We start from the raw sequence: 262,616 nt of genomic DNA, 5'->3' as shown, positions 1-262,616 counted from the left end.
TGACACTGAGCTTGTGGGTTCGATCCCAGGCTGAGTGTAACCAAATGACCATGTATAGTAAGTCTTCTTTTTTCCTACAAAAAAACGACCATGTATAGTAAGGCTTTTTTTTCCGACAAAAAAACGACCATGTATAGTAAGGATTTTTTTTCCGACAAAAAAACGACAATGTATAGTAAGGCTTTTTTTTCTGACAAAAAAACGACCATGTATAGTAAGACTTTTTTTCCAACAAAAAAACGGCCATGTATATAGTAAGGCTTTTTTTTTTTCAGACAAAAAACGACCATGTATAGTAAGGATTTTTTTTTCGACAAAAAAACGACAATGTATAGTAAGGCTTTTTTTTCTGACAAAAAAACGACCATGTATAGTAAGGCTTTTTTTTCCGACAAAAAAACGACCATGTATAGTAAGGCTTTTTTTTCCGACAAAAAACGACCATGTATAGTAAGGCTTTTTTATTTTCGACAAAAAAACGACCATGTATAGTAAGGCTTTTTTCCCGACAAAAAACGACCATGTATAGTAAGGCTTTTTTTTTTTCCGACAAAAAAACGACCATGTATAGGAAGGCTTTTTTTTTTTTCCGACAAAAAGAAGACCATGTATAGTAAGGCTTTTTTTTCCGACAAAAAAACGACCATGTATAGTAAGGCTTTTTTTTCCGACAAAAAAACGACCATGTATAGTAAGGCTTTTTTTTCCGACAAAAAAACGACCATGTATCGTAAGGCTTTTTTTTCTGACAAAAAAACGACCATGTATAGTAAGGCTTTTTTTTCTGACATAAAAACGACCATGTATAGTAAGGCTTTTTTTTCCCACAAAAAACGACCATGTATAGTAAGGCTTTTTTTTCCGACAAAAAAAACGACCATGTATAGTAAGGCTTTTTTTTCCCGACATAAAAACGACCATGTATAGTAAGGCTTTTTTTTCCGACATAAAAACGACCATGTATAGTAAGGCTTTTTTTTTCGACAAAAAACGACCATGTATAGTAAAGCTTTTTTTTTTTTTTTTTTTTTTTTTTTTTTTTTTAAATTCCTAGTCATACTTACTAAACTCATTGCTCCTCTTTCCAGTAAACAGACCAACAGCCCCGTGGTCTAGTGGTAGAGTGTCTACACTCTGACACTGAGCTTGTGGGTTCGATCCCAGGCTGAGTGTAACCAAATGACCATGTATAGTAAGTCTTCTTTTTTCCGACAAAAAAACGACCATGTATAGTAAGGCCTTTTTTTTTTCTGACAAAAAAACAACCATGTATAGTAAGGCTTTTTTTTTCAGACAAAAAACGACCATGTATAGTAAGGCTTTTTTTTCCGACAAAAAAACGACCATGTATAGTAAGGCTTTTTTTTCTGACAAAAAACAACCATGTATAGTAAGGCTTTTTTTTCCGACAAAAAAACGACCATGTATAGTAAGGATTTTTTTTCCGACAAAAAAACGACAATGTATAGTAAGGCTTTTTTTTCTGACAAAAAAACGACCATGTATAGTAAGGCTTTTTTTTTTTCAGACAAAAAAACGACCATGTATAGTAAGGCTTTTTTTTTTCCGACAAAAAAACGACCATGTATAGGAAGGCTTTTTTTTTTTTCGACAAAAAGAAGACCATGTATAGTAAGGCTTTTTTTTTCCGACAAAAAAACGACCATGTATAGGAAGGCTTTTTTTTTTTTTCGACAAAAAGAAGACCATGTATAGTAAGGCTTTTTTTTTTTCCGACAAAAAAACGACCATGTATAGTAAGGCTTTTTTTTCCGACAAAAAAACGACCATGTATAGTAAGGCTTTTTTTTCCGACAAAAAAACAACCATGTATAGTAAGGCTTTTTTTTCTGACAAAAAAACGACCATGTATAGTAAGGCTTTTTTTTCTGACATAAAAACGACCATGTATAGTAAGGCTTTTTTTTTCCGACATAAAAACGACCATGTATAGTAAGGCTTTTTTTTTTCGACAAAAAACGACCATGTATAGTAAAGCTTTTTATTTTTTTTATTTTTTTATTTATTTTTTTTTAATTCCTAGTCATACTTACTAATCTCATTGCTCCTCTTTCCAGTAAACAGACTAACAGCCCCGTGGTCTAGTGGTAGAGTGTCTACACTCTGACACTGAGCTTGTGGGTTCGATCCCAGGCTGAGTGTAACCAAATGACAATGTATAGTAAGTCTTCTTTTTTAAGACAAAAAAACGACCATGTATAGTAAGGCTTTTTTTTTTTCAGACAAAAAACGACCATGTATAGTAAGGCTTTTTTTTCCGACAAAAAAATGACCATGTATAGTAAGGCTTTTTTTTCTGACAAAAAACGACCATGTATAGTAAGGCTTTTTTTTCCGACAAAAAAACGACCATGTATAGTAAGGATTTTTTTCCGACAAAAAAACGACAATGTATAGTAAGGCTTTTTTTTTCTGACAAAAAAATGACCATGTATAGTAAGGCTTTTTTTTTCAGACAAAAAAACGACCATGTATAGTCAGGCTTTTTTTCCAACAAAAAAACGACCATGTATAGTAAGGCTTTTTTTTCTGACAAAAAAACGACCATGTATAGTAAGGCTTTTTTTTCTGACAAAAAACGACCATGTATAGTAAGGCTTTTTTTTCCGACAAAAAAATGACCATGTATAGTAAGCCTTTTTTTTCCGACATAAAAACGACCATGTATAGTAAGGCTTTTTTTTTCCGACAAAAAACACGACCATGTATAGTAAGGCTTTTTTTTCCGACAAAAAAACGCCCATGTATAGTAAGGCTTTTTTTTCTGACAAAAAAACGACCATGTATAGTAAGGATTTTTCTTCCGACAAAAAACCGACAATGTATATAGTAAGGCTTTTTTTTTTCAGACAAAAAAACGACCATGTATAGTAAGGCTTTTTTTCCAACAAAAAAACGACCATGTATAGTAAGGCTTTTTTTTCTGACAAAAAAACGACCATGTATAGTAAGGCTTTTTTTTTTCAGACAAAAAAACGACCATGTATAGTAAGGCTTTTTTTCCAACAATAAAACGACCATGTATAGTAAGGCTTTTTTTCCAACAAAAAAAACGACCATGTATAGTAAGGCTTTTTTTTCCGACAAAAAACGACCATGTATAGTAAGGCTTTTTTATTTTTGACAAAAAAACGACCATGTATAGTAAGGCTTTTTTTTTCCGACAAAAAAACGACCATGTATAGTAAGGCTTTTTTTTTTTTGACAAAAAGAAGACCATGTATAGTAAGGCTTTCTTTTCCGACAAAAAAAACGACCATGTATAGTAAGGCTTTTTTTTCCGACAAAAAAACGACCATGTATAGTAAGGCTTTTTTTCTGACAAAAAAACGACCATGTATAGTAAGGCTTTTTTTTTCTGACAAAAAAACGACCATGTATAGTAAGGCTTTTTTTTCTGACAAAAAAACGACCCTGTATAGTAATGCTTTTTTTTTCCGACAAAAAAACGACCATGTATAGTAAGGCTTTTTTTTTATTTATTTATTTATTTATTTATTTATTTATTTATTTATGTTTTTAAAAAAAATAATAAAAAAATAAAAAATAAAAATAAAAAATTCCTAGTCATACTTATTAAACTCATTGCTCCTCTTTCCAGTAAACAAACTAACACCCCCGTGGTCTAGTGGTAGAGTGTCTACACTCTGACACTGAGCTTGTGGGTTCGATACCAGGCTGAGTGTAACCAAATGACCATGTATAGTAAGGCTTTTTTTTTTCTGACAAAAAAACGACCATGTATAGTAAGGCTTTTTTTTCTGACAAAAAAACGACCATGTATAGTAAGGCTTTTTTTTCTGACAAAAAAAACGACCATGTATAGTAAGGCTTTTTTTTCTGACAAAAAACGACCATGTATAGTAAGGCTTTTTTTTCCAACAAAAAAACGACCATGTATAGTAAGGCTTTTTTTTCCGACAAAAAACGACCATGTATAGTAAGGCTTTTTTATTTTTGACAAAAAAACGACCATGTATAGTAAGGCTTTTGTTTTTCCGACAAAAAAACGACCATGTATCGTAAGGCTTTTTTTTTCCGACAAAAAACGACCATGTATAGTAAGGCTTTTTTTATTTTCGACAAAAAAACGACCATGTATAGTAAGGTTTTTTTTTTTTTTTTTTTTTTTTTTTTTTTTTTTTTTTTTTTTTTTAATTCCTAGTCATACTTACTAAGCTCATTGCTCCTCTTTCCAGTAAACAGACTAACAGCCCCGTGGTCTAGTGGTAGAGTGTCTATACTCTGACACTGAGCTTGTGGGTTCGATCCCAGGCTGAGTGTAACCAAATGACCATGTATAGTAAGGCTTTTTTTTCCTACAAAAAAACGACCATGTATAGTAAGGCTTTTTTTTTCGACAAAAAACGACCATGTATAGTAAGGATTTTTTTTCCGACAAAAAAACGACAATGTATAGTAAGGCTTTTTTTTCTGACAAAAAAACGACCATGTATAGTAAGACTTTTTTTCCAACAAAAAAACGGCCATGTATATAGTAAGGCTTTTTTTTTTTCAGACAAAAAACGACCATGTATAGTAAGGATTTTTTTTTCGACAAAAAAACGACAATGTATACTAAGGCTTTTTTTTCTGACAAAAAAACGACCATGTATAGTAAGGCTTTTTTTTCCGACAAAAAAACGACCATGTATAGTAAGGCTTTTTTTTTATTTATTTATTTATTTATTTATTTATTTATTTATGTTTTTAAAAAAAATAATAAAAAAATAAAAAATAAAAATAAAAAATTCCTAGTCATACTTATTAAACTCATTGCTCCTCTTTCCAGTAAACAAACTAACACCCCCGTGGTCTAGTGGTAGAGTGTCTACACTCTGACACTGAGCTTGTGGGTTCGATACCAGGCTGAGTGTAACCAAATGACCATGTATAGTAAGGCTTTTTTTTTTCTGACAAAAAAACGACCATGTATAGTAAGGCTTTTTTTTCTGACAAAAAAACGACCATGTATAGTAAGGCTTTTTTTTCTGACAAAAAAAACGACCATGTATAGTAAGGCTTTTTTTTCTGACAAAAAACGACCATGTATAGTAAGGCTTTTTTTTCCGACAAAAAACGACCATGTATAGTAAGGCTTTTTTTTCCCGACATAAAAACGACCATGTATAGTAAGGCTTTTTTTTCCGACATAAAAACGACCATGTATAGTAAGGCTTTTTTTTTTCGACAAAAAACGACCATGTATAGTAAAGCTTTTTATTTTTTTTATTTTTTTATTTATTTTTTTTTTAAAAAATTCCTAGTCATACTTACTAAACTCATTGCTCCTCTTTCCAGTAAACAGACTAACAGCCCCGTGGTCTAGTGGTAGAGTGTCTACACTCTGACACTGAGCTTGTGGGTTCGATCCCAGGCTGAGTGTAACCAAATGACAATGTATAGTAAGTCTTCTTTTTTAAGACAAAAAAACGACCATGTATAGTAAGGCTTTTTTTTTCTGACAAAAAAACGACCATGTATAGTAAGGCTTTTTTTTCTGACAAAAAAACGACCATGTATAGTAAGGCTTTTTTTTCTGACAAAAAAACGACCATGTATAGTAAGGCTTTTTTTTCTGACAAAAAAAACGACCATGTATAGTAAGGCTTTTTTTTCTGACAAAAAACGACCATGTATAGTAAGGCTTTTTTTTCCAACAAAAAAACGACCATGTATAGTAAGGCTTTTTTTTCCGACAAAAAACGACCATGTATAGTAAGGCTTTTTTATTTTTGACAAAAAAACGACCATGTATAGTAAGGCTTTTGTTTTTCCGACAAAAAAACGACCATGTATCGTAAGGCTTTTTTTTTCCGACAAAAAACGACCATGTATAGTAAGGCTTTTTTTATTTTCGACAAAAAAACGACCATGTATAGTAAGGTTTTTTTTTTTTTTTTTTTTTTTTTTTTTTTTTTTTTTTTTTTTTTTTTTTTAATTCCTAGTCATACTTACTAAGCTCATTGCTCCTCTTTCCAGTAAACAGACTAACAGCCCCGTGGTCTAGTGGTAGAGTGTCTATACTCTGACACTGAGCTTGTGGGTTCGATCCCAGGCTGAGTGTAACCAAATGACCATGTATAGTAAGTCTTCTTTTTTCCTACAAAAAACGACCATGTATAGTAAGGCTTTTTTTTCCGACAAAAAAAACGACCATGTATAGTAAGGCTTTTTTTTCCCGACATAAAAACGACCATGTATAGTAAGGCTTTTTTTTCCGACATAAAAACGACCATGTATAGTAAGGCTTTTTTTTTCGACAAAAAACGACCATGTATAGTAAAGCTTTTTTTTTTTTTTTTTTTTTTTTTTTTTTTTTTAAATCCTAGTCATACTTACTAAACTCATTGCTCCTCTTTCCAGTAAACAGACCAACAGCCCCGTGGTCTAGTGGTAGAGTGTCTACACTCTGACACTGAGCTTGTGGGTTCGATCCCAGGCTGAGTGTAACCAAATGACCATGTATAGTAAGTCTTCTTTTTTCCGACAAAAAAACGACCATGTATAGTAAGGCCTTTTTTTTTTCTGACAAAAAAACAACCATGTATAGTAAGGCTTTTTTTTTCAGACAAAAAACGACCATGTATAGTAAGGCTTTTTTTTCAGACAAAAAAACGACCATGTATAGTAAGGCTTTTTTTTCTGACAAAAAACGACCATGTATAGTAAGGCTTTTTTTTCCGACAAAAAAACGACCATGTATAGTAAGGATTTTTTTTCCGACAAAAAAACGACAATGTATAGTAAGGCTTTTTTTTCTGACAAAAAAACGACCATGTATAGTAAGGCTTTTTTTTTTCAGACAAAAAAACGACCATGTATAGTAAGGCTTTTTTTTTTCCGACAAAAAAACGACCATGTATAGGAAGGCTTTTTTTTTTTTCGACAAAAAGAAGACCATGTATAGTAAGGCTTTTTTTTTCCGACAAAAAAACGACCATGTATAGGAAGGCTTTTTTTTTTTTTCGACAAAAAGAAGACCATGTATAGTAAGGCTTTTTTTTTTTCCGACAAAAAAACGACCATGTATAGTAAGGCTTTTTTTTCCGACAAAAAAACGACCATGTATAGTAAGGCTTTTTTTTCCGACAAAAAAACAACCATGTATAGTAAGGCTTTTTTTTCTGACAAAAAAACGACCATGTATAGTAAGGCTTTTTTTTCTGACATAAAAACGACCATGTATAGTAAGGCTTTTTTTTTCCGACATAAAAACGACCATGTATAGTAAGGCTTTTTTTTTTCGACAAAAAACGACCATGTATAGTAAAGCTTTTTATTTTTTTTATTTTTTTATTTATTTTTTTTTAATTCCTAGTCATACTTACTAATCTCATTGCTCCTCTTTCCAGTAAACAGACTAACAGCCCCGTGGTCTAGTGGTAGAGTGTCTACACTCTGACACTGAGCTTGTGGGTTCGATCCCAGGCTGAGTGTAACCAAATGACAATGTATAGTAAGTCTTCTTTTTTAAGACAAAAAAACGACCATGTATAGTAAGGCTTTTTTTTTTTCAGACAAAAAACGACCATGTATAGTAAGGCTTTTTTTTCCGACAAAAAAATGACCATGTATAGTAAGGCTTTTTTTTCTGACAAAAAACGACCATGTATAGTAAGGCTTTTTTTTCCGACAAAAAAACGACCATGTATAGTAAGGATTTTTTTCCGACAAAAAAACGACAATGTATAGTAAGGCTTTTTTTTTCTGACAAAAAAATGACCATGTATAGTAAGGCTTTTTTTTTCAGACAAAAAAACGACCATGTATAGTCAGGCTTTTTTTCCAACAAAAAAACGACCATGTATAGTAAGGCTTTTTTTTCTGACAAAAAAACGACCATGTATAGTAAGGCTTTTTTTTCTGACAAAAAACGACCATGTATAGTAAGGCTTTTTTTTCCGACAAAAAAATGACCATGTATAGTAAGCCTTTTTTTTCCGACATAAAAACGACCATGTATAGTAAGGCTTTTTTTTTCCGACAAAAAACACGACCATGTATAGTAAGGCTTTTTTTTCCGACAAAAAAACGCCCATGTATAGTAAGGCTTTTTTTTCTGACAAAAAAACGACCATGTATAGTAAGGATTTTTCTTCCGACAAAAAACCGACAATGTATATAGTAAGGCTTTTTTTTTTCAGACAAAAAAACGACCATGTATAGTAAGGCTTTTTTTCCAACAAAAAAACGACCATGTATAGTAAGGCTTTTTTTTCTGACAAAAAAACGACCATGTATAGTAAGGCTTTTTTTTTTCAGACAAAAAAACGACCATGTATAGTAAGGCTTTTTTTCCAACAATAAAACGACCATGTATAGTAAGGCTTTTTTTTTTTCCGACAAAAAAACGACCATGTATAGTAAGGCTTCTTTTTTTCCGACAAAAAAACGACCATGTATAGGAAGGCTTTTTTTTTCCGATAAAAAAAAAAGACCATGTATAGTAAGGCTTTTTTTTTTTTTTTTTTTTTTTTTTTTTTTTTAAATCCTAGTCATACTTACTATACTCATTGCTCTTCTTTCCAGTAAACAGACTAACAGCCCCGTGGTCTAGTGGTAGAGTGCCTACACTCTGACACTGAGCTTGTGGGTTCGATCCCAGGCTGGGTGTAACCAAATGACCATGTATAGTAAGGCTTTTTTTCCGACAAAAAAACGACCATGTATAGTAAGGATTTTTTTTCCGACAAAAAAACGACAATGTATAGTAAGGATTTTTTTTCCGACAAAAAAACGACAATGTATAGTAAGGCTTTTTTTTCTGACAAAAAAACGACCATGTATAGTAAGGCTTTTTTTTTTTCAGACAAAAAAACGACCATGTATAGTAAGGCTTTTTTTTTTCCGACAAAAAAACGACCATGTATAGGAAGGCTTTTTTTTTTTTCGACAAAAAGAAGACCATGTATAGTAAGGCTTTTTTTTTTCCGACAAAAAAACGACCATGTATAGTAAGGCTTTTTTTTCCGACAAAAAAACGACCATGTATAGTAAGGCTTTTTTTTCCGACAAAAAAACGACCATGTATAGTAAGGCTTTTTTTTCTGACAAAAAAACGACCATGTATAGTAAGGCTTTTTTTTTCTGACATAAAAACGACCATGTATAGTAAGGCTTTTTTTTCCGACAAAAAACGACCATGTATAGTAAGGCTTTTTTTTCCCGACATAAAAACGACCATGTATAGTAAGGCTTTTTTTTCCGACATAAAAACGACCATGTATAGTAAGGCTTTTTTTTTCGACAAAAAACGACCATGTATAGTAAAGCTTTTTATTTTTTTTTTTTTTTTATTTATTTTTTTTTTAAAAAATTCCTAGTCATACTTACTAAACTCATTGCTCCTCTTTCCAGTAAACAGACTAACAGCCCCGTGGTCTAGTGGTAGAGTGTCTACACTCTGACACTGAGCTTGTGGGTTCGATCCCAGGCTGAGTGTAACCAAATGACAATGTATAGTAAGTCTTCTTTTTTAAGACAAAAAAACGACCATGTATAGTAAGGCTTTTTTTTTTTCAGACAAAAAACGACCATGTATAGTAAGGCTTTTTTTTCCGACAAAAAAACGACCATGTATAGTAAGGCTTTTTTTTCTGACAAAAAACGACCATGTATAGTAAGGCTTTTTTTTCCGACAAAAAAACGACCATGTATAGTAAGGATTTTTTTCCGACAAAAAAACGACAATGTATAGTAAGGCTTTTTTTTTCTGACAAAAAACGACCATGTATAGTAAGGCTTTTTTTTCCGACAAAAAAACGACCATGTATAGTAAGGATTTTTTTCCGACAAAAAAACGACAATGTATAGTAAGGCTTTTTTTTTCTGACAAAAAAATGACCATGTATAGTAAGGCTTTTTTTTCCGACAAAAAAACGACCATGTATAGTAAGGCTTTTTTTTCCGACAAAAAAACGACCATGTATAGTAAGGCTTTTTTTTCTGACAAAAAAACGACCATGTATAGTAAGGCTTTTTTTTTCTGACATAAAAACGACCATGTATAGTAAGGCTTTTTTTTCCGACAAAAAACGACCATGTATAGTAAGGCTTTTTTTTCCCGACATAAAAACGACCATGTATAGTAAGGCTTTTTTTTCCGACATAAAAACGACCATGTATAGTAAGGCTTTTTTTTTTCGACAAAAAACGACCATGTATAGTAAAGCTTTTTATTTTTTTTATTTTTTTATTTTATTTTTTTTTAAAATTCCTAGTCATACTTACTAAACTCATTGCTCCTCTTTCCAGTAAACAGACTAACAGCCCCGTGGTCTAGTGGTAGAGTGTCTACACTCTGACACTGAGCTTGTGGGTTCGATCCCAGGCTGAGTGTACCCAAATGACAATGTATAGTAAGTCTTCTTTTTTAAGACAAAAAAACGACCATGTATAGTAAGGCTTTTTTTTTTTCAGACAAAAAACGACCATGTATAGTAAGGCTTTTTTTTCCGACAAAAAAACGACCATGTATAGCAAGGCTTTTTTTTCTGACAAAAAACGACCATGTATAGTAAGGCTTTTTTTTCCGACAAAAAAACGACCATGTATAGTAAGGATTTTTTTCCGACAAAAAAACGACAATGTATAGTAAGGCTTTTTTTTTCTGACAAAAAAATGACCATGTATAGTAAGGCTTTTTTTTTCAGACAAAAAAACGACCATGTATAGTCAGGCTTTTTTTCCAACAAAAAAACGACCATGTATAGTAAGGCTTTTTTTTCTGACAAAAAAACGACCATGTATAGTAAGGCTTTTTTTTCTGACAAAAAACGACCATGTATAGTAAGGCTTTTTTTTCCGACAAAAAAATGACCATGTATAGTAAGCCTTTTTTTTTCCGACATAAAAACGACCATGTATAGTAAGGCTTTTTTTTTCCGACAAAAAACACGACCATGTATAGTAAGGCTTTTTTTTCCGACAAAAAAACGCCCATGTATAGTAAGGCTTTTTTTTCTGACAAAAAAACGACCATGTATAGTAAGGATTTTTCTTCCGACAAAAAACCGACAATGTATATAGTAAGGCTTTTTTTTTTTCAGACAAAAAAACGACCATGTATAGTAAGGCTTTTTTTCCAACAAAAAAACGACCATGTATAGTAAGGCTTTTTTTTCTGACAAAAAAACGACCATGTATAGTAAGGCTTTTTTTTTTCAGACAAAAAAACGACCATGTATAGTAAGGCTTTTTTTCCAACAAAAAAACGACCATGTATAGTAAGGCTTTTTTTTTTTCCGACAAAAAAACGACCATGTATAGTAAGGCTTCTTTTTTTCCGACAAAAAAACGACCATGTATAGGAAGGCTTTTTTTTTCCGACAAAAAAAAAAAGACCATGTATAGTAAGGCTTTTTTTTTTTTTTTTTTTTTTTTTTTTTTAAATCCTAGTCATACTTACTATACTCATTACTCTTCTTTCCAGTAAACAGACTAACAGCCCCGTGGTCTAGTGGTAGAGTGCCTACACTCTGACACTGAGATTGTGGGTTCGATCCCAGGCTGGGTGTAACCAAATGACCATGTATAGTAAGTCTTCTTTTTTCCTACAAAAAAACGACCATGTATAGTAAGGCTTTTTTTTTTCCGACAAAAAAACGACCATGTATAGTAAGGCTTTTTTTCCGACAAAAAAACGACCATGTATAGTAAGGCTTTTTTTTCCGACAAAAAAACCACCATGTATAGTAAGGATTTTTTTTCCGACAAAAAAACGACAATGTATATAGTAAGGCTTTTTTTTCTGACAAAAAAACGACCATGTATAGTAAGGCTTTTTTTTCCGACAAAAAAACGACCATGTATAGTAAGGATTTTTTTCCGACAAAAAAACGACAATGTATAGTAAGGCTTTTTTTTTCTGACAAAAAAATGACCATGTATAGTAAGGCTTTTTTTTTCAGACAAAAAAACGACCATGTATAGTCAGGCTTTTTTTCCAACAAAAAAACGACCATGTATAGTAAGGCTTTTTTTTCTGACAAAAAAACGACCATGTATAGTAAGGCTTTTTTTTCAGACAAAAAACGACCATGTATAGTAAGGCTTTTTTTTCCGACAAAAAAATGACCATGTATAGTAAGGATTTTTTTTTTCGACAAAAAAACGACCATGTATAGTAAGGCTTTTTTTTCTGACAAAAAACGAACTTGTATAGTAAGGCTTTTTTTTCAGACAAAAAAATGACCATGTATAGTAAGGCTTTTTTTTCCCGACATAAAAACGACCATGTATAGTAAGGCTTTTTTTTTCGACAAAAAACGACCATGTATAGTAAGGCTTTTTTTTCCGACAAAAAAAACGACCATGTATAGTAAGGCTTTTTTTTCCCGACATAAAAACGACCATGTATAGTAAGGCTTTTTTTTCCGACATAAAAACGACCATGTATAGTAAGGCTTTTTTTTTTCGACAAAAAACGACCATGTATAGTAAAGCTTTTTATTTTTTTTATTTTTTTATTTATTTTTTTTTAAAAATTCCTAGTCATACTTACTAAACTCATTGCTCCTCTTTCCAGTAAACAGACTAACAGCCCCGTGGTCTAGTGGTAGAGTGTCTACACTCTGACACTGAGCTTGTGGGTTCGATCCCAGGCTGAGTGTAACCAAATGACAATGTATAGTAAGTCTTCTTTTTTAAGACAAAAAAACGACCATGTATAGTAAGGCTTTTTTTTTTTCAGACAAAAAACGACCATGTATAGTAAGGCTTTTTTTTCCGACAAAAAAACGACCATGTATAGTAAGGCTTTTTTTTCTGACAAAAAACGACCATGTATAGTAAGGCTTTTTTTTCCGACAAAAAAACGACCATGTATAGTAAGGATTTTTTTCCGACAAAAAAACGACAATGTATAGTAAGGCTTTTTTTTTCTGACAAAAAAATGACCATGTATAGTAAGGCTTTTTTTTTCAGACAAAAAAACGACCATGTATAGTCAGGCTTTTTTTCCAACAAAAAAACGACCATGTATAGTAAGGCTTTTTTTTCTGACAAAAAAACGACCATGTATAGTAAGGCTTTTTTTTCTGACAAAAAACGACCATGTATAGTAAGGCTTTTTTTTCCGACAAAAAAATGACCATGTATAGTAAGCCTTTTTTTTCCGACATAAAAACGACCATGTATAGTAAGGCTTTTTTTTTCCGACAAAAAACACGACCATGTATAGTAAGGCTTTTTTTTCCGACAAAAAAACGCCCATGTATAGTAAGGCTTTTTTTTCTGACAAAAAAACGACCATGTATAGTAAGGATTTTTCTTCCGACAAAAAACCGACAATGTATATAGTAAGGCTTTTTTTTTTCAGACAAAAAAACGACCATGTATAGTAAGGCTTTTTTTCCAACAAAAAAACGACCATGTATAGTAAGGCTTTTTTTTCTGACAAAAAAACGACCATGTATAGTAAGGCTTTTTTTTTTCAGACAAAAAAACGACCATGTATAGTAAGGCTTTTTTTCCTACAAAAAAACGACCATGTATAGTAAGGCTTTTTTTTTTCCGACAAAAAAACGACCATGTATAGTAAGGCTTCTTTTTTTCCGACAAAAAAACGACCATGTATAGGAAGGCTTTTTTTTTCCGACAAAAAAAAAAAGACCATGTATAGTAAGGCTTTTTTTTTTTTTTTTTTTTTTTTTTTTTTAAATCCTAGTCATACTTACTATACTCATTACTCTTCTTTCCAGTAAACAGACTAACAGCCCCGTGGTCTAGTGGTAGAGTGCCTACACTCTGACACTGAGATTGTGGGTTCGATCCCAGGCTGGGTGTAACCAAATGACCATGTATAGTAAGTCTTCTTTTTTCCGACAAAAAAACGACCATGTATATTAAGGCTTTTTTTTTTCCGACAAAAAAACGACCATGTATAGTAAGGCTTTTTTTCCGACAAAAAAACGACCATGTATAGTAAGGCTTTTTTTTCCGACAAAAAAACCACCATGTATAGTAAGGATTTTTTTTCCGACAAAAAAACGACAATGTATATAGTAAGGCTTTTTTTTTCTGACAAAAAAACGACCATGTATAGTAAGGCTTTTTTTTTTCAGACAAAAAAACGACCATGTATAGTAAGGCTTTTTTTCCAACAAAAAAACGACCATGTATAGTAAGGCTTTTTTTTCTGACAAAAAAACGACCATGTATAGTAAGGCTTTTTTTTCTGACAAAAAACGACCATGTATAGTAAGGCTTTTTTTTCCGACAAAAAAATGACCATGTATAGTAAGCCTTTTTTTTCCGACATAAAAACGACCATGTATAGTAAGGCTTTTTTTTCCGACAAAAAACGACCATGTATAGTAAGGCTTTTTTTTCCGACAAAAAAATGACCATGTATAGTAAGGCTTTTTTTTCCGACAAAAAACCGACAATGTATAGTAAGGCTTTTTTTTTTCGACAAAAAACGACCATGTATAGTAAGGTTTTTTTTTTTCCGACAAAAAAACGACCATGTATAGTAAGGCTTTTTTTTCTGACAAAAAAACGACCATGTATATTAAGGCTTTTTTTTCTGAAAAAAAACGAACATGTATAGTAAGGCTTTTTTTTCCGACAAAAAAATGACCATGTATAGTAAGGCTTTTTTTTCCGACATAAAAACAACCATGTATAGTAAGGCTTTTTTTTTCGACAAAAAACGACCATGTATAGTAAGGCTTTTTTTTTCCGACAACAAAAAAAAAAGACCATGTATAGTCAGGCTTTTTTTTCTGACAAAAAAACGACCATGTATAGTAAGGCTTTTTTTTTCCGACAAAAAACGACCATGTATAGTAAGGCTTTTTTTTTTCCGACAAAAAAACGACCATGTATAGGAAGGCTTTTTTTTTCGACAATAAGAAGACCATGTATAGTAAGACTTTTTTTTCTGACAAAAAAAACGACCATGTATAGTAAGGCTTTTTTTTCCGACAAAAAAACGACCATGTATAGTAAGGCTTTTTTTTCCGACAAAAAAACGACCATGTATAGTAAGGCTTTTTTTTCTGACAAAAAAACGACCATGTATATTAAGGCTTTTTTTTCTGAAAAAAAACGAACATGTATAGTAAGGCTTTTTTTTCCGACAAAAAAATGACCATGTATATAGTAAGGCTTTTTTTTCCGACATAAAAACAACCATGTATAGTAAGGCTTTTTTTTTCGACAAAAAACGACCATGTATAGTAAGGCTTTTTTTTTCCGACAACAAAAAAAAAAGACCATGTATAGTCAGGCTTTTTTTTCTGACAAAAAAACGACCATGTATAGTAAGGCTTTTTTTTTCCGACAAAAAACGACCATGTATAGTAAGGCTTTTTTTTTTCCGACAAAAAAACGACCATGTATAGGAAGGCTTTTTTTTTCGACAAAAAGAAGACCATGTATAGTAAGACTTTTTTTTCTGACAAAAAAAACGACCATGTATAGTAAGGCTTTTTTTTCCGACAAAAAAACGACCATGTATAGTAAGGCTTTTTTTTCCGACAAAAAAACGACCATGTATAGTAAGGCTTTTTTTTCTGACAAAAAAACGACCATGTATAGTAAAGCTTTTTTTTCCGACATAAAAACGACCATGTATAGTAAGGCTTTTTTTTCCGACATAAAAACGACCATGTATAGTAAGGCTTTTTTTTTTCGACAAAAAACGACCATGTATAGTAAAGCTTTTTATTTTTTTTATTTTTTTATTTATTTTTTTTTAAAAATTCCTAGTCATACTTACTAAACTCATTGCTCCTCTTTCCAGTAAACAGACTAACAGCCCCGTGGTCTAGTGGTAGAGTGTCTACACTCTGACACTGAGCTTGTGGGTTCGATCCCAGGCTGAGTGTAACCAAATGACAATGTATAGTAAGTCTTCTTTTTTAAGACAAAAAAACGACCATGCATAGTAAGGCTTTTTTTTTTTCAGACAAAAAACGACCATGTATAGTAAGGCTTTTTTTTCCGACAAAAAAACGACCATGTATAGTAAGGCTTTTTTTTCTGACAAAAAACGACCATGTATAGTAAGGCTTTTTTTTCCGACAAAAAAACGACCATGTATAGTAAGGATTTTTTTCCGACAAAAAAACGACAATGTATAGTAAGGCTTTTTTTTTCTGACAAAAAAATGACCATGTATAGTAAGGCTTTTTTTTTCAGACAAAAAAACGACCATGTATAGTCAGGCTTTTTTTCCAACAAAAAAACGACCATGTATAGTAAGGCTTTTTTTTCTGACAAAAAAACGACCATGTATAGTAAGGCTTTTTTTTCTGACAAAAAACGACCATGTATAGTAAGGCTTTTTTTTCCGACAAAAAAATGACCATGTATAGTAAGCCTTTTTTTTCCGACATAAAAACGACCATGTATAGTAAGGCTTTTTTTTTCCGACAAAAAACACGACCATGTATAGTAAGGCTTTTTTTTCCGACAAAAAAACGCCCATGTATAGTAAGGCTTTTTTTTCTGACAAAAAAACGACCATGTATAGTAAGGATTTTTCTTCCGACAAAAAACCGACAATGTATATAGTAAGGCTTTTTTTTTTCAGACAAAAAAACGACCATGTATAGTAAGGCTTTTTTTCCAACAAAAAAACGACCATGTATAGTAAGGCTTTTTTTTCTGACAAAAAAACGACCATGTATAGTAAGGCTTTTTTTTTTCGACAAAAAACGACCATGTATAGTAAAGCTTTTTATTTTTTTTATTTTTTTATTTATTTTTTTTTAAAAATTCCTAGTCATACTTACTAAACTCATTGCTCCTCTTTCCAGTAAACAGACTAACAGCCCCGTGGTCTAGTGGTAGAGTGTCTACACTCTGACACTGAGCTTGTGGGTTCGATCCCAGGCTGAGTGTAACCAAATGACAATGTATAGTAAGTCTTCTTTTTTAAGACAAAAAAACGACCATGCATAGTAAGGCTTTTTTTTTTTCAGACAAAAAACGACCATGTATAGTAAGGCTTTTTTTTCCGACAAAAAAACGACCATGTATAGTAAGGCTTTTTTTTCTGACAAAAAACGACCATGTATAGTAAGGCTTTTTTTTCCGACAAAAAAACGACCATGTATAGTAAGGATTTTTTTCCGACAAAAAAACGACAATGTATAGTAAGGCTTTTTTTTTCTGACAAAAAAATGACCATGTATAGTAAGGCTTTTTTTTTCAGACAAAAAAACGACCATGTATAGTCAGGCTTTTTTTCCAACAAAAAAACGACCATGTATAGTAAGGCTTTTTTTTCTGACAAAAAAACGACCATGTATAGTAAGGCTTTTTTTTCTGACAAAAAACGACCATGTATAGTAAGGCTTTTTTTTCCGACAAAAAAATGACCATGTATAGTAAGCCTTTTTTTTCCGACATAAAAACGACCATGTATAGTAAGGCTTTTTTTTTCCGACAAAAAACACGACCATGTATAGTAAGGCTTTTTTTTCCGACAAAAAAACGCCCATGTATAGTAAGGCTTTTTTTTCTGACAAAAAAACGACCATGTATAGTAAGGATTTTTCTTCCGACAAAAAACCGACAATGTATATAGTAAGGCTTTTTTTTTTCAGACAAAAAAACGACCATGTATAGTAAGGCTTTTTTTCCAACAAAAAAACGACCATGTATAGTAAGGCTTTTTTTTCTGACAAAAAAACGACCATGTATAGTAAGGCTTTTTTTTTTCAGACAAAAAAACGACCATGTATAGTAAGGCTTTTTTTCCAACAAAAAAACGACCATGTATAGTAAGGCTTTTTTTTTTTCCGACAAAAAAACGACCATGTATAGTAAGGCTTCTTTTTTTCCGACAAAAAAACGACCATGTATAGGAAGGCTTTTTTTTCCGACAAAAAAAAAAAGACCATGTATAGTAAGGCTTTTTTTTTTTTTTTTTTTTTTTTTTTTTTAAAATCCTAGTCATACTTACTATACTCATTACTCTTCTTTCCAGTAAACAGACTAACAGCCCCGTGGTCTAGTGGTAGAGTGCCTACACTCTGACACTGAGATTGTGGGTTCGATCCCAGGCTGGGTGTAACCAAATGACCATGTATAGTAAGTCTTCTTTTTTCCTACAAAAAAACGACCATGTATAGTAAGGCTTTTTTTTTCCGACAAAAAAACGACCATGTATAGTAAGGCTTTTTTTCCGACAAAAAAACGACCATGTATAGTAAGGCTTTTTTTTCCGACAAAAAAACCACCATGTATAGTAAGGATTTTTTTTCCGACAAAAAAACGACAATGTATATAGTAAGGCTTTTTTTTCTGACAAAAAAACGACCATGTATAGTAAGGCTTTTTTTTTTCAGACAAAAAAACGACCATGTATAGTAAGGCTTTTTTTCCAACAAAAAAACGACCATGTATAGTAAGGCTTTTTTTTCTGACAAAAAAACGACCATGTATAGTAAGGCTTTTTTTTCTGACAAAAAACGACCATGTATAGTAAGGCTTTTTTTTCCGACAAAAAAATGACCATGTATAGTAAGCCTTTTTTTTCCGACATAAAAACGACCATGTATAGTAAGGCTTTTTTTTCCGACAAAAAACGACCATGTATAGTAAGGCTTTTTTTTCCGACAAAAAAATGACCATGTATAGTAAGGCTTTTTTTTCCGACAAAAAACCGACAATGTATAGTAAGGCTTTTTTTTTTCGACAAAAAACGACCATGTATAGTAAGGTTTTTTTTTTTCCGACAAAAAAACGACCATGTATAGTAAGGCTTTTTTTTCTGACAAAAAAACGACCATGTATATTAAGGCTTTTTTTTCTGAAAAAAAACGAACATGTATAGTAAGGCTTTTTTTTCCGACAAAAAAATGACCATGTATAGTAAGGCTTTTTTTTCCGACATAAAAACAACCATGTATAGTAAGGCTTTTTTTTTCGACAAAAAACGACCATGTATAGTAAGGCTTTTTTTTTCCGACAACAAAAAAAAAAGACCATGTATAGTCAGGCTTTTTTTTCTGACAAAAAAACGACCATGTATAGTAAGGCTTTTTTTTTCCGACAAAAAACGACCATGTATAGTAAGGCTTTTTTTTTCCGACAAAAAAACGACCATGTATAGGAAGGCTTTTTTTTTCGACAAAAAGAAGACCATGTATAGTAAGACTTTTTTTTCTGACAAAAAAAACGACCATGTATAGTAAGGCTTTTTTTTCCGACAAAAAAACGACCATGTATAGTAAGGCTTTTTTTTCCGACAAAAAAAAGACCATGTATAGTAAGGCTTTTTTTTCTGACAAAAAAACGACCATGTATAGTAAGGCTTTTTTTTCCGACAAAAAACGACCATGTATAGTAAGGCTTTTTTTTCCGACAAAAAAAATGACCATGTATAGTAAGGCTTTTTTTTCTGACATAAAAACGACCATGTATAGTAAGGCTTTTTTTTCCGACAAAAAACGACCATGTATAGTAAGGCTTTTTTTTCCGACAAAAAAATGACCATGTATAGTAAGGCTTTTTTTTCCGACAAAAAACCGACAATGTATAGTAAGGCTTTTTTTTTTCGACAAAAAACGACCATGTATAGTAAGGTTTTTTTTTTTCCGACAAAAAAACGACCATGTATAGTAAGGCTTTTTTTTCTGACAAAAAAACGACCATGTATATTAAGGCTTTTTTTTCTGAAAAAAAACGAACATGTATAGTAAGGCTTTTTTTTCCGACAAAAAAATGACCATGTATAGTAAGGCTTTTTTTTCCGACATAAAAACAACCATGTATAGTAAGGCTTTTTTTTTCGACAAAAAACGACCATGTATAGTAAGGCTTTTTTTTTCCGACAACAAAAAAAAAAGACCATGTATAGTCAGGCTTTTTTTTCTGACAAAAAAACGACCATGTATAGTAAGGCTTTTTTTTTCCGACAAAAAACGACCATGTATAGTAAGGCTTTTTTTTTCCGACAAAAAAACGACCATGTATAGGAAGGCTTTTTTTCTCGACAAAAAGAAGACCATGTATAGTAAGACTTTTTTTTCTGACAAAAAAAACGACCATGTATAGTAAGGCTTTTTTTTCCGACAAAAAAACGACCATGTATAGTAAGGCTTTTTTTTCCGACAAAAAAAAGACCATGTATAGTAAGGCTTTTTTTTCTGACAAAAAAACGACCATGTATAGTAAGGCTTTTTTTTCCGACAAAAAACGACCATGTATAGTAAGGCTTTTTTTTCCGACAAAAAAAATGACCATGTATAGTAAGGCTTTTTTTTCTGACATAAAAACGACCATGTATAGTAAGGCTTTTTTTTCCGACAAAAAACGACCATGTATAGTAAGGCTTTTTTTTCCGACAAAAAAAACGACCATGTATAGTAAGGCTTTTTTTTCCCGACATAAAAACGACCATGTATAGTAAGGCTTTTTTTTCAGACAAAAAACGACCATGTATAGTAAGGCTTTTTTTTCCCACAAAAAAACGACCATGTATAGTAAGGATTTTTTTTTTCGACAAAAAAACGACCATGTATAGTAAGGCTTTTTTTTCTGACAAAAAACGAACTTGTATAGTAAGGCTTTTTTTTCAGACAAAAAAATGACCATGTATAGTAAGGCTTTTTTTTCCGACATAAAAACGACCATGTATAGTAAGGCTTTTTTTTTCGACAAAAAACGACCATGTATAGTAAGGCTTTTTTTTTCCGACAAAAAAACGACCATGTATAGTAAGGCTTTTTTTTCCGACATAAAAACAACCATGTATAGTAAGGCTTTTTTTTTCGACAAAAAACGACCATGTATAGTAAGGCTTTTTTTTTCCGACAACAAAAAAAAAAGACCATGTATAGTCAGGCTTTTTTTTCCGACAAAAAACGACCATGTATAGTAAGGCTTTTTTTTCCGACAAAAAAAATGACCATGTATATATAGTAAGGCTTTTTTTTCTGACATAAAAACGACCATGTATAGTAAGGCTTTTTTTTTCGACAAAAAACGACCATGTATAGTAACGTTTTTTTTTTCCCGACAAAAAAAATGACCATGTATAGTAAGGCTTTTTTTTCCCGACATAAAAACGACCATGTATAGTAAGGCTTTTTTTTCAGACAAAAAACGACCATGTATAGTAAGGCTTTTTTTTCCGACAAAAAAACGACCATGTATAGGAAGGCTTTTTTTTCTAACAAAAAAATGACCATGTATAGTAAGGCTTTTGTTTTCCTACAAAAAAACGACCATGTATAGTAAGGCTTTTTTTTTTTTTTTTTTTTTTTTTTTTTTTTTTTTAAATCCTAGTCATACTTACTAAACTCATTGCTCTTCTTTCCAGTAAACAGACTAACAGCCCCGTGGTCTAGTGGTAGAGTGTCTACACTCTGACACTGAGCTTGTGGGGTCGATCCCAGGCTGAGTGTAACCAAATGACCATGTATAGTAAGTCTTATTTTTTCCGACTAAAAAACGACCATTTATAATAAGGCTTTTTTTTTTCCGACAAAAAAACGACCATGTATACTATACATGGTCATTTGGTTACACTCAGCCTGGGATCGAAACCACAAGCTGAGTGTCAGAGTGTAGACACTCTACCACTAGACCACGGGGCTGTTAGTCTGTTTACTGGAAAGAAGAGCAATGAGTTTAGTAAGTATGACTAGGATTTTAAAAAAAAACAAAAAAAAAAAAACGACCATTCGTTCCATTCGGTCGTTTTTTTGTCGAAAATAAAAAAGCCTTACTATACATGGTCGTTTTTTGTCGGAAAAAAAAGCCTTTCTATACATGGTCGTTTTTTTGTTGGAAAAAAAAAGCCTTACTATACATGGTCGTTTTTTTGTAGGAAAACAAAAGCCTTACTATACATGGTCATTTTTTTGTCAGAAAAAAAAGCCTTCCTATACATGGTCGTTTTTTTGTCGGAAAAAAAAGCCTTACTATACATGGTCGTTTTTTGTCTGAAAAAAAAAAAGCCTTACTATACATGGTCGTTTTTTTGTCAGAAAAAAAGCCTTACTATACATTGTCGTTTTTTTGTCGGAAAAAAAATCCTTACTATACATGGTCGTTTTTTTGTAGGAAAAAAGAAGACTTACTATACATGGTCATTTGGTTACACTAAGCCTGGGATCGAACCCACAAGCTCAGTGTCAGAGTGTAGACACTCTACCACTAGACCACGGGGCTGTTAGTCTGTTTACTGGAAAGAGGAGCAATGAGTTTAGTAAGTATGACTAGGAATTTAAAAAAAAAAAAAAAAACCTTACTATACATGGTCGTTTTTTTGTCAAAAATAAAAAAGCCTTACTATACATGGTCGTTTTTTGTCGGAAAAAAAAGCCTTACGATACATGGTCGTTTTTTTGTCGGAAAAACAAAAGCCTTACTATACATGGTCGTTTTTTTGTCGGAAAAAAAAAGCGTTACTATACATGGTCGTTTTTTTGTCAAAAATAAAAAAGCCTTACTATACATGGTCGTTTTTTGTCAGAAAAAAAAGCCTTACTATACATGGTCGTTTTTTTTGTCAGAAAAAAAAGCCTTACTATACATGGTCGTTTTTTGTTGGAAAAAAAGCCTTACTATACATGGTCGTTTTTATGTCGGGAAAAAAAAGCCTTACTATACATGGTCGTTTTTTGTTGGAAAAAAAGCCTTACTATACATGGTCGTTTTTATGTCGGGAAAAAAAAGCCTTACTATACATGGTCGTTTTTATGTCGGAAAAAAAAGCCTTACTATACATGGTCGTTTTTTGTCAGAAAAAAAAGCGTTACTATACATGGTCGTTTTTTTGTCAGAAAAAAAAGCCTTACTATACATGGTCGTTTTTTTGTCGAAAAAAAAAGCCTTACTATACATGGTCATTTTTTGTCTGAAAAAAAAAGCCTTGCTATACATTAGGGGTGTGAATTGCCTAGTACCTGACGATTCGATTCGTATCACGATTCACAGCTCACGATTCGATTCGATACCGATTAATCCCGATACGAATTTATAAGTCGATTGTTGCGATTTTTTTTCATTCAAATTTAGAAAATACTAATCAGTAAGCTTGTAGAGTGTAAGATTTATATGAAAATGTATTATTTATTTATCTGAAATTTCAGTCTTATAGAGGTTGTAATCTGTTTCATGTTTGAACAGCATTAAAATAAAATATTAAGGCTTAATGTTCCGTTCATATAACATTCTTCCATGCTCAAAGTGTGAATCCTAAAAAATAAAAAATAAAAAATAAAAAAATCTAAAAAAAAATCGATTCTGCCGATTATTGAATCAATTCGAGAATCGCGCGATGTAGTATCGCGATATATCGCCGAATCGATTTTTTTAACACCCCTAATGTATAGTAAGGCGGGGGTTTTTTTTCAAACGACCATGTATAGTATGCCGTTGTTTGTTTTTTTTTTTTTGTTTTTTAAAACGACCATGTATAGTAAGGCGTTTTATTTTTTGTTTTTTGAAACGACCATGTATAGTATGGCCTTTAAAAACAAAAAAAAACAAACAAAAAAAAAACCCGACCATGTACAGTAAGGTGTTTTATTTTTTGTTTTTTGAAACGACCATGTATAGTATGGCCTTTAAAAAAAAAATAAAATAAAATAAAATAAAAAATAAAAAAAAACACCATGTATAGTAAGGCGTTTTTTTTTTTTTTTTTTTTCAAACGACCATGTACAGTATGGCGTTTTTTTTTGTTGTTTTTTGTTTTTTTAAAAACGACCATGTATAGTAAGGCGTTTTATTTTTTGTTTTTTGAAACGACCATGTATAGTATGGCCTTTAAAAAAAAAAAAAAAAAAAAAAAAAAAAAAAAAAAAAAAAAAAAAAACGACCATGTACAGTATGGCGTTTTTTTGTTTTTGTTTTTTGTTTTTAAAAAACGACCATGTATAGTAAGGCGGGTTTTTTGTTTTGTTTTTTGAAACGACCATGTATAGTATGGCCTTTTTAAAAAAAAAAAAAAAAAAAAGAAAGAAAGAAAACGACCATGTATAGTAAGGCGTTTTATTTTTTGGTTTTTGAAACGACAATGTATATTATGGCCTTTTAAAAAAAAAAAAAAAAAAAAAGAAAGAAAGAAAGAAAACGACCATGTATAGTAAGGTGTTTTATTTTTTGGTTTTTGAAACGACCATGTATAGTATTGCGTTTTTTTTTGTTTTGTTTTTTTTTTTTAAAAACGACCATGTATAGTAAGGCGTTTTATTTTTTGTTTTTTGAAATGACCATGTATAGTATGGCCTTTAAAAAAAAAAAAAAAAAAAAAAAAAAACGACCATGTATAGTAAGGCGTTTTTTTTGTTTTTTTTCAAACGACCATGTATAGTATGGCGTTTTGTTTTTTGTTTTTGTTTTTTAAAACGACCATGTATAGTAAACAAAACAACAACAAAAACAAGCATGTATACTAAGCCGTATACTAAGCCGTTTTTTTTTTTTTTTTTTCTTCAAACGACCATGTATAGAATGGCGGATTTAAAAAAAAAAAAAAACGACCATGTATAGTAAGGCATTTTGTTTTTTTTTTTGTTGTTGTTTTTTTTCAAACGACCATGGATAGTATGGCGCGGTTTTGTTTTGTTTTTGTTTTTTTTAAACGACCATGTATAGTATGGCGCTTTGTTTTTTGCTTTTTGAAACGACCATGTATAGTATGGCCTTTTTTAAAAAAAAACACAAAAAAAAAAAAAACGACCATGTATAGTAAGGCGTTGTTTGTTTTTTTTTCAAACGACCATGTATAGTATGGAATTTTTTTTTTGTTTTTTGTTTTTTTTAAAACGACCATGTAAAGTAAGGCGTTTGTTTTTTTTTTCAAACGACCATGTGTATAGTATGGCGTGTTTTTGTTTGTTTTGTTTTTTTCAAACGACCATGTATAGTATGGCGTTTTTTTGTTTTTGTTTTTTTTCCAAAAAAAGACCATGTATAGTAAGGCGTTTTTTTTTTTTTCGTTTTTTTTCTGATTTTTCCAGATCTTAACAATCACCAAAACCCATTGAGCTTGACACACTCATCACACCTGGCGAAAAAAAAAAAAAAAAAAATCCACGTGTAGGTTTATCATGGCATTTTCAAAAAATTCTGCTTCCAATGTGCCAGTACCCCAACATGCAAGTACCCCAACGTGGCCCTATTGTGGGTCAGTGCTTCAAGATAGGCCAGCATAGAAGGCATTGCTGGCCTTGACATCTTCACACTGCTCAAGCCTAAAGCAGACCAGACAGGAGAAATGTTTTTTTCCTAAGGAAAAATAGGAACCTTCCATTTCTGTTGGCTTACTTTTGGACTAAGTTGAGTTTTAAAAAGGACGGTGAGGTAAAAAGCTCAATCAACATTGACACAATTAAGTACCTGTTCCAATTTTAAATTCAAGCGCTGCAATGAAAACAAAGTTCACCCCTATTGTGCACGTGCTCTTTTTTTATTTATTTATTTTTTATTTTACCATAATTTTCCCAAAATGCAGAATCTGCACAGTTCTTGCACCATTCATCATCAAACCAAAGATGAATACAGCAGGAGCAAATTAGAAGACCAAAGCAAAACAAAAAGTTCAGCAGTATCAAAAGTTTTTTTCTTTTTTTTCTGACTTACGATTAACTACATATAAACTTTAGTGAACGAAGAAAGTTTGAAACTAAACACAGCAGCCGCAGTCTCCTGTGTCAGCACCTTCCCAAACTACATATTGCAACTGTTTCCTCTTGTTCTTTTGTCACTGGCATGCATGCACTCTTCTCTATAGTGTCCAGTGACATTCCAAATCAATTCCAGAGCAGAAGCCACAAGGGTCATGTTTATTTAAAGAATCTTCTCTCACTGCACATCAACCCGACTTATTTATATAAGCGGTCAAATTCCCCTAAAAAGGTTCTATTAAGTCCACAGAGGAGCTTTTCACCTTCCCGTCTGACATCTGCAACTATGACCGGCCCCTGATAGTCAAGTTCACAGACAGGTCACTGTATGATTAACCACTCTATTAACCTTTACTGACAGTAATCCAGATGAGAAATTACTATTGAAGAAGGAGGGCACTGTCAGCATTATTTACGTATAGCAACAGGATTTGCAGGATTATCCTGTTTATGATGACAAACTAGAATAGAATAGAATAGAATAGAATAGAATAGAATAGAATAGAATAGAATAGAATAGAATAGAATAATAGCACATCTATCTACACACTAAGGTGCATGAAGTCAGATGTGCTCCAAGCATGTAATATTGCATTTAAAATGTAATACTGGTATGTCTATATTCTCAATATGTCAATATAAACTAAAAAAAATACAAAATAAAAAATAAAATTAAAAAAAAATTATTCATTTAATATAATATATATTTTCTATATCGCACAACTAAGCATGAAAAGTGAAACAAAAGTACTTTTTTGTACGAATGCTAACTTAAAATACTAAATTAAAATGAGTAAAATAATTTTATGAAGTTGACATGAGGCTTCTGTAAATGTTTCGGGGGAAATTTATTTTATGTAGAATATTTTATTGAGGAAAAATGACCCTCAGGAAATAAAATTTATGACATGATATATGATATGATTCTTTTACTTCAACTCTGATCTTATTATTATTATTATTATTATTATCATCATCATCATCATTATTCTTATTCTTATTATTATTATTAATAATAATAATGATGATGATAATAATAATAATAATAATAATAATGATAATAATAATAATAATAATAATAATAATAATAATAATAATAATAATAATAATAATAATAATAATAATAAAGAAAACACTTTATACCAGCTTAAATCATTGATCCATGAAAATATGGAAAATAAGTTTTAACATGTATAAATGTGTTCTGATATCACTGTTGTTTATCTTATATGCGCTGGCAAGTTGTCAAGATTCCGTTTGGTTTCCAGTAGCTGGAATGAAACAATATAATGAATGTGTAGGCTTTCACTGCACTAGAAGGTCAAAAGAATGCGCACAGCAGGCACATAATGTAAGAAAAGCAGTGGAAAGGGGACATGGGTCAGCGGTGGCCCAAAAAGGTTATTTTCACCCTGGGGCCTTTAAAATGAAATATATGCACTGGAGGAAAGGTAACATACATTATGCAAGCAAACAGTCATTAAAATATGCAAAGTAAGTGTGGCGTTTAAGGCTCGGCCTCATAACGTCGCTTTTAATGCGACGCTGTGCCACTTAAGCGTCGCAGTGTCAAGAAAACAAATACGTCCAACTTTCAAGAGAGCCATCACACTTGCTAAGGTCTGTCGGCGTATCAAAATCAAATTACATGACGTCGTTGCTGTGATGGGCCCAAACGAGCGCTTTTGTGAAATATTCAGAAAGGGCATGGGGAAGATGGATGTCTCCTGGTGTCCCCCTCTGATGGTGGGCTAGCTGGCAGGTGAGTGATGGAGAGCTTACAGCTGGCAAGAAGTTTCAACTTGACCCTCGGGGGACGTGAGGAGGGGTGAATAAAAGAGCCAGCAGGTAAGCGGACGAAGAAGTGGGTGCAGTGCAGTTACATAAGATGCAAGAAAGGAACCGCAATATTACATGGTTTAACTTAGCAAGAGCAAAACAGGATATAACTCAGACGTAGTTTATTTATCATTAGGCAGGCAATTGCTTGGGGCGCCTTAGCCAACAGGGGGCCCCAGAGGGCCAAGAAATTTGACGCAAACTGCATATTTTTCGCATTAGCAGTCAAAATGACAATTGACCGTCTCAAAATTCTCTGAGTCAGGTGATTTTTTTTTTCTTAAAAAACAAAAACAAAAAAACATGGTCATATTATTATATTTTTTAAGACGCCTTACTATACATGGTCATTATTTAAAAAAAAGTTTGACTATCTAGTAAGGCGTTTTTTTGTTGTTGTTGTTTTTTTTAAACGACCATGTATCGTAAAGTCTGTTTTTATTACCATGTATTTAGTAAGGGGTGTTAAAAGAATAAAAAAAAATAAAAAAAACATGTATAGTCAGGATTTTTATTTTTTTTTTTACGTGTATAGTAAAGCATTTTTAAAAAGAAGACCATGTGTCTTTTTTTTTTTTAAGGAAAAAAAACACCATGTATAGTAAGGTTTTTACATGCCCTTTTATATAAGTGCTAAAGTACAGACTAATCAAGTGAACCTGCTGTAGAGTGATTTCATGGAGAGTTAAAAGTAAATGCAGTACAGCCACAGACAAAGATCAAGTCAAGTGTATGCCTAGTGTGGGATATTATCCAAAATTTAACCCTCAAAAATATTACTTTTCTACAAAAAATGTATTTTTGTTTATCTATTTATGCCATTGACAGCCAGAACAGTGAAGTCCTCACTAGATGGTCGAATCCACCCGTTCCCATTCAGACATCAGAATAAAGCCCAGATTTCACAATAAGTGCATTTGTGAGAAAATGAATGTGAAATCATCACAATTTCTATGTATTGTTTTATTTTACTTCATTACGTTTTTGTTTGGTGATGTATGTGACTCAGTAAAGGTTGCCACTTGCCAGGCTAGTTCTTGAAATATGTGCAGAGTGCCATCAGGTGGTGAAATTACAAACTACAATCTTTACAGGCAAACCTAAACAATTTTTGGAGGTTGTTTGTTTTGTGTTTTGTTTTTTTCAACAGCAAAAAAACTATGTGGCACATGCAGGGAACCAGGATTAAATTTTTGGCTTTTTAGTTACTTTTTATTTTGTTTTGACTTTTGTTTATTTAATTTAGTTTTAATTAGTTTTTAAGAGTAGGTTTTTATTATTTTGAAAATGTTTCATTTTGCGTATTTTTAAAAAAAAAATATATTGAGTATTTGTTCAAATGACTCTTTAGCCTTCCTTCTTCTAATACAGAAACAAACACACCTAAAATGAACTTCAAAATCTCATGTATGATATTATTTGAAAATAATGACAACAAAGGACACATTTGCTGTAAGAATTATAGTTAGTTTACGAAATTTTAACAAAAATGTATTTTCAATTGTAGTAGTTTCATTAGTTTTCCTTGTATTGCATGGAACACCGCGTTCATCAGAAGCTAACGAAGTTAGCATGACCAAACAATTTCTTTACCATCCATTAAAAAGCCAATTTTCCAGTTCCGTAAACCACATGCAGCTTACACAAATACATGCAAACATTTTACAAAATATCAAATTTATTCAGGTTATAAAAGTCAGCTTTTTTTCCCCACATGCATACCCACACAATCACCATAAATACTGCCCAATAACTTCTTCTTTTATATTTTCTCTACAACTTCACAAAGATAGCACATACGGTGGACTATACATCTGATTTCCAAAGACACTATGAGAATGTTTGCGATATTTTCTTTTAGTCAACTCAGTTCGCTGATAAAAGGCGGTCATAAAATCAAGTAGAAACATTTTAAAATGATCTACAAATGGATCCGAGTACAAAACAACAGCGTTCACACCAAAACACCCATTCATAATTGAATTATTATCATAACTATTATTGTTATACTTTGCAGGCCACTCAATGGGAATCAAACCGTTATGGAACAAATCAATACAGGTGTCATTAGTCATTAGTAAATGAATATATGAATTGATCTGTTTGGAGTTTGAGATAAATACACTTGAATGTCTGCACTAATTTATTTTTGACTCATACATCTTATTTAAAATCATTACATGGCAATGATCTTAATTAATGAATCAATCGATTGATTGCCATATTGCCTTTGATTGGCAAGTTTTTGCAATGTATATGTAGATCCTGCTGTCAAAAAGCAGTATGGACATGAATATTTTTTGTGGGTACACGAAATAAAGAACCTCTGAGTTATGTTATGGTGGATTAATTTCAAATTCATATATCTTGAAATTTAAAAAAGATTTCAAAGTTTTCATTCAATACTGGTGTGACAATTGACATTTGTTTACAGTGTACAAAAATGATTTAATGAACTTTGCTCTGGGGCTCCCCCTACAGTTGGTAAGTTTAATTTGCTTTCACATCAATTTGTGAATACAAATCCAATGACGTCACATTACCAAAAGCTTGTGAAGCTCAGGCAATGGATATATGTGTTAAATGTTATAACATCATGTATTTAAATAAGCACGCTAAAACAACACTCGAGATGTCCACTAAATTTCACCAAGACAATGGCTAGTATTAATATTCGAAAGCAGTGAACCATCCAAATTAAATTGATTTTACGTTCAAACTGCACTTTATGATCACTGGAATAAAGAAAATGCTGCGTAAGTCCGAATGTGCAAGTACAAACATACATGATCTGTACATAATTGTAAATATCAGCTAGAAAAAGTTCACTTGTGTAAAAGAAGTGATTTTTTTTTTTTTTTATCCACACAACAACCAACCATTTTGATTTGTCCTTTTAACGAGGTTTTAACGTGGCCTTTTGCTTATATGATATATTTTGCTATTATTATGACAATATGAGTGCGTGATTGTAATATCCCATGACAACATGAGCGCTCAATTTTAAAGCCAAGTACATTTTTCTTTACAATATGTTCTATTCTCCCCCATTAATCTAAACATGCTATTCTGATTAATATTGTGTTCATGAAATTTGAATTAAGCAGCAAAATCCACCAGTTTTTATCCATCTCTGGGGCGGCCATTTTGCCACATGCTGTTGACTGAAAATGACATCATAGTTTCTCTGAGGTAACGACCAATCACGGCTCACCTGTTTTCTGACTTTGGTCATGTGACGTTCACAAGCTGAGCTCTAATTGGTCGTTACCTCAGAACCTGAGCAACTGTGATGTCATTTTCAGTCGAGTGACAAAATGGCCGCCCCCTGATGGGTGTATTTTGCAGCTTAATTCATATTACGCAAACAAAACATTAGTAAGAATGCTGTGTTAAGACGAGTTGGGCCACATAGAACATATCGTAAAGAATATTTTTGACTTGACTTCGTCTTTAAGCATGAAAACAAAAACGAAAGGTGCAAAACAACTTTGTATAAAACAAAAAGACATTTTGCATCAACGACATGCCTTCCTATGCCAACAAAAATAGTTTAGTCCAAAAAATATTTTCTAAAATCATTTGGCTTCCATTATCCACAAAACTGGATTTGAAATTAAACAAGGTGTGATTTTGATTTTAAGTTGACATGGTGATGACTGTTTTAAGGAATTCAATTTATATTATAACCATTTTTAACTCATTCGCTCCCAGCCATTTTAACTGAATTTTGCAAGACCCACAGAATATTGTGTTCTATTGTTATAAAAACATGGAACCTACAAAAAGAAAGATTAGAGTCTCTGCTTTCATCAGGAAAAAGATGAATATATATTTGTATCTGTTTCTGTTTTGCAGCAATTAGTATGAGAATGTAGCTAAGTTTCATCATTATTCACAAGTCTGTTTAAAATAGTGGAGAAAAGAGCCTTTTGCAACATGTACCTGGTTGATCTCTTATACTCTGCTGCCACCTGCTGGCCGTTTTTGTAGTAACTACCATTGCTCCAATCATTCTCTTCAGTTGAGAGGCTGCATCAAAGCCTTCTTTATGCTCTAGCATAGAAAATCATAAAAAACAAAAACAAAAAAACGTATAAATACGTCTTTGGGTCACTTCAAACATTTAAAATAGAACGTATTTATGCGTTTTGGGAGCAAATGAGTTATATGTAGGAATTGGATTTTTAGTCACATTTTGACTGGGATCCATATCACGTCCACGTATTTCAATGCAAGCCAAATAAGGTAACAAAAAGTCCCCGAATCAACAAAATAAAACATCGCAGTAGACGTTACATCCACCTGATCGGTCGATGTATTGCATTTTGGTTGCAATGTCGTAATTGACTGATCTGATCAATGACGACGTCATTAAGCCTTATCACAATGTAAACAATGACTGGCAACATTCCAAATAAAATGTCTCTTATTTTTTTGTCAGATGAAACCAAGGTCAACTTGTATTCGAATAATGGGAAAGTCAAGTCGGTGTACTGTGGTAGTGTACTGAGGCCAAATGATTAAAATGATGGCATAATTATGGACCCAACTGTTAAGATTTGACTAACAAGGATGAAAAATTAACTGAAACGAGTAAGATCACACTTATGCTGTTTTGGTAAAGGCCACTGAGAGGCTCGCCTGGTGCTCCAAAAGCTCTTTTTGCATGAATTCTTCATGATTTCAACCCAATTCCAAGAAATTTTCCAAATCACAATCGCTACCACCTGTATACAATATTGCACTAAATAAAGCCGTTGGGCTCTATTTTGTAGACAGCGTATCCTGATTTTTGTATCGGCGTAAGGCGTGTTTTCCAATTCGGAACCCTTTGAATCAGTGAAGAAATCAGTTCATGGACTATTAATGTTGTTATATTTTCTAAATCATCCCACTGGTGGACACAGAAATGGGGTCTATACGCACATCTGCGAAATTCACATGCTGAATTTTACGCCAGTCACAAAAATAGAGCCCTTTTGTGTTAGCAGCTTGCATCACTTCCAGTATTGTCTTTTTCAACCTGTTCCCATCCGAAACATACTGTACACAGTATATAACCTTTACCAGGTACCCTGCATGAAAGAATGTAATAGTTTCTACAACTACAAAAAAAAAAAAAAGATTCAAATACACATCATGAAAACAATCTCTTGATTTAAAATACATCACAGTAATGTTTGTCTTTTTTTTTTTTGTGGTCATGATTTTGGCACTATACAAGAACATCATTGATTTGGATTACAGAAGAACTGAACGATAATCAGTCCTGGAGAAAACATCAGAATGTCGAGTGGCTATATTGTACATGTCGGATATTATTTGGCAGGGGAAAGTCGCTTGAGTAACTTCTTCCCCTTGGAAAGGAGTCCTTTCTTCTTCTTGTTTGCAAAATCTTGAGGGTCGCGGGGGTCCAGGGGCAGACTGGGGTGTCCCCGGGTCGGGCTGAGGGGCCTCATGGTGCCCGGCAGCAGCGGGCGTACGATGGGGGAGGGCGCGCGGACGGGTGTGACGTCGTTATCAACGGGGGTTTCCGTCGTGATCTGAGGAGAGAGGCGATGGGGAGGGAAGCAAGGAAGTGTTGGACAGTAGAATGTTGTCTACGTGGGAACACAACTTGGTTTTCTTATGTAGTGCTCATTTCAAGTGACGTTGCCATATCCTTAAGATTTCAAAATTTACAGCGTGATTGGGTCCGGCTTCTCATGTCCATAAAACTTCCAGTTGTATCTATATTTATCACTTGGGGTCGGAACCTATCCCAGTGGACTTCCAAAACAGTTTGGTCAAAAATAAACCAAATTGCGTCCAAAAAAAAAAAAAGAACCAACTGTTTTTAGTGATTGAGCACTTCCACATCTGCTTGTCTGTGTGCCATGCACTCTAAAATCAGTTGGGTCAAAAATAACCCAAATTGTGTCAAGAATGGACCGATCCAACCTTTTGAGTTATTTGACCCAAAAAGTTGGGTCAAAACTAAACTAATAACCCACAAAGCAACCCATTTTTTTAGGTTGTTATGTGGGTTATTAATTTAGTTTTGACACAACTTTTTGGATTAATTCAATAACCCAATTGAATTGGGTCAAAAAAAAAAAAAGAACTGACTTAGTTATTGAACCCAAAAAGTTAGAAAACAAAAAAGATTCAGCCCCACAAGTTGGGTCAAATTAAATTAAAGATCCACAAAGCAACCCAATTTTGGGGTTATTTTGTGGGTTATTCATTTGACGCAACTTTTGGGTCAATTGAATAACCCAAAAGTTGGGCCAGTCCAGTTTTAACCCAATTTGGGTTATTTTTTACCCACCTGTTTGCGTGTGTTAATGTGTGCCTGTTTGCTGAGGATTTTAAATCAAAACTGTGCTCTCCTTACATGAACTTAGCCTGGGGTTGTTGTTTTTTTCCCCTCCCCTCTGTTATAGTTTCTATTCATATGCTAAAACGGGGCGTTCTAAAAGGTGACCCGGCTGACTCGCGTTCTATACAACCCTTCATGAAGCACTTGTGATATTTTTGGACTCCTTTAGATGGCACCATCTCGACAAATCGAAAAAATATCACAAGTGCTTCATGAAGCTTCATTTTTCCATCACTATCCGAATGTTTGAACAAAAAGACAATGTGCAAATGTGGTAGAATAGAAATACTGAGGAAGAGGAGTCCACCACCAGTCGGCCAAGAGGGAACAAACAGTCTTATCAAGTACAACACCTATACCAGGGACACAACTGTAGATACCAGGCTTGTATTCTAATGCGTTAGCTTGACACACTCTTCCTTTGCACTATTTTTAAATTCAACAGGACATTATTACACTTAAAAAAAAGAAAAAAAAAAAACCCTCTGTAACCTCAAGCTGGCGTGCATTAGAGCTGCTAGTTTGGTATCTCAAGTTGCTGACTTACTGTACAGGGGCAAATGATGTGAGATGAACAGTTTCTCTCAGTTTTTTTTTCTTATTGTCGGAAAGCGGGGTGAGAGGGGGGGGAAATGAAAACAAAAAGGAAGAAAATGTAGCAGCGTAAGTCACCATCAGAAAGAACCCACAGACCACAATGCACCACAATGAAAACATTGACACACACAACAACACAGAGAGCGCCAAAAGAAGGTTTTTAATATCCAATTTTTTTTTCTTCTCATTTCCTTTATTGTTCCTTTGTAACAATACAGTTCGGATGTCTCAGTGCTGCAGTTAATTTTGGCCTCAAACAGAGCTGAAAAATAGATTGATGTGTGTGCAACATACATAAAAGAAACAAAGCCTCTTTTCGGGAAACACAACAGTCAAGAGTCATTAGAAAATGGATCCATTATGAAAAAGGCATGCATTTTTTTTTTTTTTTTTTCCTCAAATGATTTTTTTTTTTACCAGTGTAGCAGTTAGGTGTTATTAAAGCACTTGTCATTATTGTTGCCATACACAATAACCACAATGAGATTTTTGTGTTTCAGTGCAAAGAGGTACAAATGGAAGGAAATGAGTTGAGCCTCCTCAATGCATGCAAGAACCCCCACTCCCCTTCCCCGCAGAGTCTATCCTCTTTCTGTCCATGTCAGGCTTTGCTTCTTCCTTTCTCTGAGACTCAGAAAGGTGTTACACTCGATTGCTTTTCGTTTTGGTCGCCCCCTTTTATTCCCGACGGTGACGGAGCAAGGGGGGAGGAGTTGTTAGTCGGTCACCACAGCCAGCACACGGACGAGAGACACACACAATGGAGAGCACACACACGGCAACGTGGAGCAAGCGAAATCAAGAGGAGGAGAGGAGACGGAGGGATGGATGAACACAGGGCCTTAGCGCTGAGAGCGGCGATGGTGATGATGTACCCGTTTGGCCTCCGGGACGCTGGCGGCAGAGTTGGCGGGGAGCCGGTTGGCGGGCTCCTCGGGGGGGAAGTGGGAGGGCGTATCGGTCAGATACACCTCCACGTCGTCAGGCACTTCTTCCAGGAAGTTGGAGGGAACCAGACCTCGGTGACCGTTGATCTCACCCTAAGGAGAGGAAGGAAGAGATCAGAACGGCCATGTTTCAAGTCATAGTTTTCTTCAGTGGGAGAGATAAAGCTGCCGGTCTTTCTGGATGGTGTGGGACGAGCGGTCAACACCCAGATTCATGCGACAAGTGAATTCAATCGCAAGGTGGATACGATTTTGGGGTTCCTTTACAAAATGGCTGCCACCGAGGAGCAATTGGCATCTCATTGAAGAAGTGCTTGCTTTTTTTTTTTAGAGTGAGCTCAGAAGTGTTCATTCGGCAGTCTTACTGATTCAACATATCATCATCATTGCTCTCTCTCTCTTTTTTTTTTTAATGTGCGTATGTGGCCATTTGTTTGTGTGCATGTGCGTGAATTTGTGCTCATTAGTTCACCTGAAACCTAATAAAAATCCCATTTCCCTTCACCTTAACCGAATACTTCAGAGTCTCGCCGGAGTCATGAAGTTCAGAAGGTCAGAAGACCAGAGGAAAGATCAAAAGAAAGAAAGATGAATCAAAGGGAAATAGCGCACCAACCAAACACCACCTGTCACCCACATGGTTACAAAATCAGAATCTTACACCAACCCCAGAAATCTCAATCCCAACAGATTAGGGAGATCTCAAGAGACCAGAGTAAAAACTAAAGAAAGGAAGGAAGGAAGGATAGATGAAGCAGAGTGAGACCCACAGACATCAGCCTCCACTGAATCAGCGAGCAGCGGGAAGAAGAAGCAAATTCTGTTTGCATTTCAGTAGATGCTGGTGTGATGGATCTGGCATGCATAAGAACCTCCACCAGATGGCTGCAAGGTTGTCTCCACGGCAACAAGACGATATGCCCAGTTGCATCCGCAGTTGACACTGACATGCACACACATCCACAATAACACACGCTCACACTATACTGTTATCACCGCCTTCTTTGGATCCCACATGACTTCCCTGTAACGTCACCTGCGTTGTATTTGTACATGTGCAATGACAATCAACATCTATTCCATTCCATACATTCATCAAAACTGTAAATATTGCAGCCTATGCGAGTGTCAACCCTTGAAATTTAAACGTAAATATGTGATGTTAGCAATGCTAATTTTTAGCCTATGTTCTAAAGCTGACCACAAATTGATTAATAATGAGGACACTCACATAATAGAAGCCATCTTCATCAATATCACCAAACACTGCAATGATGTCACCGGTGCAAAAGGTTAGCTCAGCCTATCAGAGAAAGAAGAGAGTTATAAGATAGACAAGCAAGAAGTGTTTTTTTTTTCTTTTCTGTCATTCCAGAATAGGAGGACAATTCCAGAAATTTTAATTAATTCATGCAAAATGGCTTATTTTTCTTGTTCCTCCCTCTTGAAGGCCAATTTACATATCAAATACAACAGATTCATTGAGTTTTCAATCAGATTGTTTTGGAAAATAAAAGGTCAGTTTAAAAAAAACAAAAAAAAAAACAAAAAAACACTGCAAATTGTCTTCCAGTTCTGGAATGTCATGCAAAAACTACTAATTTGTGATACCTCAACATCAACATTAGGTGAGCTTTCTCGGGGGTCATAGTCGTACAGCGCCACCATCCTCCTGGAGGCCTCACCTCGACGGAGCCCTCTTCTGTTCTGCTCTGAAAGGGATGATCATTGACTTTACATCATCCATCATTTAGACAGCAATTCCTCCACAATCGTTTTATAGTTTAGTACCTAATCTGTCCACCGGGGTGCTGAGAGGCAGGAAGCCTTGCTTGATGAGCTGATCCATGGTTTCGTCATCCTCTGCTCGTATCTCGGAAACCATGTTACACGGGATCAGCCCCATCCTGCCTCTCACTTCTCCTCTGTAGAAGCCGTCGGTATCTTTATCACCATATATCTGGTGAAGGAAAGGCAGCAATACAGTGCATGTGTAAAGATAAATGTAGAGTATATGTGCAACCATTGACAGAGGGTAGCACAAAGTCACAGATTTAGGAGAATAAAATAAAATATTCTAAGAATAACATTGCAAAGTACAAAAACGAAGATATATTTTTGTAAATTACACTTTAAAAAGAAAAACATCACAGTATGGAAAGAATAAAATTGAAAATAGAGTTTTAATATGTTATGTTAATTTATTTATTTTTTTTACATAAAAAAAACAAACTTTTTTGTCTGAACTAATTTGTGATCAAGTTGAATGCAAAAAAAAGCACTGTAAATATTCCTAAATGTTGGTTGCTTACATGTCTTAAAAACCTCAGTTTCACTCTCTCTGGACCAAATTCACAAGGCACTCTGATATTTTATAAGGCATACAAGTAATGAATTAAGATTTTGTTCTGTGCACTTACAAAAAAAAGATGATTTTTTTTTAACATTGCCTTTAAATTCATTTCATTTGATAACGTCACACAATTTCAACTATAAAATAAAATGACAATTTTCTTAATTTCATGACTGTTTTATTAAAAATAAATCATTCGAGTGATTTGTGACATCTAATTTTACTGGACAAACAAAAATAATTTTAATGCATGCATCAATGTCCATACATGTTTGTTTGTTTTTCATCCACAGATTTTAGTTACTGATCAAGCATTTTTTATTTTTTTTTGTTTCCAGGCTATGATTCTCGCTTGGGGTTTGAGATAAGTACACATATAAGTACATGTTCTCATTGCACTTTAAATATGAAATATTCTTATAAAAATAAATGACTGAAAATGCTTACATTCATTTCAATTAATTTTTTCTATCTCTTTCCTTTTGACTTGAAAAGTAAGATTTATTAATAATAATTTAAACATAATTATACTGAAGGTGAAATTGAAGTCAGTTTAAGCCAAATGAAGTCTCACCCTGATGATTTGTCCCTCTTTGAAGGGCAACTCCTCATCGGCTGCGTCTGGGTTAGGGGACATGGACAGAGGGTCGTAGTCAAAGAGCGCCACAAATACCCGAAAGGCCTCCTCTGGCTCCGACTCGTCAAAGTAGGGGGGAGAGTGACGATCCCTGTAGCCATCTTGAACAGACAAATGAGAAATAAAAGTGTGGCTCCAGATACTGAGATGGAGTTAACGTTGGCAGCATTTCGGGGGTGGGGATGCATTTCAGAAGAAATCAAAGTGCAGTTTGTTCGCAAATTGGAAAAACTATTGGAAATTATTTGGGGTTTAAAAAATATATATATCCACATTCTCTAATGAACTATTGTGTGACAACTTGTCAGAATGCTCAAAATTGTTACCAAAGTATAAAAACAGACTGAAATATCATTTTTTGTGGTGCAACAGAAAGAGCAAGACAAACAGACCATGGTGCAACACACTGGAAATGACACACACAAAGACAAGACACAACATCAGGAATACACAGTGCTGTGACATGCACGTAACATCTGTACAACGACCATAACTCAATATCAACACATTCTATTGCGTAAAACTTGAGCAGGATAATCCACGCAGACCTTATAAAGTCATTTATTGGCTGTGAATCCCTTAGCATTATGTTCAATCCCTAACAACTCTATATAGCAAAAAAATGTAATATTATTTTTACCCTGTCAACAGATGATGCATCAACCCCAAATGTCCAACCAAACTAAAAAGTTCATGCGGAAAAAATGCTTCCAAAAGTGTCACTTGTGCTTATAAACGCAAAGAGGGGAGGGTCTTAGCAGGCATCCGGAGCTCAGTGCAGTGAGGGAAGCGGTCTCAGCGCAATCGCCAACTGTGGATATAACCCAGATCGCTTGAGTGGTGGCAACGCCAATCTGTGCAGATCAATCATGCCGTTCAACTGTGTGCAGAAGAATCAAAAGAGAAACGGGCACTTGCAGGTAAGGCTGCAAAATTGGGGGATTTTCAAAGTTGGAAACTTTACATTTTGTAACTAGTGGGTGTTTATTTACTCAAATGGGGAAGTTTGAAAGGCACCTTATGGTGAAATTGACTCTAATACATAATTAACTCATTCGCTCCCAATAACGTGTAAATACGTTTTTTAATGTTCCGAGTGTCCCAAAGACGTATTTATACGTTTTTTTTTTTGTTTTTTTTTTGTTTTTGTTTTTTAATGCTAGAGCATACAGAAGGCTTTGATGCAGCCTCTCAACTGCAAAGAACGGTTGCAGAAATGGTAGTTATTACACAAACGGCCAGCAGGTGGCAGCAGAGCAAAGGAGATCAACCAGGGCCATGTAGAAAAAAAAGCTCATTTACTTACAATTTTGAATAGATTTGTGAAAAATGATGAAACTTAGCTCTCTTCTAATGCTAATTGCTGCAAAACGGAAACAGATAGAAACATACTTTTTTTTTCCTGGTGAAAGAAGAGACTTTAATCTTTCTTTTGATAGGTTCCATGCTTTTATAGCAATAGAACACAATATTCCGTGGGCCTTGCAAAATCTGTCAAAATCCAGTAAAACAGCCGGGAGCGAACGGGATTGCGTCTGTGAAAATGGCTGGGAGTGAATGAGTTAAAAGGGATGTGCGAATGTCAATACTTGTCATCAGTTAGCGGGCCTTATTTCAAGGTATTGGTACTCACGATGCAGTCATTTTACAATCAGGAACTAGAAATGAGAAGAATAGAAAATTGACATTAATTTTATGTTATTATAAGGAAAATGCTATATTTTTATAAGCAAGTTATTTCTTTAAAATTATTTGTCATTGTTTTTTGGGGGGGGAAATTTAATGTATTTCAAGTACTAGTGGCATCTTGGGGGGGAGTGGTATCAAACATACCTAAAAATAATACATCTTTCGAAACAAGTGCATTATAATATATCCATATATATTGACATTTTACACAACATGATTATTCAAAGAAATATCAAAGTTATATTTTTAACTAAATCAGTAAGTTAAAAATATTTTAAACATTTATTGGTTACAAAATATATATATATCAAAATATATATATTTTTTTATTTTATTTTGTATTTATTTACTGTCACTATCTAATAAAATACACTGTCCATCGGGTCCAACATATATTTGTATATATATATATATATATATATATATATATATATATATATATTTTTTTTAAAGGTGTTCAATTGGAAAGCAACAATAGAAATACAGTTCAAAATTAGGCAGAATTTCTTGCTCATTACAGGAAAATGAATTTCATATGGTCTCCTCAATACACTCACAATGAAAAGTTTCCAACTTGGAAAATTTCTAAAATTATCCGTCAAAATGTGACATTTGAAAACGTCCCCAAAATGACAGGAAATTTCCCGTCCCTTTGCAACTCGACTCGCAAGTGTCTCCAGCTCCTCCTTGCCATTTGCCACTTGCTCATGGCGTTGTGTTTGGCGTGCTGTGGAGGCATCAGACAGGTCAGCAGGTTGCAGCACATACCATGGGGAGACCTGGTGCCGCCCCCGTGCCTGCGGGAAGACCTGGTCCTGAACCGAGCTACTCTGCCATAGTTATTCTCCTCGATGATGGGGGACATGTTTCCCTCACTGTTATTCTCAGAGGTTACTTCTACAGGAAATACCAATCAGAAGGTGCCGGGGTTACAATGTCAACAAAATTTCATTCAAAAGGTTAACTGGACATGAATGTAGGAAGACACAATAATGTGAAATATAGAAAGACATTTAGAAAGTTCAGGTAAGCCGGTCAAGGTTATGTGGAAATGTCATCATAGAACGACGATTAGATGCAATAAAAATGGAAGCATGTGTAAGTGCAAGTTCAAGAATCATGTACTTAGTTTTTGTTAAGGTTTCAAGATAATGTGTTTAGATTAAGGGAGTCAAAATTAGTGCGTTGATTTTCAGCTAATTTAAAGTTCCTTTAACGCCACTATTTTTATTTTATTTTTTAACGCGCGATTATTGACGTCCCCTTACTTGGAAAGCCTGTACTGGGAGAATTCCAGTCGCAACAGAGCAGACATGTCCATGTGAAAATTTAGCAGTATTAAATGTAATAATAATGAAGATATTTGTGGAGACCGGGGTCAAGTTGTATTTTACAATTTTAAAAATGTGCAGAATTTCACTGGTTACTTCATGTTAAAGATTACGACTTAATATGAAAAGAAAAACGCCCTGAGCTGTCACCAATGTCTTACAAAAGCAATTATGCCATCTAGTGGCAGAAAATGACAACACAAATCAAAAACAAATTTTCATAGTACATCATTTTAATTTTAACTCAATTTTATGACTTATTATGAAATTACTGTATCAATGACTAAAGATGCAGCTTTTTTTTCTGTTTACCAATTTTTTCCACGTGTATGTTAACAAGAGTATGAAAACTTTATAAAATGTATTTTATTGTACATTTAGAACAGATATACAATTTCTGATTAATCGTGAGTTAACTTTTGAAGTCATGCGATTAAATTCCGATTAAAAAAAAATGTAATCGACTGACAACCCTAATTTAAATTAAACCAAACCTTTACTTTTAGCAGTTTAGATTTGATTATCAATAATAGCACCTGGAAATATCCCCTGTATACAAAATGATTTTTTCACCTTCAAAAGCACCATTTTTAAAATACTAGACACGTTTCATATATTGTTAAAAAATAAACAGCTTGGGTCCCAAGATAGACCCCTGCGGTACACCACAGATAATATTCAAGCGCATTGAACTACGGGGACTATTCGGACAAATGGTTTCCGATTCACAATTTTGCAAATTTTCTTCGATAAATGCATCCTTTATTTCTTCCGTTTGCTCGATTAGATCCATGGAAGTAAATCAAGATTATCTAAAATCATAACGATCATTTAGTTTATCACTAAATTCATACAGTCTTCACACAAATAATTTCTTACAATTCCATTTTGTCTGGGATGACGCCTGTTTTAAACAATAGGTTATGATGCAAAAAAGGAGCTGACCATTTGTATCAAGGTTGTATTTTTCCACATTAGATGAACATTATGCATATTTTTATTTAAATTAAGACTGAAGGAATTGACAGCATGAAACATCACCCAAAAAAATAGCAATGACGTTCAGAATCTCATGCATGGAATCTTTGTGGAACATAAATGACCCCAGGCTGTACTGACCGATGGCAGGGACCATCAGAGGTCGTCTCTGAGGCTGCGAGCCGCTGTGATGAATCCTTCGCCCGCTCTCCCGGTCATGACGGCCTCTAGAGGGAGTGTTTAACTACAATGCAGAATACAGGAACTATATTCACACTCTGTCCGCAAACAAGCGAGCTCACTTTCTTACAGTAGTGTTAAATTGTGAACAATATACAGTAATGTGCATTGACATACTCCAACAAATTGTATGTAAACAAACTCATGCATCGCTCGCAGACAAGCACACTGAAACACAGACATACTGACGCACACAAACAAGCCCACGAGAATTCTAAATTTTAATGGTAAAGTAGGAGTCGTGAAATAAATTTTATGTTAGCCGCTATTTATTTATTTATTTATTTATTTATTTTACCCTCACTTATGCCTGATACAGTGGAACATCCAAAGCCGAACAGCCAAAAGCTGGTCATATTTAGAGTTTAACCAAAATCCTCTGGGAACATATCCTTCAAAAGTCAAATGAAACCATCAGTGGACTGAACCACAACATGGGAAGGGCTCTGGCTAGTTTTAATAAACACAAAAAATTCTTAGCTACTGTTTGGGTATAAGTTCAAAGCTCTGCCGTGAATAGGAAAAATCCAGCAATCCAGAGTAATTGACGAAAAGTAACACCCCAAAAAAGCAATTAAGGGCAAAAAGGTTGAAAAATAAAAAATAAAAATAATCTTTCAGTTAAATGCCATCCCAGTTGTCGAATTATTCAGACCTCCCAATCACTAGATGGCAGCAGCAACCTTCACAAAATACACAGGCTCCATCAATTCATGCTGGTTTCCTTCGATGGTAACGCACCACAACTGGTTTGCCGCCAATAACAGAAGAACAACAAGGAATGGAAGAAAGTTTATATGGAGCGCAAATGTTACTGTGATTTTAATTTAAAAACAGGTTATATAAACTAATTTTGGGCTGGAGCGGATTATTTGCATCTCTATTCGTTTCAATGGGGAACGATAATTTGTGAAACAAGAGTACTGTAATCATGGAACAAATAAAACTTCTTAAAACACTACTGTTACTTGTCTGTCTGTAGTTTTACTTTATCGTAGTTTTATTAAAAAGGAAGTCAACCCAAAATTGTTCATGACAATAATATTTTGTTTGCGCTTCAACTAGTCGAAAAAAATATTGATTAATATTCTGTTTGTGGAAAACGAATTAAGCAGCAAATCCGCAAGTTTTTATCTATCCTAGGGGGCGGCCATTTTGCCACTGTCTGCTGATTGAAAATGACATCACATTTGCTCGGGTAGCAACCAATCATGACTCAGCTTCAGAAAACAGGTTAGCCGTGACTGGTTGTTACCTGAGCCCTGAGAAACTGTGATGTCGTTTTAAGTAAGGGGCAAAATGGCCGCCCACTGACATGGATAAAAACGGACAATACTGTGTTTAGACTAGTGGGGCTGCATAGAATATATTATTGTAAAGAAAACTTTTTGGACTTGACTTTAAAAAGTGATTAAATTATATTTATACAGTAATTGTATGAATGCTAAATACGTCATATACGTCGAAATACTGTCTCTTTAGTTTTGAAAATTAGAACAATTTGTGTTCGACTTTGGAGGTTCCACTGTACTTAATCTAAACTCAGCACACACGCTAACAACACATATCAAATGCAAGAAAGGCAGCAGTGAAGTATCTGTGCCTGTGCAGTTCACTAAAACCAACAGTAAATTTGGATGCTCATGAGTCTGGTTTAAGTACAGCAAGTGCAAAGAACTGCACCTTGGGTGTGTTGTGCGAGTTGCGTCGGCGTCCCTCGTCCAGCTGCATCTCTGAGTACAGCTCCTCCTCATCCTCTTCCATGATGTCAGACAGGTCAGAGCCGCGGCTGCTCTCGCTGTGATAATCTTCATTGTGACTATAGTGAGGCTTTTGAACAGTCACACACAAACACACAGACCCGCTTGTTTAAGTCCACATACATACACACGTGCACACACCAAACACGCATGACGAATGAACGCACACACAGTGACGCCGGCACGGTCGTGTTTGCGTGCAGTCAGATTTGCACTCGCGCTCGTGTGATAGACCTCATCGAAGGTCAACCGGTCTATTCAAATTTCACATACCGGCCTTCCTAACTCGGAGCCTCGGAGGAACTCGTCCACCGAAGGTCCTCTTCGTCGCCGACGGGCGAACCCTTCCTCGTCTTCCTCTTCCTCATCAGAGTGATGCTGGTGAAAGGACTGACCCTGTTCGCCGTAGCTAACAGGTCTCCGGTCCCCCTGAAATGTGAGACGGAAGGGTACGAGTGAAGTGTTGCCATGACAACCGTGAGTCTTTACTATGGAAACTGCCAAAATTACAAATAAATAAATGACTAAATAAATGAATACAAGTGAAAATAAATACAAATATTTATAAAAAAAAAAAGAGATTAAAAAAATTGTTGAAATAAATACAAAAAAATAAATAGAATTAATAGGATTGTAACGATAAGCGTGATATCGTGATATTAAAACTGCCACAATATCATCGTCGTCATGTTCACGATATTTAAATGGAACATCTGTTAAAAAAAAAAAGTCAGGTTGATTTCCATTTGTGCAGTCCTAGCACCCTCTCGTGGATAATTTTTTTTAGTGCAATTTAATTTTCAATAAGGATTTTTTTCGCCCTTCTATGTTTAAAATCTAGACTAATTGTCAGATGAAGGGGAACGTAATATATGAAGCAAGTCAATATGTGGAGCAACTCAATGTGTGCGCACATTAACATCACAACATAATAATAATAATAACATAATAAAAAAAACCATAATAATAATAATAACATAACATTGATGTTATGTACAAAAGCACAATATTGTGCGTTTTTTTATTTTAGTATGAGCTCTTTTTTTTACAATATTGTGACCTTTTTAAAAAAAAATCGGCTACCCCCCCACAATATTGTGATAATTATTGTATCGTGAGCTTCATATCGTGACGTTTGAATATCGTTATATCTATAATAATTAAATATCAATCAATAAATAAAAACATTCTGTCTGCTCTCATTTATTTATTTCATGCTGCCAGGTCGAAATTAGGACCGCCCCCTCATTTGAATAACATTGATTGATATCAATTCTATTTATATATATATTTTTTAATTTATTTCTACATTTATTTTTTTTATCTTGTTTTTTTATTTCTTTGTACTTATATATATATATATATATATATATATATATATATATATATATATATATATATATATATATATATATATATATATATTAGTTTTTTATTTAGATTTAGATTTATTTTTTGTATTTAATTTTTGAATTGTAATTTTTATCTGTTTTTATTTTCACTTTTAATCATTCATTTATTTATTTATTTTTAATTTTGGCAGTTTTGGTCCCCCCATAATTTTGAATATAACATTCGGTTTGGTCAGACCTTGCCGCTCTCTGCCGCCACCCTCTGCGCCGCTTCCCTGGCGATGGCTTTGGCGACGTTGTCCGGGATGAGAGTGCCTCTCGGCTGCGGGAGAATCCTCTGAGGGGAGGGGGAACGTGGATTGCCAGGGGGAGGGGGCTCAAGGGTGTGGCCCTGCTGGGACGAAGGGGAGCGTGCAAGGTCCCAGCCGGGTGGGACGGCGGCCCCGTGGTGGGCAGCTTGCTCTTTGGCATCCAGGTCTCTGGCACTTACTGGTCTCTGAGGTACAGGGTGGGGATGAGCGTGGGGCTGCAGAGGCAGTCGGTGCTGGGGCCTGGGACCTTGATGGAGGCGCAGGGGCTGCGGGTGGGGATGCGGCGGTCGACTCTGGTTCGGCTGGGGCCCGCCCGGATGAGGGAGTCTTGGGTGGGGTTGAGGGTGTGGAGGGTGTGGATGGGGTGGGAGCGGTTGTCCGTGGACTTGGGGCGGGGCAGGAAGCTGCGGGGTGGCATGAGGGTGGTGAGGGGATGTAAGGTGAGGCTGGCCGTGGGGGTGGGGGTGCATCGGCGCCGGCAGAGGAAGCGGAGGTAGAGGCACGAGCAGGTTGTTTGGAATGAGGGCGACGTGGGAGTCCTGGGACTCGCCCTGGGCGGACAGCGTCCTGACTATGACCTCCCTGGCCTCCAGGCACTGTATCCTCGTCAGCTCCACCGTCACATAGTCCGCCATTGGGAACATCACCTCTGCGATCTGGTTTCAGGACAGACACAAGCGATTGGCAAAGGCAATGAAAATTTTTGATTGTCGGACATCTGTAAAATATTATCATGAGCGATTACCCTGTGGTGTGGGGTGTATTAAGAGTAATTTTCCTTCCCTATCTGTTCATAAAATAGTCAAGCCGACAATTGTAAATATTAAACCTGTTCAATATATCACAAATCCTTATGTGTGTGGTTAACACTGAGACCACAACTGAGTTATAGACGGATGGATTAGAACGTGAAACAGAACAATAACCAATTAGAAAGTGACCCGAAGCTTGTCCGCTGTTACTGGGCAAAAGAAGAGACGCAATTGCTTGTGTTGAGTGTTGGTGTAAAATCCAGTGATGCCACAGTAAATTTGAAAAAGTAACTTGGTTATTTTACTTATTACTTGCTTTGAAAACTAACTTTGCTACTTTACTAATTACTTGCGTTAAAAGTAATTAAGTTAGATTACAAGTTGCTTTAATAGTTACATTTAGCAGACACTGACAGACCTGCTTAACTTAAAATTATGCCGGGTTTTGCCACTTAAGAACAAAGGTCGCTTTTATAAAAAAACTAAATAAAGACAGCAACCTTTTTTGAAATGTCATTATTGTAATTTAAAATATAACGAGTCTTTTTTTCTGGATTCCACTTGGCAAAATTTGCTATTTATTTTTCATTTAAAAAATATATATATATTTCTAGACTTAAAACAAAAATTCCGGTATAATTTTTTACATATAATATTTCTAGAATAAAGGTAGTCTTATTTATTTGACATATTTAACTATAAATGTTATAATATAAGAAGTCAACATTTATAATGTGCATCGTTTATAAATATAGCGATTAAATAGTGTTAGGAATCATTAACCATTAGATTTCAAAGTCAGTTCTTGTCACTACTGCATCCACAGAGAGTCAACTACAGCTGTGTGTGTATATATATATATATATATATATATATATATATATATATATATATATATATATATATATATATATATATATATATATATATATATATATATATATATATATATATATATATATATTTGTTTTTTATTATTATTATTATTATTATTATTATTATTTTAGTTTTGGCTACTTTTCTAATCTGCTGACTGAAGGGATCTGAAAGACGGAATGGACGAGAAAAGACAGACTAGTAACCAAGCAACAAACTAAATAAATAATAGCATTTTTCAAGTAAAAGGTTGATTCAGTCTCGTCACCACCAGAGGGCAGAAAAGGCTTTACTAAGTAAAGAGAACTATCTTAACACTGAATCATAAACGTTACACTGAAAAGCAGTGTTTGTATTGTATGCCTCATTACAGATAAAAATATAGACAGCCATAAGTGACCCACAGAGATTTTTTGTAAGTCCAAATCCTTCCCTCACTGTAATCAAGATACTATTAGAGAGCCATGATATGACACAAAAAAAAATCAATTAAAAAAAATCACCTTCTGTCCTTTAGTGCAGACAGCGTAGCCAAGGACATTGGCGCCATTGGACGTGCCCGTGGGAGACAATAGGGGGGGCTTCCAACGGACCTGTAGGACGCCGGGTGCTTGCCCACAGAGCACCTGTACATCTTGCGGAGGCAGCGGAGGACCTGTGAAGTAAGAGGGGAGATGTGACATTCTTCCACAGTCAATATAGATGACATACAAACAAGAAAAAATGGGTCTAAGGCATTCCCCAAATGCACTAACATGCACAGGAAGGGGGGTGATATGCTTGTGGAAGTCTCAAAAGAACTAAATGGGTTCATTTATAACTGCATGCTGCATAATAAATGTGCAATATTGTGATAATGTGACACCACGAGTGGGCTACATTCACATTAAAACGCTGGTGTGTGATACTAAATATACTATATGTCAAAATAAGTTGAATCAGAGTGCAGTCATACAGTAGTTTTAATTTACATGCAAACCTGCATTTACGCAGAAACAAATGCGTACTCATATGACAAACTGCCGTTTCAGTGAGTAGTGGTGTGCCGCTGTTTCAAATTGCATAATAGTTCAGCCTGGCTATGCTTTAAGGCGAGGAAAATGACTCATCGGGATAATAAGTGATCATATCTTGTGGTGCTTTGGTTTAGTACTACTAATTACTAATGTGCCGCAAGGAAAGCTGAGCAAAATTGCTTTTGATTTGGTTTCAAATGACACAGGGATTTCATTAGTGAATAGAAATGCCTTCGATCATTCAGGAGTGAGAGTATGTGAAATCCACGGCGGGATTTGATATTTGATTCTGACCTGTTCTGCAATAGGGAGTTGGACCTAGACAAGATACAATACACAACAATGGCACAGTAAGGAAATGTTGGACGCGTACTTATCTGCAATATAGTGCAGTCCACTCACCAGTCACAACATCAGCCGCACATGCTTACTTTTATGAGCTCGAATGCGTAATGTATTTTTTGACCACCTGAGTACTCAATTAAGTGCGGGTGTCCAACAAGGCCAAACACCTGTAAAACCCCATCTTAAAGGTGGATTCAATGATGTTCTCAAAAAGTGGAAGCCAAACATCTGTTTGTCACGTTTAAAAAACTGCGCATGCGGAAGACCATCCTTCCAGCTCTCTTGCCCGTCTGAGGGAAACGCCTCTCAAATGTCGCTAACGTCCCAGCTTATCTTCATCATCATCTTCATCAGTCTGCAGTCCGGCCTCGCTTCATACGGATGTCCTCTTGCGGCTCTCAGCTATTTTCAAAGTACGCGGTCAGTTCGGTGGAGCTACAACGATGAATGGCCGAATCCGAAGCTCACAACACGAAGCTACAAACACCCGAAGTGCGCATGCGCAGCTAGGAACGAGCACGCATGACGTAGTTACGCATATTGATTGACAGGATTGAGAAACAATTGTTAAGATGATCCACCCGGAAGACGTAGCCACAAAAATATCCTTGAACCCACCTTTAATGAGCTGCTGTTTTTCAGTGTGAGACAGTGAACCTAGCCACAAAACATAAAACAACTGGTTCCCCTTAAGGAAATAAAAATGGGACCAGTCCAGGGTGTTGTCTACCGTTTGCCCGAAACTCATTGCTACTCTCAACAGGATGATTGGTAGAGGGAATAGATCATTTTATTTTTCTCAAGCTGCTGCACCTTGATGCTCCCTTTGGGAGGCATGCCCGTACTGCTCCCATTTTGAAGATCAGCTATATAAAACAAAAACAAAAAAAAAATGCATCAGTCTGAGTTTCTTCCTACTCAACAATCCCACTCCCATCTGCTCCTGTGAACTTTTTATCCAGTCATGTCTCAATCCCGTGATGAAAGGTCAAGTTGACTCCCATCTGCTAGCTTCCCCAGAAAAAATGTCCGTTTATAGTCCATGGATCTCCAAATCGGACTGCCTACGCCTCTATCTAATCCACCAAAATCGTGTTATACCACCTGCGCTACTACTTGGACCTGGCTTTACCGAGTCTAAAATCATGTCTACTTTTCGTAACCAAATTGGTGATGCACGCTAGGCAGGTCGGTGTACCGTATAACGCCTGGGGAGACTTAACAAATTCATAAACACACTAGATTACACTTTCCCCGACACTAAAATTAAGATGCACCCATTTTTAGGCCAAACACAGTCTAATTTATGCTATCAAATTGCCAGATATGCTGTTAATTTCTGTAACAGAAATTGTCAGCTGTTTCTGGCAGAACACGCAGAGACCGGCACCAAAATTGAGATGTGCCAGTTTTACCCTGAGTGCACCTCCACCCATCTATGAAAATAGAACCCTAACGTTGTGATGGTTTACCTAATGTTGTGGCTGGTAAGCTGGTAAGCGTAGACACACACATTGTTATTGTATCAATACCTGGACGTAAACAAAAATATGCATACACATCTATCCACCATCTACTGTATCCATCTTTTCTAAATCCTAAGGAGAAATATTGACAAAGTCGACTGGGGACTATGAAGCTATGCATACATTATTGATACTGTCTCCATGATGTAGTGCTGACCTGCAGCCTGAGTGCAGAATTCCACTCCCGCTTCCTTCCTCTCCCTCTGCTCCAGAGGCAGTTGCCATGGCACCTGGTGAGGCTGCGCCGCCACCGTCACTTTATACACCGTCAGCGGCTTTAGGTTGAAGAAGCGTAGTCTATACCTCCCCGGCTTCAACACCGCGTGCTCTACGCCGTCCAAGAAGACGGTGTGACCATAGTTACTGTTACTAGGCAACCAGGAGAGCTCGGCTGTGTCCCGCTGGATGTCATCCACCCGGAGGCCGCAAGGCGCCACCACTACGTTGGCACCGACCAAAAGGGTGCATCGGAGCTCGTCCGACAAGCCCCTGTCGGTGACGCTCTGAACCGACACACGGTGAACGCACCCGTCCAGATCCAGTTTCTCCAGCAAGCATTTGGTACGTCCGCCGAACTGTATGCTGGCTCGCAGCTCGCCGTCCGCCAACACGTTGTAGCCAGAGACGTTCCCCCAGCCCAAAGGCACAACCGGAGGCTCCCAAGCCACGATGACGCTCCGCGCCAGCTGCTTGATCAGCGTGATCTTTCGGGGATAAGGCACAACGTCTTCAGCCAGGTCCTCCGGGTCCAGGGGCCCCGCGGTGCCATTGCTACAGGGTACCAAGGCGTTCGCCGAGCCTAGGAGACCATCTTGGCCGGCACCTCCATCCACAGACATCAAAGCTAGGGGTGTATGTTCGACTTGGCCAAGAGCTTCTGCTCCATCTCCAGCTTGGATGGACAACTTCTCCTTGTCCTGGACAAACTCTACGAAGTTTGATGGGACGAGTCCTCGCTGGCCATCCAGCAGCTCACCTGTGACAGTAGAAGTGTCTGGATTAGGGGTTGAACAGAGTAGTCGACTAGTCAATAAGTCGAGTTTACTGCTCCATATCAATGTTTAATACTTGAAGTCGACTAAAGAAGACTTTCAACTCGGACTATAGAAGGAATAGCCGGAGCTAGCAAGGCAAACTATTATGCTCATCCAATACCATCTTATTGTCACTCTCTTAGGGGAAAATGCAGGAAAATAATTTAAAAAAGCACTGCATCGGCCCCAAAGGATGCCAGCCCACCGGGCATCTGCCCTGTAACCAGATGGCCAGTCCAGCCCCGGTCAGGGGTAAAGGAGGGCAAATCGATATTTCCTTCAGTTGTACTTCTTATAGGTGTGCTGATACTTTGACTCCTAAAGTGTACCCTTTTGCATACATTATACACTGAACTGGACTTTCAGTTCACATCTTATTTAAAAAAAAAATGTATTTATTTTTTGTCATTGGAAAAGCTCCATATCATCAGCCTTTTTTTTCCCACTGAATCGTTAAAATTGTGCGCGTGCGTGCGTGTGCCAGGATGTGTGTGTTGATGATTAAGGCGAGCCCAGCTGGATTAGTCATCAAGCTAAAAGGGACCAAGGTCCCATCTTGACAACAGCTTGGTCTGCTGCCTGAGTCTCTCTCCTTCATGGTAAACACACAACGCCTCCTCCACGCCGCCACGCAATCTCACCGTCCCCGCCTTCCAGCTTTAATGAGTCAGTGCAGCTGAGCGCGACGGCATCTGCGGCGGCATCCTGGCCTGGCCCCGGAGGCTTGCTCGCAATTGGGGATTAGTATTGCGTCTGATTGAGAAAGCCGTCATAATGCTTTGGAGATTTGATGGAAAATCTCTCCAGTCAGTTGTAAAGAGAGTAGAACTGGTATATTTTTAGATAGATCGATCGATAAATCGATAGATAAATAGATATTGCTTCAACTCCAGTAAAATATTTTCAGTTTTAGTGCTTCAACTCCAGTAAAATATTTTCAGTTTTAAGTTAATTTTACATCTCACCTTCATAAAATCCATCGTCATCCATGTTGCCATATACATATAAATACTTCCCAGCCACAAGTGGGAGCTCTGCTTCAGGATGTTCGTTTGGTCCATCATAGGGATTATAACTACAAGGAGAAATTGCATCTTTATTGATGGATTGTAAACAAACAAATCAGTGGTGACAAATCCAGGTCCAGAAAGTAAAAATCCTGCCACAGTTTGGCTTTAGCCCCTGGTGCTAGCTAGGGAGCTAGCTAGCTAGCAAGTAAACGAGCACCGTTGGAGCTAGCTAGGAAGCTAATCCAAACTGTGAAAGGGTTTTACTTTCTGGATCTGGGTCTGCCACCTCTCAAACAAATGAATAAAGTAAGGCTCCTCACCTGTATCGGGCAGTGCAAAGGCGGACCTGGCCTGTGTAGCGAGGCTTGGACCTGGGTGATGGGCTTGGTTCATCCTCCATCTGTAGCTTGACAACAAATCAAAAAGAAAGTCACCAGTAACTTCCCCTCGACATACTTCCTTGACACCAACTGCACAGTAAATTCTGTAGAGCAAATTTGACTCTTTAGAATAGAGTAGAATCAAATAGACTCGATTTTAGAGTAGTATTTACACTTGTAAGAGAGTAAAATAAAGAATTTTGGAAAAAAATAAAAGTCACTCAAGGGTTTAGGAACAAACTCATGACCTTTAGTTTGGGAGGCTGCCACACTACCACCAGAGATATTCTCCTCTTACTGTTTGCTTATCTCCAAAAGGTGACCAAAAACATCAGTTTCTTGAAGATTCCAGCTGACACGAGCGCTATACTAACAAGCGGAAAGTCATGAGTTCATTCCTCAACCCATAAGTGACTTTTTTTTTTTAATTCTTTATTTTACTCTGTTCCAAGTGTAAATATTACTCTAAAACTGAGTCTATTTGGCCCCAATCTAAATAGAGTAAAATATACTCTACAGAATTTACTGTGTGTGCGTAACAAGGCCTGATCCCAAATTCTGAAGACTCACCGCTGATGGGGTCAGCCGCTGAGTGCAGCTGGCGCGTTCCGTTTTCACGGTGCGAGACTTGACAGACGGCCAATGTGGGCTTTCCCTGTCTCCAGTCCGCTGTGGGCACTGCAAGAACTGGGAGATCAGTGGTGGTGCGTTTGGCACGTTCTCATTGCCTGGGAGAAATTGATTTCCATCACAATTAAAGAGCAACTGTCATTCCTCCCGCAAGCCATTTGCGTCTCATTGCACGCCTATTGATCTCCTGTTAAAGTGAGCGAGCAGGCAAACACCCTTCACGGCCGAGGCCGGTTCGGCCCCATCAACAAGCGCGTGCAGCGCATTTGTCCTTAAATACCGTCAATGTCCTCCGGGTTAAACACATGAAAAATGCAGGCAACACAAATTGTAGTGTAAGAATTCAGACGGATGAATGGCTGGAGGAAATTTGAGCTGGTAGAAGGCACTGTATCACTGAGCGCTTGTGGTCTGAGTGTGACTAATGGGATGCATTTACACGAGCGAGTATAACCGCAGCGGGGACCAAACTACGGCTGGGCCATTTGCGACCCACTGTCCGTATTTCAGTGGCCCGAAAATTACGTAAATATGTAGTCAATGACAGCTATTACTACAATGGTAACTAGATTAACACGTTGAATTAATTTAGTGACCAAATTTCTACCTTAAAGCAGTCAAATCATCTTTCCACCATTTAAATGAATGGAAATACTATTAATTCGTTCCATGTTCCCCATTAAAAAAAAAACCTTTTTGGTATTTTTTTAAAATTAGATAGAATGTAAATAATTAAACAGTTTATGCCTCATAATTAATTAATTGAGGTTCCCTCTAGCTTATGCAACTTGGCCATCGGGGGCAGTGTAATGCACAAACGAAAGAGTTTCACAACCAATTGTCAATGACTCAGGAAGCTACAGTAAAAGTAACCATTTTTAACAGAGGATAAAGAATATATACCTGTAATATTGTTCTATTGTCTGCCGAGATGTGATGTAGCACTGTTTTTTTTCCCTTTTTTGTTGTTGTTGCTTAAAGGGTTATAACACTGCTACATACTGCATAATGCTAATTATTAGCCATTTTATGGCACTGTCAATTATAGTATGTGTCAGTACTAAACTAACAGTCATGTGCTTATTTTAAATATACATTTACTTGTCTTTGTTTTATATTTACTTTAAAAATAAACTTCACCGGACATTAAACAGCTTGACGCCTCTCTTTTCTGATGAGGTAAGGGAAAACTTGTACTTTGGATATGACAGCAGTGCTGGAAGTTTTTTGACATACAAATATAAATATTAAACAAATGTAGGGTTTGGCTTTATCTACACCAATGGGCTGGATTTAATACTGTAAATAAATTAAATGTGTAGAACAGGGGTGTCCAAACTACGGCCCAGGGGCCATTTGCGGCCCGCCGTCCATTTTTCAGTGGTCCGCGGCATATGCTAAAAATGGCATTTGACTCAGTTCAAATAAAATAAACAAAACAAAAATGTTTGGAGATGGTCAAAGTAAGAAGGGAGGGTATCGAAAAACAGGTGCTATAAAGGTTATTTTAGTTAACTAAAACTAATGAAAAAACTAAAATAAAATTAAAAAAAACAACAATATTGTTACCGAAATAAAATAAAAACAAAATGTTTTTTAAAAACTAAAAACTAACTGAAACTACATTTTATGCTTATAAAACTAACTAAAACTAACTATAATAATTGTAGCAAACATGTCCTTCGTTTTAGTCTTTGGTAATTAATATAACGCGTGAGCCTTTGGGGATGATTTTAAAAGTGATTTTTAGTAGATTTATTTTGATATAAACCGGAATAATGACGTTTGAAAGTATGTCACACAGAAGTGACGTCATCTAGCAGCAGCCAATAGAAAAGCACCTTCACCTGATTTTTAAATATTTCGCTCTAGTAATACACATTTAACATTCATTTCCTGAAACTAACAAACTAAACTAAAACTAAGCATTTTTTTAAGAAGTAAACTAATAAAAACTAACAGAACCGCCCTGAAAACTAATCAAAACTAACTAAAATGAAAAATTCCAAAACTATAATAACCGTACTGCCATATTACAAATAAATTGGTTTATATACTGTAGCATTTTTCTAAATATGCAAAAGCACAAATAAATTACTTGTACAATTTTTAGAACTAAACAATTTCTCTTCATATTATGTGGCCCTTGCGTCCTTCTGAGTTTCTCTATATGGCCCTCAAATGAAAAAGTTTGGACACCCCTGGTGTAGAATGTCAAAATGGCTCTTCACTTTTTCTTTGAATAAAAATTTGAACACCATTGATATATCATAACAATATAAAATGGGATTTTTCAATATTTCAAAGCCTTTTACACGAGGTCAGCTAGCAGAAGATCGACACTGCTGATCTGCTGGCACTGCAGGTTCCGTTATGTGTTTTTAGAATATTAATGTGTTCAAACACATTCAGGTCATACATCAAGTTTGTGATCAGTTAGGGAAGATATTGATCTGGCGCATCATGCGTATTTGCATTGACAGCATGCATCTGTAGAGGGAGATGATTGATGGTCAAGTCAAGTGGGCATTAAATCACTCGCTTTATTTTGTTCATCAACCCTCTGATCTAGGCAATGTGCTAAGAACGCAAATGGACATTGCGGGGGTTGAAAACACTGATAGTCATTGTACAACATATTGTTTATACGTGATAAACTAAAAATAACCCAAATGGTGAATTTAATACATTATACTGACAAAAACCTGGCCATTATACAGATGGGAATTGAACATACAGTGATGCGAAGGCCTAAAGGCTCACAATCACTGTTCCAAATTATTCCAAGGGTAAAATCTTTGCCACAGTGCTGACAGTATAAAATTGGTCAAAGATGAAAATAATACAAAGATACAAAGATGAAAAATTCTGATTAAGATGTGTGTCCCAAGACTTTTGTCAACATAGTGGCAGCAGATGAGCCACTGAATTTTAATATGAGTGTTGTTTAATGTAGACTGGCTGTGGTTTCCATGTAATGAAAAATTACTTGCCAAATCTACAATCAGTTTGGTACCGACGCTATAGTGTAAAACAAGGTGGATAACTAGAAACCAATCTGAATATCACAATAACAAAGGCATAATGCTGTATTCTGAGAAAAAAAAAATATTTTTTTACTCATTATTAAAGTATGGCATGTGGATAAAGAGTGAATAAAATTACTAAAAATAAATAAATAAATAACCAAAATTGCCAGAAACAGGCTTTAATATTATCAGAATAAAGCGTTAATCTAAAGTGCTTTATAAAAAAATATAATAATAATAATAATAATAATAATAATAATAGTTATTATTATTATTATTATTATTATTATTATTATCATCATCATCATTATTATTATTATTATTTAACAGGAACATTTCCAATATTAGAAAAATATAATCAGAAATGTACAAGTAAAAAGTTGCAATTATACAGGATTAAAGGCCTAATAGCAAACAAAAATAGTTTATTTTTTTATCTCATGTCATTTCACTTTTCATCTCTTTAACTATCTGAGATTGGACCTACCTGCTTCTGGCTGGCTTTCAAATCCGACAACGATTTTTGGGAGCTGCTCCTCTTCCGAGAGGAGATTGGATAATTTGGAGGGGGCTTTATTCAGGAGGATCTCCACAGGGTGGGATTGTAAACGGAAACTCAGCAGCTCTTTCGACAGCTGATGGAAATGTTCACTCTGTGACCCGCATGTCTGCTCCAGGTCACAAATCTGGACCTTTGACAGACAAAAGATAAGAGGGTGGCGTTAAAAGGGCAAGGTTAAGCACGTATGCATATGTTTGACATGATTATGCACACAATTGACACATTTGAGCCTTCTAAATAGAAAGATTACTGATCTGCCAATGCCAATCCAACAGAAAAGCAATTAGAGACATTTCCCTTAAGAGTTGAGAGCAGCATTTTGATTTAAATCCCACCGCAGTCTAATCAGTGTACGTGGATGCGTGAAGTCGTCTGCCCCACTGCTTACATACTGGATAACGCAACTTATATAACAGCAAGCCCCGCTAAGAGGTAACTGGATCATACTACCTATAGACTGAAATAATTCAGAGGTACTGTCAGGATAGTGCGATTCTAAATTGTAAATTGTAAATCTAAATTCTAAATTGGGATGGGCGAGTACCAATCAGGTAACGTATCGGGGAGATACCCGACCTTATTTCAAGGTAGAGGGAATCGCAATAACGGATGAAACGGCCCTTTTACGATCAGGAACTAAGGGCATGCGCGTCTATTATTTATTTATTTATTTATTTATATTAAAATGTACTTTTATTTTGTGTTTTATACAAATAAGTATTATATCATGGAAAAAATTTCATAGAAAATTGCCATTAATTTCATGCAATTTTAAATAGGTCATTCTTTAAAATTGTCATTGTTTTTTTGTAATTTTTCCCAAAATGACTAATGGTATCAATACTTCCTATCAACGGTGAAAACTCAAGAGTTGCATACTCGTATTTTTAGGACTAACGGTCTGCAAAAAGTGATATGGAACAACCCTAATTTTAACGCATGGTTTAGTTTCCATCAATGGATCATTTTTGATATGTTGAAAACTCATACACATAACTTGAAGGAGGTGCTAAAACTAATTGCAGACGGAAAAAAATACCTGAAACATTCTTCCCTGATTGTTCTGTTAAGAAAAAAAGAGGGGAGGGCAGAAACAAAGTAAAGAAAGAAAATGGATTCAAAGAAAATGAGCATGCAGAAAATGAACAGAAATGAATGAAGTTGTAGAGAAATAAATGTAGGCTAAAATGAAAGCAAAACATATACATTTGAAATGTGGGATCACAACACGGGTACTTTATTTCCATGGGCATGTACGTACTCGACTGCAGATGGGGGAGGCTTCTATTAGCGGGAATTATAATGCTTGTCAAACAAACATTGTCAATCACATCCCAGAACATCAATTATAACGATGCACAACATGCACGACTGCACATTTGAAGTCAGCTGTGTGACTGACTATTTTGCTTTTTGTTAATGTTACTGTACCTCTAACAGTTGTACGGCTTTTTCATGGTCACGGTCAGCTTGAAGCCGGGCCTGGAAGAAGAAGACACACACTGACATGTGACACAATAATCAAGATCCGTGGGCTCCAAGAGGACGACGCACACCTGACATGCTGTCAACACTGTACACTCAACAAGCCTCACCACAAAGACAAGCTTGTCTTGTACTACTTTAATGAACTGTCACAGATTTGTTGCCAGGCACAGTGGCAACCAGTAGACTAAATCTATGTAGGATATAACGGATTTAAAGGGAAAGTCAACCCAAAAAAATAATTATTGACAATAATATGTTCTATGCAGCCCCGCTAGCCTAACTGCGTTAGTGGAATAAAAGTTAAGCAGCAAAAAACAGCAGTTTTTATCTATATCAGAAGGCGGCCATTTTGCCACTTGCCGTCAAGCGAAAATGACATCACAGTTGCTCCGGTCTCAGGTAACGACCAATCACAGCTCAGTGTCAGAAAACAGGTAAGCTGTGATTGGTCGTTGCCTAAGCCCTGAGCAACTGTGATGTCATCTTCAGTCGACAGCAAGTGGCAAAATGGCCGCCCCCTGAGATGGATATCAATGGCTGGATTTTGCTGCTTACCTCATATTCCACAAATGTAATATTAATCAGAATGTCATGTTCAGATTCGTGAGGTCACATATAATGTTATTGTCAAGAAATGTTTAACGTTGACTTCCCCTTTAAACTATGACAAAATGCTTGGACGCGCATTTTCTCACTTGGCTTGGGATCAGTTTAAATTTGTTGCTCCATTTTTAACAGTTAGCGCCGCACAAAAGTCACGCAAAACTTCACTGGATTTGGCGCTTCGTATTCACCATCTATTGTCACTTGTTGTCAGGCAAGAATAACAATGTGGTGAAGGTTTAATATCTGTTATGGTGTAGGTTTCATCTATGTAGTCAGAGTGCATTATTTCCCACTTTGGTTACCCATTTGGCAATAACTTAGTGAGTCACAACACATCAACAGAACATAATTAACTTAAGTAACTGCACCCTATGATTATACATGCCGTAGGTGGATAAACTGTTCACAGAAGCAGAGTCATGTGATATAACATTTTTAATCCACTTGAACACCTCCAAATTAAAGTATTTTTATCTGTCTGAGGCTTTTTTTTTTTTTTTACAAGCAATAGTGAATACTGTGTAGCTAACTAATAAATGTTCATTTTACAGCATTAGCATTAGGAGGATTCAGTTCATTGAGGACATCATGTTAAAAGAAATCAGACAAGCTTCTAAAAAAATAAATAAATTAGTGTGTAGGCTGCAGGGAAAGAGAGCTTGAAAAGAATATATATTTAACAACAAAAAGGACATTTTTAGCAACTGAAGAAGCAAGCGTGATGCCTGTATTTTCCATCCAGGATCAACAGTGACTCAGCACAATCATCACAGTTCCAACTACAACAGCACTTAATGTAGTGGAGATCAACACCAAGATAATTAAATTGTAATGAAACATAACGCCCTGGTGGATGAACATTTTAACACAATCAAATCTATAGCAGCAGTATGATTCCACTATAATTCAAGGTGTACATTTTCCATACCTTTTGCAATTGATGGATCTCCTTCTGCTTGGCCTGCTCATGCTCTGTCTGCGGCCGCTGCTTCACCTCGACAGTCTCGTGCATATGCTGTCGAGACACACACAGAACTAAACTGCGATGGACTCGCACTGAAAATGTGGTAATTTTGTACCACCAGAAATGTTGGGTAAATTGACCCCAGTTAGCAGGTTAGTCCAATTTTTGACACAGCGTTTTTTAAGGCTGCATACCAAATAAACTATTTATTGTTTATTTTAGGCAAATTGTGAAGAAAAAAATAGTATGATAAAATACACAATTAAACTGTGAGAGGAGATCTTGTACATGTATAAATACACGTGGAATTTTGAAAAGATTTAAATGAGTTCCCAACAAAGGAATAATACAAGGACAATCAATGATTTAGGTTTGAATGCTCTGTTTCATTTCAATCACTTCCAAATTCAGTCATGCAAATCAGATGGATCAGATGCTCATATCTCACCTTTTTCGAGCTAGCAGACACTGAACAGAATTGGGCCACTTACTAGTCATGACATAAAGTGTTTCTTTCTACTTTTTCTAAAAAAAATAAATAAAAAAATAAAAGCAACAGTAGCTGTATTGTTCATTTTCTTCCACTCTTGCTCTCTGTCCAAAAGCCTTTTTTGCCCTGAGAGTGGCTTGGAGGTGCCCTAAACTGGCAGCAGCCGCTTTGCATAATCACAGAGACGTTCTAAGCTACAGATCGCTGGGTCTGCTGAGGGCCTGTCTACAAAGCCTAAGAGAAAACTTGTATTTTATTTTATTTTATTTTAACCCCTGCATGATCTCCTCTTACTGTATGTCCGGTATAGTACAACAGAAGCAGGTGCTTGCTTCATCGATTCACAGTCTTGAGACAGATGCTATGATGTCGTCTGTGTGATTGAAAGCAGCAGCTTTCCTGTCACTGACGTTTGCGAGCAGGACGGGATGTAACACAAACGAAGAGCAAAGTAAATCACATTTGGCCTAATGTGGGAAAATTGTGTTTAAAAGGTCTTTCTGTTTCAGGAAATGGAACAACATGATTATTGGACTGCCAGGAAGGGCAACACAGCTGTGACAATGAAGGACTGTTCAAGGCAAGAAGAATTAGCATGAGTGTCCAAAATGTCCATGGCACTTAACTGCATTGCCGTTTCTTAATAGATTTGAACCCAATCGAGAGCAAACTGTCAGGCTCATTTAGGACAAAAGAGCCGTTATTTGGCAAAATATTGGAGTTTTTCCACACATTTTGAAAAGAATTGTAAACCGCAGTTTTCTAAATGCTACATTTATCATTCATGAGTCATTTTAGAAAAAATGGTGCTGTTTCCTTTGTTCGCCCATCCTCATCGTCCAAAGCAGTTTCCTCTAGTCACTTTGTCTTTAAATCAATACACAATGAGAAAGTGACAAAGCCTTTTTTTTCCGCACCCTAAAATGGAGCAAGCGTGTTTTTGTTTTGTTAGTTTTTTCCTCGGATGGACACATTGCTCTCTATAATATCCTGGTAACAGACAATCAATATGTGTAGCATGAAGGCAAGAGTTTGTAATGAAGCCGGTCCTCATGGCATGGTGAAGAAGTGCCTTGCTAATTACAGGCTGGCCAGAACAGCCTGGAGAAACAGGCTTGCCATTAAAACCAGTGTCAACTCATGGCCTGATTTACATAATTATAATCCAGTGTGGTGGGTTAGACCAATGTTGGAAATTTTGTCAATGAACATGCCCAATGGCTCTGCAGGACGGCAAACCGAACCACCAAAATCGTGTTAGACGAGCTGCGTCAGTATTTAGACGTGGTCTGAGCATAAATTAGAGAAGTGTCACCTTTAGAACCTGTTCCAGGTTCTCGACTTTGCCTTGAAGTTGGCTGTGTTGCTCTTGGGCCGCGTCTCTCTCCTGGCTCACCACGGCAAGCGTCTCTTTCAGCTGATAGAAGTCGGACTGTACCTACATGTACAATATCGATGTTAATTTAATCGTGAGAATGGTGATATCTACGAATTAGCGTTGTCAAAATTAGCCGATTAATCGACTATTTCAATAATCCAGTCATTGTTTGGAGCCATTTTTTAATTTCAAATTGTCCAAATCCTGTGATTCCCGCATATCAACAGTAATTCGTGACTAATTTCTGCAGTCCTTCCTGAAAGAAGACTGACCATCTTCTGTGTTTAATCCAAATAAGACATTTGCAAACATCTGTTTTTACTTTGGTAAAAATGACCGACCTTATAACATAGTACAACAACAACAACATCACGAAATAAAGACCAATCGTTGGTTCATAAACTGTAATCAAGGGCAAAAAAAATACATTTTAATGCAAAATTAAAATGAATCAAATTTGTCAATAAATTGATTGAATAATCAATAGATTAATTGATTCAAGAAAATATTTGATAATGACAGCACCTGTACAATTTTCCTTCATAGGTTGCTGTTTACATTGAAAATTTTATCATTCTAGAGTAAGTGTACTATTGTAAAGAACTGAATAATAGGTTACTATAGAAATTAATAATGAAACCAATTTTCAATAAGTAGAGGAGACTAATGGCATCAATAATGGTATCACTTTACAGTATGAGCACCCTGATAAAGGGTTTATAATAATAATAATTATTATTATTCTTACTACATTACAATTTCCCAGTTGACTTTCATTTACTGCATATAAGATACATACATACATATATATATATATATATATATATATATATATATATATATATATATATATATATATATATATATATACATATATATACACACACAAGTAGTAGTATGCAAGTAGGACTATAGCATTTCCTTTTAATCTAATGACATTTAACAGTGAACTAAGATAATTGATAACAATTAATAGCCATCATGAAACCAATTTGAGTACCCTTAATGAAATGATACTGAAATAATGAACTTGAAATCATTTTAATTAGCTCTTTTCTGTTCCTAGTTGTATAATTCACCTCTCTTGTGTTTTATTGATGAAATGAGAACTAGCATGTGACTAATACATTGTCTGTCGCCGCCGCAGATCCACTTGTTCCAATTATTAAGGGAGGCAGCTTTAACTTTTGACTGCGGGGTTGATTGGGGGTTCACAGTCGGAGCAGGAATTCATCAGCACATTTCCATTTAGCCTTGATGAGAGCGCGCTGCTGATGTGAGCATTAAGTCTGCCTCCCTTCATCACTCAGGCGCCTTAAGCCACGAAGTTTTCTATAAACGCGGACTCGTAGGATCCGTCCCGACGCCATGTGCCAGTCATCTCATTAATTAAACAAGTGCATGAGCCCACAAAAGATAACGCAGTGTACTTGAATTGCACAAAACTTGCAGGGAGAATTTGCTCATTGACTCTTCAAAGTTATCTCATAATAATTATGGACAATTCTTTAAATGGGCATAATGAAACAGCTGTAATTGTTTGAGCTGTTTAACTAATTGGACATGCACATGCAACCCACACAATTATTCAATACCAATTTGTAGACCTTACCAATATATAGTAGGGAAGTCATAAAAAGCAACTTTATATACGGGTGTAAAAATTAGTGCATTCATTTTGAGTAAATTTAAAGTTCCTTTAACGCCCCTAATTTTTAATCAGTAATACATTTAATAATAATGCATATATTTGTGGAGACTGGGGTCAAGTTGTATATTACAAATTTAAAAATGTGCAGAATTTCACAAGTTACTTCATGTTAAAGATTAGCTCTTAATATGAAAAGAAAAATGCACTGAGCTGTCAACGTATTACAAATGCATTTATGCCATCTTGTGGCAGAAAAATGACCTCAACACAAATCAATACATTTTAACAGTACATTGTTTTAATTTCAACTCAATTTTATGAATGATTATGAAATTGCTGTATCAATGACTAAAAGATACAGCCATATTTCTATTAGTTTAACGTTTTTCCACTTTATGTTAACAAGCGTATGAAAACATAACGGAAAAAATTGTATTGTACATTTTATTGAACATTTAGAACAGATATAAAATTTACGATTAATCCTAAGTAATATATATATATATATATATATATATATATATATATATATATATATATATATATATATATATATATATGAAATGTAATTTTTAGTGCAATTAATCACAATTAACCGCATTTTTCTACTTCTACCATTTTCTCCAAAGCTTGTAATAAATATTTAGTTGAGTAAAATCTTGTAATTAATGCAAACTCAAATAGAGAAAGTATATTTCGTTTCTTTGATACTTGAATGATGCGGTTTCTATTCTGTAAAATGAAACAAACTTACTCAACTTTACAGACATGTTTCTTATATTCTTCTCATCTAACTACTTCTCAAATCTTATGTGAGATACTGTTTACATCTGTTGGTGCTGGTGTTTCCATTAGCAACAGACTTCAAATAGGCTCAGCAACTACAACTGTTACTACATTAGCAGCATGTTGCACTTGTGGTTAGCACATTCGCCTCATAGCTCTGAGATTCTGGTTTTGAATTTGAGATTTTTGTGTGGAGTTTGCATGTTCTTCCCATGCTTTCATCAAACGAACAGAGTAATGGCAACTGTGGAAGACTGTGATGCAAAGCTTCCATTTCCTACTAATATAGTTGTCTTTTTTTTTTTTTTTTGGAATAAAATGAGCTTTTGTGTAATTGCTATGCTAAATATGCCAATTATTTGTTTGTTTTTTTTGCCAAGGGTCAGAGGGATTTTCCGCACTCTCCAGTCATGCAATCTGTCAGTTTGGCAGGATGTTGGCCCAGCTTTCTTTTCATGTGTGCGTGACCACCTGGTTTGTGCACAGATGGAACCTTTTTGCGGAACAAACATGCAAGCCCTTGGATGGATGTCAAGTGCGACAACTTTGTGAAGCACACCGGGGGTAGCATCACAGACCATCACAGGTGGTCACCGTCTCGTCGCCATATAGATGAACACAAATAATCAGTCATCACCTGGTCATATTTGGATGCCTTCAGGTGACGGCCAATCAGCTCGAGGTTGAGACGATTTTTCTCCTGCAAAGCAGCGTGGAGCTTTGCTCTCTATGGAAGAAAGAAGAGGGGGAGGAAAAAAGTGTGCTGTCAGCATTGAACATCCAACGACATACTGCAAGTTCTTCATAATGACGAGTCGAGGAAATCACGCACGCTCGCCGCGTTGCGCGACTGTCTTCAAATGTATTATGTAAGCGGCAGATGAGACTCAGGTTCCTTCTGCAGGCGAGCGCGCCTAAGCTTTTCGTTCAAATGAGGCCTTGACGACAAAACCCATAACTGTTATGGAAAGACGGAGCGAAGGCGAGGGGGAAACGAAAAGTGAGGGATGGTGGGTGAAGAGATTTGGTCGCTTGGATGTTTTGAAGAGAAATTGGAAAAGTTGGAAAGGATTATAAAACAAGAAGAGCTCAGGAAATAAATGACATACTGAGGAAGGAGTATTAGGACAAAAAAAATGCAAAGTCAGGAGGGAAAAAAAAGTCGGAAAGTGACATGAATAAAGTCGGAATGTGAGATATTATATTTTTAAAAAGTATTATGACTATTTTTTTCTCATAATAATGGATTTTATTCTCTTAATATTAACATAATTTGAAATATTTAAGTGTATTATCATGTGCACAATAATAATTTTAAAAAAAAAGGAAATTCTTACTTGCATGCTTTGCTTCATTAGAATAGAAAAGAAAAAATATGAGAAAAAAATCATCCTATTAAATTAGAAATGTATTCTCAAGATCAGGGACAGATAAAAGTACGAGTACACAACACTTGAGTAGTCATCGATACCAAGTACAGATACCACTGTTACTTTTGATATATCCGTAAAAATAATGACAGATGATTTAAGATAAGACCTATATATCCTAATATAGCATTTTCCTTAAAATTGCATGAAAATAATGGCAATTTTCTATTGTATTTTCTATTTTAAATTTTTAATTTTGATCATAAAATGGCCACAAGAGGGCAGGCAATAATGGCATCTGCAGCTGTCTCCATTACTGGTATCGGCTCAATACCGTCCATCCCTACTCATAATATTATCATCATTATTATTATTTTTAACATTATTGTTTTATACTTCAAATATAAGGTAATTTGAAAGTAGAAATTAGTATTTTGATATTTGATTGTCTACATTATGAAACATTTTAATAGCAAAATAAAAAATAAAAAATAAAAAATAAATCATTGCACTATTACAGTCACAAGGCTGATTTCTATAGTGAGTTAATAGGAGCGAAAAGTTCAAATTTGCAAACGTTACATTAAAAAGATAAAATAAAAAATATCCGATACTACGAAATTTTTCTCATAATATCAAGCGTTTTATCTCGTAATTTTGACTTTATTGTTCTAAATTAATTTTCCTCTTCAGTTATGACTTCTTACTTGTACTGTCAAAATATGATAATTTTATTGTATATTGATTATTTAAGTTCAAATAAAATTCAAGTTTGTCTCATCATTTCTTTAACATTACTTTATTGTACTTTATTATTTTTTTCTTCATATTATTTGTATTCTATTTTTATATTCTTGAGAGTTTATTTTGCAAACTTACTTCTGGTAAATTACTTCTGTTCTGGTCAAAAATGCTTTCACAATATTGTAATTTTAATGTCATTATTATACTGGTGTGACTTCATATTTGGAACTGTACAGTATTATTATCAACATTTATTTATTTATTTATTTGGCGGCACGGTGGCTGACTGGTTAGCACGTCGCCTCCCAGTTCTGAGGACTCAGGTTCGAGTCCAGGCTTCGGCCATTCCTGGGTGGAGTTTGCATGTTCTCCCCGTGCCTGCGTGGGTCTTCTCCGGGTACTCCGGTCTCCTCCCACATTCCAAAGACATGCATGGCAGATTAATTGGGCGCTCCGAATTGTCCCTAGGTGTGCGTGTGAGTGTGGATGGTTGTTGAGTGTGGATGGTTGTTCGTCTCTGTGTGCCCTGCGATTGGCTGGCAACTAGTCCAGGGTGTCCCCCGCCTACTGCCCAGAGCCAGCTGAGATAGGCGCCAGCACCCCCCGCGACCCTTGTGAGGAATAAGCGGTCAAGAAAATGGATGGATGGGTGGATTTATTTATTTGCGTGGCCTGAATGCTGTTTTGTACAAACCATAACACAAAATGTGTGCAGGCAGGCGATACTAGAGATGAAGTCGTGTATGACAGGAAAGAGACGAGTTCCTTTCTGTCTGCACTCTGCACTGCTAACATTCATAGCCACAAGTTGTCATGCCGCCGGTGCTGCAGGTACTCAAGCATTACATAATTACGCCAGACTCAAACTAGGGCAATGCTCTCCTCCTGTCACAGCTCGGAGCACCGCAGAGTGATTTCAATGTGACTGTCCGGTCATGTCCCGGCGCGGTAATACGACTTCATGCAGGTTAGAGAGGCTACAAAAACAACCACTCACCATGCAATAGGAAACATAGTCCTAGGCTAACACGATGGTTCCTGACAATAATTAAAATGATGAATAATGCATTCGTTTCCAGAATTAGCTTTGCGAAACACAGGGACAACAGGGGAGATAGACGAAAGAGTGAAGAATAAAGATAAGTGTGGCACAAGGTGCTTCATAAACTGTATCCTCTAAATATGAAACTTCATGGACGTATCTCAGCTTGTGTACGCACAAACAAAACAATAATCAATATCAACACCAGCCTTCTATGAAAATAAATGAGATGTCGGAATGGCCAAAGTGAGCCTCATCCATCTCTCAGCGTGTCGGGCAGAGAGACAACCAAAAAGCGGACAAGGACAGCAAGACATGGCGACATGCTGAGGCGACTTCACTTCTCTCATTGTGCAACGCCGCCTGCACAAAATCTCTGCCGAGGAAAAGTAAAACGCGCCGAAACCACACCTCACTCTAAACGGCCAATTTTGCTCTTGTTGATTTAACCGCTAATTAGGTGATCTGTGCTAATGTCCCAGCACGTATGGGGAAACTTGTTGTAGTCAGATGGGATGTAAAGATAATAACAAAGAAGAAAGGAAGGAAGGCTTCTTTTTTATAGGCCTCGGGAATAGCGTATGTCTGTCCTCTCTTTCCCATTTCCAGTGAATCACACATTCACAGCTCGGCTTAACACCCCAGAACATCTTGTAAACACATCACTGTGCTGCAAAGCTGAAGGACATACACTGGACAAATTGCCAGTTGAAGCTATAATTTAAACACAGACGCACAAATAAACAGAATGATGTGGTTTGCATTTATTAAATAGCTGATAATGGTACCTTGCACTTAGTTATTAATTTAGTTTGACAAGGGTTCTTATTCTTGCTTCCTCTATTGGCCTGTTACCTCGAGAACAACACACATTTTGTCAACCCACGCCGAGTATCATTTTCTTGCTAAACAAATTCATTTGGCCTGTGGCCTGAAATCTGTTCACAGTAGCTAGCATCTCAGCAGGTGTGTGAAGTTCACTCAGGATACATTTGGCTTCATTTAGGTTTATGTCATACTTGGAGACAAGAGTCCCCCGACCAATTGTGGCTCAGATTTAAAAAAATAAAAAATTAAAAAATTAAAAAATTAGAAAAAATAAAAACATCATTGAGTCAGTCATCATTATAAAATAAATAAATACATAAATGGGCTGACATTGACATCGCAATGTGGTAGAATTTCAAATCTCAAAGGGTAAAATTTATAGCGAAAATAAATAAAAAAATAAATGAATACATAAATAGGCTGACATTGACATCGCAATGTGGTAGAATTTCAAATCTCAAAGGGTTAAATATGTAGCGAAAAATAAATAAACAAATAAATAAATAAATAAATAAATAAATACATAAATACATAAATAATTAAGAATGATTGTTTTAGCCATAAGTAAATTCAGTGCTTAAGAAGTGCAGTCCACATGTTTAATGTTGACATAATAATTTCATAAAATATAAATTAAAAGTTGAAGTGATAAAGCTACACATTTGTTTGCATTATTGTAATCCGATTCACATCTAATGACTTGTGTTTATGCCACACTTATCGTAGACAAGCGCACATGATGCCTTTGCCGTTAAAAACTGGCATGTTTTCATTTTTGTGCCGGGACAAGTCTACTATGTTTGGGAATTTGTCAGACTGGGTTGTCGGTGAGCTGAGGGTGTTTTCCACTAGACACCTCCGGCGCAGGAGTTAGTTGACAGAAATTAGGCTACACTTTAGACCTGCTAAAACCAGGTCTAAGTTGTGGCACAGGTGGTGTAAGACGCTTTTGGTGGATATGATCAAAGCGCAGGCAGACAGAGTCTCAGTTCCACCTATTTTCGGAGTTGGGTCATGTGACGTTCACAAGCTGAGCCGTGACCACTGAGCAATTGTGATGACATTTTCCGTCAACAGCAAATGAGATGCTCCCACAAACGTAATATTAATCAGAATGCCATGTTTATAATAGTGGGGTCGCATAGTACAAAATATTGTAAAGAACATTTTTGATTTGCCTTCCCTTTTAACAACATTTGAAGTAGATATAGTGTATTTCATATTAATTCATTATTTAATAATTATCTGCCATTTTGATGAATTTTTAGCATAAATCTAACCATTAAGACCGAAACATTTCTGTGTAATTAATCCGATAGTATATACATACTACTACTTCTATTTCTTTTCAAACGTGTAAAGAAAGAGGAGCTGTAGATCGATTCTACGCTCAATACTACTAAATCTGAAACCCCTGCCGTGCAGGAGACTCTCAGGGAAGCTCAGCATGAAGACATCTTTATCCAGCATCCTCCAACCTATTCTTTGCTGTTGGTATGACTTGATTTATTTACGGACTAATTAATGTTTTGATACTGCGGCTGTGAAACTAAAGGGAATTAATTGCAACATTTAAATGAACAGGATCTTGGATTAGTGTAAATTGGAAACCAGTGATTTGTAATTACAGAATAACCAAAACAATAACCAAGTACAAATAAGACATCCAGAAATAAAATAATGTGATGTATATACCAAAACCACCAAATGGAGAAATCTCATTTGGTATCCATCCCACAGGGCAAAATAGATTGAAATGCCACTTATGAATAGACATACATAAACATAGGCCATATTGCTTGTAATTGCTTCCACCAATACACCTGTGTTCATGGTGTCCACTTATGTGGTTGCAGATGGAGCCCAATGGAGACAGAACCATAACTCAGCCCTAATCACTGCAGCAGCATCGTCTTCACTCGTTTCTAATGACGCTTTTGCGCATAATGTGACAACGGAACCGCTATACTCTGAAAGCCATTATTCCCAATGAGCTGCGTAAAGATAGTCAGACACTTAAGACACAATAGCACAAGTGGTACAGTAGAGTTTGCAACAATAAAACCTGATCTGGCTTGTATATGGCTTTTCTTGCTCTCTTTTATCAGTAAGTCACATTTTTATTTTATTTTTTATCAATACTTGACATTAAACTTCAGCTCTGTACTGACTGATAATTTATACATGAAGTGCCTATTTATTAATAACCTTGTATAGCAAACCTGCATTGCATACTCACAAGGTTGAAACTTGCTTCAAGGCAAAAGCAGGAACTCATCTGAGCAAGCAAAAACAAGCAATGTTGGTGATTTTATCATGTGAAATTACAAAGTGATAAATAATTTACTTGCTATCTCAATGGCTAATGTGATCTGCATTGTGAAATCAATTCATCTTAACAGCTTGAACACAGTCAAATGCGCAGAGGTTAATGGAGATGTTGACTGCAACCCCTCGTGTTACGCATCCTTCCTTTCTGCAAATTATCGCACCGTGATAGGATGAACACATGCGCGCGATTAATGCGTTGCGCCACATGGTGGATTTTAAACCGGATCTATCTGTGCGCCAACACCATAATGTCACGGATAGATAATTCATCAATGGTGATTATATTTGAGCTTATACCACTAATGTCTCTCTACAGGTGCTCATGAATTAAACATTAATGAGGGGTTAATCTGGTTTGGATTGCAGCACAAGTGATTGTGTGGGTGGGTGTGTAAATACACAGAATTTGTGTGAATATATATAGAGTGTGAAATAAACACTATGTATGTTTAACATTTACATAATTATTAAGGATGTCGGCCAATGGGCTCTTTGCACAGCTCGACTACTTCCTGAATTGAATACCACGTTTTTGTTTCCTGTCTTTCATGAGTTGACAAACTGATTAATTCAGGTGTGTCTGGCCAATGTCGTTGTAGTTACCGAGGTCAGGCACACCTGGATTAATCAGCTGGTCCACTCATGAAAGACAGGAAACCAAGGAGTGGTGTTAAGTTCAGGAAGTAGTGGATTTGTGCAAAGAGCCCATTAAAATGTTTAATCGTAATTAATCGCATGACTTCAATTGTTAACTCACAATTAATCGCAAATGTTATATCTATTCTAAATGTACAATAAAATCTGTTTTTCATCCATTGTTAATGTAAAAGTGGAAAAATGTTCAATAGAAATATGGCTGCATCTTTTAGTCATTAATAGTTATTGCATAACTCATCAAATTGATTTCAAATTAAAAATATGTACTATAAAAAACGAGTGTGATATTGATTTGTATTGAGGTAATTTTTCTGCCACTCGATGGCATAATTTCACTTGTAAGACGTGACAGCTCAGTACATTTTTTTTTTTCATATTAAGAGTTATCTCATCTTTAACATGAAGCTACTTGTGAAATTCTGCAATTTTTAAAAGTGTAAAATACAACTTAACCCCAGTCTCCACAAATATACGCATTATTATTAAATTTAGTACTGATAAATTTTGCATGTGTCTGCTGCATTGTGACTGGAATTCCCCAAGTAAGGGGCGTCATTAATCTTGCGCTGGGAAAAAATGGTGGCATTAAAGAAACTTTAAATTAACTCAAAATTAATGCACTAATAATGACACCCCTAATATATACATATACACATATATATATACTTGTACTGTTTATACACTTAAAACTTCTGGGTCAAAAGTTAAATAACCCAATATTGGTCAAAAATTGAGCCGACCTGATACATAAAATACTTTCTTCTTCCTAAACAAAAAAAATAATAGCGAAGCCCGGATACTGTATATACACATACGTACATATATATAGAGAGAGAGTGACTGTCTCAAGACATACTGTATTGCAAAGACACTGATGGCAGTGAGTAATGTCATTACAGTGAGGCATGGATTGTACGTGGGTGTGTATGTATGTGCATGAATGGGTTGCATAACAATCATCTGCTGGCATAAATTTGCCTCAAGCTCTTTTGCGTACAATTGCAGAAGTCATAAACACTCTGACAAGTTATCATACAGTACATACAGTCTCATGCGCTTATAGAAGAAGCAAGAGAAACAGATGGATGGATGCATAGACATCATTTTAGAAGTGGGATATTTGTTTTTGCAGTCACACTTGCATTGCATGCTCTTCCTTAATACACGTCAGACAGTGCGTGAAATGCGAATCTGAGACAAATCAGTTTTATGGGTTAAAAGTTGACCGAGGAGAAGCAGCAAGAGGCCGGGCGCCGGCGTCAACAGAGATTAACTTCTCCACCACGTATAGCGCACACGTCGTCATTCGCCTCTCACTCTTCTTCAGCATCCCCAATGAGTCATCCCCAGCTCACTTCCTGGAACGTTTGTCAGTGCGCTATTCATTTTTTCCTTTAATCCTCCGCTGCTATGGTCACATGATTTGATTTTCTCCTGTTTGGCATTTCATTCTCTTAATTCTCTTTTCCACTTATTGTTTTATCTAATGACAAATTTCAGCAATTCCTTTTCAGGAGCATCTTGGTGATCCAGACTAATTACTTTTACGGAACTAACATAATGATTTCTCATTGTGCATGCACGAAACAAGCTGTTGGCTTCTCCACTCCGCGAGGAAAACAGGACAAAAAATACAGGAATTTAAGACCAAAACAGTAGAAATACGGTATTGTATTTTAGAGGACACTGACATAAATATTTTCAATGATTTTATTCTGAAGGACTTGGGCATGCACCGTATTTTATATATATACACACATATATATATATATATATATATATATATATATATATATATATATATATATATATATATACACACATATACATATATATATATATATATATATATATATACATACATATATGTGTGTGTGTGTGTGTGTGTGTGTATGCAAATTGCCTGTTTGTTGCGTGAAAAGTGAGGCAACACTGTATTTATTAGCTTTAAGCGATGATTTTTAGTTTGACAGTAAACCAGCTGGGTTTTTTTTAAATGCCAAAGCTTATTTTTTTACGGTAAAATCTTGACTTAAGTACTTTTTATAATTGTAAATTTTCAGGTAAAACATTATTTTTTTTAAATGCCCAAAACTTTTTTTTTTTTTTTTTAACAGTAAAAATCTTGAATAACTTACTTTTCTAATTGTAAAATCAACAGTGTCAAAACATTTTTTTTACTGTAAAAGTAGAAAACGTGTTACCGTAATTTAACGGTACATTTTCGGCAACCATAGCTGCCGGTAATTTACCGTAAAATCAGCATTTTTTTTATTTTTTTTTACAGTGAGTATTATTAGTTTGAAGCCTCTTTATTGACAAACTGTTCACCATTAGTTCCAAAACATGTGTAAAGAGACCATGAAAGACACGATGACTGAGCCTACAGGTAACATGTATATACGCTGTAGCTAAACTGCATGTGGAGCAACTTGAGGTTTGAGAATACAAATGCCTCCAGGGAATACGAGGGCACAGCAGTATAAGTCAAGTCAAGTCAAGTCTAAGTCTAAGTCTGTATGTAATGGATGAAGTCTATGGAAGCAGTCAATGATGAGCCCAAAACCTGCTTAAGGATGACATGTGCTTGAATGGACCTTCATGCGTGCTCAAAGAATGCCTGGGTGGCTCGGAAGGGCTCCCACGCTCAGTACGCACACACCAACAGACGCGTGCAATCCAGCATCTCAAAGGTCGAGCGCGCACAAAGCCAGGAAATCGTCTCGCGAGCAAAAATCTGCAGGCCACTTTACACAAGACTCTGCGGGTTCACATAGAGAGCCACAATCTACCAACACACTCGCATGGCCCCAATTTTCTGCAAAACATACAACAAGTATTCACAGGCGCTAAATAATTTACACTTGACCCCGTTGCACAGTTGCTAAAATGCACAGCCTGCGAGAAATACACACAAAAGCATCCAAGCATGTTTTTTTTCTTTCAATGGTTTCCTGCAATCTGGATCCACACACACGAGTTTATTTATCTTAAACAGCAGCCGTTTGTAAATCGGCAGACAAGAACAAACAGAAACAAATCTGCAATACTGAGAAGAAGAAAATCAGCATTTCATTCTTGCTTTAAAGTAGGGTCAGACCATTATGGAGGTTTTTTAGGCCGATGATGATTCAGATATTTTGCAGAATAAAATTCTGATAACCGATTAATTAAAAATATATCTATATTGTATAAGTATAAAGTTATTTTTAGTACACAATTATAGGCAGAAGATTTGGCTTTTTTTTTTTTTTTTAACCCTACTTACCCTTTAATTACCCTACTTTGCTTGAGTATTTGTGTGACTTTGAAACAAAGAGAAAAATATGTAAGAAAAAAAAAAAAAAAAAAAAACAGGCTGATTTTCGGTGGGCAGGAATTGTATTTCATCGTCTAATGTGTTAAAAATAAAATAAATAAAGCAGCAAAAATGCATTATATGTACAGTAGTTTAAAAAAAAAAAAAAAAAAAAAAAAGCTAATATCAGCCATCCGATTAATCAATAATATTCTATTTAAAACCAACTTTTGCTTTTTGCCATTAGCTTCAATGTGGTGCTCTATGAATACACAGCTCAGCTAGAACTGGGGCTTCATCAAGGTGGAGGAAGATTTAAAATTACAGCGATGCCTTGAGATACAACTTCGTAACCACGCTCATAATTCAACACTCGTATGTGAAATCACCTTTCCCCACAGAAATGAATGGAAATGACGGTAATCTGTTCCAGACCCCGCAAAAAAAGAAAAATACTTGACATTATTACATAGAATATGAAGAAGTACAGTTTTTGTCATGTTTTGTTTCAGTCCAGTGGACATTGCGCTGCTCCTTCTACAGTGTGCCCCTTGGCCACCTGGGGGCAGTATTACAAATTACAACAGACAGAGACACACGAAGACTTTCACAACCCTAAACCTTACTCATTTGATCGCCAAAGATATAAATGAGCATTTTTTTTAAAAATGTGTTTGTTAGCAGTTAGACTAAATGGACTGTCGTAAAAGGCAAAGCTATGTGTTCTTTTTAACATACAACACGGAATTTAATCATTTTATGTTATGCAGTAGAAAGTTTGAAAGCTTTTTTAAAAAAACTGTTCACCGTCTGCCAAACGGCTGCTTGTTGTGAAGTGAGTTGAGTTCATCTGAAATTGTGTTTGACTTTGATTTATTTTTGACGGAAGAAAGATATAAACAAAGATGTTGGCAAAAGGCTGCAACATAAAATGTGGATAAGACATCATCCAGGCAGGCTCAGGTGTTGAAATCCCAGCGGCTCAGAGCACATAGGTGAGAGTTACAGCAGAACAAGAGCTGTCATGTCACCTGAACAGACTGCTCCGTGTGACTTTGTGAACTCCTCTCTGCCTCCTTCCCTCAATAGACGCCCTTTCAGCACTGTTCACACCACTAAAGTCTCCCACTGCAGATGCTATCAAGAAAGACCGAGCAGCAAGACAAGTAAGAGTGAAACAAAAGCGCCTGTGAAGAAACAGCAAAGTGGGAGTAAAAATTAAATTACCAGGGGACACCCGATTAGTGATGTGGAATTAACAGATCTTCTATCAGCATGTGTCTTCCCTAAAGGGCTCCTCTCGCCTGGCGTGGGGAGATTATGTAGCAAAACAAAAACAAGAAAAGTTATACGAGGGCACTTTGAGCTGTGGCAGGATGCTGTGCCAAAAGCTGGAAGAGATCATATAACTTCAGGATCACTGAGGCTTTGAGTGATCCACACTAGTCTCCTCATTTTGAATTGATTGTTTGTAAGATGATGAGGCTGTACATCCAGAGAATCAGTTACATTTGTAGCCATCCGTTATATTTATAGTGCCTATCCTAATTAGGGTCGCAGGTGAACTGCAGCCAATCTCAGAGGACTCTGGACAAGAGGCGGGGTTGCACTCTGGACTGGTGGCTAGCTAAACACAGGGAACATAAACCAAAAGTCAAGGTGTTGAGTACAGTAGCTACTACTAGTGATATACCAAAGAATCACTGAATTAAAATGAAATCAAATCAAGTCCTGGTCCACATCTGACTTTTTTTGTTCTCCTCCTCGCTCTTCCGCATTTCTCTCCGTAACGTGTGTTCACGATGAGGCGCTCTAAAATGGCCACGCCAAAGCAAAGTCCGGATCCACCGCAAGGTTATAGTTAATAAAAACTGAAGCAGAAACTACACCAATTAAAATTTTATTAACTTAACAGGAAATTTGATTTAACTATCTTTTGTTAATTAAATAAAATTAAATTAAATACATAAAATAAATAAATAATCAAATAAAATTAATTAATTAGTGTTATTAATTATTATTATTAATTTTTAATGAAATAAAATAAAAACAAAAGCGCTTAAAAAAATGAACTAAATATAACTATAGTGAAAATGTTCTTCATTTTTTTCTTTATCAATTTCATACACTAGCTTCCAGGTTATATATCGGATGGATGGATGGATGGATGGATGGATGGATGGATGGATGGATGGATGGATGGATGGATGGATAATAGACAGACAGGCCGACAGATGATAGATGGGTAGACAGACAGACAGACAGAGACAGATAAAGCTAATAAAAACTAAACTAAACTAAACTGAATCATTTTTAAAAAAAATCTACAAAAAAACTATAGTGAGAAATCCAAAACTATTATAACCCTTTTTCTCTGTGATGTGCGCATACACAGCCAACAATGAGGCGCTCTGAATTAGCCACGGCCGATGCAGTTTCAATGTGTAAATATAGCTAGCTAGCTAGCTAATTCCACCGTGCTGCCAGTTCCAATTATGAATTATATCATGTGATCTGAGTTCAAGTAGATCACCTGCATATCAAGCACACTGCCCCATTTCAATTTTATTACTGACTTTCATCCGACATCCACTCTCTTTCGGCCCCGCCCGCTTCCGATTTCCTCCCGCAGTGCTCCATCTCCCCTTTAAATATGTCTCGTGTGCATGTTGAAAAGCTGCCAGGAAACACGAGGAGGAAAAGTTGCTTCAATTTCATTCCCTTCCGTGCTCTTCCCGCCGGCTAAATGGCGTCGACACTTATGGCGTGTACGCTCGCAATCAAAACGGCGCTCGCTCGTCTACAGGCTGAACTACGGGAGCTTCACATGTTGCATGAACACACACGCAAAAGAGGGGTTGGGTAAGGGGAGGGGGGGGGGGGGGGGGGGGTGAAGGGGTTGCTATAGAGACGGTTCTCTTGCAGGTATCCGGATGACAGAAAGCGACATTTAATATATCTGATGCTCTTTTATGTGGTCCAAATTCAAGCATTCCACCAGCCTGCTCATGATACGGTTCCATTCCAGTTCTGTTGGGAGTGCTAATGTGTAATTACAAAATGCTAACTAGTGCTAACTGTTATTTCACCATAGGTGCATCTGTTGGAGCAGGCGGATCTTTGTGTCACTTGGACCCAATCCAGCAGAATATAATCCATGACACTACTTAATGTGGAAATTTTCAGCAAAATCCTGCTTAAAAATAAATAAATAAATAAATCATAAAAACGCTGCACTGTTTATCGTCTTGATGGAAAAAAAAAAAAGGCACATCAATGGAAATTATGTAATCTTGTCATGGAATTATATCAGAGACCAAAACCCCCACTGACACAAGGTAAAATTTTACAGGCAGTCCTCACAGATTAGTGAATGTACGTTAATGCTAAACTCTAAAAACTGTTTGCTGTCAGTATAAATAACCCGATATGGTTCAAAAAGGTGCCGACAACTACTTTGTGTGAAATTTTGCCCCACATTAGTTTATTTTGACCCAACTGTTTTTAGAGTGATCCTAATGCTGCTTTACAATTCAGGGTTTTAACTATTTATCATCATAAAGGGACATTATAACACTGAATTGTCTTTCCTATACATTGACTGTTGTAATAAATAAATAAACAAATAAATAAATAAATAAAGCCATGAGCTAAATCTTTGTCATTCCTACGAATGTGCAGTGAGAGCATACAGTGTGCATGTGTGTAAATAATAGAGAGAAATGTGTGTGGGTGTGTGTATGAAAAAAGACGTAATGTGGAATGTTGATCTGTGTGTGCTCCTGCAAGTGGACTGCTGTTTGAAGGTAACAAGTTTTTCATATCAATCATATTCTCTCCTTCGAGCCCTCCGGCCAATCACTTTTAGATGACAAACCACAAGACGAAGAAAAATGACGCAAGAGAAACCTTGGAGAGTTACAGCGTATAAAAAAAAATGTAATGGATAAAAGCAGAAAGAGGTGACATTACTCATGCAAAATAAATAAATATTAAAAAGAAAATACCATAATATGAGAAATCGACATAGCTGTCCGCTCAAGCTTTCTTTCTCACTTCCCTGACATACTTCTTATTTGGCTTCTCACCCGCCCACACAACCATCAAGCATATGCAAGTGTTTCAACTCTATGCATGCTTACAAAACACTCATCAATAAGTCTCTTTTTAGCTATACGTACAGTATATCCATCCATTTTCTAGATCACTTCGTATATCCAAGCTGACTAGAAGCAACGTCCCACAGACCTGACCTGAGATTCAAACTCAGAACTGTGAAGCGAACGTGTGAACCCCTTGAACACTGTGCTGCGCTCCTTATGATAATTTAACACAGCATCCCTAAAACTTCGATGTGTAGTGTAGCTGTTTCTAATAAATGTACAGTACTGATGGAGGGAGTGGGAGTGAGAGATACAGCGTTATAGTATATAGACATTAGACATATAGATTGACAAAATAATAAAACAGTTCTAAAAACAGAAAAACTAAATGATGTTAGATACCATTTTTTCAGACAGTAGTCACATCCATATAAATAACCAAATAAATAATGGACCTGCTCTAAAAAACTAACTGGATATTCTTTTTTCTTTTTTTTCTTAAAGGAAGTTAAAAAAAAGAAAAGAAATAAGATTAATAAAAAATAAAAAATAAGTATTTTCAACAAATATTAAAACTGATAGACAGCTCTAAAACTCAATAAAACTAACTGAATTAATAAAAACAACAACAACAGAAGTCAAACCTGAAATAAAAACTAAAACACATTTTAAAAAAATGAAACTAAATTGAAGCTTTTTAAAAAAAAATAAATAAATCATCAAAACTGATAGACCAGCTCCAAAATTCATTAAAACTAACCAAAGTTGGAAGAAAAAAAATAAAAATAAAAATAAAAGGCATTTTTGGGGGGACAAAAAGAAAAGAAAAACTAATAGACCAGCTATTAAACCCATTAAAACTAACCAAATTTAAAAAACAAATGTAAAAGCGAAATAAACACAAACCATAATGAAAAATCCAAAACTATCATAACCCTTGGGAGAGAGACAACACCTGGCAACCTCGCCACATGCAAGAACCAGGAAAAGCTCAGGTTACCAAAGACAGATCATGTCAACACACACACACACGCACACGCACACGCCCACGAGATCAATTTGTTTGACAAAGTGGCCGCCCATTTGACTTCCCCCTTGGATGCTTGTGAACATGTGTACCATAACGTCACTGTGCATGCACACAATAGAAGACATAATATGATTAAAGCTAAAGAGAAACCCCACCCCCTCGCCTTAAACACACACACACCCACGCACACACATCTCCAAACAGGTGGCTCAGCTTTAAGTCAAGAAACACAGACGCCGGATATTTTTCCCCACAGATGTCAAATTCCTCCATCTTTCTCTCTATTGGACGTCCCTTCCTTCCTTCCTTCCTTCCTCCTGCAGTCAGGTTGCTCCCATGCAGCTGCCCGGCTATGCTAACCCTTCAGCACTATATATAGGAGGCGGCGAGATGAAACACTTGAGAACAATGATGCGGAGCAGCAGTGAGAAGACAAGCGGAGTGAGAGAGCGAGGTTGATATTTACCACGTGAGGTTAGCGGCGGCACATGTTGACGGAGGTGTCGCTTCCTTCCCCGTCCCTTTTCCTCTGCTTTCCTTCTCTGGGTGGGGAATTGTCAAACGGCTGCAGCATCAGCAGCAGCATCAGTGGCAGCTCCGGGGCCTGCGTCTTTCTCCCTCCCTCGCTCTCTCGCTCTCTCTCGCTTATCTCCGCCCCCTTGTCCACACACTCCCCCCACACCACCACCACCAAGACCCTCCTCCGAAACACCCTTCCTCCATCATTTCATCCCTTTCACTCTTCCTCTGTGCTCAATTTCCTATCCTCTGCACAAATTCACGCTGTTGAATGATAATCAGCCAGGCACACCCCGTTGGGTTACTCTTTGGATGTATCGGCAATATGCAGCAAATAAGGAGGACCCAAGTCTCCCTAGGCTCTCATTAGCTTCGGAGCCTTTTGCCAAGACACTAACTGAGCATCATTTAGATTGATGCCGCATTCGCTTTATTACTTACACAAAAGGCGTCCGACACTGATGACTCTCCGTGGTATTATTAATAGAAAGAAGATCCAAGCCAGTTTTTAGTTTTTTTAGAGAGGAGGCAGATTTGTGATGCTGTATATTTACACTTGCCGGAGTATTTTTTAATTTACTATGAAATATGAACACAGCCTCTCACAATAATCAAATACAAGCTTCAATATAAAAACTTCAAACAGATTCAATGAGACATTATAACCCTGTAAATGCAGAATTATTGAGGAATAACAAGGCAGTGAAATGAGACATTGTTTAGAGGATAAGTCAACTCCCAAATTTTCTTTATGTTCTATGCAGACCCCGATAGTCTAAACATAGAATTCTGATTGAAATTGTGTTTGTGGAATATGAATTAAGCAGTAAAATCCACCTGTTCTTATCCACCTCATCACTGTTGCTCAGCGTTCAAGAAAAGACCAATCGCGGCTCAGCCTGCAAACTGAGAAAATAGATAAGGAATAAGAGTCACCACCACAATTAGTAGCTGTGCTCACGGCCACAACAGAGCAAAATATAACTTTTTTTTAATGTGCCGCACTGTACCTGCAAAAATATCTAAACATAGTCTAGCAAGCCCCTGCGCAGATTTAGACCACGCTTCGTGCCACACTTGCGCTAGGCACGAAAATAAAGCCCATAGCATTAAACTTTTGTTTTTACACCATCTTTGTTAATGATTTTTAAATGGGCGTGGCTAAAACAGAGCACAGCGACACATTTGTCTGATATAAGTTGCCCCTCAAGGAACACCTACGAAAAAACTGTCTCTCCAATCCACTCAGAGTAAAAAAAAATACAATTATATATATATATATATATATATATATATATATATATATATATATATATATATATATATATATATATATATATATATATATATATATATATATATATATATGAATACATAAATATAAAAACAACAATAAAAATAAGTTTAATAAAAATCATTTTAAAGAGATTGAAGCCATTTTAACATTATACAGAGTTTGACCATTTAATTCAGGGATTGTTTTGCATACAAATATAGGAGCTCATGTACCACAACAAAGTTGAAGCCTCAGTGGTCTGAATTCAGGCTCAAGTGCAACAATGTGATGACTTTGTTCCAGTGTTAATCTTCACAGTTTAACAGTTTGTAGCCCTCAACGACAACACAGAGCACACTTGCTATCACACTGCCTACGCCGCCTTGTCATAATGACTAATTACATCATATTGACATCGGTATGTGTGTGTGTGGGGGGGGGGGGGGTTGGGGGGGGGCTCATTGATGTTTATGGAAGTGTGGATATATCAAGCTTGATCCCTAAAATGATTTAATCCAGTTAATAGGATTTCATATTAATCCAAGAGGGCTTATTTCAATGTATACAACATTTCCTTCAGACCTACTCATATTCATCTTTCGATCTGAAACTGAAATGTCTTCAGTATACAACAAAAACAATGGAATGGGCCTTGCTGTTAGGATACTTTTGGAGGGGACCATATTTAGTAATCAATAATATATAAGAAACTGATGAAAAAGTTCCATTCCATTTTATTCTATTCGATCTGCATTGTAGCCACAGTCATGCTGCAACAGAAAAGTGCCCTCCTGATTCATTCATGAACCAAAGCGTGCCCATTTAGCACATTTCCTGACTAATAAAAACAGTGGAAGCTTATATAATACTGACATTTAAAGAAGAGCCTTTCACTCCATCAGGATGAAAGCACAGTGTTGCTGAGCAATTGCAAAAACCAATATCAAGATTGACCAGGCTATAATTTCAGACTGGCAGGAATTTGTCTGATTTACATCACATCAAGTTAGCTTCTAGCAGGCATGATGCTGCACAGGCCTCGCCAGTGACCTCAGACCACCCCTCTGTCTGAATATAGGAGGCAAGAGGAGGGGTGGGGGCTAGTCCAAAGAGGCATGAAAAGTGCTGGAAATACATGGGAGCAAGAGTGAACCATTGGGCGAGAGCTATATTTGTAAGGTAACTGGGTGTTCAAAATGGAGACAGCACACCTGACTGTGTGGTGCATACAAACAGTGCCTATTTGTGGTGAACTAATAGAATGCAACAACCTAAATTCAAAGCATGTGCAAGTAAAGACTGGCTAGTAATAACTAGCTGGAGCTGCTAACAAGAGTGGCTAGCAAGAACTCCCTGGAGCTGCTAATAAGAGCGGCTAGCGGCAGAAGTTAGCAAAAGCTAACAAGAACAAAACAGCGGAAGAGAGGCGGTAGGAGCCTGAATCACAGGACTCTGCAATGACCACCTGTCGTGCAGCTGCGGAAAGTCAATCATTGGGTCTGATACTAGCTGCAAGCACCACCAGAGGCTAACTACATTCGCGAAGTTCTTCTCCATTGGGCATCCGTAGCAGAAGGACGGTGGCAAAACATGCTAGCCTCCTGTAAGGCGAGGCGTGACCTATGTAATATAAATAGCAATTACTAGACCTATGATTATATATATTTTTTTAAATGTACGTTGAAGTGTCAAAACATAGTTTTTTGCATATTATTGAAATTAATAGTGGTGTTTTAAAATGAATGAATTAGTTCACTACTAGATGGCACTAACTACTACACACAGTTTCTTTATGGAGTATAATTATGTCAATATTTAATTGTAATAATAAAACAAAAAAGTCATAAAAGAGTAATTCTGATGAAGACCAAAGAAAAGTTGACATTTAAAATGCCATTTTTTTATTATTTGTAATGTATTAACTTGTCTTTGGATTTAGGTTAGGGTTAGTCACTTTCTTTTTGCTACAATGGGTGCTTAATAGAATAGTCTATTTTCACTTGAGTGGAAGAAAACTGTAAAATGATTTCAATTAATGCAAGAATAGTCTAATAAAACACTGTGAATGTTCCAAATAGTGTGTGGGTGGTCACAATAGTGATGGTGGCATTTTTGTTATGTGTGATGCAATTGGAAGCTAAGGACTATTATTAAACCTGAAAATCTTTTATCAGAAGGAGTTAAAGCATATATTACTTGGTGCGCTTGGGGAAAACAACACAGCCATTTAGGATTATTGACTAGACTGTCATTCCAATTTACTACGGAACAACCTATAAGATCACGAGGTCTACCGTCAACTGTATACAATCGATGCCATGGAAACGTCGTCCACAGCGACAGCTGTGGCCTTTTCAATGGCGGCCACACAAAACGCAGGTCACCTGATACAACAAGGGTACCTTTCGCCAACTGTCTATCACTGATTGTTTCCAGGCAACCGGTGCACAGATTCTGTTTTCTTTCCGGGAAACTGTCTCTTTTATATGCTTCTTTGACATTTAAAACAAGATAGTACATTGATTTGAACAAGCGCAGATACAAAAAAAATACATAAAATCTAATTGCGGAAGTCAAGCTGGCCTGCAAGCCATATTTAGTGGTGCATCTTTTCTCTGGGGAGTGTTCATTTGTTGGCCAGAACACTGACTAAAAGCGGTGTTCTTTGCGTGTACTGCACAAAAAGGGTTCTCAAAATTTATTGGAAAAAATTCTGAGACTAAATATTTTTGGTGTCTACTACAAAGTGCAGTCTAACTGTACATAGATGAACTTTTCTTTCTTTTGGTACTTTGCTTGACTAATGCAGACAGAATAAGGCGTTTTGTGCCATTGTGGGATGGAACACAGTCGACTCCTGGCCAAACGAAGCTGCTCCCCTCATTCCCATTAAAATCAGGGTGGTGGAGGCACAGACAGTGCTTGACATTGCAGAAGCAGAAATTGACTTACAGGGTCCATGCATGAGATTGTTGGGCGCAGGTAACCTGACTAGTCTGATAAACTAAGCTTAACCTGGCACAAAAATGAAGATGCGTTCATTTTTACGCCGAGCACAAAGACGACTGTCTACGAAAATAGGGCCCATGTTGTCTATTCACGCAACCCTGATAGACTTGCAAGATAGAATTTCAATGGCTGATAATTCACACTGTTACATGCACTTGTCTGTATCATTCATTAGCTAGAAATACAAAATACTGATGTTGCACTTTTCTTAAAAAAAAAAATATATATATATATATATATATATATATATATATATATATATATATATATATATATATATATATATATATATATATATATATATTAATAATAATAACTAAGTATAAGATGAATACTGTTAATGTTTCATTTGGAATCATTAAATCCATCTTCTGCGATTGGCTGGCAACCAGTCCAGGGTGTCCCCCGCCTACTGCCCAGAGCCAGCTGAGATAGGCACCAGCACCCCCCGCGACCCTTGTGAGGAATAAGCGGTCAAGAAAATGGATGGATGGATGGATGGATAAATCCATCTTGCTTATTGGCTGATAGAAATCACATTTGAAAAACAAGACGGTGGCGTACATTTACACCTAAATCACCAAAGACTGCTATTCATTAAAAGGTGATTTAAAAGCTACAGTAAATATAGTTACACTGTGAACAGTCACAATAGTGTGAGTGGATGTGAGCTCCACCCAGTGGTAATTAAAAGTGTGACAATAAATGTCAGTATTTATGTTGCAGTATATACCGACCTACTCACAAAAGGCAAATCTTAAAATAATCTCACTAGGATCATTTAACTGAAATGTTATCAAATATAAGTAAAAATGCTAAAAGGACACAGTCTGTGTTACCCACACATATTAAACATGTATGATGAAGATATAGAAAAGCGGATATTACTAAGTCAGCTTTTGCATCAGTGTCAACCATCAAGCTGCCATTTCCCCTCCGCCATCCAGTGTGCGCTCGAATGGGCGTGTTGCCAGGGCAACCGTTCACACGCCTTGCCATGCAAGACCACCTGGGAGAGGCCTCTACATGCACCAATGCGCGTATGAACGTACAGTATACTAACAATGCCAACAGGCCCGCACACAGATGTGCTGTGCACAATCGCCACTCAACCACATTCCCATCCACATCTATAAATAGACACGAGCAAGCAGATGTAGCAGGCATTATGCGTACAAAGTTAAACATGTTAAAAACCAAAGTGAGTTGTCAATAAAAACTCACATTAACTGAGAACAGTAACTTACCAGCTTGCGGTAGTGCTGCTTCTCTTGACGGAGAGCCGCCACTTCTTGTCTCAGAACTCGGTTTCTCTCTTCCAGAAGGCGAAAGCGACTCACATTTTGAAACGAATGGCCGAGCTGGGACGAAACCTCTGACTTGGACTGAAAGATAAGACATAATAAAAATAAAATGCAAAACATGTATTATGATAAATGTTCCAAATAATTGGAAAGTTGCATTATATAGGTGCCAATTGTGTCATCCTCGTTGGGGGCTTCATCCGACTACTGAAGGAAACAAGCAAAGCTCTTCTGACAAGAGTTGCGCCAGAGTTGGGCAACAATGACGTGCTCCTTCTCTTCGTGGTCATCGTAAGCACTGACAAAGCTTAAACAGAGTATGTGGCCTCGATCTTTGACTTTATTTGCATCCAAATGTGTATGTGATATGATGCTGAGAAATGCTAATGTTGCAATAATATTCTTCTTTCAAACATAAACAAATACCCGGTATATAAATTTATCAAAATAAATACAGAATCCAAGCTATAAAAAAAAATGTAGATAAATGTATAATGTATATAAATAAATTAAAAAAATAAAAATAATAAAATAAATAAATACATAAATTTAAAAAATGGTTTGTTTATGAGGGCCGATATTGAAAGGATTTATACAGACATGTTAAATGTGTTCTCTCAAAATTTCACAAATGCAGTGACATTTTAAACCAGGTGTTAAAATGAATTTTAACGTCTGCTTAGTGTAACGTTTTAAATAAATGTTTAAAAGTACTTTAAATAAATAATAAAATTATATTTATAAAACACACCTGAAAATATATCATTAAGGAGTACGAATGAAGTGAGAATGTTAGAAGAAAAAAAAGTCTGACAAGAAAATAAAGTTGCAATATTAGATAAGTGAAGTCATAATGCAAAAATAGTATGAGAATGAAGTAATAAGGGAAAAAAATCATGTTATAGAATTAAATTGTAATAAAATATGGGGGGATTTTTTTTTTTTCCACACAGTAACATTATTTGTATGATTATTTTTTTTTCTATAAAGATATTCCTATTGTTTATCTTAAGGAATGGATTAGCGATTAAGAAAAACGTGAGATCTATTGGATTTATCATGGTCCAAGTTAAGTGGTTTGCGGATTTGACGCATGGTCGTTGTGGTTGCGGCTTGTCAGGCATCCCCTGCGGTAATCTCATTCTTGACTGGGAGTCATTTAAATAGATTGTCATATCGCCATCTGGTGAGTGAGTGATACACTTAACTCGCATCGCTGCTGCACCGAGGCCGAGCACATTCAGGCAAAGGCGAGCGAGAGCATGAAATGAATCAAACCCATAAAGTCTTGACATTCTAAGAACATCCTCACTCTGAAATATTCCTCTTGCTCTTCCCTCCCTCCCTCTTATGGGTGCTGCTCTTCATTTAGCCACAGACACAAAAGCACCCAGTGCATGAAGACAATCCTCGTTGCATCCTTAAATGAGGTAGTGGTGCATAATGTGATGCTTCTGCTGATGCAATGCCTACCTTGCAGGCCGCGGTGCCGCCCTCCGTCCCAAAACGATTCGCCTCCCTTTGCCGTCAAGCCCAAATCTGGCACATAATGGAGCTCTCTGTGTGTGTTTGTGTAGTTACGAGGCTCTCTAATCTGCAGCTTTAATAGCGTGCCGAGTGTGTGCAAAGCTGTAGCTGGCTGGGAGTCAGTGTGAGCAAAGACACTTGCAGTGGCTTCATGTCACTGTCACACACGCAGACATTCCCTCGACCCCCGTCCCTGCATGAGTAGTTTGTTCACACTCGTTGTTCCTTCACTGTCGAGCTCTGGCATCCAGTAGACGCGAACACAGCAAAAAAGTCGAGTGTTAAAATGACTCAGAGTCAATTTCAACACTTTTTATGGGTTATTCTCGCTACAGAGTTGAATTAACACTTTATATAGGTAACCATTTTACACCGTACCAGAGTTAGTTAACAACAATATGGGAGTAGCGGAGTTAGATTCACTCCCAGAAGTGTTACATAATACATAATACATTTGATTAGATTTTTTTTTTTTAATGTGAGAATACCCACCACACAAATTCGTACTAAATAAATCAACTCTGTCAAATAAATCCAACACTAACCTCCATTTAAATCAGACCGTTAAAAATACACTTTGAGGGTTGAAATAAACTCTGAAACATTTTACACCACAATTATCACTGTTATTTCGATAACAGCTGCAATATGTTTCCTGTTTTTGTCATCGTTCATTAAAATGAAAACAAATACTATTAATCACTTTCTAGCCTGCCAAAAAAAGTAATGTATTTTAATGATAATTACAGTACTGCATAAACTTGCACTCCCAGCACGAGTTACTGTTTTGTCAGTAGTCCTTCACGGGACCAAGAAAGGACAGAGGGAAGGAGACGCTACAGCGAGCGTGAGTGAGAAGAGAAAGCAGGAGCGTACGCTCTGCTCTGTTCCACTCTGTTACCTAGCAACGCTCGCCGGCCGCCTGTTCCCTTCCTTGCTCCAGACGCATTATCTTCAGGCATGACACGGAGCCGTGTAGATGGAGAGCTGGATTGAAGCGGAAATACGGCGTGAACCCCTGGAAGCCGGCAAAATGCCAAGGGCCAGGAGTCATTTAACCGTGTCAGGCTGGTACATTCGCCTCAAGTGTTGACCTGCACCCTCATTCAGTTTTGATTTTAGCACCTGTCAATTGAATTGTATCTCTCGGAGTCATTCAACGAGAGAATTAAGTAAAGCCTCCCTCTTGCAAGCAAAAAAAGAAAAAAAAATCAATAGGCAAGATATAATCCTCGTGAAGAGAATTTTCTGGTGGGCGTTAAAAGATAGATTAAATATGTCCATTTTGGCTTAAGTAAATAATGGAAAACATGCCATGGGTGTTGTTTACGCTTCCCTATTGTAGCATCTGTCTTATTTCTATTAGTAACAAGTAATGTCTTGCCTGTGACCTATTTACAATCTAATTAATAGAGCAGTTATTTTAGATATTAGCTATTTTTGGACAGCCAATCAGAAACTGGTTGTAATGAGTTAGATGTTTATGTTGTCATCAAAGTAAACACTAAGGTTGTACAATATGGCACAATTAATTAGATGTTGCATGTGGAGGTCTACAGCAAAGCTCAGATAATATTACATAACGTATCACAAAAAGAAACACAAAGTGAATTTAAAAGTGGTGTTATGAAACTGAAACTTCTGACCCTCCCTCTGGAAACAAGGCTACAGGGCAGTATTCCAAAATGTGAATGACCCCAAATGCACCTCCAAGATATAGAAGCCCAATAGTGTCATAATTCAATAAATAAAAACCACATTTTGAAATAAATACTCTTTTGATCAATAACAATTATGTAATATGATCATTACATTGTAAAATGAGGTATTATTATTATTATTAAGTGTGCATGCTATTGTACTTGTTTCATTAGATTAAATATTTCACAATAAATTAAATGTCATTATTTTAAAAAAGTATGACATTGTTAAAATAATCATTATGAAATATTAATTATAATAAAACAGTTGTTACAGATTAAAGAATAGAATGAAAACTTTTCATAATAATAATACCTCATTTTACAATTTAATGGCCATATTACATAATTGTCTGTTAATTATTTATCAAAAGGTATTCATTTCAAACTCTCGTTTTTATTTATTGAATTATGACCCTTTTGGGTGTCCACACCAATACGACCACTGCCTTGCTAAACAGGCAGAAGGTAAGGATGACAGACTGGCCAAGCCTGCCGCCAGACCTCAACCCTATTGAACATCTCGAGGGCATAATTAGAATATCTGCAAAAATGTGAGAGGCACTTTTCTGAGATACTAAGTTAATTAAAGGTGCACGATGCAAGATTAGACTCAAATTTGAGTGTTAAAATAACCCTATTTTTCACCTGCACATGTTTTAAGATTTGTATTATGGAGAGGAGCCACGACTGTGGGACAATGACTGTTGCCCCTATTTTTCTGTAAAAGGAAAAAATGTTGGAGCGTTCGGGCCGGAAACTTGAGCTTTTGCTCTGAGCATGACGTCACGCGCGTACACGCTACTGTCCCTGTTAGCTCTCGCAATTGTTCACGCAACTTCACGGACAGGACAGCTAATTCAAGATGGACTTGAAGAGACCTGCACCCGATACTTTTCAATCACTTGTGGAGACTCCACGGAAGACAAAGAGAAGTAAAAAAAAAAATTCAGACCAGCTTCACGGGAGGACGCGGATAAATATAGGAGCAGCGTTTGTCAGGTGGAGAGAGCTAAGAGCTATCCTGGGGATGAAACGGGACCCACAGCTTGCTGACTTTTTGCTAAAAAGGTAAGACTTCATAACGAAAATACGATAGGGTCTATTTATAATTAGCAGTGCAGAATAAAACTACCACACGGTCGCCAACTAATGTCTCCACACTTGGGCATATTAGCAACGTATTGCTATCCTCAATGTCATCGGATTCACGGGATGCACTATTTACATTTGGAAGGTTGTAATTACGTAAGTTTTTGTCACTCAAAATGACTTTCACATACAAAGTAACTTGAAGATTAATACGTTTATTACCTCTGTAGACATTATTAAGCCTATGAAAAAGGCGGTGTGCTCCGTGTTTACGTTTGTTCGACTAACTTGGAGGTTTGCTCGTGCCCGAAAAGCCGCTCACGCTCCTGGCCGTGTGCACGTCGCTGGGGTCCATTCCACGTTTCTCCAGAGGGGTCGCAAATGTGCAAAAACTCTGAATCTTGCATCGTGCCTCTTTAATGCAAAAAATTACAACTCCTGCATTACAGCAGTACCTTTGTCATGGAGTGCACGTGGTGATGACGTGTGTTCCTGGCAGCGATCATGGCCAGTTGTCTCTGGATCCACTGCAACTCCATCTGAGAGTGCCTCAGCAGCTCCTCCACATTAACACCGGATGTGTGATCCCGCATTATCACCTGCACAACACCACCAAAAATACACACACGAGTCACCATGCAAAAGCCGACATCGCACCCCCACATAATCACATGGGCAATTATGTAAAGGATGTATTATGCATATTCTCTTACAGCCACGTTGTTTGTTTACACGATATGTGGCCCGCAAATATACCAAACATGCATTTATTTATTCATTTTTGAATGTGTGAGGAAGATGAAAGAAAACCCACACAAGCATGAGTGCTAAGTCTACACAGTTGGCTTGAGTGAAGTTTCGAACCCAGAACTTCTTTACATTGAGGTAAATGTGCTAACCACAACACCCTGTGTTGTCGAAGAAGGTAGCCAATGTTCTTATATTGGATCTACAATAACGTATAAGTTTAGTAATAAGAACAATAGAAGTAACATGACATATTGTTGACATGAAACAAAACCTGTTCAACGTAACTATTAGTTTGTACATAAAATGTCCAAAAAATAATAATAATAATAATAATAATCAATTTGGTATTAAGCAAGCAGATCCTCGTCACTTACTGTGTAATTCCTGCATCTTCTTTCCTTAAAACCGCTTGCCGCTTGCTATATTTCAGCATCCGTCACAGGTATAATCACTTTTCCATTATGTCAGATCACCAGTGTGCATTTGTAGAAGCTTGACTGAAGTGATTGATACAATGCACCAACGACGTATGTGTTCAGGGAGAGGCCGAGCTCTACTCCGGTTATATAAGAGAGATTACAGTAACTCTCCCAACACAATTACAATAACATTTATCTGCCACCGCTAAATCCCAGTTTATGTCATCCTTTTTTTAACATCTGCACGTACTCTTACTTTAGACTTGGGGAGCAGCCGTCCCCAAAACAGAAAAAGAACATTTACAGGAATTTTTACTACTGAGTTTGAAGCATTATACGGTACATAAGGGATCAAAATGATTTGAATAAAACCAGTGTTAAATTGTGGTGCTAGCCGAATAGACACAGATGCAGATTTTTTTTTTTTTTTTTTTTTAAATATACAGTATTTAAATTTTTTTTTAGGACAATGAAGGAATCTTAACATGATGTACAAACGAGGTTAAAGGGATACTTCACTTATTTAGCCCATTATAGCAATAAAAAGTTAATATTTTGTCTATAATTAATTTGATACTTTCATTATTTTTCATATAAAATTAGTACCTTTAAAACACATTTTGCAACTTGCCGGAGACTGAAAATGACATCACAAGGGCTCAGGTAATCAATCACAGCTCAACTTGTGAATGTCATAAATAACCAAAGAAACAGGTGAGCTGTGATTGGTTACCTGAGCCCTTGTGATCTCGTTTTCAGTCGACAGCAAGTTGCAAAATTGTACATGAAAAATAATGAAAATAGCACATTTATTATAGGCAAAATATTAACGTTTGACTGCCAAAAATGGCTAAATAAGTAAAGTATCCCTTTAAATATATATTTTTTGTCATTCAAAAAGTGAAACCTAATAACTAAATATGGGAAAATACTAAGGGTGTCACGATTTCGATTTTTTATCGAAATCGATCGAAATTACGTCACGATTTCGAGCATCGAAATAGAAGAGAGGACACACGATTCGATCTGACAGAACGGAGGAGAAACAACAATAACCAATAGGGGTATAATACACGGATACACAATAGCGTCGCGCTGGCACAGTCGTCCAATCGGAGTGTCGCGCTGGCACAGTCGTCCAATCGGAGTGTCGCGCTGGCACAGTCCTCCAATCAGAGTGTCGCGCTGGCGCATTCAAACTGAAGTACCATTATACGGGCACCAGCCGACACAAACACACACATACATACTAGGGGAGCGGAGCCGGCGGCGGGCCCGAGCCGCCAGCCGTAACAACGGGAAACACGACAAACATGACGGGACATTTACGCAGGCATCACAAAGATTTAGATGTATCAAATTCAACTAGAAGTGGGAAAACAACGGTCCAACCAACTATTTCATCCTCATTTACAGTGAAACTTCCACACACTTCAGCTCGCGCGAAACGCCAGATCCATAGGTCTATTTATAGCAGCAGACCTGCAGCCTTGGAAAACGCTGGATTCAAACATTTAATTAGTGTACTTGAACCACGCTACAGTATGCCCAGCAACTGTAAATGTTGGGATATAGTTTGTTCAGGCTGTATTTGTTCCATGACTTTGGATACAATATATTTTTTGTTGTTGTTGCACATTGCACATTATTTTTAAGAGGAACGCACAGCACACTGTTGTAACCAAAAACAGTCAATAGATGGCAGGCACCCACTGTGACTTTTTGTTTTTGTTTTTTTATTTTTTATTTTACACTTCAGTAAGAACAAGACGGTTAACTTTATATTGTAAATAAATTCTTTGAATTTGATCATTCCTGCCTAATGTCAATTATCATATATTACATAAATTTACACAAAAATAATATGGAAATTGCATCACCTATATGTAGCCGATCTTTTGAAATAAGATTTACTGTACAATGAATAGAACCAATGATCATAGACTAGCCTTAGCCTACAGAAGCATATGCCTCTGTGTTATAAAGTGGGGGAGCGGAAAAAAAAAAAAAAAAAAAAAAAATCGAAAAAAAAATCGAATCGTGACCCCAAAATCGAAATTTAAATCGAATCGTGGAGTTGGCGAATCGTGACACCCCTAGAAAATACTGTTCAGAAGCTCATTCCTACTTCACTCCAATATTAAGTGTAATTATGGTTGCTTCTGTAATATTTTAATGTCTTGAGATATTTAATGTTAAAAGAAATGTACTAGTTTTTTTTTGTCTCACTATAGTCTACAAAACCTAAAATACAAGTTTCACTTTTTGGAATAAACTACTGAAATTAATCAAGATTTCTGCAATATTCAAATTTGATTAAAATTTCTTGAATTATTATTGATTACTTAATATGGCTATCAATGACACCTGATTTTGATTTATATGTGTCTGGGATACAAAAAATGGGATTAAATAGTTTTAGTGTCACAAAGAGGAAGTAAAAACATGAGCAACCTCACACATTATGTTAGAAGATTGAAGCATTTATGTACTTACAATTTCAAATGATCCTCTTTGGTTAACTGCATCATTTTGATAGCAATGCTGAATTCTTCTGGCACCTCAGCCTCTTGATCCTGGCACGTGACCATCTTCTATTCCTCATTGTGCATAACAAATATGAAAAAGCGATATAAACACAACAATGACGCCTTGTGCTGCTGCTGCCAAAGCATGACTAGCAATGTGTGCAGCCCGCGAGCAGATTTTGGACGACGTCTCCCCGACGACTTGCTCTTTTGAGACCCAAGTCCCGAACTGTCTTGGGCCCAAAGGCTGCTTGCTGCGTGGCCATATGGCACACTTAACAAAGAGGGAGAAACAAGATGTGAGCGGGGCATTTGAGGTTGAGCTCACATTTCAACACAAAGTGAAGTTATGCTTGTTAAAATGACCGCAACATGATATGCTTCATTACTTTCATTTTATTTTGGGGCATGTTTTCACAATGCTGCTTGATGGTTGCTGTTTAAATAAAAAACATGCATGACAATTGTAACATTAGCATATCGATGCCTTCTTAACTCATTCACTCCCAGCCATTTTCATAGTAGCAGTTCCCTTCTGTCCTGGACGTTTTACTGTATTTTGACAGAATTTGCAAGGCCCACTGAATATTGTGTTCTATTGCTATAAAAAACATGACACCTACCAAAAGATTAAAGTCTCTTCTTTCATCAGGGGAAAAAAGTGTATTTGTTTCTATTTTGCAGCAATTAGCATTTGAATATAGCTATGTTTCATCATTATTCACAAATCTTTTTAGAATTGTGAATAAATTTGCTTTTTTCCCCAACATGGCCTTGGTTGAGCTTTGCTCTGCTGCCACCTGCTGGCCATTTGAGTAATTACCATTTCTTCAATTGTTCTTTGCAATTGAGAGGCTGCATCAACGCCTTCTGTATGCTCTAGTATGTATAAATAAATAAATAAATAAATACATAAATAAATAGATAAAATAAAATACAACAAATATGTCTTTGTGACACTTTTTTTTTTTTTTTTATAGAACGTATTTATACGTTTTTGGGAGCAAATGAGTTAAGATAATCGCCCGAGTCATTTTTTTCCCCCCAGATTTTTCAGGAAACAAAAAATTGAAACGTTTGTACAGAAGAGGTTTAGGGCCAGTAAAGAGAAAGAGAAAGAGAAAGAGAGAAAGAGAAAGAGAAAGAGAAAGAGAAAGAGAAAGAGAAAGAGAAAGAGAAAGAGAAAGAGAAAGAGAAAGAGAAAGAGAAAGAGAAAGAGAAAGAGAAAGAGAAAGAGAAAGAGAAAGAGAAAGAGAGAGAGAGAGAGAGAGAGAGAGAGAGAGAGAGAGAGAGAGAGAGAGAGAGAGAGAAAGTTTTTCAGGATTCTCACTTTATTCTCAGAATTCTCACTTTAAAGTGAGAAGTATGACTTTAAAGTGAGAATCCTCACAAACTTTTTTTTTTCTCTCTTTACTGGCCCTTATCCTCTTCCGCACATTTGCATCATGGGATGATCAATGCAAAAAAACGTTTTTTTTTTGCAAAAAAATGACTGGCAATTATTTTTAAGAGGGTGTCGATATGCTGTGATGCTTTTATGTGGAAGGAACAATATGACATATTTAAAAATATATGGACAGCGCATGATTCCGCCTATTTATTTAATCATTTTATAAAGTTGGGGTTAGTCAGCGATCACGATAGAAAGACCTCGAGACTGATGAATTGTTTAAAAAAAAATTTTTTTTACTGCTTTGAGAAATGTCAGCATGTCTGGTTCATGCTGGTCTTCACACTTTTATCAAAGAAACGATATGTTCATGCTGGGTTGCAATAAACCTGTACATATTAAACGGTCGCCAGTATTGATCCCACACGCTTTCACTCCAGACAGAAGTGCTGTCCCAACACATCTTTGCCGACGCTCAGCAGCTGCGTGGCAGTTTCAAACTCAAGTGGGATGCTCTTGGTCATGGTCTTCTTCAAGTCTCGCTCCATTAGCTGAGTGGACAGAGAACAATTATTGTATTGCACATGGCAATAAGGAGCAAGATGTCACTTGAAATGGAAATAGATGGTCAAAAAAACAAACAAAAAAATGCAGTGAACATCATATGTAACAAATGTCACCATGTATGGTGTTAGATGTCTTACATGCCATCTGTAAAGATACAGTTTCAAAAAAGTAATTTTAAAAAATGACATATTATGAAATGCATTTTTACAAGCATTGACAGTCATCCCTAATAAATGCCTTGTACCCTCCAGTTGAGTAAATGAAAAGTCTCCGCAAAAGACTGCATTTTGAAATTCCTGCATCTCTTAACAATTGATTATTCTGACATTAAAAAGTAGTATTGTTTAACACTCTAGAAACTAAAATAGAAAACGGTTGTGAAAAGCCACATCACCTCAAATGTCGTTATCTCAAGCACCTCACTTATGTCATCCTCCTGTTGTGACAACGGTGCGTTTATTATCATGGCAGTTTTGGCCACATCTGGATGGTAATGCCTCTGCAGAGTCTGGGGGGGGGGGGAAGGAGAAACACGACAATTATAACATTCAAAGTATATAGAGGGTCATAAAGAATCAAAAACACCATAATGTACTCATTAAATTAGTCAAAACAAAACAAATTTACACAGTGGCAAACAAATTTGTGAATAGCACATTACATAAATAGAATACATGTTAAGGAATAGAGGCAAAAAGTCTTTCTGAGCCCAGCTGTGACAAACTCCTGGTTATTTTCGTCAGTCAGTGGAAGTCAATGTAAGCTTACACACCTTAATTTCCCAAAGGCTACTCTCTAAGGCACGGCACTGAGCGGGGTCGTCCTCATCCATTAGATATGGGTCTTCCAAAGGCTCTGTCATTGTGAAGCACATTTTACACACAGTTAAGAGGCTTCTGTGGGTTTGTCACATGCCGTTTATGTACAAGACGCTACCATCTTCTGCGCTGGGCTTGTGAATGAGGACCCGACAGGACGGGTGGCGGCGGATCAGGTTGTAGATGAAGGGCAGCACGATGAGGAGCGCTGTGGGCGGGGCTGTGAGGGCCAATCGGGCCAGGCGTTTGGCAAAAGCAGCCACGAGGTACACTGGCAGGTGGCTGGGGTCGAAATGAATCGAAAATGTTCACAAAGTTTCATTTCACCAACTTTCATCACCGTTAGTGGATGGTGTATGAAGGCTATACCTGGAACTAAGGAACAGGTTGGCCAAATGGAAAAAGCGGGCTCTGTACTTGACATGGAAAATGGAAGGTTCGAGAAGATTATACAATTTCTTGTAGAAGTCAGGGTAATCTCTGAAACACATCAAATCCAGAATGTGTAAGTAGTGGATTCAACAAATTGAAGTTTTTTTCATTTTGTTGCTTTTACTGATGTTTTACAATGTTGTCATATTGCAATTTCAGTACCATTATCGTGGTACTTTCGGGATAGGTTTGAAGTTGGAATTTTGCTCTTGTGACAACACTAAATGGATGGATGGATGGATGGATGGATGGATGGATGACACTAAATGTATACACACATGCAGTAGATTAGTACTGCCTGTCACTAGCAAATATTTTTAGAATTTATTAATCTGTTATTCAATCGATTAATCTGATTCCTTTTCATTTGCATTAGAATGTATTACTAAAGCATTTTCCCCCTTATTCCGGGCATTGTATTGGTGGTGTATTGGTGTTTATTTCGTACTTCGTATAGTGATTAAAAAAAGTGGGGATAGATGAGATTGGTCATTTTTCCAAAGTTAAAAGAGATGTTGCAATATTTTGATTAAACACAGAAGATAATTCTTCTTTCAGGAAGGACTACAAAAATTACTGTTGATATGCTAAAATCACAGGATTTGGACAATTTGAAATTAAAAAATGGCTCCAAATGATTACTTGTTTATTAAAATAGTTTTAAATTAATTTGATAGTCGATTAAGTTTGACAGCTCTACAGTAGACATAATACATAGAGTACTCACAGGTTGTGTTCATGTATAAGGACAAAAAGTCCATTGAGGGCCAACAGGCTGATCGCTCCACCTGTGCAAAAAAAGGCGTTACAGTATGTTTAAGAAGTCTACCCTAAATTTAGTGACTTCTAAAATAGTATCAGAGGGAGAACAAGAGTGTGAAGTTTACCAGCCAAGACACACTGCTCGGACCTTATTATATTGAAAGCAGTTTTCATTGCGCTGACGTTACCATTTTGCAAATTATGTGAATTTGTGCAAATGCATGATTTGGATGTAGCAACGGACAGCCTCCCGGACTTCCTTCTGCATCTCTAATGCAACAATTTACTGGAAGGTTGTGTGAAAGGGGCTAATTTCAACAATGAGCCACTGGGGATTTAAAAAAAAACAAAAAACAACAACAACAACAACAAAAACACACATACCAACATCATAGGCTGCAGTCAAGAAGTCAATCATCAGCGTGGGTTTGCTCATGTGGGGCAAAATGGCATCATGGAGGATCACCAAGACCTTTTTATACATGTTACTCGGCAACTACAATGTCAAAAGAAACATGAGAGACAGTTAGGAAAGTTGAGTCTGGATCCAAGTTTGTGAACCACATATGACGCTACCTTATACTTGAGGAAGCCAAGCCACATCCTCTCGAAGGTACGTTTGTGTTCCTGCAATGAAAAAAGAACATGAACCTCTTGGAGACAATTACGACTGGGCAATAATGTTGCAATTTGAGGAGGGCAGACATACAATTAGTTTAGCAGCTTTCCAGTCTTCATGTTTAGCTGAAACAAGGGCACAAGTCATAATCGGTGTGATTAAAACGAATACGGTAATAGAATGAAATAGCAAGTCTCACCTTCCTGTTTGACCATGAAGTTGGAAAGCTCCGACTCCTCCCTGGGCAAGCTGATGTTGGACATGAGAGTGAAAGCGTTGTGTTGATATACAGGCATCACTTCCTGGGGAAGGAAAACACACGCCACATACATTACATTTATGATTCTCGGTGTGACAATGACAGGCATTGTAATAACCGCAAAGTTGCTTTACCCCTTTGCTTTTATCCATGATGTGGCCCATGTTCTCACGGATGGAGCTCATAACGTAGTAGCGTACATCATCTTGCTCAAGGAATTCATGGAACCGAGAGATCAACAGAGAGTTGTCCATCGTTCGGGACAGCAGTCTGTCCACTACCGCCTATCCAAGACGTGCAATACAGAAAATTGAGCCACATTACATGGGGATCCTTACTTTATCATGTTGAACGACTAAACATTACCTGCATCAGTTCCCTGGGGAAACTGTAGTGTTCACTCCAGTCCAAGTCCTCGAGGGGATGTTGTCCTTCTCGAACTGCAAACTTCATTAGGCAACACAGGGAAGCTTCCTATATTTGAACAAATGCTTATCAAAAAAAAATAGTCCAACGATTTGGTTCCTCTATATGCCATTTTAAGCCAACTCACCTGGACCGCATGAAGCTCATGACTAAGTTGCTCAAGCAGCATCTCCACACAGTTATTGTAACGGTGTCTCATAAAGATATGGTATTTGTCTTCAGCACTATATTCGCCTAGTAAAGGGATGCATACGAGTTTAAAATAAATGTTAAAAAATATTTGGATGAAAATATATTGTACTGTGGTACAACTGAACATAAACTCACCACTTAGCGCGTCGTCTTCTGCTGGCAGTTTGCCTTTAAAGAGCTCCTTTCGTTCCAACAGTGTGCAAAATAAATTGCTACACGCATCGACAGCCTTGACAACATCTTTCTCTTTTTCTGACTACAAAAAGACATTAATAACAGTTTAAATGACAGCGTGTTTGTTTGCATTGTTTGTTGTAATTCGTCCAACTGTCAATCTACATACCTGAAGAAACTCAAATACGTCGAAAACTTCATTGGCATATTTTCTGCTCTCAAGTATACTATCGATTCTACTATTTAGATCAATTTTAGCTGTTTTTGCACTTTCTTGTGCTGCTTTCGCCAGCTTCACGTTGCGTTTCTGGGAGGGCGCCATGTTTGTGTAGGAAGGAAAGGGGCTGTCTTTCTTCTTCTACTCACGCTTCAGGATGGTGTACTACTGCCCCCCACAGGTCATTTGTACAAGCAGATTCTAACTTTGTGAGATAGTGAAGTGTGGGTTATCATTATTTGTCAACTATAACCGTCAAAACCCATCCACCTTCCTGTGTATAATGAACCTATGGTCGTGCATGTTGGATTAACTACTGAAATAAATTAAAGTTCCCACTATGTCCTAATTTGGGCACCCCCTGAATGTATGCGACAAATAACCTGCTTATAATTGCATCTTTAACTTTGATAAATAATCCAGACATCCATTTACACACCTCTTTTCCACTACATGGTCTTTGGTTTATTAGTAAATTAAAAAAAATAAAATATTTACATCACTGGGTTCAAAACGTTGTACCTCCAAAATCGGCACTTTTCAGAAGATAAAAACGGCATGTTTGTTCAACCATTAACGTTGCATTATTAAAGACAGCAAGCCATTTTCAACACTTTAGATCGGCCAATATATGTAAAAATGACACCCAAGCGTGCAGACTAACCGAAAGTAGCAATTTTGGGGGGGAAAAAAAGTTTCAGCCTGATGCCAGCAATATGTAAAACAATATCTGAAACAAGTTACAGTGCCATGGAAATAAATCACCAACAGTATGAAGTCACCTTTTTCTTTATTGTGTTTTACATTATATTGAAACATCCTCACACTATCATGTACTGTATCTTCCCTCACATTGGAAAGGTTATAATCGACATTTTTAGGAGAGTGACATTGGCATATACTATTGTAAATAATCAATTGGCCATGATGGAGTATTCAAATGGATTTTATTTTGCGTACAGTCGTATGTAATCTGTGTAACAAACCATAAACAAAGCCCCAATGAGGAAAACTAAAAATAAGGAAATTAAAACAAAGTTTATAAGAGGAACATATTTTTTAAATGGGAAAAAAAAAAAAAATTTGTTTTTTATTAATCTGAGTCTTTTGCGCTATCTGCATCTTCCTGGAAGAAAAGAAGCAATAATTAGAAACGACAAATGCAAATGAATATTCCCAAGTATGCTCACGGTACCTTTTTTTGCATTCCATTCGCTGTACCATGAAAGTCATGTATGGGCAGTGTGGCCATCCAGCTGCACATGGAGCCCTCTTGACACTCTGTCTCCACAATGGTGGGATAAATATGAGCCTCCTTGAAGGCCTTAATGGCTTCCTCTTCGCCGTCCCATTCGAGACGCTCGTGAAGCCCGTCCCCTCCGAACCGCTTGTTATACCTATCGAAGTGGACCCTCTCCAGGACCAAACCGAGTCCCGGAGCTTTGGGCACATCCACTTTTTCTTGTTCCCAACTTCGGTCCATGACATTCTCCTCGGCGTATCCCTTTATAACTGCGATCACGAGGCCGATCATCTTCCGGATTTGGTGCATCATAAAGCTTTGGCCTCTCACTTTGATGACGGCAAATTCGTTATCGCTCAGGATGAAAGGCTCTCCGCAGGACATCTCTGTGATGTAGCGACGGGCACTGGGGTCCTTGGGAGTCTTCTGAGACGTGAAGTTGTGGAAGTTGTGAGTTCCTTTGTATCGCGCAAACAGAAGGTTGACCCTCTGAAGAGTTTCCGGATCGAGGCGGAAGGATGCCGTGTCACTCGCGTCCGAGCCTTTATGAGAAAAGGCCACTGTTGGAAGCAGGTAAGAATATGTGCGAGCGTCACAGTTGTTTTTTGAATTGAAGCCTTGGGTCACTCGTTTCAGACCTGGGGGGGGGGGAAGAAAAAAAAAAAGATTACTGTGGTGCCTTAAGTATGGGTTTATTTCATTCTGCAGTCATGCTTATAACTGAACATCTCTTCTGTGACATTTTGCATTCTTTGTTAGCATTAGTTCAACTGACTTATCTAAAGAAAGCTATGTGGTTAGTTTAAATTCAATATCTGTCAAACTGCTGCTTGTTGTGAAGCGAGTTGGGCTAACTGCTACCAATAAGTGATTGGGCGTATTCTCCAATTAAACACTCAATAAGCATCAGAGCAAAACAATGCGTTGACCTTCAAGTTCAACATGGCGGCGTGTAAATGAAAACATTTCTCACCAAGGATTCTGATTTGAGGTGGTAGGTGCTCGTTGATTTTTTCAACAATATCTTCAATCAATCGTAGCTTGAGAGACACCACCTGGCCTGCCGCTGACACACCCTAAAGAACATTAAATAATACATACATCCATACAGATTAGTAGTATTCTATTACGTCAAGAGACACATTAATATAGCATTAAATATCAAAGGACAGTCATGGGCAACAGGACTGCCAAGTGGCTTTAGCCCGTCTGCTTCACAGTTTTGAGGGTTGGGGTTTGAATCTCACCTGCTACCTTCCTGCGTGGCGTTTAAATGTTCCACTCAGGTACTCCAGCTTCATCACACATTTCAAAAACATGCATGTTATTTGAGTGAGTGTGTGTTAAATGTGTTTGTCTCTAGGTGCTCTGCAATTGGGTGTTGAGCAGCCCAGGATGTATACAGCCTCTCAAACAAAGTCAGCTGAGATAGGCTGAATGAATGGATGGATGAGGATGACAGTCCTACCTTATCAGTCCTGGCACATCTTTGGAAAGACATCTTCTTCATTTCATCACCATGGTTTTCAGGAATGCAGCCTGATTTGATAAGAGCTGCAACGAGATCATCTTCGATGGTCCTGAATTGAGTGTTCCCCGGATTTCGCTAAACGGAAAGGTAAGGAATTAGCCACAACAACAAAACGCTGAAATTTGGGAGTGTTGCTGTGTTTTGTGATGTACCTGCATTCCATAGTACCCCTTGCCACAGTATGCCATAAGAAGGATCACTTTTTTCTTGGGATATCTCCTTTCCTCTTCAGTGTTGTCTCCCTCAGATTTGGCTCTTTTTGTGGCTTGAAAAACCTCATTTTCCTCGTTGGATCGTTTCAAGAGATTGGCAGCCTGTTCATTTTGTGATGTGTCAGCCATATTGGAAAGGAATTTAAAAAGACCACCTGGAGGACGACACATTTCAACTTTTATAGACGTATAGGAAAAGTTATGTTACACTCGTTTTATATGTGCGGAAAATCATACCGTTTGCTGCCACTACCCTTCTACTGGTAACCAAGCCGCTCAGCAGTCTGATTTTAAACATGTCGCCTAAGCCATCTCGGACATATTATGATTTGGGGTGGTCAATACAGCCAACAACGATGTGGTTCAAGGTGATGAAGCTAACGCGGAATAGCATACGATACCATACCGTAACAAAACAAAACTAATTGAGAATAAATAAATCTTTTTTAACGTGTCGCACAAGAAAGCCTATTTTCTTGTCCCAAAATTCAAAGTTATTTCATATTAAGCAATTTACGAATTATATTATCGTTAAATTGACGATAACGCCGCCATCCAGGCACACATGTATAATTTCAACTTTGACCCCGGATGAAGATATCGCGGGATTTGTTTTTGTTTTGTTTTTTCCAATAACTTTATTGACCAAATTGTAATCAAAAGCCAAACATGTCAAATACAAAACAAAAAAATCATCATCACACAAACAGTTACCAATGCTATACTTACAATAACATTAAAAACATTATATTTTAGGGAAACCGCTATCATTTGTAATACGTTTTTAATGTGTACTGTGTGACAGGGCTCAAACCGCGACGTGATTGAGCCACAGACATGAGGTCGTGCGCTGATTGGCTGGCTTTGTGCTTACTTGTTCTTACTTTGCTGAAACAGTACAGTTGTCGCGTGGATAGGCTACAAATAATGTAAGTATCATAGATAAATTCTTTCATTTAGATTTTTTTTTTATATTCTGAATACAAAGTGTGTTAATGTACATAATCTAATGGACCTTCTGCTGTTATAAACCCTGATGATCGAGGGCAAATAATGTACGCTATGTCACTTTGGCGTTCCTCACAACTCGAATTTACGAATCCAAGTTTACAAGTACGAATTTAAGCATTTTACAACATCTTTTTGAATGTTTATCAATGGAATAAAAAGTGTTTGAGCGTGAATAGCTTTGGAAAACACAATCCTTTGACCTGCAGTATGTATGTAATCAAATATTGTTAATTTAAGTGTTGTTCATTGAAGGGCTATTAGTGACATGAGCTAGTAGTGACATGAGAAGAGACAAATGTGCTTGCGAACCAAGTTTTTTTTATGTTCCAAACCCGATCCAATTCGACTATTCATCCAATAGCTCATATTGTTACTGACCAGCAAACCAGCATAGTATGGGGGATTAGCTCAGATGGTAGAGCGCTCGCTTAGCATGCGAGAGGTAGCGGGATCGATGCCCGCATCCTCCAAAATGATTTTTATTTTTATTTACAGTATTTATTTATTTATTAATATATTTATTTATTTAATTTTTTTTTTATCCGCCAATATTTTTTCCGCCACGTTAAAGAGGATTAGCTCTGATGGTCGAGGCGCAATGGGAGGGAGGATCCATCCTTTTTTTTTGGCTGCTGAACGGTCAAAAGTAAGCCCACCGGCTTGGACACGATTGGCTCAACCGTGCTCTCTTTTGGCTAACTTTGGCGCTAATATCAGAGTGCAGCACTCACCCGCTGTTGCACTCGGACGTTAGCGCCAAAGTAAGAAAGTAAGAATAAAGTAAGCACAAACCGGCCAATCGGCGCTCGGCCTCGGCGAAAGTAAGCACAAAGCGCCCGCTTGAGCCGATCGCGTCCGAGCCGATGGGGTTACGTTTGCTCACTTGCATTGCGCCATCAAGGCTAATCCGGAGAAACGACCATCAAGGCTAATCCGTAGAAAAATATTTTTGGAGGATGCGGGCAAATCCGAAGAAAAACAATTTTGGAGGATGCGGGCATCGATCCCGCTACCTCTCGCATGCTAAGCGAGCGCTCTACCATCTGAGCTAATCCCCCGTAGCTGTCAGGCTGCCCAAAAATTATATATAAAGTAATCTCGACGAAGGCCGCGCTCGATTTCAAAGGTAAAGCCCAAAGGTAAGCACAATGCGGGCAACCCAAGACTAACCCGTTTGGCCACAGCCGCTTCGGCAGTGCAACTTTTTGCCACAATTCCTCAGCTGGAAAATCTTTGGAAGAGTGGTTGGCAGAGCAGCATCAGCAAACAACTGTAGTCTGCACCGAATCCCCTTCAGGACGTTCGGGTATGGTGAGGGGTGAAGGGATTTGCACTTAGTGCTATTACCAAAAACTGCAGCACAAGATTTTCGTTTTTTGTTATTTACCTATATATGCATTTCTGACTTGTGACAAAATTTGGCAGGAAAACATTGGGTGAACTTTTAACCCAAAGTTCAGAAGGGTATTATCTATCAAAAAATGCATTGAACAAGTAGTGCCCAGACAGTGGAGCGAAACTCATTTTCTAGGCACTTTTTGGGGGTTCACCCCACGGCCTATATTTCTTTGCTCTTTATTAGTGTTTGTTTTTAATGCTGTTCACCAACTGACTCAATTTCATTGTAATTTTTTATTTATTTCAATTGTCACAAGACTGACTGGAATGTGCAGTGTTTATTTGGTGAAGTCTTATTGTAAATATTATTTTTACATTAAATACATGCTTAAGTGAACTTACTTTATTGACAAATTCATACTAATACTAATGAGCTTTCATTTTAAAAGGAGCTGTTTTACACAATTTAAATTCTGTACAGTTAATACAGTGGGCCTAATATGATTTATATACACTATTTAGCTACTAACCCAATCAATTTATTGAAAACGAAATGATTTTGGTGCAACGTAGTCCAAAAAGTGTAGTAAATTTAAACAACTTGTTTATGTTAAGGATGAATAATCTACAGTACTATGCGGGTCTATTTTATTGTCGTGGAGGAATGGAGTAAAACGCCCGCTGAAGCGAAAGGTCGTGGGATCAAGACCCACTTGGGTAAAGGTGCAAAAACCCATTGTTTCTAATCTATGCACCACAAAATGCCAAAAGGCTGTGCGCGTATCCTCCGCTCCTCACTCCGTGAAAATTCTACTCTTTATTCGTATTTCGCCTGTGCGGACAGGGCGAGAAGATTGGGCACTTTCGCTAAACGAGCGCTCTACCATCTGAGATAATCCCCCATAACGCTCAGTGGCTCAAAAACAATATAGAAAAGTGGACAATGAAGGCTGCCTGCTGATTTGCTCGTATGGCCTTGGATGCGAGAGGTAACGGCGATGTATTCGAGATGTTACGTAGCAGATTATCAAATTAAGTAGAAAATGTACAGGAAACGGTGCGGTGCGGTGCACAAGTAGTTAGCACGCTCACCTCCCAGTGCTTGGGATGCAAGATCGAGTCCAGGCTTTGGCCTACGTGGATGGAGTTTCTTCTCCGGGTACTCCGGTCTCCTCCCACATTCCAAAAACATGCATGGCAGGTTAATTGGGTGCTCTGAATTGTCCCTTGGTGTGCTTTTTTTTTTTTTTAATTGAATGAACAATAATACAAAACAGTATAACAGCCAGGGGACTTAATTATTTTGAAAGACACTTCTCTCACTTTGTTATTGATCAAGTATTTGGAAGGCAAATTCCAGATATTGGTCCAGTCAAGGTTACTGATGAGATTGTTCCAAAAAAACAAAACAAAACCATAAGGTACAGAGGCAACATCTTTCTGAAAAAACTTTCATACATTGCAATTATTCCGTTATGGGAGAAACAAATCACACCAATATCTGTTTTGGTTGGCTCAATAGACAGTAAAGTTAGGTTGAAGTTGTAACCAACTAAACCTCTAAACAACATAACACTATTATGAATCACATTTACAATGGTATTAAATTCAGAAACAGTAATCATAATATTATACTTTAAAATAAATTAATAATAATATTATACTTTAAAATAAATTCCTGGTATGTCAAAAACAAGCCGTACAATTACCGTATTTTCACGACTATAAGGCGGACCGGACCGCATTATAAGGCGCACCTTCAATGAATTTCATTTTAAACACTTTTCCCATATATAAGGCGCTACAGTAGAGGCTGGGGTTACGTTATGCATCCATTAGATGGTGCTGTGCTAAAGGGAATGTCAACAAAACAGTCAGATAGGTCAGTCAAACTTTATTGATAGATTACAAACCAGCTTTCTGACAACTCCATTCACTCCCAAAATGAATAAACAGCTGTTTTATTATTTTCTCTGAGGTACAGTATTAGTATTAGCTATAGCGATCCGAGATGGCGGGATCTTCTGCGCATGCGCGTCACCGATCGTGCACGGTCACCGATAGCATCTTGACAGCGAGACCTGTTGCGGCTCAATATTGATCCATATATAAGGCGCACTGGATTATAAGGCACAGGGTCAGCTTTTGAAAAAAATTAAGGCTTTTAGATGTGCCTTATAGTTGTGAAAATACTGTAAAAATTGACCAACCAAAAGAATATTGTGAGAGAACCAAATGGTATAAAATAAAGATTTACGTGTATGTATAAATCTGCATTGTTCCATAAATATCTATGGGGCGAGAAGTTATGTTTATAAATTAAAGACCATGAAAGAAGAATCTGTTTGTGAAAATTAGACAGTTTAATGGGAAGTTTTGGAATGCTGTAGTTGCAAAACAAAAGAATTTTGAAGCCTGCAAGTTGAGAAGTCCCAAGGTGTGCTTGCGAGTGTGGATGGGTGTTCATTTCTGAGTGCCCTGTGATTGGCTGGAAACCAGTTCAGGGTGTACCCCGCTGGCTGGGATAGGCTCCAGCGACCCTTGTGAGGAGTGAGTGAGTGGTTAAGTGGATGGATGAGTGTACAGTAAACAATATAGCATACAATATAGCGTTGAACAAATTAAAGTCATAATTCTAAAATGGCCCCTGCAGCGGGCTGAATCAACGTCAAGATGTTTTTTGTTTTTGTTTTTTATTATTATTGCAAACACATAATAAAATAAAATTTCAACATAATCATTGAAACAATCACTCAAAGCCTTTTGTTTGTCAGAGAACTTGATTGAGAGAATGTATTGTTTAAACTCGTTATAGAAGGCTGTAAAGCATGGCTTCCCTCCGCGGAATTTACAACAGTGAATATGATATTTGGACATTAATAATAATAAATTTATTAGCGAGTTTGAATTATCTTCCTCTATACAATTTTCAAAAAAAAAAAAAAAAAATACATTCTCCCAAGCAATCAAGACGTCCTTTTCGATGTTAACACAATCAATCACACAATCGCTGCCAAAATAAACTGACAGATGGACAGTACCAAAACAAGTGTACAACAGTTTCAGGGCACTCGTCACAAAACCCACAGTTAACATCAATATCTTTTTTTGAATTTCTTATCAACGTCAAGACGTATCATATCACTTATGTCTTGCCAACGTCACAACAGCCAATCACAACTCCCGCCCACATTTAGAGTTAAGTTACAATAAAAGAAGTAAAATGTGAGTAGTGAATCGCACTTTACATAAATCATTATAGCATGTTTACCTTTGGCTCAATTCAATTTGGTAGCACAGAAAACGTAAATGGAGAGTGAGTTATTTTATTTTTTTATCCATAGGAAATTAAGATGGCGAATGAAGGAGTTCCGGTTTTTGAGGAACCAATCAGGGAAGAGACGCTTCCGGTTTGAGTAACCAATCAGAGGGTTCCACATGCGGACACCGAACACCGCATTCGACTCACACGAAGGCTGCTGCGGCGGATAAATGCAATTGATAGCGGAGAGGACGTTGGAGATTCCGCAATAATACACACACAAAGCAGGCTCGGGCTAAGCTACAAGACAACCCGCATGTTTAAAGAATTCGTCTGTGTAGGATTTTCTCGTGATCCTTCGTTTATACAGAGAGGCGAGAGTGATATGAATTATCCGTTGGAGGTTTCTCGGGAAAGCGAGCAAAGCGCGACCGGCGAAATCAAGCCAGAGCCGAATTGTTAGCTTAGCTTTAACAGCTAACACTTCGTTAGCACCATAGTCGCCAATTCGACACCACTAAACAAGACATCTGCTCGCTGTTTTGGTCTGTGTTTTTGTACGCGCAGCACTGCCGTGAAAGGCCGTTTTGCTTTTTATTTATTTTTAAGTTAAAACCCAGTGTAGAACGAAGGAAGGACCGTGTCAGGTCGAGGTCGGGATCAGTAGAGGCAGACGGGTCTCCCCGAGTGGCCGTTCACCATGGACAACGCGCACACCAAGACGGTTGAAGAAGTTTACAGCTTTTTTAACGTAAACGAGAGCACCGGCCTGAGCTCGGAGCAAATCAAGAAGCAACGCGAACGATACGGACCCAACGGTAAGGATTACGGCTTTTTACAAACGCTTGCCGTGTCATGTAACGTAGAATGGCCCGTGCTGGCCGGCATGTAACGGACGTCACGGTTAAGAAACCGAGGTTGACGTCACGACTGTAAAGGAGCACTGGCCTGATTCACATTAGGAAGTCATTGTCCAACAGCTTACTGCTAATTGCAGATGTAATCTAATGACTGACCTCAATTTAACTTGCTTTTTCTCTCTGGGGGTCCTTTTATGATGATGTGCAGAGTTGCCAGCAGAGGAGGGTGAGTACACAATTGGTTAATTTTTCAAATATTGTGTTGAAAATGGGCTGCATTTTAAATGTCACTTGTTTTCCTTGTGAAAGGCAAATCTCTTTGGGCACTGGTGGTTGAACAGTTTGAAGATCTGCTTGTGAGGATCCTTTTACTGGCTGCTTGCATATCCTTTGTAAGTATTACTTTTGGATCATTGTTGGATCAATTGACTTAAACCAGAGCTGTTTTGAGGTTGCAAACTACTCTTGTTTTAAAAGGATTGTTGAAGACATTTTATTTTGCATTAAATCACAAAAATTTATTTTTCCTGATTGTTCTAACTAATTTTTCTTTGTTATTTAAGTTATAAGAAATATCACATTTTGAAACTGATTTAATTTTGGTTTGGTCAAAACAGATGTTTGAAAATGTTTTATCTTGATTAAACGGAAAAGTCTAATTATTCTGGTTTCATTAAACAGAAATGATTGTTTCCGGTCTCGTGAAATGCCGGCAGGTATTTGGAAGAGCGATGAAAAACCTTAGCAATTCCCGGTACATGAGCGTGGAATCAGCGAGGACTAAATTCTTCCTAGGACTTTGCAGTCCAATCCAATGATAAAAGTCTGGCCTATAGAGTTGAATGTCTGACAACAGCAACTACATTTGAGTCACATACCTCAACCTTTTAATAGTGAGCATAAATCCTTGTAGAGTCAGCGTTGAGTGATGAAGAGTGTAGTTTTTTCCTGCTCGTAATGCAAATCAAACATAACTATTGTCTTTCCTGACCTGCTCTTAATGCAAATCAAACATTACTACGTCTTCCCTGAACCTGCGTTGTCTCACAACAGTGACGATAATACAACTCGAGTCAGGGCTTTCGCGCTTGGGAGCTTGTTGTAAATCAGTAAGCAGATGAATATATCACCTACATGTCATTGAGCTGAACAACTTGTTGACATAAGGGCCATTGAAGCCTTAAGTGGCAAATACTTTAGGTACACTTGAACATTGGTAGACTGATACTGTACAGTATAAATGGAAAGACAGCATCCTGTCATTGTAATGCCATCACCAACAAATAAAGCATGTTAATTTCATATTGACTTATTAATAGGGGTGGGAATCTTTGACGGTCTCACAATTTGATTCTGATTTTTGGGTCTATGATTCGATTCAGAATCGATTTTCGATTCAGACAAAGATTTTTGATACAAAATGATTTGATTGATAATGATTTCTGCTTCAATTTATAGCTGTGCAAATAATCATCATCATCATGTACTCCAGTCTGGTTTGCAAAATAGAATGGACAAATGGAGACATTAAAATGTCTTATTTTATTTTCATTTACAGTATTAAGTTTTGAATTGTAAGGAAAGTGCCTTTGTCCACAAATTGTTCCCTCAACCCCCCGAGCAACATGAACTCTTAACAATACTATTGTTACAGTATCAAGCCATTTATTACACGCCAGTTGAGGTTGACTGTAAATCTAAACACACAAAATGAAGAAAATTGCACACAGTACACAATTGAATGCAAATGCATTTGTTTAGATTGTTTACTGAATGTAGCTAGCTCAAGGCTAACGCAAAATGTAAAGTGCCTTTGACTCGCTAACGCAAATTAGCGCGCAAATCGCGGCACTTTTATCACTCAAAAGAACAGCTATTCATACAAAACGCTTCAGGAATGCATACAGAGAAGCATTTTAACATTACTCACCAGAATATGCTCTTCATACGCTGCAAAAAACCCCAACTTTTATTGGCATAACTTGATCATGACTTTTTCCTTCTACTCTCTAATGTATCTACAGCTTAGCAGTGTTTATCAGAACGCGTGGAACCACACTGCCCTATATGTGGCCAAACATGAACAGTTCTCCCAATAAAGGTGCCCACAAACAAGGGCAAGACAGTATAAAATAATTTGAATAAAATTGATTTAGGGACATTTAAAATTAATTCTGAATGGTTCTAAATGAGGATTGATTTTTTTTTTTGTTGTTTTTTTTTTGCACATCCCTACTTATTAATATTGGGACAGTTACGCAACACACCAGATTTTTTTAACAGACACTTCCTTAGTTATGTGATAGTTCTGGAAAACATTTTTTATTTTGTCACAGATGTAGCATAAATCTGTACTTTAATTTAGAGTTTTCCAAATGATATTTGACTGCCTGTGCTTGAATGAATTGTGGATTTCCTCTGTCATTAAGCTGCAAGTCTTCAAAAGTGGTTATTAATATCAGTTACTGATTTTACACACTATTGCACTTCGCCCAGTTTCCACCACCTGTTTCAAAATGGCTTTATTTTTGTCATTAAGGAAAGGAATTAAGTGACTCATCAAATATTTAGGTTGTATCCCAATTAAGCTGTTATGACATAATACACGCTTAGTATTGTCAGCCACAGAATGGAAGGTAAATAGATGACCTGGTTTTATGTACTGACTCACACTTTAATAATTTTTCCAATTACCAACGTAAGCACTGTAGTGGCTTCATCCGCATGGAGCAAAATTAATTCAAGTGTTTCTCTTTGCGATTCATTTGTCATTGTTGTTAGCCCATTCACATATTTGAGTTGCACTTAATACATATGTTTCCTCTTGTAGGTGCTGGCCTGGTTTGAAGAGGGAGAAGAAACCGTAACCGCTTTTGTGGAGCCTTTTGTGATTCTGCTTATTCTTATAGCCAACGCTGTTGTCGGTGTCTGGCAGGTAAATACCTAATCAAGTCAGACACTCTTAACAGCAAAGAATCATGTTTATGAACAAATGACAGTTAAGTCAACACAGTGAAGCGACATCTTTACCAGAAGCATTGCTGAATAGACTGACTTTATTTAAATGCGTATTGTAACCCTATTAAAGGTGACGTCAACCCAAAATATGTTATGTGATCTCACTAGTCTAAACACTGTATTCTGATTAATATTCCATTTGTGGAATGTGAGTTGAGCAGCAAATTCTGGTCAATTTTATCCATCTCAGCGGGGAGGCCATTTTGCCACTTGGTGCTGAGTGAAAATGACATCACAGTTCCTCAGGTAACGGCCAATCATTGTTTTCTGAATCTAAGCCCAGCCATGATTGGCTGTTACCTGAGGCCTGAGCATATGTGATGTCATTTTCAGTCAGCAGAAAGTGGCAAAATGGTCGCCCCCTGAGATGTATGAACTAAAATAATTATAATATATAATTAAATTCTCCCCCTGAAATGAAATTATGAATATAGTCAGAATTTGGTTCAGTTTTCTCAGGACAAAAATGACTTGTGCCATTATTTTAGGAAGGTGACAATATGGAAAGGTACAGATTTTGAGCATGGGGGCCATCTGTATACTCCGTTATGTCTGACATGTCCTGACTCCTGGCACTCACGAGCCTTTTCTTATTTTTAGCTTCTTTAAAGAAATGTGTTGATTTGTTCTGTTGAAACTATTGACGAGGAGAAATTGCAACCATCCAGGATGAATGTTTATATGGAAACAAAGGAGAGCTAATTCATTCTGTGTTCAGTCACTCTTATAGTAGAAAAGAACAGAAGTCAAATTGTTTATGACAGATTGGCTGATGGTGTGACGTGTCTTTGTGGTTTTTGGTTACACCCAAACAAGGAAGAGTTACGTTAATGTATAATGCTTGTAATTGCTCTTGCCAATTGTGTTGGTAAAATAGTGATTCATCCACTTGTATACATTGTGGTTATCAGTGCATTTCTATGTTCTATAAGCCAAGTTTTCTAGCTGATTTTTTTTTCTCAAGTCAGATTTTTTGAGAATATTGTCAGTCATTCAATGTAAAGACACTTTACATCATTGACACCATTTATTTGGTAGTGTTGACGTGACTGTTTTGCACAATCAGCTGAAAATGGATTGTTTAAATGTGGAGAGTAAAGAAATGAATTGCACTCTGAATTAATTTTAAGACAAAGGTCTAGCAGTATTTAGAATCAGATTGTAATCCACGGAGCACTCAAAGGAAAGTGAAGTGACAATTGTTTTCATAACATGCATAGTTGTCACTTTTTTTGTTACAGGCTTTGTGTACAGGTGTTTGTTTGTTTTTTGTTTTTTTTATCCCTCCCCCTCATGTAACTCTGTCCGAATTCCCCGATTAGGAGCGAAATGCCGAAAATGCAATTGAAGCCCTGAAGGAATATGAGCCAGAGATGGGAAAGGTGTACCGCCAGGACAGGAAGAGTGTCCAGAGGATCAAGGCCAGGGACATTGTGCCTGGGGACATTGTGGAGGTTGCAGGTAAGATTATGAAAAGGAAAAATAGCAAAAAGCCTCTTGAGCCTCTGCAATATATCAACATTTTGCTTTGGGATTTATTACTTGATCAATAGGGAAATGTGCTTCCTATACAGACATGCACACATGCTGCCTTTTCCTCTTCAGCATTTTACTGTCAGAAATGTGACTGTAAATAGAACAGTTATGTAATAGATTAACATGTCCCAAACCCCTGCCTGTCCATCCCACTCCTGCATGTCCTGCTTTCCCCTCCACAATTATTGCTCCATTATTGGAATATGCTGACGTTTTACTGACGGCACCGTTTATCGTGTGTGGGTTGGATTGGGATCTTTCCATTCATGAAAAAAGGACAAATAGTCTCTTGAGGGCCTGGGTGACCCTGTGAAAGGTCATTGAAGGCTGTCAGCCTACGTGCTCGTTCTCCACTCCGGAAAGCATCATGGAACAAAACAAAAAAAATAAATAAATAAATCCAGTCTCACTTGCACTTAGACCCCCCATACTGAGTAGCTGGTTTGTGTGGGAGGGAGATGCAAAGTTTGCTCTCTTAAACTAAATTATATTCTTATTTTTTGTTTTGACAGTCAGCCTGGAGATGTTCTGAAAAAACCTGAACGATACACAATTTGTCTTACTCCAGGGCTCAGATCAAAGATAATCTCCTTTTGTTCACATAGGGTGAAGAAAGGTCCTCCTTCAGGCCAACATGTTCCCAGAATAAGTCAAGCTAAAAATGTTACGACATCAAAGTTGGTTGAAGAACGATTACACAGTAATATGAATTGTAGTGGAATTCTTTGCCGTTTCACTGGCTGCGATTGTAATCGCTTCAGGCAGCTCATCTAATCATGACACCAATGCAGATGCAGTGCCTTGTTTGTGTTTCACTGCCTCGTCTGTTCAGGGATGACCTCCAAAGTAGTTTGAAGGTAGGCAGGTGGTGATGATGAGCTTCTGACAGCGTCCAACATAGTAGCAGACCATATTTGGTAGTTCTGATGGTACTGTCTTGTTTCACAGTTTTCAGTTCAAGAAAGCATGTATTGGTATTTCACAGTGGTGATACTTGAGCTGCGTTTCTTCATTTGATATATTAATTTGAAAAAAACTTCACTCTCCTATCATAGCTCATGAGAATGTCGGCACATGTGTTGACAAAAATTAGTCCTGCCTCTTCAATCCAGTAGAACATTTGCAGCTGATCAAAATAGTTTTCCCATTTTTGGATGTGTGTTTTGCAGGACTCGTCGAGTCTAATTCTCGTTACATCCTCCCTCCCTCTCCCACTGTCTCCTCTGGGCACTTCTGAGGCTCAAGGGTTTACATGTACGTTTTCACTGTCCACACAAGAGGCTGTGTTGACCCCAAGATTCCAGTTTTATATTGCAAAGCTCATACTACTACGATATTACTGTAAGATGAGCTGTGTTTTCCTCCTGAAACAGATCCCTTCATTATGTGAAGAAAAATAGCACAAAGCACTCTTTCTGTTTGATCGTAGTCTTGTAAGCAATAGCTGTTATTTCTCTCTACCACTTTCTATCGATGGAACACTTGCTGAGTTGGTTTATGTTTGCATTTAGGTTTACAAGGCACGGCTGAAGTTTTATTGTCACGACAAGAATGTGTAATGTATTTTAGTTTGGACTTCACTGTTCATTAATGGAACTTCAATGGAGCTAAACAGACTTGACTTAGCTGTTTGTCTGTCCGTTTATTTGACACATTTATTTATATTAATGTATATTGTGTTCAGGATCAAATCTGAATGTTCTGAACACTTTCCAACCTCACAATGCCAGTATTGTATTGAGCAAAATATGCTTCCTGGCAGAGCTCGGTGTTGATGTAGCTCAACTTCCGATGCTAATTTCATCATATACCTCTTTAGACAACAAAATAGTTGAGGCTATTTACAGTGGCTCTGCTGCTTGTATTCAAGGAGTGAGCTCATTTGTTTCATGGCACTTTCACTCAACAATCTGTTCCACACAATCAACTGCATTAACAGTCGGGCATTATTATGCCCATTCATTCTTAAACTGCAGATGGCTAAAAATTTGGAAGAATCTCAAGTCTTAAAAAGACTTCCCTCTCGTGCTTTGCTTGTTGTTTGCCCGCTTTTGCAGTAATAATTGGGCGAAGATATTTCTATCGCCTATTGACAATGACATTGCAAGAACCATATGCATAGAATGCTGCTAATGAATTTTCTGTTTTTGTGCATAGTTGGTGATAAAGTACCTGCAGACATCAGACTGACCTCCATCAAGTCAACCACATTGAGAGTTGACCAGTCGATTCTAACAGGTAAATCCAATGCGTATAGTAGTTTGTTTCTTGGTTTCCACACTCAGATTCAAAATATTCTTGGAGAGCTGCCAGTTCACACCCCCCCAATTTCAAGCAAAACGCTACTGAAGAAAATGATCTGCCACCCTTGGACGCACAGACCCTATAAGCCATCCTGTAGTCATAGCTATGCACTACTAGTCAATACAAAACAATCAAAACAGAGGAAGTGGTTGGCGGACAATTTGGACAGCAATGGAAAATAGTCAAAGTGGCGTACAAGGATGGATGCTGCACGTGAGAGACGTTTTATGTGAATCGAGGCCTTAAATCTCGTCCTTTCCAACTGCCTTAATTGGTCGCGAACCCCTATGGGTATTTTTAGCGTTTCAGCTATTTTTCCTCTGCTCCTCTTTTCCCCATTCAAGGCCACAAAGCCTTCAAACACTGCCTATCGCACCCTATCAGAACATGTACAGACCCTGCTGAGTTGATTACACACAGGACAGCAACATCATCAGCTCCCCTCCCAGCTATCACGTATCCCCCTCTGAAAGGCGCCAGTTGATAGTTGTCATGCCTGCTTAGACAGCTCAAAAGACTTTTCCACACACGGCAGGTCTGCCAAAGTGTCAACAAAGCGTCACAACTACTGCACATGTGAATTCAGTGTCACTTTTTTTTCCCCCTCCGCTCTGTGTAGGAGAGTCTGTGTCTGTTATCAAACACACCGACCCAGTGCCAGACCCCCGTGCAGTCAACCAGGACAAGAAGAACATGCTCTTTTCTGTGAGTGACGACATTTTTGGGGGGTCTAAAATTTAATACAATGGAACCACATTTATATTTAACTGGATTAGCAATAAGTGATGTTTTTCCTAATTCACACATCTTAGAATCTGCTTGAAAAAATAAATTTATATAATTGATATTTGTCTAGCTCATATTGTATTGTGCAGGCAGACCTTTTTTTCAGGTGTCTTTAAATGCTCGTGCGCAAATTTGGTTTGACTTTGTTGATGCATATTTTTCCAAACATTTTTGGTTAGATTCAAACTTGTACCACTTTTGGTCTCATACTATTGCACATGTATGAAATGTTTTCTATCCATATTGTTAAATACATGGCAATTTTTGTTACCCATTTAGAAAATGAATTTTTAATATACTGGATTTAGAGTGTTAGTCCATAGTTGAGTAGGCCTATAGCTGTCCATTCACTTTCATCCTTCCACCCAGGTACCTAATGTGTATTTTACCTTTTCCCTCCAGGGAACCAACATTGCAGCAGGCAAGGCTGTGGGTGTGGTGGTGGCCACCGGTGGAAACACTGAAATTGGTAAAATTCGTGACGAGATGGCTGCCACGGAGCAAGAGCGCACACCACTGCAGCAGAAGTTGGATGAATTTGGACAGCAGCTATCTAAGGTAATGCACGACTCATGTTGTTTTGATTTTATATTAGATATGTGACAATAAAATTTATGATCACGTGCTGCTGTGTTCCAGGTTATTTCACTGATCTGCATCGCCGTGTGGATCATCAACATCGGACATTTCAATGATCCCGTCCACGGAGGCTCTTGGATCCGTGGGGCTGTCTACTACTTCAAAATTGCTGTGGCTCTGGCAGTGGCGGCCATCCCTGAAGGTATGTCATGGTTTTTTTTTTTTTCTAGACCACATGTGCATCAATATAATCGTCAAGGCAAGTTTTGTATTAATCTGACACACTATTGCTGTATTGTCATTCTGTTAATGAAACATCTCCCCATGTTGTTGCTCTTCAGGTTTGCCTGCCGTCATCACCACTTGTCTGGCTTTAGGAACACGACGCATGGCCAAGAAAAATGCCATTGTCCGCAGTTTGCCCTCTGTGGAGACCCTCGGTTGTACATCTGTCATCTGCTCTGACAAGACTGGCACACTGACGACCAATCAGATGTCTGTGTGTAGGGTAAGAAATTGACGCACACTGGGACAGCATATGAATGTGAAACATTAGTAGCTAGGTCAGAGCTCCATGTGGAGTGTCTTGTGGTTTCTTTTCAAAGTTTAGGCAAGAAAAAATAATTTTCTTCAAATTAATTTCGTAATTTCAGTGTTAAGTACTGACTCATTTTTGCCGGGTCAGTGTGGAAACAGTCAGAATATTCCAACAACTTCGAAGAGAATTTCCTGGAAGATCTATGTGAAAGGTTCAACAAAAGTTGAAACCATTTCAAGAGAATGTTATGAAAACTTCTGACTCACTGGCTAGATCAAACAAATCTCTTCTTGTTTTGAGTAATTCATTTTTTTTTTTTTTTAATGAATTTAGAAAGTTTCCTTGGATTCATTGTCAGTATGAGTGTCCTATACCACCACAGTGCTCAGTCTTTGACAGATGTATTCATAATATGTGGTTATAATAATTCCTAAAGATGGCTGCTTCCATGCAAATGTTGATAGACTGCTGCCATCTGCTGGACACTGTGTGTCCTTTAGAACCTCAACAAGTTTGATTATACAATTGACTTGCTCTGTTAATGTGACATGCTAATATTCTGTTTGTCAATGTTTCTATTTTCCAGATGTTTATTATTGACCAGTCAGATGGTAAACATTGTTCCTTAAAGGAATTCACAGTTACCGGCTCTACATATGCCCCAGATGGAGAAGTGTGAGTCTTAAGTGTTTTGATACAAGCAAACAGGGTCTGACATGAAGCTTTTTTTGGTGGTGGCCCAAGAGCAAAGATAATTAAACAATTGAAGTGGATTTAAAAAAATAACAATGAACTGCGGATGGCTGTACACAGTCATTAATGTTGGATCCTGCAAGAAAGTCATCTCTTGCACCAATGTGGTCAAACCTAGTTGTTAACTGGCTGTTGTGTCTTTATGTATTCATTTAGGTACCAGGATGGCAAACAAGTCAAATGTTCCAAATATGACTCCCTCGTGGAGCTGGCCACCATCTGTGCTCTCTGTAATGATTCCTCATTGGACTATAATGAGGTGGGTTTGCATGTGAAATGTACTACTGCTCTGCTTTTGTGTGATTGATGCTATTATTAATTTTTCTTTCCCCATTTCCAGATCAAAGGTGTGTACGAGAAGGTGGGTGAGTCTACTGAAACAGCTCTCACGTGCTTGGTGGAGAAGATGAATGTGTTCGACACAGATTTGAAAGGCCTTTCCAAGATTGAGAGAGCCAATGCATGCAACTCGGTATGTAGTAACCGGTTCCTCACCTTTATTCAAAATATGGAAGATGAAAGTACTGAATGCGTGTGTGTGTGTGTGTTTCTTTTTTATTTTTTTTATATTAAACATGTAGGTAATCAAGCAGTTGATGAAAAAGGAGTTCACATTAGAATTTTCCAGAGACAGGAAGTCCATGTCTGTGTATTGCACCCCCAACAAAGCTCGCTCATCTGCAGGCAAGATGTTTGTCAAGGTACGTTAGATACAAACATGGAGCATTGGTTGCATTTTGTGTTTGACGTTCTGTCCGTTATTTGTCAACCCTTGACAAATAACTGTTATTCCATCAAATACATTTTTGGAAACCCCCTCCTTGTTGGACGTGCGCAGATCAAACCCCTAAAAGTGCGTCTTCTCCTCAAAACAGGGTGCCCCCGAGGGAGTGATTGACAGGTGCACGCACGTCCGCATAGGTGGCACCAAGATGCCCATGACCCCCGCCATCAAGGACAAGCTGATGTCAGTGATCAGGGAATACGGAACCGGCCGGGACACCCTGCGCTGTCTCGCTCTGGCCACCCGAGACAATCCCTTGAACAAGGATGACCTGGTGTTGGAGGACTGCACTCGCTTTATTGACTATGAAGTAAATTTAATGTGATTAAATATGATATAAAATTGCAATTGACCAAATCCTTAATGTATAAATGTTATATGTATGAATGTATATGCAGTACTTGTGAGTACAAGAAATACAATGTTTTGTTTTATCAGACGGATCTGACCTTTGTGGGCTGTGTGGGCATGCTGGATCCTCCCCGGGCAGAGGTGGCAGCTTCCATTAGACTCTGTCGTCTCGCAGGCATCCGAGTAATTATGATCACTGGAGACAACAAGGGTACATAGCAAGTGTTTGTCATTTCTGTGCGATTTTTCACCCCTTATTAAAGTGAGCTTGTATTTAAAACAAGGAAAAGAAAAAATACCATCCTCAAAGCTGTAAGATGTAAACATTATGCTCCTTCTGGTCATTCCAGGTACTGCAGTTGCCATTTGCAGACGCATCGGTATTTTTGGAGAGGACGATGACGTCGCCAGCATGGCTTTCACGGGCCGAGAGTTTGACGATCTCAGCCCTTCTGCCCAACGGGAAGCCGTGGTCAAGGCTCGCTGCTTTGCTCGCGTGGAGCCGTCCCACAAGTCCAAGATTGTCGAGTATCTGCAGTCCTACGATGAGATCACAGCTATGGTGAGAAGAGCTGACTTTTGATGATCTCTTAGTTTGAAAGATAGTCGATTATGTTGCGAATTGCATATTTCAGACTGGTGATGGAGTGAATGACGCCCCCGCTCTCAAGAAGGCAGAGATCGGTATCGCCATGGGGTCGGGAACAGCGGTTGCCAAGACGGCATCCGAGATGGTGCTGGCCGATGACAACTTTGCCACCATTGTGGCCGCAGTCGAGGAAGGTCGCGCCATTTACAACAACATGAAGCAGTTTATCAGATATCTCATCTCCTCTAATGTGGGCGAAGTTGTCTGGTAAGGAGGTGCACACAATCTTATTTGTCCTCTGTGTGCACAGTTGATGTAATTTTATTTCTGCGTGTTGTAGTATCTTCCTGACGGCGGCCCTCGGCTTCCCCGAAGCACTCATTCCTGTTCAGTTGCTTTGGGTCAACCTGGTGACCGACGGTCTGCCCGCCACCGCTTTGGGCTTCAACCCGCCAGACTTGGACATCATGAACAAGCCTCCCCGCAACGCTCGCGAGCCCCTCATCTCTGGGTGGCTCTTCTTCCGATACCTTGCCATTGGATGTAAGTCAAGCATTGTGGAGGTAGATCTAGGACAGATAAAATAGTTATCTAAGTATTGTATTGACTGTTGGACATTGTGTTAGAATAATCTTCTGGGAGCATCATGTCCTTTATGTCTATACCTATAAATGTGCTTCCTTTTTGGAAGGGAATATTTTTATGGTCATTGCACATGCATAAGTGGAGAGCAACGAAATTTCACTTAACAGGCACAGCCCGTCAAAGAAATCTGTTAGTACTCGCTTAAAAGTGCCCCAAGATCTTTGAGAGCAAGAGAGGGGGAGGAAAAAGTTAAAAACAATCTCTGAAAGGGGAGCACAGTATAAGCCTGGAAAGAAAACAAGACAAATCTTGTGCTTATTTTCCTTTGAAAATTAAACAGGTAGTAACTGCAAGTAAGCTTGTAAATGATGTTTCAGATTTTGTTAAACTTACCATATGTAAGTGATGTCGCTGTTCACTATCAAGGATTCTGCTCAGTCTGCCTCAATTTGTGTTGTTTGCCTGCATTTTCATTTTCTTGATTAGAGCTGGTGGTGTGTATCACAATCTTGTTGTTGCTGTGCATCACCAGGCTATGTAGGCGCCGCCACGGTGGGTGCCGCGGCCTGGTGGTTTGTCGCTGCAGAAGATGGACCGAGGATCACATTTTACCAGCTGGTATGAATTACAAGCCTAACTTCTATCATGCCAACTCGGTGTGTTAACATTGTGCCTTAAGTTCTAACAACATGTCCTAATCATTGCTTTATTTTTATTTTTTGCTTACAGAGTCACTTCCTGCAATGTGGTCCAGACAACCAAGACTTCCAGAATATGGACTGTAAGGTGTTTGAGTCTCCTTACCCGATGACTATGGCTTTGTCGGTGCTGGTCACCATTGAGATGTGCAACGCTCTCAATAGGTTGGTTTGGATTTTTAGCGCGCACTTGCACAACAGTTCCATAAACATCTGGTACAAAAGATTTTAAGATTACGATAAATGTGTTTCTTTGTTTCAGCGTATCTGAGAACCAGTCTCTGCTGCGAATGCCTCCTTGGGAGAACGTGTGGCTGCTGGGAGCAATCTGTCTTTCGATGTCTCTCCACTTCCTCATTCTCTACGTGGAGCCTCTTCCGGTAAGGAGGACGTCTTTTCAGGGTTTATACAAGTTAGAATTTTATTGAATATCCATTTAATAATAGAGTAACTAGATAAAACAAATGTATGTGGTCATCAAAAATATTTTTTTGTCAGCATCTTTACATTCCACTGTGACTTTGAATGTGTATGGCTTGGCCTGGTAAGTGACGTGGGTGTCAGCGAATGAAGAGCTGGCTTTTAACTCATTCACGCCCAGCCATTTTCACTGAAGCAATCCCCTTCGCTCCAGACTTGTTTTTTTTTTTACACTGGATTTTGACAGATTTTTCAAGGTCCACAGAATATTCTGTTCTATTGCTTCAAAATCATGGAACCTACCAAAAGAAAAATTAAGAGTCTCTTCTTTCATCAGGGAAAAAAAAAGTATATTTTTTATCTATTTCCGTATTGCAGTGATTGGAATTAGAATATATCTACGTTTCATTTTTCACAAACCTGTTGAAAACACTGGCAAAAAGAGCTTGTTGCAAGACCTGGCTGATCTCTTATCTTCTGCTGCCACCTGGTGGCCGTTTTTTGTAATACCGTTAATTTAAGCGACCGCTTCATGTCAGAATCTGTATCAATCTCTTCTGCATGCTCTAGCATAAAAACAAAAAAACACGTATAAATACATCTTTTGGAGTGAAGGACAAACTATTTAAAAACGTATTTATACGTTATTGGGTTTGAATGAGTTAATGTGTTACATGACGCTCAAATATTTTTCGCTGTTATCTTGCCAGATAATCTTCCAGATCACCCCCCTGAATCTGACCCAGTGGCTGGTGGTGCTCAAGATCTCACTGCCGGTCATTTTACTGGACGAGATGCTGAAATTTGCGGCCAGGAACTACCTCGAGCCGGGTAAAGAGCTTGAGAAGTCGGCCAGCTCGGAAGGGTGCTGCCTGGCCGCATGCATGGAGGGCATCTCCTGGCCCTTCGTGGCCCTCACCCTCCCTCTGGTCCTCTGGATCTACAGCACCGACACTAACATGGCCGACATGTTCTGGTGCTGACTGACTTGAGCACAACCTCGACTTTTCCATCACAGCCATCACTCCCCCCCGCCCCCTTTTTGCTCCCCCAGCCACTTCATCCCGCTCTGCCCGCCTCCATGTGCGTAGCTTGTGTGTTGTTATAGAGTTAGTGTGTGTGCGTGTGTGTGTATGAGGAGGAGCAACTGTAACCCATGAATTGCGACAATACTTTAAATTCACTATGAGTTGGCCTAAGGCTTAAGATGACCATCACTCACATAGATGTGGACTAAATTGTTCGCCAGTTGCCATTTTTCACTTTTCTTTTTAAAATTAATCTAAATGCCTTTTTAAACTTTATCCTTTCGGTTTTCTAAAAGTCTCATCAGTCGAAGTGTCACTACAGTAACTATTATTTAGCCCAACTTCCCTCATTATGAAATGAAAATTAGGGGACTCGAGAAAATTGTGGATCTGTACAGAGATTGAACACTATTTTATGCTTATTTTTTTTTTTGCTTTTTTTTTTTTTGCTTTTTTTTTTTTTTTTTTATGGCTCTGTAAATTTGTTGGACCAGCGTGGCTTAGACGTACCGCCTTGTTTCTTTTCTAATGTTAACCATTGTGTCTTCAGTGTAAACATTTTTTTCAGAGGACAAGCAACGTGTGGCAGACGGGAACAAGGGAAAGGTTTGGGAGTGAATGTTGGATTGCTCAGATTAGTTGGTGTGTGTGTGTGCGCGCGCGCGCGTGTGTGTGTATGTGTGGGGGGGGGGGGGGGGGGGGGGGGTTATATATATATATATATATATATATATATATATATATATATATATATATATATATATATATATAATTCCAAGGGGGGAAAAAAAACCTAAACTGCATGTCCTGTGACCAAGCATGAACTGTATGTGGTTGCTCATTTCTAATTTGTGTGCCCCGTCTACTCCAAATGTAAGACTAAAAATTGTCATGGATTATTTCTTTACTGTTATGATTTGAAAGAAGTCATTTTTCTGCACTGGGAAGATCACAGCTACCTCAATGTGATACATTTTTATTTTATTTTTTTTTTTTTTATTTTATTTTTTTATTCCTATTCATCTCTGGATGCTTCCCCACACTCTTGTTCAGCTGTAACATCTGAGGTGTGCCCCTTGGTTGGTCTGTGCAGAAAACGGAACAGTCTTACTTCCCTCACCATTTTTTTTTTTTTTTTAAGAAAATATTAGTTGAGAGTGTGGATTTTTTTGGGGGGGGGACTTCCATTTGCTTTAGAGACCAAGTAGTTCAAGATTGTGTACATTCCTGTCTTGATGGCGTTTGATTCAAAGGACAATGATGTTAAGAATAACGACTAATATGAATCAAGATGATTTCAAATACCCATTTTTTTTTTTTAGGAAAAATACATCTATGAACCCTTTGAATCAGTGTTTGTCATTTTTTATATAAGGAACATTACCTGTGTGTGCATAGTATATTTGAATTCCACTCATTAATGCTTGTCCTTTTAGATATTGATTTGACTACTCGGTGTGAACATGTTTGAGTGGCTGTACAATTTACTGCATTAACACTGTGGAAAAAGACATTGAAAGCATGTTAGTGGTGATAGAAGCCTGGATGTTTGTGTATCACTTGACAACATTGGTGTGCTTATTTTTCCTTCAATGCCCTCCGATGGCTCCTGTCACCAGAGTGAGTATTTTTTGTTTTCCCCACACGCACACATTCTTCACTGAATTGCTCAGTCTTGGTGAACCTAAAGTACTCTTCTTGTAGTTGAAGTTGCCAAGATGTGAATTGTAATACATCTGTTTCCCACATGCTTACATTGTGAATGTCACCTGTGTGCCACCAGTCCCAACTCAACTTTCTTTTAATTGTCCATATAAAAATGAATATGCTCTATAAATGATTTGTCATTTGTTCTTTTTTCCCTAGGTTGGCTGTCCTAAAAATCTTGAATACTTTCGGTGGACCAAGTCGTCATTCATTCCGCACATCCTGACAACTACGCATGTACACTGAACAAAAATACAAACGCAACACTTGTTTTAGAGACAACTTTAAACCAGTTGAACTGAATATCTTCCACATATTTTTCCACAAGTATGCCTGAATCTTGTGCAGGTGTGCTTAGGCTGCACACAATACAAAAGGCTTAACGTGCAGTGCTATTAAATTAAAAGATTTGTTGCTTTGTCTTAATTCTGCATTGTATTTCTGACCAGACCGACGGTGAAATGGTACATTTTAGAGTGGCTTTTTTTTGTAGCCTAAACAGAATCTTGATCATGTCACACCTGTGACATGGATGTATAATTTCTGCAAAGTGCTCAAAAATAAAATTGACAAATTTTAGAGAAATATCCCTGCATTCCGTTAATTAAAAATTGGAGCAAAAACAAAACTGTTGCATCTTAGATTTTTGTTCAGTATGTATGTGAGTTTTGATGCACAGAGGAACAGATGTTCACAGGGAAGAGACCAAATACATGATCCATTAATAGGCTGTTTATTTTACGTACACGTCCATCCAGTTTAGCACACAGGGAAGTTCAACACCCCTCAACAGGTTACTCCCTTCTAGCATGAAGTTTGTTCCTTCCCTTTCATGGTAGTTTGACTTGTTGGGACTCCTCAACATTGGGAGGGTGCAGTGGTCTTAGCTTGCATTTTGTGTACAAACATCATGCATGCCTTGCAGCTGTATGTAGGCTTTACGGTTTGTAATTATAGATTCTAATGTATAAATATAACATTAAGACTTAAGGTAGTCTAAGATGATTCTATAGTAGAGTTTTTGGAGATCACATTTTATTGTAATGTTTTCACAATTAGAAACGAGTCATCACAATGAACTTGGAGGTGCGCTTTTTGTTTTTCTTATTTACTAGGCCAATCCATTTTCTGTCTAGTGATTTATTCATTCTTGAAGGACATCTCTGCAATACGACAATTTTTTTTTTATTGCTCTCTATAGATCTTTACGATCCTGTACGGCAACTGCTGGAAAACTGTGATCGAGTAAGAGACGTACTGTGTGGTCCCTACAAAGGAACCTGCGTTTAAAAATATATGTATATTAATCAGCTGTATAAATATGACTATCATTATTTAATTCTGATAATGATTGTAGAAGTATTACAGAGGTTGTGTTTTCATTTCTGGTAAATAAAGATATTTGAAATTTGTGTTTGGCTTATTTAAATTTTGTAAAGTCTATTTGGGAAAAAAAAAACTTTATTTTTTTGTGAAATATGTTTTGTAATGTAAAATGGGCGTAGGCTGTGTAAAGTGTAGCCGTATCCTACGCCAATAGGCGTATATTGAATATTGGATTGTTTTCCCGGTAAAATTCTGTTTTATCTGTGTTTCTTCTGATTAAGACTGATTGAATAAATGGACCAACCAACAACGGTGGGAATGGACTCATTCAGTGAAACCCAGTGGCATTTAACTCAGAAATGCTCAAAATATGACAAATATTTGTTCTGACATCTAGCACAATCTGCTATAAATTTAGTATGGTCCATTAAAAAAAATATATATACATTGGCCCCATACTCCAGTGAGTGCAAATGTTGGCTGCAGTGACTTGATTTGGCCAGTAGATGGCATTGTTGAATTAAACACGCCAAGAGAAGAAATGATTTTTTTAAATAAACTTACCCGCTTTTACCGAAGCTCATTTATTTAGAACTTGACAAAACTCGTAAGCAACGTTCTTATCACGGAAAAAAAGCGTAATTTTAATGATCCAAGATTGAAACGCGAATTTTGTAAGTCATGCGCCGAAAACGAAAAAGAACGAAATAAGATTTGAATTTAGTAGTACCACGTTTTGTTAAATTCAAATGTTTTCTAATTCCTTCCAAAATAATATGTGAGCACTTCGGGGTGGAGGGGAAAATATCCCTACACTGTTTCTTTAAGCAGCTGGATCAGTGAGTGTCACTGGCCCCGCCCACTCCCGCAGCCTCCACTCTCTCAGTCTTTCACTTGTGTGAGATGAGAGCGCGCACAGCCGCTCCATCACGGCCCAGCAAACACCCCCAATCTGCCGGCGAAAAGCGGACTAAAATACATTTCCACACACAAGGGGTAAGAAAATGAAGCTGGTAACCGAACTGTCGACTCCCACCGGGCCGCCGCCTCGTTTTTTACACGAGTCCGATTCTGTGTTTGCTTTCCTTACGTCCTTGTGAGCTTTTCTCCGTACGCTCTGCCGGTACAAAGACACCTGAGGTTGGAGCCGAATGGTCGGCCAGGAGTGAGCGGACCTGTCTGTGCTACCAAGTCCGGATTTACCAAAATACACCACCGGCAAACCAAGAGACGGGTTATTTCTTTGACATTTTCTTTCGGGATTCGTTTCGAGCTGACACTGGACAAATTCTTTCTTTAAAGTGACATAATCTGGAAGAATGCATGAGACAAAAAGACAGCTTTTTCTCCTCCATTATGTCTCATTCTCCTCCATCCGGTCCTCCTCATGAACAGCCTCTGTGTTGTCCACAAATGGATGTGTTGCCCACGACAAGTGTCAGTCATTTGTGTTGGTGAGCAGGTCATCTAAAGGCCTGTTGAAAACACGATTTAACCGCAGGTGAGCTGCTGTTAAGATTGTGCTGGTTTGAACAAAAAAGTCACAATATGGTAGAGCCGGTGGGATTCATTGAAGCGTGGAAGGCTCAATTCCCAGAGTCGGAACCCCCCAAGATGGAGCTGAGGTCTGTAGGAGGTATCGAACATGAGCTGGAGAGATGCAAAGCGTCCATCAGGAGACTGGAGCAGGAAGTGAACAAGGAACGCTTCCGCATGATCTACCTGCAGACCCTCCTGGCCAAGGAGAGGAAGAGCTACGACAAGCAACGCTGGGGATTTAGGAAAACGCCTCTCAATGAGGGGGTGGACCCGGCTGCCTCTCAGGGGGCAGAGTCTCAGCAGCCACACATGCAGGAGACCGGCGGGGTGGGTTGCGGCAGCGGGTACGGTGCCGCTCCTATTGTGGACAGAAGAAGCTACCAGCCTCATGGAGATGGAACTGGCAGATCCAAACCTAGACCCCCGCCGGCGAGGAAGTCGGCATCCCACGGAGACGGGTTGGAGTCGGCTTTCGAGGCCCCCCAACAGGCCGAGTCGACATCCTGTGACAATCTGGATGGCCTCTCGCCCTCCAAGCAGAGAGTGGGCGTCTCTGCGTCGCCCCGACGGCCGGCGCTTCCGCCACCGGACAAGGAGCTGCCCTGTGACCCTAAAGACAAGCTTGGGATGGGCCTCGGTGTGGCTGCTTTGAGGTCCAATTTCGAGAGGATCAAGCGGGCTAATTCTCACTCCGTGGGTGATAAAGGTCAAGAGAAGCAGCCGCCATTGCCGCCGCCACCTTTCTACAGCAACATGGAGTTCCACCACGACAGGGGGCTGGTTCGGGTCAACGACCGCGAAGTCTCGGACAAGATCAGCTCCCTGGGGAGCCAGGCCATGCAGATGGAGCGGAAGAGATCCCTGCACTCATTGCCTGGTAACCTAGCAACCGTGGCGGGGGAGCTCCGCGCCAGACCCGTGTATAGAGGTCGGTCCACTGAGAGCACCTGTGGCTACGATGCCGAATATGAAGATGGAGAGCCCAATCAGAGACTTCACCGATCCAACGGCGGGAAACCGCCACCTCCGCCTTGGCAACCTTCTGATTTCCAAGCATACTCCAGCGTCTACGTCGGTGGCGTGATGATGGGCGAAGGCGGCGGCGGCGGAGACGGGCGTAGCGGCGTCCAAATGAGAGACCACGGCGGAGGCGATGACCACCTCCTGACCTGGCCCCGCCGCTCGTACTCCCCAGGGAGCTTCGAGGACGTCGGCGGGGGCGGTGGCTACACGCCGGACTGCAGCTCCAACGAAAACCTGACGTCCAGCGAGGAGGACTTCTCGTCGGGACAGTCCAGCCACGTCTCGCCCAGCCCCACCACGGCCTTTCGGCGGCCCTTCCGGGAGAAGAGCCGCTCGCCGTCGCAGAACTCCCAGAATTCCCAGCACTCCTTCGACAGCAGCAGCCCCCCAACGCCGCAGTCGCAGAAGCGCCACCATCGGCAGCAGGGGGGCCATGTGGTCATGTCGGAGGCCACCATTGTCAGCGTTCGCAAGACCGGGCAAATCTGGCCACCCGCTGTACATCACGGAAGGGTGTCGCATGATAACAGTTTCCATGGAGACCACCTGGGTGAGTGACCTATGTGTTGAGCACGTGTCTTGAGTGTAAAGCGTATATGTGCGTAGCCTCTTCTTCAGATGTTGGCCTGGTGTGGGAGAAAGATTTCCCTCCTGCTGCTTATTCCTGGAATGTCACTCGGTGGGAGAACAATGCAGTCAGTCTGTGTTGAAGCAGCCTTTTCTCACATGAGATCAGAGTCTGGAAATTCAATCGCAGTTGTCTGTCTGACTAAATGAAGCCATTCTCCAACTTTTGGTTCAAACGTAGTATAACATTGGTGTTAGTGATTCTTTGAGAAAAACAGTTGTTGGATTCACATTCAGACATTTTTTTTTTAATAGCAATGGCAACAGATAATTGGGCCTAATTTGAGGAATTTCCCGGTTTCCCAATCAAAGTTTGGAAAGGCCAGATTATCGGATATCTCTGAAAAATTATCCCGAGCAATTATCTTGTGTTAATCGTGACTTTTTCTCTCCGATCTGCTCAGAAAACTATTGAGGTCGACCATCATAAATCTTGTTCTTTGTATGAGGTTAACAAGTTGACATTCCGTGATTGTGACGTGAGACGTAGCGATAGCTAATTAGAAAGTGACCCTAAAAGATTGCTCTGTTGCCGAGCAAAACTAGAAAAGTAACGTTTGTGTTGAGTGTTTGTATAATACGTCACCCATTATTCACCATAATACAAATGACAAGGAGAGTGAGTTACAACTGCAGTTCTAGCTACTACTAGATAAGCTAGCAGCTAGCCTAGCTTCAATAATTCCTTCTACGTTCTACCACTTCTCTTTCTTCTTTTTTTTATATTCTAATCGCCGTTAGTCTCGATGTCCTGTGGCATTGTGCCACCCCCACAGGTCAGTCTTGGTACTACAAAAAAACAATAAAAAACAAAAAACAAAAGCAGCTTCACACTATGAAAAATTAGTTAAAGTAGTAAAAACTAACTATGACTTCTATGTCTCATGTGGAGTCTTGCACATTTAATTTAAAAAAAAAAAAACGGTGTAATAACTGCACACGACCAGTCTCCTCTTTATTTATTTCTATACATGAACTTTCACTTTTTTATTTTATGTATTTATTTTGGTAGTACTGTATGGCCATACAAAAGGAACAAGGTCGAACAGTTATTGGGAATTGTAGTTTACCTAGTTTATTATTATACTATTTAGTGACTTTTGTTGTGTATATTTCACTCCACAAATAGTCCATATAATTAAAAAAAAAACTCAAACTAATAAATACTACAATAAAACAAAGCATTGTCTCAAAAATAGAAACTAAAAAAACTCTAAAACTAAATATTAATTAAAACTGACTTATTTAAAAATAAATAAATAAAACTGTCATTAAAAAAAGAAAAACTGTTATAACCCTGGGATGTGCCATACTGCCACCTATGGGATTGGAGTGGAGCAGGTTTCCAACTGTACTGTGCTTTTTATTTTTGGGTGCGCAAAAGTCCGTTAATATTGAACATTTCATAGGAAAGACTCGATGAGACCACTATCTTGAATTATTGTCTGGCTTTGGTGAAGATTCACACTATTCTGGGTGTTCATTAACTTCATTTCGACTTTAAGTGTTAAATTTCGTTAGATTATGCAGCTGCTGTTACGAGCTTTAGCTTTAATGAGAGGCACCCTTTATCCTAATTCCAGAGTGAGTGCATATTTATCACATCATTATTCTGGGATGTGTTACAGTCTGGAATCAGATAATACTCATTGCCTAAATTTCCTGCGGATGAGCATTTATCTGTTCATTTATAATTCATTTATTTGAACTGAGGTGCTGACATTGTGGCCTTGGTTGAAATCAAATGTTTTTTGTCTGTGTGTGCGCGTATGTGAGCTTTGTTTTGCTCCCCCAGGCAGGATGTGATGGGCAGAGTAGTACAAGAGCTCGCATCCTGTATGGAACATTTGCAGAAAGATGCGTTCAAGTAATTTTCACAGGAAAAACATAGTCACGACCATTAAGATTGTGCACAGTTAGCAAAATAAAAAAAAAAACACACAGCAAATGGAGCTCGGTTACAGCTGCTGCATTGAGGATTATCACTGCGCTGTCTGCTCGCTTTGTTTTAGCATCTTTTCCACCACAATGAGCCCTGTGGAGAGGAAGATGGAGGATGGGGTGGGGATATGTGTTTCAGACTGATGTCTTTAGCGGGATAATCTAGATTGGCGAATAAGAAGTTGGTTAGACACCCTGCAGAGATGGACCCGGCTTTCTCCCATGCGGTATAAAGCTGACGAGGGCCAATGGGCATCATGCTGACAGTGAAGGTGATGCTGATAAATGTTGCATCATTTCAGGCCCTGATGTTGCGTAGTCGGAAGCCAAGCAGGACACTTTGAGCGCGTGAGGCAGAGCTGTCGTCTTTCGCTCGGCTGGTCAAGAGAGGCCCAGATGGGAAGATCTGGCCCGTTGCGTAACCAGAACACAAACACACACACACATCCCAACACAAATGGAGTGAGAACAAGACACACGTTGTTGTTTACTTAAACACCTTGAAGCCGCTTGGCCCTCAGCAGTAGCTGTGTGAGTATTAAGACGAGGTCGCAGGCAGCCGTGGGACGCCGTCACCTGTCTTTTTACACGCCAAAGATGCGTAAGAGCAACATAATGAGGGTGAGGGGGATGTTGTCAAGGATGAAGCACGTCTTTTGTGATAATGACAGATAACAAGAGAGCAAAAAATTAAAGGAAAGAAGATTCTCTAGTGTGTCATTCAGCGGGATTGCTTTGCAAGTTTGGGTTTATTGAACATATAAACACATCACAACTTGTATAAAATATAAGTTGAAGTTAAAAAAGGAGGCAGCAGAGGAGGAAAGAAGGAAGTTAGAGGCAAGGAGGAACAAAATAGTGTGGAAGATGTAGGACGGAACCATATTTGGTTTCTTATACTACAGTATGACTACGACTTTTGACCTGTTTCATCAGGGGTCGCTACGGCAAATCACTCGCATGATTCCTTTGGCACAAGTCACCCCTTTTTTTTTTAAACTGGGCTGGATTTTGGAGCATTGGCTGGGAATCAAAGCTTGGCCAGCTGCACTAAAGCCAGTAAGATGTAAGGTAATATAAGGTAGTAAAAACAGGCAGGGTGGCACGGTGGATGACTGGTTAGTAGGGGTGTGCCAAAAAATCGATTCATAAAAGAATCGAGATTCTCATTTATTAAACGAATCGATATTTAATATCCAAAAATCGGTTTTATTTAAATTAGAAATGAAGAAGAAGGGGAAAAGGCAGTTGTAGCCCACATATTGTTTTTCATAATCGAATCGAATCGTGAGACAGTCAAAGATTCCCAGCCCTACTGGTTAGCATGTCCGCTGCCCAGTTCTGAGGACTCGGGTTCGAGTCCAGGCTCCGGACTTCCTGGGTGGAGTTTGCATGTTCTCCCCATGCCCACGTGGGTCTTCTCCCGGCACTCCGATCTCCTCCCACATTCCAAAGACATGCATGGCAGGTTAATTGGGCGCTCCGAATTGTCCCTAGGTATGCTTGTGAGTGTGGATGGTTGTTCGTCTCTGTGTGCCCTGCGATTGGCTGACAACCAGTCCAGGGTGTACCCCGCCTACTGCCCAAAGCCAGCTGAGATAGGCTCCAGCACCTCCCGCGACACTTGTGAAGAATAAGCGGTCAAGAAAATGGATGGATAAAAACAGGCAATTTTTCTTATCAAAAAACACAGTGGAAACAGTAAACAGGAAATGTCCCCTTGGGAGATAATGGAAATAGAAATAAAGGGGGTTTTACTTTCAAGTTAATGACTGTAACAAAATGCAGCGTTACAAACAGAGCACAAGAAACTAGATTGCACGTAAACGTAATAATACATTGTATCAGTCCGGGGTGTAAAAACGGTTTAAAAAAGTCATTGGTATAAGCTGTTGCACGACTCCTCATTTTCCCACTGTTGGTGCTAGTAGTGTGTTTTCCCCTTGTTGCAATTTTTTTTTTTGGTACCACAGCTCGTTAGAGAAAGGATATATTACAATAATGCTGTCTTGAAATGAACGTTGATGAGCTACAAGAGTTAGCGTGTCTGCAATTGATGAAATAAATACAATAGATTTGATACCGAGGCAGATAACATGGTTAGCTAGTATGGCCAACGTCAGTTTGTTTCTGATTTGACATTACATGTTACTCCACGAACAGATAATAGCAGAAAAAAGTAGCTACTTATTTTCTGAGAATAAGTACTTTTCATATTTTGATTTTATCTATAAATAAATGTTTTCAAACAGCCATGAGTTAGTGTGTTTACAATTTGTGAAATATGGACAATTCCAAGCTTATGTCACAAGTCAAGATGGCAGTGAAAAACATTTAACTTTGGATCGTTGGAATTTTATTTGTGAGGATTGTTTTGATTTTCAAAATGTAATAAAATGTAGTATGGCTAGTATAACAATCTGCCTGTGTGTATGCTAGTCACAGGCAAAGGCATGTCAAGGAATGATTTGCATTGCGGAAATATCATAAATGCCCGGATGTTCAGAATTGTCTATTGGCACGCTACCGAGGCATATATCATGGTTAACATTAATTTGTTTCCTCTCTGATGTTACTTCACAATCAGAAAATAGTAGAGAAGTAGCTCACCCATTTTTTTTTTTTGAGAAATTTGAACTTTTCCTGTTACATTTTCATTTTATTTAGAAATTTACTTTTACTTATGAAATTTACATTTACTTGTGTGCTTACAGAGTGGGTCTCTTTGAAAAAAAGTTATGTACCCAAATATTTCAAAACGTTACAGTAGCACAACATAGTTTTACACAAAATTTGAGATCACTTGAGCTAGAGATGGCAGAGTATTTAGACTACAAAATCGTGTCAATTTATTTGGAAAACCTTGTCGGCCTACATAGTGTGAGATTTTTAAAAGTATTGCACTATTCCCAGTAATATTTCTTAATATTAATTCAAATGTATTGCGGCTTAAATAGCAAACTGCTGTCCATTTGCCTAAACATGCGTTCAACAAACACAAAGCCAGCAGTAGCATTTCAATGTGTGTCGGGGGAGAAGATGAGATCAGATTTGTGGAAAGGTTGAATGAAAGTGATTAAGCGTTAGGAGGATTACTACCGTTAGCAGGCCTGTTCACCGCTATTACATTAGACCATGATGAGACATGGACATTTGAGCAATATTGCTTCTTGGTAAGAAAGTGCACTGACTTTCTAGCTTTTTGCATTGAATCGAGTGGTAGCGTAAAGGGTGAAGTTTCTGACCCTGCTCAGCTCATAGATGTTTTTGGAAGCCTGACGTTGCCTGTTTCAAGGTGAACCGAATAAGCTTTGCTGTGTCGTGTTGTTTTTGCATTTGAATGGAAGCAGCTGGTTATAGAACTGTTATAGAAAATGTATTAATGGACATCATGTTCTTATTCTTTAAAGCAAACTCAAGCCTAGCTGCTATTGGTTTTCACTTCCTGTCTACAAAGAGTTTTGTCCTGATAGCGAAGATGGTTCTAACAGAGCTGGTGTTGCGTGTGTATCCGTCTCGGGGGTGTGAGGGATTTTCTTCACAAATCCTGTAACAAGCCAGCGATGAGCGTAGGTGACAGTGTGCAGCGGCAGTGCCAGAGTGTAAGCCGTAAGGGTGTCACGATTTCGATTTTTTATCGAAATCGATCGAAATTACGTCACGATTTCGAGCATCGAAATAGAAGAGAGGACACACGATTCGATGCCCCCCCCCCCCCCCCGCGCCCGCCGCCACCGCCGCCACCGCCACCTCCCAGGAAAGCAAATGAGACGCAGCCATTCAGCTACTAGCTAACGGCACTTGTTAGCTGACTTCTCCTGCAGTCATGATGGCAAGCGCGGACAGACACAGCAATGGTGCTTCAAGCCGCTCCCGCTTCTCTCGTCACCAGTTTGGAAACATTTTGCGTTCCCGGTGAGTTATGTCGACAACGTTCACGTTGTCGATAAAAAGACCACAGTTGCAAGATATGCTATGTGCGCGTACTGTACTCGGCCACGGTGTTACGCCCGGCTCGTCAAGGGGAAGGGAAGTAACACAATAACAGAAAATATAGAGTATATAAACACGGGTCGACTTTAACATCTGAGTAGTTTTAATTGAAATTTCAGGCAGGGGTTTGACAAGGGAGTGAAAGTGGAAGGTGAACAAATAATAACCGCATTTGACAGAACTGACAGAACGGAGGAGAAACAACAGTAACCAATAGGGGTATAATACACGGATACACAATAGCGTCGCGCTGGCACAGTCGTCCAATCGGAGTGTCGCGCTGGCACAGTCGTCCAATCGGAGTGTCGCGCTGGCACAGTCCTCCAATCAGAGTGTCGCGCTGGCGCATTCAAACTGAATGGCCCGAGCCGCCAGCCGTAACAACGGGAAACACGACAAACATGACGGGACATTTACGCAGGCATCACAAAGATTTAGATTTATCAAATTCAACTAGAAGTGGGAAAACAACGGTCCAACCAACTATTTCATCCTCATTTACAGTGAAACTTCCACACACTTCAGCTCGCGCGAAACGCCAGATCCATAGGTCTATTTATAGCAGCAGACCTGCAGCCTTGGAAAACGCTGGATTCAAACATTTAATTAGTGTACTTGAACCACGCTACAGTATGCCCAGCAACTGTAAATGTTGGGATATAGTTTGTTCAGGCTGTATTTGTTCCATGACTTTGGATACAATATATTTTTTGTTGTTGTTGCACATTGCACATTATTTTAAGAGGAACGCACAGCACACTGTTGTAACCAAAAACAGTCAATAGATGGCAGGCACCCACTGTGACTTTTTGTTTTTGTTTTTTTATTTTTTATTTTACACTTCAGTAAGAACAAGACGGTTAACTTTATATTGTAAATAAATTCTTTGAATTTGATCATTCCTGCCTAATGTCAATTATCATATATTACATAAATTTACACAAAAATAATATGGAAATTGCATCACCTATATGTAGCCGATCTTTTGAAATAAGATTTACTGTACAATGAATAGAACCAATGATCATAGACTAGCCTTAGCCTACAGAAGCATATGCCTCTGTGTTATAAAGTGGGGGAGCGGAAAAAAAAAAAAAAAAAAAAATCGAAAAAAAAATCGAATCGTGACCCCAAAATCGAAATTTAAATCGAATCGTGGAGTTGGCGAATCGTGACACCCCTAGTAAGCCGGCTGCCAAACTGGATCTCAGGAGGTCTCCTTGCACTTCTTCACTCGGAGATTTACTTTGAGAGTTTGTGTGTGTATGTAGGAGACAAAATATGTCACTCCCTAGACACCGAGACAGATTCAGTCTACAGGACCTACAACAACAACTCCACGGGCATTACAATAGTGGCACAATGACCCTCTTGTTGCACTAATGGAGGATGGGGCGAGGTGTGTGTGTTTACGTGCCTTGAGAGAACTTGAAGTTGACACTCTTATTATTATCCACTATTATGTCTATTATATCCCAAACACAATTGGGAATAAAATATGTTACGTCTGATGAAACCAAGGTTTTACATTTTATTGACATTTAAGCGCGGTGGGGGCAGCAATATGTTGTCGAAGAATTATGAACAGTTACAGATAAAGACAAAAGAACTTCAGGCTTCTGCTAGAAAGAAAAAAAAACATGGCAGGAAAAGTCTACTAGAACAGCTAAACGTATTTCATGTTAATTACAGGCACCTAAAGTGTTGGCAGGTGTTTGCTGCCGTATCATGTACTGGGCATGCACATTTTGCAACCAAACTTTCCTCACAATTTTTTTTTTTTTTTTTTTTTCCTCCCCTCTAGTAAATTTGATTTAGAAATAAATAAATAAATAAATAACTTTTTTAACAATGCTATAGGTCACATTAAGGGTGGAAATGTTTTTAAATAATTGATTATTTTCAAATGTTTTTAAACCTGGTATTTGTACAGGGGTGTGTAGACTTTTTATAGTGATCTTGTATTACTCCTGTCATCATTCAAGACTTAATTGTTATTTTTCAATAAGAAGTGTGGTTAGTTAAGAAATAAGAATATTAACTTGGGACTTAGAAAAAAAAAGACTTTTCTTTTTTTTTAATAATGGTGACAGTTTGATCTTGGCTTTATATATTTATTTTTTAATATTTCCTATGAGACTAAAAAAAAAAAAAAATCCTAACAAGGTCATTCAGCAGTCTGGCACATATTGTGCATGGACTTAAATTTTCCACTGTCATGGGACTGGCTGGTTATAGTTCATCTATGCTTTATAGTCGAGGTGTCTGGGGAAAAACACCTCAATAACCCTAGTGTGTATTTATAGGTGATAAGGGAGAATAGCAGCCAAGGAGTGAACGGAAATAATCACCACAGGAAAACTAACGACACCCCACTCCAAGTCTTCCAGATAAAAACTCCTGATTAAATGGACTATTTCTTCTAATTTTAGCATCTGCCTGTGTATTGGTTGTGATAGACGGCCATTGTAATAAAAAGCACTTGGAAAATCCCTTCTGGTAACGCAGCCCATCCCCCTTCCTTCTTCTCCCTCCTGGCCCACCTCATATCAGCTGCTGAGTTTATGTGGCCTGGCCACCGCAGGCCTTTCGCTGTTTTTCTGTGTATCCTTGGTAAGATGCACAGGGTCGTAAAACACAGCCAGCTCTCTAAAGGCATGGGGGATGGTGTGGTGTATATAAAGACCTGCTTTATTTACTGCACAGATCAGAAGCTGGGATGGCTTCTTATAAAATTGAATAACCGATTGGGCCTCGTTCATCTTAATTATCTGCCGCTCCTGTCTAGACATTAAAGGGGCATTTCGCCTATTTTGCATGAAAATTTACAACATGTCTGCAGCTTGTGAAAACTGTTGTTGGGTCGTGTCCTCGCCTCGGCGTCTGAAGCGTTTTCAAGTGCAGTGGAACCTCCCAAACAAAATTTCTCAGGAAGTAATGTTTCAATTTGAAGTTAACTGGTTACAGCCTTGCCTTCTTAAAACAATCTGGGAACTGTAGACAATTTTTTTGTAATACCACGTTAAAAAACAATATTTTATTCCTTGTTACTTTATTTACTTATTTTTATTTTGTAGTTAGCTTGCTACTTGTATGTCCACTAGACACTACGTTCTTTTTTTTTTTTGTCTATTATTTCTTTGTCGTCTCTTATTAAGTATGTACTCATTTTACAAGTACATTGTGTCTGTCCATTTACGTTTAGACTATGACAGCACATAGTACTGTAACTGCAGTCTACTTTAAAGGGATACTTGACTCATTTAGCGATTTTCAGCAGTAAGATTTAATCTATAATTAATGTGATAACTTCATTATTCTCTGTGTACAATTAATACCTTCAAAAACACACTTTCTGTCAACTGAAAATGACATCACACGTGCTCAGGAAAGAGGTAATGACCAACCATGGCACAGTTTGATAATGTCACATAACCAAACCCAGAAAACAGGTGATCTGTGATTGGTCGTTGCCTTTTTCCTGAGTACCTGTGATGTCATTTTCAGTCCACAGCAAGAGGCAAAATGTGTTTTTAAAGGTATTAAGTACATGAAAAATAATGTTATCAAATTAATATGCAAGATATTATGATGCATTTTTAACTTTGTACTGGCAAATTACAATGCCTACTAATTTGCTATCACCGTAAACTATCAATGGATTTATCGGTTTCAGTTTGTTCAGCAAGTACGTAATTTAATGATTAAAATAATTCCAATGTAATCCACTGGCGAACACGAGCAGTCAGTGCTGTGACACACACGTCACCCACGTGTTGTCTTATGGATTGAGGCGGGGGGGTCGGGCGGTCATTCCAAAAGCAGTCTAGTCATGTGAACATGTAAACTTTAATCCGCCCTCTTTTGTCTGGGAATTATTAATTCCGATTAACATTAGCCTTTCGCCTCTCTCATGTAGCGCACCATGCTAATGCGCCATGTCCTATATAATTCACATGGGATTAGCACCAAGCGGCTAGCTTGTGCCGGCGTGTGCTGAAGAAATGTTTGTTTGCTTATGTGACGTTAGCAAAATAGTAACATAACTGAGGTCAAATGAATTGATGCTATGGATGTGTCTATCTCAGTGGATTATGACAATATGAGAATTTCCCATTGGAAACACAAACTAGATAAACGCTTGGAGAAAACATAACTTTGGAAACAAAGTCAACCGTGTACCTTCACTTCCACATAATTAGAAAGTGGGAAGTGGGAAACATTTAGGGATGTAATGATAACAGTATTATCGTAATATCATAATATTAAAACTGCCACTATATCGTCGTCATCATGTCACAATATTAAACTTTCCATTTGTGCAGTTCTAGTAGCCTCTGATAGCTATTTTTTTTTAGTGCAGTTTAATTTTCATAAGGCATGTTTTGTTCCTTCTATGGTTAAAATCCACGCAAATGGTCAGATGAAGGGCAACTTAATATGCTTGTGAACCAAGTCAATATGTGGAGGAACTCAATGTGTGCGTGCATTAGCAAGTAAGTGCCTCAATATTAAGTGTTATTAGAGATTTTAGGTTGTTTATATGCATAGCTATTATGTACAAAATCATTGATTCTTGTATGAGCTATTTTTTTTTACAATATTGTGACCTTTTTTTATATCGCCAACCTCACCACAATATCGAGATAATTATCGTATTGTGAGCTTCATATCGTGATAATATCGTATCGTGATGTTTGGATATTGTTAGATCCCTAGAAACAAACTCACGACCCCAAACAGCAACACTACAGGGTTTCCACTATAATGGTCCGGTGGGGGTTAAACTGCAACATGATCAATGGTAAATGTCAGCAGCAACAGGGCCACTTTGTTACACAAAAGCTTGGACTGATACAGTTCCTGACCCCCATTAGCCCCACCCAACCACACACACACACCTCCAATTTATTTGGTTTGTCACGTGACACAAAACACTGCACTGTTTTAACCATAACACAGCTCAGGTAGCGTGGAAACACAAACATTCCTTTAGTTTTTATGGGTCTTGAACATCAAACATAAACACATGAAAGATTGAAATTGCCCTTTTGGAGCTACAAAATGCCTTTGGGATGAGGTAGAACAGGTTGTTAGTCAGACAAGTCCAAAATGGGTGACCTTTTACTTTAAAAATGTTCAATCATGATTAAGAAAAAAAAATCCCCACAGATGAACACCAAAATCTTAGAAAGTATTCTCAGAAGAGTGGAAAAGCCGACTATAACTCCATATTTTCACTTCCTGTTGGTAGATCGACCAGGTGTCCCAATACTATTGTCAATTTAGTGTACACACTGACGTCACTGCGGCTCAGTAATTCCGCTTCATTGTGCTGTGTTTGCTGTGGGCAGCTTGATGGCTTTGCTCAATAAATAGCGGTTGTTAATCGCTGCCGGTGCGTTTTGTGTGAGAGAGGTAACGACTAGCGAGACTGCAGGATAGAGTAGCCATGCTGTAAAAATAAAAACCACATTATCTGGCTAATGAGCAAAGTGGCTGGCTATTGGCAGCCGACCGTGTTCCTTTGGCGAGTGCAGTGGAGCAGAGTTGGAGGAAAAAGGCTTCAAAAACAACACTGTAAAAAAATTATTGAACTGAATTTGTTCCAGGCTGGGCACAGAGTTTGATTCCTGTAGCAATGCATAGTTTTGCTTTAAGAGGCACAGAAATGCATAAAGCTTGGCCTGCGTTTTGAAGTTATGGGTATAACTTCGACATAATTCAAAATATCTAACCACCAAAATTGTGTGTTTCCTTTCTGAGGTGCTTTGCTAAGCCTTCATCACTGCTAACTTCACTTGCAGCTTGTTTGTGGGTCTTGCTGTCAACACATGCTCTATTGGGTTGAGGTCAGGCCTTTGACTTAACCATTGGAGAGGATAGTATTCATTTTGTTGCTTTCTGAAAGTCCGAAATAACTTTCAGAGTATGTTTATGATTATTATCAGGACCCCACATTGGCTACGTTTTGCCAATATTCAGGATTTAAATTCATGCTGGTTCTTCAAGCTGAAAATCTTAAAAGTACTACTTCAAATCCATTGTGGTGGTGTATAGCGGAAGAATCATAAAAACAAATGACTTCTGGACCCGACTCTATAATTAATGCAGTTTAGTAGGAACCAGCGTAAGAGTAGTTAAGAGTAAATTTAGACTTTGTGAGACAGCCTCGGTTGTTTTGGTTGAGATTTAGTTGCCTACACAAACAACCGTCTTTTGGCGTTCAACAAATACACTAATGTAAGGTGTAGCTTTTGAAAAACACTCACGCTAAGACCTGTTTTTAAATGTTTTGTGTAATTAAAATAAACGGCCAAAACGACACGGTTTTTAATGGATTTTCTCTTAAAAATAGTGTCATGTAAACAGTCTTGACCACAATCTGGTCTTGGCAGAGGTCTGCTCGCTACTGAGTGCTCTTATTTAAATATTGTGAATGAAAGCAAGTCTGTGAAAGTTATTATGGCGGAACTTGAAAAGTTTCCTGGATAATTTACGGACCAGACCAGAAGAGGAGGAAACTGTGTAAGTGGATTCTTCAGAAGCAGTACTTGATCAGTAGAAATAAAAAACATCATTTGAAGTTTGTTTGGTATTTTTTGAGCTTTTTGCTGTAGATGATGTGGATAAATGCAAGCTCCTGGGGAAGATCAAATTTCATGTTGTGATCTGCCTTCCATCTCTTCCCTGAATGGCCTTCGGTAACAACCATCCCTCTGTGATATCTCTTTTATGTCACTTTATACCCTTTCGTTAGTCCGCCTCCCCTTTTTTTGTCTGCCTCTTTCGCTTGTGCAGTGCCTGCAGCAAACTTTGCAACAAAAGATACACATTTTAAGCATGATATACCAAAAATGCAGGACACTTTGAGAATGATCATTTTAGGCTGCACAATTCAGCTGGAAATTATGAATATTTTGTTCATTTTTAGGCTTCTGCAAAGTTCAAGTGTGCTTTAAGCAGGTTAAGAGAAAAGTGAATGGAAATCACTTATCTGCAATCAGTCATTAATCGGGAGGGTTTGAAAGTCCTTTTATCCCGAGACGTATGGTCTCTTAGTCTATTGTTCTCTGCTTCTTGTCAGACAGGCAGCAGAATCTGAGCCAGCAGCTTTCAGACTTACTTTTAGTTTTTCTTACCTACCCAGCAGCAAAATTGAGATTAAAAAAATATGGATGGATAAATCCCTTTACACAGTCATTGTTGAGGGGGAAATGGTCTAGTTGACTTTCCAATACAGGACAAAAACCTATCATGCGTATCTGGGGAAAAATATTATTGATGGCTAATTTATTTTTCCATATAGGGTTCCTTACAATGTTAAATGAAAAAGTGATTAAAACAATAAATTAAAAAAAGGTTAATAGTTTTGGGTAGCAAGAAGTAGATCCATTTTTCCCTTTCCATTCCACAGTCCTGACTCAGCCCTTCTTGTCCTTGTTTGAGTCAGTTGGTTTTCCACTTTAAAGAGTTCTGCTGTGGGATATCCCACAAAACCAAGCTGCAATGAACACATCAGTCAGAGCAACAATTGAGTTGAACAGGGGCAAGGGTCTCCCGTATTTACTTCTTGGCATGTGGCTGTTGGTAAAAACACAACTTTCCTAATAAAAACGCCTGATATTTTACATTTTACTTTACTTCATAGTCATTGTGAGGGTTAGTCAGAGACCGCCAGAGGGACATGCCCGGAACACCTCCCCAGGGAGGCGTCCATGAGGCATCCGAACCAGATGCCCGAGCCACCTCAGCTGGCTCCTCTCAACGCGGAGGAGCAGCGGCTCGACTCTGAGTCCCTCCCGGATGACCGAGCTTCTCACCCTATCTCTAAGGGAGAGCCCGGACACCCTGCGGAGGAAACTCATTTCGGCCGCTTGTATCCGGGATCTCGTTCTTTCGGTCACGACCCACAGCTCGTGACCATAGGTGAGGGTTGGAACGTAGATCGACCGGTAAATCGAGAGCTTTGCCTTTTGGCTCAACTCTTTCTTCACCACGACGGACCGATACAGAGTCCGCATCACTGCAGACGCTGCACCGATCCGCCTGTCGATCTCCCGCTCCATCCTACCCTCACTCGTGAACAAGACCCCAAGATACTTGAACTCCTCCACTTGGGGCAGGATCTCATCCCCGACCTGAAGACGACACTCCACCCTTTTCCGACTGAGGACCATGGTCTCGGATTTGGAGGTGCTGATCCTCATCCCAGCCGCTTCACACTCGGCTGCGAACTGCTCCAGTGAGAGCTGGAGGCCCCGGCTTGATGAAGCCAACAGCACCACATCATCTGCAAAGAGCAGAGATGCAATGCTGAGGCCACCAAACCGGAACCCCTCCACGCCTCGGCTGCGCCTAGAAATTCTGTCCATAAAAGTTATGAACAGAATCGGTGACAAAGGGCAACCTTGGCGGAGTCCAACCCTCACCGGAAACGAATCTGACTTACTGCCGGCAATGCGGACCAAACTCTGGCAACGGTCGTACAGGGACCGAACAGCCCGTATCAAGGGGCCCGGCACCCCGTACTCCCAAAGCACCCCCCACAGAACTCCCCGAGGGACACGGTCGAACGCCTTCTCCAAATCCACAAAACACATGTGAACTGGATGAGCGAACTCCCACGCACCCTCGAGGATCCTGCGGAGGGTGTAGAGCTGGTCCACTGTTCCACGGCCAGGACGAAAACCACACTGCTCCTCCTGAATCCGAGATTCGACCTCCCGACGGACCCTCCTCTCCAGCACCCCTGAATAGACCTTACCAGGGAGGCTGAGGAGTGTGATCCCTCTGTAGTTGGAACACACCCTCCAGTCCCCCTTCTTAAAAAGGGGGACCACCACCCCGGTCTGCCAATCCAGAGGCACTGTCCCCGATGTCCACGCGATGTTGTAGAGGCGTGTCAACCACGACAGCCCCACAACATCCAGAGTCTTTAGGAACTCCGGGCGGATCTCATCCACCCCCGGGGCCCTGCCACCGAGGAGCTTTCCAACCACCTCAGTGACTTCGACCCCAGAGATAGGAGAGCCCACCCCAGAGTCCCCAGACTCTGCTTCCTCAAAAGGAGACGTGTTGGTGGAATTGAGGAGGTCTTCGAAGTATTCCCCCCACCGCTTCACGACGTCCCGAGTCGAGGTCAGCAGCACCCCATCGCCACTATACACAGTGTTAATGGTGCACTGCTTTCCTCTCCTGAGACGCCGGATGGTGGACCAGAATTTCCTCGAAGCCGTCCGGAAGTCGTTTTCCATGGCCTCACCGAACTCCTCCCATGTCCGAGTTTTTGCCTCAGCAAAACCGCCGAAGCCGCATTCCGCTTGGCCATCCGGTACCTGTCAGCTGCCTCCGGAGTCCGACAGGGCAAAAAGGCCCGATAGGACTCCTTCTTCAGCTTGACGGCATCCCTTACCGCTGGTGTCCACCAGCGGGTTCGAAGATTGCCGCCGCGACAGGCACCGACCACCTTACGGCCACAGCTCCGATCGGCCGCCTCAACAATGGAGGCGCGGAACATGGCCCATTCGGACTCAATGTCCCCCGCCTCCCTCGAGACAAGGGAAAAGTTCTGCCGGAGGTGGGCATTGAAACTCTTTCTGACAGGGGATTCCGCCAGACGTTCCCAGTAAACCCTCACAATACGTTTGGGTCTGCCAGGTCGGACCGGCATCTTCCCCCACCATCGGAGCCAACACACCACCAGGTGGTGATCAGTTGACAGCTCCGCCCCTCTCTTCACCCGAGTGTCCAAAACCCTGCGGCCGCAAATCCGATGACACGACTACAAAGTCGATCATCGAACTGCGGCCTCGGGTGTCCTGGTGCCAAGTGCACATATGGACACCCTTATGCTTGAACATGGTGTTCGTTATGGACAAACCGTGACGAGCACAGAAGTCCAATAACAGAACACCGCTCGGGTTCCGATCAGGGGGGCCGTTCCTCCCAATCACGCCCCTCCAGGTCTCACTGTCATTCCCCACGTGAGCGTTGAAGTCCCCCAGCAGGACGAGGGAGTCCCCAGAGGGAGCGCTCTCCAGCACACCCTCCAAGGACTCCAAAAAGGGTGGGTACTCTGAGCTGCTGTTTGGTGCATATGCACAAACAACAGTCAGGATCCGTCCCCCCACCCAAAGGCGGAGGGAGGCTACCCTCTCGTCCACCGGGGTAAACCCCAACGTACAGGCGCCGAGCCGGGGGGCAATAAGTATGCCCACACCTGCTCTGCGCCTCACACCGTGGGCAACTCCAGAGTGGAAGAGAGTCCAACCCCTCTCAAGAGGACTGGTACCAGAGCCCAAGCTGTGTGTGGAGGCGAGTCCGACTATGTCTAGTCGGAACTTCTCGGCCTCGCACACCAGCTCGGGCTCCTTCCCTGCCAGAGAGGTGACATTCCATGTCCCAAGAGCCAGCTTCTGTAGCCGGGGATCGGTCCGCCAAGATCTCCTCCCTTGGCTGCCACCCAGCCTGCACTGCACCCGACCCCTTTGGCCCCTCCCACTGGTGGTGAGCCCGTGGGAAGGGGGACCCACGTTGCCTCTTCGGGCTGTGCCCGGCCGGGCCCCATGGGTGCAGGCCCGGCCACCAGGCGCTCGCCAGCGAGCCCCGCCTCCAGGCCTGGCTCCAGAGGGGGGCCCCGGTGACCCGCGTCCGGGCAAGGGAAAACGTGATCCATTTTTAGTCGTCATCATCAGGGGTCTTCTGAGCCGTGCTTAGTCTGGCCCCGCACCTAGGACCTGTTTGCCATGGGTGACCCTGCCAGGGGCATAAAGCCCCAGACAACATAGCTCCTAGGATCATTGGGACACGCAAACCCCTCCACCACGTTAAGGTGCCGGCTCACGGAGGGGATGAAAAATAATGAAAATGAAAATTTGATATTTTCATGAAAAATAATGAAAATATCAAATTTATTACAGGCAAAATATTAATGTTTGACTGCCAAAAATAGCTAAATAAGTAAAGTATCCCTTTAAATATGTTTGAAATGTACTTGTAAGCTAAATGCTACAAACATAATGTATTTTCCCATAATGCCTCCGGGATATTACTTGCGGATGCATTTTATTAATTTTTGTTTAGCATTTATCCCACATTATACAAATGTGTTTAAAAATTAAATAAAAAGCATTGTTTATTAGTAACTTCTTTGGTTATTATTATGTCTGCAGTGCACAATTTAGGTTTGGCATTTTTCCTCATAATGCAATGTCGTGGCTTCTGTGTCTTCGTCTATTATCTATTCTTTCTCTGAGTGTCGCGTGCAGCAACTTCTCATCTTATAGCGATGATACTTGTCAGAAAGAAGTCTATTTTATATATCGTAACGGAGCTGAGGATTAGTGACTCAGAGGAGTTGTGGTGGGACAGTGTTTAGCTGCGCTAGCTAACCAGTCACAACTCGTGCAGAGCCAGTTAGCTTAGTGTATAGCATTCCCCCAGTAGTTCCTGAGCAGCGAGGAAGTTTATTAGTTATTTCTAGCCTGTTTCTGTCAATTTTCCTGGAAGTCTACTGGGAAGGTGTGCATAAATCTGTATTTAGATTTTTATTTTTTTTTTCCACAAAGTGGCATTTTGTAAATAGACGGCAGAACGGGCCAACAGTCTAAATGCATTTGTCCCACCTCTGTTGTAATAGTGGAAAGCTCTTTGGCATTGTTTTACTTGGCGTTGTTTGGTGTAAACAAGCAAAGTGGTGATGATTACATCATTGTGTTATTATGGAAGATACGTCTTTAATGTTAACCCAAGTTTTTAAGGCCATTCACAAGGTGCATGATGTTTGCGTAGTAAAGTATGTTTTCCAAGTAAACTCACTTTAGGCACCCCCTGATTATAGTTTTATGATGTGATTCTGGCTGTGTTTCTTTATTGTGGGATTCCACGCTTCCTGCCAAGTGGTGTCCACATGGCCAAAATGGTCTCATTTTACACAGCTTTTCTTTTTCCCTTCGCTTCCTCTCAATTCTTCTGTGATTTCCATCATTTCATTTCATGTTTTCCTCCTCTTGTTCTCCGCTATCTTTGTGTGTCGCTGTCTCTCACTTGGCCCACTTTATGAGCCTATAAATGGCAGCACTTGCTCAAGGCTAATTGCTTTTGATGGGACCCGGAGACATTTTCTCTGTCACATCTGCGTTGTACAGTAGTAGCTTGTCAAATTGGCGAGGGTTTTCCGGGACTGCCCACGAACAAAGAAGACCAGGGGAGGTTGGAGATGTGAAATTTAAGACTGAATGCCTTTCTCCATCATTCATTATTTATGCTTCACCACTAGAAACGGGCTGTTGTAACATTGGGTGTCAAATTTCCGCTTTTGCACGCCGCACCCCTGGGTCACACTGACATGATAGCTGTAGTCTCCTCTGCCCCTACATTCACACATTACACAATTACGTAGAAAGTGAAGCAGCAAGTCATTTGATTTTCTGTGCAAATCGTACGCGAAACTCGGTTTTATTACATTTGCGTGTACGAATTTGAGAGCAGCAGGGTTGCACTTAGTTCATCACAGTACAATTTTAGGTTAAGATTGTTCAAGAGTTAACACTGTGAACTGTGGCTAATGCGTGCCTCACAATAAGGAAATTTAGGTTTGAATCGCTTCTTTTATTGTCTGCAATGAAGAAAAGAACTACGTAGACTGCTTGCACATTCAGCATATTGTATTCTTCTGCCTTGTGTTACGACTCAAGACATGGCTAAAAAAAAAATGGTTATGATCAGATGTCAAGATAAAATGGGGCCTGTGCTGGAGAAAGAAGTGACTATAGTAAGAAAGCTGGCCCAGCTGGCTTGTTATCATAATATCATTCACAACTTTGCTTTATGTGCAAAAGAACATGAATGATTTGACCCAAAAAATGTGTGAAAATCTGCTGAAAAAATTATGTGATTGAAATGTGCTTCTTATTTGAATTATGAACAGTTAAAAAGAACAGTCAATGTTAGTACGTATAATTCATTTTCATGACCGCTTATTCCTAACAAGCGTTGGGTGCTGGAGCCTATCTCAGCTGGCTCTGGACAGTAGGCAGGGTACACCCTGGACTGGTTGCCCACCAATCGCAGAGTATGTATGATGTATATTTTTTTCATATCACAAAAACCTGGATTAGAACAGGGGTGTGTAGACTTTTCATGTCTACTCTATATTGTATTATGCAATGACCTGCGACATGGCATTGTTGTTTACCATGCAAAGAAGGAATCCATTAAGTCGCAGTTCCTTATTTAGCAGCAAAATGAACGAGCCCGTGACATGTGGCCACCATGAGTCACATGCCAGTACCTGGGAGGCCGGCTGGAATTCTCACGCTGCGGGGGGCTGTCGTCTGCTTTGGTGTGACATTCGAATCCATCATGCGCGAGTAACAGGTCACACGCTTTCACAGATGATTCAAAGCTGGTTTGCTCTGACGCCAAGCTGTAAATGTTCTTGTTTACAACCAAACCGTCCCAGTACAAGACATGCGTTGTGGCAACATATGATGACGCGGTAGTTTAAATCATAGGTTCCCACCCTTTTTGACGACACAGAGTAATGTCAAACCTCCTGACAGACTGCGGAGAGACCGCAACTGAATTCTACTGTCATACAAATATGCATAAAGTCAAGTATAACCAACATTTCAACTTGAATCACTCTCCAATATGTACAAAAATAAATACTGACTCACCGGCAGTCTGAGCTTCGAGTCTGTTTTCAAGAAAGACGGTGGTCATAGCTTGATTCAGTGTACAGGAGCGAGCGTCTGTACATACTGTATAGTGTATAGGATATTTATCCAATTCAATACTAGGTTTTTAGGCTTAATATTTTTCAATATTTTTTTCTTCCAATATAAAATAAATACAAAGCTTGTTATGTAATTAAAAGGAAATTAGTTAGCAATAAATAATAATGTAACATTGAAAACAAATTTCTGCGATTGGCTGGCGTCCAATTCAGGGTGTACCTCGCCTACTGCCCATAGCCAGCTGAGATAGGCTCCAGCACCCCCCGCGACCCTTGTGAGGAACAAGCGGCTCAGAAAATGGATGGATGGATGGATGGATGGATGGATGGATGAAAACAAATCTGAAATGACAAAATGATTCTATTTCACATTGTAGTTAATAAAGGGAAGATTTATTCAAATATTTCACATGACTTAACCCTATTACATTTTTTTAATCATAATATATTTTTATGTAATTTTATGTAGTTTTTTTTTTTATCACATTCTGTATATAATTATTTACTGAACTAAAAAATAATAAATAAATAAATAAATAAATAAATCACGCATTGCAACTGGCCTGTTTGCTCCTTTTGCTTGCTTCCAAACGAGAGTTTTGGACCCTGTCAACCCAATTATTATTTTTTTATTTATTTTATTTTTTACAGTAATATGTTGTATGTGCCCTCACTAGTTTAAACGTGGCATTCTGATTAATATTGTGTTTGTGGAATTTGAGCAAATCCCCCCCCAGCCATTCTGCCACTTGCTGTCAACTGAAGATGATAATGAAAATGTCGATTACGTGCAGAATTTCACGATTCACAGCCGGCCCTCGGTACCTTAAAAATGTAACATTTGGGGCTATGTGCGGCCCCTTCTGTCTCTCAAGGCTTGTGCCACTGTTGTAAAATACTGTGAGGTGTGAAAGTCCCCACTGTCTGCGCCACTGACCAGAGGAATAATTTAATTACAAAAACACCACGGCAACAAATATTCATAAGCGTATTGATCATTTAAGTGGATTCATAGCGAGGTCAACCATCAGAAGACCTCTATGAATCTATCAGCTGGAAGACGGTGTGGGCGTTGCGGTCGGGAAGCTTTCACCTTCATGTGGCGCTCCCCCCCCTCCGGCGATGGTATTACAGCTGAGCTGCAGAAGAGAAATCCCTTCACGGATCATAAAATTGCAAAGGGAATCTATTTTTACACCATGTGACTGGACATAAAATGGCAAATGTATGTCACGTGCAAGAAATGAGCAGCGCCGAATGAACGTCTAATTAAATCTAGCCTTGTGGTTGTGGTGCTGTGCTCATGATGACGATTATACATTCAAGTCTACATGAGCGTGCAGAGCGAGCACATAAAAAGAATCTCATGAAAATCAGATGACTTCATTTTATTGAATCCAGCAGGAGTGTTGTGTGTGTTTGTTGATTCGCACGATTACGCAATTGTAGACAATTTCATAATATTTGTAGACAATAGGCACTAGGGTTCTTTTATGTACCGATACACCAAAGTGTTTTTTTTGCTTTTCTGATTTACCTAAAACAACAACGACAAGAGTCCAGTGCAAGGATTTAAAAAAAAGAAATGTCTTTTTGTTTTTGCCTCGGTCGATTTATTTCATCCAGCCATGTTCTGAGAAGTAAATACAACATCATTCATGCAACTTTTGCGGCATCATTAAGTGGGAAACCACCCAGCCAAGCCAGTCTGTGTAGTGTAAAACATTTGACAGTGTTAGTTGACACGCATGTTGTTGAGCACTGTTAAGTGGAAAATGCGCATTGCTGGCATTTTATGGGCCCACATTGTGGATGAAGAATGTCCTGCAGTATTTTGTCAGATGCAAAACATGCCTGTGGCAGTATCTTGCATACCATGAGAAAACATGTGACGGGCAATTGTCATTTATAATGTCCCATGGTTACAGGCTATACATTTTGGCACTTTAGCTCTGTGATATGTGGCCCAGAACAAGGCCCATGTGCACATGCCTCAAACATTTTGACTTTAAGGACTTTGCAGTGAGAACAAGCAGACATGTTTAGCTCTGACAAGGCGTCAGATTAAAACTAACGTGGCATCTTTCCACAAATACTGCTGGAGCCCTTTTCTGTCAGCCTCAATGTTGTGATCAGAGAGACTAAATCTTCACCACCGCCTGTGAGGATGTCTGTGTGTCTTTTAAGGACTTTGAGTGTAAGATGATTTGCGTTTAAAAAACAAAACAAAACAAAAACGTTTTGAAAATAAAATATCATGAAGCCTGGAGTGTATTTTTGAATTATTATTGTTAACAATGACATGGTTAATGTGACTGTTTTCCACCCGTTCAATAATAACAAAATACAAATGTTTGACAGTTTTACATCTACAAATAAAAGTATTCAATTTCTCATTTCTCACACAACGCTGAAGACTTGTGTTTCTTGTATGACTCCTGAGGTATCATTTTTGTTCCATAGCTTTTCCATTGTTTTGTCAGTTTGATCATCCCACTGTTAATCGATGCTCATCAAGTCTTGCGACATTTGTGAAAGTCTCTCCCAACATCAATATTTTGAATCAAATTTTCCAAGAAACTGTTTCATTTTTAAAAAATGTAGGGTGTCTGAATGTAGAGGGGTTTTTTTCTCCGTCGCATGCAGCATGTTTGCATGATGTCAGTTTTTTGTCTGTTTCCAATTGTTCAAATTTTAACGTATGTGAAGTCTTGGCGAGATTTGGTAGTACTGTATTTTGGAGATGCTACGTGGTTTTGTGTGATTTTGCTGTACTTTTCACTAAAATTTCCGATCAAACTACCAAACTGTACGACAGCAGAGGTTCTATTGTTATATTTTTTTGTCTTTGTAATGGAAATGAAAAGGTCTCTGCAGAGCACAAACATGCTCAGCTGAACATTTTCCTCCCTTTATGTGTCTTCATCTCTCTATGCACTCTCTCCATTACTTTACTTTAAAATTCATATCCCTGCTGAACATCTTACATAAGCGAATTAAAAAGCAATGCAGGACTTCATTTTTCTTGGGCTGTTTTCGATGCGGGAGTTCTTTCCAGCTGAGGGAGTGTGTCTGATTCGGCCGTGAATCTGCATGTTTCAGACATGAATCAGCATAACCTTGATGTGAATTCCCCCCCTCCCAAATGCCTTTCATTCAAGTGAGACTCAATGCTGTACGACTTGAGTGTTTGCGTGTGGACTCAAGCACTTAAACGAGAGGTCGCATGCTACTAAGAATAACCATACTGAAACATTCATTGATCTCGCTGACTGTGTATTTTAGTGCAGCCAAGGTAAAGTGAATGAAAGAGTGATTGTTGGCAGGTTAAAGGATGCCATACTACTCTACTGAACGGATTTGTATTGACTGCGGGAAATTTTCTGTTGCCATTTCCGTACCGAGGATACACCTGGGCTCCCCTAATTTTATCATCACTATAAGAGCAAATGGAGGGGTTTGAACAAATAACAAGTTTGAAATGTTACTTCAATAACATGAAATGTATAAATGTATACATTTAAGTACTCAGTATGTTCAATTGTTGATACCTCCTGGATGTGCTTCATGATTTATTTTGTACAATTTAACGAACAGTAGCTAGCTTCTGGATGAGCTTCATGTTGTTTCTATTTTTTTTTTCTCTTTGGATAATAAATTAATTACACTCCTACATAACATTTGTATAAAATCTGATATAATTTGACCAAGCTAAAGTGCACAGCGCAGAAAAACAACTGTTTAGCACAGTTTAGCTAACATTAGCAACCTTCTGGATGAGCCTCATAGTTTCACTCCCTTTGGACAATAAATTAATTACACTTCGATACTGACAAATTTGCATCAAACCTGATATAATTTGGCCAGGCTAAAGCGCATTGTGCAGAAACACACAGCTGTTTCCAGGCTAGCTCACTCTAGCTAACAGCAGCTAACGTTGCAATTAGCCTTTAGATTTTGGAGGGTTTTAAAATAATTACAGTGGTGCCTTGAGATATGACTATAGCACTCTATAATATTGTACTTTATAAAAACATACAGTGATGACATAATGAAATAGAATGTAAAAAAAATATATTTTTTTTGTTGCCACATTTATTGTGTCACTTCTGTGGACATTGTACTGCTCATTCTGGTGTATGTACCTTGGCCACTTGGGGACAGCATAATATGGACAAACATCTCACAGAGAAGAATAGCTTCACAATTGACTTCACAGTGGATAAATAATCCATGCTTGTGTGTATTTTAGCCTAAATGGACTCTCCTCAGACAAACTTACGTATGTTGTTCTAAATACAAATGTAGTTCTGTTTTATGTTTAGTTTGACACTAAACCTCAACTTGGGGAGTTGTTCTCTACCTGCCGAATTACTGCTGGTAGGGAGTTTTTGCTCGCAAGTCAAAGTAAAAAGTCGTCTGAGCGACGGTTTGTGTCCAGAAAATGTGGGAAGTCTGGTTTCAAGGCGCCACTGTTTAAGTCGCCTAAGCAGACATACTTCTGCTTATTGTCCTCTTCTACAGTTTATTTTGACGCTCATCTTACAATGTCTTATCTATTCAAGGCTGATTCATAAAACTAACATCTGATCGAGGGCTGCTGTCGTGGATACTATGTGTATGATGTGTTTATAAACATTGTTTACGCATGCTCGAATTAGAAAAGTTCCAAGGCGGCTGACGTGTGAGATGACAAGCAGTGAACGAGGGCAAAACCAAATTTAACTTTAACACATCAGATAAGCAATGAAGGGGCGCAAGAAGCCTGAAGCTACAAAGAGCGCTTGCCACAAGAGGAAGTAACAATGTGGCATTTGGATATGAGTACATACCACATAGCACAACATATTGAAAACATGAGCCTCGGGTGATGGAGCAGAATCCAGTTACGTCCCATGAATAGTGCCAGAATAACCAAATAAGCTGAATGAGAATTATTCCTGAAACATAGACCAAATTAATACGCAATGTTTTAAAATACAGTACGATTCTTGATTAGGAATAGGAACACAAACCAACAAGCATACCTCGTCTTTTTGTCCTGTTATTATTATATGGCAGTATGTTGTTAGATAGAAATTAACTATCGTAGTAACTAAACAGTGCATTGGGACCTTAAAAGTCGAAAACAATCCTTTCCACCATGCGGGTCAACCACCAGTTTTGTTCAGAGTGTACACATTATTCTTAATGTTTCACTCTCATGACGATTCACCTTCCAATTAATTTTTTTGTCCCAAAAATGTTGGGCAGTTTTTGAACTGTAACTGTAACTGTAACTGTGTTTGAGCAGTGAAATTTGGTTCTGCTGCACAGCATACATTTCATTTAACTGTTGGCAATCATTTTTAGAGTTTTACTTTTACTGATTATTCGGCTGGACGATTTAGACAATATTAACTCATTTAAAATGCAAAATATTTATTATTATTATTATCATTATTGTTATTATTATTATTATTATTATTATTATTGTTATTGTTATTGTTGTTTTATTGTTTTATTGTTTTATTTTTGTAACTTTTTAAAGAAATTTCAAATTTTGCTTGTGACAAGAAAAAAAAACATTAAAACATTTGGTGAATGTCAAGTGAACGTTTAGTGACCATTGTGGTGAAATTACTCGCAAATGTTTGCCGCCTTAATGAGATTTGGGCTTTAATTTTACACATTTATACTTCCTGGTCATGAGGTGTTCAGGGTCTCCTTTGAAAGTTATGGCATGATCAACTACTCGCTCGTGATGAGCGCTCACATTTAAGTACTTGTACTCTTTCTTGGTTTGAGACATGGTGCATCCTGGAAATATAGTTCCTTGCTGAAGTGTCTCCCAAACAAAGGTTTTGAGAGAGAATTAGTGATTTTTGACTATTTTCTTCCATTCCCTCCCTTTAGTCATTGCTTACCCACCACACACACAAACCTTTGCATTTTGTCATCCCTAGTTCTGGGGTATCAGTGGCCTACCATCAATGAAAAGTGGGTCACTCGCAGGTCTTGGCGAGCTATTATTTCTTGTCATTCGAGTGTAGCGAAGCCCCGCTGGCCTTTGTCTCACTTCTCAAAGGATAATGGTCTCCCTCTTTAGGATGCCCCATTGCCCCCCCCCCCCCCCCGCCCCCCCCCCCTCCTTCCCTCCCCCCACCCCTTCCTCTGGTCGTCCGTCCTTGACCTAACCACTGCTTGACTCAGTGCCGCCTCGGGCTCACTGCCAAGAGCTCACTGTTCAGTGGTAAAAGGCGAATTACTCTGGCACGGTGCGTTGATGGCACTGTCAATTTGTGCATGTGTGTTGACTTGCATGTTTGCTATTTTGATTGACTTGATGAAGGTGTGGCAGAGAAACTTGGGGAAAGTGTGTTGGACGAGGGTTAAAAAAAAAATGGTGGGTGGATGGGAAATTTTATGTATCCATAGTAAAGTAGTATAGGAGAGCACTCAAACTGGCATGACAACTTATCCCCATCAAAAAAGTTTAACACCTCACATTGACTTCACTCACTAAAAGCAAGATGTAAATATTGCATGCACTACATTTGAAGCACTAATTTGAGTTAATCGTTTCCATGCTGCTCAGCTTCCTCTCTTGCCCTGGCAGTTAAAACCCAGTGTGAGCTGGATATGGGTCAGACCACCTCCCCTGACATGCATTGTGTGAGTTTTAAGAGTGCGTGTGGGGGGTGCGCGGATATCTCTGCAGTAGCGACGTGCTATCTGTTTCTGCTTATTGTCACGGAGACACACACAATTTCGGAGGCTTTTGTCTGCAGATAGGAGCTGGCTCTCATTGAGAAACAGTTGGCAACTCTGCAATTTGGATGAAACATGCCTAACCACTTTAGAGTTTCTCATCATGAAATATTCACATTGAGAAGAGACACTCGGTTATGCCCGCTGGTAATGACTATTTGGTTTAATGACATTAAATCTGGTCATGCAGATGTGTCGTCACTTTTTGTGTCAATCTGTGGGCACATTTTCTTTGTCTTTATGACTCACACTGTTGGCAAATTACTATGGAAGCATTTTAGGAATGGGCGAGTACCGATACCAAGTATCACATCGGGCCGATACCCGGCCTTATTTTCAGGTATTTGTACTTGCGACGGTGGCCGATATCAGTATTGGCCACCCTCTTGTAGCCATTTTATGATCAGGTACAGGAAGTTATAAGAACAGAACAAAAGTGATCTCGAACATCACTAATTTTATGTATCAAAAGAACTAGTGGTATCGGTTCTTGGCATCAGTATCGGCGACTACTCAAAAGTTGAGCACTCAGACTGATATTCCACCCATCCATCATCTACCGGTTATCCGGTCATAGTGATATTGGTCTGATAAACTGATATCGAACATCACTAAATTTATGTATCAAAAGTACTAGTGGTATCAGTTCTTGGTATCGGCGACTATTCAAGCGATGAGTCCTCATATTGCAATCGTTCTGAAAAAAGTAATATCAAACATCACTAATTTAATCTATTTAAAAGTACTAGTGGTATCGGCACATATTTATCATTGACGACTCGAGTAGAGTAATGGACTGATATCGATCTGAATAATAGTATCGAACATCACTAATTTTATGTATTAATAGTACTATCGGTATCTGTGGTTAAGACTGGGGTACTCGTACTGGTATCCGTCTGAAAAAAGTGATATCGACCATCTCTTGTATCACAATCTCATCTGTGTTTGGTAAAACTCATTTTAAGAAAATAGTCAAGGCTGCCAAAAAAGATTCTGTTTGAGGTCAGCGCCTGTGAGGACACATTATATGAACAAAACGTAGCCGCCCATGTTCATCCTTCCCTTTTTGTCTCACTCAGACGCTTCAGCGGGCAGATTGGTGGAGTGCACAACACCCACAAGGGAATTGTTGCAGTTGTGGTCGTGCAGAGTTGATTTGAGGACCTTCGGGAGTCTTGGGTTTTAATTTGATTTTTGTTCTTCGGGCCACAGTGCTATTTTCGGCCAGTTGGTGATTTATTTTGCTTGCCTACACTTCACCCTCGTAGCAATTGGCCTTTTGTGTCTGCTGCAACATTGCAGAGGCGGATTGTGGTCAAGTCGTCCATGTTGCCTGAGAAAAAAAAAATGTAATTCTATCTATACATTTATTTATATAGTCCTAAATAAAAAATAAAAAAAAACACCTACTGTAGCCCCTTCTCCGAGCAGAAGATGAATAGGGGAGGAGAAAGTGGCAATAAAACAGGACAAACAACAACAACCAAATTTAACTCAGAAGTCAAGGTACCACTTCATTGGCAAAAATAGTAATAGAATCGTTAGGAAAATACCTGGGAAGTGTTTTAAATGGTAACAAAATGCACAATGTATGTTCTCTTTAAAAATACAAACCACGCACCGGGATCACCACAGCCTTGTGCAGAGAAGATGCTAAAAATACTTCATCCCATCCCACCGTGCGTTAGTGTATCTTGTTTGTTTACCTTTGTGCATACGCTTGTGTCAGCTATTCAGGCGAACAGAGTTTGCCTCTGGGTCATACGAATGTGTGCTTGCAGCTTAAATGTTTGCCTCTGGTGACAGCTTAATGCTCTGAATATTGACACTGGGAAGAGAAAAATACAGTCCGCCTAACTGCTTTGCAAGTTAAGCAGGTTGATGGACGGAAGGAAAATATGGCGGAGAAAACAGATGTACAGCAAGTTGCCAAAAAATACCACAAATGTTGTGATATGAAGAGCTGAAAAGGGAAGCTAGCTGTTTAAAAGGTCAGACACTTAGTATGACCCTTTCAGTTATTGTTACTTACTAGTACTACTGAATTTCACATTTCGGAGTAGTAGCGGCTTCTCCCATCTGTTGCACGCTGCAAAAACAAAGAAGAGAAGAGGATAGGCAGATTTTATTTTTTTTATTTTTTATTTTGTTGATTTTTGATCTACTATTCTACTATTTTTTTGCATGGTAAATATTTGAAAAAATTTTCAACTAAAAAGCATTGAAAAATTTAAAAAATTGTTTTCCACATTATGTGATTATTTTACTTTTTTTAGTGTAATTTTGTACATTACATTATATTTTTGCTTTTCTGTCTTTTTTTAAAAATTCTTTTTCATCTGATATTTTAACGTTTCATAATTTTGTGTTCCTTGAAATCATATATTCTGTAATTTATTTTATCCAACGTATTTTTCTTTTCCCCATATATTTTTTTCCACTTTTTTCTGTTTTTTTTTTTGTGATTCAAATAGAAATGCAGTGATTAATTGGTTATCAAAGTATTTGATAATTATTTTTTGATCTATTAATCGTTTAGATACCTTAATTTAAAATGCTTCTTTATTCAGATCCAATGCTCATTATTTCTGCAGCCGTTTATGAAAGTGGACTGATATTCTTTAAATCTTTAAATGGTGATTTAAAATAAAACATTTGCTTTTTCTTTGGAAAACAGATAAAACATGTTTGCCTTTTTTTCTGACGTTACACACCAAACCAGAAACTGAATCACAATGAATTGATGTTTGTGCATTTTCTGCACTGCCAATTTGAAATAGTGTCCTGTTTTAAAACAAAGGGATTGAAAATGAAAATTGTTTCTTAAATCAGATTTATTGATTAATCGACGGATTGATTATTAAAATACGTACCGTAATCATTAGCTGCAGGCCCTAAATTGAAAGATGGATAGTTTGACTTCGACTTGTACTACGAGTAAATTTACATTCATATTTCTTTTTTCGTGACATGATGATATGAATGACATGAATGATAACAGTTTCATGTCTCGTGATGCAAGTGATGTCAAACACAAAGAGCTACTCAATCCCGTTTGAGACGCCAGTCAAGCCAACAGTATTGAACAAAAACAGGAACTGGAAACCTACGCTACCATAATAAAATGGGCTTCAGCACTAAAAAAAACAACAACAAAGGCAACAAAGTAGACCTTAGATTCATCGTTTGGATTTATCAGTTATCTCTTTGACTGTCAGGCGTTATAAAACCAAAACAAAAAAATCCACAGTGCCAGCCGCTTTTGAGCATTTTAACTCATCTTTCAAGGCAAAAAGAATATTGTTTGCCTTTACTACATATACAATGTGGCTACGAAATGAAAGATCGTATTCCATTCATTGGAATTTTACTAATCATCATGAAACGTCTTTGGCAGTCAAAGAGTTATTTTGTGGCTCAAATCCTGTTTTTGACCAAATGTTTGCTATTCTCAGTTTGTTCCCGTTTGCTGCCTTCCATACGCGCGCACACACGGTGGTTAGGTGTGTCTGATTCATTGTCACATATTCGCCTCAGGGGCATGATGACTACTTTGTTCTTCTACTGCAGTTCCTCCTCTTGAGCTGTGCCGCGCCATGTGGCATTTTCATGTCTATGCGCTGACAGTTTTGTGTGTGTATATACTGGATGTTATTATATTCCTATCTTTTGTGTGGCACAACCCTCGGCATCCCACCTTTTTTAATTAAATGGAGGTTTCTCTTTCAGTGGATATTTTGGCTAGAACGCACAAGAAAAAAGCTCCATTATACTGTACATGTGCTTAATGCCTGCAAGCATGTGGGACTGCGACTCTCTGCGCATCTGTCTGGTGGTGGAGAAACTGTGCACCATTTCCAGGAGAAGCTACCCCACCCCCCACCTGCTCTACCATACACTATACTATACTCACTACACATACACACACGTGCACACCATTTGAGAATTTGTCTTTGTGTGAATGTGTACAAGAAGCCCGAGGCCCTTCCCTTCACTGTTTCCAATAATCTGATACGTTGATTTTTTTTTCTCTCTCTCTTCACATTTGTTCTTTGTCTTTTCCCAGTCAAAAAGAGGTTCGCTCTTGGCTTTGCAACGCTTCTTAAGTGCCTTTTGGTCAGGCAGCAGACATTTTAGTCAGGCTCCAGTTATAATGACATGTTTGACGCCATGCCTGATGCCATTTCAGGGTTATTTTCTCCTTCATAACAAAAACCATTCTCAATGCCTTCTCCACGTAAACACGGTTTTAAACGCTCGTTCTTTGACAACATGATTCCACTCTGTCTAGTTCACAGGGATTACCATCACCATTGTGTTTCTTGTTTTTTTTTTTTTTTTTGTGATGCAGTAAGCAGACTATGAGCTTCTGGATTTGTTAAGTAGTACAAAAAATAGACTGGACATCAGTTGAGTGTGGCCCTCAATCAAGGCTGAATTGTTTGGAAAAGAAAGAAAATAAAAATAATGATGTATATGATTTACATTCTTTAAACGGCATGTTAGCGGGCTCATTCTCTATGCCCTGTGAATACTGTACGGATTCAGCTCTTCTCCATAAGTAACTAATTCAGACGTGTACCGATATACAAAAGTAAAACATAGATGAATTTTCACTGTCCATTATATATTGTAAATTTTTTGATAACTTGGCACAACCAAAAAAAGCTCTACAGACATTTTTTTTTTTTATTTTAGTAGTTTTTTATTAGTTTAAAATAGTTTCCCTCTTTTACAAAATGTAGCGTTCATACTGAGAAGGAAAAAAACCTGTTATGTCACATGTTGTTTAAGCACTAGCTAAATCTCTCCCCATACCATTGATCCAACTTTTATGCTCTCAAAATAATGTGTTTCTATTGCTTTGCTAACTTCGTGAACTGTCTAACAAATAATGCTAAATTAGATAAAGATATGAGATTAAGCACGAGCTAGCGCTGGCCCAAATTTTATGCTCCCAAAATAATGTGTTGCCATTGATTTCCTAATGTGAACTGAAAAAAAGAAGAAAAACAAAACAAAACCTAAATTGGCTAAAAATGACAAGTTAAACATTAGCTAGCATTGGCTCAACTTTTATGCTCTGAAAATAATGTGTTGTTGCCACAGTGGCAAAAAAACAAAAACAAAAAAATGCTAAATTAGCTAAAGGTAACTGATTGCTAGCTCGCGCTGGACCAGTTTTTATGCTCTCAAAATAATGTGTTGCCATTGCGTTGCAATCTAACAATAAATGCTAAATAAGCTTATTATAACAGCAAAAAAAAATAATGCCACAAACTAGTGGTTAGGCCAAAAACATTAAATAATCATCTTAAATAATGTAATGGATGGTGAATATCTTGAATATGTTGCTGTCATTGCTATTGTGACCTGGTTCATTTACTCTGTGTTCTAAGACCCAAAGATCTTAATCAAGATTTCAACCTCTATTGACTTTACCGCTCTCCATTTATATCTTTTTTTTTTTATATAGTGTTGTCATCTGCAGTACAGTACCCACTACCTACCTAGTAGTTTGAACTCTTGTGCATGCTCGGCCAGTCTGTCACACCGAATATTTGCTAACATTCCCCTAAAAACAGAATGCAGTATGTTGGTGTGTTTTTCCCCTCAGGCAAGCACATTTTAAGCTTGGAAGTGGCCATAGCTATCGGCGCTCTAAAAGTACTTACATGCTTGAATGCGCTCTTGTATATTCGAATGGCAGCCGTGGGCGTGCATCTCTATATGAGCGGTGCCATGCCCTCACCTGCTTGTGGTGTCACGTTACATAAGCATGCTAATGTTACCGCTAGCGCCACAATAACATGAAAGCAAAACAAAGCGGTGAAAGAGGTGTGGGGGCAGTGTAAAGCTGGCTTCGAGGTTTGATGTGTGACAGAAGATACACGATAGAGATTAGAAAGGACTAAAGGACGAAAAGCAAAAAGTATAGTACCAGTTTTGAGTTACAGTCAGTCCTTGGTGGTTTCACTTTTCAATTTGTGTGTTGCACTCATTATGCTCATGTTAGTTTCTGTCATTTCTTTTAGCCCAATTTGAAATTTTTTCCCCTCGTCGTCTTTCTTTAATTAAAACTCTTTGACTGCCACCGATGATTAATAATGATTATAGTAAAGTTCAGATGAATGGAAGGCGATCTTTCATTTAGTACCCACATTGTATATGTGGTAAAGGCAAACAATATTCTTTTTGCCTTGAAAGATGAGTTAAAATGCTCGAAATCGGCTGGCACTGTGTTTTTTTTGTTTCCTTTTTTTTTTTTTTTTTAAATAACGTGTGGCAGTCAAAGAGCTTTAAGCAGTTAATGCCTCCAGAAAGAATGCACTATGTAGGTTCAGAACTTAGTACCACCCACAGATATATTTTTAATAGCATACCGTACTTGTAAAGACGTAATATCAGGCAGCACAGTGGAATAGTGATAATCATTTATACCTCACACTTTTGAGGTTCGGGGTTTGACTCTGTTCCGGCCTTTCTGCTTGTTCTCCTTGTACTTGTGACCACATAAGTAAAGGCTTTGAGACCTAAAAATAAAGGCTTTTTACATTTATTCTATCCAAGAGTGCCTGGACCTGGAATTCTTTGCAACCTATTTGTGATGAATATTTAAACCTCACAAGTGCACCAAGGGATACAGCAGTGGACATTCTGTAGTTATAACTGTTGGGGGCTACATTTGCTATTATTTCATTCGTTAAACTTTATCGTTTACTGTACTGTCTTTGCTATATTCACAGATGGCTGAAGAACTCTCATATTTAAGACTGTTTTTCTTGATTCTTCCACTGCTTTGCTTTGAGTTGGTTTTCCTCAAATATTTGTGCTATTTTCGGTGGTTGGAAACTATATACTGTGTGATCATAACTTACATCAACCATTTAGAAGTGTGATTGTTCAAAGAAATTTCTGATAAACACTTGCTAATTGGTCATATCTGCTGTTGAGTAAACAGTCACTCTGAGAAAATGCTGTAAAATGAAGAGCTGAAAACAAAAACGACAAACCTTATCATCCATCAATGACTCAATACGTTTGTCTTCATGCCTTTTCTGGGGGGCTTAGATAAAGAACACACACACACACCACCCTGAACTTTCCATGTCGTGTTGCTCAGGATACCGGGCCTAGATTAAATGCATCCAATAATAAATACCTTTGAGGAGAAGAGCTTCCTTCAATCATAGAGCCTTTATCATATCACAGTGCTGCTATTGTTGGTCCTTCCATCACACCTCCATGAGACATGTGGACGTGCGTGGGTATTGTAAAGTTTTTAGTTTACCTCATTCTCAGAAGATTTTCAGGTTTGATTGACAAACCTGACTGAGGAGACGCGCTATATAATAGAAAAGGGATGAACAGATGCTCATTTGGCAAGATGCATGTACCGTATTTTCACAACTATAAGGCACACCTAAAAGCCTTCAATTTTTTCAAAAGCTGACCATGCGCCTTATAATCCAGTGCGCCTTATATATGGATCAATATTGAGCCGCAACAGATCTCGCTGTCAAGAGGCTATCGGTGACCCTGCACGATCGGTGACGCGCATGCGCAGAAGATCCCGCCATCGTGGATCGCTAGCTAATCCTAATACTTTACCTCAGAGAAAATAATAAAACAGCTGTTTATTCATTTTGGGAGTGAATGGAGTTAGAAAGCTGGTTTGTAATCTATTAATAAAGTTTGACTGACCTATCTGACTGTTTTGTTGACATTCCCTTTAGCGCAGCACCATCTAATGGATGCATAACGTAACCCCAGCCTCTACTATAGCGCCATATATATGGAAAAAGTTTTAAAATATGTCATTCTTTGAAGGTGCGCCTTATAATGCGGTGCGCCTTATATATGGAAAAAGTTTTAGGATACGCCTTATGGTGCGGAAAATACGGTATGTTATTTTGGGATCATATTTTTGTACCTCAGTATGAATTTGCTTAGACATTGTCAGTGGGAGGTCTGGTGTAAATACGCTACATGTCTGTGAAGGCTTTTAGATCCATTATGGCTCCAAGTGAGTGTTCAGCGCAGGTAATATGATGCTGGGATGCTTGAAACTGGCAGACAGTCAGACTGGCACGGTGCCAGTATAAAGAGGGTTGACTATAAGAGCAAGTTTCATGTTTGGAACACACTTGAAGGATCTTGAACTTTTTCTCCCCTGTGCGGAAGTGCAAACAAGATTTATAAATGTGTTTGTTTACTCATTTGCACCCCAAATAAACTAATTAAATATTCACTTGGGATATTTTACCAAGTAATGTTTACCACTTTACTACTAATCGGTGTGAATAAAGTCTGTCTTTCAGTCTGGCAGGGTACCGAATTGGAAATGAAATACTCTTCTTGTTGGCTGTGGTAACCCCCGGCAACAGTTCCCCCGGAGACGGGCTTTGGCAAATCTCTATGGCCTGTTTAGCAAATTCCTAATTCGTGTCCCCTGAACAGCACGGACATAAAGCGCCCGGCAGTTTATGGCCCTGAGCACCAATGTTGCGGCGCCTTGTGTTTGACCAGAGATTAAGCAGATTGAAGCCCTTTGTGCTGCCTCGGCTGTTTGTCCGTGATAAGTGTCCCGCTGCAGGCCTTCACGTCTCAGCTGGGGGCTTTAGGCCAGGAACAGGACCGAGGCGAAGCCTTTTTGTGCCAGTTCGATGCCACGCTCCTACATGAGGCATGATTTAAAACGGGATTTACAACATGGGAAGAAGATTGTACAAGGTATCGCGACACCTGTGCTGAGGCTAGTTAGCAAAAGCCACCCATTTTTATCCATCTCAGGGGACGGCCATTTTGCTGCTTGCTGTCGACTGAAAATGACATCACAGGTGCTCAGGTAATGACCAATTATGAGCGAGATTGCCACTGTCACATGACCAAACTCAGAAAACAGATGAGCCGTGATTGGTCAGTACCTGAGCCCTGAGCAACTGTGATGTCATTTTCACAGCAAATGGCAAAATGGCCACCCCCGGATTTATATGTTGAATATTTAAGGCCATTGAATATTTTTTGGGTGTGTGCCGTGTGTTAAGGATGTCGTTCACTGTTTTAATGAGAACATAGATTTGAAAAAAAGGAATTGAAAAAATAAAGGCTCATAAATCAAAAATAGTACTGCAGATGGGTCATTTGTTTTCCCCAATATCTTCCTGTTTTCCTGCCATTAAATATGATACTTAAAATAATTAATAGTAATAATAATAATAATAGATACAAATAAAGCAAGAATCACCCTATTTTGAGCAATGCCTTTCAAATCTTTTGGAACGGGTGACATAAGTCAATTCCATAACAGAAACAATTCTACCATTTGACTGATGATACCAAGAAACAAATTCAAAAATGTCATTGCAGCCATTCTAATTGTGCTTTGTCAGGAAATGAACCCGTCTAATGATGAACGATTTTTATGGAGAATATAATGTAATGAAGCTCCTAATCTGATTAAGGATTATAAAAAAGGAAAACCAAATTATTGTGCCTCTCAGACAGTTTGTGTCTGCTACTAGCCCATTTGGGGAGGAAAAGATATCTTAATATGTCTTACTTCAAAAGCAGAATGCCAGCCTGATGTTTGTCTCGGAGGGGATCTCAAGAGCAATGTTACCTGCGATACAAGACTCTTGGGATTCCATATGAATGACGTTGTGGGTCTCAAAGGTGAAATGAGAACAGGAGCTAAATATCATGCTAAAAATCTGCACAAAAGACATGACGTGTATTTGTTTGCTGGAAGTGGGCTTTTGACTGCATTGTTGTTTCATTGATTTGTAGCAGGTATGTAGTGAATAGTGATGCTGTGTGGCAATTAGGTTATTTGGATTATGTGGGCATGGATACACACACACACACTACATAAAGGTCACAAAAAACCAATGTCACCTTTGCCTCCCACCCTCCAGTGCATTAACCTATAACCTTTAACCTTCACTCCATTTGTGCTCTCAAGTGCCTCCAGCATCAGACGCATTAAAAAATAGGGCTGGGTTTAAAAAAATCGAATACATGATATTGACTCGAGCTTCCATTTCAAGCCTGATGTCTATTCAGAAAACCATGAATCTATTATTTTAATATCTTTTTTAAAGGCCGATTTATTTTATTTATTTTATTTTTCTTTTTTCTTTTTTTTGTATCATACAGCCACTCAGAATCCATTGTGTTCATAAGTTGATGACTACCTGCATGCCTAAATCTTTTACTGTATTGTGTTCACAGAGAAATTAAATAATGCCACATTGCTAACACGGCAAAATGTTGTATGTTGTTGCTGAGCCCACCCCTCCACAAAAAAAGAAGAAAGTCAGCCGCCCCTGGCAAACTTTCAAAGTACCTCATGTTGCTTATGGTCGGTAAGCCCCCCACCCCACCCACTCCCTCAGCATGATCAAAGATAAAGTAAATGTGGAAACATGCAATTAGCGTCTCAATCCGATCCATCCATTCTATTTTTACCCAGCGCATTTAAAACCCACACGAGTTGAGGAGGTTTTGCGCACAGCCGTGGAGATTGAAGTGCCAGCTTTCAGTGTGTTGCCAAATTAATGAGACTGCACGCCACCCTCGCAGCATCACACTCCGCCGCCACGGTGCTCATGATACATTAAAGAGGGAGGCCCTCAAAATCTATCACACGCCACCGTCTCAATGCAGACTGGATCAACTCAAACAAAGTGTGAGAAAGGCATGCTGATGCAACAGGGAGCGGAGGGTTGGTAGACGAAGAAAGAAGAGGAAAGATAAAGAAACAAATGTAATAGAAGGAGCAGAGTTTCATTTGTTTACTTTTTATTAGGTGTCAGCATTACGCAAAAAGAGCAACTATTAACCAATTTGTACAAAACTTCTTGGGGGTAGATGGACCAAAGAATCTACATTAATTAGTGCTGCAGAACTGTAAATTTGAAATTCCAATTAGGTGCCCTGGAAAAACAAAAACAAAAAAGAGCACTTATAAATAAATGCGGATTCCGAAGTGCAGTACTTGTTGACCCAGACGGTCATTATTATATTTGTAGAGTATCATATCCGCATTTTGGTAAATCTCATAATGGGTTGAGTTAGGGTTTGCTGCAATGTTAGGCATTAATGGTAGAGGTTTTGGTTTGAGATGAGGTCATGATGGTTGTATTAGGTGGGTTAAGGTTAGGGTTTAGTAGGGTTTGAGTTTGCGTTACATTTGGATTCGAGCTTTGAGTTATGGATGGCAAGGTTGTCGTGGGTTGTTAGGCTTCAGGTTGTTGTTGTGATGTGAGACCAGGTCAAGACCAATAGCAGAGCAACGTGAGACTCAATCAAGAAGTAGACCATGTTAAGTCTTGCATAATAACTCTCAGAGAAATATAAAACAGAACTGCCAGTAAAACAACAGAATTAACCTCATTCCATACATTCAAACTCACTAGTAACTAAAAACGTGGTATGAATGAGCAGTTGCTAAGCTACCAAAACCGCGGTCTGAAGAGTCAAGGTGCCATAACTTATAAAGCTGTCACTGCAGTTTTTTTCTGATTGAGTTCAAATACAATTGATTCAGAAATAAGACTGACAGCCTAAAAATTGTCTTGAAAGATTGATCCAAGCACTACAACACCACCAGAAAATAAATACGAGCTAGCTCCGTTTGTACAATTCGGCCTAGCCATAAGTCAGACAGTCTTTCTTTCTTGTAATCACCTTTGTGACAACATGAATACTAGAAGACATGATTTAAGGCCAATCGTCTCTCTCTGTAGACTGAAACCAGCGTCTTCTATATTTCACTAGCTTTGCCAGTAGAAAGTGTGGACTAATGATGTGTGTTCCATAGTTGAGATGGTAATTTAGCATGGTGTATTATTAATCAGAGTCTCTGCAGCAATTTGAACGCTCTCATAATAATGCCTCAGGCTCCTGCGTAATGACTCTTTTTCCTACTGACTTTAGCGGTTGACAGTGAAGACACGACAGACACTTACGGAATCAAAGGTTTGTCTGGAAGTATGTGTGTGTGTGAATTTCCACTGAGACAAGACAGCGTTCTCTTCGAAAGCGATCAAAGGAAGCTGAAAGCAGGAACGGGAGCCAACCCGAGCGATGTGACGAGGATGTAAAATACTGTCCAGGGAAGTTGACAGGATGTGTGCATGCTGTTGTGTGTTTGTGTAGTCGGACTCACAACCCTTACGTCAGTCACAATTGTGTAATTATTCTCATGAGTTTTTACTGTGTGATATAGTTAAATCTTTCTTTCTTTTTATCTATCCTAAACACTTTAGCCCGCCTTCTCTTGCAGGTTTCATTACCTCTGCCAAGGAGGTTATGTTTTCACTGATGTGGATTTGTTTGTATGAAATACTCTTGATCTTCTGAACCTCTGTTTTTTCATCACTAAAGTGCAGGTATTCACTTTGTGTGACCCCTAATGAGGAAAATAAAAAAGCATTTATCAAATTAACAGCCATTGATGCCTGCACACAAACAGGGGGTTTGCACCAGAATCACTGCACTCAAGTTCATTTAATTTCTTGACGGATGTCGCCCCCCAGTCACGATCCATCCTAGACTTTGCTTTCATTGCCATAGATTTTCACTTTCACTTTCACAACCAACCCCATTGCTTGGTGCTAAATTGTCTTTAAATTGGATACTTAAGGGATAAAAGAACCTACTGTCACTCCTCGCTCACACACGGTATATGCACTGTATGTGCACCCAATTTGAAGGCGCAGGGATGGAAATTATGTACTGCCTTATTTTGGCTGATAATTGCAGGATTGTATAATGAAAACCGGGTTGCATCTTTGTTTTCATTTTACATCCAGGATCCAAGCTTCATCTGTTTAATAAGATGAATCCTTTTGACATTATGTACATGTATCAGCTTTCGAGGGAGGAGGGAGGTAGCCTCTATCAACTCGGGGCTAATTATTGTGGAGTATGGTAACTTGTACAGGTCTATCAACTGTTTTTTGTGTGGTCATTTGAGTATGTGTGTAGGTGTGCAAATATAACTCCCTTTTAGAGACTAGTATTGTATTGGGCAGGCTAATACTGACCAGAGGTGTTTCTATAGTAGCACTGTACCACTAAGGTTGGGTGAGTGCATTAATATGAGTGCTTATGTGCGTGTGAGGGGTTGCGCTATATTAGCAGTGTTAGGATGACAGGTTTCCTCCCAGAGTCCAATAAAGGTGACGGTGCCTAGAACAGATTTATGGCAGCCATGTTGAGTGCCTGAGGGCGTGGGTGATGGAGGAACCCCGTTGAGAGTCCCCCCCGCCCGCAACTCCCCGCGTCTTTCAATTTCTCTCAAGCTTCATTTTCTCCATCTTCTCTTTGTTAATAATCATTTTCTCACTGATGAGACTTGCGAATTAGCAGCGGCGCCGGCTTGTGTCGTCTCCTTCTGCCATCTTTCTGTTTACTTCCACCTCTTTTTTTTTTTTTTCCCTCCCTCCAGGCGACGGTTATCTTCTATTGTGCGAAGGTCACAGCTCTCTTAATCTCAGTTGAACTCAGACAAGCCTTTAAATTGACGGTTATCTCATTTATCGCTTTACACTAATGCACTTTTGTGAGTATGTATATAACTATTTTGGCCGAGAGACAACTCCGACAGATTGTGGCGCAACCAAAGTAAAAAAAGAAACAACAACATTAATATATAATTTTAAAAAAACATGATCTTTTTCAAGCTTTATCTTAATCTTAATGAAGATAGTATACTATACTGAGAATTAAACTGCTGTCATCATATGAATAATCACAGCTAGCTAGTACCTCCAACTCAAATTCTTTGTGACCAGGTATTAATGGTATCATTGAGACAATTAATCTTATTCAAACAGCACCATATTATACATAACATAAATTTTAAATACAAATTTTCCCTTGTTTAAACTAGTTGTGTTTTCTGAAGTAACAGACAGCTGCTTTAGCTTGGCATGATACAGAGTAAAAGCTGCTAGCTTTACTTCCGAATGGACAAATTTTTTGATTCAATACAACAAATAACACCAGTTACACTAGGTACTTGACTTGACTGTAGGTTTATAAATATGTTTTTAGCAAAGTAACAGTATTTTCTATTAGTTAAGGGAATGGCCAGAATTAGCAGGCTAGCCGCAGATAGCCTGCTAGATGGCTAATGCTAGACTAATCATTAGCTTGCTATGACTAGCTGTGGTTACAGCTCGAAATGTTGAGTACAGATAGACTATGCATTACTGAGGAATCTGGTTACTACACTTGTTAAACCCATGGTATAAAATGCAAATTTTGCCCGTTCATGATTTAGATGTGTTGCTCAGTTTTTTTAAACTCGGACCCTTGGCATGAGTACAGAAAGAAAGTAGCTAACTCACTAATCATCAGATTGGTTTGTTCCAACAAAGAACAGTTGGGTAAGTTTATAAATTGTTCCATAACAAGATTGGATTCATTTTTATTTTCATTTCATTTGTATTTATTTATTTATTTTTTGTTATTTTAAGGGGAAAACATGTTTATATGGTTAATGCTAGGATAACCATTAGCTAGCACCAACCAGCTGTAGCTACTATGTAAGTTAGGAACAGATAGGGGGGATAGAGGGGAAAAAATATTACCATGACAGTCATACTCCACCTATTCCCAGTGTGATTGTTGTTTTCCACCTGCAGCAGGAAAAAAAAAAGGCCTGTTCCCACTCCCCAAGGCTTTTCACCATATAAACATTGTACAAGGAATGTGGGTGTGTATGGACATCACAGGTACCCTGTTTTTATTTTTGTGCTTCAACGCACAATTTGTCTAGTACCTCTAGGAAGAAATCAATGCCTTGGCGGTCTTTCATGCAATCTCTGTTGGGAATCTGTGTGTGTTTTCCTTGCTCTCTAGGCTGTTCTGTTGCATCTGTAGAGGGGGACGCTCTTCGGAAGACGTGGGAGGAGGGGAATGTAAGGAAGATAATGTGCTGTGAGGAGCATGAGGATGCCAGCTGTATATGCCGCAACATCAGTGGATACTCGGGCGGTTTCATAGCAAGTAAAACAACACAATGGATCAAATCAAAGTGGCTATAGTGAGATATATTGTATATGCATCGATGCTTAAACATGTAGACATGCAGCGTTAGAGATGAATGGTTGACTCAAGGCGGTGTTTGAGGAAGCTTTAGGGCAAAATGAGGTCAGATGTGGACAGACTGAAGCCTAGTGTTTGCCTGGGGAAGGTCAGTTACTCTGTCATTAGAAATTCCAGTTTACACTCATATTTTTGGCACCCGCAGTAATATATTGCAGGTATAAAACAGATGTACTCAAAAGAACAAAGTCATCTGGCAAGGCTGAACATTAAGATAAATTACTCCCTCTAAGCTTTGGGTTTAGTACTACAGCAGGAAACAGCTAAGTGGCGTTATTAAAACTAAAATAAATAAATAAATAAAAATAATTATGTGTTCTCATAGTGCATACCTGTATTTTGTCAAGTAGTTTTATCATATTTTTGTATCTGTCAATACAATAGCAAATTAATTGACCTTAATTTGTTTACATAAAGAAAATGGGTGGTGTTGTCACTTGTCAAAGACAAAAAATCCGTAGTTGTTTAGCTTTCTCCCGTTTCCCTGGAGAGGCATGTAAATATTCCTGCACTCTTATTTAGTCAACACCGCCATGATTCATTTGTCACTATTTCTTTCCATATTTAATTGACACTTGGGCTTTATTATTGTGGTTTAAGCTCTCATTCTGTGCTGCTTTAAAACCAAGAGGTGGTCACTAGCTGAAAAAAGAAAATGTTGTGTGGATGCTCTGTTTTTGGCTTGCAGGCACTAAAAGGCATTCCACTCACAAACACGCACACAACCTCAATGTGTCCCGTGAGTACATTTTTCCAAAGCTAGGTGGATGGAATATGAAGTTGTACTGCTATTTTGGAGAAACTGTAATGGGCTGATATTTCCAGACCCACATTCATGTTTTATAAATTCCACTAGTTAGTTCTAAAACCGCAATTTCAGTTTAAATAATGTGTTATTTTCTGAGTCGTGAGAAGTACTGCTAGCACTGTTGTGCATATAGTTTATATAAACATTAAACAACAATAGAATGAGCAATTAATAAGTGTCTGCTTGGTTTGGTTCGGTTTGACTTTACGGTTAGAGGCTAACCGCACACAGCCTCTATGTTGGTCCTGCATGGCAGACCTAGTGGGCAGCCGCCACCCACAGCCAGTCGCGTTTTGGACCAAACAGTGGGTGGGCTGAAGGTCACGTGTCCCCTGGACACACACGCATTGTTTTTGTGTCTCTTTTGGGTACCCAACATTAAGGAGGCGGAGTCATTCTTTCACCGAACTCTGTGTTGGCGGCTCTATCCTTGCATCCTATGACTCTGTGTTCTTAAATAATACACTTTGGGGATGTTTTGAAGTAAAAACGGACATAAATTCTGTTGTTTTGGCCCTTTGTTTGTTAGGTGTAAACTTTTGAAAACGTACAGGACCTTTGTTCAACTTTTGTGTTAGCAGTTCTCAGAAGACTACATGTTTTCTTTGGGCATTACAGTCCTCATAGTCAAACAGAAATACTAGTACTTGAACTTTATTTTGTGCTTCCTCCACTCAGTGTCTTATATGCATGGTTCACTGTTTGAACGGGTATTGTTTTGACAACATTGTCCCATGTATGTAAATCTTGCAACAACTTACAAAAACACATGGGAATTTTTACCAGGAGCTGTAATGTTCAAGACGCTAAACATTTCTTCCAACTACAAAAAGTTTTTTTTTACTGCTATTTATTAATGCAAAGAGTACTTAGACTCATAAAACATGAATGCGAAAACAGAATGTGTGAGGCATGTGGCAATGAGGCGAATCCTAAAATCTTTGAAGATCAAGTAATTTTCAGTTGTACGCTGGGTTCTTTTCTTGGTGTACCAAGGTTCAGACATTTGAGCTTTTGAGGCCACAAATGGTGCACAATGAACTAGTTAGCACAATGGTGTGTTTTTTGTTTATTTAATTATTATGACGTAGAAATGTTTTTCATACTTACAGTGCTACTACTGTATGGGTTTTCAACTCTGCATAGATGATAGACTACATTTTGTTCTGACTTATGTACAAATAAACTGAGGATTGTCAAGAAGGAATTGTCTGTTCGCCTTGATTTTATCAGTGAAGAGTAAATCTTAACAGTTACCTTGGTTCCAATCCAATTTTGGATTTCCTTAGCTTGTTGAAGGTCTGCGCTCTACTTAGTTCTCACTCTTATCTGCGTAGTGTTTATGTGATTAGTCAGCGCATGGGCGGCCAGTCCAGCTTTTGTGAGAAGTGATGCTTTGTTGAAAGTAGAGTAGTGGGAGGCGGTGAGCAAAATATCGTCGGTGACTCTCTCAAGGATGCTTGAAGTCTTCCCCTCAGTTGTTACACACCACATTCCCAGAACTGCTGACTCTCGGCTCCTGGAGTTTGGAACTGTTTAAACACGCCAAAAACCTTTCTTTTTTTTTTATTTGCGTGGAGGCACACCAAGCCACAGCATTAAGTCCAGCGAGGATAGTTGTGACAGAGTAAAGGGTGTAGCGGTTGTAGTTTGTTCTGCTTCCAGCTCAATTATCTTTGTTTTTCTTGCCAATTTTTCTTTGTACTGTCTGAATGCTTATTTTCATGCAGAAAAAACAGTGGCACTCACGAAGGAGTTTATAGAGGCAGGCTTTCCTCAAGAAACAGAGCTCACTCAAGGTTGACATGAACTTGAACTATCTTGACCCACCTTGCAGTGGGAAGTACTGCTCACAAAGGCTCTCAAGGCTTTACATGTTCATATGGAAACAACTCGAAGCTGTCTGTCGCCAAGGCTGACCTGTTTCTGTTTGTCCTTCCATATGTTAAGCCCGTATCCCACTGAAGGGTGAACGTTTGCGACGCTGTTGAATGATGATTTCACGTCACAGTTTGTCAGGTTTCTCTCAAGGTCGCAACATTTCCTAAACGTTCTTTAAACAGTCTTAATAGTTCCCTTAACAGCCTTAATTGTCCTCTAAACAGTCTTAATGGTTCTCTCAACAGTTGTTTGTAATGTTTTTTTGTTTTTTTTCTTGTGGCAAGGAAATTTTTAACCCCTTGCCACAAGAAAAAACAAAAGTCTAGGCGAACGTAAAACGAACCTAGACAGGAGCGCGCATTTGTTACCTTTCACCCTTCAGCGGAATACAGGCTTTGGCCATTGTCAAAAAGAGCAAAAAATGTCTGACAAAAGTATTTATTATGTATTGTAGTTTTTGTGAAATCCTACAAACGTACCAACAAACAAACCGGAACTCTTGCCTCATATTTTACAGCTTTATTATTTACATTTACCTTTCATATGGTAACCAAGGTGTGTTGTTTGTGTCCAATGACAGATGGCCATTACACCGGAACTCCGCCGTCTTACGGCTACGACGCGGACCGCGCAGAAGAGCAGCGCAGGCACCACGACATCCTGCCGTACATTGACGATTCGCCTTCTTCCTCCCCTCATTTGAGCTCCAAGAGCCGAAGTAGTCGAGACACCCTCTCCTCGGGCTCGCTGGAGTCCTCCAAGTCGGTAAGTGTAATACTTCCTGTTTCTCTGTTTTATTAAGTCAGACTCATTGACTCGAACCTCAATATTTCAGTTAGTTTATTAGTTTGCCTTTATGGAATTGCCTGGTTCTTGATACAGTTTTTGATTATGATGTATGGTATGGGGGCCATTTTACACGGTTTGCTGTCACACCTTTTGTTTTTTGCCATGTGAAATTGTTACCATACCAGAGGGGAAAGTCCAAGTTTAATAACCCATCAACTGATCAGGACCAGTTCAAATGGATTTTTGACGTCTATAGCCGTCAATGGCACTGAATGAGTTATGAAAGTGCCCTGGAATAATCAGATTAACAAGCTAAACCCTCCAACCGTTTAACTGTACAGTTTAATGTTGGCTTCCTCTTAAATTATGATAATTGTCAGCACTTTGACCTCAATACATGGAGGAAGTAGGCTAATCTATTTTTACAGGAATCCATTCTCATCAAAAAGCTATAAATTGACAAGGAATCGAATCTGCCATTTGGGAGGATTGCTGTCTGACTTGAGCCTCAGGAGCTGTCACGTGCAGATGGTAGTCATTCCTTCTCAGAGGCGGGCTCAGTCAATGAGCAAATTTACGGCTGTCTCTGTTTCATATCCAAGAGAGAAAACCATCTATAATATTTGATGAAAAGGTTGCTAAGGAAATGTATCTTAATGCTAGATCCGTATACATTGCAAAATATGAAAGCACTTACTATTTATCATAGGAAAATTTATTTGTCTCTCGTATGACTTTGGAGTTTGATTTAATCATTCACAAATGAGCATCAGCTTTCTTTAAGATGGAGGGGTGTCATGGGAGATTGGAATAGGCTAATAGCGCATCTCTCCAGCGTGCCCTTGGAAGAAGTAATCGCATCAGTGGTCATGAAGCAATATCAGTGACGCCACCCCACTGTCAGCTTCTGCTCGCTGTGAGGCGGCAAGCTTGATTGATGTCTCGCTGCTGCCAATAAATGATGAGTCTCAGTGCAGTCCACCTTTGACCTGTCGTGTTTTCTAACGTGTGTGTGTATAAACATGCAGTGAGTAGAGATTTTGTAGGGGATTTAACCTACATAGTTATACAAGTATGCATCAGATGGAATCCCCACTGTAGCCTGACACTCTTTCAGCCGGTGTCATGAGAGTGGAGTTAGCATATCCTTGATTTGCCCTTGTACAGTCGCCACCCACGCCTCCACCAGTATGCTTCTCCAACTGAGTCAGAGCATGCAAGCTGTGATTGGCTCGTTGAGTTGAGACTTTATGATGTCATTGTGATGAGTCATCACCTGATCTGAAATAGTACTCATGTAATTTGTAACTGTGGCTCCCCTTCTCGCCATAATCTGACTGAGAGAAAGGCAATGGTCAGATGGACTATATGCTCTCGGTTGTGTTTTTATTCAGTTAGAATTAAAAAGTGTGCCTGATCATGATGATGCCAGGTATCATTTGAACCTTGAAACCGTGCAATATTCCTACTTTACGAAAGCCGGACATTCAGAAATAGAAGCCAGTTTAAAATTAATGAATTAATGTGACGGACGAATTCCCTTCAGTGCACTCTTCTGTTTATTCAAGCAGCTAGTCAGCTAGTCAACTAGTCAGTACAACCCCTACTGCCAAGTTGCATTGCAGTTGGCATCCTAATTAGCTCCTTAACAGCATTAACAACATCCACTGTAAAATATGTCGTGCATATGAAATTATATAAGCAGAAGTAATGTCACGTTGAGGAAAATATCACCACAACAGCTGGCTCTGTGACGGCTCCATTACAGAGCACACACGCCAAGAGATGGGAAGCAATCTCGTTAGGGATTTCACCAAGCACGGGTTGTCAGAAGAGGGATGCTAAACAGCTTAGACTACGAGAAATAGAAATTTTGAACGGTTAATAAAGTGCATAACGGGGCATGGATTGCAATTTGAGTGTTTATCGGAGCTGACGTTCTCCTGCACTCTGCGGGAAACGGAGGCAGAGGTTGGGAATAATGTTATTACAATCGATGCTGGTCAGTTTCCAAATGCGCCTCCTGAGGTGCAGCTGCTGTGCACAGCATATTTTAATACATTATATATGGTGAAAGATACCAATTGATTCTTTTTTTTCTTTTTTTAATATTTGCAATTAGATAGGAGAGTATTTGTATTCTTTCTATTACTGTGTATGTCACTAAATTACGGTATATTCTTTTTCACTTTCACTTGGTTGTATAGTCCCTTAGCTAAGCTATTAGCCAAGATGTAACCATAAGATTGTCTAGATCTCAAAGCTCAAAATGAAAACTTGCAAAAATAGTGCAAACAAACATACGTATAAAATTGCTGATATTTAATATACTATGCATTGTTTCTCTGGTTGACAAATTCATTTACGCATGTTCTCTGTAGAGACTTATTAATTGACCTGTCAATTTGTTGTTTAATAGTTACTCTCAGCTGTAACGCGGCTCCAGCCAGACTTCTGTAAAAGTATCACCTAAAGCACTTTTTTTTTTCTAGTGTTTCTCTAGTCTGCATTTCACAACAGCTTAGCGGTTAGCATGGCTTTTCTATCTTCTCCTGTTATCTTTTCTTACTGGGTCTGTCACATGATTAGCTACTCCTCGTCCTTCTCGAGATAACTTGTCAGGAGTGGAGCTTATTCACCACCATAGAAGCGAGGATTAGTAACTTAGAGGAGTGGATAACGTTTGGCCGTGCCAGCTAGCAAGCCGCAGCTCATAGCTGGTGCGGAGTAAGTTAGGTTAAGCGCCTAGAATTCCCCCCAGTAGTTCCAGGCAGCGACTCCAAAAAGCGATTGTTCGGTAGAGTCCAAAAATGTCTTGTAGGGCCAAATTAATTCCATCTACCGCATATACCTTGCACTCCTAATGGGTTCGCGTGTGAAAACATTGACACACAAACCTAAATATAGCCCAATAATGTGCTCTATTATACCAATATGATAAAGAAAACACAGTGTGAAGTCAGAGATAAGACTCATTAGCGTTGAGGTCAATGAATAAAAGATGATATGTCTGGAAACGTGGGTATATCGTCGTCGGTGTCTGTCTCTCTGGCCTCCTTCTTTGTTATCACTCTTACTTGAGGTTGGATATTCCCTCCTTGCGCTTAGTCCGGATCTTCTCAATGATTCCAGTTGACTCTTGTGTTCTTTTTCCGGCTGTTGCAGTTCTGTTGAGGTAATCTCATATATTGCTCTAGCTGACTAGCTTAGCAACTTACATTCATTTTTCGCAAAGAGTTACAGGGTTTCCATTGCTGCCTATGCTGGTTCTGTGCTTGCCAGAATTTTATTTAATACTTTTAAAAACAATCACACATTATTGTTATGTTATGTATGCAAATTCAACATCCTTTCCGTGTTACTTGCCTCAGAGTGTTTATACATTATTGCCAATTAGTGCTTTTCTTGAAGGATTGTTGCATATAGTGTAGTACCATAATATATTTACCCTTCACTTAAGGAAAGAATAACAAAGAGAGTGGGGTCAAGAATGACCATATGAAGCCATCAAAGCTAATGTAAACTGAGAAAGAGTGGAGGAAAATGCAGATGTTTCAATTAATTTATACTCTGCATTAGCGGTTCTTGAACTTTTTGTACCGAACACCACCCAAAAAAAAAAAAAAATGCTTCTGTGTCCAAGAACCATTATAATAAACAGCCCGTATCTCACTGAGCGGCGAAAGCTATGTATGTATGTAATGAGTGTTTTTTTTTTTGTTTTTTTTTTTTGTTTTTTTTTTTTGTCAGGGTTCGTTCAAGGTTACAAATAAGTTCGCCAGATGTTCATTATTGAAGACTTCTGAACTTCCCTCCGTGACACTAAACAACGTTCATTCACCATTCCACAACCCAGACAACTACAATTGAGTTCCATATGCGCCAAACCACTATTGGTTAATTCAAATTATATGCTGATGGCAAGCAGGCAACAGGTGGAAGAATGTGTCACTAACAAACATTTTCAGAAATAGACTACAGAAGATTTACCTAGTTGTTTAATTTCCCATGGGTGTGAACTGTGGAGAGCCAAATATTTTTAAATAAGCAAATAAAAAGTGCATCCATCCATCCATTTTCTTAACCGCTTACTCCTCACAAAGAAGAAAGTTATTCAAGATTGAATTGAAAAAAGTTTTTACTAGTATTAAAATTATTCCAGAAGTTAATCTCCGAAACAAAAAAAAAGCAGTTGCCATTCTATGTATTACAAACATTGTGTTTTTGCCCATATTGTTGAGAAGAAAAACCAGAACATTGCTATAGCCACATCATCTTGACCTTTTTCCCCCCCGAATACATACACCTTATGTGATGGATATGTAAGCAAATATCAGCAATGTCACTGTGTAACTTCTGGTGTGTTTCAAAATGTATGCACCCCCGATAGATGGAGAGAGATTTTGAGCTGTAACTCTTGTCGCCTCTGTTCACAATGCAAACAGTAAATCCCGGAGGTGGATTTACAAGTTCAGTTGTCAGTTCTCTTTCTACATTTGTGTACCGTCTGTCTGTTCCGTCCCAACTATTCTTTTGTGCGTGTGCGTGTGTGCTACTCTCTTTCATTCTCTTTCATCCTCTCTCTTTCGTCTTTCCTCTTCTCGCAGCCTAAAGGACAGGATGCACCAAACTGAGTTGTCTGTGTGTCTATGCTCGTTCTCATTCAGTCCCACACAGGTATTTATACACCAACCTTACTCCACAGGGACATCCTGCCTGTTTGACTTATTTCAAAGTTCACGGCAAAGCAAGGCAGCCTGAGGAATCTCGCTATCTTGTCTGTCTGTTTTCTTTCATGATCGTTCTCCTCAGCGAGCTTTGACTGGCCCTACGGTGGGGGGAGTCAGGATGAGGGATTTCTAGAAGACGTGTAGACCTTCTGATTATGTCTAGCTGCTATTTATTGAACAGTGTTAAATCCCAGATGTTTTGTCAAGAAAAAAAAACAAAACCTAAGGCATGCATTTGAATGTGTTGTGTTTGTTGCAGACTGAATGTGACCTGGAGAAAGGTTTGGAAATGAGGAAGTGGGTCCTGTCTGGGATTTTGGCCAGTGAAGAAACATACCTCAGTCACCTGGAGGCACTGCTACTGGTAAGAGCGCAAACACACACACGCACTTCTCATTTCCTCTATTTAGCTATCTCTGGTAGATCAGTTACTCATCTAGTCTGCTGTAGTCTGGAGTTATTTTAAAACTAATTCTAACCCATTTTCATGAAAAAAGGTTGCAATTGAAAACCTTGTAAAAGATGCGTAATGGTTGCCGCTTGTCCCAAACTAGCCGACTTTTGGCATGAGTATTATATAACTGTGTAGACATTAGACACCCACATTCACACACAATTTAGAGTCTTCAATGAACCTGACATGCGGTTTTTGTAAGGAAGCCCACACAATCACGAAAAGACCATGCAAACTCAAACTCAATTTGAACCCAGACTGTTGAACTATGAGGCAGACTTGCTCACCAAATCCTGCACTGTGCTGCTCATGATACAAACCAGTGACAACTTGCTAGCAGTTTCAAGCAAGGTCTCCCTGCCCTCAAGTTTCTGTTTTAGGTATGAGAGGTCTCTGGTGGTAATGATAGTAAGGCTCTATAGTCTAAATCAGGGCTCTCCAACCTGTAGAGCCCTGCAAAAAAAATTGTAGAAATTAATGTTTTGTTTTGTTTTTTTGTTTTTTGTTTTTTACATATATTTACATAGACATAAAATGTTTTTAGTGAATTAATTATTTATATAAAAAGGAATAATGAAATATTCAAAAAATGTCAAAATTTGTAATTCGTCAGTAAGAGAGATGAAAGGTATACGAAAACATTTTAAAAATAACCTAAAAATATACAAAAAGTGACACTATACTGTCAACAAAAAAAAAGCAGAGGGAAAGCAGAAAATTACCAAAAATGTCAATGAAATTGCCAAAAATGTGAGGGAATTCAATAAAAAAAAAAAAGACAGAAAAGAAAACATTCAAAAATTAACGTAAAATGTCTTTGCATTTATTTTATTTTTTAAACAAGGTAGAAAAGAAAACGTAAAAGTAATTATATGTCCAAAAACAAAAGAAGAAATCCCCCAAATTACCATAAATGGTAAACCAAATTGCCAAAAAGTTAGAAATTTTATTTTAAAAAAGGCAGAAAAGAAAACATTCAAAAAGTAACCATAAAATGTCCAAAAATAAAAGTAGAAATCCTGAAAATTACCATAGAATGTCCACAAAATTACCAAAAATGTCGGAAAATTATATTTAAAAAAAAAAAAAAGACAGAAAAATGTCAAAAAAAAAATTGCCAGAAAATGTCCAAAAAAATGAATAAGAGACTGGCTCTGCAAAATGACCATATGTCCATAAAATTGCCGAAAATGTCAGAAATTACACAGAAAGGCAAACGGAAGACAATAAGGTAGAAGAAATTGAATTTCCGCGTATTGGATGCTGCACATTTCTCTGTTATGGTGCAGCTCTAATTAGTTATTGGGCCATTAGTACACACTAACAAACACACCTGGTCTAAATAAATCCCATTTCTTGTTTCCTCATAGTAGAGATAGACCGATAATCGGTCGGGCCGATAATCGGGGCCGATATTTGACATATTGGTACATATCGGTATCGGTCTGTTTTATTAATCTGACGGCCGATATGAGCGATCCATTTAAAACTCCTTCTTTTCGCTTCGAATGCAGCCCAGAGCGTCTCTGTCTGTTATGGAGTCCAACTCCAGCAATGTAACGCCCATAGCAGCATTTGATTGGTTAGCCGTGCAAGAGCCAGAACCAATCAGCAGTGTATGCCTGTATCACAGTAGCCGGTCACACACGCACCCACGGACACAACGCGACAGACACATGCTTCGAAGGTAAGTTAAAAGAGAAGAGACTCCGCCGATCGTTTCACCATGATAAGCTAAACACATTGAATTATGTTGTGTATTAAATGCACTATATGAATGGAGCTGCATTGCCTTGCATTGAATCCCCGCTAGCTAACAGTGGTGTGTTCAGCTTAGCATGTAGGCTAACACCCAGTAGCTAATTCGCTACTTGAACTACTCGGGGAGGGAATCACACACATTTTCACTTAATTAAGTAAATAATGTTTGTTAGAAAGGTTCCAAATATTAACAGTTGTCATTATTATATTGTCTAGTTCCATGTTAAGAGTAGAGTAATGTCATTATATTTATCTCTCGTGACGCACACATTGCATTCTGTGGTCACGTCCACTACTTGTTGCATAGCGGTTATTATGCAGTGAGATGCCACAGTGACACTAAATAGCGTTTAGTTACTTTATATTGTGTTTATTTGTCGCACTGGTTTGCCATTGTGTGCCTTAAGCTTCGACGTCGATTTGATTGACAGCTCGTTGTGCACCTCGTTAAAGTCCGCTCCGTAACTAATTAAGTGTCTCAAACACCGTTTAACTACACGAACGTGTTCTCTTCCGTATGTTTGGCATTAGTAGAGAAGTGCACTAAAGTATAGTGTGCTTATTTGCTCGTTTTGTCTCTCTTTTCACGTCATGTCTGCCGTCATTTGGGACATTATCCTCTCAATGGATGCCACTAATATGTAACATCTACGGCCGTAGTCGGCTGCAATTAATGTTCAGTGATGTAATTTTGTTACGTGCATCATACTTTGAATAATGAGCTCATGTTTGGTGTGTTGTATAACTTTCTCGTGTGTTAGTAACTATTCATGTGGACAGCTAAGACAGTGCTTGTTAATGTGAATTAGCAATGTTGCAGCCCAGTTATTATTTAGACAAGTACATCTGTGCCATTAAGTGATACAGTACAGTACAGTAGTGAGAGAATAGTGGGCCCATATACACACACGTGTCTATAAGTGTAAAACACATTAAACAGCAGAAAGTGGCAGCGGTCCACCGCAACAATGTCTGTTTAACCAAGTTATTCTTACTATTATTATAACCAAGTTATTTTACTCTACCTTTTTCTGCGTTGATTGGGGCATCCTAAGTGGCACTAAACTACATGATGAAGTGTCTTTTGACAGTTCTCTTGTAGAGAGGAGTGGCATGATATTGCTGTTCTCGATTTAAGATCCTCAGCTTATCAAAACTGTCTATATGGTAACAATAACAATAATTATAATAAGGTCTACAAGAACTGTATGGTGTTCAGGGATGAATAGTTTTTCTCATGGAATTTTTTTTTTTTTTTTTTGCTGTAGTAATAAGTAATGCCACAGCTGATGCACATTTTGAATGACAGGGTTCCTCCTATTACTTCAAAATATAAAAATATAACATTTATAGAATAAAACTACAAGTATCCCAAATGCTATAAAAGGTAATGTCACATTGGCCCCCACATTTAACTCCCCCCGCCACCAACGTCTTATTGCAGATAGAAGGATGTAAAATGAAAAGTGCAGTGTGAGAATCCATTGTAAAGAAGGGTTAGGGTTTGCATTATTCAAAAATTTGGTGCCAACATTTTAACTTTTACTGCAAATGAATATCGGCTTCAAATATCGGTTATCTGCCTCCTTGACTACCGATAATCGGAATCGGTATCGGCCCTGAAAAAAGCATATCGGTCTATCTCTACCTCATAGCCGCCACCATCCAACAACCTAATGTGAGCTTCTCACTATGTAACAAACATTACCTAAATTTGCTAACGTTTTGGGTTCAAAACTAGCTGGTCATTAGTTATTTGGTTTGCTGACAGATATTGGTTATATTTATCAACCCAAATCATGTTCACACCTATTTGCTTCCCTCCCTTCCAGCCCATGAAGCCTTTGAAAGCGGCGGCAACAACGTCGCAGCCCGTGCTGTCCGTGTCCCAGATCGAAACCATATTCTTCAAAGTGCCTGAGCTCTACGAGATCCACAAGGAGTTCTACGACGGACTCCTGCCCCGCGTCCAGCAATGGAGTCACCACCAGAGAGTCGGGGATCTCTTCCAAAAACTGGTGAGGCTGAGCAGAATGAATGAGTGACTGAAGTACGTGTGGGTTTGCTTGCGGAACTGCCTTCCGCAGCTGCTAATCAAATTGACAAGTTTGATCGGCCAAAATGTTGACAACACAGACACTTAGCACGTCACAGCAATTTTTCCTGATCTGTGAACACTGTAAACTAAAATGAAAATACTCTGCAGTTATTCATAGTCGTATTGGAACACGACAAACTGCTTTTTACTTTGCAAACTGTAATGCTAGTGTGTCTGGCCACAAGTTAGTTCTGCCAATGATGTCAGAGGCACATGTACGCTGCTCTTCTTAATCACTTGCACAGCGGCTCAATTAACCCACAATGAATTGGTTGTTAATTCGCTCCAAAATTCTGCTGCTCACCCACTGCTGTTGGCCTCATTCGCCCCTCTTTTTTTGTCTCGCCCTCTCACCCTCACACTCTCTCATGCTCTGGCACACATGCATTTGAACACACACATACAGACACAGAGGGACAAGCTTGTTTCACAATGCTGCCTTTTTGCCTCATGCAGCTGAGACCATTGCTCTGTGCGCTTTGTGTCTCAAAATACAAGCTCGCTCGCTCTCTCTCTCTCTCTCTCTCTCTCGCTCTCTCTCTCTCTCTCTCTCTCTCTCTCTCTCTCTCTCTCTCTCTCTCTCTCTCTCTCTCTCTCAAAATATTTGTTTTCTGCCATCTAATAGTGACATTGCTTCCTAATGAGAAATCAGAAATTAATCTCAATAAACTATATGAGGGCAAAGTTGCAGTTTAGTCCGAAAGTGACAACGCAGCATTAAAATAATTACATCTCCCATCTTCTTTGGCCAACTGTGCAAAAAAAAAAAAAAAAATCGCTGGGTCAGGTTTAATGACCTTGACCTCTGTGGAGTAGACGTACTAAAATGTAATGGGTTAAAATACGACCTGGTATCTGCGGACAGATGGCCCGTGACCCATAGAAAGTACTACTCGTACCTGTGAATGTATCTGAAAGCCGTGTTGGTTATTGGCTCTACAGGGAGTCCTCAGTTTATGAGGTTCCCAATATAAATGCATTGACACAGCACAAAAACGCACAATCACTTACTGCCTTATTTACTGATTTTCATGCATTGGTTGTTTTTATTAATACTCTAGATGTGTTACTCATATAAATATTTACTGTAATTATTTACTACACTGTGTTACACTATAAAATGTTCAAAATGATCGAATCCATCTTGCACCATTAATAAAAAAAATTTAAAAAGTCTATCACGGGGAAAAAAGGTTGGGCTTAAAACATTATATAATTTGATAATATTTAATATTATTTATTTTTTGTCAAATAAGACTCTAAAAAGAGAGTAATGTTTTTGTTTTATTTTCTACCAATACAGAAGAGGCATACATTAAAATAGTTATGATGTATGGCATGTTTGAGTAAATGGGTATGATTTAAGTACCTCGAGGCCGAAGCCTTCTGTATGCTCTAGCATTTTAAAAAAATAAATTAAAATAATGTCTTTGGGACACTAATATTTAAAATAGGAAATTATATGTTTTTGGGAGCAAAGGAGTTAATTGCCCACCCTTGGGCCCAGCTAACATTAGCATTCTCTCTACCTTTCTACCCATGTGTTTGCAAATGCTACAATAATCTGCGGAACCAATGACAGGCACAATCATTACTTGATTTTGCCAATTGGTTATGGTTAAGGTGACCGTTTTACCATTTTACACTCAAGCAAGAGATAATTATTGTAAGCCTGAAGATTGCTTCTATCTACACAATGTAGAATCATTCACTCCTCTTTGACACACAAAAACATGTTTATGCGCGTAGTACGCATTAGTTTACCCCATGTGTACTTGCTGACATGCATTTATTCACACTGATTTTTCTTCTCTCCCTTCAGCTACTACTCATTTGCTCATTTCACCATAAAAAAATAAGAGCATGGCAGTGGCTGTATTAGGGGATAAGATTAGATGAGAGCTGAGGAAGCGAGGAACGTAGGCGGAGATTTTAAGCGGAGTCATCTGGAGCCGAGTAAGGATGGCAAGTGGATTTAAGGCTCATAGCTTTGACAGGCTTAGGAATCATGAAACATCAGAACCAGGAGGAGGAGGAAGAGGCAAAGCGTCGGTGACAGGTCATGAGCGTGAGTGTCAAAGGCGCGTGTTTGAAGGCTGAAAATAGGGTTCAATTACAACGTTGCTGCTGCTCCTCCGAGGATACGCTCCATGCAGGGCCGTAAAGTGAAGCTTTAACACTACCCAGCTTTAACCTGCATGTCGACTAAAGTGTAATTTTTTGTGTGTGGATCACTTTGTTGTTGCAATTCAAATGTATTAAAAACACATTTTGACTGGTCGCAACTTTTTGTATAAACTATGCAAGTTGGCTTGTTTATAAAGAAATCTACATTGTCTAATTTGATGGTTATTTATTGGTCAAATATCAGTGTTAAAAAAAAAAAAAAAGTTACAATATGTACTGTATTTGTTTGGCATGCAGACTCCCTTTAAAGGCTCCGCCCAGAAATTTATGAGAATTTATTCCAAAAAATGGCAGCCATAATGTTGACACTGTAGCCACACATTGTGTTTAAATATGACTACAGTCCGGCTCTCTCCTCTCCACACTGAAATTGTCACTAGTGTACCCCTGAGACGAAGCATCATAAAATTGCCTCTCGCTTCTTTTATAGTGATGTATGAGTGTTGTGCTAAATTCTACCAGCCTCTACTAAAACACAGGAAATATCAAAAAAAAAAAAAAATGCCGCACTCGGCGGGATCACTTAAAGGTATTGTTTATTGCCGTATGATTTTATTTATGTAGACTCGTATATGGACATTAAACTAAAGGAAGTAGGGTACTCCAGTTGACTTTCTTATGTAATCTAAAATGCAGTGTCAAATTCAGGTGTGTCTTGTGCTTTTGTTTTTCAATATTTTGAAGTAGTTTCTTTTTAAAAGTGTGTCTGGCACAATAATATTGAAAAATACAACAGAACTGTTGTAAATATGTTTTCCACTAAACCAGTATTGATCCCTTTTTGTTTTAGCCATCGTGGGTCTCTTTACTTGAAGCTCATGTTCAGCAATGTTTTAGGAAGACAAAACAAAATTGAAATTTCTATGATTGCTACTGCTTTTTACGTCTAGATCAATACTAAATTCTAGCTAAAGTTGTATTGTGCTAATATTGGCACCAGTTAAACCAGTTTACCTTGTATGAGCTTACTTAACGGTATAAAAATAAACTTTAAAGGAGAGAAAATATGTCAAACATCCATTTATTACTATTTCAAAGAGGTTTCTTTTAAAAAATAAATAAACAAACAAAAAAAGACACATGGCGTGCATCCCAGAATTTCTGGCCTTCATTACAACATAATGTATTGATCTATCTACCCACGCTAACAAAATGAGTGCAAACATTGTGTAGAAAACTTGTGACCACACATTCCTGCCTAAATCAATTGTCACACACTGCCATGACGGCGTAGGCTGGGTAAGATTGGGGGCGAGCCTAAATCAAATGAGAGCAAAGGCATTTTGAAACTTTAGTTTTGAGCAGAAAATCACATGTAGGGTGTAGTGATGGACAAATGATGCTTCATGAAGCACTTGTGATATTTTTTTTTACTCTTCTCGATGGCACAGTGGAAATGTAATCAATGTTTATTGCACTAGCCTTTATATTAAACCAAGAGCACCATCTAGAGGAGTAAAAAAATAAAAAAGTGCTTCATGAAGTTTCATGAGGCTTCATTTTTCCTATCACTAGCAGTACATAGTAACAGGGCCAACTCTAATTGCAACAGTCCAGAAAAAGGACCAGAATGATGAGTGAGCTGTCAATGAGTGTGCACTTACTGCAGATTATTTTGCTAAACCGTAGTCTCTTTTGCATCCTGCCATTTCCCTGATTACTCCCATTTTATGCACAGTCAGGTTTTTAATCGCAAGCAAATACTCCGGCGGGCTCAGCGGTCCGGCAAACGAAATAAATCAGAAAACATCCCGGCTCATTTCCAGCCCGAGAAACTCGGCAATTAGTTAAATTATGTAGGTCGATACACTCATGGAGGTTTCTGTGGTATTGAGGTTCTGGTACAAAGCTGGTCTGCGCTGCTCTAGTGTCTCATTTCGCCTTTTGTTCTGCACAATTGATTGTCCTTTTGTTGGCTTTTGAGATGAATTTCAGCAGGCTAAATTTGCTTTTATAGCTTCAGTCACACATGCTGGTGAGTCACTTTTGCAATGGACGCCCCGTGAGGTTGCCGTGGTTACATGCTGTTGTCTTGCATAAGAAATGACAATTAGGAAGGCATGACTGTCAATGTCCAATCATATATTTTCTTTACCAGTTGCCCACAGCCACTGCAGAGATAATATATAGGCTACAGTATAATAATAATAATAATAATAATAATAATAATAATAATAATATTTGTATTGGGGTATATACGTTACGATCCGGAATGTACATCAATACACCATTGAGCTGGTTTGCCAACTGCTAATAAACCCCACAGAAGAGGAAGAACAACGAAGGATAATAATATTATAATAATATGTTATTTGTATTTATTTAAGGTTGGATTCCAGATCTACATTATTTAAGTGTTGTCAAAACGAAGATGTACCTAACATCTGCTGTCCTCCTTTTCAGGCCAGCCAGTTAGGAGTTTACAGGGCGTTTGTGGACAACTACGAGCTGGCGGTGGAGACGGCCGAGAAGTGCTGTCAAGCCAACACACAGTTTTCTGAAATCTCAGAGGTAAGAGATCGGGGCCTAATCAGTTGCTATTATTATTATTATTATTATTATTATTATTATTATTATTACAAGTACAAGTAGTAAAATATATTTTCCTGTTTTTGAATAAGAATTTTTCTAAATTTTTGACTCCTTTTATGAGCCTTGACTGCACCCCTGACCACCTTTCTAAAGAATTCCTCGCCTACCAGCTTAATGGCTCACTCATTAGGCAATATAGCTCTCAGTTTTTCAAAACATGTGACAGTTTTATACGTCATCCTCTGTGGCTTTTAAGATAGCATTGGGGTCGCTGTCTACATGCACAATGAGGTATTCATCACCCAGTGTTGTTAATGGACCGAGTGGTGACGCATGACTCTGAGCCACCCGAGCAAGATGGCGGCTCTGAGGGTGGGATTGTTAATGTGGGAGCGGATGAACTCACAGCTTCATTGAGCAAGCCTGCCGTGCATTGATGTCAAATGAACGAGCTCAACGACTTGTTTCTCATCTCTGAACAGAACTTAAAGGTGAGAAGCCCTAAGGACTGCAAGGAGCCGACAGCAAAGAACTCTCTTGAGGGTCAGCAATCTTGATTTGTTGCGTTATTGAATTAAATATGGATTCAAATGTTTTAACGTCGGCTTTTTCTCTGTATTTTTGACAGCTTTGCTTTACAAACCAGTGGACAGAGTGACACGTAGCACGCTGGTGCTTCATGTGAGTAAAGCAGTGTCCGCCCACATGGATAATTAATGCCTGCAAATCAAATTACATTAAATTCAATTAAGGTGCTTCAATAAGTGTTTGTTTGCCTTGTCACCATCTCTATAAAGCCTCGGACAAAATAATGAGGATAGTAGTTAATTACTCCAGTGTCAGATTAAGTAATGACTGCTCTCTGTCAAACCTTATGAATGTATTGTTCAATTTCATGTCTTGGTGTTTTTAAAAAGAAAAAAAGAAGACCATGTGAATCAGTAGTTCTAGGAATGATCTTTTTTTTTGTTTTAATGTTGGCAAACGCTCATTATATAGTTGAGCCACTGATCGTGTCAACAAAGTTGCATATTGCTATGCTCCTTGGCAATGAAAACAGAATAGCAAAAAAAAAAAAAGATCACAGAAAGGAAATATTTTAAACTCCAACTATTTTGCTGCCTAAATTGGACGTGATATACTTCTTTGTAAAAATTAAAATTAAGGCTGAGCGAGTACAGATACCAGGTGTCAGTCTCGGGCCAATACTAGGCCTGATTTCAATGTTTTTGGTACTCAGGACACTTTTTGTTGGCAGTTTTATCAGGAACTAGACATTAGAAGAATACAATATTAGCATTAATTTCATGCAATTTTCAGGAGAAATTCTTTACAATTGTTTGTCATTATTTATTTGGATTTGGCGAAACGTTATATATCAAACGTACTAGTGGTATAGGTACTATGGTACTGGTATTGGTCTGAAAAAGTAGTATCGAACATCCCTAATTGTAAATGTGACTGCGGTGTTGCCACAATATAACTGCATTCCCACTACTTCACTACATTCTTAGCAAGTATTTTCAATCACTTAACAGGGTGCATCACTTGGCTGCTTTCTAATGTTGCTTTATTTTCATATTATGAGAAAAATGGTGTTGTCACTTACTGAGACAGTACAACTCCATGAAGTACTTTGATTGATGACACCGGTCCTGAAACAATACCATGGCAAAAACCTCAAACATAAGTAAAAGCCGTGAAATAATAGCTTAAAAAAAAACTATTCTTCACATTGATTCTTTTAAATGTCAACTTTCCTGTACTCAGGACTTGCTCAAACACACTCCCACAAGCCACCCAGACCACCCGCTCCTCCAGGACGCCCTGCGCATCTCCCAGAATTTCCTATCCAGCATCAACGAGGAGTCCACGCCGCGACGCCAGCTGATGACTGTCAAGAAGGGAGAGGTGAGACCAGCTCGATTGCCATGAGTTCTCGTTCACACTGGTGCAGCCATGCACGTTCAGATAATTAGATTTGTGCAACCGCCGACAATTGCTTTCAACTCAAATGTCTGTGGGCAGTGCATGTCAGCTGTTAAAATTCACACTCTGGGCATAACTTGTCTTTATCTCCTTATTATACCACAAGTGTCAAACTCAAGATTCACCTGCTACAGCATAGATGAGTTTTGCAAGTGTTGATAATCTATCACTGGCATTTTTTTAAATTCAAATAATTTTATTACATTATGTGCAACATGATGATGTCATGACCCCTCCCATCCAAATGACCTTGATGATCAAAAAGCGAGTAGCCTCTAGCTTGTCACCAATCTGCAGCCTAAAGCGGAGCTCATGCCCTTATATGGTCACACTGTGGCTGGCTGCTTGAAGGAGAGGAGGCTCATCCTCCACTTGCCCATTGTGGTTCCCAAACGCTTGAAACCCCCCCTTCGACACACACACACAGCTCCCCCACCACACTGTCTATCATCCCTGAGATGACTTGATGCACATGATTGGATGCTTCTTGATTGAAAGCGTTTGTGACACGGCCGTACATAATGTCGGTAATGAGCCACCAAGCCGCCACTCTTCCCAAGTTAATTATTCATAAATGGAGGGTGGGAGCCAGTGGGCGAAAGAAAGAAAAACGCTGGGGCTGGCTCCTCCCTCTGCTCACACACAGGTCATTACTGCACCCTCTACAAAGACACACTTTATTCACACGCACACGCAAATGCACTTGATGCCTGCCCCGCCCCCTTACGTATTCCACTTCCATCCCAGTCTGTCCACACCAAACACACCAGGCATCAAATATTTATGATAGATACATTAAAGCTGCACATGGAAATCAATGGCGCTCATTATTTTGCTACTCACTGTAGCTTGAGTACAGTATTTGATATCCCCCAGGTTATTAGAGGCTAGACAGATTCGAATTTTGAAAGCCAACAGGGAGGACGGCTTAAAATAAGGCGAGCATAATACTGTAAAAAAAATTAAAATCTTAACTCGTGTTAAAAATGAAGCAACTCCCTCTGTTTTCTGTTTTTGAGAGCACAATATCTGTTTATGCCAAACTTTTTGACAGTTAGAAATTTACGAATTTAAAGCATTGTGACCAGATGTATCAAATATGACACAAATCAAAGGTCATATGCGGATTTTCAAAAAAAAAAATGTTCAAAATGACCAAGACTCATACTCTATTTACAAGAATTAGAATTTTCTCTCATATATTTCATGGTTCAGGCTTTATAGAGTTAAATTAAAGATAGAATGTAGTCGAAAGTAACCTGTCATTTATCAGGTCATCCAGGAGCAGACAAGCGCATGAGTAGCCCCCAGAGACCCTTGGCCTGACCATATAAGAGATTAGGGGGGCAAACAAGCAGATGCCACTTATTTAAAATGCATACAATGATGCTGCCAAATTCTCAGTTTGCCCTGTCACTCAGCTTTGTTTGCATTTCCAGTGTATATACTCCATTTATTTGGCACATCTTTGCAAGGATAATGGAACTAAGCAATGATTTCATTAAGAGGATCCAGTTGAATGATGTGTTTATCATTGTTATTGAAGCTATTTGAGATGCAAAAAAAAAAAATGGTTGTCAGTATAATGCAGTGCAGTCCATATAGTGACATTGATTTTAAAAATGCTTAAAAAGACCTTTATCAAAGGTATGGGTGGTGAAGCATAGTTATAAACCTGGATTTTAAAGCATTTATATTTATATACTTCACTTCTGGTGGCAAAATATTCAATTTCTGTGCAGCATAACAGCTAACAGCTGCTTCACCATGCTTGCTTTGAAACCTGGGCTCCAATAAACCCTTCTAGGTTTATATTCAATTAGCATTTCCTTAATGTATTAAGGACCAAAACCATTTAGCAATTTATAACCAGCAGCATGTAATATTTTGAATGAACTGCAGCTGTTTGTTGCACTTATGAAGCCAGTCAGAAAACCATTACAGTAATCAAGTCTACTGGTCTGCTTGAAGCATGTAAGCCTTCAGTCTGGACATTATTATGTCATGAGCACTAGCATATACTCACACTCCAGCTTGGGCACAGAAATGCCCCTTTAAGCGTGCGTTGGGTTCTAAAAATACATGGGGATTTTGTAAATTCATGTGATTACTCGCGTACACGCTCTCGGCGAGGCCACTCCAGGAGACGTCAATATTTAATCTGCGCTCTGTGCAGCCGTGCTTTCTCAGTACACACTGTAGTGTCCGCATTCCTCTTATTTGCTCTTTGTTTTGTTTTTTTTTTGTTTTTTTATTAGTTTGTCTTTCTACGGTAGCAGAGCAAGACATCAGGGTGCATTCACTTTTACATTCATCACAGCTCAGGCTCGGGACAGAAATGTGAAATATGGAAAAAATCTGCTAGACTTAAAGTGAGTCAGACACCGTGTGATTGAATGAAAGCTATTATTTTCACATCATTATTCTTCGGATCAAGTTTTTTTTTACATTTTTGATCCGAAGCCAAGTCCTCAAGATTTATTGCTGACCGTCATTTATGTTGTTTGTTGCAATACATTTTGTATTGGCTTTTGTGCAGCCTCTTAAAAGGAGGAATCTCCAGGCGCAACGCCTGAATGAAGATTTATTAGATGTATAGATGTAATTATTCTGTTCACACAGGTAGTAAACTGCAAATTCCTTTTTTTTTTTTTGTCAATGGAAAATCACCATTAGAGAGATTTACACTTAGGCATGATGGGTAATATTACTCAACAGATCATATGTTTCAGTGCTTTCTGAATATTAACACCGCCTTATCACCATGCTGTCTTTTATGTATGATAGTCAAATCAATAATTAAAGTGATAAGCTCAACATGTTACATTAACTAAGCTTCTAATTAATTCCTTTGTAAAGTACTGCAGGTGTGGTATAAATTTGATAGATTTGTGCATAATTAATTGTAATTGGGAATATTCACATCTCCCCTTATAATAAAAAATGACATGTTTTTGATTGATTTCAAAAGATTTTCCATAGTGTCCAAATTCTAAATATAGAGTGACGGAAGTGGAGCTGTAGGGAGCTTATTTCTATATTCCATCTCAAAAACATCCTCATGGGATTCTGATACATGTTGGTGGGAGACACTTGGGGCCTCGCATTGATCATGTTCATTTTCAGAGACGGAAGTGATGAGAGTGAAGACCAAGGTATAGATTGCTAATTATAGTCTTTTGTCCAATGATCAATGCTATTTACATATTTATTTTGTCTTGAAAAGAATTGTTACATGCACCACTTAGAGATAAATAGCCTGTTGCCAGAGTCTTGTTAGTGGATCAGAGAGAGATTTGGCCCCATCTGCCACATTGTAGTTTTATTTTCATCCAACCTAGTCTTGCTCAGATATTCAGGGATACTTCTTTGTGGTAGGTAACTGAATTCAAAGTTTGTGACCATAATGTTGGCCAACATTCTAAGGAGATAATTAGGGCCAAAAAATGGCATAGGCCATTATTTTACCAAGGTACTGATTTTGATGTTAACTAATTTAAGTTAACATAGTCGACCATTGCTACTTCAAACATATTGTAAGCTCCCCCACAAGAGATCTTTCAGTTGCTGCATTGAACAAACACAAACTGCCGAAGACCACAACTGACAGCAAGTCGCTCAACACAATTCTACGCTCTTATTTTCTGCCATCCATGTCATTCAGCAGTCCAGACCCCGCCTTTTAAAGCCCTACACACTCAAAAGTCACAAATACTACACTAGAAGGTGACGCCAGGTGGACAAAAATAAGCCACGAAATGAATAAAATAGGCAGTTTTGTAACCAAGATACCAAAATATATATATTTTTTTAATCCATAATTTATCTCTGTATGTACGGTATATGTTGGTGGTGGTGGTCGTGGTGGTGTTTTTTTTTAATAATGCCCCTCATAGCAGATGTTTTCCTTTTGATCTTTTTACTTAGAACCCTTATTGCTATCAAAGCAGTAGTCCTATTGCTTTTCAAGGATTGACGACGTAAGATGCTACAGTGATTACACACTGTATCCAAAGATGATGATGATGATGATGATGATGATGATGCTCATTCTCTTTGTCTAAGCCTACCTCCCATCGTTCCCATCTCCTTAGGCGGTAACACTGCAGTGGAGCTCTTTTGTCAGCTGTTTGCTTTCATAAACAAAAACAGACACATCGTATGCTCTTCAGTATGTTCTGGCGGTGACACTATGTGTTCTTGAAGGAGGGGGAGGGGTAGCATCGTGGGGTGGTAGTGGAGGAAAAGAGGATGGTGGGAGGATGCTAAGATGAAGACGGTGATGTAACCACTCCTGAACATGTGTGATGTCATCCATTGAGACAAGCAGAAAAACATAGAAAGAAAAAAAATGTAATTTGTTCGTAACTGGACATTCAAATAAAAGACTAAATTAGCCTTTGATAAAAATATAAAATGTCATTTAAAAAAATATGCTGCACCTTTTTTCTTCATCTATTTTTCTTTTCACTCTTCTTGTATAGCCCCGATTGGTAGCGCTTTGAAAACATAAATGCTTTAAGTGCTCAAATGTTCTCCTCCTGGTTGTAAATGTAATCCTTGTAAAATGTTTATCTTGACATCACCGCCCTCTTTTGTTCAAGCTTAATATTGCAGCCTCATTACATAGTCTGACATCAGTGAGATGGCCAGAACATCGAAAAAAAGAAAAAACAAAAAGAAAAACCTATACCTAGTTTTATTCTTCCCCTACCTCGGAATTGACTTTCATTGAACATTCATCAAGGAATTAAACCATATAAATTGCTGTATTAATTAATTAACATTGTGTACATCATATTTTTTTATTTCTATTGTTTCTTTGATTCTAGTGTCTATGACTAATGTGTCGCATGTTGCACTTATTCACACAGGATTTACGATAATCCTATTTTTGCTTTTGATTCCTGTGTAAAGAAACGATAATGATCCGTTCAAGAGTATTTATTTACCTTTTGTTTCAAATCCACAGAATCGGCAGCTGCTGAAGGACAGCTTCATGGTAGAGCTGGTGGAGGGAGCCAGGAAACTGCGACATGTCTTCCTCTTCACCGACCTGCTGCTCTGCGCCAAACTGAAAAAACAAATTGCAGGGTAAGAAAAAAAAACTGACAGATTTTCAAGAAATGATTCATCCAAGTCAGCACAACTGATGATGAAAATGTTTTTTTTTTGTTTTTGTTTTTTTGTTTTTTTTTCCCCCCTTTTTTTTTCCTAGTATATTTCCTCATATACAGTAATGTCTCAATGTCTTAATCAGTTGTCTGGTCTGATGATTTTTCTTTTTTGTACAAATATCAACAATCTAACTGCAATGATTTGCACTTTACTCCATCCACTAAACCAATCTTTTTACCACCCCCCTCTTTCTTCCTGCAGTAAAAACCAACAATATGACAGCAAGTGGTACATCCCGTTAAGCGAGCTCGCCTTCCAGGGCCCGGAGGAGGCCGAACCCCTTACTATCCCACAGGTCCCAGATGAAGAACTGGATGCCATGAAGGTGAAGATCTCACACCTGCGCAGTGAGATCCAAAGAGAAAAGGTAAAACAGAAGGAATGTAGAAACAAGGAAGGAGCTTAACTAAAGATTTCATGCTAAAATATGGCTTCACCTCATTTCAGAGAGCCAACAAAGGTTCAAAGGTCATTGACCGCCTCAGGAAGAAGCTGTCCGAGCAGGAGTCGCTTCTGCTCTTAACATCTCCGAGCATGCACCTCAGAGTCTACAACAAGAGTAGCAAGGTAAAGAAATTATCTGTCTTGATTCCGTCGATATGTTCTCTTTATTTTTGGCATTTGCCTGTGATCATTGGTGTTCCTCTAGGCTCTACTCTTAACTCTTCGAATAAAATTTGCAGAATAAGCTAGGAATTTATTGAGAATAATACATAATGCTGCAAGATCAACAACAAAAGGGAAATTTCAAAGTAATTCCGACCTAATTTACATAATTTCCTTGTGTGGTTGATCACCCAAAATGATTTTTACTCCGTGTCAGTGTGATACAAATGTGCTTGTGTGGTGATATTGATACTAATATTTTAACATCATGAGTATAATAATATGGATTTTTTTTTGTAGCTTTCTACATTTATCATCTTTACACGGGCAAGAAATTCCTCCTCTTTTATGCTTCTTGACCTCTTATCTTACCTCTTATACCGCTTATCTCTTGACCTCTTGAACCGCTTTATTTCTGACATATTTATGATTTTATTTTCCTAATATTACTAATATATTATATTTTTCTAAAAAAAAAAAAAAAAAAGCCTTATTTTTCATTAAAATACAACCTATTTTCCAATGTGGCCCAACTCATTCACATCCTTGAGACTTGACTTTGTTGTAATTGTCATGTTGAAGCTCCTCCAGTAAGAGATGACTGCTCTGTGTCCTTAAAATAAATTTTGTGACATTTCAGAGCTACAGCTTCCTCATTTCATCCGACTATGAGCGTGCCGAGTGGAAGGAGCTCATCAAAGAGCAGCAGAAGAAATGTATGTTTTCATTGACCCAAATACAGCTTGATCTTAAGATGTTATCCTTCTTAAATGATTTTTACCATTTTTCGCCCCTAAGGTTTTAAAGCTGCTTCCTTAACTTCCATGGAGCTCCAAATGTTGACCAATTCATGCATCAAGCTCCAAACTGTCCATCACATCCCGCTTAGTATCAATAAAGAAGGTGAGGGACTTGCGCTTGCTTTTTATCCAACTAACCAAATAAGTCATACTCTGACTAAATTCCTATTTTCAAAGCATCCATCCATCCATCCATTTTCTTGACCGCTTATTCCTCACAAGGGCCGCGGGGGCTGCTGGCGCCTATCTCAGCTGGCTCTGGGCAGTAGGCGGGGGACACCCTGGACTGGTTGCCAGCCAATCGCAAGGCACACAGAGACGAACAACCATACACACTCACACGCACACCGAGGGACAATTCGGAGCGCCCAATTAACCTGCCATGCATGTCTTTGGAATGTGGGAGGAGACCGGAGTACCCGGAGAAGACCCACGCGGGCACGGGGAGAACATGCAAACTCCACCCAGGAAGGTCCGAGCCTGGACTCGAACCGGAGACCTCAGAACTGGGAAGCGGACGTGCTAACCACTCGACTACCGTGCCGCCATTTTCAAAGCATATAAAAAAAAAAAAAAGACAAATAGGCCCTGGTGATTAATTTTTTTAAGTCAAATAAATCAAGTCAAATAAATGTCAAGCCAAATGTTTGATACAGTGCAGGAATGTTATCACCCCTCCTTTCTCTTCCATGTCTGATCTAGTTCCAGCACAAACACAGATCAGCATGTTTTTCTAATCTTTCTACTCTGTTTATTGTGGGTGTGTGATTTTTTTTCCTTTCTCTCTTCTCTGACTATTTTTCCAGAGGATGAAGCCCCGGGTCTCTGCGGGTTCCTGAATGTAATCGTCCACTCTGCCTCCGGCCTCAAACAGAGCTTGAGTGAGTCACACAGGCAAAACCAAACAGATCAGATCAAATTAATGTTAAGTTTGAACTAATTCACGTGACTGAAGACTTACTGTGGTACTTTTACTATCATCATTCAATCATCCTGAGGGGCTTACTGTCTTAGTTGAAATACATTTTACCAATTCATATCAATATGCTTGTATCATGTATTTCTTGCAGATCTCTATTGCACATTGGAGGTGGACTCTTTCGGTTTCTTTTCAAATAAAGCCAAGACGAGAGTGTATCGATACACCACTGAACCCAAATGGAACGAGGTGAGTGACTGGCACAGTGAAATCCTAATTTAGGGTGGTCCAACCCCTAAATTGTCCCTAAATCATAATTATTTATCTTATCAAGCTATTTTGGACTTTTCCATAGTGGACAAAAGTAATGGGACATACCCACCATTCACTTTCTACCCTGCGGCTTATCCCGTTCACAACCCTAAAAAAATCCCTAAAATATATTCACAATATATTCATGCTGAACTAAAAATGGCGCAAATGGTATCCATTGTTGTTGTCATAACATTTAACATTCCATCCTTGGAATTCCCATTGACATTAATGGTGTGACATTAATCTTAACAAGAATAATCTAAAATAACCCAAGTACCCCTGCGAACATATAACACCCATAGCAGACATTCACGTAAGCAGCACAGCTGGATGTGGGAGGTCAGACACAATCAGCTGCTCGGGGCATCTGCAGTGAAATGTTTTGTCATCATGGGCCCAAAGTCTCTGAGGAGTTTGTTCAGCAAAGTGGAAGTAATGGCAGCTAATGAGGAGCTGCTGGTGATGACTCGCATCTGTCCTAATGTGAAGTCAACCGACGCCATGTGCCAACCATATGCAGAAGGCTCCCTCGAAATAATTACAAGGGAATGTTGGTGGGCATCACGCTGATTCTGTATGTCACTGAGGACGGCGTACAATATGTTGTTTTCTATTGCACCGATCCTTTTCTTTCTATCTATCTATCTATCTATCTATCTATCTATCTATCTATCTATCTATCTATCTATCTATCTATCTATACATCTATACAGCACAATCTTCTCACCGATGCATTTTCTCATCCTCACCAGGAGTTTGAGATCGAGCTGGAGGGCTCGCAGACCCTGCGGCTGCTCTGCTACGAGAAGTGCTACAATAAGAGCAAGCAGAACAAAGAGGACGGCGAGAGCATGGACCGCATCATGGGGAAAGGACAGATCCCGGTATAACATGACGTCACCTTCTATTCCGCAGAGCCGTCGTGACTCATTACAGGCAGTTATCTGCACCGCTGCCACCGAGCATGAAATTCACGTTATTGTCCTGTGAATGACTTAAACCAAGCGTGAATTGTCTGATTAGATCACTTTGCCGTCATTATGTAATGAGAGGCCACTCGGGGGCGTATGGACGGGGAGAAATTGCTCTCGCAGAGGATGATTCAAACGTTAATAAGCTGGTTTCTTTCGGGTTACAATGAGGCAAGAAAATCGGAAGTATTTCTAATAGAATTGTTGATGAGGCTTGGATTTTAATTTTGTGGAGCTGCCACATTGAGCCATCTCATCTCTCTCTTGCACTCCAGTAAACCACCAGAATAATAGCAAATACTATTACAAAGGAGTCTTGCAGAGAAATAAGTTGAATTAATTTACTTTGTCATGTTTTACATAGCCAAACTGGATGCACTGTTTTAAAGAAAATGCCTGAAACATCTTCATCAACAAAGGGGAGAAAATATATGATGTATCTTATATCTAATAGGATCTAGCTTTCCACTAATGCAGTCCCTGCATTGCTGAAAGTGTGAGTAACAGTGCCATCTAATGGCCTCTCCTGTCACACAATCACTGCACTGATGATGTCATTCAAAACACAATGATCTGCTGCATAAACCACAGCATTGCATGTTTGTCAATTTAAAAGAAAAAAAAAGGCTTCTTTCCAAACGTATTGGAAAATTGCATTGTATGTGAGTAAGCATTTTTAGAAAACAAAAAACAACAACACTCATTTGTTTGAGACAGTAAAACAACACCATTGAGGTGTAACAATAGAAAAAAGAGCTGACACAGGCAATTTCTCTACGTTTCATGTACGCCCGTCTTGAAAAGGCTCTATTAAGTCCACAAAAATGCAGTTTGTTGATTATTTTGATTACATTTATATAACTGAATAATTTTAAGTATAACAAAATGCACTTATAACAATATAATTGTGTGGTGAAAAGATATTGAAGTAGATTCTACTTTTTATCTTATTTTTTATATATAGTCTTATTTGAAGCACGATTCAGCTTTGTATGCGCGCAGATGCCACAACTGTATCTTCTCAGCAGATGGGACATAGCCGAGTTTAAACGTGCAACATCCTACAAATAATTTTGTGTTTGTGCTAAGACAGTAGACAATATTTGTGAAAACAAGAGTAACAAAAAGGATTTTGTTTTTGGTTTTTTAATAAAAAGAAAACCGTCTGTCACAATGGTTATGGCAAGAAAGAGATTAATATCACTGTTCATTGGAATTTTATGTTGTTGATTTAAATGGATAGTTTTACTCTTACCAATTAGAAATGTATTGATAATATGGCTTGAAATGTTGTTTGGTGTGTGTTCCCACTCAGCTGGACCCGCAGGCTCTCCAAGGAAAAGACTGGCAAAGGACTGTCATTCCAATGAACGGGGTATGTCAATAAAACTCGTACTTTCCTCTAACTTTTCTCCCATTTTTGTTCTGTTCTGTATAGACAAGCTAAACTCAGCATAAAAAAAAGCAAACTCCTTCTGTTGTTTTGCTATTCATAACGCAAGTCCTGATTTCCTTGGACAGATTGAGGTCAAACTGTCCATGAAGTTCACCAGCCGGGAGTTCAGCCTGAAGAGAATGCCCTCGCGGAAACCCATGGGTGTGTTCGGAGTCAAGATCTCCACTGTGACTAAGTGAGTTTAAAAATTGAGTTGAATAAATCATCAAATTCAATAAAAAATCATTTTGGTCACTTTTGTGCATCTTTCTCTCCAGACGAGAGCGCTCCAAGGTGCCCTACATAGTCCGGCAGTGCCTGGAGGAGATCGAGAGGAGGGGAATGGAGGAGGTGGGCATCTATCGAGTGTCTGGAGTGGCTACTGATATTCAGGCCCTCAAGACGGCCTTTGACACCAGTGAGTAGACCTCATGTAAACAAACCAACGTAGTGTTTCTGCCATTAGAAACATGTTGCCTTCTTGCGATTCTTAGATCACAAAGACGTCTCGGTGATGATGAGCGAGATGGACGTCAACGCAATCGCCGGGACCTTGAAGCTGTACTTCCGAGAACTGCCAGAGCCGCTTTTCACCGATGAGCTCTACCCCAATTTTGCAGGCGGCATCAGTACGTTGATATTAAGTCAGTTTAGTTTTTAGAGAATTTTTTGTGCAATTTTCAATAAATGGCTCAATAGTGCCCGCTACAAATTTTTAACGAAGCATTCCTGGTTGTAAGTTTTACCTAGATTGGTAAACATTGAAAAGCATATATATCAACCCAAGACCTACAAAAAAGTATTTCATTTTGAATTAAAAAAAATAAAAAACATTTTGAATTTATTTTGGGAGTTGTACACCATTTTTAGTCTTTTATTGTTGTAGCGATGCATTGTTTGCAAAGAAAAATTGAACACATATATTTTAGATTATTTTGCTGTTTCTTAAAAATGTCTCAATAGTGCCCCCTATATTTTTTTAACAATGCACGCCTGAATTGGAAGGCATATGCAAACGCCTAAGACCTACAAAAAAGTATTTCGTAGACACATGCTAAACCTGACAGGAAGTCCGCCATTTTAAATTTATTCTGGAATTTTGTGCCATTTTTGCTTTTTTATAGTCCTATTTTTTAACAAGCTCTGCCTACAAAATGTATCCAATGTTCTTCAAACATTGGGTGTTTCATCTAAAGAACTTTTAAGATAAAACATTACTGAAAACATTATTTTTTTTTTTCATTGAACGCTGTTGGAATGGTGATGCATTGTTTGAAAAGACAAATTATGCTGTTTTTGAGGGTTGGAAAATAGATGAATACTCATGAAACTTTGCACACACATAACTCCTGCCAAAAACATAAATAAATATTTTAGAGGGTTCTTGTCCTATGTGACAGCACCCCAACAACATGTAAGTACCACAACTTGGGTTGCGAGCGTCCTTTATAGCTGCTCTTAGCTCTTGTTTGTGATTGTCTGCTTCTGCAGCTCTGTCTGATAGCGTCGCCAAGGAGAGCTGCATGTTGAACTTGCTGCTGTCACTTCCGGAACCTAACTTGGTCACTTTCCTTTTCCTCTTGGATCACTTGAAGAGGTATGAAAGTGTTTGTAAATTGACACTGAATGGTTGAATAAAAAAAAAAAAAAAAAAAAACTGCCGTCGCTAGTCTTATGAAGCTAAACGGCACAATGCAATCCCATCCAGTGACATCGTGTCATTCCTCCTCTTCTGTGTCAGGGTGGCAGAGAAGGAGAGTGTCAACAAGATGTCCCTCCACAACCTGGCCACTGTGTTTGGCCCGACTCTTTTGAGGCCCGCCGAAAAGGACAGTAAGATCCCGACGAACCCCACCCAGCCCATCAGCATGGGGGACAGCTGGTCCCTGGAGGTTATGGCACAGGTCAGCCAACCACTTATTGGTTTATCTCTTTAAATGCACAGTTAATTGGTCTGCTGAACGGTATGTGCCCTTTTTTTTTTAATTCATTTTTGTTTTTTTGAATTACTAATTTTCTTCTCCTGCCATAGCACATTACGCCCGCTTTTATCCATCTCGGGAGGCGGCCATTTTGCCATTTGCTGTTGACTTAAATGACATCACAGTTGCCCAGGGCTCAGGCAATGACCAATCACTGCTCTCCAGTTTTCTGAAGCTGAGCTGTGAAGTTATCTTCAGTCAACAACAAGTGGCAAAATGGCTGCCCTGAGATGGACAAAAATAGGTGGATTTTGCTGCTTAGTTCTTATTCCACAAACACAATAGTAATCAAAATGTCGTGTTTAGACTAGTGGGGAAATTTTGATTGATTTTTCTTCCCTAAACTGCATTTTACAGGTTCAGGTGCTGCTCTATTTCCTCCAGTTGGAGACGATCCCCACTCCAGACAGTAAACGACAGAGCATCCTCTTCTCCACAGAGGTATAGAGGCGACTCAGTTTCTCTTGACTACGACGGAGTGACGACCTGAAGGACTTTGGCTCCAAGTGAGCCTTGCTGTAGTATGTTTTGAATGGACACTGGGGAGGATTTTTTTTTTTCCAAACCACAAGAGGATGCCATTGAGCCTCCAGACATGAGTGAGTCTCTGAGTGTCCATATATTCTTGGAAATCCCATTTTCTTGCATCCACATTCCTCTGTATTCTCCATATTAGGGAAACTAAATGTCTGTTCCTGCTTGGAATTGCGTGTGTTTTTGTGTTTTGGGCCTCAATTGTCAGACAATGGTCAAGTAAAGACCTCGACAAAATGTGTCTGTCCATCTCAAACGTTTCCAGATTTCATCTCAGCACATTTTCCCAAACGGATGAGAGGAGTCGGGGAACTTTCTAAATTTCCTGCTCCATGGCTAGCCTACAGTAGTCTTACACTTGTGTACTGTCGGGAAGACCAATGCAGCAACTTGAAGGACTTATCAAAGGAAGCTGCTTCTTCCTAATGGACCACAATTTCACTGCCTGCAGTTTGTTTCCGACCACTACGGAGCATTCCCTCTATTTGTGACTGCAGTTAGCTTAAATATCCGGGAAGCAATATATTTTCTATCATGGGAATTTTCCCTTCTTCTTGTCAAATTGGACATCCTGTCAAATGATTCTCATGTGATTCTTGTTGTAAATAATCTTAAAGTTTTTCTTTTAATGTTATAATCGAAATTGTTAAATGTAATTTATTCCAGGATCTGGGAGGAGAGACTTTTTTTCTATGTGTACTTTAGGCGGTTTGATTACAGCGGCGGCTAGCAGTTAGCCTTGACTTGAAGCCTTGCGGTGAATACGCAGGATTTAGCCTTGTTGTTTTCAATACTCCCGTCCTGTGCAGCCTTTTCTTGCTTGTTCGAGAAGGCGACAATGGCATCCCGGCATGCTGCTGTGGAAGGGAAATGGCACAAGCTTCTCTTATAGTGTCTGACATCCTGAAAAAATCACCTGTGTGGCGGTGAGTCTAAAACCGTAACACATTCACATCCAAATGACATCATCTTTTTTTTGTATTATGTCATCTCTGATGGTAGAAGTGCTCTCGTGCAATGTTTGAGTGTCACAGTTCCGGTTTACTCACTTTTCCGTTGCCTCGCAGGCTGCCCCTACTTTGAAAACTGATGTGGTAAATACGGTACCAATATACACGCCCGGTGAATGTATGTGCAGAACAAAAATGAAACTCTGCACCGTTATCACATTGTCAGATTGTGTAGCTTGTGGAAAGTTTGTACAGTGGAATCTTAAAAGGAGACATCTCGTAACGTAACTATTTTCATTTATTGTCTTGAAAAAACATCCAGACTTTCAATCTTGAGGCAATATAATGCTGCATGGCTCCTTTAAAGTTAGGGAAGAGGCGCAGTTTCACAACACTTAATTTAAAGCTAATAGATTTGTTTTCAAGCTTTCCCCCCCGCACATTAAATTTGTTAATAATGCCTAAAAATAAGATACGAAACGGGGACTGAGCCATAGTATTGATTTGCGATTAACCATATTTGGACATAGACAGTTTCCTCCGCAAGTTCAACTTTGAATTTGCATAGAAAGCAGCATGCCTCATTGCTAAGCAGCTAGCCGCAGCCTGGCTAGCTGCTATCATTGTGGTCGCTTGTTACATTTAAATCTCCACACTCTCCTAAGTAGTCCAAAAAAATCAATTTAAGTTTCATTTTGTGTATTTTACAAATTGTAACAGCTTGAATTTGACCGTGAAGGTTCCACTGTACAATCAATGCACATTCCTGAAGGCTAACAATAGCGCTCAGTGCTAACACTCAAGCCTGTTTACCATCCAAACAGTATTGATGTTTTAAAAAGCCATTTAAATTTTTTATCTTGTTTGTGACATAATTTTATGTCCTTGTATTAGCCCCTAGCACTAAAATGTCACTGTGACAAGTCCATGATTAACATGCAGGCATGTTATTTATATTTTTGTTCCTGTCCTTAACAAATCGATTTGATGACAAAATGTCCTTACACTATCCTTACTGAAGCTGAGGAATCGGCTTTGCTTAAAACTATTTGTCATAATTTCACAGATCATTTTTTTCCCCCTCCAACTGTTTAATTAATGTGTGGTTTCATGTTATTTATGTATTTTTTGTTGTTGTTGTGACTTACTCCCATCTGTCCGTTTTAAAAATCCAACGCACAAAAGTTTGCACACCCCCGCTGCAAACATATCATTTATATTAATACTAAAGTATTGTTTGTGTTGTTGAGCAAGGGAAAATATGGATACATATCTCACATTTCAGTGCTTCAACTTGATCGTTAAAGCATATCAAAACTACAAACGCATGGATATGAATGACTACGATATGCCCCGTCGTACATTTCCAAGTGGGCGAAAGCACAAATTGCAGTAGAGTGTCCGTCACGTTCACTTCCATGATCATCACGTGTAAGATGCCACCGTTGTTTACTAGCACATATTTTGGCCTTGTGTAGCACGCGCACACTGTTTCAACATCCGCATCGGAGGGCACGCAGCGGCATCCGTCTCCTCCGTCCCGATTGCCTACACCGCTCTGACCCTGCCGTGCCTCAACGCAGCTTTTTGTTTAGCGAGACGCTGACAGTGGATAATTTCCTGTTGCCTTTTTTCGCCGAAGACAGCCACACGTCTCTTCTCGACTAAGACAGGACCTTAAAAAAAATAAAAATAAATACTCGGTCTTAGCTCCAAACAACTCTCGTTCTCACGCCGATGCTGTAAATTGAACTCTTACGTGTTAATGGGACGAAGAATAGTGAAATTCTTGCCTTTGTCCTTACTTTAGCTCCTTTTATGCCTTTTACTTGTATTTATTTAAGCTTTGTTCGAGTCTTGAAATACAGTAGAACGTCTGCTGGGTCTATTTATTTGTAATATCTTGAAAGAATAAATTAATGTAAAGGTAACGGGGAGGGTGTACTTATTTGGGAGTGTCACTGCTTGTTTAATTGACTGAAGTTCGTCACGTTTGTCCCACTTGACTGCCCCCGAAACATTCCCGTCCCATTTTATTGGCTTATCCTGGTCACCGCTCGTGATTTGTGTTGAACAACAGACTGGCCACTGTGATTGTTCAGTGAGAAGAAAGTGCAGTTTTTTGTCGATGTAAAGGGTGTATAACTCTTCCGAGCTTTTTGAATGGTTTTATGATATAGCAGGGGTCACCAAAGTTTTGGAAACTGAGAGCTACTTCATGGGTAGCTATTAACCAAATGGTTTTACTTTAAAATGCACCATCCTTGAATCATATCCGACCCGATGTTCCCATGTATCGAAATACATATCTTTTTTTAACAAGCCTGTGGGTTATTCATGTGATCCTTTTGGGCCACGTGGTGCCCGTGGGCCACATATTTGAAGTAGCGAGTAGTTCCATTTATTGTGGCATCCACTGTGGTATCAATTAGGGCCAAGCTGAAAAAACCCCCCAAAGAAATTCAGAGAAAAATAACTGTGATGATAATTTAAAAATTGCAACAATTATTTTTGTAATTATTACGAAGTTCAGTACTACTGCTAATAATAATTTTAATAAATAGTAATAATTAATGCGAATAAAGTCATTTTAGGTGGAAAAACATTACAATTCTAATTTTTAAAATACTGAATCATAATAATATGAATATCATTGCTCTTATAAGAATAATAGGAATTATAATTGTATGAAAAAAATATCAAATTTAGCAGAAAACAAACTTCCACTATCCTATTAGTAAGTAAATGTTTTTTCACATTTGTCTCCTTTCTCCTCATAATTACTTTTACAAGAGCAAAAACGGGATAAATACTTTCTTTCTCAATCTCTATATTTTATTACTTACCAAACATGTTTTCCATAATTTCTCAATTATTCTTCTGGCATTGTTTTTCCTTTTTCTTTTTTAATTTTCAGTGTGGCCCTAATATTTCTTCATATCAGAGGTGGATGCAAATTAGAGGAGTTTTGAAATACAAATCATTGTTTGGGGTCTGTTTGTGCTCGTTCTAACTGCATGTGTCCTCAATGCACACTCAATACAACCTCAAGCATACTTGTGTACATAATGACGTAAATAGATTAGAAGGGCTTAGTTTTCTGCGGGAGAGGCAGGCTGAAGATGGAACACGGGTGATTTATAAATAATTTCACAATTCCAATTAAGTGTTGTTCTCGGCTTGTCGCCTTTCGGCTTCTTCACTCATCAACCTTGTGTTCTTTTGGCTGCTTTGACCTTTTAAAATGAGGTCAATCTGTGGATGAGACTTGCTGGCCAATCACAAAAAAAACCAAAAAAACAAAAAAAAAACTTGTCTTTTGTATCCCCGCCCCGTTGGATTTTTTGACTCTTGTTCTCTATTTGGCATTCTGCTCGTAGAACTGTACAAAGTAATACTGTACTCTGAGGACGAACATGTTTGGAAAGAATTTGCAGCCAATGTTTGTACACAAATGTTAAATAAAATCTCCTGTATCTACGTACATAAGAGTACTCTGCGTGTACTTTCGCTCAGGTTTCCATCTCCTTTTTTATGATTGTTTGTCATTATTGATCTTATAATCCCGAAGCGTCAGTGTATGAGCAGCACTTTACAGACTAATGCTGCTGCACATGCATTATGACCTACTTTCTAATGGAGTGTTTGTCATTGACCCCCTCCAAAAGTACTTCTCATAACTAAATATATATTATATATACGACACAAGCTGTGAAAATTTGAAATTATTGGCCTACGAAATGGGGTCACTATATATATATATATATATATATATATATATATATATATATATATATATATATATATATATATATATATATATATATATATATTTACAACAGATATAACATTTGTGATTAATCATGAGTTAACTATTGAAGTAATGCGATTAATTATGAGGAAAGATTTTGCGCAACTGAGTTCATGTTAACTGGTGTGTTTTCTCTCCTAGTACACATTCTCCCGCGCAACGCTTTATTGTCGCACTGTGAGCGGCGTAATCGATTGACAGCGCAGAGGCAGATCCTCTTTATCAGGAAGTGCAGGATGTCCTTATCATTTCCTCCGAGCCGACAGCCTGCATGATCATCACCATCTTGTGTTTTTTTTTTTGTTTTTTTTTGCCGAAGCACCCATCTGGAAGGACAAACAAGACAGCTGTCCGCTGGTCACTATCGTTTCACTTGTAGCCTGAAAACGTCAGACTGTATTGTCTTGTAACTTAACATCATTGCTGCCTTTAGAGAGGGGCATAGCCTCTTTGTTTTTTCCCCCTCCATTGTTGTATTCCTAAACAGCTGGATCAAGCATTTTTGCAATTCCTGTAGGTTCTGAGAAGGATTCGGCCGCGGGAACAAAAGGAAAAGTAGGACTTTGGTCGTGTGTGTGTGTGTGTGTCAATTAGGATCAGCGCAAGGCTTGTGTGTGGCCCCCAGCTAGTGAAAGAACAACAATGAATAGAAAACGTGCACAGAGGATGCAGCTGACACTGAAGACAGGTAAGAAATATGCTCATCTGCATGTCAATCAATTATTATAGTGTACAAAAACGGGCTTTATGTCAGTTGCTCGATTCAAAAAGTGAAACTTAAACTCAAGAAATTACATTATTAACACAAGAAACAGTCAAAATTATTTTTGATGGAGAAAGTAGTTTGAATTGAACTGGTCAAAAATGGATTGATCAAACGTTTTAAGTTATTCATTTGACCCAAAAAGTTGGGTCAAATGAATTTTAATTTCCTCACTTCAGTATGTTGGATATTCAATTTACATTGAAACAAACTAAACAGTCATATTTGATTACATTATTTTTGATTTAGCGTGAATCATAAAATGCTTAATTGAGCAAATTAAGTAATCAGTTATTCAATAAAACTTTTATGATGTAAAACAGTGATGTAGTTATCCTAAGAATAGATTCTGTATTTGATTTCAACTTTCTCGAATGATATGTGTCAATGAGCTATTATTCACTAGAGCAGGATTAGGTCATATTTACGTTATTCTTTATTGTATTAAGTTACCAACCTTCAGTATAAGTTGATGTTTTCCACTTTACGAACAACCTACAGAAAATTACATACATAGACTTTTTGTTATTCATCATTAGTAATTGTTCAAAATTAATCCAAATTAAATATAGTATGTAAAAAAAACAAACATTTAATTTAGTCTTTAATTGTATACACAATCGCATTTTTATTATTATTCATACACAATTCAACCTTTTTCTTGTAAAATAAGTACAAGTTTGTTCTTGTAAGAATAAATGTTGTAAAACTGCTACTTTTCTCATAATAATCATGAGAAAGAAAAAAACATTTTCACGAGACTTAATAATTTAAGGAAGCAAGTTAATAATTTTACTAGAAAAAGATGTGAATGTGAAAAATTACAACTTTTCTTGTAAGCCTATGATAAGGAAAATGTATTATTTGGACGGATTTTATTTTATTTTAAAAGATACGTAGGTTTTTATATATATTGTTCAGACTTCTGACAATTTAATGTAATCACAAAATTAAACTTAAAAAAAAGCAACTATTTTTGGGGTAAGTATGAGTTGTTTATCTCAATAGTAAAACGTTTTAGTTGTAAACTTGCAATTTTTCTTCATGAGAAAACATATTCTACTAAGAGTACATTTTAACTTTTTGTAATTTTTCTGTCATTGCTAATATAATTAATGTAATATTTACCACTTGAAAAATTTGAAGATTGTTTTCCTCATACTATTCTCACTTAATAATTCTTGTTTCCTCAAAAAATTGGTACTTTTTTCATAAGATTTTTACTTTTTACTTGAGTATTCCTTTTTTCTTTTGTTGCGAGCCACATTGTAGTTACGGTTTCCCTCAGAAGGCCGTTTTGACGGTGAAAACATCTTCATATTATACACAACAAATTGATGGCTAACACATTTGTCATAGTTCAAGTTAATGTAAAAAAAATAAAATAAATAAATACATTAAAAAAAAGTGGGTTGGTAACTACAAAAAGCTTCAATTTCTGAAGATTTCTTACTTGAGATCATTTGAAATTTGGATAGATTTTAGCAAGAATCATGGAATTATGAGCTACATAAAATGATATGGCAGGCCGGATCTGGCCACCGAGCCTTGAGTTTGACACCTATGCTTTAGGATGTATAATTCTTAGCCAGATAGGTGATCTTGAATGTGACCTCACATGATGTGGAAACACGTCTGGGCAGTCCTTCACTTGAACCTCACCTACACTTCATGAAGTGGAATTAAAAAACAGTACAATAATAGCACAAGAACTTTCACTCCTGCTAACTGATTTTGATTGTGTCATTATCAGTCAAGGGGAAGGGTCAAGAACGATACTGTACGTGTGTGCTGTCGTTTCAGGAAACATGTTCCCAGAATAAAAAAAGGTGTATTGTCTGCTTTGGCCCCGTGTGAGAAGCAAACTGTTCCCCTTGTCACGTTGAGATAGATGGCTTTTAAATGTGTGTGCGTGTCAGCGGGGAAACCTGCTGTTTGTACAGGAGCTCAGACTGTGTTCTCTCTGCTTCCCTGGCCAGATTACCGCCCTTGAATCTGCAGCCAAAACCCGCCCGCACACAAACTCCGCCATCAATCGGATAGGGGGGGAAAAAAAAGGTATGGTAGACCCGCGGCCGTGACGGCCGCTGACGTCCGAGGCGGCCGCTTGCCTCCCCTTCTGCAAATGTAGCCGTGCGATGCTAAAAGAAAGGCGACAAAGAGGACAGCAAAACCATGCTGAAGAATCACCAGCTGGTCTACATTGGCCTGGAGCTGACGATCGCCTGCCTGGCCGTGGCCGGAAACATCCTGGTGTGCTGGGCCGTGTGCCTCAACACCAACCTGCAGAGCATCACCAACCTATTCGTGGTGTCGCTGGCAGCGGCTGACATCGCCGTGGGCCTGCTGGCCATCCCTTTCGCCATCACTATCAGGTATCATTCAAACCATATAAAAAATTAAAAAAAAGAATATATATATATATATATATATATATATATATATATATATATATATATATATATATATATATATATATATATATATAACTACCCGGGATAATGGAAATCCGCAGTAATTAAAAATAAATGAATAAATAAATAATCCTGTTAATTATATATTCATTTTTTTCCATTAAAAGTATCGGGTTTTTCTTTTGTTTGTTTTTTTTGTGCTTATTTTACAGCACAGTATTTTTTATTTTATTTTTTACTTTTGTTTTTTCGTTTTTGTCTAATTTTTAGTTTACTGTGATTGCTTTTTCATTTATCATTTCTGGGGGGGGTTTTTTCATTTAAGTAATTTTTTTCCCATGAAAAGTTTTTTTTTTTTTTATGTACTTATTATACAGCACAGTATACATTTTCTGTGCAATGCAATGCAATGCAATGTTGTGGAGCAACGGGACAAACGCTGTTGGAAAGGTCTCGTCGAGACAAATCCGCGGATGCCCATATGTCCCCGGTCGGTCGTAGGGTTCGAGAGATATGGCCACGCAAAAACCAAAAATATAAATAAACTAAAAAGCATGCTGTTTTTAAAAAAAAAAAAAAAAAAAGAAAGAAGAAAAAAGCATGCTGTAAAAAAACAGTGAAACAGCGAAAGACTATAAATATATATATATATATATATATATATATATATATATATATATATATATATATATATGCGCTCTGTGACAAAATGGCCGCCCCAGAGATGTATATAAAAACGGAATGTCGTGTTTATACTATTGGGACACATACAAATTATTATTGTAAAGACAATTTTTATTTTAATTGACTTGTGCTTTCAAATTTCTTTTCCGCCAGTACTGGCTTTTGCGCCGACTTCCATGGCTGCCTCTTCATCGCTTGCTTCGTGCTGGTGTTGACCCAGAGCTCCATCTTCAGTCTGCTGGCCATCGCCGTGGATCGATACATCGCCATTAAGAACCCACTCAGGTAAGATGCTAGAACAAGAAGTTGCAACTTTTATTCAAGCTTGCTTTTTTATATTTTATATTTAATACAGCGTCGATAATCCTCTCTAGTAATTGTTGTAATTCTTTTTTGGTAGCAAAATCAATGAATGCCTATTTTACCCTATTAATTCTTTTTTCAAAGACTAATGGGGCTTTCAGAATTAAGCCCAATGAAATCTGCCTAGCAACAAGACAAGGCAAATGTGACTAGAGTGTAAAAAAAAAAAAAAAAAAATCTGATTCTAATAAACCTAACATGCATCAACAACCTGTCCAAACAATGAATGGAAAGGAGCTTACTACCAATGTTCCCTTCCACTAAAAAACACATTATTTTAAATATAACTATGCGTTAAAACAAGCCAAAGGAAGATGCACAAATCAATAACAGGCGCTGTTAAGAATGTCATTGTTTCACAATGGCACACTACTGACTCGTGTTGTTTAAACGTGCTTCATTAAAGTGTTTTTACCCAAAGCTACAGTACATTCTTCCACCCTGAGAGGCTATTCCGTCTCGCATAAGCCATAGCAGGTGACTCATTCGCATAAGCGGTTGCATAACGGCTTGCTTTTTACTTTGCCTCCGGCACCAAAGCCTCATCAAGTTCAAGCTTAATTGCAACTTTGAAAAGGTTAGCTTTAGCCTAGCGGCTTCTGAAATGAACCCTAAAGTAACTGTAAGAAGTTTGTTCTGATTTTGCAGATACAACAGCCTGGTAACAGGCCAGAGGGCGAAGGGTATCATTGCATTATGCTGGCTCCTCTCAGTGGGCATCGGCCTGACACCAATGCTGGGCTGGAATAAAGGTTAGTTGTTTTTCAGTATAGCATCATGAAAATCCGGATTCAACCAGTATTACAGTAAATGTAAACTACATTGGGGGTGAAAACTCGGAACTGACTGCTGGATCTGGTGGTGACATATTCACAGATGTTAATTTATCCACTTTCTATGAAGTCTAGGAGATAGTCACAACTTGACTTGTTAGAAAAATAGTTGATATTCTTAGTCACCCAAAAAATAACCCGCTGCCTTTTTAAAAAATGACTTAGAAAGAAACACGCATGCCAGTTTGTTACCTCAACTGGTGACTCCAATACCAACAAGTGGGTCATCAAGGAAGTATCTGTATTGATCCAGTATTCACCACTCATTGTTCATATGCTTTTCCAGTTAAGCCCCGCCCCGCGTTATTGATACGACGGCGTGAAAGTTTATAATCAAACCATAAAACGTGTTTGCAGGATTTAGTTCTTGGATCACAATGCAGATCGACAGAAGCAGTAGATGTTAACTTACTTGCCTTTAAAGCATTCGAAAAGACATTTGGACTTTGTTGATTTGTCAAATGCAAAAGCATAATCAGGGATTTATTGAGTTGGTGCCAATTATGTTTATTTTTGTTGTTTAGTTACTTACAATGGTTATGTCAAAACTATTGTGTGGATAAGGTGGGACGAAAACATTTTTCCTTATTTAAATGTCATCATCCAGTGGGATTAAAGAGGAAGTCAACCCCCTAAAAAGTATTTATAATAATATTTTCAATGCAGCCCCACTAGTCTAAACACGGTACAGTATTCTAACTAATGTTGTGTTTTCTGAATATGAATAAAGCAGCAAAATCCACCAGTTTTATCCATCTCAGTGGCGGCCATTTTACCACTTACTTTCAACTGAAAATGACAACACAGTTGCTCATGGCTCAGGTAACGACCAATCACAGCTCAGCTTGCGAATGTCACATGACCAAACTCAGAAAGCAGGTGAGCCGTGATTGGTTGTTACTTGAACCCTGAGCAAATATGATGTAATGTTCAGTCGACATTATTATTGTTTTTGGGTTGTTGTTTTTTTGTTTAGTAATTTATTTATTTTTAATTTTGGCAGTTTTGGTCCCCCATAGTATTCTACATAAGTAGCCTACACACAATAACTCGTGTTCTTAAGGGTGAATTTATTTATTTATTTTATTTTTTTTTTTTGACAGAATTATACACATGTGCGTGTTAGTCACAGTAATGCTCATCTGCTTCCCTCATTTGGACAGGATGGAACTCCACCAGCGCAACCAGTTGTCCCGAAGGCTTGACCGAGTGCCTCTTCGAGGGAGTGGTTACGATGGACTACATGATCTACTTCAACTTCTTTGGCTGCGTGCTGCTGCCCCTAGTGGTCATGCTGGTGGTCTACGCTCACATCTTCATGGCCGCCCGGCGCCAGCTCCGCCTGATGGGCCTGAAAAAAGTGGCCCCCGCTCCCTCTCGCGCTGAAAAAGCGTCGTCGTCTTCGTTCCGCTCCACCCTGCACAAGGAGGTGCACGCCGCCAAATCTCTGGCCATCATCGTTGGCCTCTTTGCTTTTTGTTGGCTCCCCGTGCACGTCATCAACTGCTTCAACTACCTGTGTGACGGCTGTCAGCGTCCGCACATCTGGGTGCTGAACATCGCCATCATCCTCTCCCACGCCAACTCGGTCGTCAACCCTTTCATCTACGCCTACCGCATCCGAGAGTTCCGACAGACGTTTCGGAGGATTTTCCGCCAGCGCATTCTCGGCCGGAGGGACGGGAGCGGCGACAGGCGAGACGCAAGGGGCAGCGGCGTCAAGCGGAATTCCTCGCGCGTCAGTAAAGACGGTTCGTCGTGCGGCACGGTGGTGAACAGTTACGTCCTCGACTCCAGCCAATGGACGTCGCCGTTGGGCACTCTACCGAACATTTGCATGGCCAATGGGAATTTAACAGTACAGCAGCCGGAAGGGACCGACCATGTGGAAGTGAGAGACAACGGAAGCTGTATTTCGTTTGTCAATGTCCAAGCGTTTTCCTTCATACCAAACCACTCTACGGAATTAACTGAAGTGACATAATCACAAAACAACACATCTTTAATTGTGCAAATACAAAATATGGAAAAACAATGGTCCTATGGTTTTCTATTTCTGATATTTAATGCACTCAATACACATGTTGTTACTGGACATAGAAGAAATAGAAGCAGAGGTGGCAAATCCAGATCCAGAAAGTAAAAACCCTGCCACAGTTTGGCTTTAGCCCCCTGATGCTAGCTAGATAGCTTCCTAAAAGGTAAACAACCACCATGGGAGCTAGCTAGCTAGCACCTGAGGCTAAAGCCAAACTGTGGCAGGGTATTTATTTTCTGGACCTGGATTTGCCAGCACCAGGGCCAAACTGGAGCCATTGTCAAAAATATTAATGTGCCTTTGAGAAATTAACTGCGAGCAGATAATGTACTTTCCAACGGCAAAATATGTGATAATAGTGACAGGGTGAAATGTTAGCATTTCACCAACGTTATCTGTCCATCTGTTGTTGTTTTTTTATATATATATACTGTACATCTTCTCAAGGCACATATACACTGACATCCTTAAACACACTCATGTCAGCCTGCGCTTAATGTCAGACGAAGTCAACCACTACATCATCAAACTTAAAATTAATAAAACCCTCTGTCTTCATTTAAATAAGACTGAGAGACACTGACCTCCCGTGTGTCACTTTTTAATTTAAGTTATTGTAAATTTAACCACCGGAAAATATAAATACAATAAAACCTATGTATGTATGTCCAACTTTTTGCAGTCTTAATTTTTGAGTTGCATTAAATAAATGTCCATGTTGCAATTTACCTGCTTATTTATCTTTTTCGAAGCCCGACTTGATACAACAGATATTTATCAACTGTTTTATGAAGAGTAAATAAGTCATGTTGGGCAACATGCGATGTTTAAAGGGAAGTCATCTGTTACCTATTGCAACAGTTTGACGAGTGATTTGATAACTGCTAAGCAACATGTCGCCGCTTCACTGATCTTTACGTTGAATTCACTAATGCAGCCAAAACAAAGTGCTTGTTTTATCAGGTCAAATATGAGACATATGACAACAACGGGCTGCTTTCAGTCACGTTTGTAGACATAGATAGCAATGAAAAAGACTCATATGATAGCACTACGGACCACTCAGTGAGAGATGTTTACAGAGCAGCCTCACACTGACGCCAGCCTTCGAACTTAATGACATGAAAATCAAATGCAGGTTTATTTGATGATCTCTTTTATTGTGCCATTACACTTTCTCTTTCCTCATTAAAAACCCCTTTGACTTTTAGAAAGACTGGCAGTAAACATTTATGTGCCTTACAGGGCCATGTTTCCAGAAGTTGACACAAGTGGGCATGTTACAGTATTTACAATATTTATATGCTTTACTCATGGGGCTGTTGTATTATTATGAGCACAAATTCATACAGATTAATGAAAACTGCCTTAAGACTGACGCTCTTGCAGAATTTAGCAAGTGAAATTGACATTTGCAAATTTTGCTAATTTTTTCCTCACAAACCTTTTGAAGTGAACTTTAAAAAATCCCCCAAACCACATCGTAGAATAATTTATATATTTAATCAAACACTAGACATTTAATATTTTTCAATAACTATTGTACATTTAGTTGGATGTTCAGCGTTTAGAGTTGATGATACTCAATACTGCCCTCATCTGGTAGTAAATGTTACTAGACAAAGATCAAATCTGCTTTCAAAACATTTTAGTTCGATAAATATTAATTTATTAAGTAAAATGCACCAATATTAACATATTTTTCCGCTTTGTGCCTTTCTAATATCGAAGAACTAGTGAGAAAATCAAGGTATTTAGATGTGGTAAAAATAAAAATAAAAAATACAAGTCCCAAATGCATTGCGCGCCAAACCGGAAGTATTTCACTGAGTTCATGCTGCATTGTGGGTAGGCGGAAAAAGGCTCCAAAAGACACAAGAAATCGATGAGCGCACGTTGTTGAGTCTTTGGTGAAAACAAGTAGAAACTGGTTTGGAGCTATAATATTCCAGGTAAGAACGACACAAAAGCTGAGGAATATACCACTAATGTATTTCTGATATTGTGCGTGCGTGTTATGTTGGAAGCACGGCAGTTGTAATTCATCCCTCTTTCCAACATGGCTCCTTTCATTCATGTTAGAGCCGTGTAAATAATTACCGTTCGCGTTTAATGTAATGAGATCATAGACTGCTCTTTTCATTTGAGGGGTCATTATTATTAAAACTGGGGTTATGTTTTAAATGTATCACTTTTTTTCGGCTGTTCGCCGAAATTACCGGATTTAGCCAATAAAGCTAACTAGCGGAGTTAGCGTCACAGTGCCTTTTGCGTTTATAAAAAAATAAATAATAAAGCGCACAAATTGCCACAACATGTACTGATTTTTTTTTTATGTCACAAGCGCCACAAATTACGTGAAAAATATTATATACTGTGGGTGTTCTCAAAAAGATGACGAACAGCACATTACCCTGCAATGAGTGTTGTAGTATCAAGACTGACCAGTGAGAGGCAGTATGGCGCCATAACGTAGATGAAAGTAACAGAAGAAGAAATAAAAGCTACGATTTTTTTTCTTCATTTTTGTTTGACAGTATGGAAAGACTAGACAATACGTTTTGCTAACGAGTAGTTATTGAATGCATTTGTTCAATGAAGTAAAAAATCTTTCTACCAGAATCCCAAAAAGTAATGAGTACTTCTTTATGTATATTTTGTAGGAAACTAGCTCAAGATGTCGATCGGCGTGCCCATCAAAGTGCTGCATGAGGCCGAGGGCCACATTGTCACCTGCGAGACCAACACTGGAGAGGTGTACAGAGGCAAACTTATTGAGGCTGAGGACAACATGAACTGCCAGGTGACAAACTGCTACATCACTGTTTTGATGTACACTTTTCAGATTTACTATCTCCCTTAACAAACCAGCTATTTTTATTTACCTACAAACCTTAATGGCAGCACAAATAGGTATTCATTGAGTTGCTTATTCCCCCGGCTTCACAGATGTCGAACATCACTGTGACCTATCGGGACGGGCGGGTGGCCCAACTAGAGCAAGTGTACATCCGCGGCAGCAAGATTCGTTTCCTGATTTTACCTGACATGTTAAAGAATGCGCCCATGCTGAAGAGTATGAAGAATAAGAACCAGGGCTCTGGTGCTGGGAGAGGCAAGGCAGCCATCCTCAAAGCACAAGGTGATTGACACTTCTACATCCAATCTTTCACTGATTTGCACAGTGCTGTTTGCTAAAATAATTCTCTTGTTTCTCTACAGTGGCTGCAAGAGGCAGAGGACGTGGTGGAATGGGAAGAGGAAATATGTTCCAAAAGAGGCGATAATTGCTACAGTTTTTGCTTTTTTTGTATAGTTGTTTTTTTTTCCTTCCCCACCTTCAATTGGTCATGTTCTTGCGCTTTGCAGTGTTTTGCTCCATTTTTTAAAAAATGAAAAATAAACATTTGTATTTGATGTACCCTGTTGATTACTGAAACTGATGGACTAATAGATTTGCAAGTGTGTTGTACATGTGTGTAGACTTAAGACCATTTCTTCATGTTCTTTTTATATCGTTTGACTAGTTTACCTGTCTGTTTGCCAACTTTTCATAATCTCTACCCCCTAATCGTAATTGCCACATTTGTTTTCAACATTTTTGAAAACTAAAATCAAACTCTTAAGTCCACTTACCTCAATTCGACTTTTGCGGATTAACATGACCTGGATAACTGAGAACCTACTAAGAAATAAAGACAAAAACGTTTTTCGTGGTAACAATTGCTTATTTTTTGTTGATATTGCCACAGTAAGTTAAAAATGACTTGGGCTATTATGCCATTGGAATGTGGGACTACAAGTGGGACTACATGTCCCAAGGCGTCTTGGATTAATTGTGTACAAAAAAAAAAGTGAAGAAACTCTTTTAAAAAGTTCTTTTAAAATCTGTTTCTATGTGCTGTTTGTGTCTGATGTATGACATTTTGTATTGCTCACAGAAATAACTACTTTTCACAGTAAAAAAAATATATAATTTTTTTTTTTTTTAAGTCTTATTACATCAATGATCAATTCAGAATGCAAATTCGTTACGTCTGTCCGAACGGAGAGAGGATGTCTGAAATACCTCGTTTAAATTTACCTGCAGCTCTCCAATGGTCAACTAGGGGCGCCATTAGACCACCGATTGAAGTGGAGCTTCCCGAGAGCCAAGTACAAAATTTAGGTCATAAGATAAACAAGATTTGTACTAAAGCCAACACAGTCTCTCCCGGTGGGAGTCGCCCTTTGTCTTCAGCTCACTGACTTTCCTCACGTTTTAGTTTTTGTTTTTGCTATTTGGTTGTGAGGTACTTGCTCCGTCACAACATTGCTCGGCTTCACTTGGATGAAGCTAGCTGTCACATCTCCACCGCCTCCGAAGCGGAGAGGCGAGACCACTTTACACATTTCAATGTTGTAGGCCAAAAGAGAACGACAAGGTAAGCTTTTATTTCGCCAACAAAGTGACCATTTGCTTCTCAGCTAATATTCGTCACTTCTTGGACGTTGACGCTTGGCATCCTCGCCTCCTATGTTACCATCTGGACCTCGAACGGGGGAGGCAGCTGCTAACGTTAGCCGAGTTAGCCTGGTGGGACGTTCGGCAACGGGAACGGTGATTTAAAATGAATTATTATTCGTGTCAATGCTTTTTGTTTAATTGACATTCAATGTGGCTTATCCGGCTCAACGTGGTTGTAATATTAATCTAATGGACAGAGTGGTATATATTGACAGGAGTTTATATTATTGAACCCAAAGTGGTCGCATTGAACGCATCATCGTTATAGTGTTGACATGCAATGGAAACACTTTGATTATCTGTCGTAGTGTACAACAACACTTGAGTTATATTGCTGTTGTTTTTAATCGAGTATGCATTCGGTGTGCTATGCTCACTCATGTTTCTGCGTGGCCGGATTGAAGCATTTTACGATGTATTGTTGAAATCAATGAATGGTCAATTCAATTCCCTTTGAACAATGGCAGTTAATAAATGAGTGCTTAATGATGTAGAGACTCAGACTCACTTAAAACCTGTTTGATCGTGATACTGTAAAAGAGAGATAATTGGCAATTGTAGTAATGAGCTCGGTACAATGATGCACAAAGACAATTTTTTTTTTAAATTTATTTGTTTTGGGTTTTTTTTGTTTTTTTTTTTAATTAAAAATGAATTTCCTCTTATGATGTCCAGGGGATGTTTGTTGTTTTTTACTTGACAAAGTGCCGTTTTTTTTTGTTTTTTGTTTTGTTTTACTGCTTGATTATGAATAAAATATTAATCATGACTATTTTTGTAATAATTGAAATCACGACTAGCACGATCATTTATTTTTCGGTACAAAACAAGAAAATGTTGAAACGTAAAAAAAAATTATTAAGACAAAAAAAATTCTTTGAAACACCGTAACTATAAATTTGTTATATTATTTAAAAAAATGAAAAGATGCAAATGTATACATTTAAAATTAAACAACTCAAATCAAAATTAATATTTTTTGACGATTGTGCTGATTTTGTAATTGTGGATTGTAATAATTGAAATTGTAATTGTATTTTGATTAATTGCACTGCCCTAGGTCAAGGTATTTATTGGACGGGGTTGGCCCTTATTGGCTAATTATAAAAATGCATTTATATACACATATATATATATATATATATATATATATATATATATATATATATATATATATATATATATATATATATATATATATATACACACACAATATTTCATGAATCTATGTCTTTGTAATACTTTTATAACATGTTTAACAATACTGTACTAGAGAAGAGTTCCAGTTCCCGGGCATAGAGACCTTTGGGTTTAATTATAAAATTAGAAAAACATTTTGTTCATATTTGTAATATTTTTTATAATATTGAATGAATAGAACCATCATGTTTGATCACACATAAACGATGATAGATGATATATGTATGCTTCTAGTGATGTAAGCTTTATATTGACCTTTACTAATCTGTGATTATATATTAGTGTTTAAATGAAGTTGGTCAAGGATGCTCATCCGTCCATTTACAGCAGCTTATCTCTTCCACGGATCACTCTCGGGGTCGTCTTGTTGATCTCTTAATGAAGCCGTGGATCCTCCTCTCATCCAGATGGCCTTGTGTTGCACATGTACGTCTTTCGGACAGCGTACGCGTGCTTACATTTAATGCTGTACTGTACTCTGCATATGACTTTGGTGACTCACCACCCTCACACAAGTTCTGTTCACCCAACCTCATCCCTGTTAGAGAAGGTCAGGCCACGTGATTTTTTTGTGACAATAAGACGCTAAGTAGAGCATCTGGAGGTGGGCAGCTGGTGTTTGAAAAGGCTTGAATCAGACTGCTGACTTTTCCATTGAGCTGCTGTGATCACAGAGGATCAGTGAAGTTGAAACAGACAGATTTTCAGTCTCTGTGATAGTTGTAGACTCTTTCCGCCAACTTAAAGTAACATAGCCGTCACTGTAGCCTACTATTAGAATATATTATAATGTCCCCACAATTGGTCAAGGATAGACAAACCCGCTGGTAGATTTTCAATCGCTTTATTGAACAGATGGTAATTTATAGCAGCCAACTCTACTTGGATTCACTGACACCCATGTCACTCACCAGAAGGACAGGCTCCGCCTTTTAAAACCATAAACACAGAAAGTTACAGATACAGTGATACCTCGGCTGACGAACGCTTTAGCTCACGAACTTTTCGCCTCACGAACATTAAATTTGCGAGAATTTAGTCTCTGCTGACGAACTACTTTTCGGCGGACGAACCAAACCACGCGGTCGAACAGCACCACGGTGGCGGCCACGAGAAGCTGACGCACGCTCACGGCGTCCCAGTTCATCACCCCCTTTCTTTTAGTGCGGACGCGGTTTGTGTTTGATAGACATTTTGAGTGTACTTTTGCTATTATGGGACCGAAAAAGACCCCACCACAGGCTAGTGTTAAGCCTAATTCTTACCAGCGAGGGACGGCGATTCGGCGGCGCGTTTGCATTGTAGTCAATGGAGTTCGCGCCACTAAAAAAAAGCGAAAGTGCCATCACGTACCCCAAAAAAGGAGAAAATCGTGCCACGGCTGTTTAGTCCCAGGAAAGAGGTGAAAGTAGTTGGCGGTGCGCACTTTTTGTTGACTCGCTAAAGTGCTCCACTTCCTTGTTCACCAAGGGACACACCTCCTCCGCTCCGGTGAGCACGAAAGTGCGAATGAGCCGCAACCGTTCCATAAACACTCTACGCGGTGAAACGCTCGCGAATGAAGTAAGTCTACCATAGCTACTATCCTTAAGAACTACCATCACAAAGTAAAATAAAACGACTTTATTATACAGTACAATTTATTTCTTTAATTACAATACAATAGCACATTTATTATACATAAAATAAGGTATATTTTTGTGTAGTTTTAAGGCTTATTTAGTAGAAAATTATGTTTTATAGGAACCTGGGAACGGATTATTCTCATTTTAATGGTTTCTTATGGGAAATAAATGTTCGGAAGAAGAACTTTTCGGCTTACACACACTCTCTGGGAACCAATTAAGTTCGTGAGCCGAGGTATCACTGTACTTTAACGGGGAACATAAGGATAGTCGTGAACGATATTAATACCGGCACATTTTGTTGTTTAATAACGGAAACTCAATTTCTATGCAATTGGTCGATTGGATAAGATAAGCAGAAAATCAATTCTAAAAAATCAGTCCATAACCACCTTTTAGTTTGCTTTAATTGAACACCAGAACGAGACTGCTGCAAGCACTATAGTGTGTGCCCCCCATTGTAAGAAAGAAGACAGCCTTGAAATACATTGTGGCAAACAGCCCGTTTTTTTTTGTTTTTTTTTTGTTTTTTCCCCTCTCACTCTCTCTCTCTCTCTCAACTCAAGCAATGCTTCACAGCTAATTTACAGCACATTATTTTGTCACACCAACACGCTTCATGCCGGCTAGCCGACCTATTCACAGTGGTGTGAATTAACAACTAGTCTATAGTGTACCTCGCCTATCGCCCAAAGTCAGATGGAATTGGCTCCAGCCCACTCGAGACTCTAATGAGAATAGGCTATCAGTTTTTGAAGAAAGATGGATGGGTAATTTATTATAGTACATGATTTTCCAAAATCTGTGAGTCATCAGATTTTCTTTTTAGTCAATATTTATGTGTAGTGTATAGATTTAGGTAACATTAAATTTGCTATCACATCCTGTATGTCAGTGGTTATAATCAAATCAAATGATCTTTGCGTCATTGTCTATTGTTGTTCAAATTAAGGCCTTAAATGGCATAAAGAAATATTAAATATGATGTTGAGAGGCATTAAAAATTTACATACAATTGTTTATTTATTTTACATACCACATTCTGTAAAAAAAAATCCCTATCACACAATTTCGCAATAATAAATCTGCTAAAAAAAAAAAAAAAAAAGTATTCATGGAGACTAGTGACTACTTGTAATTTACAATGAGCAAAATGGCCTGGAGTCCACAAGGTGGTTCATGTTCCAAATACCGATTGTTCTGAATTTGAAGAGAACAATGTAGCGCTCCTGTCGCCAACGTCCAGCCTGAAACACTAATGCCACCTAGTGGCAGAAAATTACCTCAACACAAATCTGACTCACACTCCTTTTAACTATAATTGTATGAATTACTGTCAATGAATTACAAGACACAGCCACACTGATCACCATATTTGTCCACTTTTATTTGAATTAACATCAGTATAGAAAATGAAAAATATATTTTAGTGTACATTTAACATGCAATTAAGTTATGGTTCATCTCGAGCTCACTATGACAATCATATGATTATTTATGATTAAAAATTGGAATTGGAAAGCCCTAATATTGGAATACATATAGTATGTATGTGTCCGTATGTATACACAGTACACTGTGGGCATTTAATTAGTTTAAAGTTGCATTAAAACACATTAAATTAGATTTGATTATACCTGCAGAAACCCTGAAAAACATATATGTCAGCTTAATTGAAGGCTGTAAATCGTCCATAGTTGTGAATGTGCTTTGTGATTGACCAGTCCAAGGTGTACCCAGAATCTGTCCACAAGGCTTGTGTGTGTATAGAACTTGAGAAATGACTACAAAAAGATATCATTTCTTCAAGACGCTCAGGGATTCTATTTAATGAATGCGGTATGGTATCATGTCGTCTCTTCTAATAGGATTAGTAACTCTGTAGCTCTTGTCATCATTCTCTTGGATATTGTGATGGATGACAAAGGTCTTCAGTTTGAGAGTCCTTTGAGAAGACAGCTACAAGCATGGAGGAGGCTGGAAAATAACTCGTTGACTCACTGGAGTCAGGGGAGGACAGAGGAGGCGGATGCATCCACTGAGATCTGAGAGCGGTCTGGATTTACACCAATTCTTCTCGGCACCTGTGAAACCATATCACAGCTTGCTCCGAGCTGCTATGATGCCGATAATGCATGTCTTGACTGCCAAGAGGCTGAGATGTGTCCAAGTTAACAGCTTCGTGTCTCGTTTGCAGTGGATGGATGGTGAAACTGGAAATCTTCACAGGATACGCCTTATGTTTATTTTTATGTTTTAGACTTTTGGTAGAATTTTAAGAGCGAGAAACCGATAGTATTTGTAGTCAAGTTCAATTTCCCCTTCTTGTTTCATCTCCACCTGTCACAGTTTTACATATTTTACCTTCAAAGGTTCAATATAATTGCTCCATAATTAGCACAAGAATCACATTGATTCGCTTGAATATTTAACACAAGATGGCTGACGTCAAAGCACACCTGCAAGTTCTACACAGCGCAATAACATATCACCAGATGTGTAAAATAGTTCAAAATGTATTTTGTCACTTTGTTCTTATTTGTTTTGATTTTGAGGCATCATCCCCCTGAGGTTCACATCTGATGGAGGACTTGTCAGTGTTTGCGAAGAGGCACCATGTTCCCTTGTCACGTAACCGCCTGGCCCACTGCTGAGCCCGTCGCCTCCTGCGGCGGTCATGCGCCAGCGCCGCAGCCTTCGCAACCGCTCCCCGATTTGCTGTGCAGTTGTCCCGCGCCGCCGTTAAGCGCCCACTCGGAAACGCCGTCCCCGGACCCAATGGAATCCCTCATTGTGGTCACAGAGTGCGAACCCAGCAGACCGTCTGGAGCGCCTGGTGGTGAGGATGAGGTAGGATGAAACTCACTTAACGTGTTACATGCTTCAAAAGGTACAGTGGAATCTCAAAAGTGAATGCCCATGATGTCATACAATTCTGAAATTGACGAAAATTTTGTTACGGGTAGAAATTCAGAAAAGATAAAATTCTTCCTTTTCCGACCACAGAAGAGCGGCTCTGGAGGCATATGTGGCTTTTTAGTCCTTCTCCTGTTTTTTTGTTTTTGTTTTTTTTTGTTTTTTAATATATTTAGCCATTTTCACTGAAGCAATCCCTTCGCTCCCAACAGTTTTACTGGCTTTTGACTAATTTTGCAACTCCCACAGAATATTGTGTTCTCTTACTATAAAAACATAGAACCTACCAAGAGAAATATTAGAGTCTCTTCTTTCATCAGGAGAAAAAAAAATTTTCTATCTGTTTCCGTTTTGCATCCTTTAGCATTAGCATATAGCTACATTTCATCATTCTTCACAAATCTGTTTACAACACTGAGGGAAATAGCTTTTTTGCAACATGGCCCTGGTTGATCTCTTATACTCCGCTGCCACCTGCTGGCCATTTTTTTTTTTTTTTTTTTTGTAATAACTACCATTGTTAAGCATCCTCTTCAGGTCAGAGGCTGCATCAAAGCCTTCTGTATGCTCTACTGTAAAAAAAACAAAAACAAACAAAAACGTATAAATCCGTTTTTGGGATGATGGCAATATTTAAAATAGAACGTTTTTATACGCTTATGGGAGCAAATGGGTTAAGATAAAATATTCTTGAACTGAATTAATGATTTAGATAACAAATAAATAATTAAATATTCCAAGAAATATCAGTCAAAATTTTTAAGTTGTCAGGAAAAAAAAAAAAAAAAAAACTTTTTTTTTAAATCACCTAAAAATACCAATGAAATTGTCTAAATGTTAGAGAATTGCATAAAAAAGGCAGAAGAGAAAATGCCCAAAAAGAAAAAGAAAGAAAGGCAGAAAATTACCATGAAATAATGTTGGCCAAAAAAGTCAGAAAATGTACTTAAAAAAAAAAAAGACCAAAAAATGTGAAGAAAATAGCCATAAAATGTCCAAAAAAGGAAGAAGAAAAAAACTGTAAAAAAGCCATAAAATGTCCAAAGAAAAGTAGAGAAAAAAATGCAAAACAAAAACTAAAAAAACGAGTCATAAAATTGTCCAAAAAGTAAGAAGAGAAGAAAATGTCAAAAAATAGTCATAAAAATTTTTGTTCTTCAGGTCGAAGAAATGGACAGCTCCGAAACGCCGCCCTTCCCCAACCCATCCTGCGACCTCCTCTCTCACACGGTCGGCCGCTCGGAGGCTCTGCTGCCGGCCGGCGAAGAGCAACGAGCACGGCTGAACCTGTCAGATAGGAAGCTGTCGCTGCAGGAGCGCTCGCAAACACAGACATCGCCCTGCAGCTCCCCGGGACTCAATGGCCGTTACATTTATCCGTCGTTACCCTACTCCCCCATCACATCGCCGCACTCCTCTCCACGCTTGCCTCGCCGGCCCACTGTGGAATCCCACAGTGTCTCCATCACAGACCTCCAGGTATGGTGTAACCGTCACGTTATTCACATTGCAATTATTATTCTTTCATATGTTTTTTATTTATGTATTTATTTGAAAGGAATTAAGGAATAATTTTTAGCAATATGTTCCTACATATACAAATATTTATTTATGAACATTTTTTATTTATATATTTATGTTATATACATTTTAAAAGAATTATTATTGAAGTCATTTTTTTAAATTTTCCTATATTTAAACACTGTACTGTCGACTTGCAGTTCTGCACATTTTTCAAAAAATTTTTTCCAATGTTTTAAAATTGTATAATTGTATATAAATATTATAAATAATAATTCCACCCTAACCCTATGGAATACCAGGAACTAACCAAGTTTCAGCTTTACAGATGCCTTGTCTAAAAGTAATGTATTTTGAATCCGCTAATGATAATTTAAATACTGTCTACATTATTAAAAAAAAAAAAAAAAAAAAAGAAGTCATTATTTGTAAAGAATTATGTAGCATTGTTCCTCCATCTTTATTTGTCTCAAAAGCAGCAATGCCACTGGTAAAGGTGATCTTTATGGATGGAAAGGTAAGGCTTTATAGTCTGTAGACATTAATAGCAAGTGATTGAGCTAGAAATTGACATACAGTAACAACCCTCCCTTTAGTTGAGAACAACTAGTATGATTTCATTGTAAATTTTAATCACTCTTTATCTGCTCTGACCAACAGACACACGACCCTTTCTTAAAATGCAGATAATACGTTGTTGTGCATCTTTTACTTTCACTTCAAGTCCACACCTCACTCAAATTACATTTAAAAATAGCAGCTTGCTTAGTCACTCTATCCCTCTGTGGCGAACTATTCTCTGTAGTCTGGCTTCAGATGCTTCTCAGCAGTGTCTTTGTTCTCATCCGTCTTTGGCACCTGCTGTTTAAAAAAAAAAAAAATGCCGCAGGACAAAATGTTCTTCAAAGCTGCGTCATAAGTCTCGTCTGTGGAATCGCAGACACGCCGCATAATAAGCGGAGAATGAGTCTGTCAAGTTTTGAGATTTGGCACAGATTTGTGCAGGTTACATTTGTGAAGGTTACCAGCAGTAGTAGCAGTATAATTTCTCTGCAGAGGTCCGGAATGTTCCAAATGCTTGTAAATGTTGAATTATTTTCTGTCAAGAGTCATTGTAAGCATTCGATAGACACCAATCAATTTTCATAGGACGTCCTTGCCGATCACATTTTGTAAGGACATTTTTAAAAGCTTTCTGTTAAAATGTTTACTGCTCCGATGATTTGAAAATGGAACATGTTCTGCTCCTCTTTCTCTTCCCTTCTCTGTCTGCTCCTCAAGGACTGTGTTCAACTCAACCAGTACAAGCTGAAAGACGAGATTGGAAAGGTACCATCAAATTGCGTCCATTCACCGACTCTTGTCTCACTTTCCCACTTCTGCCGAGCGCACACGTGTCAAGTAGCGTTCATCATGGAGGACAGGCAATGCGCTCTCATGACATCCTCCTTCCCGGATGTCCTCATTTCTCACGCTTTGTGTGAGCCAGCCGGCCCACCAGAGAGTTGCAAGATGGATGAGGGGCTGGTATAAATAGGACTCTCCAAAGAGTTGTCCCAGACTCAGTGGATCATGCTTGTCAATGTAGATTTAAAGCACTGTATAATGTAAATGAGTCTTGATTTAAAAATAAAATATTGGCACGACTATACAGTTGAACCTCGATTTAACGGCATAATGAAGTACTTTCCTCCTAGATTAAAAATACCTAGTACAGAATAAAATTATTGTAAATAAATACAAAAAAAAAAAAGCTTGGAACAGTTTGGAAAGTTTGTACGTTATCAAAAAAAACAACAACACGTTTTTGGTACGTGAAGGTATAATAAATGCTCCAATGTTAGCCCTTCTGTTTTTCCATCTCTGTTACAGTTAGGTGCCATAGATAAGATCTTTATAAAAAATCTGTGTACAGTACCAAAAATAGCATGGTTGAGAGACCTGTACAATACTCGCTCCAGTAAAAACAGCCAATAAATAGGTTGATTGGTAAGATGAAAAAAAAAAAGAAGAATCCTGAAACCTATACCTTTTGAGCTAACTGCGTGTCTATGGCGGATGCTACGCCCCATTACATTTGAAGCTAACACAGCTGTCGCATCTGTCCATACATGAGCTGTTTCTTAATATCAAGAACGCAAAGTGTATTCTTAAGAACTACGAAGTACGGTCTTTCTAAGAATATACTAGTCTACTGTCAAATCTGTTTATCTATGACAAGAAAGCAGCTTGAAGCAATGGATAGCTACATACATTCTTAATATTTAACTTTTAGGCCCATCTTTGATGTGTGCCGTCTACTAAAACTAGATAAGAGACTTTTGTGAAGTAGCGACATGATGCTGCCTCGCCAATCTGTTCACCTCTCTAGAAACCAATCTGATTTTCTCTCCCTCAGGCATGTAACTGAGACTGGTGTTTACTCTGTGTGAGAGCTCTTGATGGGATAATCCCCATTTCCTTAATTAGCCTGAAATCAAAAATGGAAGACAGATGCTGAGACCATGCTAACGTCACTATTGTTGCTTTAAGATAGCTGATGCATTATCGCTGGGCACTCATCCTTCATGTTTGTGTATTTGATGTTGTGCTGTATTCTTTGCGTGTTGTTTCCCATAAAGCGTTGACAGCTGCTCCATCTCGTTATTGGCTCCTGTTACAGCTTCTGTTTGCCCCCCTTCTGAACTACTACAGGGCTCCTACGGCGTTGTCAAGCTGGCTTACAACGAAGACGACAACACCTACTATGTGAGTCATTGAAACGCTTGACACATACACAACGCGGATGCAACATTCACCTTTGTGTCGCTCACTTCACCCGCATCCCTCGCTGCTTGTCACATGATCTCACATGAAGCTCACATGTGAAAATCTCACATGAGCAATAACACATCAGTGCAACATTTGCTGCCGTTCTCGTTAAAGCAGCGTGATACGGACAGAACGTGACTTGCAGATTATTTTAACGACTCTCCTAAGGGGCATAGCCTGCATGGCACATTTGCTGATTGTGTCACTATCATAACTGAGGGCAGTGGCGTTATTAAAAAAAAGTTTCCACAAACAATGACTCAAAGGACAAATATGGAAATTTAAAATGATTTTCTCATAGAAAACTACGGCAGTGTAATGGATTCACTTGAAAAAAAAACCACTCCTGTTTTTATGACACATTTTTGGGGGAAACCTTGTTTTTTTATGTGTGTGTGTAAAAAAAATCCATAAAAAACAAATAACAACCCTCAATTAGTTAGAAAACCAGGATGGTTTTTTTCCCAAGTTTTTGTTTTTTACAAATTATTAACCAATTTTAAGGTTCAAAATAGCTTGAGAGCACATCTTAACATTTCTTTTGGTTTGTTTTGTTTTTCAACAAAAATTTGTGAAAATATGAAAGAAACATTTGAGTCAGCGTGATAAACCAGGACCATGACTATGAAGGCATAATTTCTTTCCTCTTTCATATCCATGCAGGCCATGAAGGTTCTATCCAAAAAGAGGCTGATGAGGCAAGCGGGTTTCCCACGTAAGTCGTCACACAGATAGCATTTGTAACTGAGGTTGTTTGCTTCTACTCCTCATGTTATTTATCCCCTGTCAGGACGACCTCCACCTCGAGGAGCCAAAGCAATCCCTGAGGGCCCCCCGCAGCCCAAAGGGCCACTGGAGCGGGTCTACCAAGAGATTGCCATTTTGAAAAAGTTGGACCATTCTAATGTGGTCAAACTAGTAGAGGTGAATGAACGCTACTAATCGGAAAAAAATAGGGGCAGTCAGTATTCAGTTTAACATTAAAATTGAAAATCTGACTTAGATTCAAATGTGAAGCAATACCCAATTAATATGAATACAAATGATGCATTAAGTGCGTGTTTTCATTTTCATCTCTGTGCGATTCGGTGCCAGGTTTTGGATGACCCCAGTGAGGACCATCTGTACATGGGTATGTTGTCTTGTTGTTGTATGTATCTTCTCCACAATACAGCACATACACAAACACACATCAATATATAACCATCATATTTATTTTTCTGTTGTGGGCACCGCAAAGCTTTTCTTTACTAATCATATGTTTGCGTTGCAGTGTTTGAGCTGGTCAAGCAAGGGTAAGCTTAAGCTTCTTTTATTGTAATGTTGGTCACATGGGAATGAATTCAATCTCATTAGTTATGATCGCTAATTGCATGTGTGTGTGTTTGTGTCCAGGGCTGTGATGGAGGTGCCGACAGATAAACCTTTCAGCGAGGACCAGGCTCGTTTTTATTTCCAGGATCTGCTCAGGGGAATCGAGTATTGTGAGTCCCTCACACGTCCTGTTATTTCTCTTTTTCTTAGGGGTGTTAAAATTAGTGCATTAATTTTGAGTTAATTTAAAGTTCCTGTCACGCAACATTTTTTTTTTTTTTTTTACGCACGATTACTGGGGGGATTCCAGTCGTAATGCAGCAAACACGGCCACGTCAAAATTTAGTAGTGATAAATGCAATAAAAATGCATATATTTGTGGAGACTGCGGTCAAGTTGTATTTTACAATTTTAGAAATTTGCAGAATTTCACGTTTCACAAGTCTTTTAATATGAAGAGAAAAATGCACTGAGCTGTCACCGTCTTACAAATGCAATTATGCCATCTAGTGGCAAAAAAATTACCTCAACACAAATCAATATCACACTCGTTTTTTACAATACAGTGCATCTTTTTAATTTTAATGTGAAATTACTGTATCAATGATGAAAAGATGCAGCCATATTTCTATTAGTTTAACATTTTTTTCCACTTTTATGTTAACAAGAGTAAGAAAGATTATATTTGTTTTAATTGTACCTTTTATCTTACATTTAGAACAGATGTAAAACTATTGAAAACATGCGATTAACTCATTCAAACCCAAAAATGTGTAAATACATTTTTTTAAATACTTTGTCCCTCACTCCCAAAAACATATTTATATGTTTTTTTTTTTTTTAATAAACTTTTTTTTAAAGCAAGAGCATACAGAAGGAGTTGATGCATCTTCTGACATGAAGAGGTGGCTTAAAGCAATGGTAGTTATTACAAAAAACAGCCAGCAGATGCCAGCAGAGTATAAGAGATCAGCTATGTTGCAACAAGCTATTTTTGTCAATGTTTTCAACAGGAATGTGAATAATGATGAAACTTAGCTATATTCTAATGCTAATTGCTGCAAAACGGAAACAGATAGAAATATACTATTTACAATATTCTGTAGGTATTGCAAAATCAGTCAAAACCAAGTAAACGATTTAATTTTTTTTACATACATTTTACAGTATACCAGAGATGGGCCTCGAGGGCCGAAGTCCTGCAGGTTTTGGAGGTTTCCCTTTTCCAACACAAACTGATTCCAATCAACAGGATCATTATCAGGCTTATGCAGAGCTTGCTGATGAGCCGATCATATATCAGCTGTGTTGGAGTTGCAAAACCTGCAAGACTCCAGCGATCGAGGACCCAGTTTGCCCACCCCCTGTGGTATACAGTACCACATAAGCAATAGGCATAAGCAATAAAAATAAATCAATATTTAAAGCCTTGAATCTCAAACTTAAAGTGATAAAATTCATGATGGAGCATAATGAATGCAATATGTCCCATTTCCACAGTACATTACCAGCGGATCATCCACAGAGACGTCAAGCCCTCCAACCTGCTGGTGGGAGAGGACGGCCACATCAAGATCGCCGACTTTGGCGTCAGCAACCAGTTCGAGGGGGCCGACGCCCTCCTGACCAGCACCGTGGGCACGCCCGCCTTCCTCGCCCCTGAGACACTGTCAGAGACAAGGAAAAACTTCTCTGGCAAGGTGAAATAATGTCAGATGACTCACTGGCGCCCTCTGGAGATGTTAAGCAGTATTGCAAGATTTATTTTCAACCTTCATAAAATTACTAATACACACATTTTTTTTTTATGTTTTAATATTGTCGCAGGCTTTGGATGTTTGGGCAATGGGTGTGACGCTTCATTGCTTTGTCTTTGGAGTGGTGAGTGCAACATTTTCATAAAATATTCTCTTCTTCTGATTGATTGATTGATTCCAAAACCTCTACTTATTAATTTTGACATTCAGTGTCCATTTATGGATGAGCGCATCCTCAACCTGCATCAGAAAATCAAGACACAACCAGTGGAATTACCCGAACAGTCAGTTTCTACTTTTTTTTTTAAAACTAGCTTGTGTACATGTGGTCACATTTATCATCAAGTATTATCATTGTGATTATCTCAACAGTGCTGACATATCAGATGACCTCAAGGATTTGTTGCTCAAAATGCTGGATAAGAATCCAGAAACCAGAATATCAATCCCACAGATTAAGGTAAAAACTTGAAATGAAAGTTTGCCGATAACGCTACAGGACTACAAGTGGCTCATTTGCATATTTTGTGTTATTCCTTTTTCACCTGCTGGATTTATGTTCAGGTGCACCCATGGGTGACAAGACACGGCGCAGAGCCCCTCCCACCAGAAGATGACAACTGCTGTATGCTGATTGAGGTGACCGAGGAGGAAGTGGAGAATTCGGTCAAGCACATCCCGAGCCTGGCAACAGTGGTACGTGCCACATATGTCATCATCATTTTGGGTTGAGGTTTCTCATAGCTGACTTCATAAACTGAATTGCGAACAAACTACCCTTGATCATTTCAGAGCGTAGATGTTCTTTTTTTTGGGATTACATTTACATGTCTTGTTTTTTGTTTTTTTTTGTATGTGAAATTGGTAACATTTTTTAGGTTTTTGTGGAGTGTGGGCATTCGGGAGTATCTTGTGCATAACGCAAAGCAATGTTTTAATATATAAATGTTTTGCAATGTTTTAATATATAAATAATGAAAATTTTAAAATGCAGGCCAGCAAACAAATTTGAACTTAAATTAAATGGCTGGGATGGAATGAGTTAAAATCCAAATTTTATTTTTCACGGATATTGTGACAGAAGACAAAATTAATAAAATAGATCCCTCCCTCATGGTCCTTGTGAGTGTGTTTTTTGTTTTTTTTAACAAACTGAAGCAACTTTTTTATTTTTTTCACTGTCAGATTCTGGTGAGAACCATGTTGAGGAAGCGCTCCTTCGGGAACCCCTTCGACTGGTCACGTAAGGAGGGATGCAGCAACTCATGCACTTCTGGACAGATGTAAGGACACACGTGCACACGCTCAAGTCAAATATTGGACAATTTTTTTGGACTCGTTCAGGAACAACCTGGTAAATGAATAGTAAATGCAGATTTGGGGTTTGAGTCTAAGCAAAAAGAAAATGGACACCCTGCGTTGTCATCTTCCTCACTTTTGTCCCTTAACTTTGATGGTGTGACTTTGTCCAGAAGCGGTCGGACAGCCTGGAGCGCTTGTCTCTTTGCATCGCGCCTCATTTTCCTGCATCACTTCTTGCGTGTGTTCTCTTGAAGGAAGCAGCAGCCCGCGGACGGCATGAGCAGCATGGAGACGCCCTACGTCGGAGAAAACGAGGCTCTTTCCTGATGCAGTAGGTTTGTTTTTTGTTTGTTTTGTGTTCTTCACGACACCCCTTTAGTCGCCACATTTCCCGGGAGGTGAGGAAACGATGGCGGTGCGAACGCTCTTCTTCTTCTCTTTGCATGCGTCTTTTAGCGTTAGCATGCTCGGTCTCAGGCTTGTGTGCATCTCATGCTAGTTTAGAGCAGCCCCTCCCCAACTCTGTGGTTCTCCTTTCTCCTTACTTGACAACTCTTTCAGGTAGGGGGCGCTGTTGATGACAGCACAGGGAACAATTTTCAGTCTTCTGCACCCATTTTAAGTCCAATTTGAAAAAGAAAAGACCTCACTCTTGCGTCAGAGTGGCAGCATCTAATGTAACATATTTTATTGACAAATTGTTTACTGACTGCATGTGTTCCTTGTGGATTTATAAGCTATTTGGACTTTTTATGACTGACCATAAACTAATAATAGAAAGCTTTAAAATCACTCGGTGTAGTATTTAGTGAACAAACGTACTCTTCTTCTTCATGACGTCATAAAAAATACTAGAGGAACATTTTGCAAGGTGCATCTTTTCTCTTATGAACCATACAAAAGACACTTTTGTTTTTGGAAAAGGTTTCATGTCTGTGAATAACATCTGAAACAAAAGGAAAAGTGCAAAGTGGCTTTCTATATAATCTCATGTAGTTATTAACGTCGTGTTTGTATTGTTTGAACTCCACGCGAGTCCTCCAATCATTTGGACTGACAAGACTCTCGCTTATCGAACCTCAAGTGAAACTAGTGAATGTTCTTATATTTGTGTTTTTGTATGTATAAAAAAGGCACTGATGTTATTTTACAATTGCACATTTAAAAAAAAAAAGACACCAAACAATTCGACTGTGCATAATTTTTTATGTAAAGCAACATAAAGAACCTTTAAATACACTTTGAAATAGGGACGTAGTGCACCTGAAGGCTTTTTTTGTACAAATCTATGCATGACATATCTACGAGAAATAAAATAAAAAAAAAAAAAAAAAAAAGATGTGCCATGTTGGGGTGGACTTTCTAACCAATGTTAATTAGCTGTGAGTTTTGTATTTGTGGAACTTTTTTCATGGTTTGTTACCTTCTTTTCTGTCCTCACCGCAATATTTCAATCAGATGAAATCACCGGATGTGTCTAATGAACATGTTACAAATATTATAGTTCATACTCCTACACAATAATGAATTCAGCACGTATGTGTGCTGAATGTACACGAAAGTGAAATTTCTTTCATATTAATACATACTTACATATTAGGCAAATTTGTCCGTTTTCTTTTTAAACTTGAGCACTATGCATTAGTGTTTTTGTTTGTTTGTTTGTTTGTTTGTTTTTTTAACTTTTAGTGCAATTGAAGTTTTGTGTCAGGTGCAGCACTGCAAAGGAGTTTTAGGGCCATAGTGGGGGAAAAAAAAAGTTAACTGTTGTGAGAAAAAATATTTTTCAGACAAAAAAATAATCATATTTTGAGTATAAGTATATAGAAATATCTTACTTATGAAAAGTCAGTTTTACAGAATAAAGTTACAACAGTAGAAAATAGTCAAAATTGAATGAAAATAAAGTTATGAGAAAAAAAATCAACAGATGAAATTACAATTACAGTTTAAAATAAACTGATACTTGTATTAAAAGAAAAGAAAAAATATATATATATGTATAGTGGTATCCATACAAAAAAAAACATGGTATCGAACATCCATAATTTCATGTATATATCTATATATATATATATATATATATATATATATATATATATATATATATATATATATATATATATATATATATGAAAATATTAAATTATGGATGTTCGATACCATGGTTTTTTTTTTGTATGGATACCACTAGGACGCTTCATACATAATATAAAAAAAAAAGACAATGATATATAATTTATCATTTTAAAGGAAGACATATATAATATTTCCAAATATATAATTTCTCCTTAAATTTGCATGAAATTAATGGCACTTTTCTTCAAATTTCTACTTTCAAGTACCTAATCATAAAATGAAGAGGGAGGCCATCTCGATACCTTGAAATAAGGCTAGGTATCGGCCTGATACAATACCTGGTATCGGGGCTCGCCCATCCCTAATACCTGATTAGAATTATGATCATAAACGTCTTAGTTCCCTCCCTCCAAAAAAGGAAAGAATCCAGCTTTATTCTTGCAACTTCAGAATTTTTCTGTGGCCCTAATACTCAAATTGCTCAAACTGCACTGACTCACAGCACAAAACAGTCAAACACTACCGCTGCTGCAAAAAAATAATAATAATAATTTGTGTGAGATATTCGAACTCTACTGTACATTGTTGATGGTCCTGTTATTTAACAGTGAGGTCAAGGTGAAAACTTGAATGTTTGGGCGCTCATGAGAAACTGAAATGTATTTTATTTAACCCTGGCTGTAATTTCACCATATGAAAGTATCCGTTTGAATCTTCTTAAAAAAAAAAAAAAAAGCAAAGAAGAAACAAAACAACGTTGTGAATCTTTTTCTCTTTAAAATGCATGCAAACACAAACATAGACTGTATTGTCATAGCATGAGATGCCCTTGACTAAAATAATGGGACTTTGAAATGAAATTGTTCTCTACATACTGTATCTTCTTAAACGTTTGAATAAAAAGATGACTACCTTTACTTTGCCTGCGTCTGTGTGTGTGTGTGTGTGTGTGGGGGGGGGGTGCGTGTGTGTGTGTGCGGGTGTGTGTGTGTGTGTGTGTGTGGGGGGGGGGGGGGGGGTAAATGTGCTATTGATAATATTCCGATGCTAAATTTGGGTTTTAAACTAGGATTATGGTTTCAAAGTCAGTTTAAAGTATTGTCATTTGCAGTGGCGTAGCCCCAAGCAAGAAGGGATTGGGTGGATTCGTAGTATACATAGGACATCAATAGTGCGGCTTTTTTTTTTTTTTTAAAGCGACCATGTATAGAAAGAAGTTTCTTTTATTATTTTTTTTTAAATAAATCAATTACTATGTATAGTAAGCTGTTTTTTTTTTATAAATGACCATATTCTGTGTATATATATATATATATATATATCCATCCATCCATTTTCTTGACCGCTTATTCCTCACAAGGGTCGCGGGGGCTGCTGGCGCCTATCTCAGCTGGCTCTGGGCAGTAGGCGGGGGACACCCTGGACTGGTTGCCAACCAATCGCAGGGCACACAGAGACGAACAACCATCCACACTCACAAGCACACCTAGGGACAATTCGGAGCGCCCAATTAACCTGCCATGCATGTCTTTGGAATGTGGGAGGAGACCGGAGTACCCGGAGAAGACCATGTTCTCCCCGTGCCCGCGTGGGTCTTCTCCGGGTACTCCGGTCTCCTCCCACATTCCAAAAGACATGCATGGCAGGTTAATTGGGTGCTCCGAATTGTCCCTAGGTGTGCTTGTGAGTGTGGATGGTTGTTCGTCTCTGTGTGCCCTGCGATTGGCTGGCAACCAGTCCAGGGTGTCCCCCGCCTACTGCCCAGAGCCAGCTGAGACAGGCGCCCGCGACCCTTGTGAGGAATAAGCGGTCAAGAAAATGGATGGATGGATGGATCATATCGTAAGGCAATTTTTTTAACCAACAACCACGCATAGGAAGCGTTATTTTTAAAGGCTTTTTTATTTATTTATTTTTTTTAATAAAAAATTTACTACTAAGGTGATTTTTTTTGTTTTGTAATTTGACCATATATAGCAAGGCATTAAAAAGTAGAAACGACCAGGTATAGTAAGGCGTTTTCTTTTAAATTAAAATTGACCATGCCAGTAAAAAAAAAATGGCCAGTAAGACGTTTTTTTTTTGTTTTTGTTTTTTTGTTTTTTTGTTTTTTAAAATAAAACAAAAAACTGACCATGTATAGGAAGGTGGTTTAAAAAATTAATACTAATGTGTTTGTTTTTTTGTTTTGTTTTTGGGTGTAAATGACCATATATAGCAAGGCATTAAAAAAAAAAAGAAAGAAAAAAACGACCAGGTATATAAGGCGTTTATTTATTATTATTATTTTTTTTTATAAAAAAATGTTTTGTTTTAATTTTTATTAATAAAAAAAAGACCATGCATAGTAAGTAAGCTGTTTTCTTTTAAAGAAAAAACGGCCATGTATAGTAAGGCATTTTTTTTTTACGACTATTTATAGTAAGGCATTTTATATATTTTTTAAATAAAAAAAATACGATTAAGGTGTTGTTGTTGTTGTTGTTGTTTTTTTTGTAAATGACCATATATAGCATGGCATTAAAAAAGGAAACGACCAGATATAGTAAGGCGTTTATTTCTTTTTAATAAAAAAAAAACAAAAACAAAACGAAAATGAATAGAAAGGCATTTTGTTTTGTTTTGATTTTTATTAATAATAATTTAAAAAAAAAGACCATGCATAGTAAGGCGTTTTTGTTTTGTTTTGTTTTTTAAACGACCATGTATTGTAAGGCACTTTAAAAAAAAAAATAGTATAGTAAAGCGTTTTTGTTTTTTAAACGACCATGTATAGTAAGGCGGGTTTTTTTTAATTTTTTTTAGAACGACCATGTATAGTAAGGCATTTTTTTTTTAAACGACCATGTATATAGTAAGGCGTCTTTTTTTGTTTTTTTTTAAACGACCATGTATAGTAAGGCACTTTTTTTTTCCCAAAAAAACGACCATATAAACTAAGGCGTTTTTTTTTTTTAAACGACCATGTATAGTAAGGCGTTTTTTGTTTTTTTGTTTTTTTAAACGACCATGTATAGTGAGGCACTTTTATTTATTTATTTATTTTTTAAACGACCATGTATAGTAAGGCGTTTTTTGTTTTTTTTAAACGACATGTATAGTAAGGCTTTTTTTTTTTTTTTTTTTTAAGACCATGTATAGTAAGGCAGTTTTAAAAAAAAAACAAAAAAAACAAAAACGACCATGTATAGTAAGGCACTTTTTTTCTTTTTCTTTTTTTTAAGCGACCATATATAGTAAGGCGTTTTTTGTTTTTTGTTTTTTTTAAAAAAAAAAAAAGACCATGTATAGTAAGGCGTGTTTTTTTGTTGTTGTTTTTTTTTTTTTAAACGACCATGTATAGTAAGGCACTTTTTTTCTTTTTTTTTTTTTTTAAACGACCATGCATAGTAAGGAGTTTTTTTTTTGTTTTTTTAGAATGACCATGTATAGTAAGGCACTTTATTATTATTATTATTATTATTATTATTATTATTATTATTATTATTATTATTATTATTATTATTATTTTAAACGACCATGGCACCAAGGCACTTTTTTTTTAAAAACAAAAACGACAATGAGGCGGTTTTTTTTTTTTTGTTGTTGTTAAGAACGACTATGTATAGTAAGGCACTTCTTTTTTTTCTTTAAACGACCATGTATAGTAAGGCACTTTTTTTCTTTTTTTTAAACGACCATGTATAGTAAGGCGTTTATTTTTTGTTTTTTTTAGAACGACCATGTATAGTAAGGCACTTTTAAAAAAACAAACAAAAAAAAAACGCTTTACTATAGTAAGTCGTTTTTTTTTTTAAACGACCATGTACAGTAAGGCGTTTTTTTTTTTTAAATGACCATGTATAGTAAGGCACTTTTTTTTTTTTAAACGACCATGTATAGTAAGGCGTTTTGTTTTTTTTAAACGACCATGTATAGTAAGGCACTTTAAAAAAAAAACAAAAACAAAAAAAAAACGACCATGTAAAGTAAGGTGTTTTTTTTTTTTTTAAACGACCATGTATAGTAAGGCCCTTTTTTTCTTTTTTTTTCCAAAAAAAAAACAACCATGTATAGTAAGGCACTTTATTATTATTATTATTATTATTATTATTATTATTATTTTAAACGACCATGTATAGTAAGGCACTTTAAAAAAAAAAAAAAAAAAACGACCATGAGGCGTTTTTTTTTTCTTTTCTTTTTTCAACGACCATGTATAGTAAGGCACTTTTTTTTTTTTTTTTATTTTTTAAACGACCATGTATAGTAAGGCGTTTTTTGTTTTTTTTTAGAATGACCATGTATAGTCAGGCACTTTTTTTTTCTTTTTTTTTAAAACGACCATGTATAGTAAGGCGTTTTTTTTTTTTAAACGACCATGTATAGTAAGGTGTGTGTTTTTTTTTTTAGAATGACCATGTATAGTAAGGCACTATTTTTTTTTTTTTTAAACGACCATGTATAGTAAGGCGTTTTTTTTTTTTTTTAAACGACCATGTATAGTAAGGCGTTTTTTTTTTGTTTTTTTTTAAACGACCATGTATAGTAAGGCGGGTTTTTGTTTGTTTGTTTAGAACGACCATGTATAGTAAGGCACTTTTTTTTTTCTTTTTTTTTAAATGACCATGTATAGTAAGGTGGTTTTTTTTTAAACGACCATGTATATATAGTAAGGCGTTTTTTGTTGTTGTTTTTTTTTAAACGACCATGTATAGTAAGACACTTTAAAAAAAAAACAAAAAAACAAAAAAACGACCATGTATAGTAAGGCACTTTTAAAAAAACAAAACAAAAAAAACGCCTTACTATAGTAAGGCGTTTTTTTTTTTTTAAACGACCATGTAGAGTAAGGCGTTTTTTTTTTTTTTTTTAATTACCATGTATAGTAAGGCACTTTTTTTTTTTTTTTTTTTTTTTTAAATGACCATGTATAGTAAGGCGGGTTTTTTTTTTAAACGACCATGTATATATAGTAAGGCGTTTTTTTTTGTTTTTTTTTAAACGACCATATATAGTAAGGTGTTTTTTTTTTTTTTTTAGAACGACCATGTATAGTAAGGCACGTTTTTTTTTTTTTTAAACGACCATGTATAGTAAGGCGTTTTTTTTTTTTTTTAGAACGACCATGTTTAGTAAGGCGTTTTTTTTTTTTAAACGACCATGTATAGTAAGGCGTTTTTTTTTGGGTGTTTAGAACGACCATGTATAGTAAGGCACTTTTTTTTCTTTTCTTTTTTAAACGACCATGTATAGTAAGGCGTTTTTTTTTTTTAAACGACCATGTATTGAAAGGCGGTTTTTTTTTTGGGTGTTTAGAACGACCATGTATAGTAAGGCACTTTTTTTTTCTTTTCTTTTTTAAACGACCATGTATAGTAAGGCGTTTTTTTTTTTTTTAACGACCATGTATAGTAAGGGGTTTTTATTTTAAACGACCATGTATAGTAAGGCACTTTTTTTTTCTTTTTTTTTAAACAACCATGTATAGTAAGGCGTTTTTTTTTTTTTAAACGACCGTGTATAGTAAGGTGTTTTTTTTTTTTTTAGAACGACCATGTTTAGTAAGGCACTTTTTTTTCTTTTCTTTTTTAAACGACCATGTATAGTAAGGCGTTTTTTTTTTTTTAAACGACCATCTATAGTAAGGCGTTTTTTTTTTTTTTTAAACGACCATGTATAGTAAGGCAAAAACAAAAAACAAAAAAAAACGACCATGTATAGTAAGCCGTTTTTTTGGGGTTTGTTTTTTTTAATCGACCATGTATAGTAAGGCGTTTTTTTTTTTAGAACGACCATGTATAGTAAGGCACTTTTTTTTTTTTAAACGACCATGTATAGTAAGGCGTTTTTTTTTTAGAATGACCATGTATAGTAAGGCACTTTTGTTTTTTTTTTCAAAAAAACGACCATGTATAGTAAGGCGTTTTTTTTGTTTTTTTGTTTTTAGAACGACCATGTATAGTAAGGCACTTTTTTTTTTTTTTTTTTTTTTTAAATGACCATGTATAGTAAGGCGGGTTTTTTTTTTAAACGACCATGTATATATAGTAAGGCGTTTTTTGTTGTTGTTTTTTTTTAAACGACCATGTATAGTAAGACACTTTAAAAAAAAAAACAAAAAAACAAAAAAACGACCATGTATAGTAAGGCGTTTTTGTTTTTTAAACGACCATGTATAGTAAGGCATTTTTTTTTTTTTAGAACGACCATGTATAGTAAGGCATTTTTTTTTTTTAAACGACCATGTTTAGTCAGGCACTTTTTTTTTGTTTTTTTTTAAACGACCATGTATAGTAAGGCGTTTTTTTTTTTGTTTTTTTTTAAAATGACCATGTATAGTAAGGTGTTTTTTTTTTTTTTTTTACAACGACCATGTATAGTAAGGCACGTTTTTTTTCTTTTAAACGACCATGTATAGTAAGGCGTTTTTTTTTTTTTTTTAAAACGACCATGTCTAGTAAGGCACTTTTTTTTTTCTTTTTTTTAAACGACCATGTATAGTAAGGCGTTTTTTTTTTTTTAAACGACCATCTATAGTAAGGCGTTTTTTTTTTTTTTTAAACGACCATGTATAGTAAGGCAAAAACAAAAAACAAAAAAAAACGACCATGTATAGTAAGCCGTTTTTTTGGGGTTTGTTTTTTTTAATCGACCATGTATAGTAAGGCGTTTTTTTTTTAGAACGACCATGTATAGTAAGGCACTTTTTTTTTTTTAAACGACCATGTATAGTAAGGCGTTTTTTTTTAGAATGACCATGTATAGTAAGGCACTTTTGTTTTTTTTAAAAAAAAAACGACCATGTATAGTAAGGCGTTTTTTTGTTGTTGTTGTTTTTAGAACGACTATGTATAGTAAGGCACTTTTTTTTTTCTTTTTTTTTTTTTAAATGACCATGTATAGTAAGGCGGGTTTTTTTTTTAAACGACCATGTATATATAGTAAGGCGTTTTTTTTTGTTTTTTTTTAAACGACCATGTATAGTATGACACTTTAAAAAAAAAAAACAAAAACAAAAAAACGACCATGTATAGTAAGGCGTTTTTGTTTTTTAAACGACCATGTATAGTAAGGCATTTTTTTTTTTTTTAGAACGACCATGTATAGTAAGGCATTTTTTTTTTTTAAACGACCATGTATAGTAAGGCGTTTTTTTTTTTTTAGAACGACCATGTTTAGTCAGGCACTTTTTTTTTTTTTTTTTAAACGACCATGTATAGTAAGGCGTTTTTTTTTTTTTTAAACGACCATGTATAGTAAGGTGTGTTTTTTTTTTTTTAGAATGACCATGTATAGTAAGGCACTTTTTTTTCTTTTTTTTTTTTAAATGACCATGTATAGTAAGGCGTTTTATTTTTTTAGAACGACCATGTATAGTAAGGCATTTTTTTTTTTTAAACGACCATGTATAGTAAGGCACTTTTTTTTTTTTTTTTTAAACGACCATGTATAGTAAGGCGTTTTTTTTTTTTTTAAACGACCATGTATAGTAAGGTGTGTTTTTTTTTTTTTAGAATGACCATGTATAGTAAGGCACTTTTTTTTCTTTTTTTTTTTTAAATGACCATGTATAGTAAGGCGTTTTATTTTTTTAGAACGACCATGTATAGTAAGGCGTTTTTTTTTTAGAACGACCATGTATAGTAAGGCACTTTTTTTTTTTTAAACGACCATGTATAGTAAGGCGTTTTTTTTTAGAATGACCATGTATAGTAAGGCACTTTTGTTTTTTAAAAAAAAAAAACGACCATGTATAGTAAGGCGTTTTTTTGTTGTTGTTGTTTTTAGAACGACTATGTATAGTAAGGCACTTTTTTTTTTCTTTTTTTTTTTTTAAATGACCATGTATAGTAAGGCGGGTTTTTTTTTTAAACGACCATGTATATATAGTAAGGCGTTTTTTTTTGTTTTTTTTTAAACGACCATGTATAGTAAGGTGTTTTTTTTTTTTTTTTAGAACGACCATGTATAGTAAGGCACGTTTTTTTTTTTTTTAAACGACCATGTATAGTAAGGCGTTTTTTTTTTTTTTTAGAACGACCATGTTTAGTAAGGCGTTTTTTTTTTTTAAACGACCATGTATAGTAAGGCGTTTTTTTTTGGGTGTTTAGAACGACCATGTATAGTAAGGCACTTTTTTTTCTTTTCTTTTTTAAACGACCATGTATAGTAAGGCGTTTTTTTTTTTTAAACGACCATGTATTGTAAGGCGGTTTTTTTTTTGGGTGTTTAGAACGACCATGTATAGTAAGGCACTTTTTTTTTCTTTTCTTTTTTAAACGACCATGTATAGTAAGGCGTTTTTTTTTTTTTTAACGACCATGTATAGTAAGGGGTTTTTATTTTAAACGACCATGTATAGTAAGGCACTTTTTTTTTCTTTTTTTTTAAACAACCATGTATAGTAAGGCGTTTGTTTTTTTTTAAACGACCGTGTATAGTAAGGTGTTTTTTTTTTTTTTAGAACGACCATGTTTAGTAAGGCACTTTTTTTTCTTTTCTTTTTTAAACGACCATGTATAGTAAGGCGTTTTTTTTTTTTTAAACGACCATCTATAGTAAGGCGTTTTTTTTTTTTTTTAAACGACCATGTATAGTAAGGCAAAAACAAAAAACAAAAAAAAACGACCATGTATAGTAAGCCGTTTTTTTGGGGTTTGTTTTTTTTAATCGACCATGTATAGTAAGGCGTTTTTTTTTTTAGAACGACCATGTATAGTAAGGCACTTTTTTTTTTTTAAACGACCATGTATAGTAAGGCGTTTTTTTTTTAGAATGACCATGTATAGTAAGGCACTTTTGTTTTTTTTTTCAAAAAAACGACCATGTATAGTAAGGCGTTTTTTTTGTTTTTTTGTTTTTAGAACGACCATGTATAGTAAGGCACTTTTTTTTTTTTTTTTTTTTTTTAAATGACCATGTATAGTAAGGCGGGTTTTTTTTTTAAACGACCATGTATATATAGTAAGGCGTTTTTTGTTGTTGTTTTTTTTTAAACGACCATGTATAGTAAGACACTTTAAAAAAAAAAACAAAAAAACAAAAAAACGACCATGTATAGTAAGGCGTTTTTGTTTTTTAAACGACCATGTATAGTAAGGCATTTTTTTTTTTTTAGAACGACCATGTATAGTAAGGCATTTTTTTTTTTTAAACGACCATGTTTAGTCAGGCACTTTTTTTTTGTTTTTTTTTAAACGACCATGTATAGTAAGGCGTTTTTTTTTTGTTTTTTTTTAAAATGACCATGTATAGTAAGGTGTTTTTTTTTTTTTTTTTACAACGACCATGTATAGTAAGGCACGTTTTTTTTCTTTTAAACGACCATGTATAGTAAGGCGTTTTTTTTTTTTTTTTAAAACGACCATGTCTAGTAAGGCACTTTTTTTTTTCTTTTTTTTAAACGACCATGTATAGTAAGGCGTTTTTTTTTTTTTAAACGACCATCTATAGTAAGGCGTTTTTTTTTTTTTTTAAACGACCATGTATAGTAAGGCAAAAACAAAAAACAAAAAAAAACGACCATGTATAGTAAGCCGTTTTTTTGGGGTTTGTTTTTTTTAATCGACCATGTATAGTAAGGCGTTTTTTTTTTAGAACGACCATGTATAGTAAGGCACTTTTTTTTTTTTAAACGACCATGTATAGTAAGGCGTTTTTTTTTAGAATGACCATGTATAGTAAGGCACTTTTGTTTTTTTTAAAAAAAAAACGACCATGTATAGTAAGGCGTTTTTTTGTTGTTGTTGTTTTTAGAACGACTATGTATAGTAAGGCACTTTTTTTTTTCTTTTTTTTTTTTTAAATGACCATGTATAGTAAGGCGGGTTTTTTTTTTAAACGACCATGTATATATAGTAAGGCGTTTTTTTTTGTTTTTTTTTAAACGACCATGTATAGTATGACACTTTAAAAAAAAAAAACAAAAACAAAAAAACGACCATGTATAGTAAGGCGTTTTTGTTTTTTAAACGACCATGTATAGTAAGGCATTTTTTTTTTTTTTAGAACGACCATGTATAGTAAGGCATTTTTTTTTTTTAAACGACCATGTATAGTAAGGCGTTTTTTTTTTTTTAGAACGACCATGTTTAGTCAGGCACTTTTTTTTTTTTTTTTTAAACGACCATGTATAGTAAGGCGTTTTTTTTTTTTTTAAACGACCATGTATAGTAAGGTGTGTTTTTTTTTTTTTAGAATGACCATGTATAGTAAGGCACTTTTTTTTCTTTTTTTTTTTTAAATGACCATGTATAGTAAGGCGTTTTATTTTTTTAGAACGACCATGTATAGTAAGGCATTTTTTTTTTTTAAACGACCATGTATAGTAAGGCACTTTTTTTTTTTTTTTTAAACGACCATGTATAGTAAGGCGTTTTTTTTTTTTTTAAACGACCATGTATAGTAAGGTGTGTTTTTTTTTTTTTAGAATGACCATGTATAGTAAGGCACTTTTTTTTCTTTTTTTTTTTTAAATGACCATGTATAGTAAGGCGTTTTATTTTTTTAGAACGACCATGTATAGTAAGGCGTTTTTTTTTTAGAACGACCATGTATAGTAAGGCACTTTTTTTTTTTTAAACGACCATGTATAGTAAGGCGTTTTTTTTTAGAATGACCATGTATAGTAAGGCACTTTTGTTTTTTAAAAAAAAAAAACGACCATGTATAGTAAGGCGTTTTTTTGTTGTTGTTGTTTTTAGAACGACTATGTATAGTAAGGCACTTTTTTTTTTCTTTTTTTTTTTTTAAATGACCATGTATAGTAAGGCGGGTTTTTTTTTTAAACGACCATGTATATATAGTAAGGCGTTTTTTTTTGTTTTTTTTTAAACGACCATGTATAGTATGACACTTTAAAAAAAAAAAACAAAAACAAAAAAACGACCATGTATAGTAAGGCGTTTTTGTTTTTTAAACGACCATGTATAGTAAGGCATTTTTTTTTTTTTTAGAACGACCATGTATAGTAAGGCATTTTTTTTTTTTAAACGACCATGTATAGTAAGGCGTTTTTTTTTTTTTAGAACGACCATGTTTAGTCAGGCACTTTTTTTTTTTTTTTTTAAACGACCATGTATAGTAAGGCGTTTTTTTTTTTTTTAAACGACCATGTATAGTAAGGTGTGTTTTTTTTTTTTTAGAATGACCATGTATAGTAAGGCACTTTTTTTTCTTTTTTTTTTTTAAATGACCATGTATAGTAAGGCGTTTTATTTTTTTAGAACGACCATGTATAGTAAGGCATTTTTTTTTTTTAAACGACCATGTATAGTAAGGCACTTTTTTTTTTTTTTTTTTTTTTTTTAACCGACCATGTATAGTAAGGCATTTTTGTTTTGTTTTTTAGAACGACCATGTTTAGTAAGGCACTTTTTTTTTCTTTTTTTTTTTGAACCCATTCACTGCCTTTGACAAGTATACTTGTCAATTGTATTTTTGAGAGCGGTGCTAAATGGGGGCGAATCTGAGGATGCTCCACTGTAAATATCAAACTTGGAAACAACTTTACTGATGCCCAACCACCGGTAGATGACATCATTGCCCCATTTTATAGGAAATAAACACAGTTTCAGAGTCCATGGGAGAAATGGCTGTATTTTGGCAAACCTACATTTTTCTGCTGTCAATTATAAAAGAACGGGACGGGACAAAAAGTAGGGAGTCTATTCTGTTATTTGGTAGATTCGGTTTATATATAATTATTGAATGTAATATCACGTGAGTATTGGAAATGTAAAAATTTTCTATAATGACTGGCAGTGAATGAGTTAAACGACCATGTATAGTAAGGCGTTTTTTTTTTTTTTTTTTAAACGACCATGTATAGTAAGGTGTTTTTTTTTTTTTTTTTTTAGAACGACCATGTATAGTAAGGCACGTTTTTGTTTTTTTTAAACGACCATGTATAGTAAGGCGTTTTTTTTTTTTTTTAGAACGACCATGTTTAGTAAGGCACTTTTTTTTTCTTTTTTTTTTTTTAAACGACCATGTATAGTAAGGCGTTTTTTTTTTTTAAACGACCATGTATAGTAAGGCGTTTTTTTTGGGGTGTTTAGAACGACCATGTATAGTAAGGCACTTTTTTTCCTTTTCTTTTTTAAACGACCATGTATAGTAAGGCGTTTTTTTTTTTTAAACGACCATGTATAGTAAGGCGTTTTTTTTTGGGTGTTTAGAACGACCATGTATAGTAAGGCACTTTTTTTTCTTTTCTTTTTTAAACGACCATGTATAGTAAGGCGTTTTTGTTTTTTTTAACGACCATGTATAGTAAGGGGTTTTTATTTTAAACGACCATGTATAGTAAGGCACTTTTTTTTTCTTTTTTTTTAAACGACCATGTATAGTAAGGCGTTTTTTTGTTTTTGTTTTTAAACGACCGTGTATAGTAAGGTGTTTTTTTTTTTTTTAGAACGACCATGTTTAGTAAGGCACTTTTTTTTCTTTTCTTTTTTAAACGACCATGTATAGTAAGGCGTTTTGTTTTTTTTAAACGACCATCTATAGTAAGGCGTTTTTTTTTTTTTTTTAAACGACCATGTATAGTAAGGCAAAAACAAAAAACAAAAAAAAACGACCATGTATAGTAAGCCGTTTTTTTGGGTTTTTTTTTTTTTAAACGACCATGTATAGTAAGGCGTTTTTTTTTTAGAATGACCATGTATAGTAAGGCACTTTTGTTTTTTTTTTCAAAAAAACGACCATGTATAGTAAGGCGTTTTTTTTGTTTTTTTGTTTTTAGAACGACCATGTATAGTAAGGCACTTTTTTTTTTTTTTTTTTTTTTTAAATGACCATGTATAGTAAGGCGTTTTTTTTTTTTAAACGACCATGTATATATAGTAAGGCGTTTTTTGTTGTTGTTTTTTTTTAAACGACCATGTATAGTAAGACACTTTAAAAAAAAAACAAAAAAACAAAAAAACAACCATGTATAGTAAGGCGTTTTTGTTTTTTAAACGACCATGTATAGTAAGGCATTTTTTTTTTTTTTAGAACGACCATGTATAGTAAGGCATTTTTTTTTTTAAACGACCATGTATAGTAAGGCGTTTTTTTTTTTTTTAGAACGACCATGTTTAGTCAGGCACTTTTTTTTTGTTTTTTTTTAAACGACCATGTATAGTAAGGTGTGTGTTTTTTTTTTTAGAATGACCATGTATAGTAAGGCACTATTTTTTTTTTTTTAAACGACCATGTATAGTAAGGCGTTTTTTTTTGTTTTTTTTTAAATGACCATGTATAGTAAGGTGTTTTTTTTTTAAACGACCAAGTATAGTAAGGCGTTTTTTTTCTTTTAAACGACCATGTATAGTAAGGCGTTTTTTTTATTTTTTTTAAACGACCATGTATAGTAAGGCACTTTTTTTTTTCTTTTTTTTTTTTAAACGACCATGTATAGTAAGGCGTTTTTTTTTTTTTTTAAACGACCATGTATAGTAAGGCGTTTTTTTTTTGTTTTTTTTAAACGACCATGTATAGTAAGGCGTTTTATTTTTAGAACGACCATGTATAGTAAGGCATTTTTTTTAAACGACCATGTATAGTAGGCACTTTTTTTCTATTTTTTTTTTTAACCGACCATGTATAGTAAGGCGTTTTTTTTTTTTTTTTAGAACGACCATGTTTAGTAAGGCACTTTTTTTTTCTTTATTTTTTTTAAATGACCATGTATAGTAAGGCGTTTTTTTTTGTTGTTTTTTTAAACGACCATGTATAGTAAGGCGTTTTTTTTTCTTTTAAACGACCATGTATAGTAAGGCGTTTTTTTTTTGTTTTTTTTTAAACGACCATGTATAGTAAGCCGCGGTTTTTTTTGTTTGTTTAGAACGACCATGTATAGTAAGGCACTTTTTTTTTTTTTTTTAAACGACCATGTATAGTAAGGCATTTTTTTGTTTAGAACGACCATGTATAGTAAGGCACTTTTTTTTTTTTTTAAACGACCATGTATAGTAAGGCGTTTTTTTTTTTTTTTTTTAGAACGACCATGTATAGTAAGGCACTTTTTTTTTTTTTAACGACCATGTATAGTAAGGCGTTTTTTTTTTTTTTTTTAGAACGACCATGTATAGTAAGGAACTTTTTTTTTTTTTTTTTTTTTTTTTTTTTTTTTTTTTTTTAAACGACCATGTATAGTAAGGCGTTTTTTTTTGTTTTTTTTTTTAGAACGACCATATATAGTAAGGCACTTTTTTTTTTTTTAAACGACCATGTATAGTAAGCCGTTTTTTTTTTGTTTTTTTTAAACGTCCATGTATAGTAAGGCACTTTTTTTTCTTTTTTTTTTTTTAAATGACCATGTATAGTAAGGCGTTTTTTTTTTTAGAACGACCATGTATAGTAAGGCGTTTTTTTTTTTTTTTTAAACGACCATGTATAGTAAGGCGTTTTTTTTTTGTTTTTTTTTAAAATGACCATGTATAGTAAGGTGTTTTTTTTTTTTTTTTACAACGACCATGTATAGTAAGGCACTTTTTTTTTTCTTTTTTTTAAACGACCATGTATAGTAAGGCGTTGTTTTTTTTTTAAACGACCATCTATAGTAAGGCGTTTTTTTTTTTTTTTAAACGACCATGTATAGTAAGGCAAAAACAAAAAACAAAAAAAAACGACCATGTATAGTAAGCCGTTTTTTTGGGGTTTGTTTTTTTTAATCGACCATGTATAGTAAGGCGTTTTTTTTTTAGAACGACCATGTATAGTTAGGCACTTTTTTTTTTTTTAAACGACCATGTATAGTAAGGCGTTTTTTTTTAGAATGACCATGTATAGTAAGGCACTTTTGTTTTTTTAAAAAAAAAAACGACCATGTATAGTAAGGCGTTTTTTTGTTGTTGTTGTTTTTAGAATGACTATGTATAGTAAGGCACTTTTTTTTTTCTTTTTTTTTTTTTAAATGACCATGTATAGTAAGGCGGGTTTTTTTTTTAAACGACCATGTATATATAGTAAGGCGTTTTTTTTTGTTTTTTTTTAAACGACCATGTATAGTATGACACTTTAAAAAAAAAAAACAAAAACAAAAAAACGACCATGTATAGTAAGGCGTTTTTGTTTTTTAAACGACCATGTATAGTAAGGCATTTTTTTTTTTTTTAGAACGACCATGTATAGTAAGGCATTTTTTTTTTTTAAACGACCATGTATAGTAAGGCGTTTTTTTTTTTTTAGAACGACCATGTTTAGTCAGGCACTTTTTTTTTTTTTTTTTAAACGACCATGTATAGTAAGGCGTTTTTTTTTTTTTTAAACGACCATGTATAGTAAGGTGTGTTTTTTTTTTTTTAGAATGACCATGTATAGTAAGGCACTTTTTTTTCTTTTTTTTTTTTAAATGACCATGTATAGTAAGGCGTTTTATTTTTTTAGAACGACCATGTATAGTAAGGCATTTTTTTTTTTTAAACGACCATGTATAGTAAGGCACTTTTTTTTTTTTTTTTTTTTTTTTTTAACCGACCATGTATAGTAAGGCATTTTTGTTTTGTTTTTTAGAACGACCATGTTTAGTAAGGCACTTTTTTTTTCTTTTTTTTTTTGAACCCATTCACTGCCTTTGACAAGTATACTTGTCAATTGTATTTTTGAGAGCGGTGCTAAATGGGGGCGAATCTGAGGATGCTCCACTGTAAATATCAAACTTGGAAACAACTTTACTGATGCCCAACCACCGGTAGATGACATCATTGCCCCATTTTATAGGAAATAAACACAGTTTCAGAGTCCATGGGAGAAATGGCTGTATTTTGGCAAACCTACATTTTTCTGCTGTCAATTATAAAAGAACGGGACGGGACAAAAAGTAGGGAGTCTATTCTGTTATTTGGTAGATTCGGTTTATATATAATTATTGAATGTAATATCACGTGAGTATTGGAAATGTAAAAATTTTCTATAATGACTGGCAGTGAATGAGTTAAACGACCATGTATAGTAAGGCGTTTATTTTTTTTTTTTTTAAACGACCATGTATAGTAAGGTGTTTTTTTTTTTTTTTTTTTAGAACGACCATGTATAGTAAGGCACGTTTTTGTTTTTTTTAAACGACCATGTATAGTAAGGCGTTTTTTTTTTTTTTTAGAACGACCATGTTTAGTAAGGCACTTTTTTTTTCTTTTTTTTTTTTTAAACGACCATGTATAGTAAGGCGTTTTTTTTTTTTAAACGACCATGTATAGTAAGGCGTTTTTTTTGGGGTGTTTAGAACGACCATGTATAGTAAGGCACTTTTTTTCCTTTTCTTTTTTAAACGACCATGTATAGTAAGGCGTTTTTTTTTTTTAAACGACCATGTATAGTAAGGCGTTTTTTTTTGGGTGTTTAGAACGACCATGTATAGTAAGGCACTTTTTTTTCTTTTCTTTTTTAAACGACCATGTATAGTAAGGCGTTTTTGTTTTTTTTAACGACCATGTATAGTAAGGGGTTTTTATTTTAAACGACCATGTATAGTAAGGCACTTTTTTTTTCTTTTTTTTTAAACGACCATGTATAGTAAGGCGTTTTTTTGTTTTTGTTTTTAAACGACCGTGTATAGTAAGGTGTTTTTTTTTTTTTTAGAACGACCATGTTTAGTAAGGCACTTTTTTTTCTTTTCTTTTTTAAACGACCATGTATAGTAAGGCGTTTTGTTTTTTTTAAACGACCATCTATAGTAAGGCGTTTTTTTTTTTTTTTTAAACGACCATGTATAGTAAGGCAAAAACAAAAAACAAAAAAAAACGACCATGTATAGTAAGCCGGTTTTTTGGGTTTTTTTTTTTTTAATCGACCATGTATAGTAAGGCGTTTTTTTTTTTAGAACGACCATGTATAGTAAGGCACTTTTTTTTTTTTTAAACGACCATGTATAGTAAGGCGTTTTTTTTTTAGAATGACCATGTATAGTAAGGCACTTTTGTTTTTTTTTTCAAAAAAACGACCATGTATAGTAAGGCGTTTTTTTTGTTTTTTTGTTTTTAGAACGACCATGTATAGTAAGGCACTTTTTTTTTTTTTTTTTTTTTTAAATGACCATGTATAGTAAGGCGTTTTTTTTTTTTAAACGACCATGTATATATAGTAAGGCGTTTTTTGTTGTTGTTTTTTTTTAAACGACCATGTATAGTAAGACACTTTAAAAAAAAAACAAAAAAACAAAAAAACAACCATGTATAGTAAGGCGTTTTTGTTTTTTAAACGACCATGTATAGTCAGGCTTTTTTTTTTTTTAGAACGACCATGTATAGTAAGGCACTTTTCTTTTTTTTTTTTTAACGACCATGTATAGTAAGGCGTTTTTTTTTTTTTTTTTAAACGACCATGTATAGTAAGGCGTTTTTTTTTTTTTTTTTTTAAATGACCATGTATAGTAAGGTGTTTTTTTTTTAAACGACCAAGTATAGTAAGGCGTTTTTTTTCTTTTAAACGACCATGTATAGTAAGGCGTTTATTTTTTTTTTTTAAACGACCATGTATAGTAAGGCGTTTTTTTTTTTTTTTAAACGACCATGTATAGTAAGGCGTTTTTTTTTTGTTTGTTTTTTTAGAACGACCATATATAGTAAGGCACTTTTTTTTTTTTAAACGACCATGTATAGTAAGCCGTTTTTTTTGTTTTTTTTAAACGACCATGTATAGTAAGGCACTTTTTTTTCTTTTTTCTTTTTAAATGACCATGTATAGTAAGGCGTTTTTTTTTTTTTTTTTAAACGACCATGTATAGTAAGGTGTTATTTTTTTTTTTTTACAACGACCATGTATAGTAAGGCACGTTTTTTTTTTTTTAGACGGCCATGTATAGTAAGGCACTTTTTTTCTTTTTCTTTGTTTTTTAAACGACCATGTATAGTAAGGCGTTTTTTTTTTATTTTTTAGAACGACCATGTTTAGTCAGGCACTTTTTTTTTTTTCTTTTTTTAAACGACCATGTATAGTAAGGCGTTTTTTTTTTTTTTTAGAACGACCATGTTTAGTAAGGCACTTTTTTTTTTTTTAAACGACCATGTATAGTAAGCCGTTTTTTTTTGTTTTTTTTTAAACGACCATGTATAGTAAGGCGTTTTTTTTTTTTTAAACGACCATGTATAGTAAGGCATTTTTTTAATTTTTTTTTAAACGACCATGTATAGTAAGGCGGGTTTTTTTTGTTTGTTTAGAACGACCATGTATAGTAAGGCACAATTTTTTTTTTTTTAAACGACCATGTATAGTAAGGCGTTTTTTTTTTTTTTTTTAAACGACCATGTATAGTAAGGCGTTTTTTTTTTTGTTTTTTTTTAATTACCATGTATAGTAAGGTGTTTTTTTTTTAAACGACCAAGTATAGTAAGGCGTTTTTTTTCTTTTAAACGACCATGTATAGTAAGGCGTTTTTTTTGTTTTTTTTTAACGACCATGTATAGTAAGGCACTTTTTTTTTCTTTTTTTTTTTTAAACGACCATGTATAGTAAGGCGTTTTTTTTTTGTTTTGTTTTTTAGAACGACCATATATAGTAAGGCACTTTTTTTTTTTTAAACGACCATGTATAGTAAGCCGTTTTTTTTGTTTTTTAAACAACCATGTATAGTAAGGCGTTTTTTTTTTTTTTTGTTTTTTAGAACGACCATATATAGTAAGGCACTTTTTTTTTTTTTAAACGACCATGTATAGTAAGCCGTTTTTTTTGTTTTTTTTAAACGACCATGTATAGTAAGGCACTTTTTTTTCTTTTTTCTTTTTAAATGACCATGTATAGTAAGGCGTTTTTTTTTGTTTTTTTTAAACGACCATGTATAGTAAGGCACTTTTTTTCTTTTTTTCTTTTTTTAAACGACCATGTATAGTAAGGCGTTTTTTTTTTTTTTTTTAGAACGACCATGTTTAGTAAGGCAATTTTTTTTTTTTTTTTTTAAACGACCATGTATAGTAAGGCGTTTTTTTTTTTTTTTTTTTAAACGACCATGTATAGTAAGGTGTTATTTTTTTTTTTTTAGAACGACCATGTATAGTAAGGCGTTTTTTTTTTTTTAAACGACCATGTATAGTAAGGCGTTTTTTTTTTGTTATTTTTTTTAGAACGACCATATATAGTAAGGCACTTTTTTTTTTTTTAAACGACCATGTATAGTAAGCCGTTTTTTTTGTTTTTTTTAAACGACCATGTATAGTAAGTCACTTTTTTTTCTTTTTTCTTTTTAAATGACCATGTATAGTAAGGCGTTTTTTTTTGTTTTTTTTAAACGACCATGTATAGTAAGGTGTTATTTTTTTTTTTTTACAACGACCATGTATAGTAAGGCACAATTTTTTTTTTTTTAAACGACCAAGTATAGTAAGGCGTTTTTTTTCTTTTAAACGACCATGTATAGTAAGGCGTTTTTTTTCTTTTAAACGACCATGTATAGTAAGGCGTTTTTTTTTTTTTTTTTAAACGACCATGTATAGTAAGCCGTTTTTTTTGTTTTTTTTAAACGACCATGTATAGTAAGGCACTTTTTTTTCTTTTTTCTTTTTAAATGACCATGTATAGTAAGGCGTTTTTTTTTGTTTTTTTTAAACGACCATGTATAGTAAGGTGTTATTTTTTTTTTTTTTACAACGGCCATGTATAGTAAGGCACTTTTTTTCTTTTTCTTTGTTTTTTAAACGACCATGTATAGTAAGGCGTTTTTTTTTTTTTTTTTAGAACGACCATGTTTAGTCAGGCACTTTTTTTTTTTTTTTTTTAAACAACCATGTATAGTAAGGCGTTTTTTTTTTTTTTTAAACGACCATGTATAGTAAGCCGTTTTTTTTTGTTTTTTTTTAAACGACCATGTATAGTAAGGCACTTTTTTTCTTTTTCTTTGTTTTTTAAACGACCATGTATAGTAAGGCGTTTTTTTTTATTTTTTAGAACGACCATGTTTAGTCAGGCACTTTTTTTTTTTTTTTTTTTTTTTTTAAACGACCATGTATAGTAAGGCGTTTTTTTTTTTTTTTTTTAGAACGACCATGTTTAGTAAGGCACTTTTTTTTTTTTAAACGACCATGTATAGTAAGCCGTTTTTTTTTTTTTTTTTTAAACGACCATGTATAGTAAGGCACTTTTTTTTTTTTTTTTTTTAAATGACCATGTATAGTAAGGCGTTTTTTTTTTAGAACGACCATGTATAGTAAGGCACTTTTTTTCTTTTTTTTTTTTTAAACGACCATGTATAGTAAGGCGTTTTTTTTTTTTTTTTAGAACGACCATGTTTAGTAAGGCACTTTTTTTTCTTTTTTTTTTTAAACGACCATGTATAGTAAGGCGTTTTTTTTTTTTTTTTAGAACAACCATGTTTAGTAAGGCACTTTTTTTTTTTTAAACGACCATGTATAGTAAGCCGTTTTTTTTTTTTTTTTTAAACGACCATGTATAGTAAGGCACTTTTTTTTCTTTTTTTTTTAAATGACCATGTATAGTAAGGCGTTTTTTTTTTAGAACGACCATGTATAGTAAGGCACTTTTTTTCTTTTTTTTTTTTTAAACGACCATGTATAGTAAGGCGTTTTTTTTTTTTTTTTAGAACGACCATGTATAGTAAGGCACTTTTTTTTCTTTTTTTTTTTAAACGACCATGTATAGTAAGCCGTTTTTTTTTTGTTTTTTTTAAACGACCATGTATAGTAAAGCACTTTTTTTCTTTTTCTTTGTTTTTTAAACGACCATGTATAGTAAGGCGTTTTTTTTTTATTTTTTAGAACGACCATGTTTAGTCAGGCACTTTTTTTTTTTTTTTTTACTATAGTACGGCGTTTTTTTGTTTTTTTTTTTAGAACGACCATGTATAGTCAGGCACTTTTTTTTTTTTTTAAACGACCATGTATAGTAAGGCGTTTTTTTTTTAAACGACCATGTATAGTAAGGCGTTTTGTTTTTTTTAAACGACCATGTATAGTAAGGCGGGGTTTTTTTTGTTTGTTTAGAACGACCATGTATAGTAAGGCACTTCTTTTTTTTTTTTTTTTTTTTTAACGACCATGTATAGTTTTTGGGTTTTTTTTAAACGACCATGTATAGTAAGGCGTTTTGTTTTTTTTAAACGACCATGTATAGTAAGCCGTTTTTTTTTGGGGTGTTTAGAACGACCATGTACAGTAAGGCACTTTTTTATTTTTTTTATTTTTAAACGACCATGTATAGTAAGGCGTTTTTTTTTTTTTAAACGACCATGTATAGTAAGGCGTTTTTTTTTTTTTTTTAAACGACCATGTATAGTAAGGCACTTTTTTTTTTTTTTTAAACGACCATGTATAGTAAGCCGTTTTTTTTGTTTTTTTTAAACGACCATGTATAGTAAGGCACTTTTTTTTCTTTTTTCTTTTTAAATGACCATGTATAGTAAGGCGTTTTTTTTTGTTTTTTTTAAACGACCATGTATAGTAAGGCACTTTTTTTTTTTTTTTAAACGGCCATGTATAGTAAGGCACTTTTTTTCTTTTTCTTTGTTTTTTAAACGACCATGTATAGTAAGGCGTTTTTTTTTTTTTTTTAGAACGACCATGTTTAATCAGGCACTTTTTTTTTTTTTTTTTTTTAAACAACCATGTATAGTAAGGCGTTTTTTTTTTTTTTTAGAACGACCATGTTTAGTAAGGCACTTTTTTTTTTTTTAAACGACCATGTATAGTAAGCCGTTTTTTTATGTTTTTTTTTAAACGACCATGTATAGTAAGGCACTTTTTTTCTTTTTCTTTGTTTTTTAAACGACCATGTATAGTAAGGCGTTTTTTTTTTATTTTTTAGAACGACCATGTTTAGTCAGGCACTTTTTTTTTTTTTTTTTTTTTTTTAAACGACCATGTATAGTAAGGCGTTTTTTTTTGTTTTTTTTTAGAACGACCATGTTTAGTAAGGCACTTTTTTTTTTTTAAACGACCATGTATAGTAAGCCGTTTTTTTTGTTTTTTTTTAAACGACCATGTATAGTAAAGCACTTTTTTTCTTTTTCTTTGTTTTTTAAACGACCATGTATAGTAAGGCGTTTTTATTTTATTTTTTAGAACGACCATGTTTAGTCAGGCACTTTTTTTTTTTTTTTTTACTATAGTACGGCGTTTTTTGTTTTGTTTTTTTAAACGACCATGTATAGTAAGGCGTTTTTTTTCTTTTAAACGACCATGTATAGTAAGGCGGGTTTTTGTTTGTTTGTTTAGAACGACCATGTAGAGTAAGGCACTTTTTTTCTTTTTTTTTTTTAAACGACCATGTATAGTAAAGCATTTTTTTTTTTAGAACGACCATGTATAGTAAGGCGTTTTTTTTTTTTTTTTTTTTTTAGAACGACCATGTATAGTAAGGCACTTTTTTTTTTTTTTTTTTAAACGACCATGTATAGTAAGGCACTTTTTTTCTTTTATTCTTTTTTTAAACGACCATGTATAGTAAGGCGTTTTTTTTTTTTTTTTTTTAGAACGACCATGTTTAGTAAGGCAATTTTTTATTTTTTTTTTTAAACGACCATGTATAGTAAGGCGTTTTTTTTTTGTTTTTTTTAAACGACCATGTATAGTAAGGTGTTATTTTTTTTTTTTTACAACGACCATGTATAGTAAGGTGTGTGTTTTTTTTTTTAGAATGACCATGTATAGTAAGGCACTATTTTTTTTTTTTTAAACGACCATGTATAGTAAGGCGTTTTTTTTATTTTTTTTAAACGACCATGTATAGTAAGGCGTTTTTTTTTTGTTTTTTTTTAAATGACCATGTATAGTAAGGCGTTTTTTTTTTTTAAACGACCATGTATAGTAAGGCGTTTTTTTTTTTTTTTTTTTAAACGACCATGTATAGTAAGGCGTTTTTTTTTTTAAACGACCATGTATAGTAAGGCGTTTTTTTTTTTTTAGAACGACCATGTTTAGTCAGGCACTTTTTTTTTTTTTTTTTTAAACGACCATGTATAGTAAGGTGTGTGGTTTTTTTTTTAGAATGACCATGTATAGTAAGGCACAATTTTTTTTTTTTTAAACGACCAAGTATAGTAAGGCGTTTTTTTTCTTTTAAACGACCATGTATAGTAAGGCGTTTTTTTTTTTTTAGAACGACCATGTTTAGTCAGGCACTTTTTTTTTCTTTTTTTTTTTTAAACGACCATGTATAGTAAGGCGTTTTTTTTTTTTTTAAACGACCATGTATAGTAAGGCGTTTTTTTTTTAGAACGACCATGTATAGTAAGGCACTTTTTTTCTTTTTTTTTTTTTTAAACGACCATGTATAGTAAGGCGTTTTTTGTTTTTTTTTAGAACGACCATGTTTAGTAAGGCACTTTTTTTTCTTTTTTTTTTTAAACGACCATGTATAGTAAGGCGTTTTTTTTTTTTTTTTAGAACGACCATGTTTAGTAAGGCACTTTTTTTTTTTTAAACGACCATGTATAGTAAGCCGTTTTTTTTTTTTTTTTTAAACGACCATGTATAGTAAGGCACTTTTTTTTTTTTTTTTTTAAATGACCATGTATAGTAAGGCGTTTTTTTTTTAGAACGACCATGTATAGTAAGGCACTTTTTTTCTTTTTTTTTTTTTAAACGACCATGTATAGTAAGGCGTTTTTGTTTTTTTTTAGAACGACCATGTTTAGTAAGGCACTTTTTTTTCTTTTTTTTTTTAAACGACCATGTATAGTAAGCCGTTTTTTTTTTGTTTTTTTTAAACGACCATGTATAGTAAAGCACTTTTTTTCTTTTTCTTTGTTTTTTAAACGACCATGTATAGTAAGGCGTTTTTTTTTTATTTTTTAGAACGACCATGTTTAGTCAGGCACTTTTTTTTTTTTTTTTACTATAGTACGGCGTTTTTTTTTTTTTTTTTTTAGAACGACCATGTATAGTCAGGCACTTTTTTTTTTTTTAAACGACCATGTATAGTAAGGCGTTTTTTTTTTAAACGACCATGTATAGTAAGGCGTTTTGTTTTTTTTAAACGACCATGTATAGTAAGGCGGGGGTTTTTTTGTTTGTTTAGAACGACCATGTATAGTAAGGCACTTCTTTTTTTTTTTTTTTTTTTAAACGACCATGTATAGTCAGGCTTTTTTTTTTTTTAGAACGACCATGTATAGTAAGGCACTTTTCTTTTTTTTTTTTTAACGACCATGTATAGTAAGGCGTTTTTTTTTTTTTTTTTAAACGACCATGTATAGTAAGGCGTTTTTTTTTTTTTTTTTTTAAATGACCATGTATAGTAAGGTGTTTTTTTTTTAAACGACCAAGTATAGTAAGGCGTTTTTTTTCTTTTAAACGACCATGTATAGTAAGGCGTTTTTTTTTTTTTTTTTAAACGACCATGTATAGTAAGGCGTTTTTTTTTTAAACGACCATGTATAGTAAGGCGTTTTGTTTTTTTTAAACGACCATGTATAGTAAGGCGGGGTTTTTTTTGTTTGTTTAGAACGACCATGTATAGTAAGGCACTTCTTTTTTTTTTTTTTTTTTTAAACGACCATGTATAGTCAGGCTTTTTTTTTTTTTTAGAACGACCATGTATAGTAAGGCACTTTTCTTTTTTTTTTTTTAACGACCATGTATAGTAAGGCGTTTTTTTTTTTTTTTTTAAACGACCATGTATAGTAAGGCACGTTTTTTTTTTTTTTAAACGGCCATGTATAGTAAGGCACTTTTTTTCTTTTTCTTTGTTTTTTAAACGACCATGTATAGTAAGGCGTTTTTTTTTTATTTTTTAGAACGACCATGTTTAGTCAGGCACTTTTTTTTTTTTCTTTTTTTAAACGACCATGTATAGTAAGGCGTTTTTTTTTTTTTTTAGAACGACCATGTTTAGTAAGGCACTTTTTTTTTTTTAAACGACCATGTATAGTAAGCCGTTTTTTTTTGTTTTTTTTTAAACGACCATGTATAGTAAGGCGTTTTGTTTTTTTTAAACGACCATGTATAGTAAGGCATTTTTTTAATTTTTTTTTAAACGACCATGTATAGTAAGGCGGTTTTTTTTGGGGGTGTTTAGAACGACCATGTACAGTAAGGCACTTTTTTTTTTCTTTTTTTTTTTAAACGACCATGTATAGTAAGGCGTTTTTTTTTTTTTAAACGACCATGTATAGTAAGGCGGGTTTTTTTTGTTTGTTTAGAACGACCATGTATAGTAAGGCACAATTTTTTTTTTTTTAAACGACCATGTATAGTAAGCCGTTTTTTTTTTTTTTTTTAAACGACCATGTATAGTAAGGCGTTTTTTTTTTTGTTTTTTTTTAATGACCATGTATAGTAAGGTGTTTTTTTTTTAAACGACCAAGTATAGTAAGGCGTTTTTTTTCTTTTAAACGACCATGTATAGTAAGGCGTTTTTTTTGTTTTTTTTTAACGACCATGTATAGTAAGGCACTTTTTTTTTCTTTTTTTTTTTTAAACGACCATGTATAGTAAGGCGTTTTTTTTTTGTTTTGTTTTTTAGAACGACCATATATAGTAAGGCACTTTTTTTTTTTTTAAACGACCATGTATAGTAAGCCGTTTTTTTTGTTTTTTAAACGACCATGTATAGTAAGGCATTTTTTTTTTTTTTTGTTTTTTAGAACGACCATATATAGTAAGGCACTTTTTTTTTTTTTAAACGACCATGTATAGTAAGCCGTTTTTTTTGTTTTTTTTAAACGACCATGTATAGTAAGGCACTTTTTTTTCTTTTTTCTTTTTAAATGACCATGTATAGTAAGGCGTTTTTTTTTGTTTTTTTTAAACGACCATGTATAGTAAGGCACTTTTTTTCTTTTTTTCTTTTTTTAAACGACCATGTATAGTAAGGCGTTTTTTTTTTTTTTTTTTAGAACGACCATGTTTAGTAAGGCAATTTTTTTTTTTTTTTTTAAACGACCATGTATAGTAAGGCGTTTTTTTTTTTTTTTTAGAACGACCATGTATAGTAAGGCGTTTTTTTTTTTTAAACGACCATGTATAGTAAGGCGTTTTTTTGTTGTTATTTTTTTTAGAACGACCATATATAGTAAGGCACTTTTTTTTTTTTTAAAACGACCATGTATAGTAAGCCGTTTTTTTTGTTTTTTTTAAACGACCATGTATAGTAAGTCACTTTTTTTTCTTTTTTCTTTTTAAATGACCATGTATAGTAAGGCGTTTTTTTTTGTTTTTTTTAAACGACCATGTATAGTAAGGTGTTATTTTTTTTTTTTTACAACGACCATGTATAGTAAGGCACAATTTTTTTTTTTTTAAACGACCAAGTATAGTAAGGCGTTTTTTTTCTTTTAAACGACCATGTATAGTAAGGCGTTTTTTTTGTTTTTTTTTAACGACCATGTATAGTAAGGCACTTTTTTTTTCTTTTTTTTTTTTAAATGACCATGTATAGTAAGGCGTTTTTTTTTGTTTTTTTTAAACGACCATGTATAGTAAGGTGTTATTTTTTTTTTTTAAACGACCATGTATAGTAAGCCGTTTTTTTTGTTTTTTTTAAACGACCATGTATAGTAAGTCACTTTTTTTTCTTTTTTCTTTTTAAATGACCATGTATAGTAAGGCGTTTTTTTTTGTTTTTTTTAAACGACCATGTATAGTAAGGTGTTATTTTTTTTTTTTTACAACGACCATGTATAGTAAGGCACAATTTTTTTTTTTTTAAACGACCAAGTATAGTAAGGCGTTTTTTTTCTTTTAAACGACCATGTATAGTAAGGCGTTTTTTTTGTTTTTTTTT

At 37.2% G+C, this 262,616-nt stretch overlaps 8 protein-coding genes, 1 long non-coding RNA gene and 2 other non-coding genes across 25 annotated transcripts; 7 read left to right on the top strand and 4 right to left on the bottom strand.

The window, feature by feature from the left end:
- Nucleotides 1-29,121: 29,121 nt before the first annotated feature.
- On the bottom strand, nt 29,122-91,657 carry LOC144002254 (RIMS-binding protein 2-like). 12 transcript variants are annotated; one of them, XM_077497300.1, is made up of 26 exons: nt 91,498-91,657; nt 90,829-90,972; nt 85,998-86,135; nt 65,181-65,270; nt 62,044-62,166; nt 60,203-60,289; nt 58,612-58,662; nt 58,220-58,243; nt 57,106-57,310; nt 53,530-53,687; nt 52,900-52,985; nt 52,535-52,644; nt 50,693-51,511; nt 48,959-48,982; nt 48,152-48,303; nt 45,948-46,676; nt 44,631-44,786; nt 44,281-44,427; nt 42,499-42,601; nt 40,817-40,945; nt 38,297-38,460; nt 37,161-37,329; nt 36,981-37,081; nt 36,601-36,672; nt 35,298-35,462; nt 29,122-33,007 (listed from the first exon to the last, which is right to left on the bottom strand). In XM_077497300.1, exons 2-26 carry the CDS (start codon nt 90,964-90,966, stop codon nt 32,783-32,785), a joined length of 4,365 nt encoding a protein of 1,454 aa, XP_077353426.1. In that variant the 5' UTR covers nt 90,967-90,972; nt 91,498-91,657; the 3' UTR covers nt 29,122-32,782. The 12 variants fall into 12 exon arrangements, with proteins under 12 accessions (XP_077353426.1, XP_077353431.1, XP_077353427.1 ...); XM_077497305.1 differs by having other exon boundaries at nt 38,297-38,343; XM_077497301.1 differs by having other exon boundaries at nt 52,900-52,979.
- A 4,076-nt stretch (nt 91,658-95,733) lies between these two features.
- noc4l (nucleolar complex associated 4 homolog) lies at nt 95,734-100,066 on the bottom strand. The gene is made up of 15 exons (XM_077497390.1): nt 99,879-100,066; nt 99,671-99,791; nt 99,471-99,577; nt 99,284-99,391; nt 99,052-99,201; nt 98,858-98,960; nt 98,749-98,783; nt 98,616-98,666; nt 98,424-98,535; nt 98,005-98,065; nt 97,215-97,325; nt 96,964-97,127; nt 96,800-96,882; nt 96,422-96,535; nt 95,734-96,011 (listed from the first exon to the last, which is right to left on the bottom strand). The coding sequence occupies exons 1-15, from the start codon at nt 100,029-100,031 to the stop codon at nt 95,892-95,894; spliced, it is 1,593 nt and encodes a 530-aa protein (XP_077353516.1). The 5' UTR covers nt 100,032-100,066; the 3' UTR covers nt 95,734-95,891.
- A 788-nt stretch (nt 100,067-100,854) lies between these two features.
- Nucleotides 100,855-103,511, bottom strand: pus1 (pseudouridine synthase 1). The gene is made up of 6 exons (XM_077498202.1): nt 103,150-103,511; nt 102,853-103,067; nt 102,638-102,775; nt 102,143-102,245; nt 101,122-101,807; nt 100,855-101,052 (listed from the first exon to the last, which is right to left on the bottom strand). The coding sequence occupies exons 1-6, from the start codon at nt 103,208-103,210 to the stop codon at nt 101,020-101,022; spliced, it is 1,236 nt and encodes a 411-aa protein (XP_077354328.1). The 5' UTR covers nt 103,211-103,511; the 3' UTR covers nt 100,855-101,019.
- An 809-nt stretch (nt 103,512-104,320) lies between these two features.
- On the top strand, nt 104,321-104,393 carry trnaa-agc (transfer RNA alanine (anticodon AGC)). The gene has a single exon. It is a non-coding gene; the product is annotated as a tRNA-Ala (tRNA).
- Nucleotides 104,394-104,908: 515 nt separating this feature from the next.
- trnaa-agc (transfer RNA alanine (anticodon AGC)) lies at nt 104,909-104,981 on the bottom strand. The gene has a single exon. It is a non-coding gene; the product is annotated as a tRNA-Ala (tRNA).
- On the top strand, nt 104,978-124,031 carry atp2a2b (ATPase sarcoplasmic/endoplasmic reticulum Ca2+ transporting 2b). The gene is made up of 23 exons (XM_077496840.1): nt 104,978-109,341; nt 109,592-109,609; nt 109,693-109,775; nt 112,214-112,318; nt 113,724-113,862; nt 116,095-116,175; nt 116,861-116,946; nt 117,430-117,585; nt 117,667-117,808; nt 117,948-118,114; nt 118,731-118,819; nt 119,054-119,156; nt 119,238-119,369; nt 119,479-119,598; nt 119,773-119,991; nt 120,120-120,243; nt 120,383-120,594; nt 120,668-120,888; nt 120,962-121,164; nt 121,739-121,824; nt 121,936-122,069; nt 122,167-122,284; nt 123,035-124,031. The coding sequence occupies exons 1-23, from the start codon at nt 109,224-109,226 to the stop codon at nt 123,305-123,307; spliced, it is 3,129 nt and encodes a 1,042-aa protein (XP_077352966.1). The 5' UTR covers nt 104,978-109,223; the 3' UTR covers nt 123,308-124,031.
- A 105-nt stretch (nt 124,032-124,136) lies between these two features.
- Nucleotides 124,137-126,471, top strand: LOC144002038 (uncharacterized). The gene is made up of 2 exons (XR_013278652.1): nt 124,137-124,972; nt 125,219-126,471. It is a non-coding gene; the product is annotated as an uncharacterized LOC144002038 (long non-coding RNA).
- Nucleotides 126,472-127,259: 788 nt separating this feature from the next.
- Nucleotides 127,260-203,262, top strand: bcr (BCR activator of RhoGEF and GTPase). Of its 3 annotated transcripts, XM_077498254.1 has the most exons (24): nt 170,722-170,749; nt 170,877-171,023; nt 174,392-174,576; nt 179,590-179,694; nt 183,378-183,563; nt 188,234-188,341; nt 188,845-188,905; nt 188,991-189,043; nt 190,133-190,273; nt 195,324-195,445; nt 195,731-195,896; nt 195,977-196,096; nt 196,776-196,851; nt 196,934-197,038; nt 197,742-197,816; nt 198,006-198,103; nt 198,922-199,053; nt 200,456-200,515; nt 200,662-200,771; nt 200,854-200,993; nt 201,070-201,204; nt 202,067-202,172; nt 202,317-202,479; nt 202,915-203,262. In XM_077498254.1, exons 1-24 carry the CDS (start codon nt 170,725-170,727, stop codon nt 203,002-203,004), a joined length of 2,709 nt encoding a protein of 902 aa, XP_077354380.1. In that variant the 5' UTR covers nt 170,722-170,724; the 3' UTR covers nt 203,005-203,262. The 3 variants fall into 3 exon arrangements, with proteins under 3 accessions (XP_077354379.1, XP_077354380.1, XP_077354382.1); XM_077498253.1 differs by lacking the exons at nt 170,722-170,749; nt 170,877-171,023 and adding an exon at nt 127,260-129,497; XM_077498256.1 differs by lacking the exons at nt 170,722-170,749; nt 170,877-171,023; nt 174,392-174,576 and adding an exon at nt 179,197-179,277.
- A 4,757-nt stretch (nt 203,263-208,019) lies between these two features.
- On the top strand, nt 208,020-215,040 carry adora2ab (adenosine A2a receptor b). Its single transcript, XM_077498259.1, has 5 exons — nt 208,020-208,540; nt 210,595-210,990; nt 211,867-211,998; nt 212,725-212,828; nt 214,073-215,040. The coding sequence occupies exons 2-5, from the start codon at nt 210,791-210,793 to the stop codon at nt 214,891-214,893; spliced, it is 1,257 nt and encodes a 418-aa protein (XP_077354385.1). The 5' UTR covers nt 208,020-208,540; nt 210,595-210,790; the 3' UTR covers nt 214,894-215,040.
- Nucleotides 215,041-216,755: 1,715 nt separating this feature from the next.
- On the top strand, nt 216,756-218,364 carry snrpd3l (small nuclear ribonucleoprotein D3 polypeptide, like). Its single transcript, XM_077497405.1, has 4 exons — nt 216,756-216,899; nt 217,611-217,750; nt 217,897-218,089; nt 218,170-218,364. The coding sequence occupies exons 2-4, from the start codon at nt 217,625-217,627 to the stop codon at nt 218,232-218,234; spliced, it is 384 nt and encodes a 127-aa protein (XP_077353531.1). The 5' UTR covers nt 216,756-216,899; nt 217,611-217,624; the 3' UTR covers nt 218,235-218,364.
- Nucleotides 218,365-219,049: 685 nt separating this feature from the next.
- camkk2 (calcium/calmodulin-dependent protein kinase kinase 2) lies at nt 219,050-235,938 on the top strand. 2 transcript variants are annotated; one of them, XM_077498257.1, is made up of 17 exons: nt 219,050-219,371; nt 224,835-225,129; nt 226,357-226,674; nt 227,998-228,045; nt 229,411-229,464; nt 230,191-230,242; nt 230,318-230,451; nt 230,623-230,659; nt 230,801-230,822; nt 230,923-231,011; nt 232,342-232,541; nt 232,669-232,722; nt 232,809-232,882; nt 232,971-233,058; nt 233,163-233,294; nt 233,784-233,881; nt 234,155-235,938. In XM_077498257.1, exons 2-17 carry the CDS (start codon nt 224,896-224,898, stop codon nt 234,225-234,227), a joined length of 1,707 nt encoding a protein of 568 aa, XP_077354383.1. In that variant the 5' UTR covers nt 219,050-219,371; nt 224,835-224,895; the 3' UTR covers nt 234,228-235,938. The 2 variants fall into 2 exon arrangements, with proteins under 2 accessions (XP_077354383.1, XP_077354384.1); XM_077498258.1 differs by lacking the exons at nt 219,050-219,371; nt 224,835-225,129 and adding an exon at nt 227,196-227,233 and having other exon boundaries at nt 226,547-226,674.
- Nucleotides 235,939-262,616: the final 26,678 nt, after the last annotated feature.

Source organism: Festucalex cinctus, chromosome 15, assembly GCF_051991245.1.
Source record: "Festucalex cinctus isolate MCC-2025b chromosome 15, RoL_Fcin_1.0, whole genome shotgun sequence".
Taxonomy (NCBI): Eukaryota; Metazoa; Chordata; class Actinopteri; order Syngnathiformes; family Syngnathidae; genus Festucalex; species Festucalex cinctus.
This window is presented reverse-complemented; position numbering and strand designations above follow the sequence as displayed.

Bases quoted from the DNA above. Each gene is read 5' to 3' on its own strand.
- adora2ab (XM_077498259.1), top strand. From the start codon at position 210,791: ATGCTGAAGAATCACCAGCTGGTCTACATTGGCCTGGAGCTGACGATC. The intron at 211,999-212,724 runs GTAAGATGCTAG...CTGATTTTGCAG, and splicing joins GCCATTAAGAACCCACTCAG to ATACAACAGCCTGGTAACAG. The intron at 212,829-214,072 runs GTTAGTTGTTTT...TCATTTGGACAG, and splicing joins AATGCTGGGCTGGAATAAAG to GATGGAACTCCACCAGCGCA.
- camkk2 (XM_077498257.1), top strand. From the start codon at position 224,896: ATGTTCCCTTGTCACGTAACCGCCTGGCCCACTGCTGAGCCCGTCGCC. The intron at 231,012-232,341 runs GTGAGTCCCTCA...CCATTTCCACAG, and splicing joins GCTCAGGGGAATCGAGTATT to TACATTACCAGCGGATCATC. The intron at 232,723-232,808 runs GTGAGTGCAACA...TTTGACATTCAG, and splicing joins ATTGCTTTGTCTTTGGAGTG to TGTCCATTTATGGATGAGCG.
- pus1 (XM_077498202.1), bottom strand. From the start codon at position 103,210: ATGTTTAAAATCAGACTGCTGAGCGGCTTGGTTACCAGTAGAAGGGTA. The intron at 102,776-102,852 runs GTACATCACAAA...CTTTCCGTTTAG, and splicing joins AGGGGTACTATGGAATGCAG to CGAAATCCGGGGAACACTCA. The intron at 101,053-101,121 runs GTACCGTGAGCA...CTTTTCTTCCAG, and splicing joins CGAATGGAATGCAAAAAAAG to GAAGATGCAGATAGCGCAAA.
- noc4l (XM_077497390.1), bottom strand. From the start codon at position 100,031: ATGGCGCCCTCCCAGAAACGCAACGTGAAGCTGGCGAAAGCAGCACAA. The intron at 98,961-99,051 runs GTAAAGCAACTT...TTCCTTCCCCAG, and splicing joins TCATGGATAAAAGCAAAGGG to GAAGTGATGCCTGTATATCA. The intron at 98,784-98,857 runs GTGAGACTTGCT...CCCTTGTTTCAG, and splicing joins CTTCATGGTCAAACAGGAAG to CTAAACATGAAGACTGGAAA.
- LOC144002254 (XM_077497300.1), bottom strand. From the start codon at position 90,966: ATGCGGGATCACACATCCGGTGTTAATGTGGAGGAGCTGCTGAGGCAC. The intron at 58,244-58,611 runs GTACAGTAACAT...TTTTCTTAACAG, and splicing joins AAGCCGTACAACTGTTAGAG to AACAATCAGGGAAGAATGTT. The intron at 48,983-50,692 runs GTCAGCACTACA...TATCTTGTCTAG, and splicing joins ATTCTGCACTCAGGCTGCAG to GTCCAACTCCCTATTGCAGA.
- bcr (XM_077498253.1), top strand. From the start codon at position 127,934: ATGGTAGAGCCGGTGGGATTCATTGAAGCGTGGAAGGCTCAATTCCCA. The intron at 190,274-195,323 runs GTGAGACCAGCT...TCAAATCCACAG, and splicing joins TGACTGTCAAGAAGGGAGAG to AATCGGCAGCTGCTGAAGGA. The intron at 201,205-202,066 runs GTACGTTGATAT...CTGCTTCTGCAG, and splicing joins CAATTTTGCAGGCGGCATCA to CTCTGTCTGATAGCGTCGCC.
- atp2a2b (XM_077496840.1), top strand. From the start codon at position 109,224: ATGGACAACGCGCACACCAAGACGGTTGAAGAAGTTTACAGCTTTTTT. The intron at 113,863-116,094 runs GTAAGATTATGA...TTTTGTGCATAG, and splicing joins GGACATTGTGGAGGTTGCAG to TTGGTGATAAAGTACCTGCA. The intron at 122,285-123,034 runs GTAAGGAGGACG...TTATCTTGCCAG, and splicing joins TCTACGTGGAGCCTCTTCCG to ATAATCTTCCAGATCACCCC.
- snrpd3l (XM_077497405.1), top strand. From the start codon at position 217,625: ATGTCGATCGGCGTGCCCATCAAAGTGCTGCATGAGGCCGAGGGCCAC. The intron at 217,751-217,896 runs GTGACAAACTGC...CCGGCTTCACAG, and splicing joins AGGACAACATGAACTGCCAG to ATGTCGAACATCACTGTGAC. The intron at 218,090-218,169 runs GTGATTGACACT...GTTTCTCTACAG, and splicing joins AGCCATCCTCAAAGCACAAG to TGGCTGCAAGAGGCAGAGGA.